The 237,712-nt window shown below is 44.0% G+C and overlaps 10 protein-coding genes and 2 long non-coding RNA genes across 22 annotated transcripts; 6 read left to right on the top strand and 6 right to left on the bottom strand.

Annotated features, from left to right (window-relative positions):
- Positions 1-859: 859 nt before the first annotated feature.
- On the bottom strand, positions 860-33,326 carry MOB1B (MOB kinase activator 1B). Its single transcript, XM_083571948.1, has 7 exons — positions 32,936-33,326; positions 16,098-16,264; positions 11,919-12,012; positions 9,032-9,165; positions 7,224-7,387; positions 5,911-5,994; positions 860-5,211 (listed from the first exon to the last, which is right to left on the bottom strand). Exons 1-6 carry the CDS (start codon positions 32,947-32,949, stop codon positions 5,917-5,919), a joined length of 651 nt encoding a protein of 216 aa, XP_083428074.1. The 5' UTR covers positions 32,950-33,326; the 3' UTR covers positions 860-5,211; positions 5,911-5,916.
- Positions 33,327-39,148: 5,822 nt separating this feature from the next.
- Positions 39,149-52,050, top strand: GRSF1 (G-rich RNA sequence binding factor 1). The gene is made up of 10 exons (XM_083571473.1): positions 39,149-39,950; positions 42,840-42,996; positions 44,106-44,261; positions 44,381-44,524; positions 45,273-45,408; positions 46,199-46,374; positions 46,504-46,625; positions 47,440-47,575; positions 48,199-48,285; positions 50,763-52,050. Exons 1-9 carry the CDS (start codon positions 39,489-39,491, stop codon positions 48,258-48,260), a joined length of 1,551 nt encoding a protein of 516 aa, XP_083427599.1. The 5' UTR covers positions 39,149-39,488; the 3' UTR covers positions 48,261-48,285; positions 50,763-52,050.
- A 2,682-nt stretch (positions 52,051-54,732) lies between these two features.
- Positions 54,733-104,835, bottom strand: RUFY3 (RUN and FYVE domain containing 3). Of its 9 annotated transcripts, none has more exons than XM_083571297.1 (19): positions 96,119-96,889; positions 86,516-86,569; positions 79,764-79,937; positions 78,288-78,405; positions 77,707-77,808; positions 74,991-75,114; positions 73,375-73,436; positions 72,183-72,248; positions 72,007-72,076; positions 70,762-70,854; positions 69,917-70,003; positions 69,035-69,202; positions 67,558-67,655; positions 63,213-63,332; positions 61,484-61,607; positions 59,365-59,444; positions 57,985-58,012; positions 56,996-57,070; positions 54,733-56,326 (listed from the first exon to the last, which is right to left on the bottom strand). In XM_083571297.1, exons 1-19 carry the CDS (start codon positions 96,294-96,296, stop codon positions 56,183-56,185), a joined length of 1,965 nt encoding a protein of 654 aa, XP_083427423.1. In that variant the 5' UTR covers positions 96,297-96,889; the 3' UTR covers positions 54,733-56,182. The 9 variants fall into 9 exon arrangements, 8 of the variants coding, with proteins under 8 accessions (XP_083427423.1, XP_083427426.1, XP_083427422.1 ...); XM_083571300.1 differs by lacking the exon at positions 96,119-96,889 and adding an exon at positions 87,279-87,399; XR_014538432.1 differs by lacking the exons at positions 86,516-86,569; positions 96,119-96,889 and adding an exon at positions 104,241-104,817 and having other exon boundaries at positions 63,213-63,352.
- On the bottom strand, positions 60,304-61,477 carry LOC310742580. The gene is made up of 2 exons (XR_014538577.1): positions 60,797-61,477; positions 60,304-60,426 (listed from the first exon to the last, which is right to left on the bottom strand). It is a non-coding gene; the product is annotated as an uncharacterized lncRNA (long non-coding RNA).
- Positions 104,836-108,083: 3,248 nt separating the features above from the next.
- Positions 108,084-110,002, bottom strand: UTP3 (UTP3 small subunit processome component). The gene has a single exon (XM_083571487.1). The coding sequence runs from the start codon at positions 109,638-109,640 to the stop codon at positions 108,165-108,167; it is 1,476 nt and encodes a 491-aa protein (XP_083427613.1). The 5' UTR covers positions 109,641-110,002; the 3' UTR covers positions 108,084-108,164.
- Positions 110,003-118,155: 8,153 nt separating this feature from the next.
- JCHAIN (joining chain of multimeric IgA and IgM) lies at positions 118,156-126,061 on the top strand. The gene is made up of 4 exons (XM_083572137.1): positions 118,156-118,429; positions 120,073-120,208; positions 123,316-123,396; positions 125,051-126,061. Exons 1-4 carry the CDS (start codon positions 118,366-118,368, stop codon positions 125,253-125,255), a joined length of 486 nt encoding a protein of 161 aa, XP_083428263.1. The 5' UTR covers positions 118,156-118,365; the 3' UTR covers positions 125,256-126,061.
- Positions 126,062-126,466: 405 nt separating this feature from the next.
- LOC310742572 lies at positions 126,467-187,010 on the bottom strand. Its single transcript, XR_014538570.1, has 2 exons — positions 186,746-187,010; positions 126,467-126,962 (listed from the first exon to the last, which is right to left on the bottom strand). It is a non-coding gene; the product is annotated as an uncharacterized lncRNA (long non-coding RNA).
- LOC310742310 (protein FAM47E-like) lies at positions 128,128-147,690 on the bottom strand. 2 transcript variants are annotated; one of them, XM_083571590.1, is made up of 8 exons: positions 147,501-147,689; positions 146,858-147,239; positions 140,279-140,442; positions 135,854-136,004; positions 133,483-133,680; positions 132,581-132,724; positions 130,576-130,653; positions 128,130-128,691 (listed from the first exon to the last, which is right to left on the bottom strand). In XM_083571590.1, exons 2-8 carry the CDS (start codon positions 147,224-147,226, stop codon positions 128,563-128,565), a joined length of 1,233 nt encoding a protein of 410 aa, XP_083427716.1. In that variant the 5' UTR covers positions 147,227-147,239; positions 147,501-147,689; the 3' UTR covers positions 128,130-128,562. The 2 variants fall into 2 exon arrangements, with proteins under 2 accessions (XP_083427717.1, XP_083427716.1); XM_083571591.1 differs by lacking the exon at positions 132,581-132,724 and having other exon boundaries at positions 128,128-128,691; positions 147,501-147,690.
- On the top strand, positions 158,859-162,477 carry CXCL11 (C-X-C motif chemokine ligand 11). Its single transcript, XM_083572086.1, has 4 exons — positions 158,859-159,013; positions 160,700-160,832; positions 161,073-161,145; positions 161,285-162,477. The coding sequence occupies exons 1-4, from the start codon at positions 158,953-158,955 to the stop codon at positions 161,306-161,308; spliced, it is 291 nt and encodes a 96-aa protein (XP_083428212.1). The 5' UTR covers positions 158,859-158,952; the 3' UTR covers positions 161,309-162,477.
- On the top strand, positions 170,037-195,153 carry SDAD1 (SDA1 domain containing 1). Of its 2 annotated transcripts, XM_083571287.1 has the most exons (22): positions 170,037-170,241; positions 170,663-170,767; positions 173,587-173,685; positions 174,549-174,659; positions 175,898-175,969; positions 176,069-176,169; positions 176,289-176,346; positions 178,811-178,885; positions 180,486-180,587; positions 181,204-181,273; positions 181,814-181,917; positions 182,950-183,007; positions 183,836-183,894; positions 185,142-185,218; positions 185,688-185,785; positions 186,262-186,338; positions 187,566-187,695; positions 189,120-189,217; positions 189,541-189,731; positions 190,736-190,820; positions 191,781-191,942; positions 194,213-195,153. In XM_083571287.1, exons 1-22 carry the CDS (start codon positions 170,152-170,154, stop codon positions 194,261-194,263), a joined length of 2,073 nt encoding a protein of 690 aa, XP_083427413.1. In that variant the 5' UTR covers positions 170,037-170,151; the 3' UTR covers positions 194,264-195,153. The 2 variants fall into 2 exon arrangements, with proteins under 2 accessions (XP_083427413.1, XP_083427414.1); XM_083571288.1 differs by lacking the exon at positions 173,587-173,685 and having other exon boundaries at positions 170,060-170,241.
- Positions 195,154-197,052: 1,899 nt separating this feature from the next.
- On the top strand, positions 197,053-212,254 carry LOC310742330 (N-acylethanolamine-hydrolyzing acid amidase-like). Its single transcript, XM_083571634.1, has 11 exons — positions 197,053-197,356; positions 198,232-198,396; positions 200,784-200,910; positions 202,457-202,547; positions 202,935-203,011; positions 204,660-204,832; positions 207,509-207,571; positions 208,605-208,671; positions 209,286-209,314; positions 209,752-209,833; positions 211,307-212,254. The coding sequence occupies exons 1-10, from the start codon at positions 197,118-197,120 to the stop codon at positions 209,825-209,827; spliced, it is 1,107 nt and encodes a 368-aa protein (XP_083427760.1). The 5' UTR covers positions 197,053-197,117; the 3' UTR covers positions 209,828-209,833; positions 211,307-212,254.
- Positions 212,255-215,798: 3,544 nt separating this feature from the next.
- On the top strand, positions 215,799-230,642 carry LOC310742332 (N-acylethanolamine-hydrolyzing acid amidase-like; the record flags this gene model as incomplete). Its single annotated transcript, XM_083571636.1, has 11 exons — positions 215,799-216,031; positions 218,010-218,174; positions 219,828-219,954; positions 220,653-220,743; positions 222,743-222,819; positions 224,385-224,557; positions 225,302-225,364; positions 225,700-225,766; positions 227,327-227,355; positions 228,206-228,287; positions 230,585-230,642. The coding sequence occupies 10 exons, from the start codon at positions 215,799-215,801 to the stop codon at positions 228,279-228,281; spliced, it is 1,101 nt and encodes a 366-aa protein (XP_083427762.1). The 3' UTR covers positions 228,282-228,287; positions 230,585-230,642.
- Positions 230,643-237,712: the final 7,070 nt, after the last annotated feature.

Genomic DNA, 237,712 nt, shown 5'->3' with positions numbered 1-237,712 from the left:
CCTCTACAGTGCAGTTGACACAGATCTCATTTACCTTTCATTGCCAACTAAAAGCATCTCTGCTCAGACCCTTATGGAAGTTTGATGGTGTCTTAACAGTTAAATGATGGGACCAATAGTTTTAAGACAATTTAGTTACAATGGTTTTGTAAGATTTCACTGTGATTGTTGTTTTATGTTAATATCTTGTAACCCACCCTGGCATCCTTAATAAAGAGCAAGCTACACATTTAAACAAACACACAGGGGATATCCAGTGTTAAAGCAGACCCACTGAATTCAATGAACTCAAGTAATGAGTCCATTTCAATGGGTCTGCTTCAAGTATGATTGGTATTTCCCAGGTTCCTAAGCCGTCTCCAAGAGGCACCAAACCAGACTTGCCGAATTTCAGTTTTGTTTCATGTATCTTTAGACCAAAAGTGAAACTAAACTAGTGCATTCCAGCGTTCCTTCCTAACAGCCACATATTACCTTACAGCTTTGTATTGGAAGCGGCACCATTTTGATGGGAAAACAGCCCATGTCTGAGTTTGAATACAGTTGAAGGAAGGACTTGTGTTTTGCACAACTGACTATAATTTCTGGGTAGGCTTGCCTCACATTTTGAAAACTCCAGTTGTATGCCAAAACTTCAGGGCTATAAGAGTTAAGGAAAATGGAAGGACATCAGGTTTGTTTTATTGCTCTTAGATTTGCCTGCTTTACAAATAGTCCACAAATTCAGGTGAGGTAATGGTAATCACATAAAATAATTTGAATGCGAAATGCTCAGATGTGTACAATGTACAGATACATAATGGGTGTAGATCCATTGAAAAACGGCAAGTTAGGATGAGAGTGAAAGAAAAGGCAATCATGGTCAAACATAGCTATTTATTTTTCTTCTTATAAACAGCATTCAGTTCCTTACTGAAAAAGCCTAGAATTTATATATATTTTTCATCCCATCACTTACAACAATCTGTATACATTATTTACATCTTTCCAATACATGTGTTGCAGAATTTCAGACATTCAACTTTTTTTAAAATCAAAAAGCTGTTTTCATTTAAAACAAGTATTGATCAATAATGACTACAAACTGAAGTAATATTGGCACAGTCTGCGTACAGTACAGGTCTCTGTGTTGCATTTTATATTTTAAGCCTATTTTGTCCAGCTGCTTTTGAAGTATTTAAAGGAAGCAGACATCATAGTGTTGCATCTGCAGTACCTTCTTGCTTCCAAAAAGCAGGCCCAACACCAGGTTTGGAGAAGGGGTCACTGAGTGAGCTCACACATGAAGGCAAGACTGATACAGCATAAAATCAAGTACAAGGGGAACCAATTTGTGCACTCAGAACAATTAAATTGTAAGGCTTTTCCTGTACAGCTTCTAGCTGCCAAGGGGAAAGAGAGATGCATGCGTGAATACTCTTGCCACAGCTTAAACTCTTTACAGATGAAAGCACCTTTAGATGGTTTGCTGTTTAAGCATTCTACCCAAAATGCTGCTTTTTCTTTTGCAAGGAAATCCCTCACTCCGCTGCACAACCCCATGATGATGCAACTCCTTCCCCTTCTTACCATCACCAATTGTAGCCTGAGGTTGTGCAGTCTAGCTTCCTGGATTATGCTGGCTGGACAGACCTAGCCTGATTCAGGCAGGAATCTGTGGCCATAGCAGATGTGCTCTGCAATGCACATCAGGAAACCTCCATGCTCCTGGATGTTCCCTGCTAGGAGAGCACAAGCAAGTGGTCCTATATTTTATCTAGTCTCCTGTCCCCCCCACTGCACTTAAGGCTTTGCCAGTTATAGTAAGAGTTAGGCAGGTCTGTCTGCATGTACCAGGTTTACCAATGAGTAATATTTACTCAAGCCTTTTAATTTTTACAATACAAGTTAAAAGGTATTGATTTTTATGGCAATATTTAGCAAACACAACATCTGTGAATAAATGTCTTCAAAAATGGAACCAAATGACCTTTCAAAAGATTTGTGTTCCCAGAATGACCTAGTTATACATGTACAAAAATAATGAGTACAGTTTAGTGGCTATAAAAATTAATTTCCCCTAAAAATACAGTTATCTATGAAAAAACTATTGAAAGGACAGTGTTCGTGGAGAAGAAAAAAACCAAGCAAACGAAGAGTTTCAAAAGTTGAATTACTTTGCCATTTTAGGAGGGAACTGAATTTCAAAAAATGAAACTATGTGTACAACTGGCAGAAATAAGATGCCAACTAAACTTTTATTTAAATTTAAGTATATCACTCCTAAGGTGGCTAGTGGTTCTATCGATGCAGTCTAGAAAACCCTAAATAGTTACCTATTAAAAGAAATGCAATGAAAAGAAATGAAAATATTAAATAACATGGGAATGTTGCAATTGAAAAATTGGCAGGTCCACCTTTTTGTTTTGATTTAATATGAAAGCATAAATTTCACCTATAATATAGTATTCCAGGGGGAAAGAATACATGTCAGCTGGTTTAAGACATTCCCAAGCTGATTTTTTTATTTAAAAAAAATCTTAAAACTTTGTATGGCAATTCAAGGTAAGAGCTCAAGGAAAAGAGGAAAAATCTGAAAAGGTAAGAAGAATCAATAGCAGCAAAGTGGCCTTTTGCCTGTAAAGGGAACTTTAGAGAGAGATTTCAGTTCTAAAAGATTAAAGAGTCTCTGGTTTTCTATCTTAAAAGTAACTGCAAATATTCAGAGTTCTAGATTGCATAGTAAGCAGTAAAAGAAAACTTGACATGAACTTACAGAAGAGCTATTAATCCTTTTGAAAGCTTTCTGGCTAAAGCTGAGTTACCACTAAAATATTGTGGGACGTTTTTATATTTACACAATGAACATGGATCCCTGACATGAATATGCAAAGTAGACATACAATTTCTATGGTCAGAATTAAAAAATCTGTCTTAACAATGTAAATCCTTGTTCACTGGCCTAAGAAAGCACAACACAACGGCTTTAATGGACTTGCACCAACTTCCATGACCTTCAATTTTACTCTGTCTCATCAGATTGAGGAAGGTTACCTTCTGAAGTTATTAACCCCATCACCAAAACAAAGAAACACACTGAAAGCTGAAATAAGAGTAAAACTGGTTCAGACTTTTGAAGCTCCTTCGCTCTTCCTCCACAATGTAAAAGAGTGTTAAAATACAATGGCTGGCTGTGACTATATTCCCAGGCCTGAATATCCAATGGGTTTAATATATAAAAAAGCAACCTGGCATTTAGCAGAGTACCCCTTCAAGCTTGAAACCCAGATCCAGACTATAATTTTGTGGATTTTAAAATACTAAGGTGTTCAGTTTTCAAAATCCTTGGTCAGATGAAAAAAATCAAGGAGACCTGGATTTACATTTGAATGTATTGGTAAATTAGTATATATTGTGTCTGAAGGCCATCACTGAAAAATGTAAAAGTTCCCAATGCAATACAAAGATATACTCTGTGTTCAATACAATGAGATATCTTCAGTGTTTTCGTTTTCAAGTTTAATGAAATCAACAGAGTTTAACTAAATGTACTCTCTGTGATCTCCAGCCTTTTATTATCCAACCAAGAAGTCAGCAAACGAAAGCAAACCAAATAATCCCCCCCACAATGAGCATTTGAAACTTAATACACTCTCATTGTACCTTTATAGAACAGACTTACCTTATAGAAGGTTCACAACAGTCCCTAAAAAAATTGTGTGTGTATGTGTGTTAAATTAATATTTCAAGGGATTGAAATTGCTCACCATTGGGAAACATTTCAATAGTAACTTCCTTCCTTATAAACTGCTGTCTGTAAATTCCAATTTTTTAAAAGGTCCTCAAACATCTATTTAAATATTTGATCTCAGAATGGTAAGCCTGACTTCAATAAAATCAAGCCTGGACATAGATGTAATATCATAAAAGATTAGCATATGTAATACCGTGTGTGCATATTAAGTAGTACCCAAACTGCTGATCATTTATTTTGCTAAATCTACATGCAGAATTATGGTGCTCCATGCAATATGTACATTAGGTACAATGAGCAAGGGCTACCTAATTATCAAGGTGAAGTAAGCCTAGCTGAGTTCACGGCATTTCTTGTTTTTCCTTTTATGACTGAGTTACAAAAAATTCAAGACCACGTCTTAAGCTCAAGAGCGTGTTGAATACTTGATAATGCAGTGTTTAAAACACACATTGTGCATATGTAACTTACACACACTGCAAAAAACATGCTATGGGAAGGTGTTGTGCACACAAGATTTTAAAAGGGACATGCATGGGCACGCAGCTTATGTCTGAAATGCATACTCAATAAGATACCGCTTTGTGAATTTGCAGATTCAGATCTATTTCACCCAAGGAAGACTATCTCTATACTACACAGAACTCCGTTTTAAATCATTCTGTGCAAATTGGTTTAAGAACATCTGAAGCGTATGATGCATCAGCAAAAAAACCCATGACATTTTCGATTTAACACTATATAATCAGAGAGTGGCAAGCTGCAAATGTGCAAGAAAGATCTGATTGTACATAGAACTCTGAATTAAACCTGACAATTTTATGAGTTTTATGGGTTTCCCAACGTGCTATCAAAAACATCCACAAACCAACAGGTGATGGTTATCTGGGTGCTTGGTTATAAGGTACTGGGTCATCTCATTTGAAAGGAGGGGAAGAAACAAAGAAAGAGTGACAAAAATACAAAATATGTGTGAGTAAAAGTAAACAGAGACATCTAAAAACATGAAAAAGTGGTACTGTGTGCCGTATAAGAAAACTGCTGCGTTTGGGTGTACAGTTAGGACTGTAGTGGGACTGTGCGCTCAGGATGAATGGAATGGCAAGTGTTCCATACGATAAATGGATTGAGGCAGTTTGCAACTAAGGAGCCCACACTTGTACGTCAAGTGAGATTTCTGCCACTCACAATAAAATGACTGGTGGATTTAAAAGTATGTTTAAAATCCTTGTTAACACCACTGTTGTTCTCCGTAAACAACTTCCCCTTGTTTCCTCTTGATGCTCTGGCAAGGCTACTGATTTACACGGGTAAGAAAGCTTACAGTACAGTTTGACCTCCCTTGATCATCAAAATCAGGCTGGCTAATCTAAAGGAAAGTTGAATGTTTGAAGAACAAATGCAAGCAACAAAGAAGAAAGTGGTCAACCCCCATGCTGTCCTTAGTCCTCCACAGATGCAAGACGTTGGGTGGGTTTCTGAGGACATAAAAAAAGAAAGAAAAATGAGCCCCCCTCTCTCCCCACCTCCTGTAGCCCACATTCATCTCTAAAGGCATTGTTTTGCATTAAAAGCTGGAGATCACTTATAGAAGTTATGGCTTTTTAAAAAAAGGTTTACACATATTTATATCTAACAAGAAGTGTAAGTCCTGGGTAGCAATTTGTGTTTTCTGGTTCCAGCAATGTTCTTTGTATGTGCTTTGTAACTCAGAAGAGAGTCTGCCAAGGCACTTAGAGAATGTTAAGTCTCTTAAAGGATTTTCTGAGAATGGGCTGCAACTGGCAACGCAGAACCCATACAACCAGCAGTGTCACATTTCCCAACAAGCATGTATTTTTTTTCCTCTCCTTTATAAACACTCGACATCTGCTAAAAGAAGATTACACAACAAACAATAACAGAAAGCCATTTACTGTGTGTGTCTCACTAAAGACAAACGAATTCCTCTAATAAAAGCACAGAGAATGGATCTAGGTTGCCCAAATAAAAAACAAGAACAGGTTTCCTTTTCTTTCTAAAAACATAAACAAAAATTTAAAAGGCTGCAAGCCTCTTCACACGCTTGCTCAGGAGTAAGTTCCATGGATCTTAATCAGTGTGCAGAGGATTGCAGCTCAAATCCCTAAAACACCACATGCCTGCTTAAACCAAACAAGTGATTTGCACAAATTCACTTCTGCTTATCTGTCCTTTGAAGTGAGTTTTTCAATCAATTCTTGAAGTGGAGCAAGTTCTCTTCTGTCTATAAGGTTAAATTCCTGTGGGAGGCAGAAAAAGACCAACAATTCAGTTCAATATTTAGCAGGATATCCATTAGTTATCAACAGCATTGTTTTACCCTATGTAACTGAAAACACAATTACCTTACGCTGGAAGTAAAAGCAGTCAACACAGTTTTTAGGAAGAACAAAGATTAGGGCAAGGCACACCGAAACTAAGACTAAAAGAAAGATCCCCACCCGAGAAGGACAGATATTAAAGTTCATTGTGGGGAGATTCCACAGAAAGCATTGCCCTAGCTGCTGCTATTGCAGAGATCAGAAGAGAACCAAGTGAGGTTCTCATTTCACTTCTCTAGGCATGTTCACTTGGCTCTTGTTGATATGTGAGAGGATCACCAGTGTCCCAGTTAGAACTCTAGAATATTCATGAACCTGCGCTACTTAGGTGAAGAATCTATATGTGGGACTGCACATGGCACATGAAGAAATCCAGCAATATTTTTAATTCTAGGTTGGTGGCCAAGTGCTACCAAACAACTCTAACAATAGAAGTCTGCCATGCAATCTGTGATAGGACTAATTTCCATTCCACACAGAAGGATTTCAGCATTTCCAAATGGGATATATAATCCTAAAGGAACTGCTTTTACAGTAATCAGATAATCACTTATGCATATTTTTAAATGTCCAGTTAAAGTGCACAGAGGTTTATGGTTATGCATATTCACCATTCATTTCACATTAAGAAGATCACAAAAGAAAATATTTGGCTGGTGGCTTTACTGTACAGTTTTTGGAACCTGCTAAAACCTTTTTTGTTAGGCAAGCCTACCAAAACATGTAATTTTACTAGGTTTATTTGTCTTAAGACTACTAATTCTATTTACCTATTTTTTTAAAAAAAAAATACATCAGCTTGTTTTTAAATGTTTAATTCTGTTGGTATTTTTAGATTAATGCTTTATATTTTATAGAACCTCCTTTGATTTTCTGGTTGATTAAGATAGAGTATATAAGTCTTTCAAATAAATAAATAGCTCCAAACCTTTTCTCCCAATAATACTTCACGGCATGACATAGAACTTAATTGGGAATAGGGCACAGCAGACAACATTAGAATCATGTTAGAGAGAAACTTCAAATGTGCTGAAGAATACAAGGATCCCTAGTTACTGCAATAAGCAACAGAAAACTCAAAAGAGAATGCGAGCCCACGCTCCACCTTGCAGGGAAATATTAAGTCATAGTACCCCATGCCTAGATACCTGAACAAAAAAGATAAAGTGCTTGAAGGATGTGTTGAGATGTGCCTCTTCTTGCAGCTGAATGACTGGATCAAAGTGCTGGTGGTAGATGTGAGCATAAACTCTGAAGAGACGCTTTAGGATCGTTTTAGCTACCGACATGAAGTTCTTTGGGAAAGGAACACCTAGAAATCAACAAAGCAAACGTCCAAGTGTTTACATTCAAGTCCCACAAAGAACGCAGGGTTGTATCCAACAAAACCATCCTGTTCAAACAACTACCGTATTTTTCGCCCCATAGGACGCATTTTTCCCCCTCCAAAAATGAAGGGGAAATGTGTGTGCGTCCTATGGGGCGAATGCAGGCTTTCGCTGAAGCCTGGAGAGGGGTCAGTGCGCACCGCCCCCTCTCACTCTCCAGGCTTCAGGAAGCTATCCGCAAGCCGTGGGAGAGCTGCGCGACTTTGCGCAGCCCTCCCACGGCTTGTGGAGAGCTGCCTGCACCCCGAAGCCTGGGGGGGCGCTGAGCTCAGCGTCCCCCAGGCTTCGGGCTTCGCGCAGCTCTCCGCAAGCCATGGGAGGGCTGCGCGAAGTCGCACAGCTCTCCCACGGCTTGCAGGGAGCTGCCTGTTCTGGGGGCTGGGGTCGGGGGAAGCTTGGGCTTCCCCCGCCCCAGTCCCGCGCCTGGGGGGTGGGGGGGAATAATTTATTTATTTATTTATCCCCCCCCCCCAAAAAAAACACTAGGTGCGCCCTATGGGCCGAAAAATACGGTATGTCCACTTGCAAAACAGAACTTCCCCTCTCTTCGCCCTCAGATCTGTTCTGGGGTTTCCCCTAAGCATCCAGAGCAGGTTGGGGGTGGGAGGGGGAGAGAGAAGAGGAAGGGGAAGTTCTGTCGCACAAGCAGAAGCAGCCTTTGTGCTGATGAGACAGGTTCATTAGATGCAACCCCCAGCTGCTATCAAGGTCAAGACTCATCCAGATAGTGGCTTCTGGCTTCAGTGCATAAGCTGTTGCACAATACATGACCCATGCAGCAAGCATAAGAAGCCACTCACAAGGAATACAGAGTTCTTGTCATCCCATGAATGGGCAGGGAGCAGCACAGGTTTAAACAGCCCACGTATCAGGACTGAGAACCACAAATATGGGAAAAGTACCATCTATGCAAGCGTTTTTCCAGCAGTAATCAAAAACACAACCAGAACTATTCAGCAAGCATGTTTTTTAAAGACATAAGGTAACTGTATCTTGCACTGATTTAAAATTTTAAGTTTAAAACTGTGATTTTTATAAACCAACGAATGCATTGTGCAGAAGTGAACAAAAATGCAATACTACACTAGCACAGAAATCACCCTAAGGGAAGCGTCCTGTTTGAAATACTGAGTATTTAGCAAAAATAGCAAACCAGTCCTCAAACAAACTGGTACTTGTGCTTTCCCTCATTACAGCTTTTTCTCTAGAGGGGAAAATAAATACCATAAGCAGAGAAACATTTAATTGCTTATTTTCAAAGATCACTCTTCCTTTTAATGAAGGACTGCTAGAAATTAGGTATGTTACGGTCTCCATAAAGGCAAAGGTACCCCTGACCGTTAGGTCCAGTCGCGGAGTCTTAAAATTAAATCTTGTAAAAAATTAATTAATAGTGAACAACTGCTGCTTAAGATGGTTACATATATTTTCAAAATCTTACGTTAGTTTCCCTCAAGTTAAAAGCTTTTGTTTTCTCCTGTTCCTTTTGAAACAGCATAGGTGTTCACAGTTTGCAAATTAAACCATCCAGCTTTTATATAGCGGCAATATACTAATTTTAAAATTACCTATTTTGGATGGAAAGAGTGTCTCATCATCCAGCTGGTCCTGAACCCATGTCATAAGGTAATCAATGTACTTTGGTGCTGAACACTTGATTGGCTTCTTTATGTTTGTCCCATCTGCCCAGTGGTACTCGTATCTGGAATGAAATAGGGTTAAAAGACATCCCTTTAAATAAATCTAGGGCTGTGCACACTAAACAAATGAATTATTGTTTTTATAACATTGGGATATAAAGGCCTGCTTCAGGTGTGCCCAAGGGCCTGGAGATGCTCAAGAGAATTCTTCTCTCTTTTAACCCCTTCCTCATACACAAGTCTCCTCAGTTTCAAAAGTGCTTAGCACAGGAACAAATTCTCCCCGGGCATTGAGAACCAGTTGGCTGGCATCCAAATATAGACACATGAGAATTAGAGTGATTATGCACTATATAAGACATGACATAATTGGCATTTTGCAAAGCTATCCCTACAACCAGCAGGCACTGTGGTTCAAGGAGAATTATTGTGCTAACCATGTTCCAATGCCCCAAACCTCATAGTAGCTCAAGCCAGAGGCAGGTTCTTCCCCGATACAGCCATGCCCTTAGCTCATGGAATGCTTTTTAATTCCAGAACTTTTGAAGCTAAGTAACATGTGCATTAAACACACCCATTCATGTTCTACTCCTTTTTAATCTGACAGTCTAGTTTTATACTTTAATAGCATTGGATTTAAAATTATGGTATTGCATATAGCTGAACTGATGCAAAATGACACATTAAGTGGAACAGTAAAACAGAAAACATACAGCCATGAACCTTAATTATTCCAGAACCTGGTCTCTGATCCCTTCCACAGCCTCCTTAAACAGCCTTCTTTTTGATAATCTTAATATTATGCACAGCTCCGTCAAATTTTCTCTTTCTCTTGTTTGGAATGAAACTACAGTGGTACCTCGGGTTAAGTACTTAATTCGTTCCAGAGGTCCGTTCTTAACCTGAAACTGTTCTTAACCTGAAGCACCACTTTAGCTAATGGGGCCTCCTGCTGCTGTCGCACTGCCGGAGCCCGATTTCTGTTCTCATCCTGAAGCAAAGTTCTTAACCTGAAGCACTATTTCTGGGTTAGCAGAGTCTGTAACCTGAAGCGTATGTAAGCCGAGGTACCACTGTACTGTATTTCAGCTCAGCACACATTTCCAGGATAGCAAGCAACAGTGTAACAAATCAAACACAAGACACCCATGGAGAGAGCTTCAATGTATCTATGAACCAGAACACTGTAATTAAGCAATGTTTTCAGAACTCTTTGATCTTACGGTAGGAAACTATGAATTGGCTTCTTTTGAGCCAATGCAGTAACGATATGCAAGCAAAATTTGAAAAAAATTCCCTTAAAACAGTTATGTATTCCACAAGAACCGAGTAAAACAATAAATGCTAAAGCCACTTTCTTCTGTATTGCATCGATATTCAGCATGGAGGGCCACTTTGGAAACTGGTACCTCGTACCTATATTCACCCATTTAAAGTTTTCAGAAATCTATCAGCTGAACAAAATAGGAAGATCTGAATGAATGCCAGAAACTGGCTTCAGAACATGTGGAACATTTTGGGCTGGAGACAGACCAGTTGTCAGGGGAGTTGAAATGGTTAGGAGGAGCCATCAAATCCCATAGCGTACATCAGGGTTGTCAAATCTGCAACTGTTAGACAACCAAATTGTACGTAAAGAGAGACCAGTAAAGCCTGTTTTGCACCTTGTAAGTTCAAGTGCAGTTTACTTCCAAGTTATGTGTGCATAAGATCACAGTATTAACCAAGGTCTGCACACCCACTTCAAATCAGTTACATATCCTGGCTTGTGGCCATTCTTTTCTCTAAACAGTGGCTTTCAGACACAATAATTAAGGAAAGCAACTGATAGTGAAATGTTATGCTTGCACATGGCATCAGAATAGCTAACCCAAGAAAAACAGCTGCTTAATTGTAGTGAATAAAAGGCAACCATTGCCTCTTATTGCAAACGGTGCCAGTGTAATAACATGTCTGTGAGTAAAAGATTTACATATCCGCCTTCGTTTTTAACCATGTTCAGCTTTTGCCAGCTAATAAATTTGGAAGAGATCAGAAAAGTCCTTTAATCAAGGTTTCTGTACTGAAAATAAAACCCTGCATCCAAACAACTCTGATTCAACCAGTTGTCAAGATATATTAAGAAACAGAGACAGATCATGCTATTTCCAGATGCATCAGTAGAACTAAAAGGACAAAGCAACTATACGGTATATGTATGTGAAGGGGAAACAAAACCCGGAGGGGGGGGGGGACCTATACAGACCTATACATATATTTAATGGTCCTCTCCTGTCTTAACAACACTGCTTAGCATAAGAGACAGCAAATAGAGGACCCTGAGCCAATCCACCCCACTAGATGGCATTGCTTAATCCCAGTTACCAAGTTTCAGGCAAGTGTGGTGTCGAAGCAGTTGTAGTTGTGGAAAAGGGATTATCTAGCTGGGAATCGGAGTTAATCACTATCATTTTTAAAATAAAAAAGGGTTTCCAGTTCTCAGGGTTGTAGAGATGAAAAGCATGCAGGCAGTATTTGCAATTCAGCAGTTTAAGGTCAGATCATGGCCTTCAGGACTATTAAATTCCTCCTGTTCTGCTCTCACTTACACTTTCATTGACCCCCACCACAACCACCACCAAACAAATCTGTAAAGAATTCGATCGGGCTAAAAGCAAAAATATGAAACACAGAACTTTAGTTTTTTGTAAATAAAATTTCAGGTTTTTAACTTACTAAGAGTAGCAATTATCATTGTTTAAAACCCAATTAAAAATGAAAAACAGCAAATATTTTATGTCTCATAGTTTCAAAGTCGCATAACTAGCATTCTTACTTTGGACCTGCAGACATCACTGGGCAGCTCTCTTCTGTGCAGAAGTCTGTAATTGTCCCATAAAGCATGTTGATCTGGTTGAAGAAGTCCACAGCTGTATATATAAAAAATAGGAACGATTTCAATTTGGCAGATAAAAAGTGTGTGCTTTCAGTTGCAAGCTAGACCATCCACACAGCTTCTCAGCAAAAGTACTCTGCTGTGTTTAATATGTTACTATACAAAGGAAATGCCAGTCAGAAAACAGACTAAGACCTCCAGAAAGACTCACATAACAAGATAAGTGTACTAAAATGGTTTTGAAACTATGTAATCTATGTTTGTTAAAAGTGGTGAAAGTACAAATACGCAATCCTCTGGCTTTCCATTCCTTCCAGTGAAATAGGATCCTTAGAGTCAAACCATCTACAACTACTAAACACACATCAATGGCTCAGTGTCTACCTCATCTCTTAACATGCTTTGCTACCTTTACATCCCTTGCTTGGTCATTCCTCGTCTATGGTATCAGGATCTCTGTCTGGAGTTTATCCCCTGGTGTCATTGAGCAGCATGTCTACCAAAGCAATGCTAAGAAGGCAAAGTTCCTTCTGTTGACTGCTTTATCATTTATTTATAACATTTCTATATCTTCATCAGTAATACCAGGGAGACTCACAACAATACAAACATGTTTCTCATAAAAGGTAAAGGACCCCTGGACGGTGAAGTCCATTCAAATTCAACTATGGGGTGTGGCATTCATCTCGCTTTCAGGCTGAGGGAGACAGCATTTGTCTGCAGACAGCTCTTCCGAGTCATGTGGCCAACATGACTAAACCACTTCTGGCACACAAAACACCATGAGTGCCAGAGCGCATGGAAACGCAGTTTACCTTCCCTCCGCAGTGGTACCTATTTATCTATTCACACTGTTACGCTTTCGAACTGCCAGGTTGGCATAAAACATTATATTAAAATACAGCAGAATACAAAAATCACAACAAAACCAGCCAAATTATACTAAAAGGGTGGCACTGAGAACCAGCAAATGCCTGGATGCGCCAGAAACTTAATGAAGTTGTGCAAAAACTTAATAAAGGGGGGACGATTCCATAAACTGTGTGCCATGACAGAAACAGTCCATTGTCACTAAGTTGACCATGCAGACTTCATACAAATATCTCAGTCTATGGGCAGATTTATGTGGGAGAATGCATTTCTTCATGTACCCAGGTCCTAATTTTTTACAGGCCCTAAACCTGGCTTGGCAGCAAACTGGCAGCTGGTGCAGTTCTTTCAAAAGTGATGTTATATATTGTACTCATGGTTAGTCTCCCTTTTCTGCAGCTTCCAAGCCAACCTTAAGGGCAGTTCTTCATACACCACACTATGGTAGCGAAACATTGAGGCTATCAAAACATGGTGTGCTTGCACCATGCTATCCTGTCCTGGAATGTGTGCAGCTGACACACTAGCTGAAGCTGGTAAAAGGTGATCCTAGCTACCACCGTCACTTGAACCTATCAGGATTCAGTTACAACTTGTAGACCCTCACCCATCCCACCAGATCCATGCACTGATCCAGGACCTGCACGTCCACACTTGACTCAGATGTCAAAGAGAAGTAGAGCAGCATGGCCACTGCCAATGGCTTCACATAGATGTTAAACAACACTGGGGACAAGATTGAACCCTGTGGTACCCCAAAGCATAACTGCTAAGGGACTGAGGTACAGTCACCCAATACTATTCTAAATCTAGCCTTATAAATAAGACTGGAACCACCAAAGCACAGGACCTCCTACTGCCAACCCAGAGAGTTGGCCCACTAGGAAACCATGGCATCAAAAGCCATTAAGCTATCAAAAAGCAACAGGGTTGCACTCCCCTGCCCCATTTAATACCAAATCTATTACTAGATTGCCCTACTCCAAATCCTGAAAAATGCTGAGCACTCTTCTTTCAAGATGCCATTTACAGACTTGTATTTGAAGATTGGCATTGTAAACAGGAACAGCTGTGCAATTTGTCTTGTTTTAGTTTGGCTGCAGACAGAGCAGCAGCACAAAAGGATTTGTGGCCTTCCACAATCTAATTGGGTGATGTCTGGGAAGTCAAATTATGACAATTTCAATGTCACTGTCATTAAACTGCTATTGAGATCATGGCCTCCTCCATTCAGCAAGACTGACAGATCCTTCCATGCCCTTCAATTCCAGTCAAGGAACACAGGAATTAAAACTTCCTATGTTCTGAATTTTTTATTTATTTTCACACAGCTGTGCTCGTATAAGGGCATTATGATACTGGCAATTTTATTCTGTGTTATGTGTTAACTGGATTGAGTGTTAACTGGACCATAACCTTGTAGTCCTTATAAAGGACACTTTAAGAGAGGTTGGTATTATTACCGCCAAACTGCAGCTAGAGGGGCAGGTAGTTGAGGGTTGAGAGCAGAACATAAGAGCAGACCTTGCCTAAGACCACCTATTGAGTTTATGGCAGAGGCAAGGTTCAAACCAGGATCTCCCCAAATCATAGCTCAATCCTTTATCCCAAGATGCTGTTATTCATTCAAAATTTTCCATCTAGATTTTTTGACACAATATTTTCCACAAAAACAAAAGACTGTCTGTAGAATGCTCTCCCCAGGGAAGTTTGCCTGGCACCTTCATTATACTGTATACCTTTAGGCGCCATCCAAAAATGTTCCTTTTTAACCAGGCCTTTGGTTGATTTGATTGACACCCTATGCTGTTTTAAAATGTGGGTGGTGGTTGTTTTGGGGGGAGGGGTTACTGGATTGTTGTTTTTATTTCCATTATGTATTTTGTGGCTTTATATTTTGATTTTATTCTGTAAACCATCCTGAGACCTCCGGGTATATAAATACAATAAATAATAATCATATTTTAACAACTGATGTCTTAATTCAGCTGTGGGAGGACATGTCTGTACAGCAAAACAGCTGTAGATGGAATCTGGGGGAGTCGAACTTACTAGGCTTTTATCAGCTTTCAATGTTTGCTAAAAACAGTGGTGACATTTCTCTCAAGAAGAACAGCTGAAATTTAAAGAAACCACTATGGAAAATCCCCAGGGAACATGGCAAGTCTTGGAGCCCCAGACACTTCTGCAGCTACATGTGATAAACAACACTGTAAAATCCAGTTCTTCTGCTCAAAGAACAGACGGACCACAGCTGGTACCGTATCAGACCTAGAGAATTTGTGATCCATCAAGTTGGACAGAGACAATTAGCCATTTGCTGCAGCTTGCTAGGGCCTCCAATTGCTTCCCCTTTGTGCAGTTCCAGACAAGGGGAAAACCCTGAAAGTTTACCCAGTCCCTGGTGAGTTGCATTCAAATTGGTGAGTCACAAACTGTGCATCTACAAACCTACTTGCCACCTCACTATAGTGAGTGCTTCTGACCTCCTGGTAAGCAGTACACTTGAGAGTATATAGATCACCTCGCCAGATCTGTGCTGTCAACGAATAGAAGAAACAACAAGGGTCTCTCTTGTGCTGCTTGGAGTTTTCCTTTCCGTCTTATTTTCTGGGAACCCGAAAAGTAAGAACTTGCCTCTGTCCCAAGTCCTCCAAGCATGCATGAGAGCTAAGGTGGGTTGATTTAGTTCACTATTGCTTTCTCCTACATTGGTATACCCCTGTAAAGTCAGTAGCGGACAGTACACCTTCATATAGTATCCCATGTACACAATTTCTTCTAACCTACTGACTCTAGTTTTGATTTGCTTACCACCTGTCCTATAGAATTAATTTATTAATTTATATCCCACCTTTCTTTCCTCCAAGGAGCTCAAGGTGGCATATATAGTTCTCCTGCTTGCCCTTTAATCCCCTCAACAACCCTGTGAGGCTGAGATTAGGCTGAGAGACAGTAACTGGCCCAAGGTCAGCCAGGGAGCCCAGTGGGGACTTGAACCCTGACCTCCCAGGCTCTATTCAAACATTCAAGCTACTACATCATACTGGCTGCAGTTACATCATGGCACATTCAACCATTTCTAAAAAGAGTGTTTTCCAGAGGTAAGTTTGCAGAAATAAATTTAACCATTACCATCCCAGGGGAATGAATGTCAAATCTCTCATGCCTCCCCTACCCCCCACCCGGTTTTATCAGTCAATATTAATGCTCAAAAAACATGCAGGGGGGAAAGGTCATGTTACTTACTGTTCACTGCAACCCATTCATTTAGATCTTCACCCTCAGGCAGCATAACAGCCATCCGTAGGTTGCCACTTCCAAGAGTGGCCTCTGCATGTTTTAGCAGCTCATACTGGTGAGAGCCTTCTGGAATATTCTTCTTTGGTTTAAAAGTTTTAGAAGAGCGGCTACCACTGCAAAAGGAAGGAAATATTTTGGTTTCAGAAAATCTTGTGTACCGGGGAAAGAGAGAGACAGGTTCACAAAATGATCCCCTAATCTTACACTAACATTCTTATGAGTTAGAATGTCTTCTCCCCTCCCCACAAAATATAAGATGGCTGTGTGACTAATCTGTTGCATGCTTGAAAACATTATGTACACCCTTATTACATACCACAAAAGGGGGGAAATCCATGAGTGGCGAGATTAGCAAAAACACAGACGACATAAACTTCCGTCACACAGTCAAATAGCCAGCATAGGAGCTACTTCTCCATGTTGCAATTCCATCTAGAACACTGATCAAGTGGAAAGGTCTACACAAATCCTGCCATTCACATGCAGCCCTTAAATTTACAAAGGAAGGAAGATTATGCAGGATCTCTTAACAGAGAAGCCATAATTAATCTAGGTTAAGTGATCTTGAATCTGTACTCTTGTGTAAAAATATAAGAAGTGTGTTGCTAGTTCAAGTGAAAGTTTACATGAAAGTCAAGATTCTTTTTTTACAAATCTCAGCAACCAGCAAGTGTACAGAGGTCCACTGGAAATTGGCTAGTGGTCCATCAGTGGAATACTATCTGCCTACCTTCTGCTTTGAGCTACTCATATAACATTTCCTTTCAAATATCTGTCCCTTCTATTTTAAGTCCTCTTTGGACCCATTTCTTCAAAGATGTAGAGGAATACATCTACGTACTCAAGAAACAGTAATATTCAAGGTGCCCTGTGTTCAACGTAGTATAATCATAGAACAGCAACATACTGAAAGGCATACAAGAACAACTAAACTTTGAACAATTGTTTTGACAAAGGTTCAATTAATTTTAAAAAAATTCTATTGTGAACATGTTGATTCCAATATGGCGGGAAGGCAGAGATAAAAATAGTAAAAGTCTTTCTTTTTGGTCAAGGAGTACAATTTACTCAGAAATCTTTAGGTGGTAGAATAGGAAGTCCAATATGTTGTCAACTAAATCAGAGGAACCCTAAAGTCTACTGAACCTACTAACACCTTTTGAGGGGATCAGGTAAATTAATTAACTAAGAAGTAAATTCTAATGAAGATATTTTTCCAACATTCCCTTTTGATCCTCCTGAACAACCATAACATACATGCAAGTTATGCAACTTTGAAAGAAGTAATCTAGTTTGTGTCACCAAAAATATAGAGGCACAAGCTTTAATGAGTTTGTTTTTGGGACTTCAGCATAGGTTACCCGAGCAGTGAAATTTGACACAACTAATCCCCTTAGCAAAGCAAACACAATGAATTAAGCAAACACATAGCATTGGACAGACAGAAAGGAACAAGTCAACGGCGTTGACGGAGTCACCTGAGGCATGGTTTGTCTTGTTCCAAAATCTTTAATCAGGCTGTATCTTTTTTATATCTTCAGAGACACTTTTCTAACATTAAGGTTTACTGCTCTGGAGAATGCACTATTTAGTTAATGAATTTGTGTAATAAATTAGTATACTGCCCTTCAGTAAATATTTCCATGGTGATTTAGTTAAAACTAGACATGCATAATAAAAACAGACAAAAATCAATAAAAGAGCAGAAAAAATGCATTAAAATTATCATACTGGGAGACAATTAACTGAATAACAACCCATCACTCTGGGTTTGTGCAGGGTTTACTCCTTAGCCTTTCCTTCTCCCAGAGATGCCCCATAAGGCAGTAGGGATGGATTTTTTGTCAGGGTTTACTCCCAAAGCCTTTCTCATGAATGACAATAGCGGCAAAGCAGTGGAAGTTCAGGACTGAAATTAATCCTAATTAATTTAAATCAATGAGGAGGTGGTCATGTCGGCAACAGGGAAGGCCTGTGCTGGTGCCATTTGTGATACCCCAAATACCTTCTACACACAATGCCTTTTACACTTTTTGATCCGCTAATCTTAAAGGAAGGAGAAGGAAGGAAGGAAACGTGTCATTGTGGTTTGCTTATAACACACACACACTGTGTTATGTGCACACTCCTCTGTAAACATACAATATTGACTGTCTTCAGAAATGGAAGGGGATTCTGAGTTTTAGGAGCTAGCCCCTATGCAGATCTGAAAAATATTTCAAAATCCTATGAGTTCATCCTTCTTTTAAAAAGAAAATTGAACACCTGATGTCGTAGCTAGGTTTAATCATTAGCATACTGAACCCAAAGTTGCCTTGGGGTAAATGGTTTATTTACATTTCTACCCCTCTTCCTCTCAAGCTTCATAAAAGAAAAAAAACTGTATATTCATTTTTAGCAAGGGCTGTGTATGTGTGTTAAAAAAGATCATTCAGCACACCTACTCATGCATAATTCTGGGTATTAAAGGCTACCCCATCCAAGAAAGTCTTGCAATACTTCCAGCAAGCTCAGACATCTAAGAAAGGGACATAATTGAAGGACAACCACAGAGTAGTTCTCTGGAGCCTTGCTCTTTGAACTTTGTACAGTGATGGCAATGTAGTTCAGAAGATGCTGTGGGGGTTTTTAAAAAAACAAAAAGTGATCACAGCAATGCATGCGAGAAAAAATGGTTAGGATGCTGTAGGCCCTACATTTCCTATGAGTAACAAAAATTCTAATTTGTTTTCTTCAGGGCACTTTCCACACCGCCAGCTGAATGCTATAGCTGTTGCCTAGACTGCAGGAGCATAGGTGATATTGGGGTGTTAGGGGAGGGGGGGTTACCTCTGATGGGGTACACAATGTGCTCCGTCTGGGATAGTCTGCCCACATTTTGTCCTCACCTTGCACTCAGCTCTCACCTGTGGCTCCTAGAAGCTATCAGCAGGTGACAGCGGCCACACCCTGGGAAAATGCTTCAACTGGCCAGCTAAAGAAGTGAGGGTAGCCGATGGGTCTCAAATGCTCAATGAATTAGTGGCTTCCCCTATGTGTGAAGACAAGCTCCGGTGGATTGAGTGGACAAGACCAATAGTGGGTCCAATGGTCAAGAAGGTGTTTTCTGTATGTGCTGTACAGGGAAGTGATGGGCAGATGGGGCTCATCAACTTGGGAAGGGAGCCCATCTAGAAGAAAAGCTCTGATCCTAAACTCCTGCTGCCTTGTGGGATATCTTTGGGAGAAGAAAAGGCTATGGAGTGAACCCTACACAAATCCAGGGTGGATGGGGCCTTGTACATCACCCATGAATTAGTCAGGCCATCTAAGTCAGTGCTATCATTACATCTTGTAAAAGAAAATTCCATATTACGTTATAATTACAAGAGGATCTGTCCTGGAGTGTCAACACAAGGGGGCTTGTGAAGAAGGCGCAGCAGAGACTGTACTTTCTGAGAATTCTAAGGAAAAACCATCTTCCGCAGAAACTGCTGCTTGCCTTCTATCACTGTGCCATTGAGAGCGTGCTCACTTATGGCTTATGTGTGTGGTACGGAAGCTGTACTACCCAGGACAGGATGGGGTTGTGCAGAGTTGTTAAGGCAGCAGAGAGCATTGTTGGCTGCCCACTTTCCACCTTAGAGCAGATTTATGCCACAAGGTGCCATAGGAAGGCACTGGACATAGTAAAAGATCCATCGCATCCTGGTCACTGTCTCTGCGAGCTCCTGCCGTCGGGACGGAGATACAGGACGATGAAGACAAGAACGAGCCGTCTTAAGAACAGCTTCTTCTCCAGAGCGATCTCAGCCCTGAATGGGAAGCCTGGACTTTGAAAGTCATCTAATCTTCCTTGCTGTACTATACTGTATTGTTTTAATTAGTGTTTTTATGGAGCAGTCAAGTAATTTCGTTGTCCCTGAGAGGGGGCAATGACAATAAAGATATTATTATAAAGTTTGGAAGTGTGCCCTGAATCTGGGCAACACTTTCAGAAAAACATAATCTATTCACTTTCTACATGCCATTCACACATTTGTAAATCATTCATCTCCCCTTACTCGAACTTAAGTCATTTTTCTTTAACCTTTCCCTTACAGGAAAGATGCTCCAACACCTTCAATATTTTGACTAATCTTTTCTGAACCTTATTAGGAACAGATTCAACAAAACAGATGCAATGAAGTATTTAAAATTTTCCTTTAAATACCATAGCAACCTACAACCCCCTTGTTAATTGTTCTTGAGGGACTAATATTATTAATCAGTGAGTGGGTAAAAAAAAATTAAAATATTGTTCAGGTTTCTTTGAAACCTGAATGATTACCAGTTCTTAATCTGTTACTTTATAATCAGTTTAATCAAGGCAGTGATCTTGTACTCTTATTATTCTGCTAACCATAGTTAATCTACCACTACTACTACTACTCCTCCTACTCCTACAATTTAGTGCAGGCTTCCTCAACCTTGACCCTCCAGATGTTTTGAGACTACAATTCCCATCACCCCTGACCACTGGTCCTGCTAGCCAGGGATCATGGGAGTTGTAGGCCAAAAACACCTGGAGGGCCGAGGTTGAAGAAGCCTGATTTAGTGCTTTACTTCAGTTTGCTACTAGTTTTCCCATATATTAATATGGGATTCAATATATCAGCAAACTTTCCTTCGACATTAAAGTTCCCATCTCAATTATTTTTTATTCTTATTTTTTAGTCTTGCTGAAGTCTCATTTCTTATTTTATTACTATTATTTGAGAGTATTTATACCCCAACCACTACCCAAAGTTTTGAGGCTGCTTACAATATATTAAAAACACAATAAAATAGGCAAGGATACAATAGTCACTGCAGTAGGGCAAAGGGCTACTCTGAAATGAATACCTTAGTGTTGCTACTGTTCATTATATGCAAGTCGTTTTCTTGAAGTGAAGTAAGATGCTAGCTGAATACCATGTACCTCCTTGACAACGTGGAAATATTAATTTATTCCTAACAATGTTTCTCCCTCTCATGTTGATGAGCCTTCACACACCAGAAGACTTCACACCGAAAATCAGCAGAACATGCAAATGCGGCAGAAGTTGCTGGGAACTATTCAGCAATGTTTGAATAAACTAAACAAACCAGCCAAAGGAAGCCTAAGCTCTAAATCTTTCTTTGCTTTTGTGAAGGGTCTCTTTTGCCAAGCACAATCCGGTCTTAGGAATCCAACTGAATACTCTAATATTTTACTGTATGCATATTTTTAGCACATTCTCTCTTAGCACAGCACAACACAGCTATAAATATCACACCATCAAACATGAAGCAAAGGAGTGTAGCTTTGTTCACTGACTTCATGCAGCAAGAGCAGCTTGCTCCTCAAAAAGAAAATACCAAAAATAATGATATAGCTGAAAATAAACAAGAACTAGCGCATTGAAGAATGTTATATAAATTATCATGACAAAACACTAAGAGTCTTAAGGAACATAAGACACCTTCCCTATTCAGCAAAATACACTGTCCTCAAGTCACATCCACACCATATGTTTAAAGCACATTGTTTCCTCCAAACAAATCTTGAACTATAGTTTGTTCAAGGTGCTGGGAATTGTGGTGCTTTAAATGTGTTTTAAAAGTATGGTGTGAATGTGACCTGAATAGTTCAAAATTCATTCACTGCATTGACACAGAGAACATAAACACTGAATGATCTCGAAGGAAGGAACGTAAGAGTATTTAAACACAAGGGCAGCACCCTATAAAAAGGGGGTGCAAAGAGGAAAGAGACAAAACAAACAGCCAGGAAGAAGGAAATAACTGCAAAGATAAGGAAAGGGTTGAGTGGCCAGTGAAGATGAAGTCGACACATTCAGACACAGAACAACAGGATATTATCTCAAAGCAGAAGCAATACAAAGAATTAAGGAAGTAGGCAGACTCTTCATTACACTTTAAAATATCAGTGCATTTTTACAAGAAGATGCTAACAGCGCAATCATATGTTTGCTTATTCAGAAGCAAGTCCTACTGTGTTACTTCCTTGTAATGTGTTTAGGACTGCAATCTAAGTAGCCTAAACAGGAACTTACGTTAAATTTCTGCAAAAGGCTGCTGCTGTTGCCACTGGGATTCCTCAGTTATTAAACATAATTTGTTATTGTGCTTGTAAATAGAACAGAGTTATTAAAGACAGGGTTATCTAGAAATCATGATCCACCTCTCAAACTAACCCACCTTAGAATCGCAGGATTGTTGTTTAGGAAAAAATATGGGGGAACGGTAGAGAACCATGTATGCCACTTTGAGCTCTTTGGAGGAAAGGTGGAATATACACAATTCCTGGTTTAAAGAGCAAGAGCAGACAGCTGAGATGTAATAACCAACTACTGTACAGTTTACGTTAAAGGGGAAGTTGTGTGTTTTTTGAGCCCAAAGGAAAAAGGGAGTACATGAGCATATGGCTTCACTTGCACATATATTTTAAGTAATACCAACCTATAATTTGGTATTACATCTGAAACATCTTAATGTTTCATGGTACCTTGCCAGAACTAGAGAACTGTATTTGCTGTTAAGATAAAGATTTTTCAAAGGAACTCAGATGCAGTGATTAATGCAAAATTAGACCTTGCAACCTATTTATGAACTACTTCCCACTAAAATAATTTTTATAATGAAGAACAAATTTTTATAATGAATTTTTATAATGAAGAACAAATGTGCCACTACTTTTCAGCCATCTGCTGAGAGCTCAGTTTATTAGCCCACACATTCACTTTCCCTCCACCCAGAAGATGACAATTCTCTGAACAGATGCAAACTTATTATTTTATACAGACCCTTCTTCCATTGTCTTAGCTACAGCATCAAAAATATGCTAATGGAACGCTAGCCAGCTTCACCATAGTGCTGCAAAAGGCACAGGTGCACAGTAAGCCAAGATAATTGAGAATTCCACTGGGTTTCCCAGTGGACCTTGACAAGAATCTTTTGCCCTTAGGCTTTAACGGACAAGTAGCCAAAATTCTGATGTATGGGAAACTGAATGTGAACAAAGTAGAAGCTAGATTTATGCAAGCTCTTCTAATGCATGTTTGTACTCTAAATTCAGAGTCAGCTGGCAGCAAGTGATAAAGTAACAAGCCAAAGTTAGTTAGATTATCTTGAAAATTCAATGAAAATTCATTAAGAACCTCGTCACTAGAAAAACACCATTTAAGCAAAGGCTTGTTGAGAGTTGGTTAATTTGTAGTATTCATAGCAGCTAAGTACTTCTTGCTTTGTAGTGCTTAAGAGTAAAGATAGCCTACATTAAAAAAACCTTAGTAATCTGATTTTCTAATACCTACCTACCCACAGCTTCCAGCTAGGCAGCAAGGTTGGTCCACATATGCAAATTTCATCATAAGAAAGTGTTGCTCTATCAATCCCAGCACTCTTGTCTCCAGCCATAATTAGCAAGGTGTTCTGCTTGGACATTTCCTATTATCACCCCCACTCCTATATGTCTCCAGCAGTCATTTTGCCTTTGAATATGGATGGGGGGGTGCTCTCATGGGTAGTAACAATTTATAAAACCAGGTAAGTGGTGTGCGTAAATGCCATGGGGACAGGAGGGGAGGATTGGTGACAGGTTGCCAGAGCCCAAAGGAGTGAAACGGGGCAAGTACTGTACATAACCACACATAATTCAGTGGCGAAGCATTCGCCTGCCTTCCATGCAGAAAGTCCAAGGTTCAAACCATGAGGGAAGTTTATAATGCTGATGTATGTCTTACCATGTTTGTTGGAAGCCGCTCAGAGTGGCTGGGACAACCTAGTCAGATGGGTGGGGCATCATCATCAACATTAGTAGTAGTAGTAGTAGTAGAAGTGGTAGGAGGAGGAGATGTATTTCTCCAGGTAGGGCTGGTTAAAACTCCCAGTCGTCAGACCATGCAATAGTGTGCTAAATGGAGCAATAGCTTGCCTCTGTATATTTCATAATTCTTAACTTGCGGCAGAGAAAGGGTTTAAAAATGGACAGCATGAAATTGTTGAACTGGCCTTCTAACACGAACCCGACTGGCCCCAAACTCAGATATTCCAGAATAACACCAAGATATTCCAGAATAACACCAAGTGCTGCCAAGACTAACCAAGAACCTTGTTTAACCAGATCACCTTTTACAGCTGGTTTCAGACCAGTATTGCATGGAAACCATAGTTAATGTTAGGGAACAGGAAAGTATTCCATCCTGAGAAGGGAACATGCATTCTCAAGAACGGCACCTGATTTCTTAATTGCAATTAAGAGGGAGTCAACATTATGTCTGCACAAGCTGCATATGTGATTTAGGAATTATACAACAAAATGTAAATCATTTGAAAAGGAATGCAGAAGAATTTATACATTGTGACAATTAACTTCTAGAGAAGTTAATGCACTCAGGGTAAATGGAGAATTTCTATTTAAGTTTTCATGCTTTATTAGTCTCTATGGTTTCTGACAGCTTTCAAAAAGAGGAACACACAGAAAGCGAATCTGCCAGCCTGGGGCAAATCCCTAAACTTCTAAAGCCAAACACAAGATGAAAATGTTAGAACAGAAAAACAGATGTTAGAGCAGACTTCAAGTAAAACTGCACTTGTGAATTATGATGTTCTTAAAAGCTACGGCATAAGATGAAACCTGCCAATTATTAAGGAAGACAAAGAGCGACAAAACTAATTTTTCAAAAATTTCCTCTTCATCTTCCTCTTCATCCCAGATTTCCTCTTCTGGACATCCCAGATTGCTGTTCCAAGGACTGGAAAATATCTACCTTTCCCAGATGTTCAGGAAAACATAGTTAGGTTTGTTCTGCAAAAAGTATTTCTAGCTCTTACACAAGGGTGAAAGGAAGAACCGGGTCCTTTTGGAGGCAAAAGTAGCATGATCTATACAGCTTTCCTTTTTATGTCCAATAAGGAAGAATTCCGAGCAACTAATTTACCGGAGATCAAATGTTGGCTAAAAACGTTCAAAAGGAGAAAGAAATTCTTCCAATGACAAAAATAATTCACATTTAGTGTTTTAACCAACTTATTATTTTCTTCATTTCTGCAGCTCTTTCACTGTGCAAAGTATTGCTTTATTTTAATCTCACTAACCCTTTGAGCTTCCAGGTGAGCAGGGCATTATTATTCTACTTTTATAGACTGGTAGAGAATTAATTACCAAAGCTCCATCAAAACTAGAATTTGGACATACATCTATGCCTATTAACGGACTACCATGGTAGCCTGGACAATCGCATTCTTCTTCAAGAAGATGCCTGGAGGTATGACTTCCAAAATGATCAAATTGTTATATTTAAGCAGACAATCCTGGAATACTTTCCAATGCTCTTTGTTTCTCCCATCAACTTGGAAGAAACCTCTGGCTATCACTAGAAACAAGGTGTCAGGGAACTGCCATCGGAGCCAGAGGGAGAGGGAGGGCTCCAGAGGGATTCCGGAGAGCGTCCCGGGAGGGAGAGAAGCAGCCCATCTTCTGGGGAAGGAAATCAGCGTAGCACCAGTGGAGAAGGGGGGCAGATGGGGGAATCGGCGAGGTGGCTCCATGACTCCTCGCCGGGGACCAGCGGGGAGAGCACGGGTCCTCCGCTGCCCACACCCTCCCTGTGCAGAAGGCTTCCGCGCAGGGAGAGTAGGCGGAGACTAGGCGTCAAAGATCTTCTTTGCTGGAAGAAGTTCAAGAAACACCCACTGACGGATTCTGCCAGCGATTGAGACAGCCACGGGCGAGTGGCTGTCCGGATAGAAAGGGTTCATTCAGGCAACCCAGCCAGGTGTGGCGCCGATTTACGCACGAGCAACCCCTAGAACCATTACACAAGGCTACCAATATAAAAAGGTGGTGCATACAGTTCTTTAAAATCTGAATGTTACCTGCAGCCCTGCCCCCAATTGGCAATGACTTCTCTATAGCAGGGGTAAGGAAAATCAAGTGAGGGAATTTAACTTAGTCCACAATGACAATTCCCTGAATCTCTGCCCACCTACCTACCAATTGCCATCCTCGTTACTTCAAAAAGAAGTGGGAGGTTGCCCCTACCCCCTTTAAGATTGGAGTGAAAAGGTTTGTGGGTGGCCCACCTGCCAAATTTGACCCACGAGGCAGATCCTCATAAGGATCTGGCCCATGTAGCCAAAAGGGTTCTGTACCCACAGTCTATAACCTTTCATCACAGACTTCACTGTTTGCCAAAAATAAGGCAACTTCTGATTTGTGAGAATCTTTCTGCCTACAGAAATTCTGCGCACACATTCTGACTCAACAGCCTTTTGTTGAAAACATGGAAAAAAAGCAAATAAATCAATGCACCGCTCTCCAAAGTTGATAAAACAGAAATGTTTGCTGGGAATGGGTGCTGGCGTGGCAGGAGGGCTCTGCAAGCTAAGACGTCTATAGGACCAAGGAGGTGAGGAGCCATGGGAAGTTTCACATACTGATTCAAAATAACTGGTGACAACTCTATGGTGACAAATATTTCCCCAAGGAGAAAAGTAAACAAATCCCCAAGCAGAAAACTTGACCTCCGTTCACTCAGGGTTAACAATTCACTAAAATCTAAGACTACAGTATTTGTTCTCAGTGACAGAGAAGGGGCTGATGGGTAGGTAGGTGGGTGGGTGGGTGTGTCTAAGACTAACATTCAGATACAGTCATACCTCGGGTTACAGACGCTTCAGGTTGTGTTTTTTCGGGTTACGGACCGCCAAAACCCAGAAGCACCGAAACGGGTTACTTCCGGGTTTTGGCGGTCGCGCATGCGCAGAAGCACTAAATCGCTCTTTGCGCAGAAGCGCCGAATCGCAACACGCACATGTGCAGACACACCGCTGCGAGTTGCAGATAATGCGGGTAGTGAACGTGCATCCCGAACGGATCATGTTTGCAACCCAAGTGTCCACTGTACAGCGAGAGAAAGGGAAAAGCTGTATTTGTGGAATAATTATAAAAATATATTTTACTGTCTTAGAAATGCATTCTATAAGAGTCTTCCTAGACAATTAGAGGATGAAAAACATGTGCACCATTAAATATGAAATACATCGCATGAGGTGTCTCCCCGCCCGCCCCCGCCCCCACACAGGGGTAACATAATGTAGAAAGTGGTGCTTACTCTGAACCATTAGGAAAGACATCAGCTCAGCTTGTCAACATGGCCTATACATTACCATTGTTGATTAAGTGCATACCTTTGGCATGCTAAATGCTAAGAAGGCACAGAGAAAGATGAAAACAGCCTCCATCCTGTGGCTTCTCTGTCCCGGCTGCCCTGGGGGTGGATATTATTCTACTGATGTAGATATGCATCTTTGACACTTCATATCCTTCCACATTCTATGGCAGCTTTGCAGAATAATTACATGATGCCCAATGTGATGACTTTGCAACAACATGGACAATTTTGCAACAACATGGATGAGCCATCACATAGAGGCCATTTACAGCTTCTTCCATGTATATAATTTTAAAAGTGCTTGACAAGTCTCCCGTGGGATAGCTTGATAAAAAAAGGAGGCAAGTAGGCTAGCTATTATCTTTTACATTAAAAAGGCACACCATGGGGTACTCAAAGGGCTTATAGTTACAATAAGCCCATTCTATTCCAGATTTTTTTAAAAGCTTTCAAATCAATATTGTACAAAAGGAGGAGATCATAATGGGGGGTGTAGCACAGGATACACAGTTCTAAAGGCTTGGGGCAATTAACAGATTCAAAAGCAAGCATAAAATATCCAGTTAACTAGCTTGCACAGAAGCATGAGTTCCTGCATGTAAGAGCATGTGCTTCCAAGCAGCACCAAAGGGAGTCTGAAAAGGTATATAAATGGCATAACATGTATCCACATACAAGGCAAAATGAGAGCAGAATCTGACAAGCGTTTTCCCATAGCATCTCACACTTGTGTGGTCTTAAGAGTGTGTGATGTGCATCTGACCTCTCTGTTCAGTGAGCAAATGTCTGCAGCTTGCTGGAAATCCAAAACATACTATACAAGAGAAATGTGTTTGCATAGGGGGGGGGGACTGTGTCTCTGCAGTGAAAAACAGCAATAATAATTTAAGAATCTGGATCCATCTTAATGTCATTATCATACAAATTTGTTTAACACAAAGACCTAGGCCTTAAGAGAAAATAGGGGCAGTAGAGTTTGATTTTTAAAAATGTACATTTAAGCCATCTATAATCTTGGAGGCTTCCTAAAGATGATGCAGAAATTATAAAAAAAATCAGTGTCACTCCCACAGGTACATTTTATCTAGATATATTAAACATGTTTTGGGCAAATAAGCTTAGTTCTGCGCATGCTGGTGCTTTTCACTGAGGCTTACATAGTTGAAAGGTTATCTTGCTCTTAGAAGATAGGCTACCAATTAGCTTCTGGGCTAAGTTCAAGGTGCTGATTCGGGTTTATTAAGCCCTATATACCATGGTACCAAGATACATGAAAGATTACCTCGCCCTTGTACACCCAGTCAATCACAGAACTCCGCAGGTAAGGGTCTCCTGCAGAAACCACGTTAACAGAAGGTACAGTTCTGCATAGTGCAGGAACAAGGCCTTTAGTGTTGTAGCACCGACCTACTCTTTTGGGATTCTCTCCCCTTGAATATTAGACAGGAGCTGTCTCTGCTGTCTTTTCATCATCTACTGAAGGCCTTCCCTCTTTCAACAGGACTTTTGAGATCTTTCCCTGTCTGCATCTAGGTCAGAATTGTTTTTAAGATGTTTTATAACTTTTTGTTTGCAGCCTTGGGGTGCTTTGAGAGGAAGGGTCGGACATATATTATTTAATAAACAAATAAATTAGATACCCAATGCGAAAACAAAAAACAACAAGCTAGTGAAATATGGTGAGCTTAAGCAAGGTGTGTGGGGTTTTCTTCTCCTTCACAAGGGTTTCTTTTGCAGGCAATTTAAGCAATTCTAAAAAGCAGTGGTACATTGCCATATGGTACGCCTACCAGAGCTATCTTTAACATTTTCCTGGGAATTGCAGGCTATGGTTTCTGCAACTCTGCAGTAATTTGTTCTTAAAGTAACACTGCCAAATTGACCTATATGAAAGTCTGCATTTCAAGTTTCCAGTTTAATACTACTCTCCACAGCCCTATCATAGAGCCACAGCACAAACACAGCAACTCGTAGCATCAATGCTGGCTGCCCCACAACAGACCAGTGTTCAGAATTTGCCAGGCGCAGTTTGCACCTGGCTATCAGCCACTTGTGACCAAGTGAAGATGCCTGGGTCCCAGGGTGGCACCTGAAGTCTCCAACATCCAGAGGTGCATGGCTGGGGATCCTTGGATCCTGACTGTTTTCACACACTAACAAGACATCCTGAAGAATTCTATTTGATGTATTTTATCTGCACAATCAGAATGAATTTCAGGAACCAAAAAGTCATATTGAAAAATACAACTTTTGAGCTGTCTGGCCCAAAAATGGCAACTAGGCACTCCATTTTGGTGACTGTAACCCTGGTTTAAGGAGCCATTTGGCGCTTAGCTTATATATCTAAGTTTTTAACCCTGCTACAGACATGCTACCCATGTCTTGCCATGAGGAAGAGAAATGATGTACTTGGGCCACTATCTGTGTTGAACACTTGCGTTCATGCAAAAAAGGGAAACAGAACAGGAACCAACATCTATTTTCTTAGAACTGTGAAAGCTCAAAAGGAACAGGCAGATTAGAAAACCAGCTTTCCTCCTCATTTCCAAATATTTTATGTTTTCTTCTGTGTTTGCTAACCAAGGCAGGTATGAATATAAAACCCCAAACCAAAGACAAGAAAATGGAAGATTTCTTGTCCTCTTCTTCTACAAGGGTGGATGGATGGGCACAATTCACTGATATATCTGCACAGCAAGTATTTTTAGGCAGTCTCAGACTTCAGGAAGAGTTCTCTTAAAAATGCAGCTGTCAGTTTGGCTTTCACAAGCAGAATGAAGATAACATGGGTTTACAGAATCAGAAATTACTATGGACCTTAATTATATAGAAAGAAGCATCAATCCACAACAGATCATTACTCCAGGAGACCAAATGAGAGCACCTCTTTTTTTGCCTTTTTGAAGAAAACACACTTTATTTGTTTTAAATAAATTTGTTTTTAGTTTTCCTTTCAAGATACAGTCCTTCCAAACTATCTACATGGCCCCACGTGCACACAAAGAAAGCTATGTAGCTCTGGAAGTTTGCTTCAGGTGGGGGTTTTTTGTGGGGGGTTTTTTTGTTGTTGTTTTTTGCATAGACACAAATCCATTCCAGATATTTTAAAGAGTAAGAAGAGAAATGAGTCTCTATAAGGCATAACATTTTGACACTTACTGTGGCTAAAGCATATGCACAGGACTGGGCTATCCTAATATTAATCAATAATATATTTGCAGAGGTTCGTGGAAGCGTGTATAAGCACAACTACATTTTACAGGAACATGACAAAGTAAGTCTTCTACAACAAAGTGATTATTTTGTTTAAGTCCCTAACATTCCCTTTCCCAGGAGTACACTGTGGGTTTTTTTTTGTAAGTCACTTAACCGGTTTATGTTGATTGTCATAATTAGATTGCCTCCACTCCAACCAGCAAGGACTGGAGATTACTTGGTTGTACTTTTGAACTAGGAAACCAAATAACAGAACAACGGGCCCTACACATTTAGTATGTGCCAGTTAGCTAACAACTACTGATATCTAGAGCTGTTTTCATGTTGCAAGTGTCTGCATCAATCTGTCCTTTCCAGTACCTGCTTGCTATAATGCCAGACAAGTTGTAACACAATTAGCTTTGAGTTTTTCAGAACATGTGCCAATCCTTCAAAAGTCCAAAAGCTTTGTACTAGCTTTTAACTGCATGGTATACTGAAAGGCTTAAAGAACCAAGCAATGTAGTTGTTTTCATGTGGTTTTCTTTAAGCCATCCTATGTTGGTTACTCAGATGTTAAAAGTCAGGATGTTCCGTGGTGCTTACTGTTGTGTATAAGACGGTAGCCTTTGCCCATAAAATTCAATAAACTTCTTCAAATTGCTTCTTCAAGTTTAGTATTAGGGAAATGGAAGATGTACATTCTCCAAATCTGTGCTGAACCTCAAAACCTCAAAGCAAATAGACCCTTCACAAAAGAAGCCCCTTCTTCTGCACTTTTGAAGGCCAAAATGTTAAATTTAGTTTCTACTATACATATGTGTCCTGTGTTCCCTAGAGGAACTTAAAAAGACTATCAAGTACCATGCAATCTACTTCTAAATTTAGATACGTATTTTTTTAAAAAGATTTTAAGCAAACCAAAAGTTTGCTTTTCACTCTAGCAGATACTTGGAGAAAAAATTAAGAGCAAACTAGACCACCACAACGCAGTTGCAATCAATGGCCAGAGTACAAAAGGAGGAAGGGGATCTCTCAGGGTTATTGTTCAAGATGTCTAGCCCCCTACGTAACAGAGCCAGCTGCGTTCCCTGTCAGTCTCAGCAAAACAAAAAAACAACACCCCCCAAAAAAAACCTTCTCTACAAGTTGGGTACCCCGTATAACCATTATCTTAATCACAAGAACCACTCAAGAGAAAAACTGCTGCCTTTTCAAACACAGAAAAGGCCGGTGGGGAGAAGGGGCGATTAATTACAGACTCCTGTATTCCCTGAGAGGGGGGTGGAAGGGAGGAGACAAACTAGGAGATGCAATTTCATTTTATGGTTACAGACAGAAACCACTAGGGAGTCTCTCCAAGCTGCTGTCCAAGAGGGGGCAGTGGGGGAGGGAAGAACAGGCAGGCATATGGGGCACCTGATATTACAAACACCCCCACCATCATTCTCACCCCACAATTAACAGAAATCACCTTATTTTCTATAATACAGAATTCCTCCACTTGGCAGCAGCTGGCAATTCAGACAACAGCAGTGAGATCCTCCAAAATGCTAACACCCCCATTTTAGCTCAAATGGCACCCAAAGGTCCAAGAACGAAACAGAAACTTTTAGGATAGGAAGCCGTTTAGGTGCAACAAATCAGTCTCCCATTTCAGCATAAGCGGACCCCCCCAAAAAATTGAGGTACAGAAGGTGTTCCCAGAGGCCCCATCCCACCAATCTCTCCTTTTTATAACCAAAGGGTCAATCAAGCAAAGAGATAACCTCCTTAAAATAAAATAAAACACCCTTGCTTTTTAATAAGCATTTTGTATTTTCATTTTATATGTTTCTGTTGCAAACCGCCCTGGGATCTTTGGATGAAGGCAGTAGGGGATGATGATGATCAATATGGGGGAAGCTATTTAAGGAGAACCAGCAACATTAACACCAGAAAATACAAATAAAAGCACTTCCCTTTTTTTTTTCCTGCGGTCGGTGGGGGTGGTGGAGATTTTTTTTTTAAAGGAAGCACCAGCACATAAGGAACAAATGTGCTGGAAAGCAAAGGGGCGAGGGCAGAATTGGGGAGAGCCGGAGAAAATGGGGAACCTCAGGAGGGGGGAGCAGGAGGAGGCCAGCCATGGAGGGGGTGGCAAGGCATACACACGAACACAAAGGATGCGAGGAATGAGGCTTAAGCAAGCGAGCAAAAAAAACCCAGAAGTAAATAACCCCAGTGGTGGAGGAAGCGGCGGTTGGAGAGCCGAGGCCCCCGAGCAGAGCCATGGGGCGCTGCGCGGAGGCGAGGCGGAAAGGGCTTCCGTCCTCCTCCCCCGGCGGGGCTCGGGCGCCAGGAAAGCAGCCCGGCTTGGGCCCTGCTGCCGGCGAGGCGGGGAAAGGGGCTCCCTCGGCGGCCCGCACTTACAACAAGAAGCTCATGGCGGCGGCGGCGGCGGAGGAAGAGGAGCGGGGCTCGGCTCGGCTCCCAGCGGCAGGCGGCCCCGGCGGACGAAGGGGAGGAAGGACGGGCGGACGGCGGTCGGGCGGCGAGAGGGAGCGCGAGCGCCGCGGGGCGGGGACTGACGAGGCCGGCGGCGGCGGCTGCGGCGGCCGGGCGCCTCCTTCTTCCTCCTCCTCGGCGTCGCCCTTTCCCGCCTCCTCGCTGCCTTCGCCTCAGAGGGCGCGAGGGATGGCGGCGGCGGCGGCGCTCTCCCGCCTCCTCCGGCCGAGGCCGGCCATAGCGTCCTCCTCCCTCACAGACACACTGGCACCCCGGTTTTCTGTGAGGAGCGAAAATGGCTTCCCCACCACCACCACCCTCAGCCGCCGCCCCTCCTGACTAAAATCGCAAGCCGGCCTTCCGCTTGGGGCTTGTAAAATGGTAGAGCTGGACCAGGGGACCCCCGAGGGTCATCTAGCCCAACCCCCTGCAATGCAGGGGTCTCAGCTCTGCTTAGCAGCATGGCAGACGTTCAACAGGTGCTGCTTCTCTCTCCTCCTGGGCTGCAGCTTTGGGCTGCCTGAGGGGGAATGTTGGCGGGGGAAACAGGAGCTTGTGTTTCTGACAGGTAATAAAAGCACTGTGTATGTGGTGCTACAGCACCCAACACACACATTATTATTATTATTATTAGCCACCTATCTGACTGGGTCGTCCAGTTGCTCTGGGCGGCTCCCAACAGTTAAATCCATACCAGGTCCATATAGTTAAAGCTATGGTTTTCCCAGTAGTGATGTATGGAAGGGAGAGCTGGACCATAAAGAAGGCTGATCGCTGAAGAATTGATGCTTTTGAATTATGGTGCTGGAGGAGACTCTTGAGAGTCCCATGGACTGCAAGAAGATCAAACCTCTCCATTCTTAAGGAAATCAGTCCTGAGTGCTCACTGGAAGGACAGATCCTGAAGCTGAGGCTCCAATACTTTGGCCACCTCATGAGAAGAGAAGACTCCCTGGAAAAGACCCTGATGTTGGGAAAGATTGAGGGCACAAAGAGAAGGGGACGACAGAGGACAAGATGGTTGGACAGTGTTCTTGAAGCTACCAGCATGAGTTTGACTAAACTGCGAGAGGCAGTGGAAGACAGGAGTGCCTGGCGTGCTCTGGTCCATGGGGTCACACAACAACAATCTTCACAATATATGCAACCATCATGCCCCTTCTTCCAAATTTCATCTGCCCAACCTGTGATAAGCCTGAGTTGGTGCAACATAATATGGCTCTTCATTGCTCAAGATACCATTTGGATGAAGCCAACACAACTTAGAAACAGCTGCCCTTACCTAGACTTAGGTATGTCAGCCTATTGTAGTTCATGTCATCTTGACTGCCCTATGAAGTGTGCATGTGTGTGTGAAAAGGGGGTGCAACGCCTGGGTTACTTGCATTCTGGTTCCTTTTGCTCCATATGCAGCTGTCCAGCCTCTACTGCTTCCTGCTTTGCTCATGAATAGGGCCTTACTCCTGAGAGTAGCTGAAGGGAACCTGCAGTGTGGATGGATGGTTCATTTTATATAGATCAGGGGTTAGCAAACTTTTTCAGCAGGGGGCCGGTCCACTGTCCCTCAGACCTTGTGGGGGGCCGGACTATATTTTGGGGGGGGGAAATGAACAAATTCCTATGCTCCACAAATAACCCAGAGATGCATTTTAAATAAAAGGACACATTCTACTCATGTAAAAACACGCTGATTCCCAGACTGTCAGTGGGCTGGATTGAGAAGGCGATTGGGCCGCATCCGGCCCCCGGGCCTTAGTTTGCCTACCCATGATATAGATTCTCCTTTGCTTTCTCTACCTTTGTCATGGACCCATTCCCATAGCTGGGGATCTAGGCGAGGTGAAGAGGTCCACTGAAACTGCTACACACACAGTGGCAGCACATTTGCTTGTTCTGTCTGCCAACTAAGCAACATGGTCAGGCTCTCTCACTTTTTTTACAGTGGTACCTCGGGTTACATACGCTTCAGGTTACAAACTCTGCTAATCCAGAAATAGTGCTTCAGGTTAAGACCTTTGCTTCAGGATAAGAACAGAAATCATGCTCCGGCGGCACAGCGGCAGCAGGAGGCCCCATTAGCTAAAGTGGTGCTTCAGGTTAAGAACAGTTTCAGGTTAAGAACGGACCTCTGGAACGAATTAAGTACTTAACCCAAGGTACCACTGTATTTATAATGCTTACATTTCGCTTTATAGCCCCAATTTCAGAAGTAAATCCCAGTTTATTCAATGCCTTACCCTCAGCTGAGTATTCATAGCTCTGCAGCACTCTGTTTAAATACTGTACAATATATATAGAGAAAAAAAATTTCCTTCCAGTAGCACCTTAAAGACCAACTAAGTTAGTTCTTGGTATGAGCTTTCGTGTGCATGCACACTTCTTCAGATACACTGAAACAGAAGTTGCCAGATCCTTCTATATAGTGAGAAGGTGGGGAGGGGTATTACTCAGAAGGGTGGTGGGAATGGGTGATTGGCAGATAGCTGTGATGAGCCTGTTGACGACTCTTAACGACTGCAATAGGTCTTACAGGAAAAAGCAAGGGGTGAGAAGGTGGTGAGAAGGTATCTGTAACTGGAACTATAGAAAAATATTTACTGATGTAGAGGTGGGGCTGTGTGTGTGTGTGTGTGTGTTTGGCATCTGTTGTACTGACTTTTTGTATGCTAAATATATCTTGTCTAGTGCCTGAAGGGGTGTGGTGGGTAGTACCTCTGGTGATTGAACAGACCCACATTGCTCCTTGAACACATGTACACACCATCTTCAGTCAACACATCAAAGCAGCTAAATTTTATTATGTCAAAAAAATTGCCCCATGTCTCCCATCTTTGGCCAGGAAAGCCAAATGTATTTTGATTATTTCACTTATAAATGTAGACTAGTCAAATGGATTGTTTTGAATCTTCTTGGCAGGAACGATTACTGTATGTTAAATTGACAGGAGAATGAATCAATCAATGGGGTTTCCAAATTGGAAATCTGACAAACTTCCATCTATGCAAGACTGGATCCAAAAATTGACTGAATATGCGGAGTTGGATAACTTGTCTGAAAAAATAAAGAATAAACCAAAACAGGTATTTCTTTCAAAATGGTAAGTCTTTAAAATATATTTGAAAAATAATTACAAAAGTTTAAACTCTGTTGCAGCATTTGACTAATTTCAGTAGTAGTATCAAGAATGATGTGAGATAAAAGAAAAACCAAGAATCAGTTAAACCATAATAGTTTTTACCAGCAATAAGTTATATGTAATTGAATTAAGGAGTAGACGGGAGGTCAGGTCTGTAGTCAAAAGACCTTTTTTCTTTTTTGTTATAATGCTGTGTTTTTTGGTTTTTTTACTTATTATTATTTCCACTTGTTTTTTGTTCAGTTTTGATGTATGGCTTTTTTCATTGTGCATTAATAATAATAAATAAATGTTTTTTTTAAAAAAAGAATCAATCAATGGGGAAGCCACTGGTTATTTCTTCACCTTTAGAAATATCAGGAAATTCAAATGCTAGTCAGACATATCTTTTGTAAATAAAATTGTTTTAAATACTCTATTTTCTGAACTAGATTATCAGATGTTTTTGAATTAATCCGAGAAATGTTCTTTGGTGTGTCTTTTTGTAAAGTAGCGATAGCTGATTGTTTTAGATATTAACATGAAATTAAAGTCAAGGAACCTCCCTGGTAGCAGAAAAACCTGTACCTTTGTAAAGTGAAGCCACTGTTTTTTGCCTGTTAATAATTGGTTCTACTGCAGCAGTATTAAGGATCTCCATTTTTGTCGGGCCTTTGGTTTAATTTCCAGCATTTGCCTCTTTATTTCAGGTAAAACTTTCCCACCTGCGAACAAACAATGAAGCAAATTAATTTTCACATCACTATCTTGAACCTGATTAAGACATGTTGCCTTTATTACACATGTGAATAATGTATATCAAAGCAGATATCAGATACCTAACCAAGCCTTGAAGAAGTGAAATGCCCTGATCTGGCATTCCACTTGACGAGTTCTATGGAAACACTGATTTTTGTTTTTGTGGGTATGCCCCTTTACTGCAAACATAAGCACATTTTCTTAAAAGTGTTCCACTGACATCAATAAGCCTGACCTCCAAATAAGTGTGCTTAGGACTGGAATGTAAAATTAGATAAATAACAATAAATGCAGAGAACCATACTGAAGCATAATAAAACATAGCCTAAAAATTCAGCCCTATTATTCTCTTCAAAATATTTTGCATTTCAGTATATATATTAAATTCCAATTGTTACTGCAGCAAGCCAGTAGTACTATTTTGGCTCAGTAACTGCCATGTGAGATAATTATATAACCTGAATTATATTCTGTTTCTACCGTATGGTTATTGTCATACTGCAAAGGGTTACGGGTCAGTTGAGATGCTTACTCTAGTATGGGAAGCTCTGGTAGTCTACTGCAGTGTTACATAACCACAAACTGTTAAGACACGCTAAATCAGATCTGTCATTTGAGGTTATCCACTCTACCAAATGGGCATAACGAATTACTCTGGAATGGTCACACAGCTGAACATTCACAAAACCCTTTGGCTGTGATATGTCTTTTTCAGGCTTTGTGAACCAATAAAAAGTTGATTATTAGACAGTCACACATGGTAGCATAAAAACTGTAAAAATGTGCAATTACAGATTTGGTATGCACTCTTTTAAGTTCTATTTTGAGATGGGGGGGGAGATGACTTGTTAAGAGAATCATCTTCTTTGGCGATCACTCATACCTAAGATTGTCTTCCATAAACACGGTTTTAACAGTAAGTCCGTAAGTGACTGTGGAGTCCAATTCTGAACCAACATGTCGTTCCACAGTGGGGACATTGGTTTCCAGGCAAGAGTGGATCACAGTGTGGATTTGCCAAGCGTGCCTTCCTCTTAGCACGTTTCTCCCTTGTGTCCTGAGCTCGAGTGTCTTCAAAGCCCATTGACACCTTTGGTAAAGGCTGTTCTCCAACTGGAGTGCTCGCAGGCCAGTGTTTCTAAACAATCTAAACATTTGTTTAGATTTGCCTTGAGACAGTCTTTAAACCTCTTGTTGACCACCAGCATTAATATATAGCTCATTTCATGTTTTTGGAACTGTATATCCAAGGTTGTCATTTGGTTTTCACTTTAGCGGAAGTACTGATCTTGTTGGCAGTTTAAACTTTTAGAACGACTACCCAAATCGGAAGCGTCCTCAAACAGAAACCTTCTAATCCAGCATCAGTCAAGCAAAGGCCCTTCAGCACCCTACAAAGAAACCTGCATTATCTTGGGGTTTTTTTTGGCTAAGTGACCCTTGAGGTCCTTTCCAACCAGGGGTGCCAACTTGAGTAAAATATTGGGGGGGGGGCAGGTAAGCCCCGCACCACCTAATCCATCACAAGATACACACACCCTTTGAATGGCAATGCCCATCAACTCTGGGGTGGGGGCCCGGCTCCCTCAAATATTTTATTGAGGGGGGATCGCGAAGGGACCTTGGACCCTAATAATAATAATAATAATAATAATAATAATAATAATAATAAATTTATTATTTATACCCCGCCCATCTGGCTGGGTTTCCCTAGCCACTCTGGGCGGCTTCCAACAAAACAGTAAAATACAATAACCTACTAAACATTAAAAGCTTCCCTAAACAGGGCTGCCTTCAGATGTCTTCTAAAAGTTTGGTAGGTATTTTTCTCTTTGACATCTGATGGGAGGGCGTTCCACAGGGCGGGCGCCACTACCGAGAAGGCCCTCTGCCTGGTTCCCTGTAATTTGACTTCTCGTAGCGACGGAACCACCAGAAGGCCCTTGGCGCTGGACCTCAGTGTCCGGGCTGAACGATGGGGGTGAAGACGCTCCTTCAGGTATACTGGACCGAGGCCGTTTAGGGCTTTAAAGGTCAGCACCAACACTTTAAATTGTGCTTGGAAACGTACTGGGAGCCAATGTAGGTCTTTCAAGACCGGTGTTATATGGTCTCAGCGGCTGCTCCCAGTCACCTGTCTTGCTGCCGCATTCTGGATTAGTTGTAGTTTCCGGGTCACCTTCAAAGGTAGCCCCACATAGAGCGCATTGCAGTAGTCCAAGCGAGAGATAACCAGAGCATGCACCACTCTGGCGAGACAGTCCGCAGGCAGGTAGGGTCTCAGCCTGCGTTTGCTCTCCTACTTCCAAAATACCATTGCACGATTCCTTCAGGTGTTGGGGCCCAACAGGGCCTTCTAGTGGTCGACCCCCTTACCCAAAGCTGCGGGGGAAGTTGTCTCCTGAGCCCACCCCCCACCCCCCACATAAACCCGCTCTGAGGAGAACCGAGTCCCCTTCACAACGCTAGGCCTCGCTTCAGCCCCCGGCCGCCGCCGCGCCGCGCCTGCCAGGAGAAAGGCCCTCCCGCCTCCCAAGTTCCCTCACGCGAGGCCCAGGCCTCGGCCTCTGCGTGAGGGGCGGGCTGAGCGAGGGGCCTCCTGGGATGCCGCCTCCTGACGCAGCTCCTCCCTGCCCGCCGTGGCTTCGCTGCAGGCCGCTTGCTGCCGCCTTCTCCTCCGCGCATGTGCCTCAGGCTTTCGTAGCGGCGACGACAGCAGCCGCGGAGACCACCACGACGACGCCGGGGCTTCCGCCTCCTCCCATGGCCGGGACGCGCTGGGTGCTGGGCGCGCTGCTCCGGGGCTGCGGCTGTAGCTGCAGCAGTTGCCGCCAGACCGGCGCGGCCTGCCTGCCGCTGCGCCACGCCGCCTCAGTCTCCTCCTCAGCCGCCGCCTCCTCCTCCGCCGGTTCCCTCGGCCTCTCCGGCCGCCGCCGCCTCCTGTTCTTGCTCGGGGCAGCCACGCAGAGCCGCGGGTTCGCCGGCTCCGCCGGGCCTCTGCCCGGCTTCGGCGCCCTGAGGAGCTCGCTGCTGCCTCCGGCCCTCGCGGGGAGATGCTACAGCCAGGTAAGGGGAGGGGAAACGGGGAACCGCCACCCCCAATACTTCGGGGCGCCTTTGGGAAACGGTTCTCCACACACAGCATCCCAAAAGTGTGCGCGTGAGAGAAATGCTGTTTATTTCGTTTTGTGGTGTTTTTCTCTCCCCACCCCGCCTTCGACAGGGGATCGTGTTCGCGCATTTGCTCCCGAGGAGTGCAGGGCGGGGGTGCCTTTTTTTATCCTAGCGACGGCCCTTTTGAGGTGGGCTGGGATGGGGGTTGACGGAGACAGACCCTGGCCCAAGGTCACCCCACGTACCTTATGGCTGAGTGGGAATTGGGACGGGCTCTCTGGACGGCGTGGCTCCTTCCTTTTGCTCACTTACACGTGCACACACAAACACACGTGTGTGTGTGTGTACACATATACATATATTCATACACAACACACAGAAAGCTAAAATGCTGCTCCCCCAAACTGATGTTTATTGGTTGGGTCATTTCCTGAGATTTAGATGCCGCTTGGCTGCACAATGAAAAACCCTCAAAAGCGGTTTGCGCAAGATCTTGCATCTTGAAGGATGAAATAGTGATACTGTCACGAAAAGGGAAAAAGGACACAGCCAGAATTTGAAACATACAAGAAGTTAAAAGCACAGGAACACAAATAAAGACTCACGTTGGTGTAGAGGCCTTGTAACAGGATTGGTTGGGGGATGCGGTCCAATCACCTTCTCAGTCTGGTCTGGGAATCAGCGTGTTTTTACATGAGTAGAATGTGTCCTTTTATTTAAAATACATCTCTGGGTTATTTGTGGGGCATAGGAATTTGTTCATTTCCCCCCTCAAAATATAGTCCGGCCCACCACATGGTCTGAGGTGGACCGGACCTCGGCTGAAAAAGGTTGCTGACCCCTGAGCTATTGCCTGCTCTTCCCAACAAAGAAGCTCCCCACCCCCTATTTCACAGGGCGAAGCTGTACTGTATTCTGAAGGACTGGGAAGAAACCACTTGTCTTCCTAAACTGCAGCTGCAGGGGTGACCGGATTATGTAGCCAGAGCAGGTTTGGGGATTCTCTCCCCAACCAAGCTGCTTGAGGGCGGTCCTTCTGACCATGATATTCTGTGTTCTTTCTCTCCTGGAGCTGAACAGATGGGAAGGAAACCTGGGTGCTGTTTGCTGGGTTTTCAGGTCGCCCCATTGCCCTTTCTAGTGCAACAGTTTCTGTGATATTACAGAAGCTTCTTGAGCATTCTTACATTTAGGGTGAGGTGGGGAGAGGGTATCTGCTGGATGGGAAAGGGACCTTGTGTACTGGAGTCCTACTTCTGACCTGGCATGGTCAGTGGCTGGACACCTGGAAGTATGGTGCTGGCCATGCAAAAAACAGCACTGCTGGTTGCCTAGCTGTGACCCCCTAATGTGAGGGTGCTACCCTGAACACCTTTGGAAGGAAGAATGGCATATAAATTAATAACTAAATAAGTAATAGATCCCAGTTCCCTACCCACATCTCTAACTATAATATTCCAAATTCTGGAGAAAGCCATGCAGCCTTCTTGTTTCTTCATCCACCAATTTTGTTAGGAGCCTTTATCTCTAACATACCCAATTCATGAATTGATGAAAATATGCTTTGTTGACACTGGAGGTACTTCCAGACAACCTATTTTTTGAATAGGTTTGTTGGATTTGCAGAGAGATTAGAAGACATGATCATTCAATGGGCATTCATTCTGATTTGTTTGTGGGAAAGTTAGATGGCAGTTGCATCAAAGCAAGTGTTATCCAGCACTTTCCAGTGCATTTTTTCAGTTTTTTGCTTATCACCAAAAATCAGATATTTTGGAGAAGTGGGTTTGTTGCACAAGACCTCCCAATCAGCTATAACTGGGCAGCCTATATTTGTCAGTATGTGAGTGAGGTGGAATCTGCACACATATAAAAACCGTTCTGAAAATGCTTTTTTAAAAAAGCGTTTTTAGGAATACATTGAATTTTCCATAAGGCTCACCATCTAGTGCCACATTGCATATTGTACTTCAGACACACTTAAAACATTTTATTTGCAGCTATATAGCTGAGTCCTCAGTCTCACCTAATTGTTGACTAACCCTGGCCCTCAGATGTTTAAGGGGAAACATCCAAATTCAACTAGGTACCCATTGCTTCACCACGTGGTCCTGGTAACTGAGGAGAGGTTTCCCCCCCCCCCCACTCTTTGTGCATATTTAAGATTAAAGCAGCAATTGTAATCCACATTCTTGATTGAGAGTCATTTGAAGTAATCAAGGATGCCATCCTTGTTCCTTCAATTCTGCTTTCCTTTCAAATTATATTAATAATAATAATCTATTTATTATATCTCTCAGCAAATATGTAACATAAACTCTTTTAATCATCCAGATCGTAATGTGTTTTCACCTTGGTGCTAAGAACATTTCCCATCCCATTGAAGAGACACACTTGTGACATTGAGGACATCCCTCAGAGCTGTGTTAGAGTATCACATGTGCTTTTTAAGCAAACTGGTCCCTGCATGGGACATGCACAGGATGCTTCAGTCCACTTGTCACATTGCAGTGATGTCAGGTGACCTATTTTTGCCCATGTGATTTGAAAACAAACCTTGCAAACAATTGGCTGATTTCAAGTGCGGAAGAAGCCCTGTGAGTAGTGCTCCTCCAGTGTATGGTGTCAGGTGTAGGGAAGGTGGCCATGGCTTGGCTGAAATGGCCTCACAGGCCTAAATAGGTCCATGGTTCCCACCCCGGTCTAGATAATATGGAACTAAATGGACCAATAGTTTGACTCAGCATGAGGCAGATACCTGTATTCCTGACTCATTAATTGTGCCCTGATTATATGTTTAGTTACAAATATAATGTTGAAACGACAACTCTCTCTTTGAAGGAGCACAGCCCTCCATTTCATGATGAATATCCGCCTCTCTCAGAGTATGACCCATCTCCAACTAAGTCACGTGGCGAGGAAGATGATGTGTATCTTATTCGGGCCCAGGGTCTGCCTTACTCCTGCACCGAGGAAGATGTTCTCAACTTTTTTTCAGGTAATTTCATTTTCCCCCCTGACCAACCCACATGGTGATGTGGCTAAGGGTCTGGACTGCAAATCACATAAAATGCATGCTTTAATGTTGCATGTTGGGGTTTTATATTGGGGGGCAGGGAGGCTGGTCAGAACTGGGGCTGCCAGGAGGGAGAGGCAATGCACTTAAAGCAGCTTCTCTCTTTCAGCTAGAGGGCACATGGGCACAGCCAGGATTTATGTTGTGGCAGGACATCCACCTGTCATCATCCTCTGTCTGGCTCTGTCTAGCAGATTCAGAATGAAATGTCTCAACAACAGTTGTTTTAAATTACTTTCCTTTGACCCCAAGTGCTCAGAAAAATCTGTCAAAATCTTTCTACAATTTCTACTTTTAGTTAAGTATTTTTATTTATTTACTTGATTTAGGAGGAGGCAGCTTCCCCCACACTCATGAGAGGGCGGGGAACATATTTGTTTGTATTGATCTCTAAGCAGCTCTGAGAGCCTTTCCAGCTGTAGAGCAGGATAAAAATGTTTCCAGTAAATAAGGCTACATACACTAATGTGAGGCACATATGCTGAATTGAACTATGCAGGAGTTCTGGCTAACCAATTAATTAAGTTTAGATTTCCATGCTGGCACAATATGTCTGGGACTGTGTACTTCTGTTGAATCTGTTCAGAACTGTATTGATCGCCTACATTTCTGTAGAGCTTCTCCTGGTTGTGGAGCCTGTAAAATGGCTATTTTCAGAAGCTCACAATTCCCTAGGCGTACTCATTGGCTAAAGCAATTAATCATTGCTATATGTTTTAATAAGCACAGAGGGTTTATAAGTAACTTGGCACACCATGGAAGAGCATCTTTAAAAGTAGCAGTAGATGTGCCAACATACTGAATTCCCAGTTCTGTAGCTGAGTGGAGTTGTTGAATCCTTGGAGCTTTTAATACAACCCTGGAGATACTGGACAGTCGTCCAAATAGGGCTACCTCATTCAGGCCTTGTCCCTTTGGTGTAGGGGAATTTAGTGGCATTCTGGTATGAAACATCAAAATGTCCCATTGCATCTGAATCAGAAAAGAAGGCACCTGACGTTCCTTCATCTGCCTACTTAATAACCTTGTAGGCAGCAAGATTCGAAATGGTGTGAATGGCATCCACTTCCTCTTAAACCGAGATGGCAAACGCAGAGGAGATGCTTTGGTTGAACTGGAGTCAGAACAGGATGTGCAAAACGCCTTGGACAAGCACAGAAGATATCTGGGTCAGCGTTATGTGGAAGGTAAGCTTTTTTTTTTTTTTTTTTGCTCGGGATTAAGTATGATGCAAGAACTCATCGCACTATTCAACTATTCATCGCACTATTCAAAAAAACTCTTGTTGGTTTTTTCCCCACTGCAGTTTTCGAAATACATAATGAGGATGTTGATGCCATCATGAAGAGCTTGCACTCCAGTTCAACATCTGTGACAAACGATGGAGTGGTGAGACTGAGAGGCCTTCCCTACAGCTGCAATGAAATGGATATTTCTGAGTTCTTCTCAGGTGATTCTGCGTGGAGTAGCGATTCTGTGAGCAAGTGATTGTGAGCCTGTGTCGTCTAACGAAATGGGGATTTTAAAAAAAAAATCACCTTGGAAAAATCTTGTTTGTTGTACACCTGGTATGGAGATGTCAAATGGGGTTTCTAGGGTGAGCAGGAAAAGTTAACTCAAAGTGGGGGAGGGGGATGCAGAAGCAGGTTTAGATATGACTAGAAACTCCTTGTTTTCAGATCAGGAAGAATTATGAGTAATTTTTTTTCAGATCAGGAAGAATTCTGATAAAGAGGATACAAGGATGATCTGATAGCGTTACTGGAATTGTTCTTTCCCAGAAGGGTTAAGTAACAGAATAATTCAGAAAATAGTTTTTAGTGGTGGTGATATTTTGTCACACAGGGTAGAATTAAATGGATGCATTGTTTCACATTTAGGTACAATCTGACACCTGGCAGTGAACCAAAGCTGGATATACCATCATAGTGAATCTGCTTTATCTAATTTTGTGCTGTATGAACAAGTGCCCTAGGGGGCCTCCTGCATATCTCGTGTGTGTGTGTGTGTGTATTTAAATTGAATGGGAGCAAGTCAAAAGGGATGCAGGTTTTGTTTCATGTATGTTTAGCTTCAGGCTCTTGAGACTGATCCATAACATTTTTGCATCAGTTTGTAAATTGTACAAGAACTAAGTGCTAAAGTGTTAGTGCCACTATAAATATGCCCTGCTGCTACTGAAATGCCTTCTCTTGCAGGTTTGACTATAGTCGACATAACATTTGTCATGGACCAGAGGGGAAGAAGGAAAACGGGAGAAGCATTTGTGGTGTTTGCTACCCCTGAGATGGCTAATCAAGCCTTGTTGAAGCATAAGGAGGAAATTGGGAGCCGGTATGTTGCTATGTTGCTATTGGATCCATGCGAGGAGTGGTGGATATATATTTTTAAAACAGAAACTTTTTTTTAAAAAAGGTGGAAGTTGAGTGTATGCTGTCTCCTCCAGTCAAAACATTATGCTGAATTGATTGTTGTAAGGAGGGATGGGACTTGAGAGAGGGTGATTGTATGTACCTACATATATACATTCCAGTATTGTGTGTTTAAGTAGCTAGCAGTGGATATTGGACTAGAGAAACATGGGTTTGAATTCTGGTGTCAGTCATGGATTTCACATGGTAGATTTCAACAGGGTCTTATCTTCTGCTCCAGTTGTCATTTTAAGTGAGAATAATAATATTGACTTGCTTTATAAGCTTGTCAAGAAAATAAATGAGAGAGAGAAAATACTCTGAATTAGTTCACATGTAATAAATAATGGTTTTGCATTACATGAATGAACCTTGAGCTTGTATACTCCCTCATCCCCTCATACGCTCCAGTTTTCTCTGCATTTGCATTTAACTATTTGCTCTTACATCTGAGCTGGCAAACGAAGGCTTGAACTTTCCCTGTAAGCCATAATTTCAATACATAGGTTAATTGTGGTTTGGATGTGACAGGCCTGGGTTTAAATTCTGGTTTAGTTCTTATGTAGATTTGAATACATTCCCCTCTGTCTCTGTTTCTGGTTTTTGCAAAAGTAGTAGTGCAGGAGCTTGTTGTCTGAACTGAGCCTTTATGCATTTGGTAAATATCAATCCTGATCTAACTCTTCTCACTTAAAAAAAAACACCCTTTATAGATACATAGAAATATTCCCAAGCCAAAAGAGTGAAATTCGAACACACAATGGCTTTTTCCGGGGCAAGATGATGGGCTATCCCACTCTGAAACAAGATTCCGAATCTGTTTTTGACGAAAGTGAGTTGAATGAGGCCTTAAGACCGACTGCTACATATGAAAGTGATAAAGAAAATGGTAAGTCCATACAATACTTATCATTTGAGACATCTTTGACCTGCCTCTTTATGTTCTCCACATGTTGGAGAGAGGCAGCAGGACACATGCAATTTGCACACGTTCATTCTGGCCTTGTTCACTTTACAGAAGTTTTTAAGCAAGCATTTGAAAAGCCTCGGGATGTGTCAGAGTCTGGGAGTTTCTCCTCGCTTCACTTTGTTCATTTGAGGGGTCTGCCATTTCAAGCAACTGCACAAGATATTATAAATGTACGTAGGGGTAAGATCATTTAAAATATCCTGAACAATTTTATTAGGAACTGCTGTATTTATCCTTCAAAATGGGAATTTTAGCTTTTGTCAGTCACTGAAACTTACAAGTCCTGATTAGCCTGAAGCAGTTCTGCAAACAATTTGCTAAAACTCATTCAACCCTTCAGTTCTCTCCTGAATGCCACTACTTGTGACCTGTTCCCAATAAGCTTGTGCCACCAGGAAAATCAAGAGCACATTAGAGTATTATTTCAACTTTTAAGTCTTGGAGAGGATTGAGACAGTGAATGGTAACACTGTAATATTCACATTCAACAGCCCTGAGGATTGGGCTTATTGGCCTGTTACTCCTTCAGTACTAATTAGGCTCCCCATCTTGATTGTGACTGATTCCTGGCCTTTAGGAAAATGCTCAGAACCACTTAGTTGTGCATGAAAAGAGAGTGGAAATGATCTTACTTTAACATCAATCTCACACGATGAACAGCTTCTGAACTGAGGACCTTTGCAAAAGCAGTTTTGAGTATGGCATGGTCTGCACTTTTAAAGAAAACAAATAAAATTTCAGCAGGACATGTCCAAATTAGCTTTTTGATGACAATGCAAAGTGTGTAAGCTTCAGTTGTGGAACAGGTCCAGCTTTGTGCAACAAGCAATTTGGCTTATTATATCTGGACAGCAGCTAAGTCCTTTTAACACATTACTGCTAGTCACAAATATAGAACAGTAATTCCACTGCTTCTGCTCGGTCTTGGTTTTCAGATTTTGATAATTAAAGCTTGACTTTCACCCCACATGCCTTTCTTTAAAGTTCTTTGCTCCCCTGAAACCGGTGAGGATCACTATGGAATATAATTCAAGCGGGAAAGCAACGGGAGAAGCGGATGTTCACTTTGAGACACACGAAGATGCGATTGCAGCCATGGCCAAGAACAGGTCGAACGTGCGTAAGTGGAACTTCTGCATTTTCCCTGGGGACACAGGATTAGAAGGGGATTGCTGAGACACAGCAGTGTCAATTCAAAAGCAGGAGGAGTATATAGCAAGAGCCCTTTGAGAAGGTACATATTTTTTCCTTTAAAAATTCCTTGCGAAGATGTCCTCCTCTGATGTAAACTGCCGGGAACAGAAAGATGACAGGTTCTCTATTTTGCCCTTCCCACACCTGCCTTGAGTCAGTATAAGAAAAGATTCCAGAAGCATTCAGATGATCCGGTTTTGCAAATAGTTAGAGAGAGCAAGAGATCTTGCAGTGGAGCGAATGGGAAAAAACGTTTTGATTGCGCTTTTGATCATCCCAGTTGCAAGCTGCTTTGCCGGGGTGAGTGGATGTAGAGAAAACCATTTATTTGCAGTTCCAGAAGTCACTACACAGCTGTGGAGGGACCACTTTAAGCAGCTGTGTCTGCTGTAAACTGGCTTTCTGGAAAAATTGAGGTCAGTAATGTAGGTATCAGGTAAATGGTGGCATGTAGTGCTTGATAAGTGATATGCATTGCTGCATAAACTTTTCCTGCACAAACATTTCAAAGCATGAACGGAAAGTTAAAGCTGTTCTTCTCTCCTACAGAGCATAGATACATTGAATTATTCCTGAATTCATCGCCAAGCAGAAAAAATGGTTGCCAGTGACGATGGCATAATTCCCAAAGTATAGGTGAGTGTTAAGGCAAACTTGAATTTCTCTAGGAAACCAGACTGTTTGTCAAGTAAGCATCTGTAGAGATAATCCAATCTGTAGCAGCAGTGAATTAAAACTTCTCAGAGCGGCCAATCAGATGCTTCTGGAGGTCATGAGGGTATCCAGCTCCCCAGTAACAGACATTCAGAGGCTTGCTCTGATCCCGGAGGCAGGATGCAGCCATGATGATGTGTAACCACTGCCAAATCTTTTTCTCCATTACAGTAGGCAAGTTCAGGCTTGAACCTTTCGGCTTAAGGTACAAATTCTCCTTCTATGGGGTGTTACTCCATTTAATTCAAGGCTTTTAAATGCAAACAGCAAATAATGGCGCAATATTAGAGAAGTAAGGTAGTGGGGAACTGGTGGCTATTATGGGATTTTCATGAGGTAACCATGTGAAATGGCCTTGAGAAGCCTATACAGGAACAAGTTGTGCATGCTGTTCTCTGAGCAGGTTACTGGATGTATAGAAAGCTTTCCCCCGCTTATACTCATGCATTCAGGATGAAAATTGAAAGGGTATTTTCTAGTGGAAGCAGTAATTCTTTTTCTGTTTTTCCTTTGTAATCTCTTCTCTGTTCTTACGTAAATTGTGACTTTTTGGAACATTGTCTCTATTTAAATACCTTGTTGGTAGAGTTGGCTATAATGAAAAAAAAGCAGTCAACCAAATTTAGAGCAGCACTAATAAGAGATCTCGTATTCAGGATTTAAGTCTGCTTTGCTAAAAGAAAGTTAAAAACTAAATTCTGCATACATATTCTTTTGTATAATTTTGCTGATCCGGGAAAGGAGAGAGCTTTGCTCTTTGACAACTGGAAACCTCCCTGGGCTAAGATTGCTGCTAATTATAGCTCTCATAGTCTTTTAAGCCTGTATTTGCAGGCATAAGGACTGTTGAGATTCTCCAAATGCTAAAGACACTCAGCATGTTACTGCTGTGTTACCGTACTTTTCGCACCATTACACTCAGTTTTTTTCACCTAAAAGGTAAAGGGAAATGTGTGTGCGTGTTATGGAGCGAATGCAGGCAGGAGGAACCGCTCTTGCTGGCTGTTCGGCAGCCTGTCTTCCTCCGCTTGGCTGGCTGAGAAGCCGGCAACAGCTGAGCAACAGCTGAGTGTCGGGAGACAGCCTCTCTTTCTCCTGTGTGCCTCCTCTATGGTTTTTTGGCGAGGTGGGAGAAGGGAGGCAGCTGGGAAGCCAGCAAGAGCTGCATGCAGTGTGTAAAAGCCAAGGTGGGGAAAGAGAGACAGCCTCTCTTCCTCCTGTCTGCCTGCTCTATGGTTTTTTGGCGAGGTGGGAGAAGGGAGGCAGCTGGGAAGCCAGCAAGAGCTGCATGCAGTGTGTAAAAGCCAAGGTGGGGAAAGAGAGACAGCCTCTCTTCCTCCTGTCTGCCTGCTCTATGGTTTTTTGGCGAGGTGGGAGAAGGGAGGCAGCTGGGAAGCCAGCAAGAGCTGCATGCAGTGTGTAAAAGCCAAGGTAGGGAAAGGGAGACAGCCTCTCTTCCTCCTGTCTGCCTGCTCTATGGCTCTCCCTTACACAAATGTAAGCGGCTCTTACTCTGCTTTCTTTACAATGAGCCAGAAGGAGGGACAAAGAGGGCATCCCCTTCAGTCCCTCCCCCAGCACCTCACCGGTAAATTCAAACAAAGCGGCTTACAAGGCTCGTGTCCCTGAGTCTCCTCCTCCTCTTTTTGCTCCGGTTCGAGGCAAGGCAGCTCCACAAATGTGAGTTCCCCCTCTCTCTTCCTTCCCTCCCTCCCTCCCTCTTCCAACTTCAAAAAATATTGTGGGGACAGCCAGGTAAGCCCCACTCACATACCACAATGGGGGATGGGGGATGACTCCCTCAAATATTTAATGGGGGGGGGTGAAGGCACCTAGGCCTATAGGAGTCGGCTGCTTTGCCTAGGACAAGTGTGAGCTCCCCCCCCCCTCTTCCTTCATCACTGTATTGGAGATATCATACATTACTGACAGTTCCTTCATTCACGTGGTTACAAAACACGGATCCACATGGATCCTCAGGAATTTTGCACTGGGTCACCCCAAATTCACCATCAGATCACATAGTATGTCCATGGCTACAGCATGCACCAAAAAAATCACGGACCCACTGTTGCCTGGGGCCGCAGTGGTGCAAAAACGTGGTTACAAAGTACGGATCCACGTGGATCCTCAGGATTTTTGCATTGGGCTACCCCAAACTCACCATCAGATCACATGTCTGTGGCCACAGCATGAACCACAAAAATCATACATCCACTGTTTCGTTTAGAATATTTTTTTTCTTGTTTTCCTCCTCTAAAAACTATGTGCGTGTTATGGTTGGGAGCGTGTTATAGAGCGAAAAATACGGTACATTTGAGAGCTAAAGAAAAAGGAGGATATTGGGCCAGGATGACTTGCATTCATATTTGTTAATTCATCACCCTCTTTCCCAACAGGATAAATCAAGATGCATTTCATTTGCACATTTTCCTAGAGCTGGAATATAGGCGTTCCCGTAACCAGCAAGGATAAATTCTAAAGGACACTTTTTCTCCTGAATTGCCTTTCAAAGTAAATCTAGCAGCTGCAGCTACAACCCTACAAATCGTTTGTGCAGGATCTGTTTAAAACCAAAATTAAAGTTGAACTGTCCTCAAGCTTCTTGTTACATGTCCTGGTAGACTGGGGGCCAAGCTGTGATTCACACAGGGTTACGTAAATGTCAGTTTCTAAAGCACGGCTGGTTCAGATGCGTTGCTGATTGTTTCACTGTGGTTAAGCAAGATAGACGTGGGCTCTGATTTCAATCCCAACTCAACCGTTAAACAAAGTTAGGGGGAGACGTGTGAGATTCTGTAGCCTGCTGCCAATTGCTTATCGGTGGTAGGTAGAACAGTGTTACATCTGCACCAGTCTGTTGCATAGAACTTAATGCCAGAACTGCTCTGATGCAGTAATTCATGGCAGGAATTTTGTAGGTCACCATAGGACTGAAATGCCCCATAGGGGAGATAATTGCCCAAAGAAAGTCCCTTAATATTGACTAGGATAGGGAAGTTGAATTGCAGCATATGCTCAGCAGAGCACACATGGGGCTTTTGGGTCAGATGTTAGATAGGGTGCTGAATACTGACTATAAAGAAACTGCTATTTCTCCATAAGTAGCTTCAGCTGTATTAACATTTAACTCAGAAGTTAGCAGTTTAGTGGTAAAGACTTAATACAGTCAGTCTTCATCCTAGGAAGATGGTTAGGTTGATGCAACAGCCCTTGGATCCAACTAATTCCTTACATGAAAACTGATTTTTACCATGTGAATGGTTTGAATTTACCATTACCTTGCTTGGTTCTGCCAGGACATGCGAGAGGACTGATAAGACCATTGCCAGCATTATACTTGTGCAGCCAAATCCCAGATGAATATGAAGTGTATGGTTGCTAACATACGCAGAAAGTGCCCATACCTCAGCTTTTCAACTAAACTAGCTAGGCAATGAAAGGATTTTCAGATGGGTGATTAAAGATCGCCAGGTGCTTTTGGCCCCTCTGTATAAATCTGTTCTTTTCATAGTAGAGACCAGCAAGTTTGATAGGTGAAGCTGAGCCCAACTGCTGCTGCTACCACTAAGTATAGTGACAAGTAGGTGTTAGACAAGTAGGTGTTAAACATTGCTTATTAGTTTTGCCTGTCTGATCAAGTCGATGTATTACTCTTAATAAATGAAAGCTTTTTTTCTTAATGCAGACACTGTGCTTCAGGGTTCTTTATCTGGTTTTGACACATTTCAACACAGCTTTCAAAGGCAATACCAGTCCATTAACCGTAAGACCTCTAAGAACCACACCTTTCTTCTGATTGTACATAGAAGCTACTTTCAAAAGTAAATGTGTTGGGTCAGTTTTGTGTACGATCAGTAGTGCAGCTAGGGTTTATAGAAAACTAGAAGATACAAAAGTTCCATAAAAATAGTTTCATCTACAAGGCAAGTTTGCCACAATATAAGGTACTGTGTTATTGAGCTGTTAAGCACAAGAACCTTCCATCAAAAGTGGTTCACCAATTCCCTGTGTTTCTAATACTCTTGGTATCGGTTGAAATACAAAAGCAGCCAAGGACTATGCACTTTAAAATGCATAGTGAAAAGCTCCCTTGTTAAAATAAAGCGGAAAGGCAGTTGTTGTGTACATCAACATGTTGACTGTGTTACATGCTTTAGTTGAAGTCATATGAGAATTAATGGACCTAACAGCCATTTTCATTTATTTCAATGGGTTTACACTAAGTAAATAATAATAATAATAATAATAATAATAATAATAATAATAAATTAAATTAAATTATATTATTTGTACCCTGCCACTCTGGGCGGCTTCCAATAAAGATTAAAAATACATTAAAATGTCACACATTAAAAACTTCCCTAAATAGGGCTGCCTTCAGATGTCTTCTAAATGTCAGGTAGTTGTTTATCTCTTTGACATCTGATGGGAGGGCGTTCCACAGGGCGGGCACCACTACCGAGAAGGCCCTCTGCCAGAAGGCCCTCGGCACTGGACCTCAGTGTCCGGGCAGAACGATGGGGGTGGAGATGCTCCTTCAGGTCTACTGGACTGAGGCCATTTAGGGTTTTAAAGGTCAGCACCAACACTTTAAATTGTGCTTGGAAACATACCGGGAGCCAATGTCGGTCTTTCAAGACCAGTGGTCTCGACAGCTGCTCCCAGTCACCAGTCTAGCTGCTACATTCTGGATTAGTTGTAGTTTCCGGGTCACCTTCAAAGGTAGTCCCATGTAGAACGCATTGCAGTAGTCCAAGCGGGAGATAACTAGAGCATGCACCACTCTGGCGAGACAGTCTGCGGGCAGGTAGGGTCTCAGCCTGTGTACCAGATGGAGCTGGTAGGCAGCTGCCCTGGATACAGAACTGACCTGTGTCTCCATGGACAGCTGTGGGTCCAAAATGACACCCAGGCTGCGCACCTGGTCCTTCTGGGGCAGTTGCCCCATTCAGGACCAGGGAGTCCTCCACACCAGCCTGCCCCCTGTCCCCCAAGAACAGTACTTCTGTTTTGTCAGGATTCAACCTCAATCCATTAGCCGCCATCCATCTTCCAACAGCCTCCAGGCACTCACAACAGGACCTTCACTGGTTCCAATTTAAAAGAAAGGTAGAGCTGGGTATCATCCACATATTGATGGACACCCAGCCCAAACCACCTGATGATCTCTCCCAGCGGTACATGTTAAAAAGCATGGGGGAGAGGACGGAACCCTGAGGCACCACACAAGTGAGGGCCCAGAGGTCTGAACACTCATCCCCCCACCACCACTTTCTGAACATGGCCCAGGAGGAAGGAGCGGAACCACCGTATAGCAGTGCCCCCAGCTCCCAGCCCCTCTAGACGGTCCAGAAGGATGTTGTGGTCGATGGTGTCGAAAGCTGCTGAGAGATCCAGCAGAACTAGGAAACAGCTCTCACCTTTGTCCTTAGCCCACCGGATATCATCGACCAGCACAACCAAGGCAGTTTCAGTCCCATGATGAGGCCTGAATCCCGACTAGAAGGGATCCAAATGGTCCGCTTCTTCCAGGCGTGCCTGGAGTTGTTCAGCAACCACTCGCTCAGTCACCTTGCCCAATAATGGAAGATTTGAGACTGGGCGATAGTTGGCCATCGTGGCCGCATCTAAAGATGTTTTTTTAAGAAGCGGTTTGATAACCGCCTCTTTCAGCGGGTCTGGGAAGGCTCCCTCACAGAGAGAAGCATTCACCACCCCGCAAAGCCCATCGCCCAGCCCTTCCCGGCTAGCTTTTATAAGCCAGGATGGGCAAGGATCAAGGAGACAGGTGATTGGTTTCACACGTCCAAGCAGCCTGTCCACATCCTTGGGGGTAACGGATTGAAATTGATTCCATGCAACTCAACCAGACAGAGCTCCAGCACTCTCCCACCCTGGCCCTGCTCCCATGGTGGTGTCTACCTCCTTCCAAATCTGAGCGACTTTATCTGCAAAAAACTTTGCAAAACCGTTGCAGGAGATCTTGGGGTCTTTACAAGGCCCCGATGGTAAAGGTGGTTCTGTTAAATTGCGAACTGCTTATTAAGCAGACATACTCTACAGTTCCTCTTGCTTGCAGCTATATTTTCCTCTCTACAGTTGCAAGGATGTAATTGTGCTACTGGTTAACCATGTCTTCCCTGAGAATGAAGTCTAAAGCCAGGACTACAGCAGCTTTGTTCAACCCTTGATGCTCCAGCTGTTTTGGGCTGGTGGTTTGGGCTACCTGGAAGGCCACTGCTTGGGAAGCCTAAACTATTAAATTTCAGTAACTAATTGTAGTGTTATAGCTGGAACTTCAGATCAGTCATGACTTAAAGCCACATACCCTTCTACTCCATATAACGTATCATAAAATAAGCCATGTAAAACTTCAGTATGTTTATAGTAAAGATTGTCTGCACAGAACAAAACATAGCAAACAAAACATACAGCAGTTTTGTACAGATTCAAATACATTGTGCAGTTTTGATTTAATTTCCAGTACAAGTAGGTCTCTTCACTCAACACACTTTGTGGTCTACGGTTCAAGAAAGCAGCCACCACTGTAAGAGTTAACTTCTGCTGCTGAGTAATCTTTTCAGATCAAGGTATATTCTATATCACACTTGACAGGTTTTCAAAAATCCATCGTTTTATGGGTAAGCAGCAGTATTGCGTTATACACCTTCTTAAATTTACATTTACATAAATAGGGAGTACTGCCCACATAGTCCTATTGTGTCAATCACACATACAGCTTGAATAAGCAGCTTTGAAAAAGAAAAAAATTGTCAAGTCATTTACAATCGGTTGCTGTCCTTGTGGGTATTCTGCAAAAATATAGACTCCCAAGTTGAGAGGCCACCAGACATGTGAGTTTTTGTGCAGTCAAAATAATTTTTGTACACAGTACATTCTCTTTCAGATATTTTGGTTACATACAATGCATTTTTTAAAGCAGCAGCATGTATAAAGCACAACCCTAAAGAAAACACAAGTTCAGGCAAAAAATAAACTTATTTGTGGTATTTTCATCTTTGGCCAGACAATCAGTTGTAGTTTGTTTTTACAGATCACCTAATTTAGTGCCAAATACTTGTGGAGCTTATTCAACTGCTACATTTTTGCACACATATGTGCAATTCTGTAGGCTGTAAAACATGGGTAGAATGCACCACCAAGTCCTCTAGAGGGTTTTGTAATTCAGAGTGAGGGCTCAAATTGCAGATCGCACAGGTCTGCTGGCAAGGCAGAGTACATTCGCATAGCTCGCTCTTAGGAAATCAGACTGAGAGTGGCTCAGTGTCCTTGCCCTAGGCTGAAAATAAAGGATGAAGTGGCTTAGGCAAGACACATGCCTAGTTTGCATAGCTGACAGGGGCCCTACAAGCACTAGAGAAGTAAAAAGAGTGCCATGGTAGGAAGAGTCTTATTTATCCTTATGGGCACCCATGCTCAGGTTGCACTGCTATCCCCCAGGGAGCAGTGTCTAGATACACCTCCACCAATATCTTCTGTGTCTTCAAAAACTAAACATCTCAAGATTTACAGAACCTGCTTCTAACGCTTGTTCATCTCTAAAGCATCCGTAACACCAGTGCATGTCAGAATCTGGGTAGAACTCGGGAGTGGTTCACCCAGGTCTTTTAAAGGTTTAAAAGTTAGGGCTGATTGGTCAATTCACAGCCCCCACCCCAACACGTACTCTGATTCTGCAAAAGCAGACAAAGGTGTTCTTTTGAGTAACTCTCCAAGATGTTGCAGCGTTCAGAAGCTTCCATCTGGTAGAAATAAGCTGCCTTTGACAGGACCGCTGCCTATAGCCGTTGGAGTCCTACGAAGGGCTTGCCGAATATTGCTGCATCAAATGCTTGTGGCACAGGTTACAGACCCGCTCTGGGTAAATGCTGGAAGGAAGGGGCAGTTCGTTTGCTGAACAGTCTTCACAGAACACTCCGCCACAGTTCTTGCAGGTGTTCTGAAGAGGGGAGAAAAACAAATGGAAGTTAAAACCAGCAGTACATTTCCTCCTGAAGGGAGCAAGAGGAGAGAATCTCACATTGCCTTATGTTTGTTTCAGGTTAATAGCTTGCCCTGTCCTTTGGGCTCAGGTTGGGCAGTTACTTCTGTTCACTATTTGTAGACTAGTTGCACTGCAGAAAGCGTGCTGGGGAGACCACACATTACAAGGAATGCAAAATAACTTTAGCTAGGTTTTAATAACAAAAACAAAAACTCCTTTTACATTCATTATAATATATCAATAAGCATTACCCATCCACCAACCCAACCACCAGGGTACTGAGAGAGCTAGGTGCTGCTCTTTATATACTATACCCAATTGCTGACACAGCTTAATTAACACAACTTAACAGCACCTGCTATACTGCTTCACAGCTGTAAAACTAGGTCATGTTATTTGCTCTGGCCCTTAAAGACATACACATCTTGTGGAACAATAATGAACCTTCAAATTTAAAGAGACCAACAACTTCCTCTCATTGCTGCACACACAACCCCCATAAAGCAGGTTATGAGAGTGGTCAAAAAGTTTGCATCTGTTATTCTTACAAGAAGCTGAGTACACTACCGGGGCAGAAGATGCTTTCCCCAAGTTAAGCAGGTGAGCCACTCTGTTTAATTTTACCTTTCTTTTGCTCTGTGTGTTTTCTTCTTGACACAGCTGGCACAACTCTGATTTGCCAGGTCCAAGGGGCTGCTCCTAAATAATTGAAAAACGTGTTATCATTTAAACATACAATTAGGCTTTTTTTTTTTTTTTGCTAGCCTTTTGATGTCTCATGAATGTTTCGCTTACAATTTGCTGAAGCCCTCCCACTCGGACTTAAATCTCAGATGAGCTGAGTAGGCTCCAAACTCACTACTTCCCCTTCTGAGTTTGTGCGCTTTGAACATTGAAGCAGAACTCATTTGAATTTGCCATTTTATAGTAATATTTGTATAGTCCTCTGAAGTGGACAGAGCACTTCATACGCATTGGCTAGTTGTGTAATCCTTATCAACAGTCCCATAAAGTAAGTCAGTATTATCCCCCATGTTAAAATACACAGAATTCAGACTTAGTCCCTTTAAGCTGACAATTCCCAGACTACTTATTACAAAACTAAATTCAGTACTACTCTGGGTGGCTGGGGCAACCCAGTCAGATGGGCAGGCTACAAATAATACAAGTATGAGCTGGGACACCAAGGCCAAAAGTTGCAACAACAGGAATTTTGCGCGGACTGGAGTTTCTTCATTAATTTTATGGTTTATCAAAATAATTTTCTAACAACGCTTCTGTTCTCATTGGAGGGCACATGCTTACAGCAGGCAGGGGTCCAGAATACAACATTTTAACATTTCACTTAATGCTCAAAATATTTATACACAAATATTTGGAAATTTACAAAAACAGACGAAAGCGTTCAAATCTATAAGCCAACATTCTAAAACCAACTTCTTGATTTTTGACAAATAAGTCAAAGACAAAATTACATGTCAGCATCCCAAAACTATTTGCACACCACTCAAGCTACTCAGCCTCTTTAGCAATTCATCATTTTAAATATTTTCCCGCATATTAAAGGCTCTTGGCTATTGTCTATGCTAAAATAAGCAACATAGATGACTTACATGCTCCTCTTGCAAGATAGGAGGTGCCCTGGAAGAGAAATAAGACATTAACTTTGAATGTTATTTCATCCACATCTTAACTAATGCAAGCTGGCTATTAAGTTTGTTCTGATTTGTCATAATGGTAATGTGGTCACACACATTCATAATACTTAGATGCTCCAAGCATAAAGTAGGGTTGGTTGTCCGTGCCTCATACCAAGCTTTTGTCAAAGGCAGAATACAATCCATAAAATTAAAGTTATGAACTCCCAGGTTTTTACCAGCCCACCGTGCAATGAACTCTCAAAATCCAAACACAAAGCCCTCTAGCTACTTAGTAAGCATCTGATTAGATTTACAAGAGAGCTCTGCTTGTCCACATCTTGGACCCAGAAACTAAGATGTGCTTTCTACAAATGTCAAAACTAAGACACATAAACCACATTGATGAGCACATCTACATGAAAGTTGCTTGTTTCACACTTCAGCAGAAGCCAATAGTTCAAATAACACTTCCCTAGAAGAGCCACCACAATGTGGAATTTTGTATTATATGCCTCTATGGGACGCGGGTGGCGCTGTGGGTTAAACCACAGAGCCTAGGACTTGCCGATCAGAAGGTCGGCGGTTCGAATCCCCACGACGGGGTGAGCTCCCGTTGCTCGGTCCCTGCTCCTGCCAACCTAGCAGTTCGAAAGCACATCAAAGTGCAAGTAGATAAATAGGTACCGCTCTGGCAGGAAGATAAACAGTGTTTCCGTGTGCTGCTCTGGTTTGCCAGAAGCGGCTTAGTCATGCTGGCCACATGACCCGGAAGCTGTCTGCGGACAAACGCCGGCTCCCTCGGCCAATAAAGCGAGATGAGCGCCGCAACCCCAGAGTCGGTCACGACTGGACCTAATGGTCAGGGGTCCCTTTACCTTTACCTATGATATCTATGCTACCTGAACAGACCCAACAATTTCCCTAAGCTTCTGTTTGGCCACTAAAAACCACTGCAATGGCCAAGCAATTTGGAGGGAATGTGGCATCCTGAATCTGGGCATCCAATGCCCTGTAAGAAAGCAACTGTAAGCTCACAGCAAAGCTCACTCTCCAGATATGCCACCTTCAGCATAACTTATCATGGGATGTTAACTATCCTCCCTAGAGTACTTATCATAGCTGGAACACATGCTAAAAATGGTGTGCAAATATAGTATAATTGAAAAATGTCTGGATGACAATTGTCTAAATTCAGCCATTGTTTGCTAGGATGTCCCGCACAAACATCAGATAAAATTTCATGTGTGTGAGTCTACAAAAAGTCATCTTACTAGCTGAAAAACTGGCCACTGAATCATAACCACCAACACCTGTATGATCAAAGAGAATATGAATTGAATATATGGTCCATACTTGCTTGGAAGAACTGTCTGCCCCTCTTTTATTGGTGTTCTCCACGGAGACTCTCCTTCCAGGTGTTTGCTTCCTGAATCCTGTCAGAACAAACAGATACTGAAGGATCAAAGAAGAACGCAGAAGAAATAATATGTGCTGTGTCCATTTCCCCTCCCCTCAGCAACAGCTGTTAATTTCCTGAACGACCAGAATCCACAAACTTTTGGTCACCATGAAACTACCTACTACTACTAGAAGAACTAGAGATCACTTAAGAGAAAATAACGAGAATTGTGGTAACAGAAATTGCCATGTACGTGTGTTACTCTGGGGATATTTGAAGAAGCATGTGGTTATCCTTCATTTCCTGGCTTGATTTAATGTGCTGGTACTAACCTTTAAAGCCCTGAATGATTTCAGACCAGTTTATTTGAAGGATCACTTGCACACTTATTTAAAATGGGCAACATCCCTTTCTTCTTTGCTGTGACTCCCCCAAATCAGTTTCAGGGGGTCCCCAACCATCTTGGCAGATTAGTGTCCATTCAGCTGCCAGACTATTACTGAAAATCTATGCCTTTCTGGAAAAAGTCCTGCCAATAAGATGAACAATGATAAACTTAAGATTACAATAAAATGTCCTTCTATTTAAATCTCTCTTTTTAAGTAAACAGTGGTGTTTTTAAATATGATTCAGGCAGTACACCCCACCCTCCCTTCACAGCATATCAAATAAAATTACATCAATTAAAAGGAGGGAGTTTCACAGAATACAGGCCATTAATGAGAAGGCACTGTCCTCTTGTTCTCAAGAATTGAACTGATCTTGATTTATTTAAAATTTTTGGAAATTCACAGAACAGCTTATATTAAAATTTCTGTAAGCAGTGCAGAGTCTTAAAAGCCGGCCAGGAGGCAGGGGCATGCACACAACAATTGTACACCCGCATATACCTCTTCCTTTTTTTTGCTGTAAGCTCAAATGCAGAAAAGCAGCAGCTACTCATATGCATGCACCAAAACAGGCAGCTGCAATCGTCGCACATGAGGATCGATGGACAATTTGCAGGCTGCTTTTACCTACATGCGGGTGGCGCTGTGGGTTAAACAACAGAGCCTAGGACTTGCTGATCAGAAGGTTGGCGGTTTGAATCCCTGCGACGGGGTGAGCTCCCGTTGCTTGGTCCCTGCTCCTGCCAACCTAGCAGTTCGAAAGCACGTCAAAGTGCAAGTAGATAAATAGGTACCGCTCTGGCAGGAAGGTAAACGGCGTTTCCGTGTGCTGCTTTGGTTCGCCAGAAGCGGCTTAGTCATGCTGGCCACATGACCCGGAAGCTGTCTGCGGACAAACGCCGGCTCCCTCGGCCTATAGAGCGAGATGAGTGCCGCAACCCCAGAGTTGGTCACGACTGGACCTAATGGTCAGGGGTCCCTTTACCTTTACCTTTACCTACATGCAATTTGCACATACACAGGGGAATTTTATCAGCAGCAGTTCAGGGGCCAACCTCCAGGTCATCTGCCCCTTCCCCCATCTGTTTTTTTAACTTAAAAAAACCACAATACTTGCCACAGTGCTAGTGAGACCCTAGCCACTCACCATCTTAATCAACAGGAAGTCAGGCATTAAACGTTGCAGGTCCCATGCTGTGGGACACTTTTCCGGCACCCTCACTTTTGAGTTAAAGACATCTCTTGATATAGTTGTTTAAAATATTCTTGAGCAGCCAGCAATGGTAATTCTTTTTCTCTACTGCTTTTAATATTCCTTTAGGTTTCTATATTGCTGTACACCACCCTGATTTTTTAATTTTTAAGGGCGGTGTATAAAGAGCTTATAAATAAACAAATAAGTATACTCAAAGACCTAAATTTACATTTAGACCTACAAATTAGCTAATGCACATTTGTGCTCTGGGTCTCTGCCCTTTTAAATAACATAGCAATGTCCATGCAGGAAATTCACCAGCTTTGACTCACCGCAAGCTGTTACAGTAGACTTTAGCTTCACTGTGACCAACAGGAAACACAAACCTCAACAACAACAACAGTAAAATAAGAAGAATCCTAAAAGGTTAAAAAGAGTCACTGAATTAAAGCTACAGTTAAGCACCAAGAAGGAGAAGAAGAACATTACTGTTTTAAATCCGGCCTTCTGGAATCCTTTGCTTTGGCTGTGCAAGCTTCTGTTCTCTTGAATTCCAGGGTGGAAATGTGACCATCGCTCTCGCTCCCGTTTCAGTTCCAGTTCCAGCTGGCCCCTGGAGTAGCAGCGTGGAGAGAAAGTGTGTTAAGGACAAGCTGTCGTTTACTGACCCGATAAAAAAGGCCACTGAAAGAAGGAAAGGTTTCCTATTTTTTATGCTCCAGATTGAGAATTTCAAAAACGACCCCTCTGAAGAAAACAGCATCGCATCCGAGTCGCACCCTTGGCCCATGCCAATGCCAGACTTTGTAACCCCTCCCTTAGGCATGTAAATGCCTTGCCCTCCTCTGACTCCGCTAGCCTTGCTGGTACCCAGCTAAGCAGTGTGGCATCAGGTTTGCATGCAAAAGGTCCCAGATTCAATCCCCAGCATCTCTAGGTGGGGCTGGAAATGGCTCCTGTCAGAAGCCCCAGGCAGCCACTGGAGACAACACTAAGTCAGATGGCCCAATGGTCAGACTCAGTATAAGACAACTTCCTATGTTCCTGCATTGACCAATTTCATTTCATTTTTGCCAGAGCACATAGAATCGTAGAATTGTAGAGGTTCCGGGGGTCATCTGGTCCAACGCCTTGCAATGCAAGAATCTCAGCTAAGGCATCCATGACAGAATACATCATTATGTACTCAGTGTGAACACAGAAAGACATGGGTAAACCCAGAGGCACATGAGCCATGATTCACCACTGCACACAAGAACAGTGCGCATCAACAGCACTTCCCCTGCATGGAGACTTGCAGGTTCTATGCACAGCTTACGATTTCTCATGTCTCCCGCATGAGCAGGTAGAGGATCAGTATTAGCTGTGCACGAGTATCACAAAGGCCAAGAACATAAGGAGTGGTGAATGAGTATGCCCGTTTGTGTGGGCATCGTTTAATACATTCACTTGTGGTTCTTCTAAAGTGGCCCACACATGGGTGACAATCCAGGCAGATCTCTAGGCACACAGCACACAGGCCACTGCTGAAGATGGAGGAGACAACTCTTAAAAGCCATATGACTTACAGTCATACCTCGGCTCCCAAATGCCTTGGGAGTTGAACGTTCCGGCTCCCAAATGATCAAAAACCGGAAGTGTTCTGATTTTCTTTTCTTTTCTTGGAAGCTGAACATCCGGTATGGCTTCTGCTATTGTTTCTGGCATGCCTGTGCAATTGGGAACCAATCGGAAGCTGCGCCTTGGTTTCAGAACCTTTCGGAAGTCGAAAGGGCTTCCAGAACGGATTCCGTTCGACTTCCGAGGTCCGTCTGTACTGACTTACATTGGCTGGCTACACAAATGGGAAGAAGCTCTTCTTCAGCCTTAAGCTTTGAGACAGCTCAGTTGACAGAGCATGAGACTCTTAACCTCAGGGTTGTGGGTTTGAGCCCCACGTTGGGCAAAAGATTCCTGCATTGCAGGGGTGGGACGAGATGATCCTAGTGGTCCCTTCCAACTCTACAGCTCTACGGTTCTACTAAAAGATGTATATGGACTTACACAAACAAGAATTTAAGAGTTTGGAAATTTCAAAATGTCACCCTTGTTTTGGAGAGGCTTGCTATGACAACCTGTGAGGAACCCTGCAAAATACGCAGAACATGCAAACTGTTCCAACGGAGCTGGAAAAAGGCTGCTCAATAAAATCACACACAAATAAATCAGTTCTGTTCACCGCTGCTTGGTGAGCTGTTCCACCTCCATCTGAAGGCTGTTGATCTTATCCCCAAACTCCTGCTTGAAGAGCCGATTGTCTTCCTCCAGGGACTGACGCTCCTTCTCTGCATGTTGCAATCTGGATTTGAGCCACATGAACTTGTGATAAAAAACAAAAGCCATGGTGGGGAGGAAGACTGAGGTTAAACAATAAATTAAAGAAAAAACTGAGCCCAATGAAAGATGAGAGGAAACGTATGGGAACAGGAAGTGAGAGGGGGAACCAAAAGAAATCTAAAGAAAAATCAAAATGGAGGTGAACCAGGCAGAAGAAACTTCTATTTTCAATTTTTTTTTATTCTATAACTACAGTTTACAGTCATTAGATGATAAACATAAAACATCACTTTTATCCATAGTCAAAGCAAATCTCAATTACACAGTATTTGTAAGTCATTTCTTTTAAATTTACGTTACATTGCAGCTTTATACAAGTAATTGGAACTTGCATCATGGGTTACCTACTATATTAAGAAATTAGTGCATTTGTCTGGTCTCTTCCACAACTGTTACATCAGGTTAAACACACACGGATCCAGAGTGGATACAAAGTCGTGGACAAGTATTTAGGCTTCCCAACCTACTTGAGGCATCACTGCAATGGGGGGGGGGCAGGGAGAGAAATGCACTTTCACAACAGAGGGGCTGATTTCTGACTGCATGTTTTCACCAGCTATGTGGCATATACTCAGCACAGTGGCCTAACTGTAAGGTGGACAAATAGAGGCAGTCACTCAGCAAAAATTCTGGAGCTATCACATATTCCAGTCTACCTCTGAAATACCATCTTGGAACAGACTCAAACGTGATTTAATCAGGCATATGGCACAGTCCTCCATTTACCAGCTCAGGATGCTGATGGGGCATCACTTCCTTGAAAGAATCCCACCGACACAAACTGTCAACAGTATGAAGAACTGTATCGTGTCCAGTTCGACATCCTGACCCTTTCTTGGTGAGTGGCTGGCAAAGCACAGCAATTCAAGCCAACGGTGTGGAGAAGAGAGGGACAGAGGAGACTGACTCATTAGCAAATCACCATCAAGATCAATCAGCAAAATAACATTTTCTCTTCCTTAACCAGAACTAAGTCCACCAGACCATTCTCTGAAGGCCTAAGATGGCGACAGCTTCCGCTTCCAACCACTATTCCAAGGGACCATCCTCTGTTCTCACTCAAACTAAGGCATCCTACAGCCAACTAGCAGGAACCAGGTATGACTCTGAAGCATCACTTCAAAGGACATTTTAAACAGAAGGAATGATGGGCTAGAATTCGGAAGTTGTGTATTTGTTCCCTTGTCCTCTCTGAGCATGATAATCATAGCGCAGCCTATGTGAAGCCAGCCAAGTGTCTTTTGCTCATGTGAAAGGTAAATCCTAACTACAAGAGGGGTGTGGCATCGTAATAATCCTCGCCACCAAATTGGATATTTTAATGAAACATGTTTACTTTAGGATGGAATTTAAATTGGTGCCTAAATAGACATTGCTCCAAATTAACTGGGTACAATTACAAACATGCCACACCAAAGTGTAATTCTTAAGGATTCTTACTTTAAAGGAAAAGAGCAAAACACCTGCTGCTCTGCCAGTTTTACAAGGAATACAAGAGTAAGATTCAGCCCCCTAGATTCTAAAATCAGCCAATTATTCCCCTCCCCCATCTTTTAAAAAGTCAATTTTCCCCATTTTGCTTGAACACAAAACAGGAGATTTCCATGGGAGGGAACTTAAAAAAGAACAACAGACTATTTAAAACTATAAAACTAATTTGGACAGCTGGACGAGTATTGATAATGACTCTACACACTAAAGGCTGTTTAGGGACTAGCACAGTGAACTCTTGCAGTCACGAGAAAGACCCCTAATTTAATCCCAAAACAAAAAAATGATGTTATTTTGAGTTCCAGCAAGGTGTTTTCCTATGCTTTCTAGGTTTTAGTCGGTCTTTCGGTAAGTCCCCTGTTTGAACCAAACACTTAGAATCAAAAGTCAACAAGATCAAAAGGCAACTTTAAGCAATAACGATCTAGTTATCGTATGCTGTAGCTACTCTGAGTCAATGACTGACCAGCAGTAAAACACTACCAGTTCCATTCATCCTCTTAAACAAGGTAAGAACCATAATGAACTGTTCTGCAAAATACATTATTTCATCTTTCCTAAAAGAGGAAGAGAAGATTAACACACACCTATTATGAGAGTCCTTCTAGAAAAGAGAACCACTGTTTATTTTTTAGGGAAATGAAGGCAGAGGTAGAAGGCAATGCAGAAACAAAAAGGGCTTTCCATTTTAAAATATAGCTAGCGACTAGGCATTGCATCCATGTCACTGGAGGGGGTTGAATGAATATGTTTTTCTCTAATGCAAAAGGGTTGGCATTGGCGCATTGTCTTAGTGCGTCCTTGCACTGCAAAATATTCTGGTTACAGTTCGTTACAATTTTGGTTTGCATTATTTGTTTTGTATTATTACTGCCCTCCTCTGGATATTTCCTTACGTCCATGTACAGTGGATTATATCAAAATAATGGGGTTGTGGGATCATCGGAATGGGCAGGTGGGAAAAGACACCGAACAAGACAATTGTATGTAAATGCAATTAAGAGAAGGTGAAAAGAGCAAGTCCAAGCAGAAACACATTTTGTTCTGCTACAAAGCAAAACAGTGTAATCTCGCCCCATTTCAGCTGGGGTGGTTGGACGCACAATATCTGTGAACTGGTGCATCCTTTGAGCTGTGTGCTGAGCACACTGTGCATATCAGACCCACTTTCCGTCTACATAAATTTGTGATAAATGCACAGTTGGGGTGGGGGTGGGAAACGTGCAATGCAGACAAGCCTTTGGTAAACAAGGACTAGGCCCTTCTAATGGAAAGTTCTTCCGACGTGAGCTTGTCCTGGTCTTGAGATCAAATGGGACAGAAAAGCTAAACGTTCATGGCTTGCAGCAGGCACCCAACTGCTTTAACTTCCATGTGTGTATTTTCTTCATACACTTCACAACAGGGAAACAGAGGGAACTACCTCAGCTTCCCGCGAATCTGAGAATTTTCAGGGGGGAAAGCTTCACACTTTTCCAATATCCTGTCAAGAGTAAAAAGCTTGTGCTGTATACACTTGGTATCAATTGTATGTACAGACCCACAAATCTGTTTTTACTTATGATTTTATGGAGTAGGTTCTGGTCAAATCATTTGTAGTTTAGTAAAGTTTAAGCAACAAATAACTAAGGGAAGATTATAGGCTACCTTTTCTATTTCCAAACAAAACAGATGCTTAAAAAAAGAAAGGAAAAGAAATCCACCAAATTCCAAGTCAACTTTAGGTGACAACATTTAAGTCTGACATCTAAATTCTCAATCTCTTTTTGCTTTCCCCTCATAACTGAGCTGAGATGTCAAGAGTTGTGAGGCGACCAGCTGCAAAAAAAAATGCCTAATGGGGCTTCTGAATCAGTTTGTTTGCTGCACTATTTAAGGTTTTTGCCTGTTTCACCAAATCCTTTTCACTATATGATGATAAGGAGATGATAAGGGGGAAATGGAGGGAGAGAAGAGGAGGAAATCGACAGCAGAAGAAAACACCAGTTAATTCAACAGGTATCTGACAATATAATTCAATGTCAATGCTTTTCTTGAAAATACAAACAACAACTATGTATGTGTTAAGAAACCCGTCTTGATTTCCATTCAGTAACAGCAGTGGATATAGCGATAAGTATAGCTAAATCTGGTGTACTTGCAAGGTTCAGCGTTCAAACAGGGGCAGCTACACCCTGGTTTGGGATGGCCCTTCCAAACAAGTTCTCTGGTCTCATCAAGAACTCCTCAATTTTGGCAGCAGCAGTAAAAAAAGGGGGGAATGAAAGTAGGCATGGTTTAAATCTTTCTGCCAAGTCCAGCAGCCTGATGGGAATGCGAATCACCCCCTCCCCAGTCATGAGATTGATCATTTGAAGGAGGAGGAGCTTCGTATCTTGCGTATGTATGTGTGAGAAACAGTGCATGTTTGTGTGATGTGGCCATACCCATGACTGCCATGCAGTCCTCACTAGGCCAAATTCCTTTTTCCAGGTTATGTATTGGATAATCAGCCCACTTTACCTAACTTCTCACTATACGCAAAGGAGGAGGAGGAAATTACTTCTGTCTGCTTCTTCAGGGTAATGCTTTGTAGTGCACCATGTTGAAAATGCTTAACCTCCATTTTCAAATATCCTAAAAAATATGTACTTTAAAAAAAACCCCAACTGAAGACCAACTTTGTGTTTTGCTTACTAAGCAAGTTTCAATCTTACCTTTGTTCGAGCTGTTTAATGGTAGCAGCCATCTGATTTGTCTTCTCCTCCAAGCGGCTGTTTAGTTCACTCTTTTGTTTCACTCCCAGGTCAGAACTCTAGGAAGGCAAAAAATCACAACACCATCCTTATTTATTTATGCAGCAGTCACCTGTATCTTGCTGTTGACTGAGTATTGTTGATTATTGCTGAAGTACCAAACTGAGAGAAAAATGCATAAACACTGAACAGTTGCAGTGATTTTAAAATGAAGACCTGGAAAGCCCAGATGACAAAAAAAGGGAGACACGAGTTCAAGTCCTGTTTCAAGAATAGGCTGAGTGCATGGTCTTTGCCAAATTACACTCCTGGCCACAGTGCCTCACTACAGAATTGGAATTGCAACGACCAGCTTCACAAAGCTGTGCTGAAGTGGCGTAAAGGTAAAGGTACCCCTGACAGTTAAGTCCAGTCGCGAACGACTCTGGGGTTGCAGCGCTCATCTCGCTTTACTGGCCGAGGGAGCCGGCGTTTGTCCACAGACAGCTTCCAGGTCATGTGGCCAGCATGACTAAGCCAATTCTAGTGAAATCAGAGCAATGCACGGACACGCCATTTACTTTCCCGCCGGAGAGGTACCTATTTATCTACTTGCACTTTGACGTGCTTTCGAACTGCTAGGTGGGCAGGAGCTGGGACCAAACATTATTGTAAATAATGTAAACATAATGTAAATAATTTACTTTATTCTAAATACACTTTGAACATTAGAATTATTGTTTACGGCTAAAATACAGTAAGTTAAATTCGAAGGCTTTAAGATTCTCGACACAAGGTTTACTTCAAGGCTTTTGATCTTATCTACGTAAAGCTTGTGCAAGACTAAATGGTATTACTATAACTATGATTAACCAAATAGGGAGAAGCAACAGGCCCTGAATTCAAATGCTGAGTTATAAGCACTCCATGTGCAACACTGAACCATGGCATGGAAAAATTAGCAAGAGAGATTGGGGGGGGGGGGTGAGAGCGAGAGACAGACAGACAGAGGAAAGAGCGCAAATCCGCCCAGCCCTTTCCCAACCTCTTACTCAGAGGTAAGGTGCAGCTGTTGTGATATCTGCTGCAGCCCAGATAGTTCCATGTGGAGAAATTGTAAAAGGAGCACAGTGCAGGACAGAGATGATGTTAAGTGTCCTTTCACAGAGAAACACACTTAAATTACCCTACAGAGCAGGGCCCAAGATGACTGCTGTCCTCCACTACAGCACCATGTTTCTTTCTTATGCCTACAATGCCGCAAGAGTTCAGGGGAGGTAATAACATTTAATCATGCAAGCCAAGTGAGGTTGAAAATGCCGAGGGTCCTCTTCTTGAACTTCAGGCTGACCAAGCATTTGAACCTTGGTGTCTCATATCCAAACCCTGCATATTTTCCACCATAAAGCTAAGAGGAGTGAGTCATTACCTAACAGCCAACCTGGTCTTGCTTGCTTACCTGCAGCTTGAAGGAAAGTTCGAGTTTTAGGGCCCTGAGATCATCAAGCTGCTGCCTGAGTGCCACCAGTGCATCTTGCTTCTCACAGACATCTTTTTCCAGCATCTTCATGGCCAGTTCCATCTCTTGTCTCATTCCAATCTGCACCTCAAGCTCTTTTTCCACATCCTAAATCACACACACACATTTACAGCATATGAAATCTGGAATATGAAAAATCTACCCACACTGTCCATTCCTCCAGCACAAAAAATGAAAGGTGAATTTTCTATACAAATCCAGAAGAGCAGCAGTGCTAGTTTAGCACATTGAATGCTACTGAATTTATTTTGAGATGAGCCTTTGTAGGCTCCGCTCTACTTTATCAAAATGATGTTTCTCACATCTGATTAAGTAGAATCCAGCTTACCCATGAATGCTAAAGGTAAAGGTAAAGGGACCCCTGACCATTAGGTACAGTCGTGGCCGACTCGGGTTGCGGCGCTCATCTCGCTTTATTGGCCGAGGGAGTCGGCGTACAGCTTCCGGGTCATGTGGCCAGCATGACTAAGCCGCTTCTGACGAACCAGAGCAGCACACAGAAATGCCGTTTACCTTCCCGCTGGAGCGGTACCTATTTATCTACTTGCACTTTGACGTGCTTTTCAACTGCTAGGTTGACAGGAGCAGGGACCAAGCAACGGGAGCTCACCCCGTCGTGGGGATTTGAACCACCGACCTTCTGATCGGCAAGTCCTAGGCTCTGTGGTTTAACCCACAGCGTCACCCGCGTTCCGTACCATGAATGCTACTTCTCCATTAATATGGGAAAATGTCAGTACAGCATGAGATCCAGGGCTTGTAACAGTCTCTTAGACCTGAGAATTGAGTTGTGCCACCTACCAGCCGCAGCTGTGTTTCCTCCTTTAAGTGTTTCCGGGCTTCACTAAGGGCATGTCCATCTGCAGTTCTGTCTTGCTTGGGTACCTGCTGTTAAATCAGAAAAGCAATGGGGGTTTGTCGTTGTGTTTTTGGTACTCAACAAATATCACAATGATTAAATGATGTTACTTCTGATTTTTCTCTTTTGGCTAAGTTCATGCAAAAACATCATCTTTGTTAATTTATCTGTGTAGCTACTAGGATACCTAAGGCCACACTAATTATTTAAACATCAGTGTGTGTTCGCAATGGATAGCGTACATTCAGATCTTAATGTCTGTCAGTGTGGTGTAGTGGTTAAGAGCGGTGGACTTGTAATCTGGTGAACCAGGTTCGCGTCTCCGCTCCTCCACATGCAGCTGCTGGGTGACCTTGGGCTGGTCACACTTCTCTGAAGTCTCTCAGCCCCACTCACCTCACAGAGTGTTTGTTATGGGGGAGGAAGGGAAAGGAGAATGTTAGCCGCTTTGAGACTCCTTAAAGGGAGTGAAAGGCGGGATATCAAATCCAAACTTTTCTTCTTCTTCTTCTTCTAATGCATGCAAGCAAATGACAGCACGAGGACCCTTCTGCACCCCAAGTCCTCCAAGGGGAGCTCTATAATTTGGCATGTCAAAACACATACCGGACAGATAACAGTATAACAGGGGCAGAGAACAGGAGAAATAAGGTGCTTTGCAGTAAAATGCCTTCAGGTCCTAGAAAAGTAAGTTGCACTACGTACAGGCAACTCCATGGTAGTGACGCAGTGGGACATGATCTACCTGCAGTTGCTAGACACACACAAACACACTCTCACAACTGACCTTTCTGTTGGATTCCAAAATATATGAACTTTCTTCTTTGACTCGCTCCATGTCCTCTTGCAGTGTTATTATTCTGTTGTTTGCAACAGCAAGCTGTGTGTGTCAATGAGAACAATGCAACAAGTGAAAAAAACAACACTTTTTGTGACTTCTACAGATGCTTCCTTGGTCAAGAGTTAAAATGAACTTGGACTAGGGCAACTGCGGAACTCCTAATGCTGAATGCCAAGACAAATCATGAGAAATCTTACATATACAAAAGTTGGCCAGTAGAAGATAGCTGTGACGGGTTGCTCAAGAAAGGTGTAGCAACCTCTGGTCCTGACAGTTCTTAATGGCCTCAAACCAAGACCAAAGAAGAACCAAAGCTACCCAGGCTTTCATGCTCCCTAAACCTGTGCTGGACTCCCTGATCAGGCCTTTTGGACCACTCTGCCCACAACTTCATATTCCTGCTTCCTCTAACCTACCATTTCATGCTCATGATTCCTGTCCTTACCAACATATGCCTTCCTTGGGGTAGGTGTCTGCCAAGTCTTGTACCAAAATAGTCCTTTACCTGACATCTCCAGGCCATAATGTTATTTGTTTGGTTTGTATTATTTACGTGTAAAATGTTTGAGAATTACTTCTGAGTAAATACAAATAGGATTGGGTTTTTAGCTGGTCAGCCATCCTGCATTAACTTGCTAAAATATGCATACAATTTGCATACACACAGGCGTTTTGATGCTTGTTTTTGTTTTTACAGGGTTCCATATCTGCCTTGGGACGCAGGTGGCGCTGTGGTCTAAACCACTGAGCCTAGGGCTTGCTCTGAGCCTAGGGCTTGCCCTGCTCCTGCCAACCTAGCAGTTTGAAAGCACATCAAAGTGCAAGTAGATAAATAGGTACTGCTCTGGCGGAAAGGTAAACAGTGTTTCCGTGCGCTGCTCTGGTTTCGCCAGAAGTGGCTTAGTCATGCAGGCCACATGACCCGGAAAAACTGTCTGCGGACAAATGTCGGCTCCCTCAGCCAGTAATGCGAGATGAGCGCCGCAACCCCAGAGTCATTCGCGACTGGACTTAACTCTTGGGGTCCTTTACCTTTACCTTTATATCTGCCTCATCATGCTCCACTACAAAAGAGGTATTCCCTCCATGTGAGAAAAATTATCAAACATTCAGCCCTAATTAACTTAATGCCTGAAACATATTTCCCTCCCAAACATGAACAAAAAGCACATTTCTTTGATTTCTACCTACCTCCTCAGTAAGTTTAGTATTGGATTTTTCTAAAGCATCAACTTTCGCCTGCAGATTATTGACTGTGGCACTGTGAAATTAAGAGACCTGCAGTAATTATACTGAAATGAAAGAACTCAACATTAACAAACCAAGTCTTTTACAGGTCATAATTATATAGGAAAACTACACATTACCTTAAATGTCTGTTCAGCTCTTCCACATAATTTTTCTGGTCCAGAATTGCAGTAATTTGACCATCTCTGGAATTGGGACACAATTAATAATAAGCAATAGCAGCTCAATATTATATATCAAATACATATGAACCAGATGGGGAGGTAGGGGACTCGTTCTATTGTCGTTGTACTTATGAAAAGAAAAAAGACTGAAAGCAACTGTAGTTTAGCAAACATTATAACACCATTCCATAACAATCAGACAAACTGGACTTAATTCCAACATTATTCCAAACCATGATTAGAGAAGCTTAAGTATAGTTTGGTGTGATATCTGAATGGACAAACAATGGCTTATAACCAGGTAGCAAACCAGAATTTAAAAACATGGTTTGAAATGTGTTTGCAAACCAAAGTTTCTGTTAGCTATTGTTTGGTATGATGTCTCAATCAACAAGCCTACGATCATCATTCATCGTCCAGCATTCAAAATCCAGAGAGTGCTGTACCACAAGGACAGAAGTGAATTCGTCAAGCTGAGTGCTGAGAAAACTCAAAAGCTGACAAGTAGCTCCAAACCATGGTTTGCATGTTGTAAGTTTAGAAGCTCAAACAAGACTTGAGTTGAACCACTGAAAGCAAAACCTTGATTTCCAAGTATGTATGAGTGAGAATGATGAATAGCAAACATGACAAAAGCAAAATATAATTTATTTTAAAAAAACTAAACAATAAAGTGACAGGAGTAGTAACCAATGGGGACATTAATTTAATAACTGTGCTAGTATTTCTGTCAACACCTTTTCATACAGTATCTTGCATCTGTGTAAGTTAAGTCACAGCTGCTGTATTATATTTCTTTAACAGAAAAGAATATAGGCACACGTGTTTTCAGGCTCCATTTCTGTACTTCAGAGCTAAATATTTTGGCATTCAGATCACTTTAGAACAGCCTATTTCAGGAAAGAAGTAAACCCTCAAGGCTTCAATATTAACACTAATATTAGCAGATCCCACCCCAAAACAGTTTTGAATTTATATACTGGTTACAATGTCTCCCAAAAGGTTAATGAGATTGTGTTAAGCCTGTAATTGAATGCTGGGGCTATTATTAGGAGGGAAAGTACAAAGCAGCATAATTGTTAAGTTCAAACTAATATATAGTTTCACAGAACATTCTGATGCACTAGTCCAGAGAAAGATTACCTACCCCTCACTTCCCTTGCTGCTGTTCCCATCCTTTAAGTACATTGAAAAATCGATAACTCCAACCTACAAGAGAAGTCAGTAATGCTTCAGGTCAAAACACAACTAAATTTCTTCTTGCATGAAAAATTGAGTGCCTTATTATGATTACATGGGCAATAATCAGGTAGATGAGCCAGCTTTGCGTGCTCAGATCTTCCTATTTTCTACTTTTTCAGCAGCAGCTCTCACATCACCAATGGTCTTTTAAACAGCTGTTCGAAATGAAAACATATGGGGGAAACCCCAGTGAAAGCACCCTACTGCATGCAAGTGAATAATTCATCTCACTGGATCATGGCCGCAGTGTGCCATCAGTGTGTTTCTTCCTACTAAGAATGAAACCCAGCTACCCAAAGAAGATGGGAACTATATTTAAATTAATATCAGTCCAGTTCTTCTGCAGACAGCGTCTTAGAAGTAGGGTAGGACAACAGATCATAGCCGACACACTTTTTCCCAGGCGGCAACCAAATATATATGAACAGAAAATGCAAATGAGATCTACTTCTGTTCAAAAATAGACACGGTTATCAGTCCTCTACAACAAAGGTCACCAGCGTAACACCTGCAGGTGCACATATCACTTTCCTGACACCCACAGGGAATGCTTACTATTCAGAAATTAGACTTGAAAAAGCATTATTTTGTAGCTAACAGAATAAGCTGTGATGTGTACTTGGGTGCAGTGCCTTTGTGGTGCTCACAACACTTTCTCTAATTTGAAAAAGTACCCACAGGCTTAAAAATGTTGGTGACTCCTGCTCTACAATTCTATGTCCATAAATCTAGAAGCCAGCAAAGAGTATGGATCCCATAAACTTTCTTAAACATGCAGGTTTCTAGGCCCCATGGTATGGAAGAACTTGCACACTGCTTGAGGAGGGCAGCTTAGCTTGACATCTTCAGTCAGCTGTCCGTGCAGATAGATGTTTTGAATGCCCCTCACTTACCCTCACATCTCTCCCTCCTATCATACTTGGACTTTCTCAGAAGTCCAAGAATAAATCATGAACACTGAGCAAGTCAATATTTTAAATTTTCAAAATTGTAATTCTGTACAGAAAAATGTGTGTTTGCTCAACACAACAGAATTTTTTTTTTAAAGCACAAAGTACAGATTTTCCCTTGAGGATGCTTTCACCTGGTTCTGAGACGACTTCCTTTTTCTGCTTTCACTTCAAATCAGAACGAAGGAAAAGAAACTAACAGGCTATTTTACTAGTTTAAAGTAACGAGTAACAAGAACGAAAAAACAGCTGCTTAGAGATGTGCAGAGAACAGCTATATTGTTTCAAATGGAAACAGACATACAGTAAAACCTAAAAAAACAAAAACCCTCTTCACTGATAAATGCCAAGAAAATACAAAACCATACCACAAAGTATCTTAGTTCCATAAGCCAAAAAAACTCAACCAGTAGGGAAAGCCTTTAGAGTTCATTGAATCTTGATTTGTGTAGCAGCCACTGACTAGCCAAATTGCATCCCAGTTATGCATTTTTTCCCTTTTTTTTTCCTTTTTCAAGAGCCAAATGGACACAACTGAAGAGAATATATAGGGGAACAAAATATCCATCACCTGTGAATCCAAGTCTTCTCCCTTCATGCAAAAGTTTGCATCAATTACATTCAGACCTACTAAAAGACCAGCAATTATGGCACCTTCTTCTTCCATCATTAGCGCGTTAGGTTCATAAAACTCACTGCAAAACAAGTTGAGATAAAGCTTGTCAAATCACTATATTCCAGACTTCAACAAATCTACTCATGGTTATTTACTGCTCAGCCTAGCGGATGAGTTGATAAGAAAGCTTTTAAGTTTTACTGTAGTTTGTGATGATTAGCCAGGAGGCAGTGGAAGCCAAGCCAGTCACTCTGCAAAAGAATCCTTGTTCAGTTATCTACATTATTCAATCACAGGAAGCAGGGATTCAAACTTTAAAACAAGGCTAGGAGAATGGGGCAGAGGATTATTAGGGTTTGATACAGATCCTTCATCCCTCAATATATACAGAGAGATTTGTGGGGCAATTTTGATAACTTCAGAGGGGCATGAATATACCTTGCTTTTGGAGGGGGTATTCTATTGCAAACAATTATACAAGGTGGCCAGGAATGCCTTCTTTCCTTCTACAAACATTTTTCATTCACTAAGCAGCTTAATTACACTCCCCTGGCTACTCTGCACTTTGAGAGTGGCTGAACGAAAATGCCTCTCCCAGGGAATGATGCTATGTGGCACTGTATGGAAAAAATAATGGCTGCCCCATCTTTTGTCCATTGAGAACTTGCAAAAGGGAAGATAAACTGATTAAAGTTTTATTTTCCTGCCACTTTCATTGCAAAATAAAGTGAATTTTATAAATATATCATTTATAGGCCTTCAAAATTAAAAAATAAATAAACCAAAATGTCAACCAATCAAAACTTTACAACACTGGCTCAGAAATGGCGCAATGAGTCAGTGTGTCTGTCTGTAAGCCAGACGGTTGGTGGTTGGCGCCCACCCTGGGACAGCTGTAGACAGAATTCCTTCATTGTGGGGGTTGGACTAGATGACCCTCAAGGTTCCTTTCAACTCTATAGTTCCATGATTCTATGAAAGAAGTCAGCAAGTTTTATAGGGCTCTTCTTCATCCTGGATGTTATATTAAAATAAAATAGCAGTAAGTGCGGGAAGTACCGTATTTTTCGCTCTATAAGACGCACTTTTCCCCCTTCAAAAATTAAGGGGAAATGTGTGTGCGTCTTATGGAGCGAATGCAGGCTCCTTGGCTTCAGCGATAGCAACACGAAGCCTCCGAAGCGCAGAGGGAGAGCTCCCCCCGCACTCCGGAGGCTTCGCATTGCTTTCGCTGAAGCCGCCTGAAGCCCCCGGAGCGCAGCAGGAACTCCCGCTGCACTCTCCAGGCTTCAGGCAGCTATCCGCAAGCCTTCAGAGCGCAGCAGGAGTTCCCGCTGCGCTCCGAAGGCTTGTGGATAGCCGCCTGAAGCCTGGAGAGCGAGAGGGGTCGGTGCACACTGATCCCTCTTGCTCTCCAGGCTTCGCTTCACTGTAGAGGCGCTGCACAGTTTTCCCTCTCTGCACAGCGCCCCTTCAGCGAAGCGGGAGGAGAAATGGAAGGGGCTCCATTTCTCCTACCGCTTCGCTGAAGGGGCGCTGTGCAGAGAGGGGGAGAATTTTTTTTTCCTGTTCTCCCCCTCCTATGGTCCGGTGCGTCCTATGGTCCGGTGCGTCCTATAGAGCGAAAAATGCGGTACTTGGGGTTATGGTAGAAAAGCTCCAGTATTTGCCATGGCGTCATTTCAGGATTAAAACTGAAACTTTTCTTTCATGGCTCATGAGACCGCATGTACAGGATGGGATCATAACACATGTGCAAGAGGAGGCCCACGTTAGAAGTCTGAATGGCTTGCTTGCATCAAGGTCATTGTGAATAACCAACAGGCATGTAAAAATAGAGAAAAATTCAAAATTCCGAAAACATTAAGAGCAAGGAAATGGTTTTCCATAACTATATTCTTTTAAAAGAAGACAGAAGGCAATCACCGCATGCATTATTTACATTGAATCTATCTACCTATAGTCTACACTCAGTTGGCAGAGCATGAGACTCTTAATCTCATGGCCATGGGTTCAAGCCCCAAGTTGGGTGAAAGATTTCTGCATTTGCAGGGGGTTGGACTAGGCAATCCTCGTGGTCCCTTCCAACTCTATGATTCTATACGTGTATTTCTGACCTATAGTGGCTCAAGAGCAAACAGAGAGAATGTGTATGTGTGCATGCACAAACACACCCACAGAGTTTAGAACGGGCAGCTGCTGTGCATTCCCCCTCTCCTGAACTGCAATCCATTTGCTGCCAGCAAGATTAAGTCTCACTTCATTTCATATGCAAGGTTAGCCTGCAGACAGGAACCTGTTTATCTTATTTTTCTACAGTAAAACGTCTAGCAAAATTTTAAGTGCTTTCATAAATTTGTGATAGTGTACACATTTTTTTTCTCGGTGTACTGTGAAGTCATGTCTACGGGAAACCTTTGAGTTCCTTTCTAGAGCCCTCAATGCTGGCAGGCAGGTATTCAAAGAAATTATGACAATTTAGCAAGTCTCCAAACAAGATTATACATTCCACCCATGCTGCTATCAAAACAACCTCTGGAAGTGCCAGAACAACAATGAGTCAAATTATAAATACAGAGAAGATACCCACAGAGAACAATTTGCTTATGTAACAAATCCCCTTTTATTGAAAGCAAGGCTTCTCTGGGTCAAGAAACAGCAAACTACTAACCTGAGAATTTCCCTTCTGTTTATCAAGGCTTTCATGTACTCAGAAAGCTTCTTCTGCATGAGAGCTAGGCGAAGCCATGCCCTTCCTCTACCCACAGGCGTCCTATCAATCACAGAGACAAAAAGATATATGCTGTTATATAATCTACATTCCAACTTCCACACCCAAAATAAATAGAGACAATATTTTATTTTAGTGATGCAGACTGTAGCTCACTAAGATGATATTTTCTTGCTCCATGCAAGAAAATTAGTTTTTAGTTGGGGGAATCAGAACCATAATATTCCAAATATGGCCCAACAGATTTCTAAAATTTGCTATTGCTTTCAAATCTCTTCATTTGCAATGCTGAATTTGCCTGTTTCATTGTTGCCGCACACAGAGTTGACATTTTAGTCCGGTTCAGACATGACAGGAAACAGGCAGCTAAACTGAAGGCAGAGAAGCTGTGGAAAGCTGGGCAAGTTGCTAACTATTTGTGTGATGAATAGAGTTCTGGTTGATGGTCACTGCCCTACAGCATCCCTGGCAAATGCCTGACCAGCTTCTTGTTGAAAGGGTAGACAAAAGTCTTCACTTACTTCAACCCTGGCAGATCTTTAACACTTGCTGTGATTTCTCCAGCTTCAGGGACAAACTTCTCTACCAACTCCAGAGGTCCCCAAAATGACTTGTTTTGGCCCAGGAAAGTCTTCTTGGCTAGATAAAAGCATTGTTACTCCTTATATCTGAATCAGCATCTTAAAAGTACAATGGGATCATGTGAATTGCCTTAGAAATGCAAATCATATACAACAGCCCACCCAAAATATTAATCCATTTACACTGCTCCTTCACCTTTATCCTATGCTCTGTTGTGTTCTATAATCCTTCTGCGAACAGTGTAATTATTTCAGACAAGGAGCCATGCAGATGGCAGCAGGTATGCAATTATGGGAAGAAAGAAGCAGTTCATTTCTTCTTCCTCCTTTTCTCATTTTCTGTTTTCAGACTTCAGTGTCTCTCCAGTGCAGTTTTTCAGCAAATGGTGTTATGAAGCGCTTTCCCCCCAGGGGGTACTCAGCACCTCTTTTTCGTTGTTGTTAAGAAGTGTGGCACTTACTGTAACAACTTCATGGTGAGTACTAGAAGTATAAGAGTTGTGCAGGAAGAGGCATCTTTGGCAACAGAAGTTGCTAGAAATCCACTTTAGGGGGTGAGCGTGCAAGTGTTGACCCACAACCCCTCCCTCACTTCTCACAGGTAGAAAAATAGTTCCTGTCCCAGGATTCAGACTCATTGTAAAAGAAATGTTTGCTTAGGCCTTTAATGAAAAAATACTGCTCTATAGCAACAAGTACAGAGGTCTCTGCTACAGTATGCACGATGAGACAGGAACTATTTTTCCACCTGCGAGAAGTGAGGGAGGGGTTGTGAGTCAACACTTGCACACTCACCCCCTTTTAGGCTGCAACTGGTGAGCCAACTGGCATCCCTTCAGGGGCCGGGTTTGGCTCCAGAACCTCAATTTTCTGAAGAACCTGATTATCAGCAGGCAGGAGGGCAATTCTCTCTCTCTCCTCTTGTGATTGGCTCTTAAGTGCCATCAGGTCAGTTGCTTACAGAGAGAACTGTGTGCCAGGAATGGCTGTGACCAGGACACTTCTCCGTTTTGCTCCCATATTGTTCTGGGGTGACACACTTTACAGAGACGTCTCTCTTTGTCCTGCTACAGGACCTCCAGAACAGACAGCAAGCACTGTGTGAGAAAGTCTGCTGATTTCTTCTAGGCCCTAAGAGAATTAAGGGGTGGGAACACCTTCACGTAGAAACCTGCCCCTGCCTATTTTGACTGAAAACAACTTTATTCTAACATCTTTGTAAGCTGCCTTGAAGACCTAAATAGTAGAAGGGCAAAATAAAAATATGCTAAATAAAATCACACCCACATAAGTATTATTTCTGTGGGCAGCTTTGTGCATAGGACCAAAAAAAAAGTGACCACATGCAGCAGTGGAATAGCAATTTAATATTGTGGACATAATCCCTCTAGTAGGTTTGCCATCACAATCACCCACCTTTTAAGCCATGTTTGAGACAATGTTCCATCACTACAAAAAACTGCTGGAGGGGTGCATAGTCAGAGTCCAAAGTTCTCCCAAGATTAAGAGCAGATTCAATCAAGCCCTTTATGCTCAGCTTAGCCATGTTCATCAGGTTCATGCGTTCATTAGCCATGAGATAGTTGGGATCTGCAACAAAACACATAGGCAAGGTTTGGTCAGAAAAATGCCTTGATGGAAAATCATTTTCAATGGACAACTGTTATTTTTAACATAAGGGACACTATGGATACTGAAAGGCAGAGTATTTGTAGAAACCACAGCTTTAGGTCTTGTTTTTTCAAACTATGGCAACAACAGCACATCAGACAGAGCCGAAAGTGATTCAGTTACGGGAATATTTAAATTGGTAAACAAAGGAAAACTGAGTGTCTCCGGGGGAAAGGTTTTAAAGAGACTTGTGGCAGGGATTTTCTAGAGAAATTAGCCATAAGGAAAACAGCAGAATGGGCAGAGGGAGGAGGATACAGCTCTTTGGTGACTGACAGATCTAGCTTCTAGATCCAGTGTGGTGTAGTGGTTAAGAGCAGTAGATTTGCAATCTGGGGAACCGGGTTCGCTTCCCTGCTCCTCCACATGCAGCTGCTGGGTGACCTTGGGCCAGTCACACTTCTTTGAAGTCTCTCAGCCCCACTCACCTCACAGAGTGTTTGTTGTGGGGGAGGAAGGGAAAGGAGAATGTTAGCAGCTTTGAGACTCCTTCGGGTAGTGAAAAAGCGGGATATCAAATCCAAACTCTTCTAATCAGAGGGAATGATTTTTCCAGAGCTCTCCTATCACAGTGTTTTGGGAAAGGGATGCTACAATTATCACCTTGTATCTTGCATCATCTTGTTCTTATCTGTGCTCTTTGCTGGTTCTGCTAGTACTGCAAGCTGGGAAAATGTGGGATACTAAGGTCCTTTTGCATCTTAGTCACATACTCACACATCCACTCCTGTCAAATCAGTTTTGCTTTCAGTTCCTATGACTTTTAGTGCCAACAGGGCAGAACAGAAGCCTAAGGCTTCCCCTCAACCCTATTCAAAATAATTCAATAGCTTTTACACCCATTCTTCATGAAAAAGCTGCAGACTGCTTTCTTAGAGATAATTCTACAATGTATACCATTTTCATGATAATGTTTTTGCCTGTAAAACAGCAGGGAGGGAAGCGAATCCTCACCCCACAAAAAAACCCCACCCAACTTTAAAGACACTTAGCACATAAAAAAACCCAACCCTGCCAGATACAGTATATTCATCTGTAATTTGGCAGGTTTCCTATCTAGGAGCACCTCTCTCTGGTGGGTGCTATTTCCCTACAAAATTGCCCACAAAACAATAGGAGAGATCAAGTCATTTTCTTTATCCACCTCAAAATTCTAAATCTTGCCCTAGTAGGAAAACAACTGTAGGTATCCTTTTGAAATTTGGCAGGATCCATTCCCTCAGAAGGAGTAACAAGCCTGAAAGTGTCATCCATGTCTGTCAAAATTATAGACAGTACTTTTTTAAAAAAATTAAAAATATATCCCTAACAGATACTGCTGTACCTCTTTGTCTCCAAACTTGGTCCAATAGCTTCATTTTTTTCATATCAGGATTAAGACTCAGACCCAAACCAAACATTCTCCAAAGCACCTCATATTAGGCTGTTTTAGATATTTTCTTGAGCATCCTTTTTAAAATCCCTAACCTCTGTTTTACATTTTTTTAAAGCAAGTTTTTAAGACTCTGTATTTATGTTCTAAATTAAGCCTGTTTTACACAAGAAAATGCCTTTGCATGTAATGCTAACTCACACATTCACAATTAGGTTATAAATGTCTCAGGAAATGGCCAGTCAAGCCAATTACATAAGCAATTAAATTTGAAGAAAGTATATGTACAAACAAAGTATATGTACAAATTACATGCAAGCAGTATTTAACAAATTAAACCAAAAAAAAGATATCAGCAGGATTTCTGCCCAGAATTCTGTTTCATGAGCAATTAAAAGCAATATGTGTGAGCTCCAACATTAACCAAGGGTTTGTCTACACTTGAGTTTAATATACATTTAAAGCAATTAGCAGTCCTTTTTATGTAAGGTCGTCCACATGGCACCCCACCCAAATGGTTCCTGTCCGGATAACTTTCCTGTGAAATTTTGGATTTCTTCAATCTAGAGATAACCCATTGAGTTTTGGAAAACACAACTCCAAACCACACTACTTGAAACAGCAGACAGTTTTTTCCTGGAAGTGGCTCAAGCATCCATTTTTGCTGCTCCCCTTTCTATGCCCTCTAGATCCGTGGTTCCCAATGTGGGGCACATGCCCCACAGGGGGGACAATTTGATTTTTAAGGGGGGCAATTCGAGAATGAGTTATTAACAAGGAATGGCCTTTTAGACTTCCTCCACGTGAATAGGAGTTCATTTTTTGAATAAGAATTATATCACAGAGGAGGGGCATCAGGATTTTAGAGATGCTTAGGTGGGGCATAGGGGACACGGGTGGCGCTGTGGGTTAAACCACAGAGCCTAGGGCTTGCCGATCAGAAGGTCGGCGGTTCGAATCCCCATGACAGGGTGAGCTCGCGTTGCTGGGAGGGAATGATTATGCCAATCATAATCGCTCGCTCCTGCCAACCTAGCAGTTCGAAAGCACATCAAAGTGCAAGTAGATAAATAGGTACCGCTCCAGCGGGAAGGTAAATGGCGTTTCCATGTGCTGCTCTGGTTCGCCAGAAGCGGCTTAGTCATGCTGGCCACATGACCTGGAAGCTGTACGCCGGCTCCCTCAGCCAATAAAGCGAGAGGAGCGCCATAACCCCAGAGTCGGTCACGACTGGGGCATGGCCAAAAAAGCTTGGGAACCACTGCTCTAGATCCTCCTAAAATCAGAACTGCTCGGACAGCAGTAGTGCCTATTTCTGGTGAGCTTCCACAGCCCTGTTGGTTTGGGTATTTTTTTACATGAAAGGGGGGGTGTGACAGATTTGTGAAATATTGACAATTGAAAACGGAAAAACAATTATTTCTACAAAGCTTTTTAAAATTTGATCTCAGTGTATATTACTGTTTTGTTTCAATTTCTTCCACAATGATCTACATCACTCTTAATTCCAGTTGTGTCGTGCCGATTTCCAGTGAGCTCCAGAAATGACAACTGCAGCCATGTTTTCTTCTAATAAAAATAAAAATGTTTCTGCAATACTGGAAAACTGAAGAACAATTATTTTTGCAGATCTCCCTGCTTCATTTCCCCCTGTTCATTCATTCATTCCCCCTGTTCATTCATTCATTCACTCACTCACTCACTCATTCAGCCTTTATTGGCATAACCATTTCCCCCCTGTTGATTTCTCTGTATGTAACTGTACTGATTTCTCCCACAACCATCTTCCTATTTTTGAGTAGGGAAAGCCTGTCACTTTAGGACTGAACATAAAGTACAGTATGCACACACAAGCTTGTAGTCAATAGAGAATTCTTGGATGTTTGCTATTATGCAATTCCTGGGTGGATGCATTAAAAGAAAGGCACACGTCAGTCAGCTGACTCCTCCATGCATGGCCTGTTCGTGCGAAATTAAAATATATGAATCAATGCATTGGGAGGTGGGAACAAGGACAAAAGGGTATAGATGGAAAGCAGATTTGGTCTTGGACTACAAATGCATGCACTGAGGTCAAATTTGAATGGCAAGATGAAGCTCAAATGTGTGCATGCTTTTAATCAGAAACACAACAGTTTATCATTTGATTATCTCAATATATAAAACTGAGAGCAGCAACGACAGATTAATGCCTGAAATGTGCTCCCAAAATGAAGCAAAGCTGGTTGTTGACCAATGAGACATTATAACTATTTTTGGAGGAATGAAATCTGCAGAAGTGTATTTGATCTCATTTATCAAATATATGATATACGTATATCCCAATGAATCATCTCCTCTGCCTCCGAAGACAAGACAAACTAATCACATATAATTTGAATCTGCCTATTTACTGACATTCCCATATTGACATTCTCTCTACTTTTATTGTACAATACAATTTTATTGTAGCAATATAGATCTTGGGATTTGCAAAACAACTTATCTGTCTTGAAAGAGTGATGTCAGCCACTATGAAACTGTATTCCAACAGAGGATTTCCCTGACATATTTTTCAAAGGAGGAAGTCCAGCTACAAAGCAGACATTGTATTCCTAACCAACTCCGAAGATCATATCAACATATAAATGCATACATGTGAGAGAGACAGTCAAAACTGCAACAGTAAGAAGTTTCTCAGATAACTAACAAGGCTGCTGAATGAAGCTGGCTAACTACTTTGTTAATATAAACCCACTTGAAAGTACACTGTGTTGCAGTCACTACAAGGACAGACAGTGAGGACTCTGGAATGGAAAAGCAACATAATTTAATACACTGACATGAATGCATTTGTTTAAATAAGTCAAAGCAGAAGGCAGATTTAAAATGGATTCTTTTCACTGCAAAGAATGTATAAACTGTAATCAAATTGCAAATGCTTCCCTTACATTTTGAGCAGGCAACACTGGGCATTGTCCCCATGAACCATATCCTCTGTTGATTAGGATGCTATAACTATCTTAGTCAGGCTTCCTCAACCTCAGCCCTCCAGATGTTTTGAGACTACAATTCCCATCATCCCTGACAACTGGTCCTGCTAGCTAGGGATCATGGGAGTTGTAGGCCAAAAACATATGGAGGGCCAAGTTTTAGGAAGCCTGATCTTAGTTCTGCAGTGAGGCAAACAGGAACAGATAAAAACATCTGCCTGACTAAAACAACTATTGCAACTGGTTCTAAAAAGCTCAAAATCTGAACCCAGAGCTCTTTGAACCGCTACCTCACCTTGTTCAGACAATGTCCTCTGTTAGTGGAGTGGATTCATAAACTAGATTCTCCCCAATTTCCACAGGAAAAACCTGAAACTCGCATGACAAAATCTATGGCAAAGGTTTGGGCCAGGGCAAGTTACAGATGGGCAAATCTGTCAATTTTGGTTTCTCATTTTCCAATCTAAAGTTCAGTTCCTCATATTTCCATATCAGTTTGCAATTCTAGCCTAACAATTCATCAGCTTTTTCTGCGCTAGACTGTACCATTATTCTTTGCTTCCTTCAGCAGCTTCAGCATTTAATGTTATTGCTTTCAAATGTGTAATACATAGATGAACATTTTTTCAATCTTCTTAACAGCACAATCCTATTCTGAAGAAAGCCCCACAGAAGTTAATGGAGTTCACTCCAGGGTATGCATGTGCAGGATTACAACCTAAGAATTTCTCACTTCAAGGTGACCCAACTCAAAAAATGTTTTTACAACTCCATGGAATGTGTGTTTTGCTGCTCTATAGAACATATCTTGTGAGAAAGGTCTAAAGGTCATGTTTGCCATCCTTCCTCTTTCTGGGATTTTGCTTCCTCTGTACATCCCCATTCTTCCTGTCAACCAAAGCAAGTGTAGCTCTAAATGCTAAACAAAACATGAGTAACTACACCATATGTACAACAAGGTTAGGTGAAAACAGAACTCTTTAAGACAGCAATAAAATACGCCTTAGGGCACAACTAGACACAAGGGTGGGAGACTCATGGTTATGGTAGAATCTCCCACATTAAAAACAACAACACAAGGGGAGGAAATCCGATCAGGATCTCAACACAAGTAGTAGATCCCCTTCCACTGGTGCCATTTCCCCATTTAATCCCCACCCTCTATAAAGGATTACAGTCAAATCTCGGTTCTCGAACGCCTCCATTGACGAACAATTCGAAACCCAAACGCCAACAACCCAGAAGTAATTGTTTCCATTTTCAAACGTGCCTCGGAAGTCAAACAGCTTCCAAGGCACATTTCTCCATTTTTTCAATGGATTTTGCCGACCACCCTTTGATCTTCGGTTTTTGAACGTTTCAGAAGTCGAACGGTCTTCTGGAATGGATTATCTTCAAAAACTGAGGTTCCACCGTATTTGTCTTGCGGAGGCACACTTATTGGTATCATGGAGGCATTTCCTGAATATACACATTCCCTCCTCACAGTATTTTGTTCTACAGCGATAATGAATTTGCACAATCCCACACATGCACTCTGTGCATCCATTTGCACTACAATAATTCTGAGGCAGTGTGCCAGGAAAAATGAAACAGACATGGGATCATAAAGCACCACACTTTGCTTCTGCTGCATAAAATTATCAGAAGAAACCAGCAAGATATCTATGGTGAACAGGTACGACGACTCGAATTCCGCACAAGTTTTAGAAACCGGCAATAAGGAAGGAAGTGGTGTAGAACAATGATTGGGAAGTAAGAAAGTGAAGAAGTGGTCTTCCAACCACATGTAGGAAATTGTATGGTCCTTTATGCCCTTTGTGCCCATGTATAAAAACACCCCCAAAGCTTCAGAAGTAGCCTGCTATACAGTGAACAAGCCATGGAACTTGATGTGGGCTGTGCTAACTCTCACTCCCCAAAATAAATATCAGTATGGATGCATTCTGAGAAAATAATACATGCAACTGGTTTTTCAAAAGGAAAAACAAACATTTTAACAAAGGAAAGGTCAGCACAATATAGTTACAAACATGTATGATCCAGTTGCTATCACTGGAGTGTACCTGGTGATCCAGCTCAAAGACAGACAAGAAAAGCCAGTTGAAAATGAAATGGAAATAATAGCTGAAAGATGTTGGTGTGGCACGCACCTTCTGTATCATCGCGCAATTGCTCCACCAAATCTGTCAAATCCTCCCAAGAGTCTTTGCAAACAGCGAAAAAGGAAAAGAAAGAAAAATGTCATGCAAGCCATGATTCAAAGAAAAGACTGAAAAATCAAGATAAGAAAAGGAACACAAAGGGGGGTTGGTATACCAGATACGTACCAAAGGGGTTAAAGATTTAAAAATTCATAAGTTAGTATAGTCTGCATAAAACAACAGATTGAATTTATTAAACACAATGAGAGGATCATTTTTAAAAGCCTTCAAAGTCATACAAACACATTAATTTTAAATCAAGTGGCATGGATATGCTTAAACTGGATTTATAACCTGCCTGACTAGGTATAAAAATCTACCCAAGACGTTTTATGGTACTTTTCAGAACCACCTCAGAAATAAATCCCTCCAAATAAAAGGAAGAAATCTGTTCCCTTGTTTTGAACCAAGGTTAGGGTAAGGCACCAGGTTAAAACAAATCTTAAGATATTGCTTGCAATTAAATATAGCCAAATTTATTGGTAGTACCATGTTCAGTACTCTAGCAATGCAGGAATAGCACCCCTTCCATTAAACAAAAATTAACCACTGCGCGCTGGACTTCAGCAGAGTTGTTAGGTAAGTGGGGGCAGGGAGAGAAATGTCCTGAGAAAACAAAGGACGCAGCTTGCCTCACACGCACAATCATTTCAATATCTTGTCAAACAGGAACCAATTCTAAAATCAGTTATTATTCTAGGTTCATACTTACATTTTCTTTCCCTCCGTAAAGGCCTAAAGGCAGAGCCGTAAACCTGAGTGAAAGCATTGCTTCCTAGTACAGGCAGAGAGCTTCAGTAATCTGCCTGTACTAGGATTACTGGAGCAAGCAAATGACACACCCATCGTGGCTTTCTTCCCACAAGAGAGCTATAATCTTGTGCTCTCCTGTATTAACTTGTGAGTAGCAGAGAAACTTGAGTATGAAAACAGCATACATTTTAAAGTGATCCTAATAATTCAATGCACAAAAGACCCCTATATCTCAGAACTGATGTCCTACTTTGTGTTTTTATATTCTGCAAGCTCATTAAACATAGTAACACAAACTACAAAGGTGGTCATAATTCTGGAGGTATGCTTAACCATTTGTGTCTTAATATATATTTAGTTGTATTCTTTTAAAACCTTTTGTATGTTGCATATTATTAGCAGCAGTAGTATTTTTGTATTTTAATGTAAATACATATATTAATAGACACTGTTCCTCAACATTTTATTAGTGTGTGTGTATTTTCCTGTGCTCACATACACTAGAACTCAGAAGAAACCTGCTCTTATCTTTCATTTTTTTGCAATGGAAAGACTTGTTGTAGCAGATGCTGTTATGAAACATCTATTTGGATCCTAAGGCGGCTTAATTTATGGAAACTGACAGAAGAAAAGTTTGCCATCCCCTATAGCCACTGGCAACCCCCCAAAAGCATCTCCAGAGGGTTAGGGTGCCGTATTGAGCAATGTGGAATGGGTTAGGATGGCTGCCTGGGGGAAGGAAGGAAGGAAGGAAGGAAGGAAGGAAGGAAGGAAGGAAGGGGCCAAAAACTTTCCTTCTGTGATCTTCCTTAAGCTAACTTCTTAGGGGGCAAGCCCAATTTTGGGCTAGACCCCCCTCCCCCAGAGACCTCCCGCACACCACACCACACTGGACAGCCACCCCAGCTTTCCAAAGAAGCTTTTAGAGGATGCAATGTTTGCTGGAAACTATCCTTCCATGAACTCCCTTAAGGTCACTAATCTTGGGATGCAACAAAAGTTATTTGCACAGCACTTTGAGAAATTAAGGAAAGTTTTGCCTCCATACTACAAATGAAGGAGGAGCTTGAGACAAGTTGCCCAGGGCTAGATTTATACTGTGTAAAAAATTAAACACAAATAAATCTGAACAAGGTCATTTAAATTATGCAATCAAAACTGAATTCAGCAAAACATTCTTTATTTCTTACCCCTTAACTTGCATTTGTTCCTCTTGTTTTTGCTACAAGGGACTATGTAGAGGGACTAGGAACTACATGAAACTTTGCCATTTGAACACTAAAAATGTTATTCATTAACTCCTCTGGCTTACAAAATTCACCAGGCACTGTCCACACACTTCCAAGAATATTTCTGCAGCCAGAAAAGGTTGAACTCCTTGTCAAATATCTGATGGAAAAGTATTCCGCAGCATTGGACCAGGGACACTAAGTGCCCAACTTCTAGTTTAAGTCAGTCGGACCTATATAATGCAATGGTCAATTAACAGTGCTCCTATAGATGATCTCAGTGATCAAAGCTGGAATATAAGGGCTAAGGTGAACCTTCAGGTATTCTGGACCTAAGTTGTTCAAGCTTTGTATATTTGCACAAGAGACTTGAACTGACAGTATACTGGCCGCCAGTGCAGATGTTTTAGCAGAGGTGTTACATGCTGTTGACTGTCTGCCCCCCATCAGCAGTCTAATTCTTGAATTCTGCACCAGCTAGACCCGCCAGACCAGGCCCATGGGCAACCCCACATAGAGTGCACTGCAGTAATCCTGTCTCAAGGTTACCAATACATTGATACAGTGAGGAGGGAAAGTATTTGATCCCCTGCTAAATTTGCCCGTTTGCCCTCTGACGAAGAAATGACCAATCCATAATTTTAATGGTAGGTTTATTGTAGCTGTGAGAGACAGAATAACAATAGGAAAACCTCCAGAAACCCAGAAGACAAAAGTCAGAGATTGATGTGCATTATAATGAGTGAAATAAGTATTTGATCCCTTTGCAAAAGATGACTTAGTACTTGGTGGCAAAACCCTTGTTGGCAACTACAGAGATCAGACGTTTCTTGTAGATGGCCACCAGGTTTGCACACATCTCAGGAGGTACCAGTATTTTCTCCCACTCCTCTTTGCAGATCCTCTCCAAGTCAGTACGATTTCGAGGCTGATGTGTAGCTACTCGAACCTTCAGCTCCCTCCACAGGCAAATTTAGCAGGGGATCGAATACTCCCCCCCCCACTGTAGGCAATCCCGATCCAGATAAAAACATAGCTGGCATACCAAATGAAGCTGGTAAAAGGCATCCCTAACCAAAGAGGTTATTGGGAACTAAAATGACAAAGGTGCTTCCAGGAGTACACCTTTAGGGGGACTCCAAGCCCATTCAGAACAGGAAAGTGTCCGGCCTTCCAGAAACATGAATGACCTACCCACAAAGCCTCCATCTTCCCAGGATTCAAACACAGTTTATTGGCCCTCATCCACTCCACCATTGCATTTAGGTGGTCCAGGGCTTGCACAGCCACTTCAGAAGCTATGGAGAAAAAGAGCTGTCTCTCATCAGTGTACTGATGGCACCATACTCCAAAACTCCTAATGACCACTGAGAGATTAAGAGTAACAGGTTCACACTCCTCTGTACCTCTCTTGATAATGGGGCAGGGTGACCAAGGCCGATTCAGTCCCAAAACCAGGCCTGAGCTCAGGTTGAGGTGGACCCAAATAATCAGTGTCAACCAGGAATTTCACCCATCAAATAGCCCTGGGTTTACTTAGTCACCTAGTGAACTCCTGGCTGAAACAAGATCTGCACATAGCTTTTCGGGCTCATAACTCATTCTTCTAACCACTATGCCACAAAAGCTCCTTCAGCTCAGGCTGTCAGTATTAGGCAAAGTCCTGCCACCAGAGCCCTATTCTTTCGCCCTCCTACAATAAAATGCTTGCAGGATTCAGCACCAAATAGCATTGGATGGTTTTGTAAGTTTTCATCATGCAAAGGGAGGCAAACCATTTACTGTGCTTTTTATTGTTCCATGAGCACGCAACTGCTTGGTTCTTTACATCCATACAAACACATGTCGCTTTTTAGGCACATGTTGGTATGCTGATATGGTGACAAGGTAGATATGTGCATTGTGCTTGCTTTCACTTAACCAGATTGCACCCTGCTCAGTGGGAATCTGTGGAAAGCATGAAATGGTGATGGCTAATAGAGTTCTGTCAAGAGAACAAGCTGGTCATCACAAACACGCTTTTCCAACAACACAAGAGACGACTCTACACATGGACATCACCAGATGGGCAACATCGAAATCAGACTGATTATATTCTCTGCAGCCAAAGATGGAGAAGCTCTATACAGTCAGCAAAAACAAGACCTGGAGCTGACTGTGGCTCAGATCATCAGCTTCTTATAGCAAAATTCAAGCTTAAACTGAAAAAAGTAGGAAAAACCACTGGGCCGGTAAGATACAATCTAAACCAAATCCCTTATGAATACACAGTGGAAGTGAGGAACAGGTTTAAGGATTTAGATTTGCTGGACAGAGTGCCTGAAGAACTATGGATGGAGGCTCGCAACATTATACAGGAGGCAGCAACTGAAACGATCCCAATGAAAAAGAAATGCAAGAAAGCAAAATGGCTGTCCAACGAGGCCTTACAAATAGCAGGAGAGAGAAGGCAAGCAAAATGCAAGGGAGATAGTGAAAGATACAGGAAATTGAATGCAGATTTCCAAAAAATAGCAAGGAGAGACAAGAAGGCCTTCTTAAACGAGCAATGCAAAGAAATAGAGGAAAACAACAGAATGGGAAAAACCAGAGATCTGTTCAAGAAAATTGGAGATATGAAAGGAACATTTCGTACAAAGATTTCCATAATAAAAGACAAAAGTGGAAAGGACCTAACAGAAGCAGAAGACATCAAGAAGAGGTGGCAAGAATACACAGAGGAACTATACCAGAAAAAAATGGATGTCTCGTATACCCCAGGTAGTGTGGTTGCTGACCTTGAGCCAGACATCCTGGAGAGTGAAGTCAAATGGGCCTTAGAAAGCACTGCAAATAACAAGGCCAGTGGAAGTGATGGTATTCCAGCTGAACTATTTAAAATTTTAAAAGATGATGCTGTTAAGGTGCTACATTCAATATGCCAGCAAGTTTGGAAAACTCAGCAGTGGCCAGAGGATTGGAGAAGATCAGTCTACATCCCAATCCCAAAGAAGGGCAGTGCCAAAGAATGCTCCAACTACCGCACAATTGCACTCATTTCACACGCTAGCAAGGTTATGCTTAAAATTCTACAAGGAAGGCTCAAGCAGTATGTGGACCGAGAACTCCCAGAAGTGCAAGCTGGATTTAGAAGAGGCAGAGGAACCAGAGACCAAATTGCAAACATGCGCTGGATTATGGAGAAAGCTAGAGAGTTCCAGAAAGACATCTACTTCTGCTTCATTGACTATGCAAAAGCCTTTGACTGTGTCAACCACAGCAAACTATGGCAAGTTCTTAAAGAAATGGGAGTGCCTGATCACCTCATCTGTCTCCTGAGAAATCTCTATGTGGGACAAGAAGCTACAGTTAGAACTGGATATGGAACAACGGATTGGTTCAAAATTGGGAAAGGAGTACGACAAGGCTGTATATTGTCTCCCTGCTTATTTAACTTATATGCAGAATTCATCATGCGAAAGGCTGGGCTGGATGAATCCGAAGCCGAAATTAAGATTGCCGGAAGAAATATCAACAACCTCGGATATGCAGATGACACAACCTTGATGGCAGAAAGTGAGGAGGAATTAAAGAACCTTTTATTGAGGGTGAAAGAGGAGAGCGCAAAATATGGTCTGAAGCTCAACATCAAAAAAACGAAGATCATGGCCACTGGTCCCATCACCTCCTGGCAAATAGAAGGGGAAGAAATGGAGGCAGTAAGAGATTTTACTTTCTTGGGCTCCATGATCACTGCAGATGGTGACAGCAGTCACGAAATTAAAACACGCCTGCTTCTTGAGAGAAAAGCAATGACAAACCTAGACAGCATCTTAAAAAGTAGAGACATCACCTTGCCAACAAAGGTCCGTATAGTAAAAGCTATGGTTTTCCCAGTAGTGATGTATGGAAGTGAGAGCTGGACCATAAAGAAGGCTGATCGCCGAAGAATTGATGCTTTTGAATTATGGTGCTGGAGGAGACTCTTGAGAGTCCCATGGACTGCAAGAAGATCAAACGTATCCATTCTTAAGGAAATCAGCCCTGAGTGCTTACTGGAAGGACAGATCGTGAAGCTGAGGCTCCAATACTTTGGCCACCTCATGAGAAGAGAAGACTCCCTGGAAAAGACCCTGATGTTGGGAAAGATGGAGGGCACAAGGAGAAGGGGACGACAGAGGATGAGATGGTTAGATGGTGTTCTTGAAGCTACCAGCATGAGTTTGATCAAACTGCGGGAGGCAGTGGAGGACAGAAGTGCCTGGCGTGCTCTGGTCCATGGGGTCACGAAGAGTCGGACATGACTAAACGACTAAACAACAACAACAACATCAGAACCAAACAGTCCTAATCAGATTTCTTGTCTAGCCTCAGCAGCAGGAGCAGCAACTCACATGCAGATAAATTTCCCTCAAGTCCATTTCTTCATGGCTACGTGCAGCCACGTTGCCCATGTCAAAATGGCTGATATTTTATATCAAACATTATCATCAGAAAACTTGTCACAGCTATATTTTGAGTTGATCTCTGCTAGAATGTTGAACAGTTTCATCTTACTTTCATCAGTCCATAGGAAGCAATGCTGAGAGAGTAACTTTGATCCTCAAACCTGCACCCCTTGTCTCTTGCACACTTTTCTTCAGGCTGCCTTTGTGTGACACTTCTCAAATGATACCAGTTTTAACTGTTGGACCCTAGTTTGGAAATATGGCATGAAAACCACAGGAAGAGCCCTTCTGGATCAGACCATATGCCCGTCTAGTCCAGCATCCTGTTTTCAACCAGGGAAGCCCACAAGCAAGTCTTGAAGGCAAGAGCTCACCCTCCCTGTTTCTAGCAATATATTTCTTGCCTTTAAAGCAGTTTCACATAATCTCTTAAGAGAATTCTAGTGCAGTTCAGAGGCTGTTCAAGATAAAGCCTTTCTGCATTAAATGCTATGAAAATTCCTCTCTGCTTGAGGTATGAATAGGGAAAATCCAAAGTGGCTCCAGGTTTCTCTTTAGACAGCTGCATCTTGCAAAACTCCACGTCTTACAAATCTGCACCATCATTTGAGAGTACTGTACTTCTAAAATAAATACCACTATGCATTAGAATCTTGAAACTCTTAATAATTATGGTAAAGTAGGAAGCTGCCTTAAACTGAGTCAGACCATCTAGCTCAGTATTGTCTACACTGACAGAAGCTATTCAGGTTTCAGGCAGGATTCTCTAACCCTACCTGGACTTGGTGGGGATTGAACCTGGGACCTTCTGCATTCAAGGCAAATGCTCTACCAATGAGCTACAGCCTCATGCAGTCCCAAACACATTATCAAAATGCAATGATTTGAGGCAGCCTTGCCCAACCTGGTGCCCTCCAGGAGGTTTTGACTACAATTCCTATCATTCCTTACCATTAGCCATGCTGGCTGAAGTTAATAGTCCAAAACATCTGGAGGGCACCAAGCTGGGGCAAGCTGTAAAAATCTGAAGAGTGTTTTTCATACACTTCTTGCACTTATTTTTGATTAGTTTTGGACTAATTAGTCAGTACCGAAACTGCTATCATTAGCAGAAATTTTAACTACTGTGCTGTATGCAAAAGAATGTCAATGAACAAAGGTGCTCACATAACACTGGAAAGAGTACAATGCCAGAAATGCAAACAATTACAGCTAACATTGGCCATAATTCCGTTATCAGCCATGGTAATCTTAGATGGAACAAGATTTCGTAACTAATGGGGGGAAAATGCCACTGATGGTATGTGTGTGTGTGTGTGTGTGTGTGTGTGTGTGTGTGTGTGTTCCCTAAGGTCAAGACACCTACATCACAATAAATCATAATAAGCCTGTAAGTATTTTATCAGACTTGGACTTACTATCGATTTACTTAGGTGAGGAAATTGCAAAAAAATAGTATGTATCTTTTTTCCAAGTGTTAGATAATTTGGCAACAGCAAAATCTCATTTGCCATACTTAGATGGCTTGCCCTACATTTGTAGCAGAGTCTATCACAGCATAATAAGTAATATCAAAAGAAATTGGAAAACCCTCAGAGAAAGAATGAAGACATGTTCTACCCAATCAACACCAAGACTCTCCTGTAGTAAGCACAGCAACACAGGAAGTACGTGGACACTTCTAATTCACGCTAAGCTTGTTATTTCCAAGTAATTTCCTCAAACGTAAGCACCTCATTATTTGCTCATTTAAACGGAATACAAACCATAGGAGTCTATGGCTGCATCCTTTTAATCAGGACTTTGAAGTCATTTGATGCTTGCCATATCAACTGCTTGTTTTATTCCACATGATGTACTGACAACAGTACTGTCCACATACCAAGATATGATAAAAAGGATGCTTGTTTTGACTTTTGAACTGCTACCACTTTAATTTTAAAGCTGCTACTTACTGCTACCAACTCCCACAGGGTGGGCTAGAACCAGCTGGTGAGTGACAGAAGCCTTCTGAATATTTCCACAAGCTGCTGGCAGTGGGTTATGAAGACAATGCAGCACAAAGAAGCTCTGTTTCATTTCCGGGTCAGAGATGGGAACCAACATGTGAACAAAGGGGGGGGGGGGACTGCACTGGCAAGTCTCCCAGCTAAAATGCTTGGGAGCCAGCCTTGGTTACTTTTGTACACTACAAAATGAAAAACAACACTCACCTTGAAACAAACTCAGTGTGGTTAAAGGCTGTTGACAGTGACAATGCCAAGTGGTACAGGTTTTACAGACATGACTAAACTGGGGCATGATGCTACAAAATGGGCTGTGCTCTCACCTTTAGTTCACAGCAACCATCAAAGCAGGAATCCAGTGAGTAACCTATTGGGTTTTAAGAGACTTAGCTATATCTGCCAGCTCCAGGTGCCTTACTGTTTCAAATGAAGAGATGTAGGGGAGTTGAAGGACAAGCCTTTATATTATTCAATTTCCTAATTCCAATAGCATCTCCTACCATCTAAATTGCCCTTCTTACAAAATAGACTGCCATGAGGTATCATTTTTAATTCCCAAATAAACTGTATTTTCTGCCTATGTCATCCAGACTTTAGAACACTATAAACGACAGTAAGTCCATGTAAATATACTTTGTGATTTTTGAAAGAGTCACCTGCTACAATCTCTAGCTTTGAAAGTACGCAGGAGTTTCCCAACCTCATAAATATAATATTCTAAATTCAGCTCCATTTATAAAACAAAAGCTTTTTCAAAAGCAATATTTAAAGAAGAAAACACAGATAAAAATGCTACTATTGAAACATCAAGGTTTCTTTATTTGAAGTGTTGCACATAAATACACAACTTCACCTCACAGAGATATATCTTGGTTGCTAGGGGTGGGGTCTAAGAAAAACAAAGCAAATGAGCACAGGAGTTGTTTAGGATGCAGGTGAGTCATCTTAAAAGTCCAACAGCTGTTTTGGAAATCTGTATCAAATTAGGTTATACTGCAATGAAGCAATTAAAATATGTCAAGTTTCCCATATTCCTACATAAAGTTATGGGTTGGTGAAGACCAGCACCCTCCTTCCCAGCCTCTTTAACCCAAAACAAGACCTGCAGGCCTCCCTACATAGAAAACGCAACCATACCTTCATGGGTAGGTTCAGGGTCGGGCGTAAGAGAGATGTCATCCAGCTCTCGCAAACAGAGCCATTCTCCATCCATGGACACTCGGAATTTGCAAAGATAGATGGTCTCCATGGCAGCTTGTGTGATCTTGTCTGTGGTGGGGGTTGGCATATCGCTTTGAGGCGTCAGAGCAGACATGATGACTCAGCTGGTACAACAATAAAATAAAATATATAGGCTAAAAGGGGGGGAAGGCTTTCTGATGATGGGGGGGAAATACCTCGCTAAGTCAAAATAGAGCTGCTGAAAAATCACGCAGCTGCACAAGTCTGAGAAAGGCAAGGCACAGTGCAAAGGGAAGAAAAGATGCCTCTTCTCCTCTGTGGTCTCTTCCTCTGTTTTCTTCCGCAAGACACACTCTTTTCTTCAATTTGACTATAAGCAGCGTACTGGTAAATGACCACGGCAAATTTGGCCTTCAGAGGGTAGGAGAAGCTCTGTTTACTATTTGCTAAAGATGCTTAAAAAAAAAATCCAAAATGGTAAAATGCATTGAAGAAAACACATCCAGAATTGCAGAAATCGACGAGGCTCTCTTGCTCTCTCACCCCTCCAGACAAGCCAAGATACAGAGTGATAATAGGATTGGTTGTGCGCAGTAAGCAGGGTGTTGACCAAAATGGCTGACTAATGAACTGAACTGAAAATTCAGACTCATGTGACCAGCTTGCACTGAACGTAGAGCAGGCAATTCCCAGGATGCTTTATAGATGCTGCTGCTGCTGCTGCTGATGCAGGAAGAGCAATGAAGCTGATCTTGCTCTCAGCATCCACAGCCTCTTTTCAGACTGTGCTAGTCAATCTGCGATCACAGACATAACACAATGCATGCTTTTCTCCTCAGCCTGCCTCACGGTACAAAGAGATGTAAAACATGCCCATTAGCAGTAAAAAGTAAGAATCGTACACAGTAGTTGGGGTCATGGAACTGCAACAAAAATTAAGCACAAGCTGAGTATTAGCAAATACGTTAAATGTTGTAACTTCTTAGAAAGTGTGTCAGTTTCCAATAAGAACATTAATGTTCTTATTAAGGAAGATAAGAAGAAGAACAAAGATGACAATATATTTTATCAGCTTTGGATTTAACCACTCTCCTGCTAGCCATAGGCAATGAAGAATTGCATGGGGGGGGAGAGGACTAGTGGAAAAGTACAGAGCACTGCATCCCTCTTCTGCATGAAGCATAGAGATCAAGCAGGCTGCCAGGGGACAGAAGTTCCCTTTTCCACATCCAGCATCGAAATGCAGATGGCTGCTGGAGCACTGCTTATTTACAAAGCTGTATTCTATTGATAAGGTCTGGTAAATACACCAGAACAATTGCAAGGTCAATGCATGCCCAAAATCTCTATAGAAGATCATAGTCACCCTTCAGCAAAGCTATCTTTCCAATCCGTAACCCAATATGTACAGGTTTCTAATTTATTCATTAACCTCACAATTTCTCACCAGACTGATAAGTGAAGAGGGACACTTTTTCAGTTCTTGGACACAGGCCCCATCTGTTTTACTTATGGCTATCATTTGATGCCTAGACATAAGTGTATCTTTAAACCTAGTGCTATTGAGAAAGCTTGAGACATGAGTCCAAGAGGGAATTACTATTGGGTGGATATCTAATGACCAAAACGTACTCCATACTGAGAAGAATATGAAGTTACATCCATATGTTACAGGAAAGCAGTACTGTATCAATCATGTCTCTGCCCTGGCTCTTGTTTAAAATCTTCATTAAGAATTTGCTGTAACGAGTGAATAAAGGAACCATATACTTATCAGATAAAAAAAACCTGGGGAGAATTGTGCACATTTTAAAACCATAAATGAACTTTCAGATGGCTCTAAATGTAAGAGTTGCTCTGCCAAAAAACCAAAATGCACAAAGGACAAATATTTAAAACTGTGCATAAAATTCTACACACAAGCAACAGATAAAGGATATATGACAGTAGAAAGTCTAAGACCCATAAACCAAGTCTGAATAAGGCAATACCATTCAATTTTGCATTAAAACAATTATTACAGTAAAACTGTCCCGCTCCTATTGCAGGAGAAATGTTATATTCACAGAACTGTGCCAAAATACTGCATAGATTGAAATTGCCACATTAAGAGTAGTGTGAATGCAAACTCTCAGATGGATACAAATTCAAAGGACACAGCACTATCATGAGGTTGCTGACCAAATTATGGCTAACATATCAAAGAAAGTACATACAGAAACACAGTGGCCATCTGTGCATGCTTTGCTACTGTCACAGTCTGAAAGCTTGCTCTAACATACTTGTTCAGCAGTACATGCAATGCTATAATAAAGGTAAAGGTACCCCTGCCCGTACGGGCCAGTCGTGTCCGACTCTAGGGTTGTACGCCCATCTCACTTAAGAGGCCGGGGGCCAGCGCTGTCCGGAGACACTTCCGGGTCACGTGGCTAGCGTGACGAAGCTGCTCTGGCGAGCCGGCACCAGCGCAGCACACGGAAACGCCGTTTACCTTCCCGCTATAAAGCGGTACCTATTTATCTACTTGCACTTAAGGGTGCTTTCGAACTGCTAGGTGGGCAGGAGCTGGGACTGAAAGACGGGAGCTCACCCTGCCGCGGGGATTCGAACCGCCGACCATGCGATCGGCAAGCCCTAGGCACTGAGGTTTTACCCACAGCACCACCCGCGTCCCTTATACAATGCTATAGAAAGTGCCAATCAGCTCCTTGGGAAATTGGAAGCCACATGAAATTAGAAGCCCGGAAGGTTATTCCCTACATCAAGAGAGAAGCAACTGAGAATAGGAGACATTTATAGAAATCAAAATTAAATCAAACAGGGTAAGAATCTCTTCCATTTTAGGAATAGCATACACACAAAATCACTGTTTTCCAGCATGAGTTACTTGAACTGGAAGATAAACTGAAAATAGTCCTCGTGGATACATTACAAGAATAGGAACTGACCGGGAGGTAAGCCTTGAGATAAGCAGACTCTTAGAGACAAGCATATGTAATCTGTCCTGCATTTATACTACTAGAAAAGAAAAGAAATTATCTTCCACACTGCTCAGAGTAAAAGGGCTGGTTGGAACTTACAGAAGCACCCATGAGGCTCACAACTAGGCAAAAAATTCACAAACAAGTGTCATTTGTGATAACAAGTGCCTTTATGTGGGGGAAACACACCTAACAGCTACCACTAGTACAACCGTAACAGCTCTTTTTGGAACCAAAATAAACATGCACTTTCCAGCACCCATATGTACAGCCCCAGCACAGGGATGCCAGTGTTCACCTCCAACTGAGCACTGCCTAGCCGCAACCATAGCAGAGGCTCTCATGTACTACCAAGGTGTCTGCAAGGGGGCTGTCTAATCATAAAAGCAGCCTGAAATGTCTTCACTAAAAAGAGGGGGGGAAACTGCCAGCAATGATGGAAGCATCCTGGTCAAAAAGCCTTGTAATACCACACACTGCTATATGTTGATATGGGTGCTTGAACTTTCCTGTGTGTTCGACCCATGCTATACCCAAGTCAAAAATGTAACTTTTTACTGCATTGCTAAATGTCAACTTCAAGACAAGTGCAGCACCCATCATCAGCCACACAGGTACAACATAGCAACTGATGACACTGAATAAGCCAATGGAAGAGAAGGGTAAACTTTGAGCTGATAACTCAACCATACCACACATTCAATGATTTTATGATTCCAGAAACACCAACAGGGAAAAATACATTGACAGTATGGTCTTGTAGGCAAATAATAAGGCTTGTGTACACATTCGTGTTTACTCTGCATCAAGTGCACTCTCACTGCTGGTTTGGGAAGTGGTATACACACATTAGCCATACCTAATCTGCTGTTCCTTATGAAATATTGAGTTTTGATTCAATCCCACCACCCCCCGCCAAAACTGCTTCAATATGAACTGAGAAAAAAAACTTCTAAGTCTGTAATGCGTACGCAACTTTGGAGTCACTGTAAAGATACAAAAAAATTATTTGCAGGATTTTGCATGCTGTGGGTTAAACCACAGAGCCTAGGACTTGCCGATCAGAAGGTCAGCGGTTCGAATCCCCGTGACAGGGTGAGCTCCCGTTGCTCGCTCCCTGCTCCTGCCAACCTAGCAGTTGGAAAGCACATCAAAGGGCAAGTAGATAAATAGGTACCGCTCTGGCGGGAAGGTAAACGGCGTTTCCGTGCGCTGCTCTGGTTCACCAGAAGCAGCTTGCCATACTGGCCACATGACCCGGAAGCTGTATGCCGGCTCCCTCGGCCAATAAAGCGAGATGAGCGCCGCAACCCCAAAGTCGGCCACGACTGGACCTAATGGTCAGGGGTCCCTTTACCTTTACCTTACCTAAACAAACTATTTGAAAGTTGTTGAATCTTGCTTCAAGGTATATGAGGTAGGATTGGGCTGTGGACCTAATTTATATACAGGTTTGGGAATACAGAGAAAACCTGAACTGGTTTTATTTTGAAGCTGTTATGAGGCCTTGAGTTGGAGGCTAGAGCCAAGAGTACAGTGGAAATATTTCCTTTGTTATCCCAGAAAACAGAATGCCTCCTATCATCTTTTTCCGCACAAATTATTGCAAACAGTTGTTGTACTGGTTTTAGTGGTCTTCCTAATGAGACGACAGTACTGGGAGATCAAAAATGTGACGTGTATAAACTGATTGTGGTTTATACTGATTATTTAGACTTTGTAGTAATTTGCTTTTAAAACTCAGGTATATATACGTGTAGCTTTGGATCAGCACATTCAAAGTAAACCTGACTGTTCCTGAAGACACATCTCTTTGCCCTGGCCTTTGGCATCTGAAATCTGTGTTCTAGGGTCCATACTAACGGTTTTTAACACTGAATTTTAAATTGTTGTAACCAACTCTGGGACCAGTTGGTGAAGGGCAGGTAATAAACATTATTATTATTATTATTATTATTATTATTATTATTATTACAACAACAACAGCATGAATATGCAAACACTTTGTAAGGGTGTTTTATGCAGTGCAACATTGTTCCCTTATTATCCAACACAGATGCTAAGTTCAATTTTGTGACAGATTTTTAAAAAGTATTTAAAAACAGAAGATGGTAGGTGATCATGGAACGATAGGCAATCATCAAAGGGCGATAAAAGTACCTCAAAAGAACCCCAATTCACATTATCCCAATGCTATTCCTAGCAGAAAGGGAAATCACATAAATGCTACCAGGTCTAGGACTACTACTGCCTCTCTCTATTGCCTCAGCCAGAGAAAATAAGCTCTCTGCCAGAGTTTCCTCCTCTGCTTAAAAAAATCCACAAATGCCTAACTCACAAAGGTTTGGTTCATTAGCTTGACACGTCACTAACTCTTCAGTAATTTCTAAACAATCCAGTGTATATCACACCAGGCAGGTTAAACTGGTACCTCGGCATCACAGTCAAACATTCTTCTTCAACACTGGGATCACTGATAATTATTTGGTCTGCTTTCAGGCTCACTTCAAAGAGCAGATGCTCACATTTAAAGGTTTGCATGGCTTAGGGCCTAGGTATCTGCTGGACAATCTCTTGTATCTATTAAAAATGTGGTGTTGACAATGTGTCACTGATGTGAATTGTGTATTAGTTCATGCGTTTCAAAAAAAATAAATAGTAAGTGCTGCTGCATTGGGGGGTAGGGGTGGCGACTAGCTATTCTGCTTTTGTGTTGTGTTGTACTTTTGTACTGTTTTATTGTTGTTAGCCGCCCTGAGCCCGGCTTCGGCTGGGGAGGGTGGGATATAAATAAAATTTATTATTATTATATTATTTTGTGCCTGTAACCCAGGTTCCTGGATCCATTTGCCTCCTAGCTTTTCTACCTCTGTTTATAACACTGATGTGCCCTCATGCTGGGATCTACATCTGAGGCAGTTCTCCACATGTCCCCACCACTGGAAGCAGGCAGGTGGCAAACAGGGAAAGCCTGCCTGCCCTTTTGGTGTTGGTATCCAATCTGTGAAATGCCCTCCCGACATTGTGAAATGCCCTCCCAACATTGTGAAATGCCCTCCTAACATTTCATGGACTGGTACCACATGGCAAAGAACTTCCTATTTCTCCAGGTGAACATTGCAAACTTTTAACATTTACCGGTAAGCGGCTATGAGTTTTTTATTGATTGGAGCTTACATCATGTGCTGTGCTATTATTTTGTATTTTTTGGTTGTATTTTACACAAGTAAGCAATTATGAGGATGATAAACCACGAGGGGACAGGGTATACATTTTTAGGGGGGGAAACAATCTTTGCAGTTCTGTCAATCCATTTTTACACACATTCTAATAGTTCCCCACACTTCCATGCTTTATTCTTATAAACAGCTTTACAACTGCAAGAGTACAACTCAGAAACCTGCAACGTTTTATCTGGGAGACATACCCAAATATCCCTTTCTCTTAAGAGTCACATAACATTTTCCCTTCTTGCATTAGGGAGCCATCAGCACCACAGTGTTGGAAGCCTCTATGTGCGATATAAATCATTATTACAGTAGTAATAATGATGATCAGTTTAATAGACAAAACTCTTGAACACCCAAGGCTGCTAGAATCTTAACACAATGCAGTTACTAACACTTAAAACAATCAGCTTGACTCTTTCATTCGCTCAAAATCTTCTCACCCCAGTGACGCTATTATACCTATTGAAAAGACAAATGGCATTGTGGAAGGAGAAAGAAAGACCTCCTTATCATTTCACCAGAAGTTCCAGAGTTAATTCTTTGTTAAAACAAGCCCTTAGAACAAAATAAAATGAAACGGCAGAAGAAAATCTAATAAAGCCCTCAATTCCAAAGCAAGTCTCATTCAAGACTCAGCAGTTTTTCTAATTCATCCTCATGATTCAAATCACCACGTATCAAAAAGTTAAAGCAATCACCAGTTCGTTGTTCTTTAAATAAATTAATAAAGACACAGAGAATGAAGTTCCCAGCCAATTTGTCTTTAAGTACAAAGCTGATGTTTTCAAATATTGCAGGGTGGGGTGGGGTGGGATGGTGTAAAGCAGTGATATCCTGAACCTAAAAAGGACCCAAAACTTGGGTCACTAAGGCTGCAGCCCTAACTGCACTTACCTGAGAGTAAGCCCTGCTAAATCAAACAGGACCTTACTTCTGAGTAGACAGTAGGACTGCAGCAAGAAACACAGCTGGGAATTAGTGTTTTAACGTCTCAGCCAGAAGAAAATATAATATTGGAGATTAGGGAGAAAGGAATATGAATTGATGGGGGGGGCTGAGGAGAGACCAAAAACCACAGCTAGAAAGACAAGGCACACTTTCTGGAGAGCAAGTCTCACACACAGTTGCTTGGGGCGAGGACTGCAGAGGGATCCTAGTTGGGTCTTGCATGTGTGTGTGTTTTTTTCAGAAAAACGTAGACTTGGAATGGACCCTGAGGGTCATCTAGCCCAACCCCCTGCAATGCTTTTTAGCTTGCATTGATCTCAATAACCCCCAGTGCCTTTTTTTTTTTTTTTAGTCGGATAGACGATTGACAGGCTTGTTTCATAAATAAGGGGGAGGGAGGGTTGCTGGCTTGGTTCGGTTTGCCTTTGTTCTAGTTTTTAGCATGCGCTTAGTAGTTTCATGCTGTGAGCCGCCCTGATATCTATGGGTGTGGGTCAGCAATAATAATAATAATAATAATAATAATAATAATAATAATGTTTTTCGCAGGGCTTGGACTGAGCTGGTGATGGTCAGCTGCTGGAATGAATGGGGTCGGTGCTAAATGGTCTGGCTTGCTTTACAACCCCTAGGACCTTGTTGGTGGGGTGGGGTGTCGGAGAAGAAGCCCACCCCCCCTAAAAAAAAAAGGAAGGAGGAGGAGGAAAGCGAAGGGAGGAGGCTTCCCCTCCCTCCCTCCCTGGGACAAGAGTTGCCCGTAACATTACACAACGTTGAGGGGCGGATGACAGCCGAGCACACCATGTGCGGCGGACACACAGGGCGCGGTTCGGGGAGAGAGAGGAGAAACCAGGGCGGCAGCGGCAGCAGCTTCTGCCGGGGGACGGGAAGGGAGGAGCGGCGCTGCCTACTACTCACGGGCGCCGCCGGCTCGGTGCTGCTGCCCGGTCTCGGGCCCGATGTAGCTGAGCAGGACGGGCAAGGGGACCCCGCAAGGGCCCGGCGGGGCGGCTCTCCAGGCGCTCTGGGGCTGCAAGCCCGGCGCGGCGGCGCCTCCACGGCCCGGGTAGAGGAGGAAGAAAGGGGGCGAGTCGGGGGGCGCCTCTTCTTCTTCTTCTTCTTCCTCCGTGGCGGCGGCGGCTTTGCCCTCCTCCTCCTCCTCCTCCTCGCGCTCCGCTTCCCCCTCGCCGTCGCCCGCCTCTCTCTTCCCCGCTCCCTCCATGCTCCCTCAGAGGCTGAGGGTGGCGGCGGCGGCGGCTCCCTTTTTCTCTCCCTTCTTCCTCCTGGACGGCGGCGAGAGTGAGCGGGCAACTTTTTCCACAGGGCGGGCGGGCGAAAGAAAGCGGCGGCGGCGGCGGCGGCGGCGCCTCCTTCTCCCGCGTAGACCAGCCCCCTTCCTAAGCCCTGACTGGGCCCAGGCCGACCGGAGGTTGAGATGGGCCGTCCCGGCCTCGCGTGGAGCTCCGCCCCCGTCTTGCCTGGCTCTTCTTTCTCCCCTCACGGCCGCTTTCCCGCCGCTTTGTGGTGGTGGTGGGGGAGGGGAAGGTTCTTGCCCCTCTCCTTTTCCCTCAGAAGAGGGGCCGCTTCGGTAGGGGTCAGTTCTGACCCCTTTACTTTGGGGGGTGGGGTGGGTCCGTTTTGACCCTTTCTCCCTCAGGAGTGGACACATTTCCCGCCCCCTAGGAAGGGCGACCCCTTTGGGGTCAGTTCGTGCCCTTCCCGCCTCTGAAATATGGCGTGTGTGTGTACCATTATTGCCCTTTGAGTGGCTGTGTGGAAAGAGACCACTTTGCTGGTCGGTTTTGGCCACTGTGGAGTGGGTGGGTGTGTAGACCCACTCCATATATATTATTCAATTTTACATTCTACATTTGAATTCAAACATCAGCATCATCCCCATTTAGGATTTCCTGAATCCTTAAGACTTCCCACTACCCCTCCATAGCTTCCATTATCAAACTTTTCCTGCGGCCATCACTAATTTCTCTTTTTCTTTCAATAGTCCATTTTTACCTTCGTTTTTAATACATTACATGCGTTACTCAGATCCTGCCAAAGTTTTTAGTTGTTTAGTGTTCTCTTAAGTACCGTACATTACAGTAGTACCTCAGGTTACATATGCTTCAGGTTACATACGCTTCAGGTTACAGACTCCGCTAACCCAGAAATAGTACCTCAGTTTAAGAACTTTGCTTCAGAATGCGAACAGAAATCGTGCTACAGCGGCACAGTGGCAGCAGGAGGCCCCATTAGCTAAAGTGGTGCTTCAGGTTAAGAACAGTTTCAGGTTAAGAACGGACCTCCAGAACGAATTAAGTACTTAACCTGAGGTTTGTTGTTGTTTAGTCGTTTAGTCATGTCCGACTCTTCGTGACCCCATGGACCAGAGCACGAGGTACCTGAGGTACCACTGTATAAAGTTTTCCCATTCCTTCTTAAAGTTCACTGTGGGCTTCATTCTTGACTCCTATCTGCCAGGAAATGGACACTTGAGAGCAGTTCCCACTCCGAATCCACCACAGTTGTCAGTTCCTTAAACTAAAATGAACTATATCCCCTCACCCATTTCCCTGCCACACAAAAAAAGTAATTTACATGTTACCGTTACCATTTAGGGCTTAAAACCCTTGAGGAAAATGCACTATTTGAGTTTATACTCTGGCTGAGCCTTTTTTCATACCAGATGCAATAAGAAAGGAAATTTGTACCACCTGAGCATGTACAGAAGATGTCACACCTTGCGGATTTAATTTGCTTTTGTGTGCCTAGTAAGGGCTGGGTGACACATTAACCTTAGTTGATTTCTCTCTGTTCTCTTAAAAATACTGCATTTGAGGTGGTAAGTAGTAGATACCATGCTTTGCCTGCAGAAGGTCTCGGGTTTATTATTAATATTTATTTCTTCTATATCCCACCTTTCCTCCATGGAGCTCAAGGCAGCACAGTACATGGTTTTCTTCATTTTATCCTCACAACAACCCTGATAGGTAGGTTAGGCTGAGAGAGTTGACTGGCCCAAGATCGCTCTGTGAGGTTCAATCCTTGGCATTTCCAGGCAGCGCTCAGAAAGGTTCCTGCTTGAAACTCTTAACCAGCCATTACTCCCAAAAGATCAAAGTTTTGTTCCCTTTCCCCACTCTACCCCTTGACTGCCCCACATCACCCATTTATGGCTAGGCAGAAATACAAACCTATGGTTCCTTAATCAAACACACTTGCTTGGCTTTTACTGCAAGCATATTGAGAAGCCATCGTGAAGCATGGCCTCTCCTCATAAATGCACACAGAAGAATATGTCTATATTTGCTTACCTCAAATGATCCAGACATGGTCTGTTTGCTAATTTCTGCACAGGGGCACTTTCCCTGTAGAAGATAAAAACTCAAACTGCAGCCCGTTTAAACAGCTTACCCTAATCTTCCATTTCACCACTTTATTCCCTTTACAAAGTGATCTCTCAAACATTACAGAGGATTTACAAACTTTTCAAATAAACACCATGGTTCACTCTTATTTCTGATGCCCTAGCATGAGCATCAAACCAAAGACACCATCCAATAGGCTTGGGGGAATGCTAAGATTTTCAAAAGTGCAATAATATTTTGGGGGGTAGGAACTAAAGGGGTGTGCAAAAACAGCCTACTGAGGACCAGCCATGATTACTGACCACTGTGCTGTTTGGGGGCACAGGATGTAGAGAGGAAGGTAGACGGAATATCATGAAGCTTTGTGAAGAGAGCATGGCTTTGACTACAGCAGTAAAAAAGCACTATACATTGCAAGAGTTCATCCCACTTGTCAGTCCTTAAAACCACATCTCAAAATTATGGCTTGCTCTACAAAAAGACTGACCTCTCCCCACCTGCAACGAATATCAGCTTTTCTGCAAAGTAACTTCCAATCACTACTTTCTGTGGCCTTAAACTCCCCCCCAAAAAACCCCCACTAAAAACAACTCATCACAGCATGTGCCTCTATGCTGCAGGGTAAATATCCCTTTAAAAAAATTAACTACCGGTACTTATAGGCATCCCCTCACAGTTCATTTCTGAATGGTTTCTAGTCATTATGTTAAACATACCTGCTAACATTTTAAAATCAATAAGTGGTTGGTTTTGGTTTCACTCAGCCAAGCTACTGATGCACCATATGCTAAGCTGTGGCTTCAAATATTTATACTGTATTAATGTAGAGCACACAGGTACAGTAACTTAGAAGGTATAGAAAGTATATAGAAAGTTTTTGTGAGTCTGAATGAAGCAAATTAAATAAAACTTATGCATTAGAAGCTTTACCTGCCAAAGCTCTTATCTTCCACAGCATACAGGACCATCTCCACTTTTGCATTGGATCTGATCAGCCTAGCCCTAAGTGTATGCTCAAGATAGCTTAATGCAGATTAAATATTCCTCGGATCCCTTAACTAAGGAGAGCCTTATTGGGTCAGGCCAAAGTATCTGGAACTCAATCCTGGGCATATTAACTGAGAATTCCCATTGAGCTCAATGCAGTTACTGAAAGTCAAATTTGCACAGAAATGCAACCTAGGTCAAAAAGTGGTGGAAGGTGAGAGGATTGCTGACCTGCTATGTTCTCAATGCAGTGATTGGGATTTACATTTAAACATAGTGCCTGGTTACTGAGGATGACCACAAAGATGAGCCGCTGGACAAATGAAACAACTGGGAAAGGCGGTTGCCCTGAACTTTGCATACTATGAACAATGCTGCTTTCTCCATGTTAAAATAAATACATATAGCCTTTATTTACCCCCAAATTGAACATTTATTGAGCTCACATTCACTGCCTTCAGCGAGTAAAAAAAGAATTATACAAAGAGAATCACTTAAGCTTAACACTTTTCTTAACTCCAGCACGAATGCCAGACAGTTCGCCTCCGTATCTTTGTTCTTCTCTTCGGACCTCACGAACCTGCCCCTTCCTACGAATCTTGGCTCGCCTGAATTTCTCACGGTGCTTGACTCTTGGGTTACGATCAATCTTTTTCCTTCTGGGTGTGAGACCTTTATTCTTGACAATCTGGTATGTTGCACCTCTCTTTTGATCTCCTGCTTCCTCTTCCATAATCAGGTCTTCCACACATTCTGTTTCTTCTCGTTTCCTCTTTTTCTTAAGCTTTATTTTTTCTTCCATCTCCTTATAATAATTCAGGGCAGCCTCCTCATCCAAATCTGAATCATCTGTAGGTTCTTCAGGATCATTATCATTAGAAAGCTCACCAACAGCTTTGGGTTTGATTTTATTAACAGGCTTTCTAGCAGGCACGATAAGCTTCTTCCTACCTTCCACATCACCAGCATCACTACTATGGAATTCATTAAGGAGCAGACGAATCTCCGGTGACAGTTTTTGGTCCACAATCGCCAAGTCATTTATTAAATTTCTGTAACTTACAAGTCTTTCAATGACGGGGTGACCGTGGACTGGAATCCTTTTGGCTTTCAGCACCAAGTAAAAACTAATGTTGCAGCAATAGTTCAAATAGAGATGGTATTTGGTCTGTAAATACTGGCTGCCCTTTCCCTCTGGGATGACCCCATCTTTTACCATTTGCATGAGCGGCTCCAGTTCATCTCTGAGCTCAGTTAACTTGGCTTCAAAGTCCTGAATCAGCTCCAGCAACTCCGGGGATTCCTTTTTCAACAGCTTCAACTTCTCTTTTTTAGAGAGAGACTGCAAGTCCTTGGCAATTTTCGAACCGGACTCTTTTCGACCTGGCTCCTGGGCTGCCGCAGCGTAGGCCTCTATCAGGTCCAGGCCGTAGTCATCCTCCCCCAGATTCTGCACCAGCCTTTTCTGAATGGCTTGGGCCTCCTCCTCTTCCTCCAGCTCCTCAGCTTCGGCTTCCTCCTGGCTCTGCTTGGCTGCTTTGGAGCGAGCCGCAGCCTTGCCGTAGTCGGTGCCGTAATAGAGCTGTTTCCGCTGGCCCCAGGCGAACTCATGGGGGAGGCCGGGGTCTCCACTGCCGCCCCGCTGCTCCTCCAGGTCACTGTCCATATCCAGGGGCTCGCTTTCGCCTCCATCCTCGTCGTCGTCCGCGCCCTCATCTCCTCCATCCTCCTCCGTCTCACTCTCCTCAGAGAGCTCTAGTCCCAGGACCTCCTCCTCGCCATCTTCCTCCTCTTCCTCCTCCTCGCTGCCCAGCGCCGCCAGCACTGCCTCCTCCAGACGCCGCTGGTGGAAATCGTCTGCCTCCTCCGTGAAGATCGGGGCTCCCGGCTCCGGCTCCTCCAGCTTTTCCTCCCGCGGCTGCGAGGCCCTCAGGCCCGGGGCTATTCTCCGCCGCGGCTTCCCCATGTTGCCGGCAGCGCGGATGGATCGGCGGTCGGCAAACCAGCGTGCGATATTACTGCTGTGCGGCCGCCAACGCACGACACTACTTCCGGGTCGAAGGTCGGTGCGCCTCGGAAACCGGCTTTCACTTCCGGTTCACAAGAAACGGGTAAGCCGCCGCCTCCACCTAACTAATTCCCAATTGTCATTTCGTTGTTCAGGAAATAACTGGAGTGCCGTTAATCTGCCGCTTACCGTCGTTAATCTACGCGTCTCCGGTAGATCCCGAACTGTACAGCGACCTTGCTTTCCAGGTGCTTTACTTCCGGCCTGGAGTAAGCGAGTAAATTCTACATCCGGTCGGTTGGCGCCCTGCTTTATACCTTCCGCCTCACTTGTGGACGCTCTGGTTTCCGTAAGAAGCATAGAGAGGTGATGCGCGCCGGAGGCGAGGCGAGGCGGGGTGTTCGGCCGATGAAGTGCGCATGCGAGAACCGCAGGGGGACACGTGGCCGACGTAAAGCGTGCGGCGTAATGGACTGCCAAGCGGGTGCATCTCAGCCTTTGCTGCTGCTTCTATTCAATAGAACGAGCATCCACACAGGTCCAAGATACATATTAATCGATGCCAGTTAATAGCAATGCACTGCTCACTCAGTTCGATAGGCAGATATTTATTTCTCCTTAGGAATCTGCTTTATGCTGAGTCAGACTTTTGGTGCATCTGGGTTAGTGTCGTCTGCACTGACTGGCAGCGGTTTTCTAGTCAGCAGTCTCGCAACTCAACCTGAAGATGCCTGCAGGGACGGAACCTGGGACCAGCTACATCAGGGGTGGAGTTTGGTAATATGGCTCCCTGAACAAGACCAAGATTGGGCGCCCCTTCCTCCTAAATATTTATTATTTTCCACAATATGTCATTTTGGTACAGTTGCTTTTTAAATGGGTCTTCTCAGTAGGTACCCATATAAATATAAGTATTGTTGTTATGCAGGACGCGGGTGGCGCTGTGGGTTAAACCACAGAGCCTAGGGCTTGCCGATTAGAAGGTTGGTGGTTCGAATCCCCGCGACTGGGTGAGCTCCCGTTGCTTGGTCCCTGCTCCTGCCAACCTAGCAGTTCGAAAGCACGTCAAAGTGCAAGTAGATAAATAGGTACCAGTGTGGCGGGAAGGTAAACGGCATTTCTGTGCGCTGCTCTGGTTCGCCAGAAGCGGCTTTGTCCTGCTGGCCACATGACCTGGAAGCTGTACACCGGCTCCCTCGGCCAGTAAAGCCAGATGAGCGCAGCAACCCCAGAGTCGGTCACGGCTGGACCTAATGGTCAGGGGTCCCTTTACCTTTACCTGTTGTTATGCTCCCTGTCTGCTCCACACCATCTTAAATCTGGTATTGTCTGCTTACAAGGCAGCCACTGAGCTACGGTGGCCCTTCCCTTAAAGAAAGAAAGAACATACCTCCTGGATTTTTTCCCGAGGCCTCTCAAACAGACGCCCTGCTTTAGCAACCGAAGGAGTGGTGGAAAGTGTGAAATGACAGTGGTGTTCTTCTCTCCCTGCTCACACTGGTAGGACTTGGGTTCTCTGGATGAAACCTGATTCTGAAAAAGCAATGGTGTTTCTGCTCGTGTTGTGAGATCATTTTTGTTGCCACAAGATGGAGACATATGCCAACTTTTAGCTTTTCCAAAGGATAAAATGTATGTTAGGGTGGAAGCAGCTAACATGATGCCTTCTAGATGTTGGACTCCATCTCCCATCAGCCTCAGCCAGAATGGCTAATGGTCAGGGATTGTGGGAGTCCAACAACATCTGGAGGGTACCACACATTAGCAGCTCCTGCCATAGAAGGTAGGTTAATTGATGGATGCTGGCCACTGTACATCCAATTCCTGAAGCGTACATTGGAATATCAAAAGATGGATCACCACATGTGAATATCAAAAGATGGACCACCACATGCGAATTTCCCCAGAATAATCTGACTAGTTGCCATCAGAAACAAAATCCTGGGCTTCATGGGTCTTTGATTAATCCAGAAAGGCAAGTCTTGACATTTTTACATCTTCAGGATTGCCAATGTATTAACAGAATCGATAAATATATCAGTTTAAGCAAAGCAAGTCTGCAATCCTATACAAGTATATGGAATATACTTCTGAGTAGGCCTACATAGGTTTGTGCTGCTGGTAACATATTAAATCCAAGTTAATTTGCATATTAATAAAAACAGTTGGCTTCTATGGAAATGAACATTCTTTTTTTGTTTCTAGATAATTCATGTACCTGCCTCAGCAGGGACTGCCTTAGTAGTTAATGTAGAAGGCAGGGTGCCTTTTCTGAGAGGACACCTTCCACCTACAGTTCTCGTAAGTTCAATAAACACTTCCATGAGTTTTGCAAGCACGTTTTTAGGCCATTAAAAGGCTTTTGATCACTGGTTAACTGAGTAAACACCACAGCCCCAAATGACATAGGAGGGTGTTAATAGGCAAGAATTGGTGCAGAGTCCGTGGCACCATTCACATAACAAAAACTACCATAGAGATATCAAGTTTTTCAAAAGTAGCAAGTCCATGGCTTCACTTTTGAAAAACAGGTCTGCAGTCCTTAGCTAATTGGGAACCACTGGTTTAGTCTAACCTGCTTGATGCAAGAAGGCTTTCCCCCAACAGATGACTTTTCCTGTCCAGACTCTGCTTAAAGACTTCCAGCGTGGGTGATCCCACCACCCCTCTAGGTAACGGGTTCTTTTGTTAACCCACTCTTACTGTCAAGTGGTTTCCTCCTAATATTGAAATGACACCTACCTGCCTGTAGTTTAAGTCCATGATATACAGTAGTGTCTTCTAGGGCACCAGAAAACAAATTTTTGCACTCCTCAATGACTGTGTATGCATGACCCTGTACTCTAGCTCCAGTGTACTCCCATCGCTGGTGTTTGAAACCATGTACATGTGATGTTAGACACAATCCCATAGCTGTCCTGTAATTCTTGAGAAATCCTGCTGCTCCGTGCATTTCTCCACAAACCAGCTTCCATCCAATTTGAAAAATGTCAGCCACATTCAATTTGCAGTTAAGCTGAGGTGCGTGCACTCGAGACAACTTGCATATGCCCAGATGATGGTTTTGTGAACAGGAGTTGGAAAGCTTGCAGGTGTGGCAAAAGCAATTGTGCTTTGAGTGATGAAATCTGGGAAGAGGCGGCCTTGCTGTGTTTTAAGGTGCTAAAGCAGAGCTTTCCAAGCTTTTCATGCTGGTGACACACTTTTTAGACATGCATCATTTCGCAACACAGTCATTCAGTTTTACTACCAAACCAGAGGTTAAACTAACCCCTTTCAGCGACACACCTACACACTGCAGCCAACACACTAATGTGTCATGACACACAATTTGGAAAGCTCTGTCCCAAAGTGTATTTGACCTAAGTGTCAGCCTTTCAGGGATTTCAAGTGCTGTCATGTCCCTCCTCTGTCTTCTCTTCTCCAAGTTAAATACAACCAGTTCCTCCCACCTTTCCAGTTGCGCTTCCGGTACAATTCCCTTTTTGATCTACTTGTGGAGGCTTTCAGGCTGCTTTTTGGGCTATCTTTCCACCTTAAGTTACCACAGTCAATATGTTCTGTCAGGCTGGACTGCTGTTTCTTAGTGCCCTCTGTACATCAGCAAAGGGATGTAAAGCAAGGCATTGTAATCACTCAGAGTGGAGTAATGGTGCCTCTGAAACAAGCCTCTGAAACAAGCAGGCTGACCGATACCAAACCCAAGAGCCGTTCTATGCAAAATAAGTGCAGGTGCCAGTTTCTTCTTAAGAAAACCACAGAGCAGGTGCAGCAGGGCCAGTTAAACTGGAATTTAGAGTTACAGCTCTCTAAAGGAAAGGAAATGCAACTATTAGGGCACTTAACCAAGTAAAGATGCTTAAATCTTCGGATACCATGTATATAATTCAATAGCTTCATTAAAATATGAATTTGCATATATTTTTATTCAAAGGAGCTCTAGGTGGCATACATGGTTCTCCTTCCTCCTTGCTTAATCCCCACGACAACCCTGTGAGGCAGGTTACACTGAGAGGCAGTGACTAGCCGAAAGTCACCCAGGGAGCTTCATGGCTAAGCAGAGATTTGAACCCTCGTCTCCCACGCCCTGGTCTGAAACTCTAACCCAGGGGTCAGCAAGGTTTATCTTGTCTGGGTCGGATCGGTCCCACAGAGATCCTTCCGTGGGCTGGATTGCGTGCGTGCATGAGGCGCACCTGCGATTTTTGACATCTGCACATGCACACCTGTGATTTTCAGTGTCTGTGCATGCGCAGACACAATTTACAGCGCCGCGGAAGCAAGTCCCTGTGCTGTGCTGCACCGATTTAGTGCAGCGCGCGAGTGGGCAACTCAGTTCAGGGGCGGCTCGTGGGCCAGTCAGACGACCTCTGCAAGCCACTTCTGGCCCATTGTCCTTAGGTTGCCGACCCCTGCTCTATCCATTACACCTGACATAGGACTCCTGCCAACCCCGTAATGCAATATGTTTTGGGACAGGCTGTGGTTACTCACTGGTGATCAACAGGCACTCTGCACATGCTTCAAGCCCAAGTTATTGTCATCCGCGTGAAATAAGTTACAGCTAATCCTATTGACATAGTGGGTGTGAGTCCTGACACACAAAATCGGGGGAACCCTTGGATAAATTAAGTCCAGAGAGTGAATCAACTACCTTTGTAACTTTTTCCTGTTATTGATTTTCCCCTACCGGTTTTGTCAAACATGTACTTGGTGACTGAAAAAGTAACTGAAACTCTTCCTGTGGTCATAAGGTGTGTATTTTTAACCATGTGCACAGAGGCTGATATAAGGAGCTCTGCAGCTGGTCCGTGGAAAGCAAAGAGCCATGTGATCTAGAGGCAAGTGACTTCAGTAAAATAACTTTACTCTTTCAGGCACATGAGTTTGCTGGTTTAAAGGCGTAGATCTTGAGTTTGGAGGCAAAATTAAACCAAAGTTAGGAGCCGAATAATGTAAAACATACTGTATATGGAATCACAGAATCTTAAGAGTTGGAAGGGACCCCAAGGGTCATCTATTCCAACCCCCTGCAATGCAGGAATCTCAGCTCAAGCATCCATGACAAATGGCCATCCAACCTCTGTTTAAAAACCTCCAAGGAAGGAGAATCCACAACCTCTCATGGGAGACTGTTCCACTGCTAAACAGCTCTTACTGTCAGAAAGCTTTTCTGAATGTTCAGTCAGAATCTCCTTTCTTGCAACTTGAAGACATTGCTTCAAGTCCTACCCTCCAGAGCAGGAGAAAACAATCATGCTCTCTCCACCATGTGACAACCCTTAAGGTATTTGAAGATGGTTATCATATCTCCTCTCAGTCTCCTCTTTTGCAGGCTAAACATACCCAGCTCCTTCAAGCACTCCTCATAAGGCTTAGTTTCCAACCCTTGATCATCTTGGTTGCCCTCCTCTGCATACGTTCCAGCTTGTCAACATCCTTCTTAAATTGCAGTGCCCAGAATTGGGCACAATATTCCAAGTGTGGTCTGACCAAGTCAGAATAGAGTGATACTATTGCTTTCCTTGATCTGGACACTAGACGTCTGTTGATGCAGCCTAGAATAGCATTAGCTTTTTTGCTGCTGCACCACACTGTTGACTCAGGTTAAGCTTGTGGTCCACCAAGACCCCTAGATCCTTTTCACATGTACTGCTAGTAAGCCAGGTGTCCCGCATCCTATATTTGTGGATCTGGTTCTTTCTGCCTAAATGCAGAACCTTACATTTGTACCTATTGAAATTCATTTTTTTAGCTTCTCCAATCTGTTAAGGTCATTTTGAATTCTGATTCTGTCTGTTCTTAAACCAAGGCGTGCTTTCCCATAGCAGCGGGGGACTCAATTTACAAATGGAACACACTCAACAGGAAGTGAAACATGTTCTTATTCCAAGGCAAAGTTCACAAACCAAAACACCTATTTCCTGGTTTGTAGCATTCTTAATCCAAGTTGTTCATAAGCTAAGCTGTTCTTAAACCAAGGTACCATGTATATATATGTATGTATATATATATACATATATGTCAGGGAATCAGGAGCAGGAGCACTGGGGAGAGAGGAATTGGAGAGCGAAGGGAAAGAATCCGAGGGAAGCGTAGGGGAGTATGACAGTGGCCCGAGAGATTCCATGAGCTTCTCCAGCGAATCAGAAGATTCCCAGAAGGGGGCGCCGATGGTCAGAGCAAGGGGGGTCCCAGGGGGGACGCACCAGAAACAAGGAGCCAGAGGGGAACCCCAAAGCAGCAGTGGGGGATCGGGACCAGTTTCCCCACCAGAGCGTAGTGGGGGGGAAGAGTCACATGTGTCAGGGCCAGCGTCCCCTCCAGCGGGAAGAGGAGGTGAGTCAGGGCTGACCACGCCTCCATCGGAGAGTGGGGGAATGGAGGGGAGGTCAGTTGCAGCTAGCCCCCCCCGAAGGGGGAAGCAGTGACAGCAGCAGTGAAACGGTCAGGAGAAAACTGCTGGCTGGGCGCGCACGCCAAGTTCAAATGTGCAGGCGCGGGGGACAGCAGGAGACCCGGATGGGGAACCAGCTCCTAAAGCCTGCTGGAGGGAGGGAGAAGGCTCAGGGGAATCAGCGTCAGAAGAGGCTAGAAAGGGCAAGACCCCGGCGGGCAGGCGGACCCAGAGGAGGAAAGAGCAGCGGAAAAGGTGGAGCAAGGCGAGGGTCTTAAACTGGTGTACGGGGGGAGGAGATTCAGAGGGATCATCAGCGGTCTGACAGTTGAGACGTAGAGCTGCGCGCTGCGGCTCTGGAAGTGAAACTGAACTTCAATAAAGACTTTTGTACTTAACAACGAAGCTGCGTTGGTCCTTTGTGAGCTGGGACCTTGGGCAGCTCTGACAATATATAAAAGTTATCTTGATTTATTCTTCCGGTAAGTTTCACCATTTCTGCATGTTCCATAAGTTATTGTATCCATTCTTCCTTTGCTGGGACTTCTGCCTCTTTCCACAAAGGTTAGAGTCATGCCTGTTCCTAGTTTTGCCTTTGGCCCAACCAAGGAATGTTTGGTTCTAAGAGAATGTGAACTTTGGGGTGTAAAACATCCCCACCTTTTAGGGTCCCTACACATGAGCAGTCCTGTCCCCCGCACGCGTTTCAAGTTGCATTTGCATGTTGCTGTACATACCAGAGAGGGGATGGGGATACCCGATGTACATTTCCTATTTAGTTTCCCCGTGTCTGCAACACACACACCCTGAACACCTATCCATGAAGCTGTCGTCTGCTCAGATATGCACGCCTCATCTTAACTGGAAAGTGAATGTGGCTTATGTTTATAAATCAGACCAGAGCTGGTTTGAGGGGGAAAGCACCAGGCAGGACCCTCGTACCTACGGGACCGCCTCTCCCGGTATGCCTCATGGAGAGCCTCAAGGTCCATAAATAGCAACACCCTAGTGGTCCCGGGCCCTAAGGAAGTTAGATTAGCCTCAACCAGAGCCAGGGCCTTCTCAACACTGGCTCCGGCCTGGTGGAACGCTCTCTCTCATGAGACCAGGGTCCTGCGGGATCTGATCTCTTTCCGCAGGGCCTGTAAGACAGAGTTGTTCCACCTGGCCTTTGGCTCAGAATCAGTTTGATTCCCTCCCCCTTTTTCTTTTTCCTTTCTCCTCCTATGATGAGATTGCTCCCTAATTGTTTTAATATTCTATCTTAATATTTTAAATTGTATTTTAATCAACTTGTTTTTATTATTGGTTGTTAGCCGCCCTGAGGCCGGTCTTGGCTGTGGAGGGCGGGGTATAAATAATAATAATAATAATGATTATTATTATTATTATTGGTGAATTTCTCAAGAAACTTCAGGATAGATGTGGATTGTGGCTAAGGTGAGCTGCAGAGGATCCGAAGTTAACAATAACACAGCCGTAAAAGCCTGTTTCAATATTTTGCTGCTGGGATAAGATGCCAAACATTGCTGACTCTGCCAGCAGGAGAAGAGTCCCAGTGAGGTGGGGGAATCCTAAATTAGCAGCCTGATTCTGGTTACAGAACTTAAAATTCCCAGGCGAATAAATAATCCAAAAATGCTCAAGAGAGGCTGGTAAAGGGTGTGGCTGGGGAGAGGGTGTGGCTTGGAGAGACTCTCAGGGGCCGGACAAAGTGTCCCAGGGGCCAGACATTTGGCCCTCAGGCCTGAGATTCCCTAACCCTGATATAAAATAATAAGTTTGCCAGGAGTGGAGTGAAGCCAAATTCATTCTATGCCACACAGCATCACCTTCTCAGAAGCATTTGTGACATCAGATCACTGCCAGACAATAATATTTTATTGATAAGTTTCTTAACCCAGAGGCAAACAACCTAAGCATCACACTTAGAATACTCTTGCAGTCTAATCTGTTTTAGTTCTCTAATCTCCCTGCATATGTGTGTTTTATGTTTATATGTGTTTTATGTGTATTGCAAACCCAAGTTCAGAGAGAGAGAGAGAGAGAGATGTTGTAAACCTGCCCACCAGTAGAGTTTTCGAAGAACAGGGTTTTCCTCCCTGATTAGTAAACCACCATTACTTTGTGGTTTCATTCTGCCCGGATGTGTTTTGCACCACCGTTAGCACAACTTGACTGCAATCTAGGCAGGCGTTTTTAGGAAACTCGGGCCGCCACCGCCACACAGACTGCTTTTTGGCAGAGAGGCACAACTCGGAGAGTGTTTGAAGGTTGGCAGAGAGAATGAAGAATTACTGGATCCTCTGTGGAACCCTGGCTGTCTTTTGGGGAGCTATTCTTGGAACAGGTATGCAACATTTGTCCATTGAAAGCAACTCGGATACAATGTTTTAAGCAAAGAAAGTGCTTTTGTGCTGGGAAGAATCGTCACTATATTAATTGGCTCTAAAATTCTTACCTAGAAGGTGGTGCTGTATCTAGATTGAAAATTTTAAAAGTAAAAGGGATGCTTATTTTGTCCTACCGGGCTGCTCTGAAATCAGGGTTATGGTAATCTATAATGTGCATTAGATATACTTACAATGTCAGAGCTGTGTTTTGAAATGGTGATCACCAGGTGTTCAGTAATGCTAAAGTATCCATTTTTTCTGTTTTTGGGGTTGGCTTGAGTGATCCCTCCGAACCAGAAGTGCATTGCTTTCTATAATTCTCCCCTGGTCTCCTCGCTGGCCCAAATAGGACTAATTTAGCCAGCTAGCCCTGGTGATCATCTAATGTTTATTGGATGGATTTCCCCCCTAAATTGATTTTTGAATTCTGAATTTATTGTTATTCATGTTTTATACTGTATTTTATGCTGGTTTTTGTTGCATCAATTAAGTGTTTTAAATTTGTTGTTAGCCGCCCTGAACCGGGAAGGGCAGGGTATAAATAAAAATGTATTATTATTATTATTTTATTATATGAATCTTAATATGTCTTGGAGTTTGCATGCATTCCTGCCAATGTCCCTACTGACTCTGCTCTAATGGTTGTAGTTGTTGTTGATAATGATAATGATAATAATAATAATAATAATAATAATAATAATAATAATAATAATGGCAGCTTCATGGTAGAAACCACTTATTAAATTCAGAAAGTAAGATGGAATTAAGGGGTTAAGATATGGGAAAGGGAAGGAATACAGACTGACAGATAAAAGAAAAAGAGTCCAGAATGGCCCCAGGGGTGACCCATAGTAATGTAGGAAGAAGAGGAAGTGTAGTGGAGAGGACTGTGGCCAGTACAGGATAGCCGCTTTTTTCTGGCAGGGATCCTGTGCTGTTTATGCTGGATGGCAGCCGTGGAGGGAGGCTGGGGCCCATTGCGACTGGGTAGGGCAAAAGGCAGGGACCCCAAGCAGTGGGTGGCAAAAGTAGTGCAGTGGCAAAGTCAAAAGTGCAGGTTCTCTTTATGACTGTCGCAGCCATGCCCCCTCACAGCAGCGCCCCTTTTATTATAATACCACAATTGTATAATTATGCAATAATAAAAGTTGGGGATGCATTGCAACAATTAATGCCCAGGGGAGCTGTGTCACCAGCTGGAATAAAAAAATATTGGACCAGTGTTCTGATCCAGCGTAAATCAGCTTCATAAATTCATATATTATCAGATAGTCCAGGCTTTCCCAACCTAACCAGCCCAAGCCTATAACCCAGCGATGAACCTGAGATACGTAGACCTCCGAGTCTGAAAATGCCACGTTGAAGCCTTGGGTTTCAACTTCCTCCCTAGCAGCCTAAATTTGGCTTCCAGGATCTTTCAGCTGCAAATCTCAGTATGACTCAGTAACCCACCCTTTGCATCTCATTATTACGTTGGCGTCGTTTTTTTCGGGATGTGCATGTGATAAAATAGGTGCGCCCTAAACATCTGGCAGATCGGCACCAGAGAATGTTCTCGTTTTTCTTCCTCAGTCTAAAAAACCTTGTGTTTTATGGGCAGCTTATTATGGCCTGGATGAAGATGAAGAGAAGGTCCTGGTTGATAACAAGTGCCAGTGTGTGAAGGTGACATCGAAATTCGTCCCTTCCAAAGACAACCCACAAGAGGAAGTACTGGAGAGAAACATCCGCATCATGTAAGTGGTACTTCATATAAAGTTTCTCCTTTTCCTGAGGCATATACACAACTGTCAAAGCCATAACCGCCGAATGGGACGGAATAAATGCTGCATAGCCTTTCTATAATTTGGGGAGCAGGATTATCTCACTCTTCATGCAGCTTCTGTGGTGAAGACGGAAGAGCAAGCGGGACACCAATACTGTACAGCCCTCTAGTATCTCCCTCTTCCGCCACCTCAATCACTTTGTCAGTTTCACAGGTGTAGCCCAGTTAAGTCTTTTTGCAATGAAAAACATGAAAAGTCTTGTAGCACCAACAGATTTGTGGTGGGTGAACTTCTAAGATGCCACAAGACTCTCTGGTGGTTCCTCACATCCAATCCTCCTTCGACTCTGAGAACATCCTAGAAGGCCCTCTCACTACACATTCAATTACAGGCATCTCCCCATTTACATGGGGGTTACATTGCTGGGTACCACACATATACATGAAATTGTGTATAGTGGGGAACACAGTCTTTAAAGCCTGTGAACACCCTCCTTTCTCAAGCTCCAACTCTCCACAGGCCTCAGAGGTCAGTGCAAAGGCTCCTGGAATTGCTAGCCATTTGTCAACTCTTTCCCCACCATTTTTGCAGTTTTTACGCAGCCCTTTTGCCATTTAAACATATTTATTTATTTCTCGGCATCACACTGTAATGCGTAAGTGGAGATATGCCTGTACTGCACTTGACCTCTGCTATCGGCAGCCATAAAACCCTTCCAATGGCTTGACAACATCATACAGATGACCTAGCTGTTGCAGAGAGAGAGAGAGAGCTCAGCCATCTGCACAGGCTCACTGATTGTTGTTGTTGTTGTTTAGTCGTTTAGTCGTGTCCGCCTCTTCGTGACCCCATGGACCGGAGCACACCAGGCACTCCTGTCTTCCACTGCCTCCCGCAGTTTAGTCAGACTCATGTTTGTGGCTTCGAGAACACTGTCCCACCATCTCGTCGTCTGTCGTCCCCTTCTCCTTGTGCCCTCCCTCTTTCCCAACATCAGGGTCTTTTCCAGGGAGTCTTCTCTTCTCATGAGGTGGCCAAAGTATTGGAGCCTCAGCTTCAGGATCTGTCCTTCCAGTGAGCACTCGGGGCTGATTTCCTTTAGAATGGATAGGCTTGATCTTCTTGCAGTCCATGGGACTCTCAAGAGTCTCCTCCAGCACCATAATTCAAAAGCATCAATTCTTCAGCTATCAGCCTTCTTTATGGTCCAGCTCTCACTTCCATACATCACTATTGTGAAAACCATAGCTTTAACTATAGGAACCTTTGTTGGCAAGGTGATGTCTCTGATTTTTAAGATGCTGTCTAGGTTTGTCATTGCTTTTCTCCCAAGAAGCAGGCGTCTTTTAATTTCATGACTGCAGTCACCATCTGCAGTATCAGGGCTCACTGATGCGCTCACTGAGCGCTCACTGAGCATCAGGGCTCACTGACGCGCCTTGCCAAATCAAAATTGTGATTTCCTCCCTCAACACAGCAGAGCTTACGCTGGTGCAGTGGCAATCCCACAAAGCTGCCACAGACCACCAGATGTGAGGACTGGCCTGAAGGAAGTGGTTCATCTTGTTTCACACACACACACACACACACACACACACACACACACACACACTGCAGGCCGTGTTTGACAGATGTATGGGGTTGCCTACCTGCCAATCACCTGTTGACCCATTTTCAGTAGCACAGTTTTAAAGTAAACTGTATGCAGGCAAGAATCCTGTGTGCGGTGCTTTGCAGTCCCAACAATCAGGTAATTGTCGGGACTTCAAAGCACCACATTCAGCTATGTGCAGAGAGCCATACATGGCGCTGTGCATTGGGCTTTGCCGGTCCACTGATCAGCTGTGCCTGCTAATCCTTTTTGTCCCAGCTATGCCTGTACCTGCCTCATGGCTGATATTATATATGGTGTCAGGTAGACAGCAGGTGGACATGGCTTTGCCAGAATGAACTCGCAGGTCAAACAGGGAGGCCTCGTGGGTCATATTCTGCCCAGAGCCTAGGGGTTCCCCACCACTGATCTACGGAATGGCCCAGACGAATTGGTTCATCCAGGATTTGGTCCAGAGGAACTGGTTTTGCAGGGAACTCGGGCACTAGTGACTATTAAAGCAGCAAAATTCTACGCATCAGCATGTATTTCTAAGAACCAGGTGGTTAAATCTAACTTACCACACCAGTAGTCAGTGATCCATTCTAGAGTGAATGTGCCACAATGTGGGTAGACACTTCCTAGCCCTTTGCTGCTCTGTCAATTCCAAAAATCTTTCTGCTGGCTTGCAAACTTCAAAAGTGTTTGATTGCAACGTAATGGCAGATCTGCAACAGTAATAATAAAGAATGATTGATAGTAACCCTGGTGCTGCTCAGACTCATGTCCACCACTCGGCTTGGATAGGCGTCACTCCTCTGCCAGCCAATTGGTTTTCACAGGAGCTGGCATGCTGGCACTGTGACCCTTGCTAGTGTTTTTATCTTGCCGCAACAACAATGGGAGAGAACTTGTCGGCCCAGAGCATGGGTAGGCAAACTAAGGCCCGGGGGCCGGATCTAAATCCAGCCTGCAGACGGTCTGGGAATCAGCGTGTTTTTGCATGAGTAGAATGTGTCCTTTTATTTAAAATGCATCTCTGGGTTATTTGTGGGGCACAGGAGTTCGTTCATTCCCCCCCCCCCTTCAAAATACAGTCAAACCTCAGGTTGCAACCACTGCAGGCTGTGTGTTTTCGGGTTATGGATGCGCCGAAACCCGGAAGTACCGGAACGGGTTACTTCCGGTTTTCTGCGCTCACGCATGCACAGAAGTGCTAAATTGCGCTTTGCGCAGGAGCACCAAATCACGTCACGTGTGTGCGCAGACACAGCACTGTGAGTTGCAAACTTGCCTCCCGCACAGATCACGTTTGCAATCCGAGGTTCCACTGTATACTCCGGCCCCCCACGAGGTCTGAGGGACAGTGGACCGGCCCCCTGCTGAAAAAGTTTGCTGAGCCCTGGTCCAGAGCAATGCCAGTTTGTGTTTCCATTCCTGCATTTCATTTGGCTTGTAACTTTCTCTTCCTGTTTGCCTTCTCCAGAGTTCCCCTGATGACCAGAGAGAACATCTCTGACCCCACCTCGCCAGTGAGAACCAGATTCGTCTACAACTTCTCCAAGATGTAAGGGCTTCCCTTGATTGCACTTATCTCAATAAGCTTAAGTTGCGCTAAAAGAGTTGAGGCCATTGAAAAGTGTGTTATGGTTGCAACGAAGCATATAACTGAGATGGCACCAACTGTTCCTTGCGCCAACTCGGCTATATTGGCTTTGGGTCATATCCAGAACGTAGCGCTAAGTAGCTCTTTCCATCAGCCCTGGACACACCTCCCACACTTGCCTGGGGCAGAAAGGGCAGTATCCAGCAATGCAGGGTTTCCCAAACTTGGATTTCCAGCTGTTTTCAGACTACAACTCCCATCATCCCTGACCACTGATCCTGCTAGCTAGGGATGATGGGAGTTGTAGTCCAAAAACTCCCAGCCGACTGCACTGGCTACCAATTAGTTTCTGCGTCCAATTCAAAGTGCTGGTTTTGACCTATAAAGCCTTAGACGGCTCAGGACCGCGATACCTCAAGGACCGCCTCTTTCCATATGAACCTCACCTGAGGCCCTCCTTCGTGTGCCTCCTCCTCAAGAGGCACCACGAGGACGGGCCTTGTCTGCAGTGGCTCCCCATCTGTGGAATGCTCTCCCCAGGGAAGTTCGCCTGGCGCCTTCATTATACACCTTTAGGCGCCAAGCGAAAACGTTCCTTTTTAACCAGGCCTTTGGTTGATCTGATTTACATCCTTTGCCCTTTTAAAATGTGTTTTTGTGGGGCGGGGGGCTATGGGTTGCTGTTTTTATTTTTATTATGTATTTTGTGGTTTTATATCTTGATTTTAGGGATGCGGGTGGCACTGTGGGTTAAACCACAGAGCCTAGGGCTTGCCAATCAGAAGGTCGGCGGTTCAAATCCCCGCGACGGGGTGAGCTCTTGTTGCTCACTCCCTGTTCCTGCCAACCTAGCAGTTCAAAAGCACGTCAAAGTGCAAGTAGATAAATAGGTACCGCTCCAGCGGGAAGGTAAACGGCATTTCCGTGCGCTGCTCTGGTTCGCCAGAAGCGGCTTAGTCATGCTGGCCACATGACCCGGAAGCTGTACGCCGGCTTCCTCGGCCAATAAAGCGAGATGAGCACCGCAACCCCAGAGTCGGTCACGACTGGACCTAATGGTCAGGGGTCCCTTTACCTTTACCTTATCTTGATTTTATTCTGTGAACCGCCCTGAAACCCCCAGGTATATGGTGGTATATAAATCTATTCAATCAGTCAGTCAGTCAATAAAAAACAGCTGGAGACCCAAGTTTGGGGAACCCTGAACTAATGCGTCCCATGGGCACAAGGATTTATACTTGCACAACAGAACATCCCCCACCTCCTAAGCATGTTCTAGAGCAGCGGTTCTCAACCTCTGGGTCCCCAGATGTTGTTGGACTACAACTCCCATCACCCCTGAGCTCTGGCCTTGCTAGCTAGGGGTGATGGGAGTTGTAGTCCAACAACATCTGGGGACCCACAGGTTGAGAAAGGCTGGTCTAGAGAGTCCCCCCTTACCTACCCTCCAAAACAGATTTGGGCAGCGTGCATGGGTGTGTCTGCTCTGGCAGGGGTGATGGGAGTTGTAGTCCAACAACAACTGGAAGGCAGAGCGTTGGCTATTCCTCCTGTGGAATCTCTTTGTACGGATCTGTTGGCTAACTTTTCTCCTCCTCTGCCACCTGTCTTCTAGCTGTGATAAATGTGCTGCAACAGACGGCGAAGCCACGAACGACCACCCTGCGCCTGGGGAGAGCAGCATGTGCAACGACCCCAACCAACCCTGCTACACCTACGACAGAAATAAGTGCTACACGGCCTCCTGCCTGTTCTCGAACGGTGGGAAGACGGAGGTCATCCAGACAGCCTTGACTCCCGAATCCTGCTATGCTGATTAGATCATAGAGCTGAATCATTGTGCAGGGCACGGTGGGGCAGATCTACGCCACCACAGAGACTTATCTCGGCTTCTTAGTACCAGTTACAGCTTCCCTCAAGGGATCCTGGGAACTGTAGTTCGGTGAGGGTTCACCGTTAGGGATCCTTTGGGGTGGAGAAAATCAGTACGGTTCTCACCTAAAGGCAAACTCCCCCAATTCACATTTTCCATAACGTGAACCGGAAAAAGCTCCCCCTTCAAAATTTGCATGTCTCCAAATCACGCGGTGCAGTTCACCAGCAAAATGACGCGTACAGAAATGCACGGCCTGTGCTAAAATCTACATATAAATGTACGTTTTAGTGAAAATAGCATACAAAATTATGCTCTGGAAGTTGCTTCTGAGAAACTGGATTAAAAGAAAACATGTACAGTTGGAGGACTTCACTCAAAAATCCAATGAGCTTTATGAAGATTCTTTTTTTAAATTGCAAACTGATGCGGAATTGTGCAGAAATGAATTTCAGATTAGAAAAATGAGAATTGGAGAAAGCAAAAATGGACACATTTGTCCATCCCTAGGGATTCCAAATGCCCCTCACAGAAGTACAGGTCTCTTGGTTGAGGAAAATAACCGTATGAAGTCTGTGGTGTAGAGACATACCCACATTGCCCTGCATGCTAGAAATTAAAAATATGTCTTTATCTGTATCAGCAGAATGATCTCCTACTATTTCCTCCTCATAATTTCTTGCAGTTTATAGAATTCCGCCCCCCCCATCTGCAGCCCCTGCATGTTGTCACAATAAATACTGCCTTTCATTATCTCCACAGTCATTTTATTGGGACTAAACGCCAGTGTGGTGTAGTGGTTAAGAGCGGCAGACTCGTAATCTGGTGAACCGGGTTCGATTCCCTGCTCCTCCACATGCAGCTGCTGGGTGACCTTGGGCTAGTCACGCTTCTCTGAAGTCTCTCAGTCCCACTCACCTCAGAGAGTGTTTGTTGTGGGGGAGGAAGAGAAAGGAGAATGTTAGCCACTTTGAGACTCCTTCAGGTAGTGATAAAGCGGGATATCAAATCCAAACTCTTCTACCGGTTCCACAAGGTGCGTTCGACATCTTTGACAGGCATAAAGCTAGCATAATTCCTTGGAAGTACTGGCGCTACATCAAATTACTTCTGGGGCACAGCCGGGAGGGAGTGTGGTATAGTAGTTAGGGTGCTGGACTAGTGGAATTACCACGTTCCCTTTTTGGAGGTCAATAATAACAAGGTAATAAACCAATAAACATTTATTTTGCATGTGCAAACTGGCAATCCCAATGCAGAAGTCACTACAAAGGATTCAAACTGCAATACAAGCATAGCTATAGCAAACCACCCCTTCGTTACAGCCTTAAAGCATTTTGGGGACACTAAGCAACTAGCAGTTTACACTTTTTGACATGCTCAATTAGTCCTCTTTGTTGCAGCTACACTGTTTTGCGCCATGTAAAAGTTAAAGGTAAAGGACCCCTGACATTAAGTCCAGTCGCAGACGACTCTGTGGTTGCGGCGCTCATCTCACTTTACAGGCCAAGGGAGCCGGTGTTTGTCCACAGACAGTTTTTCTGGGTCATGTGGCCAGCATGAATAAACCGCTTCTGGTGCAATGGGACACTGTGACAAAAACAGTGCATGGAAGTGCATGGAAACACCATTTACCGTCCCGCCAGAGCGGTACCTACCGTATTTTTCGCTCTATAAGATGCACCAGACCACAAGACACACCTAGTTTTTGGAGGAGGAAAACAAGAAAAAAAATATTCTGAATCTTAGAACCCAGAACAGCAAGAGGGATCGCTGCGCAGTGAAAGCAGCAATCCCTCTTGCTGTTCTAGCTTCTGGGATAGCTGCACAGCCTGCATTCGCTCCATAAGATGCACACACATTTCCCCTTACTTTTTAGGAGGGAAAAAGTGAGTCTTATAGAGCAAAAAATACTGTATTTACTTGCACTTTGATGTGCTTTCAAACTGCTAGATTGGCAGGAGCTGGGACCAAGCAGTGGGAGCTCACCCCATCGCAGGGATTCGAACCGCCGACCTTCTGATCGGCAAGCCCTAGGCTCTGTGGTTTAGACCACAGCACCACCTGCGTCCCTTTTGCACCACGAGTTACGCATAAATGCCTAAGCTGCCATTCACTTTGAAGCTGGGAGGCCAGGATTAAAATCCCCTCTCGGTCATGAAGCTCACTTGGTGGCTTTGGAGCAGTCGTTGCTTAGCCTAACCTACCTCACAGGGTTATTGTGAGGATGAAATGAAGAAAGGGAGTACTGTGTACTCTACCTTGAGCTCCTTGGCAGTAGTAGACCTTAGCAGTAGTTTCCTGTGGTTACCTAATCACTGTCGTTTCTGCTTTAAAATGCAAAACAGAATTGCAACGGGTTTTTCAACACTACAGCGGGACTACCGCATTTTGCCTGCATGTACAGCCTGCTGCATTTTTGCCCAAACAAGCAGGCTTGATGCAGCCATGTGGGTTGGGAAGGGTCTGTTCACCTAAAATGCACCATTTCTGGGGTCTTTTCCCCAACTCTCAATCCTTTTCATCACTTTTTAAATTTGTGCTGAAGTGCTTTTGTTATTTAAGCACTATTGTGCAATTAGTAATGCTATCATCTATATCTATCTATCATCTATCTATCTATCATCTATCTATCATCTATCTATCATCTATCATCTATCTATCTATCTATCTATCTATCTATATCTATCTATATCTATCCATCTATCTATCATCTATGTCTATCTGTCTATCTATCTATCTATTTACGTATCTATCATCTATATCTATCTATTTATCTATTTTTCTATGTATCCATCTATCATCTATCTATCTATCTATCTATCTATCTATCTATCTATCTATCATCTATCTATCTATTCTAAAGTGTTCAGAAAGATTTTGCTGGAAGATTTGGGGGAAGAGCATAATTAAAATATTAGTAAAATGGTAGTAACCTGCCCAATAGGAGGATTCCTTTTTTTAAAAAAAAGATTAATTAGTACGAAAACACTTTCATTTTAAGTGCTGTTGTGAAAACCCTCAAAACGACACCCCACATCTTCTGCCTGGTTCCTTCTTCCCTCCCCAATTCCACTTCCCCCCCAGGACCTCTGGCTCCCTGCTATTGAACCTCAATTCCAGTCCCCCCCACCACAACCAGCTTGCTCACCCCCACACCTCCCTCAACCCAGCCAGGCAATCGCTCCAACCACTAGGCTGGCCTACAGTAGACCAATGCTCACTTAGGCTTCCTCTTGATAAGTTCTTTTATATTAATTCCTCATTGTTGATGCAAAATCTTCTCCGGGCTCTTCACACCTCTGAAGTTCATTCCTGGAGCGTCTCAGGGCCCCCACTCTTGGTCCAGCTGCTTCTTCTACAGCCAGCATCTGCTGCAAGAACTGGATCAAAACACACAGACTTTGGTTTGTTTTTTTAAAAAGGAGCTCTTCACTATTTTCTATAGTGCGTCTTTCACACCTCTCGACTACAACTCCCATCTGGAAGGGGCTGGTGGGGCTGTAGTCTAAAACCTATGGAGAGCACTAGGTTGCTGAAGGCCACTCCAGTGACTACAATCTAATCCTGTGTTTCTCCTTTGTTTGAGAGCCAGTGTGGTGTAGTGGTTAAGAGCGGTAGATTCGTAATCTGGGGAACCGGGTTCGCGTCTCCGCTCCTCCACATGCAGCTGCTGGGTGACCTTGGGCCAGTCACACTTCTTTGAAGTCTCTCAGCCCCACTCACCTCACAGAGTGTTTGTTGTGGGGGAGGAAGGGAAAGGAGAATCTTAGCCACTTTGAGACTCCTTCGGGTAGTGATAAAGCGGGATAGCAGATCCAAACTCTCTACTTCTCTAACTTGAGTCTGCAGCTGTTGTTGGACTACAACTCCCATCACCCCTAGCCGACTAGGGGCGATGGGAGCTGTAGTCGAACAACAGCTGGGGACCCATGTTTGAGAAACACCTGCTCCAATATGGTATCTCCTCTGCCCTTTGAAACCCTAAGAGCCATAGGTGCTGACTCCCTGGGGCTCTTGAGTACCTGAGCACCCACAAAATTCTCCATGAAGGAGCCGGGCACCCACAAATTTCAGCGCCAGGGCCATGCATGCTGCATAGCACCCACGGTCATGGGGCCAGGTTGGCACTCCTGCTAAGTATAGACCAGCAAGTGCCAACATGTTGCACCCCAGAATACAATTCCCAGCAGAGCCAGCCAGCATGGCTAATGGCCAGGGATGGTGGGAACTGGAGCCCATCAACATCTGGAGGCCGTCCTGTTGACTACCCCTGATGTCGACAATACTGCATTAGATGGACCAAAGGTCTGACTCATGAGGAGGCCCTCTTCCTCATAAGGAAGAGCTCTGCTGGACCAAAATCTCATCTGTTCCAACATCCTGTTCTCGCAGTAGGGAACCAGATGCTTATGAGAAGCCCTTAAGCAGGAGATGAGCACAATTTTTAACATTATTACGTATTTTGTGTTTTTCATATTGTAGTTTAATAATAATAATGATAATAAGCAACTTTTTTTATATCTTGCCCTCCCTGGCCAAAGTCAGGCTCAGGGCGGCTAACATCAAGTATATACGTAACATTACTATAAAACCCAACAATAATTAAATTACCTCCTAAAAACAGGTCAAAATCAAATTCTAATTAGAAGGCTTTCCGCAGGGTTAGGGTTGGGAACAGTAAGTGCTCATCGGCCCAAGTGTTTACACTGAGTTTATATGGGCCTGTGAGAATTCTGGGAGGCCTCTTTCATATTAGTTCTTATACAAAAAGAAAAGGGGAGTCAGGCTGAGCCCTGACCAAAGGCCTGGCGGAACAACTCCGTCTTGCAGGCCCTGCGGAAAGATGTCAAATCCCGCAGGGCCCTGGTCTCTTGTGGCAGAGCGTTCCACCAGGATGGGGCCAAGGCCGAAAAGGCCCTGGCCCTGGTCAACGTGAGCCTAATCTCTCTGTGGCCCAGGATCTCCAAGGTGTTATTATTTGTAGACTGTAAGGTCCTCCGTGGGGCGTACCAGGAGAGGCGGTCCCGTAGGTACGAGAGGGTCCTAGGCCTATATGTTGTGAACCGCTCTGAGATCTATGGATGAAGGGTGGTATATGAATTTAATGAACACAATATAAATACTGCTGTCCTGACTTGGGATTCCCAGTGACTGGTTTTCAGAAGCATTTTCTGGCCCCCCAAAACAATGCCTCAGTATATAGAAAGCGAGCAACCAAACTTGTTCTTGATCACTGATAACAAATGTGTGCATTTAAGCCTTACATCTGGTATCCGGTAGCCTTTTCCTTCAAGGAATTCCTTAAAAGCGTACGTTCCATGAAGCTGCATGATCTCCATATCCTGGAAAGTCATTCAGAACCAAAGCATGTTAAGATGCACATTGAGAGAAATTGAAAGAATACATAGCTAAATATGGTGATATAAAATAATTAGAAAAATTCTTGGAAGCAATAATAGGACTAGGAGTAGAACAAGAATATGTGGTATTTAATATTAAGGATGTGAATATTAATAAAGTTGAAGAGGTTAGTAAATGAAAGAAGTTAATATTATGAGAAATATGAATTTGGAGAACTGTTATACAGGTGATATAATGAAATTCAGTTAGAGGGGATTCAAGGAAGTCAGTCACCAATGTAAAGAGATTTAGGTAGTTATTATTAATTTTCTTTCGTGTTTAGTTTAGTTTATTGTAGTGTATTGTGTCTTTCTTGGTTGTGTGATGTGTTATGTTTTATTTGTGATAAATGTGGAAAATCAATAAAAAAAATTGGGCAGGGGGGGGATGCACATTGAGGGACTATTTCCCCCCTCCCTTCCCTCACCCCATCATCTTTTCTTCTTCTTCACCCCCTCTGTGTCTCTCCCTTTCCCTCACCCCTCGACTGAGTGCGAACACACACAAATGTATTATCTGTGTTTCCAGGGCCCCCAAAAGTGGGACACTGGCCTGATGGGGCTAAGCATTCATTATGAGCAGGGCTATGCAGTCAGAGCAGGCATGAGTCGCAACAGCCCCCATTTAGTTCAATGGCATTAAGTGCCTCGGATGCCAATATAAGCTACCAAACCAGGCGCAAGGATTTTATCTTGAACTACAAAGCCCATGGGACGCGGGTGGCGCTGTGGGTTAAACCACAGAGCCTAGGACTTGCCAATCGGAAGGTTGGCGCTTCGAATCCCCGTGACGGGGTGAGCTCCCGTTGCTCGGTCCCTGCTCCTGCCAACCTAGCAGTTCAAAAGCACATCAAAGTGCAAGTAGATAAATAGGTACCACTCTGGCGGGAAGGTAAACGGCGTTTCCGTGCGCTGCTCTGGTTCGCCAGAAGCGGCTTAGTCATGCTGGCCACATGACCCGGAAGCTGTATGCCGGCTCCCTTGGCCAATAAAGCGAGATGAGCGCCGCACCCCAGAGTCGTCCGTGACTGGACCTAATGGTCCCTTTACCTTTACAAAGCCCTAAACCACTTGGATCTACAGAGCACTACATAGCCATTAATCTGTTGAGGTCCTCCTGGAGTGGCTGCAGCCAACAGATGTGCAAATTAAGTCCACTAGGGGGAGAGCCTTACCTGCAATTGTTAGGGATTCTGCAGGAGGGGGTAATATGTATCTGAACACAGATCAGACCAAGATATACTATTGAAGGCAGCTGAGATGCTGCCGCTGCATTTGCATTCACTTTTCTGGTCCCATTTTGCCATCATCATCATCATTTTTACCCACCTTTCATCCTAAGGTTCCAGTATTCATACATCTTGTGACAGCTAACTGTAGGTCCCTGGTTTGACCATGCTTATCTACATACATGATATATATAACTCAGCCTGGACACAGAAGTCCTCCTCTGAGGGCCTTCTGGTGGTTTCCTCACTGCGAGAAGCCAAGTTACAGGGAACCAGGCAGAGGGCCTTCTCGGTAGTGGCACCCTCCCTGGGGAACCCTTCAGATGTCAAGGAAATAAACCACTATCTGACTTTTAGAAGACATCTGGAGGCAGCCCTGTTCAGGGAACTTTTTAGTGTTTGATGTTTTATTGTGCTTTTAATTCTGTTGGGAGCCGCCCAGAGTGGCTGGGTGAACCCAGCCAGATGGGCAGGGTATAAATAATAAAATTATTATTATTATTATTATTATTATTATTATTATTATTATTATACATCCCAATGTCACTCTCTCGTTGACTGCATGACTGATGCGGAGTCTTTCACTCGGAAAAAGACACACACACACATGCACACACCCCCCGCCAAATATTTGGCAATACCTTTTCACCCAATGCCCTCTTTGAATTCCTGGAGCTTCTGTCTCTTGCTTTTGGATCTTCTAAAGGTTTCTGTTTCTTCCATGTCTTTGGGTCCAGGTACCAGGCACCATACTTGATCTTCTCAGACTTGGATTGACAAGATTCCTGAATGATAATAATAGTATTATAATAATATCATCTCTAATTGCATTTTTTAAAACTGCATCTCAAACACTGGGTGCCTCCAGACCATGGGTAGGCAAACTAAGGCCCAGGGGCCAGATCCAGCCCAATCGCCTTCTAAATCTGGCCCGCAGACTGTCTGGGGATCAGCGTGTTTTCACATGAGTAGAATGTGTCCTTTTATTTAAAACTCATCTCTGGGTTATTTGTGGGGCATAGGAATTCATTCATTTCCCCCTCAAAAATATAGTCTGACTCACCACATGGTCTGAAGGACAGTGGACCGGCCCCCTGCTGAAAAAGTTTGCTGACCCCTGCGTCCAGACTGTCACTGTTAAGTTGTGGGTGAACATATCAGACGACACAGCGATTCTTCAAACAGCTCTTGTTTATTCACAGGCCAGAACAGAACTGAACTGAAGGGTTCAGCCAGCCTGCTTATATAGAGCTCCAGTACAACGTAACTGTAACAACTTTCTGTAACTATCCAATCACTGAACGTCACTTTCGATCCCTTATTTGCATATGTGGACCTGAACTATCTGCAGTATCCCCCTGCTGGCCCAGGGTGAGAACTTCAGTACATAACAGTCACCCTTTTGCAAGAGGGATTAGAGCACTTCAGTTCTATGCAACTGAAGCAGATTAAAGCACTCCTTTGCCCGAGCTCTTTGCTTTATCCCAAAGAACAGCATAGCAAGTACAAGATGACTAAACCTGGGGACCCCAGGGTTGCTTACCTTGGAATGGCTACCTTGCTGAGCATCGCTTCTCAGACTGGTCTGGGGAGATGGCATCCCTACATACTTCCGCAACTCAGCAGGCAAATAGTTCAGCTCCTCAACGTGTATCGGGCCAGACAATGGGGGCTTGGTTTTGTAATTTGTATCAAAGAGGCTTATAATGGTGGCTTCATCAATGTCGTATTTCTCTCCACCCTGGAATGGTAATTCAATTAAAACAGGTTTATATTTATATTTACATTTATATTTATATTTATATTATTTATAAATATATTCCAACAAAAGGGATATTTATTAACTGGAGTATATTTTCGCCATTCACAATTGCAGATTAGCCTTGGTAAATATCCCTTGATAAAAAAATCATTTGATTTTTATCTTTATTTTAGTAAACTTAAGAATCAGTTTTAGATCTTAACAGCATGAAATCTTGCAAGGAGGGCGACTTACAAAAAGCTCGGGCTTCTAGTGATTCAGAACATAACCAGTCAAGGATCAGCTGCACCTAAGGAGTTCCCTATTGATCAGCTGATTGAGACTGATAGCAAGCCCCACACTGGCTGCTTGCAGGTCCAGTTTGGATTCAGATCTATGGGGCTCATCTCACTTTACTGGCCGAAGGAGCCGGCATACAGCTTCCAGGTCATGTGGCCAGCATGACTAAGCCACTTCTGGCGAACCAGAGCAGTGCACGGAAACGCCATTTACTTTCCCGCTGGAGCGGTACCTATTTATCTACTTGCACTTTGTGCTTTCGAACTGCTAGGTTGGCAGGAGCAGGGACCGAGCAACAGGAGCTCACCCTGTCATGGGGATTCAAACCGCCAACCTTTTGATCGGCAAATCCTAGGCTCTGTGGTTTAGACCACAGCGCCACCCGCGTCCCAATACAAAGTTACTGATATATAAAAATCAGTATCGATTCATTTTCCTTCTGACACAGCCTCCCACTCAGCCTCTAGGTTCTTGCCAAGGTCCAAACAAACTCTTAGCTCATCCACAAAAGTCTCATGACAAGAAGAGTTGCTGGAAACGGTGGGCATTGCCTTAATTTGAAAGTCTTGACTTGTTTTCTATGGGCAGGCCCAGGGGGAATGCTGCTTCCTCAGCTGCCCACAGTTGTGTCCCATTCAGATGCCCTCTCCACACCCAGGTCCAGTTACAGCAGGTTTGTTGAGCTTCCCAGGGGCTCCAAAGGGTGGGAAGAGGGGGGCCCTCCACTCACATCTCTTTCCTCACCCCCCATCCTCTCTTCCTCCTCCAACTGATATGACTTGATGAGCGACACCTCTCAGACTGGAGCTTAAACTGTTCTGGATTTTGCTAAAGTTGAAATGCATCAGTTCTGACAGGAAAACATGGCAGGAAATACAAATACAAACATTGCATATTCTGAGAGAAAATACAAATTTGAGAGTAATTTTAAAACCCACAGATTAATGTGAAAATGGAATGGAAAGGTCTGAAAATAATACGGAAGAGAAATTGTCAGATTCACCGATCCCCAGTACAGAATCACAACAGGAAAGAGAGGAAGCTGTGTTATACCAAGTTAGACCATTGGTCCATCTAACTCAATATTGTCTGCACTGACCAGCAGTAGCTCTCCAGGGTTTCAGAGAGGGAGGTATTTCTAAGTGTTACCTGGAGATGTTGGGAATTTACTGTATTTTTCGCTCTATAGGACGCACCCGACCATAGGACGCACCTTGTTTTAGAGGGGGAGAACAAGAAAAAAAATTCTCCCCCTCTCTGCTCAGCACCCCTTCAGCGAAGCGGCAGGAGAAACAGAGCCCCTTCCATTTCTCCTCCCACTTGGCTGAAGGGGGGCTGCGCAGCTCTCCCTCTCTGCTGAAGCCAGGAGAGTCTTGCTCTCCCGGCTTCAGCAAAAGGAACCTGAAGCCTGCGGAGCGCAGCGGGACCTCCCGCTGTGCACCGGAGGCTTCAGGCGGCTATCCCTGAAGCCTGGAGAGCAAGAGGGGTTGGTGCACACCGACGCCTCTCGCTCTCCAGGCTTCAGCGAAAACAACGCGAAGCCTCCGGAGCGCAGAGGGAGCGCTCCCTCTATGCTTTGGAGGCTTCGCATTGCTATCACTGAAGCCAAGGAGCCTGCATTCGCTCCATAGGACACACACACATTTCCCCTTAATTTTTGGAGGGGGAAAAGTGCGTCCTATAGAGCGAAAAATACGGTAATTTTGGACCTTCTGCAATGTATGCAATGCTCTGCCACAGAGATACAGACCTACCGGACAAGTCAGTCCTTGCTTTTGCAGTTCCCCACATGCAACATTGAGACATTAATCTGTAGCATAAAACCTACTTCTGGTCTTTCCGCAAGATTGCATGCAGGGATTATTTTGCTCACCAGAGAATCAAACCACCTGCAGAACTCCTTCGCAGCTTGTTTCACATTCTCACCGACGGGAGGGACATAATTCATCCTGGCCTCTCTTTCTCTTGCTGCTATTTCCGTTTTAGTGAACCACTTGTAAGGGTTCTTGCCTTTGGGGTCCTTGCTGTTGGAAGCAATTGCAGAATGAAACCATTAATGGTGCAACCCATTCCCCTGTTTGTTTGTTTAATTTTCATTATCCTTTCCTCTCAAGGAGAAAGGGCAAGGCAGCAAATACCAAAGCGGTAAAAGAATACCATTTAAAATAAAATGTAAAACATCTAAAAAATATATTTAAAAGCATAAAACAGTCACATGTCCTCATAGCATTTTAATTTAGAGAAAAGGCAGGTAAGAAGCGAGATGATAGAAATTTATAAAAAAAGAAATATGCATCGCATGGAGAAAACGGATAGAGAGAAGTTTTTCTCCCTCTCTCATAACACTAGAACTTTTTTTAAAAAGGGGGAGGAGGTAAAAGACCCCTGGAGGGTTAAGTCCAGTCAAAGGTGACTATGGGGTTGTGGCGCTCATCTCGCTTCAGGCTGAGGGAGCCGGCGTTTATCCACCGACAGCTTTCCAGGGAATAGCTCTGTCTTACAGGCCCTGCGGAAGGAGATCAAGTCTATGTTTATGTTCTTCCTCCACAGTCTAAATGACCCCGTCCAATACTGAACACCTGCCTAGAAGCTTCCTCTGCTGGAGAAATGTTTCCTACCAGTTGTCACAGCTACCAGTTTTCCCAGTAGTGATGAATGGAAGTAAGAGCTGGACCATAAAGAAGGCTGATCGTCGAAGAATTGATGCTTTTGAATTATGGTGCTGGAGGAGACTCTTGAGAGTCCCATGGACTGCAAGAAGATCAAACCCATCCATTCTTAAGGAAATCAGCCCTGAGTGCTCCAATACTTTGGCCACCTAACGAGAAGAGAAAACTCCCTGGAAAAGACCCTGATGCTGGGAAAGATTGAGGGCACAAGGAGAAGGGGACGACAGAGGATGAGATGGTTGGACATGTTCTCGAAGCTACTAGCATGAGTTTGACCAAACTGCGGGAGGCAATGGAAGACAGGAGTGCCTGGCGTGCTCTGGTCCATGGGGTCACAAAGAGTCGGATACGACTGTCAGTGTTTGTAAAAAGCAAAAAAGGAGGAAAAGGTTCTGACCTCCCTTTGTCTCCCCCTAGCCTGGTCCTCGGACCCTTGTCAGCACAAAAGAGTCCAGAAGAATATCCTTGCAGAGTTTTATTCTTAAAAGTCTTTGTGCAAAACACGACTGAATAACTATACACACCAGCACTAACCAACCAACCAACCCAGACACCAGCCTCAGCCTCAGACTAACATTTCTCACTATATATATACAACCTGCTGCAAGCCGCTGAGTCATGCTGACCCAGCTTTATTCGCATTAAAGAAACAGCGGCCATTTTAGCCGTGACAACGACTAAACAACAACAACAAAATCACAGCTGGAGGGAGTGATGCTTCTGAAGACCAGTTGCTTGAAACCAAAGTAGGGGGTAGAGTCCTCAGATCCTTCTTGAAGATTTCTCACAGGCATCTTATTGGTCATTGTGAGAAGAGGCTGCTGAAGTAGATGGACCATTGGCCTGATCTAGCAGGCTCTTCTTCTCAGAGGCTACCGTTTTCTCTTTCTCCAAAGGCTCTGCAAGCACTGGACCCATTGAACCCCACAAGGTGGCATTCAAGAGCCAGGCAGTGCATCTGTGGTTACACTGGCCTTCAGACAGACCGAACCAACCTTAAGCACAGCAAAATTATACGCTACAGCAGATCTATGTGGAAAATGTATGTCCTTGTCCTATAAAGCAGGGTGACCAAGGGCGACTTCAAGGGGGCAGAGGAACCTTCCCTGCACCTCACTGCCCATCTTCCCACACGTGCTTTGCCCCTGGTGTTTTTCTCTTAATGTGGTTCTGAGACCAGAAGTAATCCTTGACAGGAGAACAGACATTTGGGGTGAAAGTTTCAGGGGAAATCAGGCAGAGGAACGTGAACAGAAACATCTGGAGATGCCTTCTACCATGTCGGACCACTGGTCCATATAGCTCCATATTGTCTGCCACGTATTGGTTGTCCGTAAAGTGGAAGAAAAAATAAGCCAGAACATTTATCGTAGAAAAAGTTGTGGGATTTCAGCAGGAAGTTGTGGGGTGTGCAGTTACTGGAAATGGACCACCCCCAAAACATTGGCACATGCAAACTGCCCCTATGAGGAAAAAAATAGACAAGGCCTGTGCTGGGCCTGGGGGTAACCCGTGAAACGCTGTCCAGGACCAGTCCAGAATCCAAAGGTTCCCCTGGGAGTCAGTCCAACAGGGCCAAGGCAGGACACAAGGCAGGAAACCAGGCAAGGACAGGGGCAGAATCTAGCATACAACAATGTTGCTCCCGCAACCTGGGGTGGGGTTCGACAGCCTTTTATCTTTGTTGGGGTAGCAGCCAGTCCTGATCCCCCGGCGACTCACCTCCCTGTTTCGCCCGAAGGTGAGCACTCCTCCTGTGAGTACTCACGTCTCTCCTTCTCTCAGACCTCAGTCTCTGCAGCTCGGGAGACGTTGGTGGGTTACTAGACCCAGGGGCCACCTCAGTCTCCCCTGACCCAACCGGTAGTGGAGCAGCTGTAAGCGATGGCCCAGCTGAAGGCAACGAGGTAATCTCCGCATCTGGAGCCAGGGCAGGCTCAGGCCCCTGACTCGGCCCAGCTGGAGTTTGTTGCAGGGGAACCTGTGCAGACTGGGATTCTTCATGATCAGGCCCCAGACTTGGTTCAGATGATGCCTGCCGCAAAGGATCCGGTGCAGACTGAGACTCCTCTGGTTCCGAGTCCGAGTCCGAGCCCAAGTCCCAGGCCATCACAAGGCCTAACCCTGTAAGCTGCTTCATAGTTCCCAGCAGTCCCCCAGGGTCTTGTTCCAGGTGTTGGGTGTGCAACAGAGACAGAGTTGACTGTCACTTAATATGGCAAGTGAGCAAGATGGGAAGCAGATGGATCTTGTCAGTGTAAGGAGAGTGCAACTGTTGAATAATTATAATAGGGTATGTGGGGGTTGTGTGTTCAGATTAGTTTTGAGTAGAGTACATGTGAATGGTTTTGTTATTATTATATGTGTTATTATTATATGTGCGCTTTTGGGTAATATTTGTGAGATTTTCCAGATGATACATATATTGTAATTATGTTCCCTTTTCGTAATTGTATCTTGATGCTTTGTGTACAATTTGAATTTGTGGCTCTTATTTATGTTACTTATGTACATTGTTTTCAGATTTCTTTGTTGCTTAATCATGTTTCTTATAGTGCAACTATAGGAGGAGGACGACAAAGAGTATTGTTTTGTATTGTATGTGGAATTTGTACATATTTTATCATTGGGATGTGTAAACTGCGTAGAGATTTCTCTTGAAATATGAAGTGGTATACAAGATGATAGATAGATAGATAGATGATAGATAGATAGATAGATAGATAGATGGATAGATGATAGATAGATAGATAGATAGATAGATAGATAGATAGATAGATAGATAGATGATAGATAGATGATAGATAGATAGATAGATGATAGATAGATATAGATAGATGATAGATAGAAAGTGGAATCACATATGACTGTCCCAATAGCACCTCAAGAACAAATCATCATGTTATTTAGAGGAGCCCATAATCTGTCAAGTATCACAGGACCCTTGTTTTCTGCTGTCCACATTATTAGGTGCTGCAGCTATGGGATAACCAACCTCATTTAACCAACAAGCTTAAGTCTAATTAATGCATGAAGGAGTTAATACCATAGAGTAAGCTGTCCTGCCAGGCTTTATTCACCTTAGGATCACTCAAGCCTTTGCTTCCCTTCAGTCAGCCTGAGGAGCTCAGCATGTGAAGAGGCTAAGCTGGTTGCTCCAGCTTAGCTACATGGCTCTCACAAGCCACTCTTGAGTTCCTATCCAATAATTTAGGAACTTTCACCACTGTAACTAAGCAAAGTTTTACTGCCTATGCAGCTTTTCCTGAATGCTGTAAGGAAAAGCATTTGAAACTAATATTGGAAGAAGTTGTAAGTAAACAAATTTTAACCTACCTAACATGTGTTTTTTTTCTATGCTAGGGGAATAGGGAAGTTTTGGAACTCACAAGGACATATTTTAAAGGACTAACAGCCTATATTTCTCCACTTTACTTTGCCACTTATTTCATGATTTTAATTCTCTACTGGAGTTCTCCTTTGGTGAGAGAACCTGCCCCAAACATGGATCTTGGCATTCAGGGAATTCTGGTTTATATATGGTACCTATATTTTCCTTACCACCAGTGCCTTCATCCTTTCAGAAGCAACCCATCATGCTCTTTTGCTGTGTGATCCCTGACACTCACCAGCCAATGAGCATGGCCCCTGATTGCTTCTTTCTTTTGTCCTCCAACCGAGACGGAACTGCAGAGGGAACTGGGTGCTCCTGTGTAATGTCAGCATCAGCAACAACATCTTCATTCACCGGAAGCATCTCTGGGTCCAAGATGCTTAGAACTTCCTTGAAAAGCTAAGAATAAAACAAGCCAGAAATAATTACTCAGTGTAAATGGAACAAGAGTTTGGCTTCCTTGGACAACATTTGAGCCAGCCCTCGATGAGGGATCAGTCGCTGGCTTTTATTTTACTTTTATTTATTTAAAAGCATTCATATACCCCTTAAAATTTGAAGAAAAAATATTTTTGTCTGTGATGCATTACATTCATCTTGTTTATTTGCACAAAATTTGCACACAGGTTGTAGGACGTTGCTGTTTCATTATGTGAATTTCATTCATCATTATGTGAGACGGGATGTACCTGCCCAAACCAATATTTTTCCAAGTTGGCACCCCTGGGGGACAACTCTTTTTAAAAATTAAGGCTAAATTGATTGCACTATGGCACAATCATAGGAAATGTGGAGATCACCAAAGGAAATATTTTATAGAAGTTCACCACCAATGCAGGGATGGATGATGAAGGCAGTATGAACCTTACCAGAGTAAGTGGTCCAAGCATGACGCTGTATTATGATGAGTCATGAGAATGAGTCATCACTGCTAGATCACCCTCTCCTGGGACAAATGAGAACAGCAAGCCTGGAGTGTGACCTCCTACATGCGTTGGACCAAGGACATGTGGGGACAGTCCCAGGGATGCTGATAGACCTGGGAACCACGATATGGAAATTAAGTGGCACTTCTAATGCATAGCAATGTTTTCTGCTTGATGAACGGGATGTTTCAGTTTTGTACCTAGTAAGACAATTTGAATGCATTTATCAGTTATTTGACCTTTAAAGGAGTTCACAGATCAGTTTCATTCAATTCTGGGGGACAGATGTCAGAATATACTTCACCATTAAGAAATTGTGAATTAAAAACTTGTTTAAAAGAAACCTTCCACTTACCAGCCATAATATGTGCATCAACCTCAGCTTTCCATTGCTCAGATTTTTATGCTACTAAGTCCGAGAATTTAACTGTATCGCTCCCAACTGCAGCTTGTTCCAGTTCTTGGCAAAGTTGTTTGCAATGAAGCACATTTTTACTTTTAGCAAATGTTTGTATTTCCTTCCTTGTTGCACCATTTCTATTACCCATATTTCATTTCCCAATTGTCTAGTCTGCCTTGCTAATCTATTTAGCTCTTGTTTCTTTTTCTACATTCCTCATCAGGAATCCCTCAGCTGGGAAGGGAGGCTTCCCGTTGCCTGAGAGATCCCTCCCCCCTCCTGCTTGCACGCAAGCTCTGATAGGCAGCTGAAGCCTCCCTTCACAGCTGAGAGATCCCTGACCCGCTCCTGCTTGCACGCCAGTAGGAGTTGGGAGGCTGCTCCGATAGGCAGCATGAAGCTTCCCTTCACAGCTTAGTTGCTGGGGTCAGGGAAGGTGGAGGCAGCCCGGAAGCTGCATCTTAGAGCCCCTGTACTACCATCATATGAGGACTTCTGAGTGCTCCTGAAGCCAGCCAGAGCCAACTGCTCCGGGCTGCTGAGACTGCCGCTGCTGCATTTCCCGGGGACATTAGATGAAATCCTGGGACTTTCCGGGGATGGAATTTGTCTGGGGACTTATTCACAAATCCAGGGACTGTCCCTGGGAAATGGGGACATCTGGTAACCCTATCTCAGGAGGAAGGGATTTTGTGCCTCTGGTGATATATATACCACCTTAGCTGGCTTAGGGTGCCTAGGGGACATATTTTGCAATTCTGCCTCAGGTTGTATATTAGAGGAAACAGCAGAGAACATGTGGATGTCAGGAGACATTTGCACTAAATGCTGTTGAATTTTCATGAGGATCTTTTTTTAAATTCACGAACTGATACGGAAATGTGGAAAAGTGAAGATTGGACTTCCGGTCAGCGCCAGCAACGGTAATGGCGGATTTCCTCCGATCTCCAGAGGAAATCTGCTTCGTGGAGCTAGGGTTCTACCGCTACGGCGAAGCGGGGACCCGAAAAAAATCACAGGCGGGGAAGCCTGTGAACTGAAGGCTCGGCAGGCTCCATTTGCGTCCCCCCCCGCTGCAAAGGAGCCTTTTTAAAGGCTCCGGAACATACCGGGGGTGAGCAGCGCGGAGCTGAGAGCTGTTTACCCGTCTCCACGAAGCGAAGCCGCATGCCATGGTTGGAGAGCGCTGACTTCTTCCTTTGAACATTTGGACTAAAAGTAACAACCCGTGAGTAATACGGAAATTGGATATTAAAAATTTCCTTTTTTGATTCGGCACAAGCGGGGAAGGCGCAAAGAGGAAGTCCGTCTCCCCCTTTTGTAAACATTTTAAAGCAAGGACTAGATAACTAAGGTTGAAAAGAACACCTTCTTCGTGAGAAGTTAAAAGCAATTAATTTCACGTTTTGGCAGTATAAGTGAATGTGCTGGAGGATAAGAGCTAATTTTGAGAGTGGAATTGCTACCCCCCCCCAGGACCCGGGAGCGATCTGCGAGGGAGCCTGTTGGAGAGATTTAGAAGACTTTGACAGCTGTCAAACTAGCTGTCAAAGCTGAGAGGGGAAAAAAGAGAGAGAACTTTGTTTCTATTGCCTCGGCTGGTCATATTTGTTACATTTAGGTAACAAATTGTTGAAAACAAAGGAAAATAAAGGACTTTTGGATTAGAACTGGAAGGAACACTAAGTAACCAGTACTCCCCTAGAGGGGGCTCTGGGACATTACAGAATGGCTGTAAGTGGAAAAATACAGACTGCACTTGAGAAGATCTTTCGTCGCCTGGGAAAACTTCAGGAACAAAGCATTGTTTTGGCTAGAAATCTTACAATATTGAATGAAAAAGCAAACAAACCTGTGGAAATTGGAAGGGACTTGACTAAAGCCTTTGTACCAGAACAAAAAGACTTTGCATCTGAGCTAAAAACTCTTGCAGCTGAACAAGAAAAGAAATTTGAGCAACTTGAAGAAGATACACATGACAATTTAGAGGGAAAGGAAGGAGGAGCTATAATGCAGCAGAGGATTAAAGAGAGCCAAAGGCCTGTAAAGATAGACATAAAGGAAAAGACAAACCTGATTAAAATGGAAGCAGGAGTCTCTGAGACACTTGGACTTAAAAGAAGTAAAAAACAAGATTTGGATTACAATTTTAAATATGGAGGCCTGGCAGGCCAAAGGCCTGTAAAGATGGATACAAAGGAAAAGACAAATCTGATTAAAGTGGAAGTAGGAGTTTTTGGGACATTTGGACTTAAAAGAAGTAAAAAACAAGATTTGGATTACAATTTTAAATATGGAGGCCTGCCAGGAAGAAGTATGGATCTTATTGGGACAGAGCTTCTCCGAGATTTGGTGTTTATCATAAAGGACTATCAAAAAAACCGGCAGAGAGGAAAGGAGAGAGATTTAAGGGCCTCGGACGTGAGGTCACCAGGCTGATACCTGATGGATTGATGGACATCGGTTGGAGATTGAAACCGGGAAAAGCGGGGAGTGGGGTTTTGGGTATCCAAAGGCGGTACAAATACACTTTATTTTTTCTTGTAAATAATTTGTTTTGCTATTCTAGATTAAAATGGGGAAATCGTGAAATGGAATTGGGGTTGACTTTAGAAAAAGGTATTAAGAATAAGTTTTGATGTATAAAAATTGAGGTTTATGTTAAAATTGGTTAAGCAAAAGGATTTAAATATAATAAGGTAAAATTTGGGGATAGGAACTTGTTGAATTAAAAATTGAATTGGAATACAAGAAGGGGAGATGTGGGGAAGTCACGGAAATATGTTACTGAAAGTTATATCTTTGTTTATTGTTCTTTTTTGTGTGTGTGTTTTGTTTTTCTTTAAACTTTTTGAAAATTTTAATAAATATTCTATTAAAAAAAAAAGGAAAAGTGAAGATTGGAAAAATGAGAAACCAAAACTGACAGACTCTCCCATCCCTATCTAATGTGAGATCCAGCCACCGGCATGGTGTATGAATTTTGGTCGGTTGTCTTTAAAGAAATAGAATCAATTTGTAGTATGAAAATTGTACAATCCCCTCTCTTAGTTCTGCTGGGGAATATAGATGAATCAAATCGGCAATTATGCAACAGGGGATGCCTAATCTTTATTCTAGTAATTGCCAAACATTGATGTTCTGCCAAGGGACTGTCATTAGACTCTTGGTGTATGCAATGACATCACCTTGCCAACAAAGATCTGTATAGTAAAAGCTATGGTTTTCCCAGTAATGATGTATGGAAGTGAGAGCTGGACCATAAAGAAGGCTGATCGCCGAAGAATTGATGCTTTTGAATTATGGTGCTGGAGGAGACTCTTGAGAGTCCCATGGACTGCAAGAAGATCAAACCTCTCCATTCTGAAGGAAATCAGCCCTGAGTGCTCACTGGAAGGACAGATCCTGAAGCTGAGGCTCCAATACTTTGGCCACCTCATGAGAAGAGAAGACTCCCTGGAAAAGACCCTGATGTTGGGAAAGATGGAGGGCACAAGGAGAAGGGGACGACAGAGGATGAGATGGTTGGATAGTGTTCTCAAAGCTACCAGCATGAGTTTGACCCAACTGCAGGAGGCAGTGGAAGACAGGAGTGCCTGGCGTGCTCTTGTCCATGGGGTCACGAAGAGTCGGACACAACTAAACGACTAAACAACAACAATATGCAGTGGTTATTTAGATATTGTGAGTATGATGTTTTTAAAAAAGAAATTCAAGGGATTTTCCAAGGAAATGGTAAACCTTGATTAGATGAGGGTTGGAATACAGGCTCGCATCTTGATGCCAACAACATTTTACAGTTGCTTGGGGGGGGGGGATATTTGCATCTGGGAGCAGGACCACAAGAATATCCCATTTGGAAGCAGCCAAATCTTCTTTCTACAAACAAGAGTAGATGTAAGGAAACTTCTCAGAAATGCATTAGAAATAATGGAGCTCATTGTGAGCTGGGCCTATGATCCTTATAAACAAAATTCAGGAAAATGCATGGGAATAATGATGGCCTTTCAGTTTGGACCACAAACTGCGCCAAGGGAGTGATGGCTTCAGTTTCGGGTTGGCTTCGGTCTATTATGAGCATGGTTCTTTGATGCCCCTTGCAACATGAGTAAAAGTCCCCTGCAGTAAGAACCCAGTTCCCTCACCGTATTTGTGAGGTGTGAGAGCCCGAAAAGGGAAGTTCCTCTCATTTGTATTTTACAGAGAATCCCCTGTTGGTATCGCGTGAGAGATATAGCAAACGATGTTGGTGGTGCACAGCAGATTATTCCTTTCACTAACTCCCCTTCAGTGGTGAAATCTCAATGTTAGAGCATCTGCTTTGCATGCAAATTGTGGTTAGATGTTTTCTCATTCGCTGCCCTGTGCCCCTTTGGGTGGAAGGAGGGAATATAACTTTATAATATCATCATCCAAATCAAATACCAGCAAATTTAAGCTGTGCAATTAAATGTGATCTGTAGCTCTTGCAAACAATCCCACTTCCCCAAAGGACTAGACTGTTTGCAAGAAGGAAAGTGATAGAAAAAGGCAATGGAAAGTGTGGGTAGTGCCTGCTTTGACACAATGTCATTTAAGTTGCCCGCAAACTGATCAGGATGCATGCTCAATAAACAAGTGAGCTGGAAACAGCCTGTGTCACAATTAGGGATAGGCAAATCTATCAAGTTGATTTTCTCTCAGTTTCTTATTTTTCCAATCTTCTCCACATTTCCACATCTGTTTGCAATTTTTTAAAAAGAGTCCTCATTAATATTTGTCAGCAGCTTGCTTTAAATTTATCCTATTGTATACAATTTTCTATGCGACTTTGCCTAATACTGTATAATGCATTTTTGCATGCCGTTTTAATTAATAGACCCACTTTTATGCATGCATTTAGTGCAGTGGTACCTCAGGTTAAGAATGTAATTTGTTCTGGAGGTCCGTTCTTAACCTGAAACTGTTCTTAACCTAAAGCACCACTTTAGCTAATGGGGCCGCTGCCGCTGTGCAATTTCTGTTTTTATCCTGAAGCAAAGTTCTTAACCCGAGGTACTATTTCTGGGTTAGCGGAGTCTGTAATCTGAAGCGTCTGTAACCCGAGGTACCACTATACATGCATTTTTCTACACATTGCTTCTTCAGAAAACTGCCTTTAAAAATTAAGAGAATGGTAATTTTACCATGTGTTGTGTGAATGTCAAAGGATGACTGGGTTTCATTTCATGTGTTGCTGCAGGAAGTGTGCATTAGGTAGATTTGCCTTTCTGTGTGACCTGAACCAAAATCCTCCCTCATTCTTCCCAATGTTTAGTGGGAATCTCCTTTCTTGTAACTTGAAGCCATTGGTTCGAGTCCTAACCAGGAGAACAGAAACTTCCTCATCCATCTTCCATGTGACAGCCCTTAAGATATTTGAAGATGGCTATCATATCTTCATATGACAACCCTTTAGATTTGTTTCAGTATTAGCCGAAATAATTTTTGCACAAATGCTGAACCTTACCTCTGGGGGAATGCTTTCTTCCAGATGAGGGTATAGTGCTAAGGGGTGCTGGCTAAGGCAATACTCAATCTGAGCAATGTAGTCCCTTCTGGCTTGCAGATTTGGGCTGATTTTGGAGGTCTTCGTCTGGGGCTTGGTTAGCATCCTTTTGGCCCTCTGTTGCATTTTGCCCAGGTCCTCAGGTTTACTAGGGAGAATAACAGGGTTGAGCTCCTTTGGGCGTTGGATGACAATGTTGTCACAAGGAGGAGGGAAACCGTCCCTGAAATCGTCCAAGCCATTTTTCAGGAAACGCCAGCGCTGGCCGTTTAAGGAATCCAAAAGCCCGGATTTGTTAAGGGAACGCTTTTGAAAGCATTTAAAGGGCATTTTCTCCTTGCATCTGGAAAACAACAACACTATGTTAATAATAATAATAATAATAATAATAATAATAATAAATAAATAAATAAATAAATAAATACATGGTTCCAACCACCAAACTTGCAGAATCAAACTGAAGTTTGTAGCTTATCTTTACACTGTAAAAAGATGGGATTTACCACACAACCCCAAGCCATATTTCTATGGGGCTTAGACCCGTGCATGTTTTCTTAGAACTACAACTGTTCTTAGCTAAAATTGCAATTGGAAGAATACATACGAGCAGGTGAAAGTAGCAAAATTACACACAAAATCTGGTACCTAAGACGTGTGCAAATATTGCATCAAACGTTGGCTGGCTGGCTTCAGAGTTTTCACAAAGCAGCAAATCTTTGCCTCCCGGTAGAAAGGAGACAACTGAGCAGCGTTAAGCATGTGTGCTTGGTGTGTTTGGGCTGGTTGTTGTGGCAACCGAACTCTGCCGAGCTGGTTCATTCATGGCAGCAAATTTTCTACAGGCAGGGACGAAGAGGATTTGCCCGCCTTTTATGCTGTAAGGAAGTAACCTGAGAACACCAGTGTTAACGGAGAAATCTGAGGGCTCCCTTGGACAAAAAACAAGGACACCAGCCAGGAATACCAGAGCAAAACAGCAGCCAGTAGGCTTGGTCTTTATTGAAGACTGTTGCGACAGGACTCCCACCTGCCACAAGGTGGAACAAGATGGAAGCCCCGAACAAAAGAGCCCCCAAACTTTTATTAGCTACTAATCCCCATGTTACACCCCCCCAAACTTCATCACTAATACATCACAGTTACATCATGAAAGGGGAGGTCTGGTGGCAGTAATCTGAGCATCCCGGACCCTGCCCCATGGTTCTGCTTGCCCTCCACCAAACACCCATCAAGTGTAAGAAAAAAGATATTGACATTTCCCTGTTTCCCAGCCAAGTTAATCACACCCTTTTGTCTTCATCTGGGTTTGTTATTTCTGGAATGGCTACCTGTCTGGCACTCAGGTATCAGGATGCCAGGAATCATCACTCAGGCAGAGGGGCTGCTGAGTAGCTGAGCTCACATGTCTATATGAATTTCTCAAGTTTTCCCAATGAGACAGTACATAGATACATCTATCAGTGAATTGTTACATTTGGTATCGTGCAGCAGAGGCCCTTTGAATAGATAGAAAGAAACTGCGATGAAGTGCTTAGTGGGGTCAAATCACAAAAGTTACAAAAGTGACTGTGCTGGTTTTGGTAGTGGGCTGCATGTGCTTGATATCTGCTGGAGCGGCAACCCCCCACCCCAACCTATACATAAATTCCTGCAACACCAGCAGAGGAAACCTTGAAGGTCTCGATCCAGAGAGCTCCACTCATAGCATGCTAGGTCAGACTGAGGGCCACATTCCCTTGCGGGCAGCATTGCAGGGGCCTCAAACCATTGGTGTGTGTGTGTGTGTGTGTGTGTGGCAAGCATAGATGTGGACGGCCAGACAGGCACTACTCTCCATCCTAGCAAGCAAGACATTGTCAGAGCTCAAGACTGCATTTCAGCCATGTAAAATGAGGAGACGAGGACCCATAGCAGGGAGAGTCAGAGAGAGAGAGAGAGAGGCCTCACGTTCTCCATTTCTGCACTAAAGGAACATGCAGCTTGGAGGGTGTGTTACAATAATTCTTAGGTCCCAAATACAGTGGTACCTCGGGTTACAGACGCTTCAGGTTACAGACTCTGCTAACCCAGAAATAGTACCTCGGGTTAAGAACTTTGCTTCAGGATGAGAACAGAAATCGGGCTCTGGTGGCACGGCGGCAGCGGGAGGCCCCATTAGCTAAAGTGGTGCTTCAGGTTAAGTACAGTTTCAGGTTAAGAATGGACCTCCAGAACGAATTAAGTTCTTAACCTGAGGTACCACTGTATAGAATAAATGTCCATAAATGTAGAAGGCAAACACATACACGAGTATATAAACCACGTGTCTGAAATAGTACAGGAGAGCAATCCTGAAGTCATTTTGACTCTCCCAAATTGACCTCAAATATTTCTCTGCAAGGAGAAGGAAATGAGAAAAGCTTTTCAGTTGTCTTTGGACTGTAGGGGCCTACATCTCCCTGCAAATACAGTCTGGAAAGTATCTGTTAAGCTGAGCAAACTATCAATAGGTGTAAGAGATCCAGGAACTAAGTATTTACCATCTCATGGCCAGGCTACCCAGAAAATGCAATCAAGTAAGGCATGATCAGGTATCCTGGCAGACAGGAAAGAAGCAACACTCCCAAATTTCTGCTGAAGACTGCCTCCTTCTGTGATGTATGTATGATGTTTCGGGGGGGGGGGTCTTGGGGTACAAGGTGGGCAATTTCAAAAGTATTTATAGGGGCTTACGCACCATTGTTCTGGGTCTCTCCTACCTCCTTGCAAGGAGGGGAGGGAACTCTGTTGAAAAATAAAGATCTGCCTTGCTTTCTATGGATCTTGCCTCCATCCATTCATCTCTGACCAGTTCTTATGCTCCCGGTTGCTTCAAACTGCTCAATATTTAATATCTGCAACAGAGGTCGGTTCCACACAATAGCAGAATTGGGCCTTTAACGTGCTGGTACCTTTCCTGTGGAATTCCATCCCACCATATATCAGAGGGGCACCTTCCCTATTGCCTTTCCAGCACTTGCTAAAGATATTACCCTTTCAACAAGCTTTCTGAACGGAGATCCTTATCCCAGCAGCCATCTGTCTTGGTTTTGAATGTCTAAGCCGTTGGCTTTTATGTCTAAGCCATGGTTGGTTTAAACATAGACAGATAAATACAGGTAATATTTGAGAGTTTTTTTAAATTGCTTTCATGCATGCAGTTAACTGTTTTTATACAGTGGTTAAGTACTTAATTCGTCCCGGAGGTCCGTTCTTAACCTGAAACTGTTCTTAACCTGAAGCACCACTTTAGCTAATGGGGCCTCCCGCTGCTGCCGTGCCGCCAGAGCACGATTTGTGTTCTCATCCTGAAGCAAAGTTCTTAACCTGAAGCACTATTTCTGGGTTAGCAGAGTCTGTAACCTGAAGCGTATATAACCTGAAGCGTATGTAACCTGAGGTACCACTGTATACGTAACTGCTTTATACAGTCATACCTCGGGTTATAGACGCTTCGGGTTGCGCAGTTTCGGGTTGCGCACTGTGCCAAACCCGGACGTACCGGAATGGGTTACTTCCGGGTTTCGGCGCTTGCACATGCACAGAAGCGCCAAATCGTGACCTGCGTGTGCGCAGACGCGCAGGTTGCGGGTTGCGAACGCTGCGGATTGCGAACGTGCCTCCCGCACAGATCCCATTCACAACCCGACCGCTCACTGTATATGGTTTTTATTCTATTGTAAACCACTTTGGGGGGCCTCGTGGGAAAAGATTCATAAATGAAAATAACCTATAATTTGAGATGGGGACAGCCAACTGCAGAGGCTACTGAAAGTGGTAACGAATTAACGTGATGAAAAATTGGTTTTTGAATGGCATCATCTGGAAAGGCCCCACAGCCCTGGCTTCTAATAACACCACTGTTTAGCAGAACACACAGGCTGTTGGGAAAGTCCCGTCCCCCACGCCAGCAGTCCCAGAGGCCAGCTGATACTGAAATTCACAGCTAACCACAAGGGTCACTGCCTACCACACAAATGCACTTTGATATGCAACACCAGTTCAAGGAAATAGCCAGATAAGGAAGTGGAAGTGTTTGCAAACTCTGGAGGAAAAACAACAGAGATGTATCAGTCGGTCCTGAGAGGGATTTCTGCTGCTCCGTTACATAATGTCTCTGTTTTTCCCCATTATATGAGGGGGTCAGTGAGCCAGCAGTGGAACTTACCCAAAGCAGCTGCAGGAAGTTCTAAACTGGACCTGGATGCTCCACGCACATAATTTTTTCCCTCAGGAAAATAAAATGTCTTGTGAGAGGGGCTATTTTGGCTAAGGAGCTATGTGCACCAAAGAGAGAGAGAAGAATCTCTTCCTGCCCATCCAAATGTCAGCTTGTTTTTCTCTCTGTTTATTCACTTCCCACCCACCGTCAGGTTTCCGGTACAGCTCGCAAAAGGGAACATTTAAAAATTCAATAAAGCAAATTAAAAAATAGACGTTTTTATTACACGGGCGCAGACCTGACACAAGTAAGTAAAACACTGAAACCTTGAATCTCTAACACACGCACAGACCCTCCAAGTGTCCCTATTTTCCAGGTACAGTCCAGGATTTACAGAACCGTCCCGGTTTCTGAATTGATCCCAGAATGTCCTGCTTTTCCTTAAAGGTAAAGGGACCCCTGACCATTAGGTCCAGTCATGGCCGACTCTGGGGTTGTGGCGCTGATCTCGCTTTATTGGCCGAGGAAGCCGGCGTACAGCTTCCGGGTCATGTGGCCAGCATGACTAAGCCACTTCTGGCGAACCAGAGCAGCGCACGGAAACTCCATTTACCTTCCCGCTGGAGTGGTACCTATTTATCTACTTGCACTTTGACATGCTTTCGAACTGCTAGGTTGGCAGGAGCAGGGACCAAGCAACGGGAGCTCACCCCGTCACAGAGATTCGAACCGCCGACCTTCTGATTGGCAAGTCCTAGGCTCTGTGGTTTAACCCACAGTGCCACCCGCATCCCTGCTTTTCCTTAGTACGTTCCTATTTTCATCAGAGAAATGTTGGTAGGAATTGGAGTTATGCGACCCCAGTGCCAAGAAGATAAGTGATTACACAACCTTTAGAAGACATCTGAAGGCAACCCTGTATAGAGAAGCTTTAAAAACATGTTTAATGTTTTTATATGTGTTATATATGCTGTCAAGACTGGTTGGGGCAAATCAGTCAGATGGGCGGGGTATAAATGATAAAATTATTCTAATTATGGAATAGGATGTCCCTATTTTCACCGGAGAAATGTTGGAGGGTACGCACACCTACAGCCTGAGGTGAAACATGGTGCCCACATCTAAAGACAACATGTGCTGCTGACATAAACTAAGGACAGGAACAAGCCAAGATACAATAAAAATTTGCAAAATTGCTTTACAGGTCCTTGCAGCAGAAAAGAAAAATTTAGCATCAGTTTCTGTTAATGTTTGGTCTGTGTCAGCCAATGAGGCGAATGACCATACAGAATGGAAATAAAAGCATTTAAACACTGCAGCATATAAAAGTGTTGTATAATAGCAGTTAGTACAAAATTAAGATTTAGCACCAAGAAGTGTAAAAGCAATGTATAGAGGACCTGGGGGAGGTGGGGGTTAGTGTTTTCCTGACACAGAAACTTCACCAGGCAAAGCTCAGTGGAAGGAGGAGCCCATAGATGTGGTGCCAGCCCTGAGCAGACCCTTTCTCTGTGGCGTAGCAGGAAGCTTACCCTGAAGGGTTTAAGAGTACAGTGGTACCTTAGTTCTCAAACGGCTTAGTTGTCGAACAAATCGGCTCCCAAACGCCACAAACTCGGAAATAAGTGTTCTGGTTTGTGAACATTTTCTGGAAGCCAAATGTCCAATGCAGCTTCTGCTTGAGTTCAGGAAACTCCTGCAGCCAATCAGAAGTTGTGACTTGGTTTTTGAACCATTTCAGGAGTCGAATGGACTCCTGGAACGAGTTCAAGAACCAAAGTACCACTGTACAGGCCAGAAGAGACAGCCATTTTATCCAAGACTGTAGCTTCCCACAAACACTTGCAGATGCTCCAAGTGTCCCTATTTTCCAGGGACGTCCCTGATTTAGAGAAGCCGTCCCGGTTTCTGATCTGATCCTGGAATGTCCCACTTTTCCTTAGGATGTCCCTATTTTCATTGGAGGAATGTTGGAGGGTATGGAGTTATCCGACCCCCAAGCCATCTGTAGGCAATCCTGTGTAGGGAAGTTATTTTAAAATGCAGTACATGACATGAAATTTACTTTGCCAAAAATGTGTATATCAGGCAAAAGTACCGTATTTTTTGCCCCGTAAGACGCACCTGACCGTAAGACACACCTAGTGTTTAAAGGAGGAAAACACACACAGAAATATTCTGAATCAAATGTTGTGCAGTGGTACCTCGGGTTAAGTACTTAATACGTTCCAGAGGTGCGTTCTTAACCTGAAACTGTTCTTAACCTGAAGCACCACTTTAGCTAATGGGGCCTCCCACTGCTGCTGTGCTGCCGCTGCCGCACAATTTCTGTTCTCATCCTGAAGCAAAGTTCTTAACCCGAGGTACTATTTCTGGGTTAGCGGAGTCTGTAACCTGAAGTGTATGTAACCTGAAGCATCTGTAACCCACTGTATAGGGAAGTTGTTTTAATGTTTAATGTTTAATTATGCTTTTATATATGTTGGAAGCTGCCCAGAGTGGCTGGGGAGACCCAGTAAGATGTGTTGGGTATAAATATTAAAATTATCATTATGGAATGGGTCGTCCCCATTTTCATCAGAGAAATGTTGGAAGGTATGCACTTGGGCATTAAAATCCCTACCTTGGGGGGGGGGGATTCAAGACTCAGCTCATGTGTAAATTGACTCTAAGGCTGCAATCCTATCCCAGGATTTGTTTGGGGGGGGGCAATTCCTTCCCTGTTCGAAGAGAAAAAGCCCTACATTCAAAATCTGCACCTGTTATCTTTTCCTGGGTGCTGAAACATACGTGCAAGTAGCTGCGTAAGACACAGACTGCAAATCTAAGAACAGGAAGATGCAATTCCTGTGGGTGCGTTTTGTTCTTATTAATGCCTTTTCTGGCCAAATTTGAAAATGAGGTCGCTGGAAAGAGGAATCAGCCCTTGCGTTTTGTGTGTAGGCGGACCCCGAAATTCCTACGCCTCCTTCCTACCCCCAGCTTTTTAAAATCCAGCTTCTGCCTCTGCTGCAATGACAACCTGCTTTCGCAAGGACTCGGACTTCCTTGTTCCAAAAACAGTTGTTGCATGGAAGCAATGACGTAATCTGGCAAATCCGGATTACCCAGATTGCAAAGAAGAACAGAAGTTACGGGCTGCGTACAAGACTAAGCTAATACTAATAACTATCTGATGATAGATAGATAGACAGATAGATAGATAGATAGATGATAGATAGATAGATAGATAGAGAGAGGATAGATAGATAGATAGATAGATAGATGATAGATGATAGATAGATAGATAGATGATAGATAGATAGATAGATAGATATAGATAGATGATAGATAGATAGATAGATGATAGATAGATAGATAGATAGATAGATGATAGATGATAGATAGATGATAGATAATTTATTACAGTCGGAGACCAGCTTATAAAACACACATGGGGGTACAATCCCAGAAGGAAAACAAACATTTAAAACCATGTACAACAATAAATTTAAAATTTATAAGTGTGATAAGCGTATAGACACTTAAAACTTTAAGATAAGCTACCACAGAGAGATGATCCAGAGTCACCCATGGAACCGAGTTTGGGGATTTCCTTAACGAACTAGTTTGGGTTGGAGGATGGTCTGTGCCTACAAATCTGTACACAGAATCTGGCGACCATCCGGGTCATCTTATGATCTTTGCCTAGCAGGAAAAGGTCAAAATTTTAACTATCTGATAACTAATCTGATTAATATCTAATAACGATTTCTGTATACCCATATAGGGTTGACTTTGCAAACGGGCTGGTGGAATCTAATCTGTCAGGGAAAGTGGGGAACTGCCCCACCACATCTTGATTCCTCCAAGTCCACCTGCCTGTCTTCTGGTCCTGCAATAAGTAACGAAACCAACCAACCAACCCCTGTGTTGCAAAGAGAACGTCAGCAATGTCTAGGCAACACGATGACCATATACATACGTCATAGACAATCTTTATAGAATTCCTTCAGACCATAACAAGTACAAAATGAAATCTTTAGTATCAAAGTCTCTGAAAATCTTTAAATGAAGCGAGGTACCAAACTTCGTACGATGAAAGACCAGCTGTGAAGCTTTGTGTATTCAGTAAATATGATGTCCAACACTGAACAGTGATTCTGGATATTGACTACTTCATAAACCCATCTTATTTCGAATGAATGTTTTATATGAGCTCTGTTCCACAGCATTTGATATTTTCATTTACATACATTCATTTGAAATAAGATGGGTTTATGAAGCAATTCCATATCCTCCCACCACGCTGACGAAGAATTCTACAAAACAGTAGTCAATATCCTGAATCACTGTCTTTCATCGTACAAAGTTTGGTACCTCACTTCATTTAAAGATTTTCAGAGACTTTGAGACTAAAGATTTCATTTTGTACTTGTTATGGTCTGAAGGAATTCTATAAAGATTGTCTATGACGTATGTATATGGTCATCGTGTTGCCTAGACATTGCTGATGCCTTCTGGTCCTGGCTGTCTGCTTTGTTCTCCAGGCTCTCAGGGAGATGGATTGGGGTTTTTTTTGGGGGGGGGGGAGTATAATTCGTTGCTTCCAACTGCCATCAGATCTGGCGCCACTGAAATTGATGAACCCAAGTTCGTCACATTAGTAGGCCTGAGTATTTATTTATGGCATTTATATTCAATCTTTTTTATTCAAGGACCTCAAGGTGGCATACATGGTTCTCCCCCTCCTCATTTAATCCCCACAACGACCCTGTGAGGTAGACTAGGCTAAGAGACAGTGACAGCCCCTAAGTCACCAATACCAAAAGCCACTATTGCCACCATTCATTTCCGTCTGGTAAGGGAATCAATGACAAACCTAGACAGCATCTTAAAAAGCAGAGACATCACCTTGCCAACAAAGGTCCATATACTTAAAGCTATGGTTTTCCCAGTAGTGATGAATGGAAGTGAGAGCTGGACCATGAAGAAGGCTGATCGCCAAAGAATTGATGCTTTTGAATTATGGTACTAGAGGAGACTCTTGAGAGTCCCATGGATTGCAAGAAGATCAAACCTCTCCATTCTGAAGGAAATCAGCCCTGAGTGCTCACTGGAAGGACAGATCCTGAAGCTGAGGCTCCAAGACTTTGGCCACCTCATGAGAAGAGAAGACTCCCTGGAAAAGACCCTGATGTTGGGAAAGATGGAGGGCACAAGGAGAAGGGGACGACAGAGGCCGAGATGGTTGGGCAGTGTTATCAAAGGTACTAACATGAGTTTGACCAAAGTGCGGGAGGCAGTGGAAGACAGGAGTGCCTGGCGTGCTCTGGTCCATTGGTCACGACTAAATGACTAAACAACAACAACAACAAAGGGCAGCTTATTATTATTATTATTATTATTATTATTATTATTATTATTAAGGTTTTCAAGGTTTTTCAGAAGTTTAGAGGGTGTCTACAAGCTTCTTAGACAGTGTTCCCCACTATTCACAATTTCACGCATTCGCAGGGTACCTGGGAACATAACCCAGTTGTGTGAGGAGACGCCTGTATTAGGGTAAAACCTGCATTTAAAATGCACATAACCGTGAAAATAACGTAAAATGCAGGACATGACATGAAATTTACTTTGCCAAAAATGTGTATATCTGTCGGAGCCAGCCATCACAAGTGGCGCTGTTTAGCATAAAATAAAGACACAGAGAGCCAGCAATATTTTCATGATGGATAAGAGCAGCTCCCTTCCCTGCCCTCCTCCGATTTATTCCCCCTTTGTTCTCTCCAGCCGCATGGCCGTTTGCCAATGTCTCACGTTACCTACATCCGGTTCTGGCTTTTACCCACCGATCGCCATATAGGGTCATCACTGCCCAGAGGAAACACAACTCCATTTAAAGTCAATACATTCCAATACATTGTAAAGCTTGGAGTGCTGGTCACGAGGTCAGGGGGCCCCTGCAATATTAGAAGCCTCTGGTATGGCTCTGCATGACTCCCACATATATCAGGCAAAAGTAACTCAAAATGTGCACAGTAAGCAAAATTTGAACCAAAATGCTAACAAATTTTCGTAGCGACTTTTTTTTTTACTGCTCCCCTCACCAAAAAACCCCCCTCCAAGATTGCAGACTTGATGTGGAAATGTGTAAAACTGGACTCAAGATTGGAAAAATGGGAAATCGAAACTGAAATTGAAACTGACAGATTTATCCATCCCTAGCAGGGCAACAGGCAAGACTTGGCAGGGCACCAAAGGGGAAAATCCCCTTGTTTCACACACCCTTCTGTGTTCTCCCTCCAGGCAAGCTAGAGACATTAACCAGAGTTTAAGGACACGTTCAGCCAGGAATTCCCCTATATAACTGTCCCGTTTCCTTTCAGATTAAGAAGCGCAATTATTGTAAAAGAGAAAAAAAATACTGTCTTCAGGCAATTGCTTGATAACAATAAATATATTGAGAGGGGCTGATAAGGGCTGCATGTGCTGTTCCTACCCAACCTCTGCACATTCAGAGTTCATGTTTGCATAGAGACACACCTTTGCATCCACACCTAAATTGTGTATAGGCTTCTGTACATGCAAACAGTGGCCCTCTGTTTTCCACGGTACCACATTCGATGTGTGGGGGTCTATGTGCTTAGACCATGGGTAGGCAAACTAAGACCCGGGGGCTGGATCTGGCCCAATCGCCTTCTAAATCCAGCCCGCCGACGGTCTGGGAATCAGCGTGTTTTTACATGAGTAGAATGTGTCCTTTTATTTAAAATGCATCTCTGGGTTATTTGTGGGGCCTGCCTGGTGTTTTTAATGTGTGCTTTTATTTAAAATGCATCTCTGGGCTATTTGTGGGGCATAGGAATTTGTTTATTTCCCACCCCAAAAAATATAGTCTGGCTCCCCACAAGGTCTGAGGAACAATGGACCGGCCACCTGCTGAAAAAGTTTGCTGACGCCTGGCTTAGACTGTCTTCATTTAAAGTGCATTTCTACCTCCTGGTTGCAAAGGCAATACAGTAAACTCCTTTCTTTTTACATGAATAAACAGAAAGTAGCTGAAATGTTGAAACACTGTTTATTTATCAGATGGTAAACAGCACTCAAGACCTTTTATTGATGACATGAAGACTAGTTGTAATAATGAGTTTTTATTTGATGTGATTATTCTCCCTCTTTGCAGTTACTTTACAGATTCCTGTCTTCATTTATATTTTTTTACATACTTGCTATAGAATTATAATAATGAAAACTTGCTGGGGGGAAACTCTATGAAGTAGCTAAATTAATATTGCTTCTCTGGCCAGAATATTTATAGAACACCCTTCAAAAAAAAATTCTCAGCCCACTTTACAGTTAAAATTCTAACCAAGTATTAGAAAGGCAGTAGTGAAAGATGAACAAGAATCAGCAAGAGAAAATGGATGAATGAAGGAGAAGCAACACAAAAAAGGTAAATCAACAAGTACATTAGTATTTAGAGGATAAAAAGCAGGAAAGGTATAGAGCTAAGTGCTTGATTTACTTCAGCAAGTAAATTACTATTAAGAAAATGAAGAGCAAAAAGTAAACGTGGGAAGAAGTATGGAGCTAAGAGAAAAGTGATGGCTTTGAAGGAAAATTTGTCTGGAATGGTTAAAAACACACACACACACACACACACACACACCATTCCATTATACTGGCACCTTTCTGGCCGTTAGGAGATGGGAAATGATTTATTTGAAATTATAGTGGCGTGGGAAAGGAAAGTGAAAGGAGCAGGAATTTCCCCAGGGGATGTCAGAAGTGGGTGAAGCTAGCCAATAAATACTGGCCCCAAAGCTCTCTGACTCCACCACACAGCACATTTCCTCCTCTCAAAGCAGCCGCAGCAGGAGCAAGAGCAGCAAAGATGATCCAGAAGTCCAGCTTCGTAATCCTGATGCTTGTCCTTTGCACAGCTCTCATACAAGGTAATATTCTTTTACCTTCTTTTCTTCCGTATGATATTACATTAACTTCGCCTCCTTTTCTTCCATATAACATTGCATTAATTGCATCTTCTCTGCTTCCACATTTTGCAATGCAATCATAATGTGGTAATAACGTTGACTAACGAGGAAAGCTCATAGAACAATAGAGCAACAAAGTAATGATAATGGGTGGTATTCAACTATTTTTTTTACCGTTGCAATTAATGGACCTGACTTAGTCGAGTTTATCGATTACAGTGGGTCAGTTTGGAGTAGGTAAATATCATACAATGCTGTCAAGCAGGGAAATTGGATAGTACAGTGGTACCTCAGGTTACATATGCTTCAGGTTACATATGCTTCAGGTTACAGACTCCACTAACCCCGAAATAGTGCTTCAGGTTAAGAACTTTTCTTCAGGATGAGAACAGAAATTGTGCTCCGGCGGCGCGGCAGCAGCAGGAGGCTCCATTAGCTAAAGTGGTGCTTCAGGTTAAGAACAGTTTCAGGTTAAGAACGGACCTCCGGAACGAATTAAGTACTTAACCTGAGGTACCACTGTACAATGTAATAATGACTATCACCACAATAGTGTTGTCAAACTGGGAAAGGTCCCACTGCATTGGGGAGCCTTGGGACAGTCTGTCCCTCAACCAAATTAACCTGTGGAATCAAAGAATTGTAGAGATGGAAGGGACCCTGAGGGTCATCTAGTCCAACCCCGTGCAGTGCAGGAATCAATTACAGATGGACACCCAACCTTTGCTTAAAAACCTCCAAGGAAGGAGAGTCCACCACCTTCTGAGGGAGTCCATTCCAAAGCAGAACAGCTCTTACCATCAAAAAGTTATTCCTCATGTTTAGTCGGAACCCTCTTTCTGGTAATTTGAAGCCATTGGTTCGAGTCCTGCCCTCCAGAGCAGCAGAAAACAGGCTTCCATGTGACAGCCCTTGAGATATCTCCACTTAGTCTCCTTTTTTCCAGGATAAACATACCCAAATCCCTCAATCGTTCCTCGTAAGGTTTGGTTTCCAAACCCTTGATCGTCCTGGTGGCCCACCTCTGCACACATTCCAGCGTGTCATTATCTTTTAAAAATTGTTCGGCAGGGTTCATGTGAGAGTAAAATGGGGGCAAGGAGAACAATATATGCTGCGTTGAGTGCCAAGGAAGAAAGGTGTGATATACAGTGGTACCTCAGGCTTCAGGTTACAGACGCTTCAGGTTACAGACTCCGCTAACCCAGAAATAGTACCTCAGGTTAAGAACTTTGCTTCAGGATGAGAACAGAAATCGTGCTGCGGCGGCGTGGCGGCAGCGGGAGGCCCCATTAGCTAAAGTGGTGCTTCAGGTTAAGAACAGTTTCAGGTTAAGAACGGACCTCCAGAACGAATTAAGTACTTAACCCGAGGTCCCACTGTAAATATAATTAAATCAATAGAAAACAAAGGGGTTTTTTTTGGGGGGAGCAATGTCATCTCCCCCCTCCTCCCAAACAAAATCTCCAAGCGTTAAAAAGATTGTGGCTTACCACTTTCCCATTCATTGCTCTGTCTGAAACACCCCGCTGAAGAGGTTTCGAAGGAAAGCCTCCCCTCTCACATCACACCTGCAACCCTGTAAAGTTATATTACGACTGAGCGTACCCGAACGTGTAACTCAAGGGTGACATTCTTCTGTTGCAGGAATGCCAACTACCAGCAGAGGGCGTTGCCTCTGTCGAACAAAAGGAATGATGCTGAGCTCTGTCCCTATTCAACGAGTTGCTGAAGTTGAATTTCACCGGCCCAGCAGCGGCTGTGATCAGGAGGAACTGGTGTAAGTAGTGGATGCTGGTTCTACTCCAGAAGCCTTAACATTTGTGTTAAGTTTCCTACTTGGGGTCAATGCTATTTTGCTACTCAATGCAATACAAGTAACTATATAAAACCCTAAGGAAGTTGTGTTGCTCTAGAAGGGCAGGGCAAATGCCTTTATTTTGGAGAAGTCCAATTGCCACGGAAGGATAATAATATTAGTAGTCCTGTTTCTAATTTGCCCTCAATTGCTTCTTTGCAGAGTCACTTTCAAGAGAAACGAGCGCAAGAGATGCCTGAACATTAATTTGGAGCAAGGCCGTCGTATAAAGGAAGTAAGTGAGTTGGTTGAGTGGGTTGGGATGAGACAAGATAACGGGGTGGTTGTGTTGGTGGGCTCCTGATACCTCATCCACTCTGGCCACAGATAAGCGTCTTGTACTCACCAGGTATTTTTCTTTGCTTCCCTTACAGGCAATTATGAAGAAGAGGAAATGAAGATTGTTAAAGACTGAGAGAGGAGAAGGCAGAGAAAATATACCGTATTTTTTGCACCATAACACTCACTTTTTTCCTCCTAGAAAGTAAGGGGAAATGTCAGTGCGTGTTATGGAGTGGATGGCGGGAGGATCTGCTGCAGTCGTGAGCAGAGGATCCATGGTTCCCCTTCCTTCCCTCCTCCACGGCTTGCTTTGAAACAGCAAAGGGGGAGAAGAGCCGCTGAGTGGGGAGGAGAGAGGGACAGAGAGCCTGCTTGCTTTAAAGGAGCAAGGCGGGAGAGGACAGGAGCCTTCTCCTCTTATACCCCTCTTCTGCATTATTAACAGCATCCTTCTCCACCCACCCCACGAGTGTTCCTTGTCCCTTGAGTGCTTTTCCTTTCCTCCCCACTTAAAACGTGGTTACAAAGCACGGATCTACATGGATCCTCAGGATTTTTGCACTGGGTCACCCCAAATTCACCATCAGATCACATAGCATGTCCATGGCTACAGCTTGCACCAAAAAAATCACACACCCACTGTTGCCTGGGGCCGCAGCATGAACCACAAAAATCATACATCCGCTGTTTTGTTTAGAATATTTTTTTTCTTGTTTTCCTCCTCTAAAATCTCTGTGCTTGTTATGGTCGGGTGTGTGTTATAGAGCGAAAAATACAGTAATTGGGCATCTGGTTACTGAGGTAGAGAAGTCATGAGGTTCAAGCTTCTTTTGGACAAAGACATCAACCATTTCTCCTTCAGGAAGACCTCCTGACAGCCTTCTAAAAGACTGACGTTCTGTGGACCACACAGTTTGAAAACTCCCTGACCTAAGTGTTTAATTGGCAGGTTTCGGTCTCGTATAAAGCTGCCAGAATTTGAAAAGGAGCTTTTCCCATTTAGTTTCTTTCCCTCAACTTTCAGGTCAATAATTATGTGTTACCACGGGAAGAAACAAAAAAACTGAGAAAGCTAGAGGACAAATAATTTCATGTTGTAAAGCCCTCAATAGCTAAAAAAATCTATGTGAGTGGAAGACATTTGGTACTCATTGTTTCGTTGTTAAACTTAAAAGAATAATGTTTTCTTGCTATCGTGTTGTTGTATTCTGCTCCTTGCCGGGTCTTGAATGCAGGCTTAGCACCTGTACATTTGTAAATAAAAATATTTTTGTTTTGTAACAAATCAGCCAGTGTGTGTTTGTCCATTTGTTCTCTCTCTCCTCGAAAGTAAACCTACAGGAGCTGCCATTCAGCTCCCAAATCAAACTTCGGCAACACAAGTAACATTCACACTGAAGGAGGTGAGGACAGGTGACCCCAACCTAGGCCCGAAGTCACCCCCCCCCAACTAGGCCTCAAAACTGTCCAAAATTCCTTTTCTCTCTTCTAAAAATCCACAGCTAAAGTTTTCCTCACAAAATGCATAGGCAAAATGTTATTTTTTTATCAGTATGAGAGAGCTTCAAAAAGGCCAATGAATAGGCTCTGTCATTGCCAAGAATACTCAGGCCTGGGAACTGACTCTTGTCTCATTCGGTTGTAACACATCTTGAACACGCTGAACGCAAGGCTCCTCGACCCCCATTGGCTTCTCACCCCCTTTCCTGGGAAGGGCGCCAAGAGTCCAAAAGAGTCCCAAGACAGGAGCTTTCTGTTCATGCTCAGGGGAACTCATGAGGCAGGACTCTTGAGGAGGAGGAGAAAGGGGAGGGAACTGGAGGGAATATATGCTCTGTGCAAATGGCTGTGAACTTGTGCTTGTTTTATGAATCTATCACACTTGCTCCTTCTACCAGCCGGATGGTAGAAAAAGGGTGCAACACCATGTACAGTGGTACCTTGGGTTACATACACTTCAGGTTACATACGCTTCAGGTTACAGACTCCGCTAACCCAGAAATAGTACCTCGGGTTAAGAACTTTGCTTCAGGGTGAGAACAGAAATCGTGCAGCAGCGGCGCGGCAGCAGCAGGAGGCCCCATTAGCTAAAGTGGTGCTTCAGGTTAAGAACAGTTTCAGGTTAAGAACGGACCTCCAGAACAAATTAAGTACTTAACCTGAGGTACCACTGTATTTAAAACACATGGATTCCCCCAAAAGAATGCTGGGAGTTGTGGCTTGCTAAAGGTCTTGGGAACTGTAACTTTGTGGAGGTAAACTACAGTTATCAGGATACTTTGTGCTTTAAATGACGTTGATTTGTGACATCAAATTCCCTACAAACACAGGAATGGGGATATTGTGTGGGGGAGAGATAGGGAAGGACTCATTTCCTTCGTGTTTCAGACAAAATACAGTTTATGTCCCAGAAACCCACATGCCTCTAATTCCCAGTTCCATGCATACTTGGCTGGAAAGCCCATCTACTAAGATGATATGCTTTGAACTGCAAGGCACGTGTCTTTAACTGCAATTACTAAGCAATAAAGTAGGCCCTGGTATTCAGGAAGGTTAGCACCATATAACCTGACTGATATATATACATATGAGGTGGATAGCTTGGTTGGTTAGAGCATGGTGCTGATAACACAAGGTTGCAGGTTCTATCCCCATATGGGACAGCTGAATATTCCTTCATTGCGGAGGGTTGGACTAGATGATCCTTAGGGTCCCTTCCAACTCTACAATTCTATGACTCTATATAGGGCCATCATGTTGTTATGACTGGGCTTAGGGTAGAGATACCCAGATGCATTCCTTCAAACCAGGAAGCTCACTTAAGCCTCTTTCTCTCTCTCTCAGCCATGTTTGAGCTTCCTAGAGGAATGTGTTACGCAAATTACGGGAGGGGGGGCGGCACATCTTTAAAGTTAAATGTTACACATATTATGCCTGAATGTATCCTTTCAACTTGACAGCTCAGGGAAGTTACCTAGCTTTAAAAAATAATACAGTATAAAATCATCTCCTTTGCCAGTTTCCTCCATTCCAAAGCTATTTTCCCCTTGAAAAAGGACTCCAGGAAGTGTCCAGAGGTGACAATTGCTGGGCTCATTGTTAGCCAGATCTCATCACCTGACTTGCCTCAGGCTCCAGACATGCAAAGGAAGTTCTATTGTACTTTTGGGTGGTGGGAACTTAAGACATATTTGTCTGTGCTAATCTTATACCTGAGTCTTGCCCTGCCATGTCTGCCTATGCTAATCTTGTACCAAGGACTTGTCTGGACATGTTACAGATAGGTAGCCGTGTTGGTCTGCCATAGTCAAAACAAAAAAATTTTTTTCCTTCCAGTAGCACCTTAAAGACCAACTAAGTTAGTTCTTGGTATGAGCTTTCGTGTGCATGCACACTTCTTCAGATACAGATGTGTATCTGAAGAAGTGTGCATGCACACGAAAGCTCATACCAAGAACTAACTTAGTTGGTCTTTAAGGTGCTACTGGAAGGAAAAAAATTTTTTTGTTTTGTCTGGACATGTTTGCCAAGGTTAACCCCTCCCCTTTTGTGACATGTCAGTGATGTACCAATGATGTAGCAATGATGTAGTACAAACTGTATTCTAGGATAGGGTGGGAAAGTTTTAAAAGTCTTTGTCACCCCATCCTCGGGGTTCAAATTTGCTCTTTGAACCTATTGTGCAGTAAACTTTGGTCTACAGCTATTTGCTCCGGTTGGTGGCTGGACTCCTTCCTTTATTCCCCAGGGACCCGCGGGCTCTGCCCGACGAGCTGGGTGACTGAGCAGCCTCACACCTAGATTTTTCCGTGACAAATGTGAAAAATAGGCCTTTTGGATCAAAGCAGCATCCTGCTTTGCCAGAGAGATGCCCCCAGAAAGCCCACAAGCTATCTCTGTCCCAATATTCAAGGCCATTCTGCCTCTGGAAATGGTGCTTCTGCTTTGCAAATTATAGCCAATAGCCATTGAAAGAACTAGAACCACATTGGGACCTGTGGCCCTTTGGGTGCTGCTGGAGTCTGGACTACAACTCCCATCATCCCCGACCCTTGTCCATGCTGGTTGTGCCTGGTGGGAGATGCAGTCCCACAATGTCAGGCATGCCGCAGATTTACCCACCTATGATCGGAATCCTCCATGAATTTGCCAAGGATGTGGGCCTTGACAGAGGAGCAACATAACTGGACATCGCATGCCCTGTTGGTGGGCAAAATACACTTAAAGCCTCCCTATCTTAGAGGATGGGCTGTAGCTCAGTTGGAGAACATCTGACTTGCATGCAAAAGGTCCCTCTTTCAACCCCCAGAATCTATAATAATAATAATAATAATAATAATAATAATAATAATAATAATAAATTATCCCCAGCCACTCTGGGTGGTTCCCAAATGAATATTAAAAACACAATACAGCATTAAACATTTAAAACTTCCCTAAACAGAGCTGCCTTCAGATGTCTTTTAAAAGTAAAATAGTTGCTCCAGGGGTCAGCAAAGTTTTTCAGCAGGGGGCTGGTCCACTGCCCCTCAGACCTTGTGGGGGGCTAGACTATATTTTGAAAAAAAATGTGAACCACCTGCTATGCCCTACAAATAACCCTAAGATGCATTTTAAATAAAAGGACACATTCTACTCATGTAAAAACACGCTGATTCCCAGACCGTCCATGGGCCGGATTTAGAAGGCGATTGGGCCAGATCCAGCCCCCGGGCCTTAGTTTGCCTACCCATGCTCTACTAGGTAGTGCTGGTAATGTCAGTTGCCTGAAACCATGAAGAGCTGCTGCCCACCAGTGTAGACAATACTGAGGTAAATGGACCAATGCTCAGCTCGGTGTAATGCGGCTTTCTGTGTTTCAAAATTCCTACATCTTCCCTCCCTCCCTTCCCCACCCAATTTTATCATCCAGCTCTTTCCCCACCTGGCGAGGTGAGCAAGACTCCAGGTGATTTGCGCAGCAGCTGAGGGAAGGGAGTGCAGTGGCGTAGCGTGGGGGGTGCAGGGGGGGCCGGCCGCACCGGGCGCAACATCTGGGGCTTAGGGTTAGGGGGCGCAAATCCATGGGTTAGGGGGCGCAAATTACTTGCCTTGCCCCGGGTGCTGACAACCCACGCTACGCCACTGAGGGAGTGGATATCAGAGTGATGTTTGAGCATATCATGGACTGGTTGGCTGCAGAGGAGTGGAGGGAGGAGTCAGCTGGGGAACCCCCAAGGGGAAACCCCCCCCCAGAAGATGACTCAGTGAGTGGTCAGAGGGCAAAGGACGACCAGACTGGGAGGTATTGGAAGCTGAAGAGGCAACAGGGTTTAGTGAGGAGGAGGAGTCTGGGACAGGGAGCAGTTCAGACTCTGAGGCTGGAGAGGAGGCTGGAGAGGAATGGGGGCCCGGAAGGGCAGGCTGTGGAAGAAGCCAGGGAATCTTCCCCCTCCTGCTACGACCAGCTCCCCTCTCCCCTGGTCTCCCAGAATATGTAGAGAAATGAAGAGGGTGGAGGAAGGAGAGAGAAGGCTCACCAAAACTCAGTGGAAAGTAGTGGGGGAAGCATAGGAGCAAGCTGGGAGCAGCCTTGTGTGCTTCTGCTGCCAGAGGCAGCTGCTTCACCCAGCCTCAGCTGTGGGCCGGCTCCACAATCAATGTGAAGGTTGGGAAGTCTTTTTTTCATATGTTGAACCAATCTGGTGAATGAGGGCTAGTCCCCTCGCACAGCAGAGTGAAGCAACCTGCACAGTTTCATCACGGCAGGAGCCGTCTTCTTATCTCGTCGTTATTCTGCTTTACTGCAGATCAGCTGGATTGCATAAGTGCAACGGATGGGTTTTGGGAACTGGGATCCTTTCCCAGTAATTGAGTCACTTCCAACTGCAAGTCAAAGGTTGGCCTCTTACACTATGCATCTGCCAGTGCATTTGTTTCCTTTTCCTCCAAAAACTCTGATTTCTCCTACAAAGCCAAGTTTCACTTTCAGTGTCATGAAAGTGCAAGCGAAGAATCTTTCTTTGGCCGCTTCCTGAGTTTGAAAAGGGGAAGAAGAACAGAAAAGCATGGAATTAGCTCAACTTCTGCCTGGGGCAGAATCACTTTTACCATGACGTTGACACGCATTGCAGTTTTGGGGTTGATTTCTCTACAACACCGTTCTCCAACGTGGTGCCCTCTAGTTGTTGACTCAGTGTGTGCAGCAGCTGCGGAAAACAACAAATTCCTTGCTAAGGACCATTAGGAAATTGTCAATCTCTTAATGCCATTAATGGAAATCTTTGGCCTGTCCCTCAACTGTCCCAATTTGAGTGGGACAGACAGGGACGTCTTAAGCATATCCAGCGCCGTGGTGCAAATACAGTGGTACCTCGGGTTACATACGCTTCAGGTTACAGACTCCGCTAACCCAGAAATAGTGCTTCAGGTTAAGAACTTTGCTTCAGGATGAGAACAGAAATTGTGCTCCAGCGGCGCGGCGGCAGCAGGAGGCCCCATTAGCTAAAGTGGTACCTCAGGTTAAGAACAGTTTCAGGTTAAGAACGGACCTCTGGAACGAATTAAGTACTTAACCCGAGGTACCACTGTATCCCTCCCCCCCCCCCGTTTCCCAGAGTTGTCTTGTGCCACAATGTCCCACCTCCTGTGTTTTAAAGGCCTTATGTCAGCCCAACACAATCTCAGCAGCCAGCTCCTTCCACACAACTGGTTTCATCTCAACGCTCATAGATATTAAAATATGGAGGAATTATGCATCCCCGGGGAGGTGCTGAATCAATAGAGGATGGCCACTCTCACCATGGGCGACTGGGTAGATCAAGGCACTCTGCACATGCTTAAGAGAACGAAATGGTCTGCAGCTCACGAAAGCTTATGCCTCACTAAAAACCCGCCCCCGTCTTTAAAGGACTTTTTGTTGGTGTTTGCTTTTAACCACTAACTGCATGGAGAGCACGGTCTTGAGTCCATCCTTACCTCTGAACCGAGTCCTAATGGTAGTGTGCCTCCCCTCAGCTTTCCCCCCCCCACCCCCCCGAAATCTGAATGAATCCCTCCACCTTTTTCCTTGACAGAAGGGGCGGGTCCCCCTTCCCCCTGCACTGGGCAGCTCGAGACTGGCTTGCTGTGTGGGCTTCTTCACCGCCCAGCATGCCCTCGCAGCTGTTCCCCGTCGGTCCCAGACTCCCGCTGCTGGGTGCCCCTGATGTGTGGGTGCCCTGGTGCAGGGCGCCACTAAGCCTAATGGATAAGACGGCCCTGGGGACAGAATCCATCCTGGCTTCTGACTGGATGCCAGAATGTCCTGGGTTTTTGGTCCAGTGCTCTGGATCAAGTCAAGGGGTTTGCACCCGAGTGCTACACCCCCCCCAAAAAGGCTCCTATTTTGGTCTCGTGCTCTTGCACGAATAAGCTGGTTCCCACGAGAACTTGGGACCAAAACAATAGCATCCTGATTTTGATTAGTGGGACATTGGAGGGCGTGCTATGCTGCAAGCATACTTCTTCAGTTCTGGTCGTCTTATTCCAAAAAATGCTCAAGGGAATGAAGCAATTCTGCTGTGAGGAAAAATTGCAGCATTTGGGTTTTCATTGGTTAGAAAACAGGGTGAGTAAGAAGGGACATGACAATGGTGTATGGCATGGAGAAAATGGACAGAGACATTTTTCTTCTTCTCACATAATACTCAGACTTGGGGACATTGAATGAAGCTGAATATTAGCTTCATTTACTTTGGCACCAGTTTGGAGGGGATCTCAAATTTTGGGGTTGACAATGTGGGATTTTGAGTGCTGTTAACTGCAGTGCCATTAAGTTCAAACCCAGGTATCAATTCCTCATTTTGGGAGCGGGTTTTGCGGTGCAGAAGGGTTTGAAACTATTGCAAAAGTTTGGCGTCGGTCTGGAGTAAATCAGACAATGTTCCTGAGTCCCCTGCTAAGGAATATTGAGGGGGTTGATGATGACACCTCGTGTGTCTGCTTATGTTACTAGTACCTATTACAAAGCTTTGTATTCAAGACAAAAACTGGTACAAAAACAGGGCGGCAGGAGAAACTTGTTCTCGCCACCTTGAGCTTGTTGAGGTGGATATAAATGTAAAAATAAACAAATAAACCAGACCAGTACTTTCCACACTTCCCCCTGTATTTTCCATTTTATTTTATTTCATTTGTTTTGTTTTTTTAAGAAAGTGGCAAATTCCCGGGGGGAGCCTTACGTAGTAGCCCTGAAAGCGTCAGCAACAGGCACACACACACTTCCCCTCAGCATTTATTTAATCACGCTTTAAATGCGAAGAGTGTTCCAGAACTACTACTTCTTTTAAAAATTTGTTGTTGTTGTTGTTGTTTAGTCGTGTCCGACTCTTCGTGACCCCCTGGACCAGAGCACGCCAGGCACTCCTGTCTTCCACTGCCTCCCGTAGTTTGGTCTGACTCATGCTGATAGCTTCTTTTAAAAATAATCTTCATTAAATTGTAAAACAAGACAGAAAAAATGTCTACAGGTGTCAAAACAATATTATAAGTGGGCTCCTTCGGGAGGTGGTGGGCTCTCCCCTCGCTGGAGGTTTTTAAGCAGAGGTTGGATGGTCCGCTGTCATGAGTGCTGAAGTCGAGATTCCTGCACTGCAGGGGGCTGGACTAGATGGTTTCTGGGGTTCCCTCACAACTCTAGATTCTAGCAATAAGATTTAGCAGCCAGCAACGTACGAAAGAAAGCAGTAAAGAACCGTAAGCTAAAGAAAAGGAGGCAATGATTGAAAGCCAATAGACCAAAAGAGTTTTGCAGCACAGAACGTCTGGCGCCGCCTCCATCCTTGCTTCTCCAATAAGCGGTCGAGCTCGGAGGTTTTTTGAGCCTCCGCAGCGGCCGTAGCCACGTGATCCAAGATGGCGGCGCCCAGTGGTCGTCGCACGCGGCTCTTCCGGTAAGGTTGGAGGCAGCAGCCGGCGGAGTCCGCGTCGCTCCGCAGCCATGGCCGGCCGCAACAACAACAAGCTGCCCGTTAACCTGCCTCAGCTGCAGAACCTGATCAAGCGGGACCCGCCTTCGTACACCGAGGAGGTGAGGCCCAGGGGTCGCATAATTCCCATTTCCTGCGCCTTTGGAACTCCTTGCCTCTTGAGAACAGGCAGGCGCCTTCCCTGTGCTCTTTGCGGCGCTGGCTTAAAAAAAAGCATTATTGTTTAGACGAGCAAACCCAGGTGCATAGAAAGCTGCGGCGATTTTGATCTGTTTTAGGAATTTAACTTTTGCATGTTTTTAAAGTAAGGGTTGAGAGCTTTTCTCGATTTTATTGACATCATCCCCGGAGGCGCACTCTATAGGCTCCCTAGACAGACGGATGCCAATACCAAATTGTTTTTACCATTTTGGGTACGTGCTTTGAGGTCTTTAAAAAACAAAACATCTCAAATGCAGGTGCTTAAAGCATTTACGTGAAATAAGCTGCGAGGGAAGTAACGCCTTTTTGTCTGTGTTTCAGTTTCTTCAGCAGTATCGCCATTACCAGTCCAATGTGGAGATATTCAAACTGCAGCCAGCAAAACCCAGTAAAGATTTGGCTGAACTAGTGATGTTCTTGGCACAGGTAAAATGGCAGAATCTATGTGTGGAATGGGGAGCTCTGCTTGGATTAGTGTAGGTTGCTCTCAGTTCCCTTGCAGCCTTAACCACTATTACGGACAGGAGGAAATGGAACTGCTAGCGAAGACCTTATTTACTGATGTTGTGTTTGCTCTAAAATAAAGAGAGAGAGCAATCGCTTTGATGTTCCTTTGTCTGTAATAAGCTTATTGCTTGACCTTGCTCTGATTTAATTATTTTATATTTATTTATAAAATTTGTATGCCGCCCTTCATCCGTACATCACAGGGCAGTTCGCAACATAAAAGTACAAGATAAAAAACACAAAACCCATAAACCATAAAAAGAAGAAAACAAACCAATACCCCCCCCCCCCCCGCTCTCCTACAAACATGTTTAAAAGGGCATAGGATGAAAATTAGCCCAAGGCCTGGTGGAAGTGGAGCCCGGCACCTAAAGTATGGTTACCAGATTTTTTTCAATGAATCCGGAGACCCTTTTTGGGGGGGGAAGCTGAGAAGCAACAGGGAGTCAGTAGTGGGATGCAAGCACACATGCATATTGTATAAAGGTGCAAAGTCCTTCTTTTGCACCCCGTGAAATATAAATGCTCTGAGTTTTTAAAAAACTGGGCAACGGCACGCCGCCCACCCGTGACCCCCGACCTCCCCCAATCTCCTGCCCCCTTCCCACTTTGTTTTGACTGATGGGGGGAGGCTTGGGAGTTGTGGGCGGGTGGCCGTTTCCCAGTTTCTTAAAAACTCAGAGCATTTATGTTTCACAGGGTGCAAAAGAAGGGCTTTGCACCTTGCCTGGCAGAGAAACTGTGCGCCTTGCACCCCTCCTGGGCAACGGCCACCCGCATGCGACTCCGAGCCTCCCCCATCTGTCAAAGGGAGAAGGGGGCAGGAGATCTGTACCGCTGGACTTCCCTGGTTCCCCCTTGGCAGTGGCAGTGGTAGCGAGCCGCATGCAGAGCCAACTGCACTACCAGGCTGGCTCCGGGCTGCTGAGGCTGCTGCTGCCACATTTTCCTGGGGACAGATTTGCAGTTCTGGGGACTGTCCCCATCTGGTAACCCTAGCCTAAAGGCACCAGCCTAACCTCCCTGGAGACAGCATTCCACAAATGGGGAGCCACTGCAGAAAAGGCCCTGTTCTTGTATTGCCACCCTCTGGATGGTTGACCTAATTCACTCAGAAGGTTATCATGAGGGTAAATGAAAGATGCATTGCCACAAACTCCTCGGAGGAAGAGTGCTAACAGATATGATGAATCTAAGGCAGGAATAGGAGACCAGATGCTGTGGAATTCTCAGCTCCCATCAGCCCTAGCCAGCATGCCCAGTTGTCAGAGAATATATCCAACATCCTGTTGATCAAAGGCTCTCCATTCTTCCTCTGAGATCTGTTGCGTCATCAGCATTGCTTTTTATGGATTGCTTTCTTCTTTACGTGTACCTTGAGGAGGTCCTGTGGCCCTCCAGTTGTTCAACAACGTTTGGCTCCCATCACCCCTGACCATTGGCCGTGCTGACTTGGACTAATGGGAGTTGGAGTCCATAGGAGCCAACTCCAGGGGGCTGGAGTTTATAATACAGTGGTACCTTGGGACGCAGATGGCGCTGTGGGTTAAACCACAGAGCCTAGGACTTGCCAATGAGAAGGTTGGCGGTTCGAATCCCTGCGATGGGGTGAGCTCCCGTTGCTCAGTCCCTGCTCCTGCCAACCTAGCAGTTCGAAAGTGCAAGTAGATAAATAGGTACCGCTCCGGCGAGAAGGTAAACAGTGTTTCCGTGCGCTGCTCTGGTTCACCAGAAGCGGCTTAGTCATGCTGGCCACATGACCCGGAAGCTGTACGCTGGCTCCTTCGGCCAGTAAAGCGAGATGAGTGCTGCAACCCCAGAGTCGGTCACGACTGGACCTAATGGTCAGGGGTCCCTTTATCTTTACCTTGGTTCTCAAACGCCTTGGCTCTCAAACAACTTGGAACCCAAACACTGCAAACCCGGAAGTAAGTGTTCCAGTTTGCGAACCTTTTTCGGAAGTCAAACATGCTCTGTTTTGAGTGTTACACTTCCGATTTGAGTGTTACGCTTCCGATTTGAAAGCCACCCTTCCGTTTGGAGTGTTACGCTGAGGTCTGTCTGTTTTTGCATTTTATTTTGCGTTTTTGTGGCTCTGTCTTGTGTGTGTGAGACTGTGTGGAACCCAGTTCAGCTACTGATTGATTTTGTGACTGCAGTACAATGTTTATTGCTTTCATTTTATGGATCAATGGTCTCGTTAGATAGCAAAATTCATGTTAAATTGCTGTTTTGGGGATTGTTATTAAAAATCTGGAATGGATTCATCCATTTTGCATTACTTTCTATGGGAAAGCGTGCCTTGGTTTTGGAGTGCTTTGGTTATGGAACAGACTTCCGGAACAGATTAAGTTTGAGAACCAAGGTACCAATGTATAATATAACTGTGGGACCAGGCACCTACAAAGTCAATGAGAAAAGGCGGCAGTGGTGCTGCGTCCAAGAGAGAATTCAGCTCTGCCCTCTGTACCCAGCCAGCGAGGCACCCTTTTCCAGTGGGTAGGGGTCTCTCTGCCTCTGAGTCCTTCCTCGTGGAAAATGGTGCCTCACTGACTGCGGAGAGGAGGGGGAAGTGGGGCCGTTGCAATGCGGAAGTGTGACGTCACATGCGTACACCTGCACATAGTGCACCCACAATTCTGATGGAAACATGGCACCCCTGTTGGGAGTCCAACAGTATCTGAAGTGAGACATACAGGCTTTCCACTTTATGTCATTCTTCTCTTCTTTCTGTACAGGTTGGCCACTGCTATCCTGAGTACTTGGCAGACTTTCCACAGCAGCTGAAGGAACTGCTCTCCTACAATCACACAGTCTTGGATGCAGATCTTCGAATGGTGACTCTGATGTTAAAATACTAATATTTCCTCATCTGGGGCAGGGAATTCTGTAGGGCATGACACCTGCAATTTGGGAAGAAGTTCTTCTTTTCCAGTACCAAGGGGTTGCAGTGGTACAATGCATTTCAATTCTTTCTCCATATTTTTTCTCTACATCTGCGTGACAAAATTTGCATTTTGCTCCAAACTCATAGAATCCATGCCAGTGCACATGGGGGGGGTGTTCAACTGAAGGTCATGTGTATGTGGGTTCAGTTGAAAAGGGAGACTTGATACATTGGGGTTTAGAAGCTGGGAGAAATGGCAATGTCGGTATGTTTTATTATTGTTCTTACTATGTTGTAGCTTCCCTTAAGGAAACCTCTACAAAGAAATCACTGAATCAAAAATATCTGCACATTTGTCAATATAACATTTTTGTTAAAACCTGGTTAAGGATTGCCAGTAGTCATTCTCAACTGTGTGAAAGCTCAGCTCCCAGAAATGGCCAGTTTTGTGAGTTGAACAGAGTATACGAATTTCATTTGCAATACATGTAGATTTTGCATCATATTGCAATTCCTAGCGGACAAGCAAAGACATATGGAGAGTGTTCAAGTTCTGCTCAATGATTACTAGCAGTCCTGTTGAGCAGGCATGTGAGAACTTGTCACACACGCATTTTCAAGCTTATCACTATGAACATAAGGACTAGAAACTTCCTTTAAAAATAAATTGAAAGATGATAAACTCAGACTGCTGAATTGTTGAGCACCAGACTCCATGTTTGTACGTTTATCATAAAAGCAGTTTTTGTGGCGTATAAAAAAAATAAAAAATCCTGATAACTGGTAACCGGTAACTTCTTTCCTTATTTGCAGACATTTTGCAAAGCTCTAATCCTGCTGAGAAACAAGAACCTTATCAACCCCACAAGCTTGCTGGAACTTTTCTTTGAGCTCCTCCGTTGCCACGATAAATTTTTACGAAAAGTGAGTAGCAAAGTTACTGTCCCTGTCGGTCTTTTCTTGTTTGTTCATAATATGCAGTTTTAAAATAATGGACTGTAGGCGCACTTGTACCTTGCCTACATGACTTGGGACCCCTTCTTAAGAGGGTGAATTCCCTGCTGTGAATTGTCATTCCTCCCATTAGCCAGGGGCATGTTTGTTGCATTTACCCTTATATATGGGATTTGAGGTGGGGGATAACTGCAGTCTGCAGAGCATCCCTGTCCCCCCCCCCCCCTTATCGCTTATCCTCCAGGAGGGTTTGATGGAAGTGTTCCAACACAAACAAATCACAAAGGCTGATGAGGGTCCACTGCCAGTCCTTGCTAAGAGAATTACTCTAGAAGGGGAAGCAGAAACCATAGCTGGAGAGATAGGAAGGATGGACAGAAGAAGAAGAAAAGTTTGGATTTGCTATCCCGCTTTATCACTACCCAAAGGAGTCTCAAAGCGGCTAACAATCTCCTTTCCCTTCCTCCCCCACAACAAACACTCTGTGAGGTGAGTGGGGCTGAGAGACTTCAAAGAAGTGTGACTAGCCCAAGGTCACCCAGCAGCTGCATGTGGAGGAGCGGAGACACGAACCCGGTTCACCAGATTACGAGTCTACTGCTCTTAACCACTACACTACTCTGGACAGAAGAGCTAGAGTAGAGGAGGGGAACCTGGGGGCCAAATGAGAACCTCCAAATCTCTCTACCTGGCCCTCGGGACTCTCCCAGGCCACATCCCTAACTCACCCTGCTCTGTGTCCTTCTTGAGTGCTTTGGCTTGATTGAAATGGGACCTTGAACAGTGAAGATCCCTCTTCAATATGCAAACCTCTCCTTTTTGTGTGGCTGGAATGTAGCCTATGCTACGCAGATAAAAGTCTCATCCATTGCTCTTCTAACTTGTGCTCACTCACCACTGGCACGCAACCCCCAGAAGGTTGCCAACGAAGGAATGCGGCTCTCTGAGTGAAAAGGGTTCCCCATCCTGGGCTAGAGGCTGCTACTGGGCAGGTCTTTGCAAGAGCAACCTGTGGCCAGCAGTGGCCAGAGTCCTGGGCAGAGCCCTGGGTTAAAATCACAGCTCTGCCACAAAGGTCAGTGGAGCCTAGTCGACCCGCCACACATACTTGCCCATCTCTCTCTGCTGTAGATTATTTTCTTTGAAAGAGCTCTGGGTATTTCCAGCACTTTGTTCCCGCTGTTGCTGAACATTCTTGTTTTTGGCAGACGCTGTACACCCACATTGTGACGGATATCAAGAACATCAACGCAAAACACAAAAACAACAAGCTGAACACGGTAGGTTGTGGCTTCTGCTTCGAATTCCGGTTTGTGCGGGAAAGAATTCTTTCTTGTGAAACCTTTCCCCCTCTTTTTTCCCCCTCTCTCTCTCCCCAGACCCTTCAGAACTTTATGTACACTATGCTGCAAGACAGCAATCCAACAGCAGCCAAGATCTCGCTGGATGTGATGATAGAGCTATACAGGAGGAACATCTGGTAAGTGGCTGACATGGGAAATAATCCTGTGAGGAACTGCAAGAGAAGATAAAACGTGATGTGTCCAAGTTGCCATTGTTCCTTATTCCAGAGTGTGAACACTTTATTTATTTCTCCAGGAATGATGCCAAGACCGTGAATGTCATCACCACAGCCTGCTTTTCCAAAGTCACAAAGGTAAGAAACTATTTTAGCTTTATTTTGTTTTGTACAAATTCTAGCAGGGTAGCCATATTGTGTTTTAATGGGATTGTTTTATCATGCGTTTTAGTTACAGTGCATTTTAATTTACAGTTTATTCCACAACTGATACAGCGGAACAGGCTTCCTCAACCTTGGCCCTCCAGATGTTTTAGGACTACAATCCCCATCATCCCTGACCATTGGTCCTGCCAGCTAGGGATCATGGGAGTTGTAGGCAAAAAACATCTGGAGGGCCGAGGTTGAGGAAGCCTGCAGTGGAACCTCGGTTTTCTAATGTAATCTGTTCCGGAAGTCGGTTCGACTTCCGAAACGTTCGAAAACCAAGGATCAAAGTGTTGGTTATTTTGCAGATTAGTTGCGCTGCAGAAGGCGTGCTGGAGAGACCATGAATTCAAGAAACGCAAAAGTAACTTTTGCTAGGTTTTAGTAACAAAAACAAAAACTCCTTTTACACTAAATTACATTATATCAATAACTATGACCCATCCACCAGGGTACTGAGAGAGCTACATGCTGCTCTTTACATACTATACCCAACAGCTTAATTAACATAATTTAACATCTGCTATCCTGCTTCATAGCTGTAAAACTAGGTCATGTTATTTGCTCTGGCCCTTAAAGACATACACATTTTGTGAAACAATAATGAAACCCAAAATTTAAAGAAACCATTCAACACAAAGGGCTGTCAGCCAGTTCAGTGGAGAAAATTGAGAAATGCAACTTGGAAGCCGTTCCACTTCTGAGGCGCGTTCGAAAATGGAAGCATTCACTTCCGGGTTTTCGGCATTCAGCTTCTGAGACTTTCGGCAGTCGAGATGTTAGAAAACCGAGGCTTGAGTGTAACGAATTCCACAACATGGTTAAACCCCTTAGGGCTTATTCTGGCTTTAAGTGGCGTATAATAAATAAGTTACAGTAAATAATTATTAGTCTGTTGCAGCAAAACCAGCAGCAGATTTTTGTGGCACCTTTCTAGGCATAGGGTTGTATAAACTGAGGGCAGGGAACCTTCTTCAGCCCACGGACCCCGTTTCCTTCTGGGCAGCCACCTGGGACCCACATGCCAGTTGTGGCCAGGCCAAAGCAGATGGAGCAATGAGTACTAAATTTACCTTTGTACAGTAGGTTGGTTTCTATACACATTACATATATATTACAGGTTGTATCCATTACAGGATGGATTCCGCTTGCTGTTTTGGCTTCCTCTTTAGTCCTGCGCAACCTCTCCCTCCCTGCTTGGCTTGTGCCATAGCCCCGTGCAGCCTCTCCCTGCAGGAGGGGTTGCGCGCGGCTATGGCACAAGCCAAGCTCCTTCAGGTATACTGGGCCGAGGCCGTTTTGGGCTTTAAAGGTCAGCACCAACACTTTGAATTGTGCTCGGAAACGTACTGGGAGCCAATGCAGAACTCTCAGGACCGGTGTTATGTGGTCCCGGCAGCCACCCCCAGTCACCAGTCAAGCTGCCGCATTCTGAATTAACTGCAGTTTCCAGCTCACCTTCAAAGGTAGCCCCATGTAGAGCGCATTGCAGTAGTCCAAGCAAGAGATAACTAGAGCATGCACCACTCTGGTGAGACAGTCTGCAGGCATCAACTGTGTAATACCCCTCTCCCATCTCTCACCTGCGAGGACCCAGTTATATCCCAGAGAGGCTCTCATGGAGGGTGGAAAGGCAGGTATAAAACTGCAGTGGTACCTCGGGTTACATACGCTTCAGGTTACATACACTTCAGGTTACAGACTCTGCTAACCCAGAAATAGTGCTTCAGGTTAAGAACTTTGCTTCAGGATGAGAACAGAAATCATGCTCCGGGGGCAGCGGGAGGCCCCATTAGCTAAAGTGGTGCTTCAGGTTAAGAACAGTTTCAGGTTAAGTACGGACCTCCGGAACGAATTAAGTACTTAACCCGAGGTACCACTGTATCTGAACTTGAACCTAAGTTTGTAAACTTGAAAATGTACTTTATATACTCTTCTCATTGATATTAGCTTTGTATGACCTTGCTTTATCTCGCCCCACCCTACACCCAAACAAAAGTCTCCTCAGCAATTATTCTCTCATCACTTATACAGCACACCCTGTTTGTTGAGTGAATTAGTCTTCAGGCGTGTCCTTAAAACTTCCTGAGGTACCACTGTACATCCTGCTCTTATTTAGGCAAGAGGCCTTATCAGAATTCAAGTACACATCCCATCCAGGCAACGACATTCAATGACGGTGTGAACCAGGGAGAGTAAAGGGCATGGCCTGAGTTGTATCCCAAGTTCAGTTAGAGAGACTTGGAGAACTGTGTTTGGTCCCCAGACCCAGTTTAGTGCTCCAAGAATGAGCCTAGTCTCCACCCAGGCTCACGTGCCAGAAGCTGGCTGTAAAAATAATTTTCTCCTTCTTGTGCGCTTCTCTCCCCGATCCACGCATCTCGCGGCTATTCAGATACTAGTTGCTGGCTTGAAATTTTTCCTTGGAAAGGATGAAGATGAGAAAAGAGACAGTGATTCAGAATCAGAGGTTAGTGCATCTGGGGCGATGACTTTGTGCTAGTTCCTCATGGAGGAGGTAAATGTGATGCCAGGAATGTGCCACAGGTATAAATGCCTGGACAGTATTCTTTCAGAACTCATTTTCCGATTGCTTCTCTGTTTAAAAAACAAAATAATTCTGGGGGCAGGGGACCCAGGAATTAAGGAGAAGGTTTTTCTTTCTGACATTATATGGAGGGGGCTAGTGTTTTTTTTTTTTAAATCCAGACTTTTCTTCCTGACTGAAACCCTCCATATGCTATATTAAATTATTATTATTATTATTATTATATTCTTGCAACGATTAAAGGAGTAAAAAAAAATTCTGCTGACGTTAACAATAACAATATTCTAGTGATCCTAACTTAAATGTGTAGGATATGTCTAAAAGATATGGATGCTTATAATCTATATGTTCAAATGTAGAAAGGGCAGTGAACTCTTCAGGGCAATGAATTCTGATTATGAATGATTATGGGTGTTTTGTATAATTTAAATTCAATTGACTTTGATGTTGCACTGCTGTGCAAGTTAAGGACTCCATGATGGAAGAAAGGTGCACAAAATTATTTCATTTTGTTTGTGCCCTGTGCTGAAAAGCCCCCTAGAGCGGCTTACATTCAATTAAAAGCAAGACAGTCCCTGCTTGCAGGCTTATAATCAAAACAAAAAACTAGAAACACAGCATGCAAGGGCAAAGGGACAGAGAGGGCAGAGGGGCCGGGAGCAAATTCAGGCACCAATTCTTAAGTAGTAGTTCTTAAAATGATGAGCTGGCATATAAACAGCTCTGGGGCGGGAGGTGCCTGATGGAGCTGCTTTTTCAGCTGAGCTTGATGGAGTGAGCCTTGCTCCCCATCTCTTCCACTGAGGCAGCCTGATGGAATGGTTTTAACCTTTAAAGCCCTATACGGCCTAGGACCCTCGTACTTACGGGACCGCCTCTCCTGGTATGTCCCATGGAGGACCTTACGGTTTTCAAACAAAAACATCTTGGATGTCCCGGGCCACAGGGAGCTTAGGCTAGCCTCAACCAAAGCCAGGGCTTTTTCAGCTGTGGCCCCGATCTGGTGGAACGCTCAGTCACAAGAGACCCTGCGGGACTTGACATCTTTCCACAGGGCCTGCAAGACAGAGCTGTTCCACCAGGCCTTTGGCCAAGGCACAGTCTGACCCCCTCCTCATAGAACTCTAGCCCAATGGTTGCCATTAATTTGATTCTGAATTGATTTGATTCTGAATTGATTTTAGAATGTATTTCAACTAATAGATTGCGATTTTATGTAAACTGTGTTACTTTTACTGTTGTTAGCCACTCTGAGCCCAGCTTCGGCTGGGGAGGGCGGGATATAAATAAAATTTATTATTATTATTATTATTATTATTATTATTATTATTATTAAAATTAAAATAAAAAAATAAAATTATTATTATTATTTATTTAAATAAAATTATTATTATTATTATTATTCCGGATGACAGACAGAATTACTTTACAGTTCAGCAGGATATGACTACATGCGTTCCCCAGTGCAAGGCATTGTTTTGAGAGTCAAACCACTCTTCCATCTCTGATATTCCTTCCCAAGGACGATGGCCCCACAGCAAGGGACTTAATGGTGCGATACTCCACAGGAAGGAAGACCACCAAGAACAAGAAGAAGCTGGAGAAAGCGATGCAAGTCTTAAAGGTGAGCAGCGAGAGGCAGAGCGGTCCAGCAGGTCAGTGCTTGGAAGTTTGCCAGAGTGACCTGGGCTCAAATCCCCACTCAGCTTTGAAGCTCATTAGATAGGTAACGATTAAAATTTTATTATTTGTAACCCGCCCATCTGACTGGTTGCCCCAGCCACTCTGGGCGGATTCCAACAAATATAAAAGCATAACGAAACATTGAACATTAAAAACGTCCCTATACAGGTCTGCCTTCAGGTGTCTTCTAAAAGTCGTATAGTTATTTACGATCAGAAGGTTGCCGGTGAGCTCCCATTGTTTGGTCTCAGCTCCTGCCAACATAGCAGTTCGAAAGCACGTCAAAGTGCAAGTAGATAAATAGGTACCACTCCGGCGGGAAGGTAAACGGCGTTTCCGTGTGCTGCTCTGGTTTGCCAGAAGTGACTTAGTCATGCTGGCCACATGACCCAGAAGTTGTCTGCGGACAAACACCGGCTCCCTCAGCCTATAGAGCGAGATGAGTGCCACAACCCCAGAGTCGTCCGCAACTGGACCTAACAGTCAGGGGTACCTTTACTTTTAAGTTCTCATTTCCTGCTGAACGTGGCTCTCTCCTGTTTCCCCCCGTCACACAGAAACACAAGAAGAAGCGGAAGCCAGAGGTGTTCAACTTCTCAGCGATTCACTTAATCCACGACCCACAAGGCAAGTTCTTGACAGATGCGCTCTTTGCGGAGGATGACATTAGAGCAGAATAGGAAAATATGAGAACTTAAAGGGTTTTAGGTGCTGGGTGTGGCGGAATACGGCTCTACCATTGGGTCAGTGGGACACTTGACCTGGAAGACATTGTTATTCCAGCTAAAACCAATGTATACCCTGACTCCTGCACCGTGACAGAACTGCCCCCAAGGGGGAACAGAATTTCCCTGTAACTCCTCAGCAAAAATGCCCCTATTGTACAAGTTTTTTAACCTCAGAGAAGCATGGATGGAAGCTGTGTAGGGAAGAGGAGCCCCTGAATTGCCAAAAGTCCTGTTGATTTTGTGGTCGGTCCTCACAGCCAGTGGCCGTACATTTTTAGATTAGCGGAGGATGGAGATCTGAGACAACCACTCACTTAAAAAGCCCTGCAGTGATAACCACAGGATGCTAGTGACTTAAGGATTCTTTTCTGAGTTTTCTTCTTCTCCTCTAACTCTACCCCCCTCCCTTCTTCCTTGGTTCCTTTTTTACTTTCTTTAGACTTCTCAGAGAAACTTTTGAAGCAGCTGGAAACTTCAAAGGAGAGGTTTGAAGTGAAAATGATGCTTATGGATCTGATTTCTAGGCTCGTTGGAATCCATGAGGTAGGAAGAAATCTGTAGGCTTAATACAGTTTTCAGCACATGTAGAAAAGCTGTCAGATATTTGGGACGGGGGTACACACTTCTTCAAGATAAGGGAGCTGTTAAGAGTACTAAAATGATTTTAATCTTCTACAATATTTTAATATCTTTATAAAAATCTTTTTCACTGATCATTTTCATGTTCTGAACAGCTTTGATGTTCTAAAAGCTTAAAGCTTTTTGGTAGAGTCAAGTGGTGTGTAAATTTTGTTATATGGATACATAAAATATCAGGCATTCTCTGTATATACAACCACATTTCTTAAAAGTGTGTGTGTGTTTTCATTTATGAATATTCACATATGAAAATGTTACGATTGCTGTCATGATGTGATTATGAATAACGCTTTTTGAGCATTTATAACCCCATTCTTTATCCAAAAAGATGTCATTGAAGGCATGGCACGTGAGGAAAAAAGGAATGGGAGGGAGGAGGAAAACAGCAGGCTCACGGACAAGTTCTTAAAGTTACAACTGATGTCAGTGGCCCTGCTGGCTGTCTTGCCTTTGATAAAGAGTAGTTCTTTCTTAGAAAAACCAGATTCGGTCCCTCTCCCCGCCACCCGCACCCTGAGCTGCATCTGGGAATTGTAACTCTTTGAGGGGGGAATAGGTGGCCTCCTAACAACTCCCAGCACCCTTCACAAACTACAACTCCCAGAATTCCTTGAGGGAAGCCATGGCTACTTAAAGTGGCATCAAAGTGCTTTACCTGTATTGCGTACTTGCAATCTAAGGACGCCATTACACTGTGTTGAGCAACCAAAGATTGCTTTTTGCACCATTTATCTTCCCTTTGCTGGGCTGGGCTGGTGCTGTAGCTCCAACATTCTTGAAATCTACTGATGCCATTGTAGCTGCTGGCTTTGCCCCAAGTCCCTCTTCCAATGGCACACCCTCCGTTCCCCAGAGATCTGGGGATTTAGTAGTTCACCCGGGGTGAGAAATGAAGGTGCCCATTTGACATCTTGTGGGTGCTCTGTGTCTCCCCAGCTTTTCCTCTTCAACTACTACCCTTTCCTGCAACGATTCCTGCAGCCACACCAGAGAGGTAAGTGGTCACACAGGTGGCACTGTGGTCTCTGAGCCTCTTGGGCTTGCTGATCAGAAGGTCAGCGGTTCGAATCCCCACAACGGAGTGAGCTCTTGTTGTTCTGTCCCAGCTCCTGCCAACCTAGCAGTTTGAAAGCACGCCAGTGCAAGTAGATAAATAGGTACCGCTCCAGCGGGAAGGTAAACAGCGTTTCCGTGTGCTCTGGTTTCTGTCACGGTGTCCCATTGCACCAGAAGCAGTTTAGTCCCGCTGGCCACATGACCCAGAAAGCTGTCTGTGAACAAACACCGGCTCCCTCGGCCAGAAATCGAGATGAGCACCACAACCCCATAGTCGCCTTTGACTGGACTTAACCATCCAGGGGTCTTTTACCTTTACCATCTACAGCAATGGCAAGATTCTGTCTTGCACCATGTCAGACGAATACTGTCTATTGTAGACAGTACTATGCAGTTCGAAAGCACATCAAAGCACAAGTAGATAAATAGGTACTGCTCCGGCGGGAAGGTAAACGGCGTTTCTGTGTGCTGCTCTGGTTTGCCAGAAGCGGCTTAGTCATGCTGGCCACATGACCCGGAAGCTGTACACCGGCTCCCTCGGACAATAAAGCGAGATGAGCGCTGCAACCCCAGAGTTGTCCGCGACTGGACCTAATGGTCAGGGATCCCTTTACCTTTACTGAGATGGTCATAATAACCTTGGCTTTGTGTAGGCAGCTTCCTTTGCTCCTAATATCCCCTCCGTTTTGGAGGCTACCCCAGTTTGAAAATGTATCTGTATTTTCCGCATCTCTACAACAGTCTTTTCCTCTTTTTTTCCTTCTAGAAGTTACCAAGATTCTCCTCTTTGCTGCACAGTCCTCCCATCAACTTGTCCCGCCTGAGGTGTGTAGTTCATTTATTTATTACATTTTGCCTCTCCAAGAAGCTCAAGGGAGTGTGTGTCGTTCTCCCCCTCTCTACTTTCTCCTCACACCAAGCCTGTGAGGCAGGTCATCCTGAGAGAGACAGTAACTAGCTCAAGTCAAACTTCGTGACTGAGTTAGCATTTGAACTGGGGTCTCCCAGGTCTTCGTCAGACACCCTTTCCAAATCACATGGATCTTTCCAAGGCAAAGGGAAGCAACTCCTGAGCCTTCAGGCTTTCAGTGGCCATGTTGAGATGGGTATCTCTTCAAGCCACAGTTTAGTGTGGCAAGATCCAGCCACAGCGAGCCTTGGGCTCACATGCTTCCCTCTCTGCCACACCTCTTTCCTCCTTCGTCGTAGCTGCGGCGTGACGTTAGCAAGCTTTTGCTTGTACAGCTAGCCATTTTCATCCAGTCTGACAAACTCTTGTCAGTTGTCTTTGTCGTTTTTATATATAATCATTTTTATTAGTTTTCAGTTAAAATAACCTCATTATAACAATGCCAAGTTATAAAACAATTAATAATACCAATCACTAAGATGCCAAATTATACAATTTAGGTGGCCCCCTGCACGCTAGAATTGATGGTTTGATGATTTACTTCATTTCTGCGTTCCAAAATCTTATAAATTCCGATTACGCTCCAGTCAAAATAACAATCCCTTTTAACGACTTCCATTCATATCGACACATTAAATGATGTTAATTGGCTTTGTCTGAAACCTGCCAACTTCAAAGCAGCTCATTCTCGTTACCCTTTGCTTTGACCTTGCATCCACAACCAGCCCTATCTGGAAGACACCTTCTACACAGTAAATAACTGGATACTCCAAGTGCAAATGGCCTTGTGTGACAATTGCCCATGGATGTGCGTACTTTAATATTGTGTAGACACCTGCAGCGCTGCTACTGACCCTAACTTCTCACACAATGTGTACGATAACATCATTCGTTTTTCAAGGTGGTTCTGGGTGTGCCAAATGAGTTTCTTGCAAATTTACAGGAAAGGACGGTGGTTGCCTTTGACCTGTTTTTGTCTCCTGCGTGGAAGTAACTTTTCTAGTGTGAAGTGGCCCAGAGCTAAAGTGAAGATGCTCTGTTTAAGCTTTTAAAGTGCATTTGTACTCTTGCGTGTATGTTCATGAGTGATGATGGATGCAGTTAAAACAGCAGCGTCGTCAAATCTGGATCTGTCTTACCTCTTCGCTTCCTTTATCGCCAGATTGTCCAGTCAGTGCTGATGACAATCGCCAACAACTTTGTCACGGAAAAAAACTCCGCGGAAGTGATGACCGTCGGGTAAGTAAAACTCTAAAGCTCAGGGACATCTGAGTTTGGATATGCGTGAATATGGGTGGGAAGTGGCTAGGCAAGGGTTTCCCAAACTTGGGTCTCCAGCTGTTTTTCGACGACAACTCCCATCATCCCTGGCTAGCAGGACCAGTGGTCAGGGATGATGGGAATTGTAGTCCCCAAAGAGCCGGAGACCCGAGTTGGGGAAACCCTGGGTTAGACTGAGCGGAAGTGCTTCTATTTCCTGTTAGGAATGTTCGTTTTGATTCTTAGTTTTCATCTTGTACTACAATTTCCACTGAATAGCAATTTGCCATTACTCAGCAGATTAAACAATGAAAAATAAGTGGATTTTCCTATGCAAGTTGCAGATTCCAGCTTTTTCTAGAGCAGATTTTTGGTTGCTTCCACACTTTTCAAGCATACCATAATTTTACCATGGTTTGATATTTTTAAATGTCTTTAATTTTTCCAGGATTAATGCTATTAAAGAGATATCTGCTAGATGCCCTCTGGCCATGACGGAAGACTTGCTGCAAGACCTGGCGCAGTACAGATCCCATAAAAACAAGAGTAAGTTTGCTACTTTACATGGGAACGTATTTGTTGTGGGGGAGGAAGGGAAAGGAGAATGTTAGCCGCTTTGAGACTCCTGAAGGGGAGTGAAAGGCGGGATATCAAATCCAAACTCTTCTTCTTCTTCTTCTTCTTCTTTGATTTAAGGACATATTTGGGTTTCTCTCCCTGTTGGTTCATGAGAACTAGGAGCCTATTAAGTCTACGCTGTGCTCTGTCCCATGTGCCGGCTGCTTATTCAAAGAATTGCTGGGTTTCTTTGATTCCATTGACTCCGTGAATATTTTATTTGCCTATGATATTTTAGTTCATTTTTATTTTATCAAGAGTTTGGGTGCCCTTTTCATTTGTTTCCGTGAAAAATGGAAAGCGACTTCCAGGAAAAAAGCTAGTTTAATTGAGAAATGTGCTTTATAGTCGGTCTGAACCCTGCCCTGAGAACGTCTTCGATTCAGTCCCATTTTTCTCTGCAGATGTAATGATGTCGGCAAGAACGTTGATACATTTGTTCCGGTCGCTCAATCCAAAGATGTTGCAGAAAAAATTCCGGGTAAAGCATGCCTTGAGTTTTCAATGCTAGTGCGATAACTGGTTTGTTAAACACTTGATAAAGTGCATCTCTGGAATATTAACTTCCTCGTGGCTGAATGAAATAGTAGGATGTGGTTGTATGTTGTTTTGGACATTTTAGGAAAAGGGATTGTTCTGCAACCTGCAAATTCTGTCTGCTTTCATGGAGTGCAAGGCAGAGAGCTTTCCCTGGAAAACGGGAGCTATTAGAGTTAGTCTAAAAATAGATTTGAAATAATCCTTGCATAGTTTTGCGCCTAGCAACAGGGTTTCCTTGGTGACCGACTTCTTTATTAGACATGCTCTGAAGGAGAGAAGCGTGGCTGTTACTGTGCCCAGGTGAATGAAGAACAGAGAGGAGGAATGATTCTCCATACTTAATTTTACTTACCGTATTTTTTGCTCTATAAGACTCACTTTTTCCCTCCTAAAAAGTAAGGGGAAATGTGTGTGCGTCTTATGGAGCGAATGCAGGCTGCGCAGCTATCCCAGAAGCCAGAACAGCAAGAGGGATTGCTGCTTTCACTGCCTAGCGATCCCTCTTGCTGTTCTGGCTTCTGAGATTCAGAATATTTTTTTTCTTGTTTTCCTCCTCCAAAAACTAGGTGCATCTTGTGGTCTGGTGCGTCTTATAGAGCGAAAAATACGGTAATTTTTCCTTAGACCAGTACAGTCATACCTTGGAAGTCAAACGGAATCCGATCCAGAAGTCCGTTCGACTTCCAAAACCAAATTGCGGCTTCTGATTGGCTGCAGGTAGCTCCTGCAGCCAAACGGAAGCCCCGTCGGACGTTCGGGTTCCAAAAGAACGTTCACAAACCGGAACAATCACTTCCGGGTTTGCGGTGTTCGGGGGCCAAAAAGTCCGAGTTCCAGGGCATTCAGGATCCAAGGTACGACTGTAGCTGTTTAAGTTGTAGTGTTAATTCTTCAATAAATAAATTAAGCAGAGCTGGAATGGGTGAGGTGTTTATTCCCACATGGGAATTCACCGACAGATGACGTGAGAAAGAAGACTGCTGACTTAAAAAGGAAACCCTGTACTGACAGGAGCCTCACTCAACAGAACACACAAAGCTGTCCAAGTCTGTGACCGTCACTACACCTTGTGCATTACAATATTTTGTCTCAAATAAATGATTCCTGTGCAGTTTGTAGCCAGAATGTGTTGCTCCTTTTAAAACATGAACGCTTGGATTGCTCTTAGGGTAAACCAACAGAAGCCACGTCGGAGGCCAAAATCCACGAATACGGCGCGTTGGATGCCAAAGACTACATCCCAGGAGCTGAAGTCCTAGAACTTGAGAATAAGGGAGGAGATGGGGATCAGGAAGGAGGTTAGTTTTGCTTTTGCGTTTCTGGAGGTCGCCCACTGCTCTGGGCCTGCGGGCACATTTGCAAACTGGTGCGGGTGTCACAACGCACCGTGCAGCCTATTTTGGCTGGCTTCTTTCAAGTCAAACTTTAGCAGGGAGAAGAGAGACCCTGTGGGTGCCAGGAAAGGTCCCTGCAGGTGCCATGTTGGTGTTAGAGAGAGAGCAAGCCAGCTTGGTGCATTTCAGGATAGCTTTCCTGAACTTCTGCAAGTACATTTGCAAACCGGAAATGCTTAGTTGTCTATGTCTGATGTTTACATTTGCTGCCAATAGGTAACTGAGGCTGTATTGTTCAAGGCATTATGTGGTTGGGAGTGTCTGGATGGATGGAAGTACAGTGGTACCTCGGGTTAAGTACTTAATTTGTTCCGGAGGTCCGTTCTTAACCTGAAACTGTTCTTAACCTGAAGCACCACTTTAGCTAATGGGGCCTCCCGCTGCTGCCGCGCCACTGGAGCACAATTTCTGTTCTCAACCTGAAGCAAAGTTCTTAACCTGAAGCACTATTTCTGGGTTAGCAGAGTCTGTAACCTGAAGCGTACGTAACCCGAGGTACCACTGTAGTTTTATACCTGTCTTTCCACCCTCCATGAGAGCCTCTCTGGGATATAACTGGGTCCTCGCAGGTGAGAGACGGGAGAGGGGTATTACATAGTTCATGCCTGCAGACTGTCTCGCCAGAGTGGTGCATGCTCTAGTTATCCCCGCTTGGACTACTTCAATGCGCTCTACGTGGGGCTACCTTTGAAGGTGACCCGGAAACTGCAGTTAATCCAGAATGCGACAGCTAGACTGGTGACTGGGAGCGGCCGCCGAGACCACATAACACCAGTCCTGAGAGATCTGCATTGGCTCCCAGTACGTTTCCGAGCACAATTCAAAGTGTTGGTGCTGACCTTTAAAGCCCTAAATGGCCTTGGTCCTGTATACCTAAAGGAGCGTCTCCACCCCCATTGTTCAGCCTGGACACTGAGATCCAGCGCCGAGGGCCTTCTGGCGGTTCCCTCATTGCGAGAAGTGAGGTTACAGGGAACCGGACAGAAGGCCTTCTCGGTAGTGGCGCCCGCCCTGTGGAACGCCCTCCCACCAGATGTGAAGGAAATAAGTAGTTATCTTTAAAATACATCTGAAGGCAGCCCTGTTTAGGGAAGTTTTAAATATTTAATTCTGTATTGTTTTTAACACTCGATTGGAAGCTGCCCAGAGTGGCTGGGGAAACTCAGCCAGATGGGCAGTGTATAAATAATAAATTATTATTATTATTATTATTATAGATGGGGAGGGTACCATACATGTGTGTGCTTGGCTGTGATCATTTGTATGTGACTCTTACAATTAGGGCTGGGTGATATCTAGCTTCCAACATCTTTTCCCCTCCGTTGCAGATGGCTGGGAGACTGCCAGTTCCGCTGAGGAGGAAGATGACGAGGATGGAGAATGGGTTGACGTGCATCATTCCTCCGACGAGGAACAGCAAAAGCTAGTGAGTTGCTGCTGCTGCTGCATTTTAGCAAAAACATCTTTAAAATCCATGCACAGAGTTGCTTGTTGGGTGCATTTGCACAACAGCATTTCATCAAGAAGCTAGGAAGTGTTGGCGGTGAAACTAACTTAAATCCACACGCCCGTGTTGCTGAGGCTAGTGTGCTAGACCTGTACCCTGGAAACACGGACACGGCGGGGCCTCTGCGGTCCAAATTCTGAGTCCTTGCAGAACCTGGTGTACAAATGCATAACTGCCACAGGGTGGAGTCACTTAGCAATAAAACAACATACTCAGATTTCGTGTGCACTTTTGCTTTAAAGGCAGAACAAATCGAAAGCATGCCTGTGGAAGAGCGGAAGGCCAAGGCGACGGCTGTCAGCAGCAGCAGACTCCTCACCCAGGAGGAATTCCAGAAAATCCGCCTGGCCCAGCTTAGCAAGGAACTGAAGTCTGCGCCTGGCAAGGCAGCAAAGAGGAAAAACATTGAAATAGAGAATGAGGAGGAGTCCAGGTAAATTATTTATTATTATTATTATTAATTGAATTTATATACCACCCTATACTTGGGGGTCTCAGGGTGGTTCACAGAATAAAATCAAGGTAAAGGGACCCCTGACCATTAGGTCCAGTCGTGGCTGACTCTGGGGTTGCGGCGCTCATCTTGCTTTATTGGCCGAGGGAGCCGGCGTACAGCTTCCGGGTCATGTGGCCAGCATGACTAAGCCACTTCTGACGAACCAGAGCAGCACACGGAAACACTGTTTACCTTCCCACTGGAGCAGTACCTATTTATCTACTTGCACTTTGACGTGCTTTTGAACTGCTAGGTTGGCAGGAGCAGGGACTGAGCAACGGGAGCTCACTCCGTCACGGGGTTTCGAACCGCTGACCCTCTGATCGGCAAGTCCTAGGCTCTGTGGTTTAACCCACAGCGCCACCTGCGTCCAAAATCAAGATATAAAACCACAAAATACATAACAACAACAACAACCCAATAGCCCCTCACCCACAAAAAAGAGCCACATTTTAAAAGGGCATAGAATATCAATCAGATCAACCAAAGGCCTGGTTAAAAGGGAACGTATTTGCCTGGCGCTTAAAGGTGTGTAATGAAGGCACCAGGCAAACTTCCCTGGGGAGAGCATCCCACAGGCGGGGAGCCACTGCAAAGAAGGCCCTTTCTCTTGTTGCCACCCTCCGGACCTCTCGAGGAGGAGGCGCACGAAGGAGGGCCTCAGAAGATGATTTCAGGGTCCGGGTCGGTTCATATGGTAAGAGGTGGTCCTTGATGTATTGTGGTCCTGAGCCATTGAGCTTTTATAGGTCAAAACCAGCACTTTGAATTGGGCCCGGGATTTAATTGGTAGCCAGTGTGTGGAACCTGTGCACAAAGTTCCTATGATTTGCTCCAGCCCCTAAAGTTTGTGCAGTGTCAGTGGGCCAGTCATTGTTCTTCTAAAGGGGGGGGTGGATAGTTGACGCATGAGGCCTTATTATTGCATTTGCTCTTTTCAGGGGAGAGCTGCTTTCGCTCAGGGACATCGAGCATCTTCACAAGAAACCCAAGTCGGATAAAGAGACGCGGCTGGCCACAGCAATGGTGAGGCGTTCTGTCCAAACGGCTTTGTTTATGCTTGAAATGATGGCCAGCCAACGTAGCTGGACGTGGGGAGATTTCAGACACCAGAAAGCACTTCGCACAGCCTATAGCTGAACTCTGGAGCTCACTCCCAATAGATGGCAGGGGGGTGGGAATGGCCACCAATTTGGGTGGCTTCAAAAGAGGTTCGTGACAAATTCACAGGCAATAAGTAGCTACTGGAGAAAAATGGCTGTTTGAAAACTCGGTTGCTGGGAATCACAAATGAGATGGAGGTTGTTGCTCTCAGGCAACGCTGCTTAAGGGCTTCACACGTGGTTGGCCACTGTGAAGACAGGATCTCGCAGGAACAACTATGAGATCTGGACTAAGTGGGCTTTTGCCTGATGCAGCAAGACTCTTCTTGTGTTCAGGAAGATGAGATTTTTAGATGCTGGGAGAGTAAGGCTTCAGGGTCCATGCCAGTCCCATGATGAACAAGACCAGTATTATGCAAAGCAGCAGAACTGGGGGAAAGAGGAAGTGTTACACAACTCTAATCAAGTGTCATAACTGTGTGTTGATTGCTAAATTTAACATCTCTTTTTCAGAAGCTCCGGACTGCCTGGCTGCAAAAAAATAAAATTCTTCTTAGCCCTAAACACACAGAAGTCCACGGGTGTATTAAATGGTCTATCCTTCCAGTGTTGCTCATGTCTAGCTTCTCAGTCCCATTTCTAACTGATTTCTATTTCCACTTCGCAACTGGAAGACACTCTCAAGTTCTCCCATTGAAGTCACATAACGGTGGCCTTGCCAGACATTAACCCCCACCTAAAGCCATGCCTATTCTAGCAACCTTGAATTGTTTTTATGCATTGGCTACAAAGTGTTATTTTTCATATATTTTAAAACAAGCAAGAGAACAGTTTGTGTGTGAGTTTTAGCGGGTTTTTTCTTTCCTCCCCCTTTCGCTTTTAGGCTGGCAAGACGGGCAGGAAAGAATTTGTGAAGAAGAAATCTAAGCTGAACCCTTTTGCCAGCTCCACCAACAAAGAGAAGAAGAAGCAGAAGAATTTCATGATGATGCGATACAGCAACAACGTCCGGTCCAAAAACAAGCGCTCGTTCAGGGAGAAGCAGGCAAGTTCCTCGCAGCTTTGCTCCCCTTGAAAGCTTCTCACACCTGTGAAAAGATCTGGCCAAAGACCCAAAAGGAAGGATTTCCCCAGTTAGGAGTGGCAGTTTACCACATTGGTGAAATTGCTTTCTTTGCTATATAGTTAAATCGTTCAACTTCATATTTCAACAGGGTGCAAAAGGCCTCTTTGGGCACGACTTACTTAAAAATCACAGAATTGTAGAGTTGGAAGGGACCCTGAGGGTCATCTAGTCCGACCCCCTGCAATGCAGGAATCTTTTACCCAACGTGGGGCTCAAACCCACAACCCTGAGGTTAAGAGTCTCGTGCTCCACCAACTGAGCTACCGAGTGTGTGGAAGGGAGCAGCAGGGCTACATCACTACCTCCACCCTAACAATATGTGGCTGTTCCCAACCCTGCCCATGTGCTGATGCCTGAAACCAGCATATTCCTCTCTGTCTTAAGCATCCCCAGATCCCGGAGTCATGCACAGTCAGGGCTCCAGAACACAGGGAGAAACCTCCATGTTCAAAGATAGATGCTTAACTACTTCCCTCCCTCAGATGGGACCAAGAGGAGCAACACATTGTCAGAATAGGGTGCAGTTCCCTTCTGTACTTGCTTCACACAATGTATTCTGTGCAGGGGGTGGAAGTCAGGTTTCCAAATGGCATGTCTGGAAGATGAGGTCGTCCGCCCCCCTTTTTTTAATTTTGTGGTACCTCTTGCAAACAAGCTAAGGGATTTTAAAAGGTAAAGGGACCCCTGACAGTTAAGTCCAGTCACAAACGACTCTGGGGTTGCGGCACTCATCTTGCTTTATTGGCCGAGGGAGCTGGCCATGTGGCCAGCAGGACTAAGCCGCTTCTGGTGAAACCAGAGCAGCGCACGGAAACGCCGTTTACCTTCCTGCCGGGCGGTACCTATTAATCTACTTGCACTTTTTGGCGTGCTTTCAAACTGCTAGGCTGGCAGGAGTTGGGACCGAGCAACGGGAGCTCACCCCATCGCAGGGATTCGAACCGCCAACCTTTTGATTGGCAAGCCCAAGGCTCAGTGGTTTAGACCACAGCGCCACCCACAAGGGATTTACTGGAAACCAATCATTGCAATGGCTATGTAAGAGGAGTACCTTGTCCTTAAGAGAAGGCTGGAAACGGTTTCTAGTTAATTGCAACGGCAGTGATGCTTTCTCGAATCTTCTGCCATGAAAACAGGAGAACTATGTCTTATCAACACAGGCTGCAAGGAGCACAGATGCAGCAGGGGTGCCTGTTTTCATGGTGAAGGTGGAGCGATGAATGGGTCAGCCTCCCTAGTTCTCAGCACCCCTTAGAACCTGTGCGTACCCCCAACTTCATTTTCACCTTTTCCACATTTCTAAATGCGAGCCTCCGTCCCTCGTGTCTGGATAGAGATAACCGAGAAAAGGAAGTGGATGGTGAAATGAGAAAAGCTGGGATTTCCAGGGCATCAGGCAGAGATTTCCCGTTTGGCGAAGTCACGTTTTGGGGAAGCCCCTTTCAGAAGCAGCTGCTGTTAGGAAAGAATGTCAGCACAGGGGAATCCCCTGAAGTCAGCAAGCAGGAAATCTTAAAGGAGAAACACTGTCTGAAGCATGCACCTCCCTTTTCCTTTAAATGAAGAACATCTGATGCTGCAAAGTGTGCTTTTGAGAAGTCCTTTAAGGCAGCCCTTGTGCTGCTCCCATTTCGATTATGATTACGATATCTTTATTGTCATTGTCCCTTGCAGAACAATGAAATTGAAAAACTACATAAAACTACCACAAAACTACATAAAACTACCACAAAACTACATAGAACATTCAAAAACCCATAAAAACTCTAAAACCCCATTTTAAAATACACTATACTATAGAGACCCCTTATGCTGCGTTTAGAACCAGAATTGCATTTGCGTAGAAACTGTTTCTCAGGCGGCTAGTCCTGGCCTTTTCAGGCTGAAACAGGAGTGCAGGGCTGTCTTACAGCCTTCTGAAGTCGCCCTGCATTCCCCACATAAGCTTTGGAGACTTGCAAAGCCCCACACTTAATAGGTGGTCGGGCCACACCCGTTAATCATGTGACAATATGATGTTGTGCAATTGGCAGGCAGGTATCCCTGCCCATCTGCCAAATTTGGCCTGCAGGGCCCATTCCGGGAAAGGTGTGCCACATGGAGAAAGGTTCCCCATGCCTGGCTTGGGTGGTGAAGTTTGAGTATTACCCAAGTATTGCGTGCTGATGTTTATCTTTCTGATTTTGCAGCTGGCGTTACGAGAGGCACTCTTGAAGCAGAGGAAAAGGCTGGTGAAATAACTGGCGTGATGCCAGGACCCGGAAATAAAACCGACTGTGTTAACTAATCGTACTGAATGAAGAAAGACATCTCGTACCTGCAATTAACTTCATTTTGCCTGAGCTGTTAAATTATGTTTACCACCTTTGGAGCAAGCCAGTATATCAAACCGACTTCAAACCATGCTTTAATATCCTGATTTATTCAGAACCGCAGTTCCCTAGTTTAGACAAAACAGAGGACTGTAGCTAATTATAGTTAATTCCTGGCTTCCTGGCATGGTTGTTCCTTCCACGAAGGATGCAGCGAAGGGGCTGTTCATTCATAGCTTTGTAAGCAAAGAGGTGATCATCCAAACCTGGCCATTGGTTGTGGTGAGAACCAGGTAAAATACCTGAAAGGTGTTTCGACCTTGGATGCAACAATGAAAACGTACAGTTTTTCCTTAACATAACTTAAAATATATTTCTAACTGGTGGCAGATTAAAGACTAGTCATGGCTGCTTCCAGACGACTTGCGTGTTGAGCATTCATTCTGCCTTGTTTGCAGAGAGGTTACACTAAGTTGAGTCAAGCAATTGTCACTTTTGCTCATCAGACTTTTGCAGTATGGAAAAAGATTGTTTTAGGGGTGGGCTTGTTGTAGCAAGGATGCCTAATCCACTTTAACTGCGCAACCTAAAACCGCCAGTATGCTGGTTAATTCCACCTGCAAAATAGTCTAGAAGCACTGCTTATTCATGAAAGAACAATTATTTGGGTCTTAGACCTACATGCTCAAAGGAGCAAACCCTGTGGGCAGCAATGGGATTGATTTGGGAATAAATCTGTGTCTGAGCACAAATCTGTAAATGTTTTACATAGATGGAGGGATGTAACTTCTGTATTCCTGTAAAATATATTTTAGATCCTTCCCATGGGTGCTTGTTAAGAATGTTATTCTGAGTACAGAATCTGTTCTGGAAGTCCATTCCAAAACCAAAGTGTTCCAAAACCAAGGTGTGCTTTACCGTAGAAAGTAATGCATAATGGATTAATCTTTTCCAGACTTTTAAAAACAATCCCTAAAACAGCAATTTAACATGAACTTTACTACTTAACGAGACCACTGATCCATAAAGTGAAAGCAATAAATAATGTACTGCAGTCACAGTATCATTCAGTAGCTGAACTGGGTTCCACACAGTCACAAACACAAAACAAAAAAAGCCACAAAAACACAAAATAATAGCAATAATAGCAAAAACAGACAGACCTCAGCGTAACACTCAAAACCAAAGCGTGGCACTCAAAATAGAAGCGTAACACTCAAAATGGAGCACGTTTGGCTTCCAAAAAAAGTTCACAAACCAGAACACTTACTTCCGGATTTGCAGTGTTTGGGCTCCAAGTTGTTTCTGTACCAAGGCATTTGAGAACCAAGGTACCACTGTATTGTAAAATTAAGGCGACTAACTTGGCTGAGTCTCATTGGACAACATTTGATGTTCGTGTGTGTGTCATGACACTACTGCCCTTCCTAGGGTAGGCACCAGGGATGGATAAGCCATTTTCAGGCTGAGGGCCACACTGCCTTATGGAAAACTGCAGTCTGGGGGCTGCATTATGCTAATGGGTGGGCCCAGGGATAGAGGGAGGTGGAGCAAGAGGTGTCACAATTGTCTTGGTAGGATGACCAACCACACAAAAGTCCGAGGTTTCTACACCCAGCTTTCCCCATCCGTCCTGGCAATGCAATAGACGATATCATAGCTCAAGGACACATTCCGGTTAGGCAAGAGCTCTCAGTGGTAAGCAGTGTTGCCTAGGGAGAGGCTGAGAAGCTGCACTTGATCCCTACAGTATTGTCCCACTAATACACGTCACATAAGAATGTTGTGGGCGTCCGTCTGTCTCGAGAGACAACAGACTACACCTTTGGGGGTGAAGCCTCTTTCCACCTGCCTTGCCCCACCCTCCGACCCTAGGAGTCCTCATGAGGGAGCTTTGCCTAGATGAAGAACTGTGAGGGGGGAGAGACTCCATCAAGCAAGGCCTCTTTCCACCTGCCTTGCTCCACCCTCTAGTCTCTGCTCAATTTGCATTGTATTATTTTATGTACTGTGGCTTGCCATTGTTTTATTGATTATAGTTTTGAAATTATTTATTGTAACTGTTGAATGGATTTCTGTTTAATTTTTACCCGGAGGGTAATCTGGTCCAACCCTCATCTCAACCTGTGGGCTTTTATGGCTGCACCACCTGTCGGGTTACTCCCAGCTCTGCAGCTATTAAATCATCTTCTTTGGCAATCACTCGTAGCCAAGGAAGATTGTCTTCCATAAACACAGTCTTAACAGTGAGTCCGTAAGTGACTGTGGAGGCCAGTTCTGGATCCACACCTCCTTCCACACTGGGGACATAGGTTTCCAGGCAGGAGTTGATCACGGTGAGGGTTTGCCAGACCTGCCTTCCTCTTAGCAACTTTCTCGCTTTCGTCCTGAGTTCAAGCATCTTCAAAGCCCATGACACCTTTGGCAAAGGCTGTTCTCCAACGGGAGCACTCCCAGTTGTCAGTATTTATACTTCATTTTTAAATATTTGCCTTGAGAGAGCCTTTGAACCTCTTGTTGACCACCAGCATTACGCTTTCCTTTTTTAACTTCGGAATTGCTTTGGAAGACGATAATCAGGCATTCAAACAACATGACCAATCGCAGGGGGAGGTGAAAGGAAAGCGGGGGGGAGTGTTTCTATTTTTGGCCCTGCAATAAGCCCTGATGCGCGCACAGCGGCGCTCCGCCTTTCGTTTGCATTCCCTCCCTCCGCGCCGCGTTCCCTCCCCATATCCGGGCTCCTGGCTTGAGCTCCTCTGTTTGCTTTTGGGTCGCAGCCATGGAGCGGCGGCTGGCACTGCTGCCCGGGCTTGCCTGGAGCTCCTTCTGCCTCCTGCTGTTGCTGAGGCTGCTGTGCAGGGGCGCTGCTTCCCCCCACATCTCCGGGGCGGCTGCTGCTGTTGCTGCGCCCTTGCTATGCAATGTCAGCTTGGATAGCGCGCCCGAGGAGCGATGGAACCCGGTCCTGCGCCACTTCGACCCGGAGTTCCTGCGAGGTGCTTTCTACCAGCTCATCGAGTGAGTCCGCACTGGAGATACTGCTGTGGATTTTTTTCCCACTTGGAGTGGGAGAAAAGGGCTTGGTGGTGGCCACATCAGCGCTTCGAAATTATAATTACTGTTATTTTATTTTTAAACGGATATGGATACCTTTTCCATTATCTCCAAACAACTTTCTGCAAGTGCTTTCTGCAAGCCTGTTTGAGTAGCTGTTTCCTATTTTGTTTGGCTGCAAATTATTCCTCTTGTTATAAACTTAATCCTGCTCCTCCTGCAGATAAAAACAAGCTAAAAGCATGGGAAACGCAGTCATTAAAAAACAATGAAACATTGATAAAATCTTAACTCATATGTGGGTTCACGCTTTCATTAAACAAGTAGAGGCAGCTTTTAACACCTGCATTGTTTTTGCGGGGGGGGGGGTGCCTCCTCTTCCCCGCCTTTTTCTCCTTAATTGAGTTAAAGGTGCAGCACGTTATATAAAGCCAGAGTTTCTGCCAGTAGAATCAGTGTATAAAAGCACTGTATATGCAACTTGACATTTAATAAATAGTTTGAAAACTGAAAAAGGACGAGAAGGAAGCAGCCTTCATTTTGCTAGCCAGGTGGCAATTTGAACCCTGGTCTCCCAGGTCCTGGTGCAGCACTCTGATCTCACTTGCTCTCTCAGAGGCACCTTGATTCTCAATGTGAGCTGCTGTTTTCTCCTTGGGTTCCCGTGGGTTTGGGTCTCAGCGGTTCCGTTCAAAAGCAAAGCAGGTCTTCTTGCTCACAATAGTCTCAAATCCTGACTGCCACCGTTTTGCATTCAGAGGTGGTTCTCCTGTCGCTCAACTGCAGCCCCTCTGAAGCCAATGACCCCAGTTTATTGCTGTGTTTTCTTTGTTTTTCAGCGAAGTGGTTCCCAAGTGGGTTCATGCGATTATCCGGCCTCTGGCAGAAGAATTAGAATCCTTTGCCCCTCAGCCGTTTGCAGGCGAGATCCGGGGACTCTGCCAAGCCCTGGGGCTGAACGTTGGGGATGGCTTGCTCATCAATTTGGCCTACGAATCTACTGCGTAAGTGTCCTTGACGTTGGTAAGCAAGAGCTCATTGGTGCAAGGGATTTCTTGTACAGTATTTTTAAAAACACTGTCTCCACAACGTAAATGTACACCCCTCTCCAAGAATCCTGGGAACTGTAGGTTGTCCGTTGTTGTTGTTTAGTCGTGTCCGACTCTTCGTGACCCCATGGACCAGAGCACGCCAGGCACTCCTGTTTTCCACTGCCTCCCGCAGTTTGGTCAAACTCATGCTGGTAGCTTCAAGAACACTGTCCAACCATCTCGTCCTCTGTCGTCTCTTCTCCTTGTGCCTTCAATCTTTCCCAACATCTTCCAGGGAGTCTTCTCTTCTCATGAGGTGGCCAAAGTACTGGAGCCTCAGCTTCAGGATCTGTCCTTCCAGTGAGCATTCAGGGCTGATTTCCTTCAGAATGGATAGGTTTGATCTTCTTGCAGTCCATGGGACTCTCAAGAGTCTCCTCCAGCACCATAATTCAAAAGCATCAATTCTTCGACGATCAGCCTTCTTTATGGTCCAGCTCTCACTTCCATACATCACTACTGGGAAAACAATAGCTTTTACTATGCCCCTTACAGAGCTACTGTTCCCAGCTCCTTTAACGAATTGCAGTTCCCGAAATTCTCTGCTGGAAGCTGTGTGCTTTAAATGCATCATCATCATCATCATTTTTTATTTGTATGCCGCCTTTCCACAGTTAAAAAAAACAACGCTCAAGGCAGCTTGCAGCATAACAAGATTTACATAATTACAAAAGTCATAAACAATAAATAAACCGCATCCAAAAAATACACAACCAAATGGGAAACAATTTCCACATAAATCGAAATCTAAAACTAAGCATACAGCATTAATATCACAGTTTAAAATGACATAGGTAGAAAACAACAGCAATTTAAACCAAAAACAAAACAAAATGGAGCCCTCTCTGCCTAGCGGCGGCAGCAGCAGTCCTTTATAGAGCCCATCAGGCCCTTCCCTGGGCCAGGTGGTGAGTGGCAGGATTGGGGCCCTCAGGCGCTGAGCAGGGATGAAAGCATCTCCCTTTGATCTTCAACTTTCAACTTTTGGCAGCCATGCCCTCAAGCTGCCTGATCATTCCACCCCAGCTGCTTGTTATAAGAACTATAACTGGTACCCAGGTTTGCTTCCCCCCCTCCTCCCGCCCCCCTTTCCCTTGCATTAGAATAAGTAGTACCTTTGGTGGGGGGGACACATTGTGCTCCAGAGAAGGCAACCTCCTCCCTCCTCATTCCTTTTTCCTTGTATGTCATGTATTTTAGGAAGCAAGCCTGCAGGCAAGGACTCACTTTTTTAATCTGTTCTCTGCAAGCTGCTCTGAGAGCTTTTCTGGTTAAAAGAGCAGAGTAAAATATTAAAATACCGTAATGCATCAAACTTTAAAAGTTTCCCTAAACAGAGCTGCCTTCAAATGTCTTCTAAAAGTCTGGTAGTTGTTTTTCTCCTTGACATCTGATGGGAGGGTGTTCCACAGGGCGAGTGCCACTACCGAGAAGGCCCTGTGCCTGGTTCCCTGTAACTTGGCTTCTCGCAGTGAGGGAACCGCCAGAAGGCCCTCGGCGCTGGACCTCAGTGTCCGGACAGAACGATGGGGGTGGAGATGCTCCTTCAGGTATACTGGACCGAGGCCATTTAGGGCTTTAAAAATCAGCACCAACACTTTGAATTGTGCTTGGAAACGTACTGGGAGCCAATGTAGGTCTTTCAAGACCAGTGTTATGTGGTCTCGGCAGCTGCAATTTGCCGAGGCAAATTGACCCAGCTATACTAGGGGCGATGTTGGGCTTGGCTACTCAGAAGTAAGTCCCACTGAGTTCAAGGGAGCTTACTTCCAGGTGACTGCACAACACTGCATCTTAAGTAATTAGCATTTTTATATGTTATCATAACAGCTCTGATATAGGTGTACGCAGTTCTTGTGTAAAACAGACTTCGCCATTCATTCCAGTGGAGGGGGAGTGTTACGTATTTAGGTGTGCCTTAAACTACTCCATCCATTTAAGTGAATGGGGGAGACCTTGTGGGGGGGGGGGTTTGAAGCGCTCACAAGAGCTGTTGCTATCACAGCAATCTGTGCCCCCCAAAAGGGAAGGGTGTCCATTTGATCAGCGTTGCTTATTTCCTAGATGAAATATCAGGGGAAACACATAATTTTTGTGTGGCTATAGAACCATAGAATTATAGAATTGTAGGAACTTGGAAGGGACTTCCAGAGTCATCTAGTCTCGCCCCTTGCAATGCAGGAATCTTTTGCCCAACGTGGGGCTCGAACCCACGACCTTAGATTGACGTTCTCATGCTCTACCAACTGAGCTATCCCAGAGTGTCCCTTTTCACCCCACGATCTTTTATTGTCCCTCAGATTCTGCACCAGTATCATTGCTCAGGATAACAATGGGAACATATACCATGGCCGCAATATGGATTATGCTTTTGGAGATATTTTACGCAAGACAACCATTGATGTGGAGTTCATAAAGAATGGGCAGGTACAAAGAGCTTTTGGTGGTGATTAAGAATGACCGAGAGAAGGATAGAAAACGTAGACGAGTGTGCATTTTGCATTTTAGAATCTGTCCTATCCAGGATTCTGAAATGGCATCCATCATATTTTACAGCGGGGGGCAGGATTTAGGCACCTGACTGCCTATAACAGGGATGGGGGTCCTCTAGTGCTGTGTACACCCAGCACAATTAAATCACATGACTACTTCCAAAGAATTCTGGGAACTGTAGTTTGTAAAGGGTGCCGAAAACTATAGCTGTGGGGGGGACTACAGTTTCCAGGATTTGTGTGTGTGTGTGCTTTAAACATGTGTTGTGTACACAACTGATTTGTCATTAGTCTGCAATTCACATAAGCCCCAGTTGCTGTGGCCAAAGGCCGGAGTGTTAGCTTGAAGCCTAGAGAGAAAACATTTCCTCATTCTCTTTGTGTTACTAAATCAGAGGCCTTGAATTTTAAGCTTCTCCCTTAATCCTATTCAAGCATTTTATTGTCAGTACGCCTTTCAACCGATGTGCAGCGACTGGGCTCAATAACTGGTTCTGCCCCGACTGGGCTAGGCGACTGGAGCACTTTCAGAGACCTTCCAATCCTGGGAAACAGGTCCCGGTGCGCTGGACTCACAACTGTGCATTGTGGGCACCAGACTCATGCAGAGTATAGATAACGCAGAAGCTAGCTGTGAAGCATAACTCCTTTTATTTCTAACAGCTACTACAAACTAAAGAACTACTGTCTTGCATGAGTGTTACAGCTCCCACTCAGCCATCTAGTCACTGCATAGATAAGACTCTCTCCACACACAGAGTCAGGCGGTCAGGCAGGAGTAGAGTAGAAGAGCAGTTTCCGCCCCCTCCTTTCTCAAAATATCAGATCAGGAGATTCTTGCAATGGGAGGGGTGAAAATATCAATATTTATGAATTAGGCCTTTATTTAAATGTGGGACCCTGTGTTTTAAAGTGACAACATCTCTGACTTGACCGTGTTCTGCAATGTGCTATGCGTTAAACCACAGAGCCTAGGACTTGCCAATCAGAAGATCGGCGGTTCGAATCCCCGTGACGGGGTGAGCTCCCGTTGCTCGGTCCCTGCTCCTGCCAACCTAGCAGTTCAAAAGCATGTCAAAGTGCAAGTAGATAAATAGGTACCGCTCCGGCGGGAAGGTAAACGGTGTTTCCGTGCTCTATAATAATAATAATAATAATAATAATAATAATAATAATAATTTATTTATACCCCGCTCTCCCCAGCCAAGGCCGGGCTCAGGGCGGCTAACAACCAATAATAAAAACAAGTTGAATGAATACAACTTAAAAACGAGATTAAAATACAGCATTAAAACATTAAAATATTAAAATGCAGCCTCATCACAGGAGGAGAAAGGAAAAAAGAAAAAGGGGATGAGCGAGATGAGCGCCGCAACCCCAGAGTCGGCCACAACTGGACCTAATGGTCAGGGGTCCCTTTACCTTTACCTATGTGTTAAAAGCAGTTAACTGCAGACTGTTCTCCGTCTTCGGATTTTCAGGTAAAGTTCAGAGGTACGACATTTCTCGGTTACGTAGGTTTATGGACAGGACAAAGTCCACACAAGTTTACAGTTTCTGGAGACGAGAGAGGTAAGGAAAGCTCATTCTTTCTCAACAGGGCAGGGTATAATCTACAGTCAGAATGAATTACAAAAATATGTGCAGTTGCCAATGTCTTGTTCAGTTCGTATCATGTGTCTTATTGTAATTTTGTTGGCTTTTTGCATTTCGGATCTATTTTGCTAACCCCTGCTCCGTTCTGGAGCACAGTGGATAAAAACATACGATCCAGAATGCATTCATTCAAAAGAGAAAAACATAACTGAAATCACAAATCTGCATTTTAAAAATTGCTTTTCTTCATACCGGCCTTTTGGGGTGGGAGCAATTAAACACTAAAACAGCAAGAGGAAACCACTCTTGTTTGTGAATGTTGATTCTTATGGAATGTCCCCCCCCCCCTTTTCATTTTTATAGATTCTGGAAAGTGGTGGGAAAATGCCATTGCTGCTTTCATAAATCGAAATTCTCCAGTCAGCTGGCTGGTCAGGACTGTAAGTAGCCACAGTTTTGTCCTTTGTAGACTCAGTGCTCACTTTCTGAAAATCAGAAATTTTGAATTAGTCCATGCTTTTCTTACAAAATTGCACTGGTAAATTGTTATGGAAAGCAGTTCTAGAGGCGGTACATGTACAGAAATGTTATGCATTTAGTTTATCACTCTTATTTGTTAAGAGATTTTCTGTGCTTCATGTGACAGGTTGCCTTTTCTGTGACTCAAAATGACAGATATCTGCATTGCCTTGTTTCGCATTCTTTCATGGAACAGTAGCAGCCAAGATAGTGCTCTCTAAATTTATTATTACTGTTCTTTTATTTTGATTCATTACCTGCACTTCACCCTAAGGTCCCAGGGCAGGTCACAACAATTTGAAATAGAACGTTAAAAAGCATTTTAAAAAGATTACCATCACAAGAATAGTGTGGGTCCATAAAAAATAGACATCTCAAGTGTCAAATGCACAGGCATGAGTCTTCAGCGTACAACAAAAACTGTATAATTAAGGTGCCAGATTCCTCTTAAGGCAGTGTTGCTTAAATTTTGGTCTCCACCTGCTGTTGGACTACAACTCCCATTATCCCCAGTTATCAGGGCCAGTGGTCAGGGATGATGGGAGTTGTAGTCTTAGGGGCTTTCGCAGAGAATGCCCTCTCCTGGTCCACTACCACCCTGAGCTTCTGAAATGCCCACTCTGTAAGGAAGGAGGCAGTCTTTCAGATATTTGTTGGACTACAACTCCCATCATGCCTTGCGGCTGATGGGAATTGGAAAGTGACAACATCCAGAGGGCAGCCCCACATTGGCTACCTTGCCCTAGAGCAGTGCTGGCCACACTTGGCCCTCCAGCTGTTTTGGGACTACAATTCCCATCATCCCTGACCACTGGTCCTGTTAGCTAGGGGTGATGGAAGTTGTAGTCCAAAAAACAGCTGAAGGGCCAAGTTTGGCCACCACTGCCCTAGAGCATCCTTGCACATTTTGTCAGCCATAGGCTAATCTGGCACATCTCAACTTGTGGATCTTGTTGGCTTGATGTAGGATGAGTTAAAGCAGAGGGTGTAAAAGGGAGAGAATATTCAAACTTTGACAATACTCAGGTTTTTGTGATGAGAACACAAACCTGGTGTAGCAACAATAAAATTGTTTCAGATGTCACGGCGTTCAGAAGTCCGTTTTCCCCAGCACAGATGACTACAAACATTGTATGTTTTGTTGAATTAATGTCTTGCAAATTGGTAGGTGTTCCAATTAAAAAACATGGTTTTGAGGCCTGAGGTGAGCAAGGGTCATTTGTCATTTTCGCTTTTGCGTGTCAGCTCTGCGCCTGGTGCTTTTCAGGTTAGCTCTGCAAATAGGAGAGCTAGAAACTTGCTTCCTTAAAATGGGAATTCAGGTTTTCAGGACACGGATAAGCGGCAACTCTGTTACTTCTGGAGCCTTGGGGGTAATGCACAGTGTGATAAATGTTTGCAGGTTTGCCAGCTCCAAACCCAAAGTGGGGCTTCTGTGACTTCTCCCAACTCTACAGCCGTGCGATGGGAAAAGCTGTGCCTTCTATGCAACCCTTAAAGGCACAGGAGCCCCCTCATGGTGTGGACCTCCCAGTCCAAAATGCCCACTCCCTTTCTGCTTTGCTGCAGGTTTTGAGCGACGCTGAAGACTTTGAGGCTGCCGCTCTCATGCTGTCCAAGACACCGATTATAGCTGACGTCTACTACATCATTGGGGGCACCAGTCCCAGGGAGGGGGCAGTCATTACAAGAAGGAGAAGCGGTCCAGTAGATATTTGGCCCTTGGATCCTCTGACCGGAGGGTAGGCATGAAATTTTGTAACCTTGGGTTTTGCAGGTGGGGGAGGAAAAAAACAAGCTGTGAATTTGTAAGTGGAAGAAATATCAGTGCCCCTTGGTAGTTTTTGAGCAGGGCAAGAGGACGCAGCTGTTTGGAGTAGCCGGAAGGGATATTTGTGCCTGGGATGGGGGATAGAAACTAGGAAACTAGTGTAAGCGACAGGAAGAGTAAGAGGCCAACCAAAACAAAAAGCCTAGAAGGATTGGAGAATCTTTAAAGAATATTTAGAAAACGATGGAATAAAAGGAAACATCTTGGCAGAGTTAGACTGATCCCTGTATTGCATAAATATAAGTTTGTAGGGAGGTAAAAAGAAATTACCATAATTTTCGCTCCAAAAGATGCAGCAGACCATAAGGCGCACCTAGTTTTGTGAGCAGGAAAACAAGAAAAAAAAATTCTGAATCCCAGAAGCCAGAACAGCAAGAGGGATCTGGCTTCTGGGATACCGTGTGGCTGTTCTGGCTTCTGCGCCAAGACTCCCCCTGCCTGAAGAGGCTGCGCAGGGCTAAGGCAGAAGCCAGGACACGCACGTTGCTGAAGGGGCGCTGCGCAGTTCTCCCTCTCTGAGAGGGAGAACTGCGCAGTGCTCCTTCAGCGAAGCTGGAGAAGGAACAGAAGGAGACGATTCTGTTCCTCATCCGGCTTCCAGGACAGGTGCGTTGCTGAAGGGGCGCTGCGCAGTTCTCTCTCTCTGCACAGCACCTCTCCTTCACAGGAGAGGCGCTGCACAGAGAGGGAGAAGGCGCAGCTCCCCTTCAGCGAAGCTGGAGAAGGAACAGAAGGAGACCCTTCTGTTCCTCCTCTGGCTTCGCTGGACATGCACGTTGCTGCGAAGTGGGAGAAGGAACAGAAGGAGTCCCTTCTGTTCCTCATCCAGCTTCACAGGACAGGCGCTGCGCAGAGAGGGAGAGCTGCGCAGCGCCCCTTCAGCGAAGCCGGAGGAGGAACAGAAGGGGCTCCATTCCTCCTCCCGCTTCACTGAAGGGGCGCTGCACAGCTCTACCTCTCTGCGTAGCGCCATTCGCTCCATAAGACGCACTCACATTTCCCCTTACGTTTTAGGAGGAAAAAAGTGCTTCTTATGGAGCGAAAAATACGGTATATAAGAAATATGTAACTGTGCAGTATAAAGTAATGGATAGACAAAGTACAGTGAGATTAATTGGAAGCCAGTTTTAAATTTATTTTCTATAAATTTTATAATTGTGTTCAATACCAGGAGTATGTATGATGATAATTATATTAATCTTCTTATATCTTAAGAGTGTGGTGGTTTGTTTGATTTTTCTGTTATTTGTTTGTTTGATTGTATGTTTGTTTACTTGTAGGTACGTCTGTTTTTCATAAATGTATTTATTTTAAATTAATAAAGATATATTTAAAAAATGAAACTAGGATTCTGCACAGAAGCAAAAAGTACATTCTTTGCTCCGCCATATTTGCCCCTAGCCCCACCCAACAGCACCGTGCAGCCCTCCGAAGGTTGCCCGGGAGGGACTGTAGCCTTGGGCTGAACAAGGTCTCCCATACTTGGGCTAGCTTGATGTGATATGAGCAGCCATTTGTGCATAAAATCAGGGTGGGTCTAGTTTTTCCTATCCAATGCGATGTGTAGATAAGCAGCAGCCTCTTTGAACTTCTCTGTTTGTGGTCCATCGCAGCCTGGCTATAATTCAAGCTAAGGGATTAGTGTCTATAAGTTATAGGGAGGCGAGACAGCACAGCGCATCTGTAAACAAAAGGGGCAAGTTCCTATTGTGTCCAACTCCTAAAGGGAGGAGCAGACCTGATGTGTGTGGAAAGCAAAAAAAAAATTATATGTAATATTTTTATTAAATTTTCAACAACAACCACAAACAAAGAAAAATATACATAAAAGTAATATCAGATCCATGAATTGGGATTCCCCAAATCCTGTGATTTCCCTCCCCCGCTCTCCTGGTTCCTTAAATTTTTTTTTCAGCTGCATATCATTTCTACTCCAAATTATTTTTTCTACCTCAAATTTCCCACGCTATTTCTAAAATTACAAGTGTTCTTAAAATCTTGCCAGTGTATTAACCTGTTGACAATACTTTTGTAAGTGGCGATCCAATTTAAGCCAGTCCTTTTCTATAGTTGCCCATTTGTTGAGGGGAATTTTAACACTTAATTATTTAGGTTATATTGGTATTTGTATCCTCCCTTTTCTGTGCCAGGGGCAAATTTTGAGGTGGTGTACAGAATAAAAAGGCTTTAGTAATCAACAGGCCTTGTTCATTAGGATCAATGAGTCTGCCCTGAGGAAAATTTATTTGAGTATCATCCGAAGTGCAGTAACAAACAGAATTTGAAAAATAGCAACAAAAATAAATACATAAAATAGTCATAATAAAACACAGCAAACTTTGAGGTTAGTGTATAACCTCAAAAGGGTGGTATTCAAGGATGTTTTACTCAGAGAAGACCCGCTGAAATTAATGGACCTGACTTAATCTTGTCAATTAATTTCAGTAGCTTGAACCAAGGAATGTTACAGATCTGAAAATCTTTCTGAAGAAACTAATTAACCCCGTTTAAAAAATAAGTACTTTATTTGTATATTCTGTGCAAAAATAATGGAATGATAAACGTTTCAACCATGTGTTTTATGTAGGTGGTACCGGGTGGAGACAAACTACGATCACTGGACAACCCCTCCTCCTTTTGATGATCGAAGGTTTGTTTGACTGTGTGAAGATGATGTTCTCCTAAAGAAAAAAGAAAAGCAAAAGTACACACATGCTTTCTTATACCTGCACTGTTGAAGGCAATATGCAATTCCTTTCAGTTGCAGCTCCTCTGTCTCTCTCCTTCACCAATCAGTGCTGAAATCAGGCCTGGAGCCAGACCAAAATGCGCCCAGGCTTCGCGGACCTCTCTGCAAGCAGCGGGAGCGCTCCCGCTGCTTGCGGAGAGTTGCCAGCATGCCGAAGCCTGCGCGCGCTGAAATCAGCGCGTCCAGGCTTCGCGGACCTCTCCGCAAGCAGCGGGAGCCAGCGCTGGGCTCCCACGGCTTGCAGAGAGCTGCCTGTTTGGGGGCTGGGGTCAGGGGAAGCTCGGGCCTCCCCCGCCCCAGCGCCGCGCCTGGGGGGGGAAAAATATTTTTCCCCCTTCATTTCCCCCCCAAAACTAGGTGCGCCTTATGGGATGGTGCGTCCTATAGGGCGAAAAATACGGTAACTATAGAGCATGCACCACTCTGGCGAGACAGTCCGCGGGCAGATAGGGTCTCAGCCTGTGTACCAGATGGAACTGGTAGACAGCTGCCCTGGACACAGAATTGACCTGCGCCTCCATGGACAGCTGTGAGTCCAAAATGACTCCCAGGCTGCGCACCTGGTCCTTCAGGGGCACAGTTACCCCATTCAGGAATAGGAAGTCTTCTACACCCGCCCGCCCCCTGTCCCCCAAAAACAGTACTTCTGTCTTGTCAGGATTCAACCTCAATCCATTAGCCACCATCCATCCTCTTAGCCATGACAAGCAAGAGTCGAGAGCGTGTGGTACACAACAACTGAGACTGAGCCCAGAAAAAAAGACTACATGTTGCTCAGCTTTCTGTTCTTTTTGGTAATTTTTACATGCACAAACAGAATCCCATATAGGGCAAAACCCCAACACACCTCCCACCTGCAGTATGAAATAGTCTTTTGCACCGCGATTCTTCCCAGTTTTGATTCATCCACTAACATTTAATTTTTACTCTGCAGAACCCACGCCATGAAGGCGATGAATGCCACCGGACAGAAAAATATTAATCTCGAGTCTCTCTACAAAGTAAGTTTTCCGTTTTACATCATGCCCTTTAAAAAAGGCAAAAATAATAAAGCCTTTTACTGTTCCTTTTATGCTAGAATAGTTTTCTGGTGGGATTTCTCGAGGGTTGCCAAATTTGCAAACAAGCAAACCTGTTGTGAGTGACGCACACGCAACTAAGCACACACTACAACAGATTGTATTGGCTACAATATTGTGCTGCTTTCAAGCCTAATTCCAATGTGGGGGAGAGTCTGAGGATGCCAGGGATGTCCTCTGTGGGCACCTGTACAAAAAAGCCTCAATTTCTGCACTCCAGAATGGACTTTCCTCTGCCCTGAGTCTTGTCAGGGAGAAAGGCAGGGTATAAATAAATAAATTTAATAATAATAATACATGAAGCATCATCCTTCAGTTGCTTCAGACGTCTTTATAAGGCTTTCCCTGACCCAGAAGATTGGACCCTACTATTACTAGAATTAAGTTTCTGTCTGTTTCTATAGTACTGTTTTTATCATACTGTGTTTTCTTCTTTTCCTTTTTATGCTGTATTTTTGTGTACTGGCGCTTAGACATTTCAGCCATTTAGAACTGCTTTTTAGTAAATGGACCCCTTCCATTTTGTTGTTTTCCAGGTGCTATCCGTACAGCCAGTCTTAAACAAGTAAGTTGGCATTTCATAGAATTTGAAGGGCTCTTGAGAGTCATCTAGTCCAATCCCTATAATGCAGAAATATTCTGCCCAATTTGGGGCTTCAACCCACCAGTCTCATGCTCTCCCAGCTGAGCTTTGCAGATTTCCAAGAATTCCGTAATTAAAGAAATAATGCCTGGGTTTCCTTCTCCCTCTCCTCCAACCCCATCCTTTTTCCTTGTGTGTCATGTCTTAAGCTGGTCTTAACACTGACATTTATAAGTCTTTTTTTGTGGGGAAGGGAGCCTGTTTTGGACCAAAAAGCGAGATAAAGATGCTTCTAATAAATCTGGAACCCAGTGCAATAAAAGGGCCCCTCTAAATCTGACCTCTGTTTTATTCAAGTTAATGTTTGAGTTAGAATCTTAGGTGTAACATGACTCAGTTCCTTTCATATCCTTTGCCAGGCTCACAATTTATACCACTGTAATGAGTGCTGCAGCCCCCAGCAAGTATACGACATGCATCAGAAACTTGGAATGAAAACGAGTAAGTTACCATATTTTATGCAAATTGCCATTGGGATTGCCATCCAAATATCCAGTAGCTCTGGCTTGTCATTAGGGATGTAAGGAGGCATCATTCATTGTCCAAACGTGTATTCCGAACGTGCAGTACTGTTTTCATTCTGCTGCAAATCACCTTCTGCCAAAACCTATGATATTTGTCTTGCTGTCCACTTGTGGTGAAATGACATATGTTGTGTAGTTTTACATAGTCTGCGTAATTAATTACATAACTCACATTGGCATTATGTTATAAAGGTAAAGGGAGCCCTGACCATTAGGTTCAGTCGTGACTGACTCTGGGGTTGCAGCGCTCATCTTGCTTTATTGGCCGATGGAGCCGGCGTACAGCTTCCAGGTCATGTGGCCAGCATGACTAAGCTGCTTCTGGCAAACCAGAGCAGCGCATGGAAACGCCGTTTACCTTCCCGCCAGAGCGGTACCTATTTATCTACTTGCACTTTGACATGCTTTCGAACTGCTAGGTTGGCAGGAGCTGAGACCGAGCAAAGGGAGTTCACCCCGTCGCGGGGATTCGAACCGCCGACCTTCTGATCGGCAAGTCCTAGGCTCTGTGGTTTAACCCACAGCGCCACCCGCGTCCCTATTATGTTATCCCACTCCATAAATTTAAATGCAAAGGAAAACCAATGCAGGTTGTCCATGATCAATTGCATATCATTTGTGGTCTGAATGCAGCAGTGAACACCAATTGCATTTGGCGGATTGATTTATGTTCTGCGTGTGGGATGAGTAAGCGAACACCAGCAATTTCTGTTCCCGTTTCTGTTTTCCTCGGAATTCTCTGACATCCCTACTTGCAGTTCCTGACATCTAACTTGCAGCCACATCTAAGTGCATCTCATTACAGAATTACTCTCTATCTTTTTTATATTTATATATAGTTTTTATTTACTTTCCATTTAATAATATACATTCGCACCATCATTATCCACGTTACCTCCTTGGCTCTTTAGAGCCTATCAACTTCCTCCCCTCCCGCCTCAGGGCTTTCAAAATTAACTATTTTATCATTGCATTTTGTATGTTTTCCAGTTCTAATTACACTCATTACAAAATAGCTCAAAATTTAAATATAGAAAGGTAGAAAACTTCTCTTAAAAGTCTTCAGATAACCCTGCTAGTGATGTTAATTGCTTACAATTATCTTTTAGATATCATGTAAATTTACTCCAGTCCTTTTGGAATACCTGATCATGCTGGTTTTGAGAATTGCCCACTATTGGGAAGTTTTCACTGTTAGCCATTTTGCTGTATTTTTATTATGTTTGAAGCTGCCTAGAATGGCTTATGCAACCCAGTCAAGATGGGTAGGGTATAAGTAATAAATTATTATTATTATTATTATTATTATTATTATTATTATTGCAGCTTGTTAAAGGTGCATGTCAACATACACTAATTTTAGTTTCCCCTTCTTTTCGTCTCCATGCAGATCATGGAGGGATTTGGAAAAATGGGCTTCCCCTAGAACCCACATCGAGATTTATGCTCCCTGGACAAGCAGTTCAGTACATTAATGGGGAAATTTACCATCCTGTTCTTTTACAAAGAACAACAGACCACAGTGGAAATTCACTAAATGTGGCTGACTGCATAGAACTTGAAATAATCTTTCCCACCTATACAGGAATGCAACTAAGGGTGAAGCATAATCATCTGAATATGATTTCCAATGGATGATGCTTTGAAGGCAGATGATGCAGGAACCTTGAGGAAATTAAGCAGGTCTGAGTCTGGGATGGCAGAGTACCTGGTAACCCTACTGACGATGCCTTGATTTCCACAGAAGAACAGCAGGATGGAGGCGCATCAAATTGTGTCAAGAGTATGCGCAGCTGTGGCCAATTCCAGAGAATGGTGGGCTTGAGCAGGCATCCCCAACCTGCAACCCTCCCCATGTTTTGGCCTACAACTCCCATGATTCCTGGCTAACAAGACCAGTGGTCAGGGATGATGGGAATTGTAGTCCAAAACATCTGGAGGGCCGAAGGTTGGGGGTGCCTGGGCTTGAGCATTTGCTGGGCTCCCTACATAGCCAAAAGGCCCACTGCCCCCAAAACCCTGCTACTTTGCACATGGCACTTGAGAAAGTTAGAGACTGCACAATATAATTCTCATTTTGCACACACATAATCTTTGTAGGCTAAGGGAGCCTTGTTGAAGATGCTCTGCCTTTTAGGTGCTAGCACTGCATATAGTAATGCCCTGGTTCTGGTACTCAGAAGATGAAGTTTAAATATTTTAATGTTTGAAATCTTAAGCCTTCAGACAGGACTGAAAAGTTAATGGGTTGTTTTTTTATCGTCGCTCTTGGAATAAAATGATTGTTCTGCTGTTGATCTTTGATGATAGGACTGTCAATAAATTGATTTATAAAGCAGCGGTGGTTGGTTGATTTTCCCCCTGCGTTATATCTTCTATTTCCCATACTGCAGCAAAAAGATATCTGTGAATTTGAGCCAGAGGCACGTAGTTCAGTGGTACGAAAAGCTAGTACAGCCTCTTCTTCATTTCTGGGAGCAACAATTCAAGGAGGTTCTCTGGAGAGCCAGTGTGGTGTAGTGGTTAAGAGCGGCAGTCTCGTAATCTGGTGAACCGGGTTCGCTTCCCCGCTCCTCCACATGCAGCTGCTGGGTGACCTTGGGCTAGTCACACTTCTCTGAAGTCTCTCAGCCCCACTCACCTCACAGAGTGTTTGTTGCGGGGGAGGAAGGGAAAGGAGAATGTTAGCCGCTTTGAGACTCCTTAGGGTAGTGATAAAGCAGGATATCAAATCCAAACTCCTCTTCTTCTTGACAAAAGGCCCCTTTTACACTTGTGTTGCAGCAGCTCTTGAAAAGCAAGTTGGCTTCTGTGGTCAGGGGAGAGTCCCCTTAGTCACCTAAACACTATTGGGTGGTTGGGCTTGATATGGGAACATTAGGTTGCTGGGCGAACTCTTCCAAGTTACTCTGGCTTGCATACAGAATCAGAGAACTGTAAAGTTGGCAGGGACCCAAGGGTCATCTAGTCCAGCCCCCTGCAATGCAGGAATCTCAGCTAAAGCATCCATGACAGATGGCCACCCAACCTTCTTAGAAGCCACGAAGGGAGGGGAGTCCACCGCCTCCCAAGGGAGACTGTTCCACAATTGGAACAACTCTTGCTGCCAGAAAGTTATTCCTGATGTTTTGTCGGAATTTCCTTTCTTGTAAATTGAAGCCATTGTATGCACATTTCAGACCTTAGATCTGTTAGAAGGTGCAGAAGGGAACAACAGACCCCTGAAGGACCAGGTGTGCAGCCTGGGGGTCATTTTGGACTCGCAGCTGTCCATGGAGGCGCAGGTCAATTCTGTGTCCAGGGCTGTTTACCAGCTCCATCTGGTACGCAGGCTGAGACCCTACCTGCCCACGGACTGTCTCGCCAGAGTGGTGCATGCTGTAGTTATCTCCTGCTTGGACTACTACAATGCGCTCTATGTGGGGCTACCTTTGAAGGTGACCCAGAAACTACAACTAATCCAGAATGCAGCAGCTAGACTGGTGACTGGGAGCAGCCGTCGAGACCACCGGTCTTGAAAGATCTACATTGGCTCCCGGTACGTTTCCAAGCACAATTTAAAGTGTTGGTGCTCACCTTTAAAGCCCTAAACGGCCTCGGTCCAGTATACCTGAAGGAGCATCTCCACCCCCATCGTTCTGCCCGGACACTGAGGTCCAACGCCGAGGGCCTTATGGCGGTTCCCTCACTGTGAGAAGCCAAGTTACAGGGAACCAGGCAGAGGGCCTTCTTGGTAGTGGCACCTGCCCTGTGGAACACCCTCCCACCAGATTTCAAAGAGAAAAACAGCTATCAGACTTAGAAGACATCTGAAGGCAGCCCTGTTTAGGGAAGCTTTTAATGTCTGATGTATTTTAATATTTTGTTGGAAGCAGCCCAGAGTGGCTGGGGAAGCCCAGCCAGATGGGCGGGGTATAAATAATAAATTATTATTATTATTATTTATTTCAGTTTTATTTACTGTATAAGATTTCTTTCCCTTCACCAGAAGGTCAGAGGTGGGTTTGCCACAACCATAGAACGTATGCAATTACAAGAACAGATAAAGGTGTTGAAAGGATGGTGAAAGGTAAAATGATTCCCAGTGAACTAGAACAGCTTGAGTCGGGTCAGCAAACTACGGCTGCTCCTCGTCAACAACACCGGTGAGCAGGCACCGCCGAGATGCGCTCCTGAGCGCGTGCAGAGTGTGTTCCTCCTCTAGGTCCGGAGGCAGCTGTGGGACCGGCTTGCAGGGTATTTATATTTTTCAAAATATAGTCCGGCCCCCCACTAGGTCTGAGGGACAGTGGACTGGCCCCCTGCTGAAAAAGTTTACTGACCCCTGGCTTAAGTTCAGCAGAAGAGCTGCACAAAACAAAGTGCATTATATTATATTATATTATATTATATTATATTATATTATATTATATTATATTATATTATTTATTTATTTAATTTTCATTTCACTTTTAATTTGTATTCTGCCTTTCTATATTACTATGCACAAGGCAGTTTACAAGCTGGAGAAACAACAAAATAGGCAGCAAAGTTAACGCAACTAATAACAATCCGACCCAATAAAAATAAGTCATAATAACTTTAAAATAAACGACTTAAATAAAGCAATATTCAATAATCCATTAGAATATAATAGTAAACAGTAAAATTAAAAAGCAACAAACAGTTTACACTTAAAAATTACAATGAAGAATTACTATACTGCAATCAATAAAAATAACGGCCATCACAATGCATAAAATCGTAGAAATGCCACAAAAAGATCTGCCATTTTCAGATATTGCCCCAATGTTGGAATTTTCCCCACGTGCCAGTATTCCCACTTTAACTCCCTAACTGAATAGCAGGGGGGCCAACTTGAAGAAAATATTGAGGAGGCAAGCCCCACCCCACATAATCGATCACATGACATGGTGCACACACGCCATTTGAATGGCAATGCCCATCCACTGGGGGTGGGGCGGCCCCATCAAACATTTTATGGGAGGGGAGGCGAAGAGTTGGGTCCTGTGTTGAATAGTAACAGATAAACCTTGCCCTCCGCTGCTTTCCTGCCTTTCAATGCAAGGTCCTCCTGCCTTTGAGCCGCCAACCATGCCGTGGAAAGCTTCACCTGTTGAATTACTGCCTGCCCACCCCTATGCCGTGGAAAGCTTCACCTGTTGAATTACTGCCTGCCCACCCCTATGCCGTGGAAAGCTTCACCTGTTGAATTACTGCCTGCCCACCCCTATGCCGTGGAAAACTTCACCTGTTGAATTACTGCCTGCCCACCCCTATGCCGTGGAAAGCTTCACCTGTTGAATTACTGCCTGCCCACCCCGCAGCTGTTAAAGCGAGTGGGAGTGCAAAAAGCCCAAAGCGGTTTAAAATGTGCCGACTCTAAAGAGGTGCGAGATATACCTATTAATGATGATAAATTAACACGTGCCATTAAGGAATACGCAGGAGAAATGATTTTGAGGAGCTATATGGAAGGTGTTTGTAGAATCCCTACTGCTAAAACGGAAAGGGGTCAAACCGTGGCAACAGGTGTTGAAGTTTTGGGAGGCTGGATAAGTTACAGTGGAACGGTCTCGGTGGTGGGGCGCACATTTTTATTCTTATTTATTTATGATTATTCCTTAGTCAAAATAAAAAAGAGGCAAAAAATGTGCCGGCTATTAGCCAAGCCGCGCTTTCTCGCCACACCCCGAGATCCGAAGACGCGTTTATATGCAATAAACCCTTATGCAATAAACATTGCAAAGCGGCGTCCCTGGTTGCTGTTAGAGCACTTTCTCTCTTCGGGCTCCGCCCCCGGTCGCCTCCCCTAATCTTAAACTCGCCTCCCACACGCAGCCCGGGCTTCTTGGAAGAGCCGCTTTTGCTCGCGCGCATCAATGGAGCGAGGGTTGCGCCCGCGGGGCGGGTTTGCACGGCTCCCCTTCGCCCTCCCGCTCCTGCTGCTGTGCGGTGGGGCTGCTGCCCCCCAGGGGCCGGCGAGGACCGAAGTGCCCGCGCCCTTGCATTGCAATGTCAGCTTGGACAGCCCGCCCGAGGAGCGCTGGCTGCCGGTCTTGCGCCTCCACTTCGACCCGGCGCTCCTCCGAGAGGCTTTCGTGCAGCTCATCGAGTGAGTGCGAACCGGGAGGAGGGTTTTGGTCGGGGGGCGTCAGTCTCTCCGCTGCTTTTTCCTTCCTTGTAATCCTGGTTCATATTAACTTCTGAAAGAGGGTGGTCGGATCCATCCAGCTCTGGGCTTGACCGCTTGGCGCACTATTTAAGGGACCCCTGACCATTAGGTCCAGTCATGGCCGACTCTGGGGTTGCGGCGCTCATCTCGCTTTATTGGCCAAGGGAGCCGGTGTACAGCTTCTGGGTTATGTGGCCAGCATGACTAAGCCGCTTCTGGCGAACCAGAGCAGCGCATAGAAACACCGTTTACCTTCCCACTGGAGCAGTACCTATTTATCTACTTGCACTAGACATGCTTTTGAACTGCTAGGTTGGCAGGAGCAGGGACTGAGCAACGGGAGCTCACCCCGTGGCGGGGATTTGAACCGCCGACCTTCTGATCGGCAAGTCCTAGGCTCTGTGGTTTAACCCACAGTGCCACCCTCGACGCACTATTGGTTTCCACTCAATCCTAGAGCATGGGTAGGCAAACTAAGGCCCAGGGGCCGGATCCTGCCCAATTGCCTTCTAAATCTGGCCCGCGATGGGTCCAGGAATCAGCACGTTTTTACATAAGTAGAATGTGTACTTTTATTTAAAATGCATCTCTGGGTTATTTGTGGGGCATAGGAATTCATTCCCCCCCCCAAAAAAATATGGTCCGGCCCCCACAAGGTCTGAGGAACAGTGGACTGGCCCCCTGCTGAAAAAGTTTGCTGACCCCTGCCCTAGAGCCCCGTCTTCGTCAGATACCCTCACCTGCAGGGCCGGATTTAGGTTTGACGAGTCCCTAAGCCAGTGGTGTCCAAACATTTTTCAAAGAGGGCCAGATTTGATGAAGTGAAGGGCCGTGAGGGCCAACCAAAGTTGTTGTGCTTTTCTAGGATTGAAATTGTTGAGCTATTTTTTAGGGTTGAAGTTGTTAAGGTTTTTTTTAGGATTTTACCCCAGGAAATAAACTGCCGGATTAGGCCTCCGAAACAGACTTTGGACATCCCTGCCCTAAGCTGCTGAAGGTAATGGGGCCCTTTCTATGTCCAGCTGTCCTTTGTCAACAACAAATTGTTGCTGTTTCGTGTGTGGAATAAATACTATATGGTAATTTATGGACCTAATAGGTATCTCAAGCCATTTGCACATGCAGAATGTAGGCACCCTATATATAGAAATGAGCAAACCCCTGATATTTTAGGGAGCAGGCAAGCAGGCGGGGCCCGTGACTTACATCACAGGAGCCTACAAAACACAAAACACTGTTGCTGTATGTAGGTTTTATTTGCTTTTTATCTTATACAGTGGTACCTCGGGTTAAGTACTTAATTCGTTCCGGAGGTCCGTTCTTAATCTGAAACTGTACTTAACCCGAAGCACCACTTTAGCTAATGGGGCCTCCTGCTGCTGCTGTGCTGCCGGAGCACGATTTCTGTTCTCATCCTGAAGCAAAGTTCTTAACCTGAGGTAGTATTGCTGGGTTAGCGGAGTCTGTAACCTGAAGCGTATGTAACCTGAAGCGTATGTAATCCTAGGTACAACTGTATTTCGGAAATGTACATCCAGTTTTTTCCCCCTTTAAATTTTTTGGGGGGTCCCAAGAGAGTGGGGCCCAGTGGATAATCGGGTTGCGAATGTGATCTGTGTGGGAGGCACATTAGCAACCCGCAGCGCCGCGTCTGCACACGTGTGGGTTGCGATTCAGCGCTTCTGTGAGCGCCGAAACCCGGAAGTAACCCATTCTGGTACTTCTGGGTTTCGGCGCGTCCGTAACCCGAAAATGTGCAACCTGAAGCGTCTGTAAACCGAGGTATGACTGTATTCCGCAGCCAGGTGGCCCCCGTTGGGTTCTACCACCCAGAGTAGGAGAAAACAAGCTTGTTCCTTCTCCCATGCGGCAGCCCTCTAGATACTTGATGTACTTGCTTTCTTGTCTTGCATTCCAGCAAAGTGGTTCCCAAGTGGGTTCATGCGATTATCCGGCCTCTGGCAGAAGAAATAGAATCCTTTGTGCCTCAGCCGTTTGCAGGCGAGATCCGAGGACTCTACCAAGCCCTGGGGCTGAACGTTGGGGATGGCTTGCTCCTCAACTTGGCCTACGAAATTACCACGTAAGTGTTCTTGATATTGGTGAAGAAGAGCCCGCTGGTGCAAGGAATCTTTGTTTGTTTGTTTTATCTGTCGATGAAAGATGAATGAAAACATTAGTACAATCATCTGTTGTGTGGGGAGAAGTGGGGTTTTCCCCGTCTATGCAAACTTAAAAATACACTTGCTCAGATTTCTTTTTAATTTAAAAACTCTTTACAAGCTCTGCAGCCACTGTTCTCGGAGCACCTTTCAAGTGAGGAAATAAGATTTTTTATATAAAAAAAAATATTAATACACAATACATAAAAGAACATCACAGCAGAGCAGAATAAAATACCAGCATTAAAATATCAACACCTAAAATGCATTGGAATATTCTTTTGCATCAGTGGTTGGATGCTGGCCGCCATTTTGAATCAATATGGCAGACAAAAACATCACATTAGTGTGACTTTCTCTGTTTCTTCAGCATCGCTTTAGCTGATTCTCAAGATATTGGCACCAGTCTCTGCATGAGGGTTCCAAAGGTGGAGGCGGCAGTCTTTGTTGATGTTGATTTTAATTAATTTTTATAGTGAAATATTTTTAGAATGTTGTTTTATTTGATTGTTTGAATATTTGAATGTTGTTAGCCGCCCTGAGCCCGGCTTCGGCTGGGGAGGGCGGGATATAAATAAAATTTATTATTATTATTATTATTATTATTATTATTATTATTATTATTATTATGTTTGGATGCCAGGGGCCATTTTGAATCAAGATGGCAGACCAAAATGTGGCTTTGGCATGACTTCACCTGTTTGTTTTTTTGGTGTGGCGGGTCCAAACTCATAAAATTGCACTATCCATTTAAAGGTTGCAATATTTTTTGGTTTCTAAAAATATTTGGGCAGAATTAAACACTCCCAGCTACTTGTGTGCACATAGGTAGGTACTTGGACAAACTTTCAAATTCTAATGACAGTGCTAATACAACTGAAATATACTCGGAGTTGAGTGTGGATTTAATGTTCTTTATTCAGCTCATAGTAGTGAGGAATGAAAGTTCCCCCAAAATATCTGCTTTATATACATTATTTACACAATGGGTCACACGTGATTGGCTAATTCCGGGATTCTCCCGTGGGCCAATCAGGTTGCGGATTCACTTCCACCTGGAGATGGATTGGGTGGCTCCTGCGGACCAATCATACTGCTGCATTGTTCTAGGACCAATCAGACTGCTGCATTCTGAATCCTATTGTTCTAGGACCAATCAGACTGCTGCCTTTTGGATCCTATTGTTCTAGGACCAATCAGACTGCTGCCTTTTGGATCCTATTGTTCTAGGACCAATCAGGCTGCTGCCTTTTGGATCCTGTTCAACTCAGTACATAACAACAACCCTTTGGTTTTGGCCCCATTTCTGTTGGCACTCAGCATTTGAGTTCTCTATTAGAGGGAGCGATCTTCCTAGAAGTCCGTAGCCAAAGAATTGGCTGGCTACACCAAATCAGTGTGTGAAACTGAGCTTCCCCCTCTTGGGAACCCCTCCTTGGTTCAGTCTCTCATCATTGTTTGCCCTCTGTCGTGCTTGTTTTCTGGACGAAGTGTCAGGGAAAACATGTTCTTTTTGTGAACCTTTGTGAGTGTCCTCTTTCTCTATGCCACTGTCTTGTTTTCTTATCCCACAGATACTGCACCAGTATAATTGCTCAGGACACTAATGGGAGCATTTATCATGGCCGGAATCTGGATGCACCATTCCTAGACATTTTTCAGAAGACAACCATAAATGTGGACTTTTTAAAAAATGGGCAGGTATAGAAAGCTCTTGGCAGCGGTTAAGTATCACTGCGAGAAGCACAGGAAAAGCATGCATTTTGCCAGGTCCTTTCAGTAGACAGGTTGCTTTTTAGATTCTCTATTATCCAGGATTCTGCAATAGTGTCTGTCATATTTTCCAGGGAGGGAGGTGAGGTGTGAGATTTAGACACTTGACTGCCTAGGGCAGAGATGGGGGGGGCATTCAACTTCTGCATATGCTTGGCACATTTAAAGTGCATGACATCCCCAAAAGGATTCTGGGAACTGTAGTTTGCTAAGGGTGCTGGGAATTTTAGCTGTGTGAGGGGGTAAACTGCAGTTCAAAGGGATCTTGGGGTGTGTTCTAAATGTGCAGCATGTCTGCAGCCCAGATATAGTTGAGCTGCAATTCTGGCCCAATGGTCAAGGTTTTAGCAAAGTCAAATAATGCAGGCGACCTCTAGAGAGATAATAATGTTTTTGGAGCTTTTCCCTCATTGTTTTTTGCATTAGTAAATGAGAGAGATTGAATTTTAACCTTTTCTTCCTAAATCCTCAGCTAAAGCATTTTAAGTATTAGAGCCTTTACATTCAAATAAAGGTCTCTGTAATCTTGAAGTTAAATTACTTACCTGATCATGTTTTGGGGTGTGCTTTGCATTAAAAGCAGTTATGGTTAACTACAGTCCATTCTGTGTCCTTTTTATTTTTAGGTAAAATTCAGAGGCACTACATTTTTCGGTTATGTTGGTATATGGACAGGACAAAGTCCATATAAGTTTACATTTTCTGGAGACGCAAGAGGTAAGCAGATTACATTCTTCCTGAACAGAAGAATCACATTTCTGCCACATCCTACAGAAAAAAAAATCCACATGTGCAGTTTGCAGTATATTGTTCAGTTCATATTGTGCGTCTTGCTGCCATTTTTTTGAATTCTTACATGTCAGCTCTACTTTGATTCCCTCCCCGCTTCCATTCTGGAACATAGTGTAGATTTTAAAAAGATTTAAAAGAACATTAAAGAGAGAAAACCATAATTAAAACCAGAAAATTACAGTGAAACACAGCGCAACAGCCGTGATACATATCAGTACGGCCACATTTGGAAAATAGTACACTTCATACACAGTGCGGGTGGCATTATAGGTTAAACCACTGAGCCTCTTGGGCTTGCCGATCAGAAGGTTGGCGGTTCGAATCCCCGTGATGGGGTGAGCTCCCATTGCTCAGTCCCAGCTCCTGCCAGCCCAGTAGTTCAAAAGCAGGTCAAGTGCAAGTAGATAAATAGGTACCGCTCCGGCAGGAAGGTAAACGGCATTTCCGTGCGCTGCTCTGGTTCACCAGAAGCGGCTTAGTCATGCTAGCCACATGACCTGGAAAAACTGTCTGCGGAAGTGGACAAACACCAGCTCCCTCGGCCTGTAAAGCAAGATGAGCGCCGCAGCCCCAGAGTCGTTCGCGACTGGACATAATTGTCAGGGGTCCCTTTACCTTTTTACACTTCATAAGCCAAAACACCTGGACAGATAGAAACCTCTTCAGCTTTCTTTTATGGAAATGTTAACTGTGGGAAAGACATTGCCTGGGAGTTCCATAAACGGGGAGCCACTGCTAAGGAGGCCCTGATGGATAGCTCCCACCCCCAGGAATGAAGATCAAGGCTTGAAGACCAAAAAATGGGCAGTTCTGTTGCAGTCTGAACAATATGGGCAGTTTATTAGTACAGTATACAGTCGTACCTCGGCTCCCGAATGCCTTGGGAGTCGAATGTTCTGGCTCCTGAATGATCGAAAACCAGAAGCGAGTGTTCTGTTTTTTGAATGTTCTTTTGGAAGCCAAATGTCCGACAGGCCTTCCGCGGCTTCCAGTTGGCTCCAGGAGCTTCCTGCAGCCAATTAGAAGCCACGCTTTGGAAGTTGAACATTTTTGGAAGTCGAACAGACTTCCCGAATGGATTCCGTTTGACTTCCGAGGTATGGCTATACTTGGGTAATGTATATCGTACATTGCAATAACAAAAATAATGGGCCTGGGCCTGCCACAGCGGGCAGGGTGATGGGGCTTACCTGACCTCCTGTCACTGTCTTTGCTGTGATGTACCAGACGGAGGAAGGGACGCGGGTGGCGCTGTGGGTTAAACCACAGAGCCTAGGGCTTGCCGATCAGAAGGTCGGCGGTTCGAATCCCCGCGACGGGGTGAGCTCCCGTTGCTTGGTCCTGCTCCTGCCAACCTAGCAGTTCGAAAGCACGTCAAAGTGCAAGTAGATAAATAGGTACCGGCGGGAAGGTAAACGGTGTTTCCGTGCGCTGCTGTGGTTCGCCAGAAGCGGCTTAGTCATGCTGGCCACATGACCCGGAAGCTGTACGCCGGCTTCCTCGGCCAATAAAACGGGATGAGCACCGCAACCCCAGAGTCGGCCACGACTGGACCTAGTAGTCAGGGGTCCCTTTACCTTTACCTTTACCAGGAGGAGGAGGGGAAAAGCCCGCAACTTGCGCAATGCCAGGAGCACCAGGTGGGCTCTGCTGGCAAGTTTGCACTACGCTGACCTTGCCACTTCCTTACTCATCCCTATCAATACGCCCCCATAACACAGGTGGAGGGAGGCCAGCTAAGCACTGCCACTCTGTCTATGGTCTGCTCTGTGATTTTATTTCGCTTTGAAGGAATGCTTTTTATATTCATTCTGGCCATTTGGGATGGGAGCTCTTAAGCACTGAAGCAATAGGAGGAAACGGCCTATGTTTGTGACGGCTGATTCTCACGAGGCGTTTCTCTTTCCCTTACACGCTCTTATAGATCGTAGCACATGGTGGGAGACTGCAATCGCCACGTTCCTGAATCGAAATTCTCCGGCCAGCTGGCTGGCCAGGACTGTAAGTAGCCAAAGTTTCGCTCTTTTCAGATTCGTTGCTCACTAACCACCAAGTTGCTGAAAATCCAAATGTTATTAGTCTTTTCTCTCTCTTTTTACGGTTGCACAGGTAGCGTTGTTTTGTAAAATAGTTCTAGGGGTGGTGAAGGTTCAGAAATGTTATAATTCGCGTAGCGCAGAAAAAGTGTGGTCCCTGCCCAGTACACCTAAGAATTTGCAAGGGTGGTTTTTTTGGGTGGAGGGAGCTATTACAAATGGGAGAAATGTGCATTTAGTTTATTTCTCTTATTTATTAAGATATTTTCCGTGCTTCCTGTGACAGATTGTTTCGTTTTGGGTTTTTTCCGAGAGCAGGAGAAGCCAGCATGGTGCCCTCCAAATCTATTATTATTATTATTAGTTTATTATGATTTAATCTTAATTTATTTATTTATTTATACCCCACCTTTTTCCTTGACAGGGACTTAAGTCATCTTTATTTATTACCTGTCCTTCACCCTGAGGTCCCAGGGGAGGTCCCAACACTTTAAAATGCAACATTTAAAACAGTTTTAAAAAGAAGCCACAATTGCAAGAATAGGGAGGGGTCCTTAAAAATATGCGTTTCAAGTACCAGCAACACTCAGTTTTTATGAAAGACCTCAAACCGTTGCAGCAAAAGTAAATTTCTTTCAGATGTCAATGACATTCAGCTTTGAAGTCACTTTTCATCAGCACAGATCTTAAACAACAATCTTTGCATCCTCTGTTGAAACCTGTTTCAGGTTGCTAAATGTGCCAGTTAAAAACAAACATCATTTTGAGGCTTGTTTTGCTTGCCAGCTGTTTCAGGCGCTCTGCCCTTGGTGCTTTTCAGCTTAGCTCTGCAAACTCTCCTTCCTTGGAGGCTTTTAAGCAGATATCGGATGCCCACCTGTCAAGGATGCTTTAGCTGAGATTCCTGCATTGCACAGAGGTCTCTTCTATGTTTCTATGAAATATGAGGACTAGAAACTTGCTTCCTTAAAATGGGAATTCAGGTTTTCAGGACACGGATAAGCGGCAACTCTGTTACTTCTGGAGCCTTGGGGGTAATGCACAGTGTGATAAATGTTTGCAGGTTTGCCGGCTCCAGGCCCAAAGTGGGGCTTCTGTGACTTCTCCCAACTCTACAGCCGTGCGATGGGAAAAGCTGTACCTTTTATGCAACCCTTAAAGGCACAGGAGCCCCCTCATGGTGTGGACCTCCCAGTCCATGAAATATACTCGGAGTCAAGAGTAGATTTCATGCTCTTTATTCAGCTCATAGTAGAGAGGAATGGAAGTTCCCCCAAAATATCTGCTTTATATGCATTATTTACACAATGGGCCGCACGTGATTGGCTAATTCCTGGATTCTCCTGTAGGCCAATCAGGTTGCGGATTCACTTCCACCTGGAGCTGGATTGGGTGGCTCCTGTGGACCAATCAGACTGCTGCATTCTGAATCCTATTGTTCTAGGACCAATCAGACTGCTGCATTTCGATCCTATTCAACTCAGTACATAACAGTCCAAAATGCCCACTCTTGTTTCTGCTTTGCTGCAGGTTTTGAGCGAGGCTGAGGACTTTGAGGCTGCCACTCTCATGCTGTCCAAGACACCGATTATAGCAAACGTCTACTTCATCATTGGGGGCACAAAGCCTGGGGAGGGGGCAGTCATCACGAGAAGGAGAAGCGGTCCAGTAGATATTTGGCCCTTGGATCCTCTGACTGGAGGGTAAGTGTGAAATTTTGTAACCCTGGGTTTTGCAGGAAACAAGTTATGAATTTGTAGATGGAGGGGTATAATTGCCCCTTGGTGTCTTATGAGCGGGGCAGAGTGTTGGGAAATAAATAACTGGGGAGCACCAGTAATTGTGAAGCCCTCCCCCCATGTGTGGGGAATCACAAAGAAAAAACAGCTGACTGCCTGAATTCAAAAAGTGGGGGGTCTGATTCACTCTTTAGCCGAAACAGCCCCCAGCAGAGTTTAAAACACAAATCTATGCAGTATTTGCAAAGCACGGGGAATATAGATTGTTAGACCTTTAAATGTCGCAGTATTAAGTGCTTATAATTCGTCTCCCTCCTCTACCCCTCTCGGAGCAAATAGACTACAACCTTTAGTAAGTTAAATGTTTTACTTACAGTACTCACCAATCTCATTCATGCATAATGAATACAGCAGGAACAACACAGGCAAGGTATTCTGGGTAACAAAATATAAAAAGCACCTTCAAGTATTGTGGTAATCAACATAAGTTTTGCTCAGAGAACACCCGCTGAAATTAATGGACCTCACTGGAGCTTGTTCCTTAATTTTAGTGGCTTGAACCAATGAATGTTCTAGACCTTACAGATAGTAGGCCTGAAAAGCTTTTTGAGGGAACTAATCCCCCCTCTTAAAAAAATAATAATAAGTACCTTATACCCATATGGCAAAAGGATACAGTGATAAAGTTTTAATGTTCATTTTATGTAGGTGGTATCGGATAGAGACAAACTACGATCACTGGACAACCCCTCCTCCTCTAGATCATCGAAGGTATGTTTTCCTGGGAGGTAAACTGTGTTAAGATGATCTTATTTTAAAGAAAGAAGAAAAGGAACTGTATATGCATACTTTGTTATACTTCCACAGTTGGAATATCTCCCTTTTGTGCATAGGTAGGGTTGTCAGGCTGCGTCAATCAAAACTGATCTCACAAAGCGCGACTGCATGTTGCTCAGTCTGCTGTTCTTTTATTATTTTATTTTTGCATGGACAAGGAGAATTGCAAAACACTGGGACACATCTTACCTGCGGTATGAAATGGTCTTCTGCGCCACGAGATTTGCCAGCTGCGACTTATCCACTAACATTTTATTTTTACTCTACAGAACCCAAGCCATGAAAGCACTGAATGCCACCGGACAGAAAAATATTAATCTTGAGTCTCTCTACAAAGTAAGTCTTCGGTTTTATATCCTGCCCGTTTTATAAACAAAACAAAACTTGCTTTTATTGAGGTCTTTACGCTAGGATAGTTCTCTGTTGGGGTTTTTCAAGGTTTGCCACATCTGCAAATGAGAACCTTTTGGGGGTAACACACACACAAGCACACACCACAGCATATTGTATTGGCTGCAACACAGTGCTTCTTTCATGCCTAATTTCAGTTAAGGTGTTGAGCGATTACCTCTTGGGGTGCTTTTGCAAATGTCATGCTTCAGGGAACCTGGTTTCTCCCCCGTGGCAGTAGATAAGCAGAACAAGGGAAAAGGAGTGTTCTTACCAGTTAGAAACTTTAATAATCACAGTGAGAGAACAAAAACACATCTCCCAGAATGGCGGTGCTCCCAATTAAAGGCGCCACCCTCTTCCATCCCTATTAATTTACGCCACTCCTACGTCTTGTAATCTGAGCTTGTACCCTCTGTGCTTTCTGTGCTGACACTTTCTGAGCTCTCAGTGACTTTGGAGAAGGGTGTGTGTGTGTGTGTGAATGCTGCCCAGAGACAGTGAATCAGTTAACCCTTTCTCTTCCAGTGTTTCTTCTCCTAGCTGTTTCCCTCAGTATTTCCCAGCTTCTGCCTTCTGAACTATGCCCCTCTCCAAACCACTGTTCCAAATCTACACTGTCCTCTGCTCCTAGGTGTTATGTACTGAGTTGAATAGGATCCAAACTGCAGCAGTCTGATTGGTCCTAGAACAATAGGATCCAAAAGGCAGCAGTCTGATTGGTCCTAGAACAATAGGATTCAGAATGCAGCAGTCTGATTGGTCCTAGAACAATGCAGCAGTATGATTGGTTGGCAGGAACCACCCAATCATGCTCCAGATAGAAGTGAATCCACAACCTGATTGGCTTACAGTAGAATTCCGGAATTAGCCAATCATGTGCAGCCCATTGTGTAAATAATGTATATAAAGCAGATACTTTGAGGGGACTTTCATTCTTTCCTCCTCACCACTATGAGCTGAATAAAGAGCATGAAATCACTTTGCGACTCTGAGTATATTTCACTAGGAAAATTCAAAATCCAGAGCAGGGGGAGGGGGAGACTCCCACCATTCCTCTTCAGCACACGCCTCCTCAGCACGGTCCCTGACACATACAGGTGCCATTGCCCCTGCACTCAGTAAGGCCCTTCCTTTTGGCATACATAAACTACCATCCATCAGTTGCTTTGTGTGTCTTGTAAAGGCCTTTCTTTTTGCCCAGGCTTTCCATTGTCCACAAGATTATACCCTGTTGTTACAGGGAAACCCTTCATTTATGAGCTACTGTGTATAAGCACAACACACTGAACCCAGAAGTGACTCAAAAGCTTTAAAAAAGAGGCAGGATGGGGCAGGGTGCCTGCAGGCTTTTTCAATTGTCTTTCAAATATACGGGATTTCACTGGTGCATGTGGTGCCTCGGAACGTAACCCCCTTCAGCGTTTTAAAAGCTTCAGCTGTTTAGAAATGCTTTTAAATACATAAATAAATGGACTCCTTTCATTTCATTTTGGTTTTTTCCAGGTATTGTCAGTCTATCCAGTCTTAAATGAGTAAGTTTTGTTTGCATTTTTTCTATAATAGGTTTGGATTCCACTTTGCCCGCCTTCCTTTAGGCCTCGGATGGGGAACCTCTGTCCCCACCAAATGTTGTTGGACTGCAAATCCCATCAGCCCTTGCAAGCATTATGGGAGTTGTAGTTCAGCAACACCTGGAGGCTGGCCTATCAGTATCTCTATGGCAGGACTTGCTGACATGGTGCCCTCCAGATGTTGCTGGACTACAACTCCCATGAGCCCCCAGGCAGCGTGATGATGGGAGCTGCAATCCAGCAGCATTTCAAGGGCACCAAGCCAGATGAGGTTGTATGATGGAGTCCCTTTTAATTCCTGGGATCCAGCAAGGATCCAGCTGTTGAATTAGCCAGGCAAGGGCCATTACGGTCCCTTAAGTATGGGTCGTTAAGGTAACAAAGGAAATGGCTCTGTGCCAGAGGACAAATAGGTGGGGGCCCCTCTCTCGCCTTGCTGGTAGTTCGAAGGACAAAAGCCAGAGTGGAATGTGTGCTCTAAAAGCAGGCTGTAGGCTGGGCATACCAGGGATGTCCAACAGGTCGATCGCGATTGACTGGTTGATCCCAGGAGGTTTTGGTAGATTGCGTTTGATCATGGGCACCCTTTCCTTTGCGGTGGCAAAAGAGCATGAGCATCTTTGACCTGAACCCCCCAAAATGGGACTTTCCTCCCTTAAAAAAGCTCAACATATTTGACCTGAAACACCCCCCCCAAAAAAGGGGGGTAGATCACCGCCAGTTTTTTGTTCTGTGAGTAGATCGCAGTCACTTGGGAGTTGAATCTCTCTAGTATATGCCATGACACAATTTGTTTCCTATTCTTTATCAGGGGAACAGTTTACACCACCGTAATGAGTGCTGCAAGCCCTGGCAAGTACATGACACGGATCAGAAACCTGGTGTGAAAACGTGTAAGTTCTGATATTTAATGCAGATTGTCATTTGGAATAGGAGTTCAGACACCCATCCAAATACCCAGCACTTCTGGCCTGCAATTAGGGATGTAAGAAGGTTTTCGTTCCACCTTGCATTCGTCACGTGCAATCCTGTTTACATTTAGCAGCAGTTCTTCTGCCAAAGCCCACAGAATCTGTCTTGCTGTCCTCTGTGGCAAAACAACATCATTTGCTTAATTACGTTATTGAACCCCATCCATTTCAGTGCCAAGGAAACACAATGCAAATTAAGCGGGTGGGACGTAACTAATTACATATCATTTGCACACTGAAAGCCAACGACACCAGATAATTCTGATTATATTCGCTGGATTGATTTTAGTTCCAGACATGGAACAAATAAGCAGCCAGTGGCAATCTCTGCTCCCGTTTGTGTTTTTAGAGGAATTCTCCAACATTCCTGCTTGCAATTCCTGGCATTTAACTGCTTTGTGATGGCCAGAAAGCTTTTGGTATTCAAAATCTCTCATTTTCTTATTTTCCCGGAAACGCAAGCTTATTTTATGCCCCCAGTAGTAGTGACCTGCCCCAACTGGAAAAGGAAAGAAAGGGAAAACTCTTGTCTGACTGCCTGTTTATCTAGCAGGCTCTGCCTGATAAGATAACTTCATCATGATACTGTGGGTTGATGAACGCTGAATTAAAAACCTCTGAATGAGCCGCCCTCTTTGAGATCAGACCTTCTTTGATATCCTCTTCAGCAATGCAGGAAGCTATATCTGCAGGGGAAAACCCCTGCAGATTTTGTGGCTGTTCAATGTGCCCTGCTAGAGAGAAGTGGCTGCTCAGTTTGGTGTTGGGATATCCACCGTGGCAAATGTGGTCCTGGAGTTTTGGTTTGCTATCAGACATCTGCTACTGAGCCAGTTTGTGAAGCTGGTGTGGGAATGTTCAGGGTGGCAGGAGAGGATATATGGTTTATTAATATCCTTCCTAACTTGTGCTAGCAAGTTCCTTTGGTTTGCAGAGTTACATTCCCCTTTTTACATGCACAGCAGATAGCTGGTTGCAGGCTCGTGTGAGCCTCTCACTATTATACAATTCAGTCTGTCTCAGATTGAACTGTACGTTCCTGGTAAGTTCCCTTGAATCCCTCTTTGAATAAGATTGTGGCATCTTTATTATTTTAAGTCAACAAAAGAAGTTTCTCACATCAGTTCACAGTTGAATTCCTGAAGGCGGACTTAGTTACAAATATGTGCATGTGGATCTACCCCATATGGGGGAATAATCCCAGTGCTTCTGCTGGCTGAGAGCTAGCAGAGCAGTCCTAACCAAAAGCTGGTCAAACGAAGAAGGAAGTAAAAAAGAAGGGAAGGGTGCTGTGTGACTTGTCCTCTTGTTACCTGGACAGGTTAGGTCACATGAGGCCCTACCTGCCCACAGACTGTCTTGCCAGAGTGGTGCATGTTCTAGTTATCTCTCGCTTGGACTACTGCAATGCGCTCTATGTGGGGCTACCTTTGAAGGTGACCCAGAAACTGCAACTAATCCAGAATGCGGCAGCTAGACTGGTGACTGGGAGTGGCCGCTGGGACCACATAACACCGGTCCTGGGAGATCAGCATTGGCTCCCAGTACATTTCCGAGCACAATTCAAAGTGGTGATGTTGACCTTTAAAGCCCTAAATGGCCTTGGTCCTGTATACCTGAAGGAGTGTCTCCACCCCCATCGTTCAGCCCGGACACTGAGATCCAGCGCTGAGGGCCTTCTGGCAGTTCCCTCATTGCGAGAAGTGAGGTTACAGGGAACCAGACAGAGGGCCTTCTCAGTAGTGGCGCCCGCCCTGTGGAACACCCTCCCTTCAGATGTGAAGGAAATAAGTAGCTATCTTATCTTTAAAAGACATCTGAAGGCAGCCCTGTTTAGGGAAGTTTTTAATATTTAATGCTGTATTGTTTTTAACACTCGATTGGAAGCCGCCCAGAGTAGCTGGGGAAACTCAGCCACATGGGCGGGGTATAAATAATAAATTATTATTATTATTATCCACCTTCTGGATGCTCCAGTCAAGAGGAACAGGAAGTTTCTACTGGCTGGACCAAACATTCGCTTGCATGTCTTCTCTAGCATTACAAGGAATGTTGTACTTGACTGCCTCTCATGGATCACGTCCCACAGCTGGGAGGCAACCGACCAAAAATTGCTGCTCATTACAGAATTGCCATGTGTTACAGGTGCATGTCGGCCTAACAGTAGCAGGGCACTGATTTTAGTTTTCTTTCTTTCTTTTATTCTGGTCTTTGTGCAGATCATGGAGCAATTTGTGGGGGGGAAACGGGCTTCCCCCACTGCATCGGTGTGGTAGATGGGACCCATAACGAGAACTATGCTATCCCAGGACAAATCAGATCAACACGCTAACAGGAAAAGCTATCATTCCGTTCCTATTACAAGGAACAGACACCAGTGTGAACTTTCTATCAGTCTGGAAGTTAGCAGGAGTGGCGAAAACCGCGATGCCTTCATTTCGGCAAACTGCACCTTGCCAAGAAATGGATGTGGGTATTTATGCCTGGAAACCCTGCTGTACCAATTCATGGCAAACACATACCTCGCAGAAGAAGGTGTTGATGGAATCATAGAGTGCCCCCCCCCAATGCTATTCAGCCACGGTTTTAATAGATGCATGATTTGGTTGCTTTAAGGGATGCTGATGTTGTCTCAAATGCAAACTCCCAGTTGCTGAAGATAACGTGTCTGCTGTAATAACAGCCTGTGGTGTCCTGTACAATATTTGTGAGTTAAAGGGTCACTCACTGGGTGCAGCTGACTGTAGAGAACCTGAAATTATTCATCCCTCATATACAGAGGAGCACTGACCACACAGAAACAGAACTGCAACAAAGTGAAGCATTATTTGTCTTCGTATGATTTTCATCAGATGATGCTCTAAAGGCACAAAAATGCAGAGATTGCTGAAACTTCAGAGAATTAAAGGACTGAGCATTTGCTGGGGCCCCTAAGTAGCCAAACGATGCACTGCCCCCAAAACTCCGTTTTTTTTTTTCACTTTGCATGGGACACTTTAGAAAGATGCTGTAGAAGAAAATTCCCATTTTGCACATCTCCTCCTTTTGTAGGCTAAGGAGACTCACTGAGGATACCCCAGCAGCCCCCACCTCTCAGGGTATAAAGCCATTAATAATGCACCGGACTTACACCCAAAATAAGACCAAAAACATTTCAACTTACTAGTGCATTTCTCTGCTCTTGCAAAATGATTGGTAAGCAGAAGCTAAAGTTGATGAATTGATGAATTATTTTTATTGCCCCCCCCTCCGGAAATAAAATGTTTTGTTGTTGATCTATGAGGACAGAACTGAAATAAATGGATTTTTAAAGCGGTGGTGGTTTTCTTCCCCCCACCCTCCCTCTTATCTCGCCTACTTCTCATCCTGCATCAAAATGGTATCAAAGACTCTGTAGTTTCTGAGCCAGAGCCAGCCTTGTAATACTGCAGCATAAAAAGCCAAAGCGGTATAATTGCATCTTTCACGCATTTAACTTGTGCAATTTCAACCACATGCAGCTGGTTGAAATTGCACAAGTCAAATCCAAGCACGGTGGAGAGCTTAAAAGCTCTTTTCATGCCAGGTATGATTGGTTACTCCGCATGGAAAGAGCTTTTAAGCCTTTCCTCTCACATGAAGGTGAGACCCACCCAGTACGCCAGCTGTAGAGTGCAAGGGTTCCATATCTCCCCTCATCCGCTAGACGTAGGGTGACACCAAGGGCTCGGGTATATGTGATTTTTGTGTGTGCGTATAATACAGTGGTACCTCCGGTTAAGAACTTAATTCGTTCTGGAGGTCCGTTCTAAACCTGAAACTGTTCTTAACCTGAGGTACCACTTTAGCTAATGGGGCCTCCCGCTGCCGCCACACAATTTCTGTTCTCATCCTGTAGTAAAGTTCTTAACTTAACCCGAGGTACTACTTCCAGGTTAGCAGAGTCTGTAACCTGAAGCGTTTGTAACCCAAAGCGTTTGTAACCTGGGTACCACTGTACTTGGAATCCCCGGCTTATATATGATCATACTGTATAGTACATTCATTTCTGGGAACTACAATTCAAGGAGGATATTGACAAAATACTCACTTACAAAGTACAGTGGTACCTCGGGTTAAGTACTTAATTCGTTCCGCAGGTCTGTTCTTAATCTGAAACTGTTCTTAACCTGAAGCACCACTTTAGCTAATGGGGCCTCCCGCTGCCGCCGCACCGCCAGAGCACGATTTCTGTTCTCATCCTGAAACAAAGTTCTTAACCCGAGGTAATATTTCTGGGTTAGCGGAGTCTGTAACCTGAAGCGTATGTAATCTGAAGTGTATGTAACACGAGCTACCACTATAGTAGCTTTTGAACAAGTTTTTTTGTGTGTGGTTCCCAGTCTCCCTCCCCAATGTGGCAGGTTAAGAATGTTTGTAAGGTAAAGGACCCCTGGACGGTTAAGTCCAGTCAAAGGCGACTATGGCGTTGCAGCGCTCATCTTACTTTCAGGCCAAGGGAGCCGGCGTTTGTCCACAGACAGCTTTCCGGGTCATGTGGCCAGCAGGACTAAACCGCTACTGGTGCAACGGAGACCCCATGACAGAAACCAGAGTGCATGGAAACACCTTTTACCTTCCTGCCACAGCAGTACCTATTTATCTATTTGCACTGGCATGCTTTCGAGCTGCTAGGTTGGCAGGAGCAGGGACAGAGCAACAGGAGCTCACCCCGTTGCGGGGATGCGAACTGCCGACCTTCTGATCGGCAAGCCCAAGAGGCTCAGTGGTTTTGACCACAGCGCCACCCTGTGGATATCATAAAATTGTAGAGTTGGAAGGGACCATGAGAGTCATCTAGTCCAGCCCCCTGCAATGCATGAATTTTTCACCCAACGTGGGACTTGAACCCACAACTCACTTGGTGACCTAAGTGCTATTTGGAAGTGTGGGCAGCTGGCTTGAAACAGGAACATGAGGTTGGGGGATACGTCTTGCAAGTTATTCTTGCTTGTATATATGTGCACATTTCAAGTACAGTGGTACCTCGGGTTAAGTACTTAATTCGTAGTTCTTAAGCTGAAACTGTTCTTAACCTGAAGCACCACTTTAGCTAATGGGGCCTAACGCTGCCTCTGCGCCACCACTGTGCGATTTCTGTTCTCATCCTGAAGCAAAGTTCTTAACCTGAAGCACTATTTCTGGGTTAGCGGAGTCTGTAACCTGAAGCGTATGTAACCTGAAGCGTATGTAACCTGAGGTACCACTGTATTGGATCTGTCAGAACGTGGCAGATCATTTTCCATTTTTAGCTGGATGGCAAAAATATCTGCCCCCTTCTGCTTGGGTTTTCTTATTCACTAGAATGCAAAAGTGTTCGATATTGAGAAGCAATTATCTAACCATTTTGTTCCCGTTGCAACACATTTACCTGTAGTTCACCAAACGAAACAGTGACCCTGCTTGCCGTCTCTCGTCCCATGCTGTCTCAACTGGGTGACTGTTTTTTTAGAACTTCATTTCTCATATTTTAAAAATGATGTGAATTCTGTGCTTCTAAGTGCAACAGACTTGGACATACTTTCTCGCCCCCCACAAATACACACACACACACTCCAAAATCCTTGCCTGTGAAATTGTCTTTTGAAGTCAACAACAAACATGTTGCCATGGGCTTTAATAGGATCAAGATCTCACCCGAAGTGTCGCTACCTGCTTACCAACACGGTCGGCTTTAACCCCCAAGAGGGTTAAGGGAGCTTTGCATTGACCCAGTTTCTACTTACTAGCGTTAAACAAGTGCCTAATGAGGTAAACAGTGCAGAAATTGAAGGCATCCGTGCCAATGGGCTGGAAGCAAATTCTAGACAAGCAAAACAAAGTATTCAACCTAAGTATATTTCTAGTGTGGAATTTTACCACTGCAGTTGGATGCAGCTGTCCATTTTGGTTCTCCAAATTTATTTTTCCAATCTTAAACCGAGCTTGTCATTTTTCTGCGACGATTTGCAGACCATGAAAATTTGTCAACGTTGTAATGCAAAATTTCTCCCAATAAACAGCTTTTCGTATGCGGTTTTGCCTAACAAAACGTTTTTGCAAGCGATTTCCCCAAAGATAATGAATTGCTGTGTGTTATTTTCACTGTTACATGCATTTTTGCGCATGCTTTCCCTAGTATGCATTTATTGGCTAGAGAGATGCATTGCAAAACTGTACCAGTTTCGAGGGATGGCTGTGTTTTGATTTGCGTATCGTTTTGGAAAGTGAGAATTTAGTAAGTTCGCCTTTAAATGCAAACTGATTGGATTTCTCCCCCGTGTCTTAAGTACTACAAGATGTAGCAATGGATAATGTCTTAGCTAGCTCTTCAATGAGGACTAGATAAATCCATTGAAAATAAAGGCATTGCAGCCTGCAGCTCATAAACTGAAGTACAGGCAACTCTCTGTTTGCTTTGGGGTTTTGTTTTGGGTAATTGTGTGCGTCGGCAGTCAGGCATAAACCCGTGTTGTCCATTGTACCCTGTTCCATCCCTGTTCTGCCCTCTTCCAGGGTCAAAAATGCTGTTAACGTTGTAATAAACAAAAATCTGCCCTTATTCCCTTATGGGGAACACAAGAGCCCTTATAGAGTCCTTTGTAGGTTCTCCATCGGTCAGAGAAAATAACAGGCCAACCAGAGAATATTGAGAAGCAAAGAAGCTCGTAAGCCTGATCTTTATTGATCTGTTGCAACAGGATGCTCCCCTCACAGGCAGGAAAGGAGGAGTTGTAGTTCAGCAACATCCGGAAGGCCAACGACAGAGAGTTTTTCAAAAACAGGAGGCGTGTCCAGAGGTGTGCATGATCAGGTCCTCAGACGAGAAAGGGCAATGGACTATATCCTTTGTTCCTAATCCTCCTGCAAGTAATCCTAATCCATTTCAGTTTGCTGTCTTTCCTTGTCACGTGGAAAGGCTCTTAAGACCTCTCAGAGCAACATCGAGTAAATAAACCAGACGCTTCACATACAGGGGGCAAAAAAAGGGAAAAATTTGCCCTTTCTCCCTACGGCAACTTTATCTAGAAGAGAATGCTCATCTTGTTAAACCTCCGGAGATCGTTTATTCAGTCTGGAGTGTAGAAAGCTGTCTTGGAAGCACTTGAGAATTAACAGCTGTCTTATAAATGCATACAGCTAGCAGGAAAAACCAACCTCCGAAATCAAGTAGACATCCCATCAAGGCTTCAAAGGCAGAAGAACGCCTCTCTATAGCAGGCATCGGGATTAAGGTATGTCCCCCCCCCCTCTTAATTGTCATGAATTTCTATTTACTTACAGGCATATTGACCAAAACATCTCCTCTTCAGCCTGTATGTAAGAAGATCACTCAGAAGTCAGTCATGAATGGGCCCCATTTATCATGGTGATTTGTTAGATTTCATGCTCTCTGTTCACCATAAGATCCCATGGCAGGTTATGTAACAATGCGGTAAAAAAATCAGTTAAAACAATTTACAGTCAGAAGAATAGGGTGGGTCCTAAACTTATATAACTTAGGTGTCAAACGTCTGGCAAACAGGTGTATCTCTGGACCCTCCTAGTGTCCCTATTTTCCAGGGACAGTCCCAGATTTACAGAAGCCATCCCAGTTTCTGCTTTGATCCCAAAATGTCCCGTTTACCCTTAGGATGTCCCCGTTTTCATCAGAGAAATGTTGGAGGGTATGGTAGGACGTCCAATTTTTCGTCGGAGAAATGTTGAAGGGTATGCAATACCTACAATTCTTTGAGGGAAAGAATGTAATTCAAATGTGCCCAAGAGAATACTGCGCATGCAATTTGAAACTCTGGCAGTTTGAAAGGAATGTCACAGCAGTTCAGCCAGTGATGGAGGAAGAGAAGACAAATTTGTCAATTTCTCATTTTTCCAATCTTAAATTCAGTTCTCTATATCTCTGCAGCAGACTGCAATATTTTTTGAAGTTCTCACAAACATTCCTAAGCATTTTAGTACAAATTTCTCCTGATATGCACATTTTTGTATGCCATTTCTCCGAACACAATTTTTTCAAAACAATTTCCCCTCATGCGATGCATTCTTATGTTGTTGTCATTAATATATTCATTCTTATGCACACTGCACCCCAGTGCAGCCATTTTTGTCCACATTACCGAGTCAACAGCATCTCAAAATCCAGAGATGTGCAAATTCCAAAGTATGGCTGTGCTCTGGTTTGTGGATTGTTTCAGAAAGTGCAAATTAGGTCAATTCATCTTAATGGGAGTGAATCAAATTTCCTCCCCATCCCTAGAGGAGAGCAATCGCTCACATGTTGGGGACCACTGGCATGTAGCTTTTGTACATTTAAGATACTGTTTTTAATTGCAATCCGATAGGTGTGTTGCTCAAAGACTATGGGATGTGGTAGTTCTGCACACAGCACCTTTGTGTCCAAGACAAACAGAGGTAAGTTATTTATTTCCTTTCTGAAACATTTTCAGTGTTGTTTTCGGACGTCCTTTCTGAGTAAACATCCATATGTTCCTCCTTTCTCACTAGGCCATGAATTGCCAGATGCATCACATCCTGGTAAGTTAACGTTATATAATGTCTCCAGTAGGAAATTTGGTGGCCCTGTGAAATTTGACAACGCACGGACAAGGCAGGCATTTAGTCATATTCAGGGGGGACACTGGCCATGCAGAAATGGATTACTTTGTAGATCTGAGTGGCTCATATGGTGTCCTCCAGATGTTGCTAAACTACAACTCCCTGACTTTGGCTATTGGGAGATGTAGTTCAAAAAGCATCTGCAGAGCTACAGGTTAGCCACCCCTGTTGTTGACAGTCAAGTCCTGCTTCTCCTTTACTTCCTATAAATTAAAATTGTCGTTGATGCAAAATACATTTTACTGATGGTCAACAATCTAAGCACACACATTATTATACATCATTTCATATCTAATAATGATGCTATATAGATGTTGACACAACTTGGTTATTCAGTATTCTGTATTCAGAAACGTTTAATTGAGCATTCTGCATACTGCTGTTTTATTTTTTCCAATTATATATTTTTAAGTTTCAACATTTTTAACATAATGCAGTCAAAACACAATTTCGTCTTTTATTTTTGTCGACTTCCCACCCAGTTTTCCATCGAGTTGCTGTTTCTCCCTTTCTGCTACACCCTATGTTCTTTCCATCAAATCATAAACACAGTATTATTTACAGTCGTACCTTGGTTTTCGAACAGCTTAGTTCTCAAATGTTTTGGCTCCCCAATGCCGCAAACCCAGAAGTGAGAGTTCTGGTTTGTGAACTATTTTTGGAAGCCAAACATCCAATGGGGTTTCTGCAATTTCCGATTGGCTGCAGGAGCTTCTTGCAGCCAATCAGAAGCC

This window comes from Podarcis filfolensis (genome assembly GCF_964270895.1).
Source record: "Podarcis filfolensis genome assembly, chromosome: 9".
In the NCBI taxonomy this organism is placed as follows: domain Eukaryota; kingdom Metazoa; phylum Chordata; class Lepidosauria; order Squamata; family Lacertidae; genus Podarcis; species Podarcis filfolensis.
Note: the sequence above shows the minus strand (reverse complement) of the source record. Positions and strands in the feature narration are given on the sequence as shown.

What these genes read in the sequence shown, in the direction of transcription:
- MOB1B (XM_083571948.1), bottom strand. An exon ending in TGAATGGGTTGCAGTGAACA is followed by an intron (nt 12,013 to 16,097) that starts GTAAGTAACATG and finishes TTATATATACAG; the next exon opens with CTGTGGACTTCTTCAACCAG. An exon ending in ACTCTTTCCATCCAAAATAG is followed by an intron (nt 7,388 to 9,031) that starts GTAATTTTAAAA and finishes GTTGATTTCTAG; the next exon opens with GTGTTCCTTTCCCAAAGAAC.
- GRSF1 (XM_083571473.1), top strand. Translation starts at nt 39,489, where the DNA reads ATGCCGCCTCCTGACGCAGCTCCTCCCTGCCCGCCGTGGCTTCGCTGC. An exon ending in CTGCACAAGATATTATAAAT is followed by an intron (nt 46,626 to 47,439) that starts GTACGTAGGGGT and finishes CTTTCTTTAAAG; the next exon opens with TTCTTTGCTCCCCTGAAACC. An exon ending in CAAGAACAGGTCGAACGTGC is followed by an intron (nt 47,576 to 48,198) that starts GTAAGTGGAACT and finishes TCTCTCCTACAG; the next exon opens with AGCATAGATACATTGAATTA.
- RUFY3 (XM_083571296.1), bottom strand. Translation starts at nt 104,544, where the DNA reads ATGGAGGGAGCGGGGAAGAGAGAGGCGGGCGACGGCGAGGGGGAAGCG. An exon ending in AGCAGCAAGGGAAGTGAGGG is followed by an intron (nt 72,249 to 73,374) that starts GTAGGTAATCTT and finishes TCCCAATTCCAG; the next exon opens with AGATGGTCAAATTACTGCAA. An exon ending in TTTTGGAATCCAACAGAAAG is followed by an intron (nt 70,004 to 70,761) that starts GTCAGTTGTGAG and finishes CTGATTTAACAG; the next exon opens with CAGGTACCCAAGCAAGACAG.
- UTP3 (XM_083571487.1), bottom strand. Translation starts at nt 109,640, where the DNA reads ATGGGGAAGCCGCGGCGGAGAATAGCCCCGGGCCTGAGGGCCTCGCAG.
- JCHAIN (XM_083572137.1), top strand. Translation starts at nt 118,366, where the DNA reads ATGAAGAATTACTGGATCCTCTGTGGAACCCTGGCTGTCTTTTGGGGA. An exon ending in GGGAGCTATTCTTGGAACAG is followed by an intron (nt 118,430 to 120,072) that starts GTATGCAACATT and finishes TTTTATGGGCAG; the next exon opens with CTTATTATGGCCTGGATGAA. An exon ending in GTCTACAACTTCTCCAAGAT is followed by an intron (nt 123,397 to 125,050) that starts GTAAGGGCTTCC and finishes CCTGTCTTCTAG; the next exon opens with CTGTGATAAATGTGCTGCAA.
- LOC310742310 (XM_083571590.1), bottom strand. Translation starts at nt 147,226, where the DNA reads ATGCCCTTTAAATGCTTTCAAAAGCGTTCCCTTAACAAATCCGGGCTT. An exon ending in AGCAAGGTAGCCATTCCAAG is followed by an intron (nt 132,725 to 133,482) that starts GTAAGCAACCCT and finishes ATTATCATTCAG; the next exon opens with GAATCTTGTCAATCCAAGTC. An exon ending in AGAGGGCATTGGGTGAAAAG is followed by an intron (nt 130,654 to 132,580) that starts GTATTGCCAAAT and finishes ATGACTTTCCAG; the next exon opens with GATATGGAGATCATGCAGCT.
- CXCL11 (XM_083572086.1), top strand. Translation starts at nt 158,953, where the DNA reads ATGATCCAGAAGTCCAGCTTCGTAATCCTGATGCTTGTCCTTTGCACA. An exon ending in TGTGATCAGGAGGAACTGGT is followed by an intron (nt 160,833 to 161,072) that starts GTAAGTAGTGGA and finishes GCTTCTTTGCAG; the next exon opens with AGTCACTTTCAAGAGAAACG. An exon ending in AAGGCCGTCGTATAAAGGAA is followed by an intron (nt 161,146 to 161,284) that starts GTAAGTGAGTTG and finishes CTTCCCTTACAG; the next exon opens with GCAATTATGAAGAAGAGGAA.
- SDAD1 (XM_083571287.1), top strand. Translation starts at nt 170,152, where the DNA reads ATGGCCGGCCGCAACAACAACAAGCTGCCCGTTAACCTGCCTCAGCTG. An exon ending in ACAGTGATTCAGAATCAGAG is followed by an intron (nt 178,886 to 180,485) that starts GTTAGTGCATCT and finishes TTCCTTCCCAAG; the next exon opens with GACGATGGCCCCACAGCAAG. An exon ending in CTTAATCCACGACCCACAAG is followed by an intron (nt 181,274 to 181,813) that starts GCAAGTTCTTGA and finishes TACTTTCTTTAG; the next exon opens with ACTTCTCAGAGAAACTTTTG.
- LOC310742330 (XM_083571634.1), top strand. Translation starts at nt 197,118, where the DNA reads ATGGAGCGGCGGCTGGCACTGCTGCCCGGGCTTGCCTGGAGCTCCTTC. An exon ending in AGTTTCTGGAGACGAGAGAG is followed by an intron (nt 202,548 to 202,934) that starts GTAAGGAAAGCT and finishes TCATTTTTATAG; the next exon opens with ATTCTGGAAAGTGGTGGGAA. An exon ending in GTACAGCCAGTCTTAAACAA is followed by an intron (nt 209,315 to 209,751) that starts GTAAGTTGGCAT and finishes ATCCTTTGCCAG; the next exon opens with GCTCACAATTTATACCACTG.